This window comes from Pinus tabuliformis, chromosome Q, assembly GCF_031772625.1.
Source record: "Pinus tabuliformis cultivar Carrire ecotype Pingquan chromosome Q, CPIR1, whole genome shotgun sequence".
NCBI classification, from domain to species: domain Eukaryota; kingdom Viridiplantae; phylum Streptophyta; class Pinopsida; order Pinales; family Pinaceae; genus Pinus; species Pinus tabuliformis.
Window position 1 is genome coordinate 1031545932 of NC_142296.1, and position 288358 is coordinate 1031834289.

The window sequence follows — 288358 nt, forward strand, 5'->3', positions numbered from 1 at the left end:
ACCCGTTTACGAAGCTTCTCCATAATTAAATTATTTAGCTCCTTGCTATTTGTGGGACATGGATTGAGGTAGATATTTTTTTTTGCATCCATGTGTAGTTTTGTTTCATCAATATTTTCTTTCTTTTTTTCACTCATGCCTTCATTGAAGATAACATTACGTCATCTACCTACTCCCATTTGGTCAATTCTTTATAGATATCTTTAGAGCCACACCATAACAATTGTTTCGATGGGAGTTGTTCTTGTTTCACTCAACATTATATCATAAGGTACCAAACTTTTTATTTTGGACTTGCTCATGATCAAATGTTTTTGAATTTTTTCAATTTATTTCCATTTTGAGACGGGGTGCTACTAACCCACAATTCACACCCATATAGCATCACTACACAAACTAGGAGCCCAAAAAACACTTCAGTCGTTTTCCAATCCCATAACTCTACCTTTCTACATCTGTTTTGAAGAGCGTATAATGTTTTCCACCCTCCTAAAATTCTCCTTTCTACAATCCTGCCAATTAAGTTTGTTGTTGAAATCAATCCCGATGTACTTGTATTCATTTACTTCTTCAAGAAGGTTGCATTCAAAGAAGAACCTAAGCTATCTCTACTTCCTTTTATTAGATAAAATCATTATTTTGGTCTTGCTAGTATTGACTTGCATCCCCACTGCTCTACAAAAATGTTCGAGGGCATATAGGTGCATTTGCAATCTATGGGCAAATTTAGAAATCAATACAAGATCATCAACATATAAAAAAAGCTTTATCACAAACTCCCTAACCAAAAACCATCTCCACCTTGCAGATTTAGCCACTCATCTAGTTTATCAATATCTAAACCAAAAAAAGTAGGGGATAGAAGGCAACCTTACTTGACTCCAATGTCATTACTAAAGCTTTCTGAAATATCTGCTGAGGTTCTAATTTTGACTTTCACCTCTTCATAAAATCTATGGACAACGACTCTACAATGCAAAGGAATTTCAAGTTCTTTCATTCTATGCAAAAACTTATCTCTAGAAGCTATGTCAAATGCCTTTTTGAAGTCAACAAAGCAGCATAACACTTCTTCTTTGTCCTCCCAAACATTTTCAACAATGTGTCTCAATGTGATACAATGATCCACTGTAGAATGCTTTGGCCTAAAACCTGCTTGTCCTCTTGTCATTGTTTCTTTTACTTCTACCCACTTACTAGTTCTATTTTTTACTGCACTGTCGAAAAGCTTTGCAAACAAAGGATTGACCATAATGGTTCTATAGTTGGAAGGCTTATTAATGTCTCCACTTTTAGAAAGGGGTATTGCTAAGCTAGTTGTCCAGTGCCTTGGGAATCCTTGCTGAATGATGATGTTGAATATTTCCATGATGTGTGATGCAAGCGTGTTCATTCTCCATTTTAGATTCTGTTTGAAATTCAACCAAGTCCCTTGCTTTTTCTGTTTTCAGTTTTTTAATTCCAATCTCCACCTCCTGTAACATGAAAAGCTTTGTAGTTGTGTTGATCCTGAGGGGAAGCTCCACGAGCTTCCCCTGATTCTCTCATAGACTTGCTTTGCATATTCACTTTGTAGTAAATACATCCAAAAAGTAAAATTTTGGTATCATTCATTTAGCAGTGACTCATAAAAGCGGATCACTGACCTAATATTTTATATGAATAATGTTTAGGAAAACAAAATCATCTTTGATGAGTTTGTAAAGTGTAGCATTCACTGATATAGAATAATTTGGCCCCAAACACCATATTTTAGATTCTGACATTGACTGACCAGAGTTGTCCAGTGTGAAATAACTTCTCATATGTTCAATGTTAAAATTGTTTGTGATACATACAGTTGTTGGGCTCCAAAGACCAAAAGAATGTGGCACTGGAAGAAGTTTCACGTAAAATCATAATGACTGGCAGTTCTTGGGACGCGAGAAACATAGTAACAAGAATATCTTTCACAAAGCAGAGAACTGTGAAAAGGTTATCCTAATAATCAACACGACTAATATCTTTCACAAAGCAGAGAACAATGAAAAGGCTATCCTAATAACCAACACGACTTTTAAATATAACAAGCAATATAAGTGTCAGTCTTCAACCTCAACTAATAGTGTGAAATGTTTTTATAGAATATGGCAAATGTAGAGTTTATTTTTAAATAGTGTGCTTATAGCATGGAAAAACTTCTCAAATGTAGCTATGGATGTTATAATAGTTTAAAGCGCATATGATTACTGTGGACTCTCAGACCAAAAAAGAAGGTCCCACTGGAAGAAGTTTCCATAAAACTATGTTTCACTGTACGTTATTATAATGACTGCCAGCTCTTACAGCACCAGTAACATAGTGACGAGAACATATTTCACACAGCAGAGAACAATGAAAAGGTATGTTATAATCAACTCAACTTTTGTATATAGCCAGAAATATAAGTGCCAGCCTTCAAATTGAACCAATAGTGTGCGTTGTTCTTATCAAATATGCCAAAGGTATAGCATATTTTAAAATCGATTGCCTATGGCATCTATAACTTCCCATATGTTATTTGGTTTGAAGAGCATATGACCATTGTGGGCTCCAAAGCCAAAATGAACGTTGTACTGGAAGAAGTTTCACATACAACTGTCCGAAGTTATTACAAAAGACCGAGAGTTCTTACAGGAAGAGAAACGTAGGAATGAGAAAAATCTATCTCACAGAGCAGAGAACAATAAAAATCAGCTCAAACTTCTGTATAAAGCCAGCAATATAAGTGCCAGTCTTCAAATCGAACCAGTAGTGTACATTATTATGATCAAATATGCCAGAGCTATTTCGTACTTGCAATTCCCTTCCTTTAATGGCGGTAATAAATGCTCGAAATTCAATTTTACAGCAGCTTTCTCAAATCTGCTTCAACTAAAAATTCCATACAGGTCACCTGAAACAGTGGCTATGTGGGGTTCATTTTGAACTCTTACGACTCAAAATTAAAAAACCCAAGTTACGTACAATATGTGAGAAATAGTCCCGGAAAAGGTATTGAAAGCGCCTTTAACTAAAAGAAAATGTAAAAATCACATTATTGGCACTCCAGAGAACATTAATTTTACCAGCATCAATAACTTAATCCTAGAGAATTATATACAAGACAAAAGTTCAAGCATTCGAATCTTTGCTCGTAATGATGAATCTTTTGATATCTGTTTCGACTCTTCTATGACTTCGCGTTCCGAGGATATGGGACTAAGAAAATAACAGAAATTCTACAAGTGGAAAATGTCCACACAAAATTAACAAAACTAAAAGAATACAATTGACTGCCACCAGAGGAGAGAAAGTGATGACAGATGGGGACCAAATAAACCAATATTACATTGCCAACTTCCATTCCAGCCGACAAAAGAGTGAATGTAAAGAAGTAAAGAAGTCATGCCGCCATGTTGAAAATCAATTGAAGAAGTAAGGCGAGTTCAAGACTTCATTCAATTCATAGTCTCCTCGATCTGGTAAAGGAGGGAAGTCCAATTGAGGAAAGGAGGTTTCAAAACTCTTGAGCAACTGCACATGCATTTACATGAAAACATCATTAGTGTCACCTCAACTAATTTCGGCATCAGAAGAGTATAAATACGTAACTACTCTAAATAGCTGATTGTTTGTATTTAACCATGCAAGACCAGGTCTTACATTTTCCAATATTGGTGCACTGTACAATTCGACGAACTTCTCCCTAAGTATAAGGTTCATTTCCTCAACATTAGCTGCGTGAGTCCAATATGAATCATGTACTCCTGGACAAAAAGCCATTGAGGGTTAAAATTAAATCTACAGAAACCCGTAAGTCTGAAAACATTTGCTGTGCCAAGCTGCAATTTAGTTACCTGCAAAACTAAAGCCTGCTTCTTTGCAGGCAAGAGCAGTCATCATCATATGAGAACCATCGAGTGAGTGCACAAAATTTGGAGGGAATGCACTTTTTTGTCGATTCACCATGACCTACCACAACCGAAAAAAGGTTAGAATTTAGAAATATAAATTTAATAGACAACATTTCGTCAATTTTTTGTGAGGGCTAAATCAACATCAAACACCCAAACCCAAAAAAGAAACATGTAATAATTCGTACATTAGCATGGCCATGTAGAGAAAATAAACTTAGTTAACAAGCTTTCACTGAGTTGTAATGATGTAATCATAGTATTCAAAAGTGGAACTGGTGACCAGACTGGTCCACCTAATAAACCAGGTTTCAAACCAGAAGCGGTCAAACTGAAACTGGTTAGATCTCAATGAACTGGTTTTAAAAAAAATACATGAAATAATTAATTTTTAATGAAAAAAACTATTTTTAGATTTAAAACCATGATTCCAAACCAATAGAGACAATATGCAAAGTTTGTTCATCTATATACCATGTAAATGTGAATATATCAAAATGGCACCAAGTGCAATACATATCAGCAACAAAATACATAATCAATGAGGCTCTAAATGGCCTCTAGAGTCCAAAAACAACGCTACAAACTGTGGGGCCACTGACCTACTACAAATCTACATATCAGTGATCAACATTATCACTTCTCATCATGATCAAACCCAGTTGATACAGTCTAGATTCTCAAACTTTTCAACTGCTTGAGTCACAAATTTCTCAGTTGTTTGAGTGGCTTGAGTCTGAAACTTTTAAAGGTATTCTGCCCTAATATGCCCTATTACTTCATTTGGTGCTCTACATGGCTTTACATGACTTCCTATCCCAGCCAAGAGTTACATGGCTTTACATGACTTCCTATCCCAGCCAAGTGTTGCTTGAACCTGTTAATACCCCCCTCCTTCAATAGAGTTTTAGCAATATTTGCAGGTCATTTTGCCATTAATCGTATTAGAATGAGCCCATGCAATATCCTTGGCTTTTGAGGCACAGTGGCTACTACTCAACCCAAACTCTTTGTTGTTCCACTACTCCAGCGAAAACTCAACGCCCTCCAAGCTCACAATGAAGCTCACAAAAACTCCAAATGAGATGTGTGAGACAAATGAGAGGAGAAACATCCTTCTAAAGACTTGGAGGGGCTGTTTTGGAGGGAAACAACCCCTAGTTTCCCTCAAAACCACTTGAAAAACTGAAATACATCCCTCTATGGGGTTCACGGCCAGCCTGGAAATAAACCAGATGGTTAATGATGGAGCTAGTTGGTTTATGGGAAAACCAGCCAGTTTCGTCATAAATTGGCCAGTGTATGCCCGATTTGACCAAAAAACCGGTGAGGAGGGCGTGCTTACTTGGTTTTTCAACCAGTGCGGTGGCCTTTGCTAATGAACCGACTAGTTTGACTGGTTTACAGTTCAAACCGACCAGTTTTGAATACTACGGTTGTAATCAATTCAAAAAACAAGAGCTTGCAATGCACATCAAACAACAAAGAGCACACATATAATATCACTGAACAAACTAGGAGCCAAAAAAGCACTTTAATCAGTTTCCAATCCCATAACTCTGCCTCTCTACATTTGTTTTGAAGAGCATATAATGTTTTCCACCCTCCTAAAATTCTCTTCTTTCTGCAGTCCTTCCAATTAAGCTTCTTGTTGAAATCAATCTCGAGGTACTTGTATTCATTTATTTCTTCAAGAATGTTGCCTTCAAAGAAAAATGTATGTTGGCTCCGCTTCTTTTTATTTGAGAAAATCATTATTTTGGTCCCACTGGTATTGACTTGCATCCCCACTGCTTTACAAAAATGCTCAAGGGCATATAGGTGCATGTGCAATCCCTGGGCCGATCTAGCAATCAATACAAGGTCATCAGCATATAAAAGAAGCTTTATCACAAACTTCCCCAACCAAACACCATCCCCACCTTTCAGATTTAGCCACTCTTCCAATTTATCAATATATACACCAAAAAGAGTAGGGGGATAAAGGGCAGCGTTGCATGACTCCGATGTCACTTCTAAAGCTTTATGAAATGTCAGCTGAAGTTCTAATATTGACTTTCACATCTTCATAAAGCCTATGGATAGCGGCTCTATAATGCAAAGGAATTTCAAGTTCTTCCATTCTACTCCACAACTTATCCCTAGGGATCGTGTCAAATGCCTTTTTGAAGTCAACAAAGCACCAAAATACTTTTTCTTTGCCCCACAAACCTTTTCAATAATGTGTCTCAACGTGACACCTTACTGATTCTATTTTCTACCATGCCGCTAAGGAGCTTTGCAAACAAAGGATTGATCATAATGGTTTTATAGTTCGAAGGATTATTAAAGTCTCCACTTTTAAAAACGGGTATTGCTAGACTAGTTGTCCAATCTCTTGGGAATCCTTGTCGAATGACACTGTTGAATATTTCCCCACTTTAGATATTCTGCTTGAAGTTCAACCAAGTCCTTTGCCTTTCCTGTTTTCAACTTCTTAATCCTTGTCTCCACTTCCTATAATTTATGTCGTATTGTATAAGCTCGGGGATTAACTTTGGTTTTGTTTTAATAAATAATTTCTAAATTTTATATCTTATAAGTTAAAATTGAAATTATATAAAATAATCAATAAATTAAATTAATTATTATTTTTTATTTACAAATGTATATAAAAGTTATATATTTAAATTTTTATATAAAGTTTTTTAATTATCATATATATATAATATATTCTCCTTGTTCCCCAAATGATCCCAACATATCCAAATCCTAGTAAACATCACTCAAAAAAGTTATCCATTGGAAGGGCTTGTCGAATTGTTCTCTAAACTAAAATAATATAGTTTTTATTTTTTATTTAGTTAAAAATGAAGATGACATCAGATATTAGGCCAAACATACCCAAAAATTTGAAATACAAACACATCATTTCGCTATGAGAGGAGATATTATGCAAAAGAGATAACTAAAATGAGGAGAAGGTGAGAGAAGATATTACATAAAACATAACATGTGAGAGGGTGGACAGAGATATTATACAAAACATAATTAAGGTGAAGAGACGAGGATGAGATGAGAGAAGATATTTTGTAAAATATGGAATAATCTCTCTTCCCATTGTGATAAGGGTGAAGGTTGGGGTGAGATCTTATGCAAAACATAACATGTCCACCCATTGTAGAGGTGGGGAATATCTACGCAAAACATAAAATTGGGTGGGATGTGATTAGGTTGGCTCTCTAGCCTAGTGAGAAAAAGATATTGTAATAATATGTTATGTAATGTAATCTAAACCTTTTGACTTTGTCAAATAAAAAATTTAAAATTTAAAAATTAACATTAAAATTAAAAATAAAAACGGGCGAAGTATGGACGAGATATGTTGTAATATTATGTAAATTTTTTGACTTGGTCAAATCAAAATAGAAAAATAAAAATAATATAATATATATATATATATATATATAACCCACCTAGATCCATCTTAACTCTAGATCTATCAAGCACCAAGAGGAATCAAATCTCTCGAGGTGAAAGCCACTCAAGTTTTGTACTCAAAAAATAGGTTTGTGTGCCTTTAGAAATTTGATTTATCAAGCACCAAGAGGAATCAAATCTCTCGAGGTGCGAATCATTCCTCAAGTTTTGCACTGAAAAGAAGTTTGTGCACCTTAAGAGATTTGATCCATCTCGGTGCTTGATAGATCTTGAGTTAAGATGGATCTAGGTTGGTATTATGCAAATTGTAAGATGACCATTAGTAATGAGGTTTGGATGGTGGGAGATATTATAGAAGAAATAACAAGGTGGAGGTGGGGGGAGATATTATGCAAAACATAAGGGTGTATAAGGGTTGGGGTGCAGGTGAGCTAAGATATTATGCAAAACATAACCAGAGGGGGAAGGCGATATTATGCAAAACACATAGGGATGGGGGTGAGAGGTGATTTTATGCAATTGTGAAATGCCCACTAGTTATGAGGATGGGGGTGGAGGGAGAAAACATATGGGTGTATAAGCATGGGAGTTGGTGTGGAGGGTAATTATGCAAAACATAATGGTGGGGGTGGGAATGGGCAGGTATATTATGCAACACATTGCAAGGGGGAGGGAGAGATATTATGCAAATATTATGCAAAAGACAAGTATTTTGCATAATATCTTTCCAACCATGCCAACATAAAGGTGGGGTTCGGAAAAGATATTGTGCAAAATTTAAAGGTGAGGGAAGATATTATGAAAAACATAAGGGTGGGGGTGAGAGGATCCCCTATGTTTTGTATAATATCTTATGCAAAACTTAACATCAATGTTTTACATAATATCTTTGGCCAGGGTGGGGGCAGATATTGTGCAAAACAAAATGTCAAAGTTTTGCATAATATCTCGGGCCCCTCTTACATTTTCCATAATATCTCCCACCACCATGCAAAACGTAAGGGTGTAGGTGCAAGAATATATTATGTAAAACATAACATGAGGGTAGGTTGGAGGTAGAGGGTAATATTATGCAAAACATAACATGAGGATAGGTTGGAGGTAGGGGGTAATATTATGCAAAACATAAGGGTGGGGATGCGAATGGGCGGGAATATTATGCAACACATTGCAAGGGTGAGGGAGAGATATTATGCAAATATTATGCAAAAGACAAGTATTTTGCATAATATCTCTCCAACCATGCCAACAAAAAGGTGGGGGTGGGAAAAGATATTGTGCAAAATTTAAAGGTGAAGGAAGATATTATGAAAAACATAAGGGTGGGAGTGAGAGGATCCCCTATGCTTTGTATAATATCTTATGCAAAACTTAACATCAATGTTTTGCATAATATCTTTGGCCAGGTTGGGGGGAGATACTGTGCAAAACAAAATGTCAAAGTTTTGCATAATATCTCAGGCCCCTCTTATGTTTTCCATAATATCTCCCACCACCATGCAAAACATAAGGGTGGAGGTGCAAGAATATATCATGTAAAACATAACATGAGGATAGGTTGGAGGTAGATAGTATGCCATAGCATATTATGCAAAACATAAAGGTGGGGTATCTCTGGCCAAGGTGGGAGATATTGTGCAAAACATAATGTCAATGTCATGCATAATATCTCAAGTCCCTCTTATGTTTTCCATAACATTTTCCACCATCATGCAAAACATAAGGGTGGGGATGGGGGAAGATATTATGTAAAACATAAGGATGGGGTTGGGGGTAGATATTATGCCACAACATACTATGCAAAACATAAAGGTTGAGGGGGATATTATGCTAAACATAAGGATAGGGGTGGGGGCAGATATCATGCAAAACATAATATCCATTATGTTCTGTATAATATTTTATGCAAAAAATAATATAACATTCTTTAAGTTTTCTATAATAATCTTATGCAAAACATAATGTCAATGTTTCACACAATATCTCCAATCGCATTATGTTTAGTATAATATCTTATGCAAAATATAACATAACATCCCTTGTGTTTTCTATAATAATATTATGCAAAATACATTGTCAATGTTTTGCATAATATCTCCCAGGTGGGCCAAAGGTATTATGTATTCCATTGATGTTATGTTTGAATAAGATAAGGATGGGGGAAAAGAAGGGGGGTGGGGGTGGGAGTGGGGGTGGGGGATATATTATGCAAAACATTGACATTATGTTTTGCATAATATTTCCACCACCCCACCCTTATATTTTACATAATTAGGGTGGGGGAAATATTATGCAAAACACTGACGTTATGTTTTGCATAATATCTCCAAGGTGGGGAAGAGATATATTATCCAAAACATCGTGTTGAACCAATAGTCATGTCATCGTTCTCTTCATCGGAAGTGATCTTCTAGTCAACATCTGGCTATCTTTATACAGCTACCTCTTCCAAGTCATGTTTCCTTCAGGGTCTTCCATCCTATCTCATGAGTACTAGTTGTAGGTGACTTCTACAACTCTCTTTTGGTAGCCCTGTTTCAACCCAACCAGATGATTTCAAAAATCAAAATAAACATCAAATCAAAGTTACCTTTTTATCATGGCCTTTCATCATAACATATGCTTCCTGCATCAACATCGTTTTGCATATTGCATGAATCCATCTCCAAGCCATACATTAACAAGGTTTTCCTTTTCCAACATATCAAAGTCTTCATATCATTCTCCATGGACATGTCATTGCTAATCCTTTCTAGTTATCATATGTTGTTAAATTTGGCAACTAGGGCAAAACTTCACCTTGGAAAACTCATATCAGGCAGCTGATATTTTTATTGGATTCCTCTCTTCGAGAGGTCTAGGATTGATCTAAAGATCATCCCATTCTGACATGTACAAATGGAATTATGAATTTATTTTGATTATGAACAAATTGTCAAGGTCGGCCAAACATCAAAATTGCACCTCAACGTTGCATATAAATACAAGGAGCCTACTCCTCATTTTGGCATCTCACTCACACTCATTCTTCTCTCTCCTTCGTTGATTGGGTACACATTTCAGACGCAACTTTCCACACATGCGAAGAAGAGAAGGTTCTTTTGTCCTTGCGTTGACTAGCATTGACCAAAGTTGCAGGAGGGTTGTTTTGACTTTTGTTGACCTGTTTTGACTACGGTTTTGTGTGGGGGATCTCTATTTGGGTAGGCTGTATTTTTGGGCACAAAAATCGAGGCTATTTGACCATTGTTTGACTAGCGTTGACTGCAAAAGGGTTTGCTACATCATTGACTTTAGTTGACCAGATTTGACTGGACTTTTTAAGATTGTTTCGGGTTGATTGGACTAGCTATTGGAGGTCAAGTTGACCAAGTTGTTTTGCAGGTCAAAATCTACCCTATTGACCAACATTGAATTTATGGTTAGGGCTTTCTGTTACTGTTGATTGACTGGTCAGATTTCACTTTGATTGGGCAATTGAATATTGTATATTGTACTCTCTCTCTCTCTCTGCTGAACTTTTGAAGAATTATAATAATTGATCAAGGGTTTCCCCACATTGGGGTTTGTCCCTGATTGGTGCCACATCTTGTGTCCTCTTGTCTTGGCTTGTCTTCTACTGTTATTGTTTATGTTTTATCTTCATTTTACTATCATGTTGATGTGATTACTAAATTGGATATTGATATTGGGCTAATAAGAAAATTGAAGGGAAATTGCTCTTAAGCATAGAACATACCATTGTTATCTAAAATTAACATGGTATCAGAGTTGAAGTGAAGACAAAGCCCAAGCAAGAGTGAAAAGACTAAGCACTAAGAAGTGAAATCACTCAGATCCTTTGATCAAGGACAAGACTCAATGGCCTCCACAGCCTACTTCAAGTCCGATGACAAAATTCGTGATAAGTTTGACTATCATGCATGGAAGATGTCTCTTGATTTGACTTTAGAAGAGCAAGATGTTATGGATTATATGCAAGGAAAGATTTCAAAACCTCCTTCAAATGCACCAATTGCTGCTCATACAAAGTGCAAGAAAGGTGAAGTCAAAGCCAAGAAGATCATCAGGGATTCCATTCATAAGCATTTATTTGCTTACATCTCCGATTTGAACACATCAAAGGAGATATATGACAAGTTGGTTGGCATGTTCAAATCTAGCAATGCAAACCAAGTTCTTTTCCTCAAGAACAAGTTGAAGGATATAAAGAAGGGAAAAGGAGAAGACACTCAATCCTACTTCATGAGGATTACTGAGGTAAAAAATGATCTTCTTTCGATTAGAGAAGCTATTGTTGATAGGGAGCTTACTCTCATTGCCCTTGGAGGACTCCCTCGTGAATGACACATGTTCAACACCACCATTCTTAACAATGACAGGATTCCAAGTTTTGAAGAATTGCTGACTAGATGTTCTCAAGAAGAAACAAGGATGATGGAACTAGATATGCCTTCAGATAGGAATGATCCTACTGCATTCTTTGCTCATGCTAAAAAGAAGAACAATGCAGGTTCAAAAAAGCAATGTCAAGGAAGGCCAAGTTTCAAAAATGGAAGGAAGGGAAGATGCTTCATTTGCAACAAGTTTGGACACTATGCTAGGGAGTGTCCTAATATAAGGGATACACCTCACAATGATGACAACCACAACCACAACAATTTCAGGGGCAACAACAAAGAAAGGAATGGCAAATTCAACAATCGAGGAAAAAGGAATGTTGTCATTCCTCATCAAGGAAATGGTCGCCCTCACAAGAGATCAAGAAACACCAGGTATGATGAATCTAATGTTGTTGATAATAAGCAAAAAGAACTTTATCTTATATCTTCCCTCTTTGTTGCATCTCCTTCGGACACTTTGGGAAATTGGTTGATTGATAGTGGTGCCTCAAGGCACTTCACTGGGCATAAAGAAGCTCTTTCAAATCTAATTGAAAAGGATACAAATTTGGAAATTATCCTTGGAGACAATGCCACCTATCCCGTGAAGGGAGTTGTAAATGTTACTCTTCAATTGAATCAAGGTAACATCATTGTTAATTTTAGGCATGTTCTATGCTTAGAGCAATTTATTTCAATTTTCACAGTTAGCTCCATATCTAGGCATGTTCTATGCTTAGAGCAATTTATTTCAATTTTCACAGTTAGCTCCATATCTAGGCATGTTCTATGCTTAGAGCAATTATATTATTTCAATTTTCACAATTAGTTCCATATCTTTTCTAGATTAGCAATCACATCAGCATTAAAGTAAACTGTAGATAGAACATAAACACAAATCGCAGAAGACAAGCCAAGACAAGAGGACACAAGATGTAGCGCTAGCCAGGGACAAACCCCAATGTGTGGAAACCCTTGATCAATTCTTCTTATATGTTCTTCAATAGTTCAGCAGAGAAAGAGAGAGGTAGTACGTTTACAACAGAAGTCAACACTTTGACTTATCTAGAAAAGAGCATAAATCATCTCTAAAAAGATGATACATGAGATTAGTTGAAGACATGCTGCTTCAACTAATTCTCCAAGGTGACTCCTTCACCTATTGTTGTGCTGCATTTCGTCATCATGCTGCACCTCACCATGCTGCACCCATCATCACTATGATGCATCTCATCACTCTTCATTAATCATGACTATACCCATCACTGCACTGCATTATGTGCCATTGCTACACCATATTGCCATCCTAACTTATGTGTTGGCTGCACCTTGCTTGCTAGTTGTCCCTTGCTTGCTTGTTGTCCCTAGCATGCTTGTTGTCCTTAGCATGCTTGTTGTTGCATGTTAGCTGTAACATTGCATGCTTGGTGTATTTGCTGCTAAGTACCATACAACTGTCCCAATGTTAGTTAGTTGTCCCTTGCATGTTGCTCTCCTTCGGAGACAGATGCTCCAGTTGTTTTGGCAGTTCCCGGCAATTCTGGCAGTGTCGACTGTTGCCGGCAGTTCCGGTAGTTCCAGTTGTTCCCGACAGTTCCGGCAGTCCTGGCAGTTCCGGCTTTTCCTACAGTTCCGACTTTTCCGGCAATTCCGACTTTTCCAACTTTTCCGGCTTTTCTGGCAATTCTGGCTGTTCTGGATTTTTAGTCCTTTCCGGTAGTTTCGTCTTTTCCGACAGTTTCGGCTTTTCCGACTTTTCCAGCTTTTGCGACTTTTCTGGCTTTCTGCCCTCTGGATCAGGGCAACATTATTCCGTAGGATCTCTCCTCCTACTAAAACCCAAAGACAAGTAGAGAGAGGAAGAGATCCCAAGTGTGTTGAAATGACTTGAAGGCCACCTCTATTTATACTAAAACGTTGAGCACATGTGGGGTTTATTTGGTTGATGGCCGACCTTGACGAACTGTCTTATAACGCAAATAAATCCATAACTCCATGAATACTTATCGGAATCGGATGATCTTTAGATCAATCCTACCCCTCTCGATGAGAGGGATCCAAGAAAAATATCAGCTACCATAAATAAGATGACCCACATGGAGTTTGGCCCTAGTTGCCAATTTTAACACTCCCTCTCAACTAGGGAGAACTCCATCCGTTAATCCATATGTCCGACTGTACTATCTATGCCATCAGTGCCCTTCCCTGCTCTACTCTGCTCTGATCTGCTAAGCTCTACTCTGTTTTGCTCTGCTCTGCTGAACCATGAACAAAAAGAATTGATCGAGAATGTCTCATACCATTCTCTACTGACCCGAAGTCAGTTTCATCTGAAGAGAGTGTGTCACATCACTCTTATTGACCCAAAGTCAGTGTTATTGATCCCAGATCGATATCTCAAGAGAGTGTCTCAAACCACTCATACTAATCCCAAATCAGTTTCATTGATCCCAGATCAATGTCACAAGAGAGTGTCTCAAACCACTCATACTGATCCCAGATAAGTTTCATTGATCCCAAATCAATGTCACAAGAGAGTGTCTCAAACCACTCATACTAATCCCAGATCAGTTTCATTGATCCCAGATCAATGGAGGTCATCCTAGCATAGGGAGTACGGTGGATACAGCGATGCGTCCATCGATAGTACTACTATGGTCCCTATCCTCATTTCCCTGCTCATTGATCAGATGAGAGGTACTTCCCATGAGTCCCAGACTGCATGGGTAGGATACCTCGACAGGAGAACTAATCATCCTGTCCACAGGAGAACGAATCATCTTGTCAATGGATGCCACGAAGAACTAATCATCCTAACCCACAGGAGAACTAATCATCCCATTCCACAGTCGCCATGGAGAACAAATCATCCTGGCCCACGGGAGAACTAATCATCCTGTTCCATAGTCGCCACAGAGAACAAATCATCCTAGCCCACAAGAGAACTAATCATCTTGTTCCACAGTTGTCACGAGAGAACTAATCATCCCGGCCCACAGAAGAACTAATCATCCTGTTCATAGCGCACCACCAAGGGAGGGTGAGTCGCCCTGTGGTCGTATGTTGCTCCAGTAAGTACCCCAAGCCCCCCAGAGGTCCCAGAGCTCAATGCATGCAACATGCAAGACCCTTATAAGAAGGTCCCTCAATGACTCCAAGTCGTTTGGGAAAGTCACAGATTTGACCTTTCCCCGGGGCTTTGACAAAATGTCTGCGACCTGTACATCAGTCTCAATGCAATGGAGCCTCCTCGCTCATCGACTTACCATATCACAGATAAGGCAATATCTGATGTCTATCTACTCGAGCAATCATTGAATATGGGATTCCTCAATAATCAAATCCCCCCTCTGGTTGTCACAGAGAATCACAGTGGTATTCATCATGTGTACAAACATCTCACTTAAGAGCTTCTGCAACCATGCAGCTTCACACGAGATCATACTCATAGCTATGTATTCGGTCTCGGCAGTGCTTATAGCAACCGACTTCTGCTTCCTGCTCTTCCATGATATCGAAGCAAAATCCAAATAGAACCAACACTGAGAAGTGCTCTAGTGATCCTCCACACTGCCTACCCAATCAGCGTTCGAATAATCATGCAGTTTCATATTTCCGGTAGTGTATCTCAATCCATGAGAGATTGTGCCCTGAAGATATCTCAGAAGATTCTTGGCACCAATCCAGTGAGGCTCAACCAAATATGAGCTCACCATGCTAACTGCAAAACATGTGTCAGGACGGAAATTCCCCAAGAACATTAACGTGAATGAGTTTATGAAACTCAGAGGCATTTCCCAAATCTGGTCCGACATCACTACCATATAACTTCTGAAAGTTAAGATCCTCGAGGTAGTCACAGGCTTGCAGTTTATCATTCCACATCCGGAATCCAACTCCCTCTTACTTCTATAAATGAGAGGGTCTGCACCTGTCAGAAATAGGTCGTCCTCATAAGGTGCCGATATGAGAGGTCTATCATCCACAACCTTCGAGTAATGGTTTGGATCAGTTTCACTCCTAGTGAATCTCAGCTTCATCAGACAACTATCAATCCTCTCATACTACGCCCAGGGTCTTTTGCTTCAAGCCATAAAGGGTTTTCTTCCACCTGTATACATGAGATTTCGGATCATGAATCTCAAACTCCTCGGTTGTTCCAAACCTATGGACCTGTTGCGTAAGGAGAATGGTCCCCTTATAAGATTTTCCTTCGGTAAATCTCAAACATGTACCTTCAAGCTCTACTTGAATTCAGACATCCCTTTCCATCGATGAATGCCACCCTGAAACCTTTGACTTCCATTTCCGATATGGACACCAGGTTCTTCTTGCAATCAGGTACATAAAAGAGATTCTGTAAATGAATCAAGTTACCCTTATTCAATTGAGAGTTAACATTCCCTACACCCTTTCCGGGATAGATGGCATCGGCTCCAAGTATAATCCCATGATTGTTTCCATCTCTACCATATTAGAGAGTGCACCCATCTATCCGATGAAGTGCCTTGAAGCACTACAAATCTATAAGCCAAATTCCCAAAGAATCTGAAGGAGAGGGCCAATACAAGATAACGCTTCTTTATCTTATCAGAAACAACATTTGATTCTTCATACCTCGGGTTCCTTGCTTTTTATGAAGAGTCGGCCATTTCCTTGATGACCTGCATTACCTGTCATTCCTTTGATCATTGAAGATGTCCCTGGAATGATTGTTATCATCATCAAGTGATGTGTCCCTACCATTCGGACACTCCTTCGCATAATGGCCGAACTAGTTATCTACCTTTCCTTCCACCTTGAGATTTGATCTTCCAATGAAGTGATCTTTAGGTAGGCCATATTCCGCTGCACCATTCTGATAATATTCTCTGCTTCAACTTCACCCTTGGTGAATTTGAAGAGGGATGAGGAATCCACTGATCCTTTTGTCCTTTCCCAATTGTCTTTGGTGATTGCCCTTTCACTCTTGCTTGGGAATTGTCTTCACCTCAGCTTCGATACCATGTTAATTTTAGGTATGTTCTATGCTTAGAGAAATTTATTTCAATTTTCACAGTTAGCTCCATATCTTTTCCAGATTAGCAATCACATCAGCATTAAAGTAAACTATAGATAGAACATAAACATAAATCGCAGAAGACAAGCCAAGACAAGAGGACACAAGATGTGGTGCTAGCTAGGGACAAACCCCAATGTGGGGAAATCCTTGATCAATTCTTCTTATATGTTCTTCAATAGTTCAGCAGAGCTATAGATAGAACATAAACATAAATCGCAGAAGACAAGCCAAGACAAGACGACACAAGATGTGGTGCTAGCCAGGGACAAACCCCAATGTGGGGAAATCCTTGATCAATTCTTCTTATATGTTCTTCAATAGTTCAGCAGAGAGAGAGAGAGAGAGAGATAGTACGTTTACAACAAAGGTCAACACTTTGACTTATCTACATAAGAGCATAGATCATCTCTAAGAAGATGATAGATGAGATTAGTTGAAGACACGCTGCTTCAACTAATTCTCCAAGGTGACTCCTCCACCTATCGTTGTGCTGCATTTCTTCATCATGCTGCACCTCACCATGCTGCACCCATCATCACTATGTTGCATCTCATCACGCTTCATTAATCATGATTGTACCCATCACTGTACTGCATTATGTGCCATTGTTGCACCATGTTGCCATCCTGACCTATGTGTTGGCTACACCTTGCTTGCTTGTTGTCCCTTGCTTGCTTGTTGTCCCTAGCATGCTTGTTGTTGCATGCTAGTTGTAACATTGCATGCTTGGTGTATTTGTTGCTAAGTACCATACAACTGTCCCAATGTTAGTTAGTTGTCCCTTGCATGCTGCTCTCCTTCGGAGACAGATGCTTCGGCTGTTTCGACAATTCCCAGCAGTTCTGGTTGTTCCAGGCAGTTTTGGCAGTCCAGGCATTTCCAACAATTCCGGCTTTTTTAGCAGTTCCGGCTTTTCCAGCTTTTCTAGCATTTCCAGCAATTCCAGCTTTTCTGGCTTTTCTGGTTGTTCCATTAGTTCCGTCTTTTCCGGCAATTCCGGCTTTTTCAACAGTTTCAGCATTCCCAGCTTTTCTGGCAATTCCAAATTTTCTGACAGTTCTGGCTTTTCCAACAGTTCAGGTTTTTCCAGCAATTCAAGGTTTTTCGGCTTTTCCGGCGTTTCCAGCTTTTTGCCCTCTGGATCAGGGCAACGTTATTCTTTAGAATCTCTCCTCCTACTAAAACCAAAAGACAAGTAGAGAGAGGAAGAGATCCCAAGTGTGTTGAAATGACTTGAAGGCCACCTCTATTTATATTAAAACGTTGAGCACATGTGGGGTTTATTTGGTCGCTAGCCGACCTTGACAAATTGTCTTATAACGCAAATAAATTCATAACTCCATGAATACTTATCGGAATCTGATGATCTTTAGATCAATCCTACACCTCTTGATGAGAGGGATCCAAGAAAAATATTCGCTACCATAAATAAGATGATCCACATGGAGTTTGGCCCTAGTTGCCAATTTTAACAATCATTCATCTACAAGAAGTACTATATGTACCCGATCTAAAGAAGAACCTGGTATCTATCTCGGTGATGGAGGACAAAGGATTCAAGGTGGCATTCATCGATGGAAAGGTACGTGTGTGGAATAAAAGTTTCAAAGATGCATTTACACTTGGATTTAGGGTCGATAGCCTATATCTAGTTGGAAGAAGTCCATTGGGAGCTATGTCTTGTGACACATCACTTCAATCCGAATTATGGCACCAGAGGTTTGCTCATCTACATTATAAGGCTCTACTCGATGTGAGGAAGATGGTGACAGGGATGCCCGAATTTAAAGCAGTGTTTTACGAAACGGCCGTACCGAAACGGAAACGGCCGTTTCTGACCGTTTCAATGCCAATTTTTATGACCCGGCCCATGACCCGGTTCGGCTGGCCGAGTCAGCTATGACTCGGCCGAGTCAGCCAATGACTCGGCCGAGTCATAGCTGACCCGGTCAACCCGGCCGGGTCCTGTAATGACTCGGCCGTTTCAATTACAGATGCATTCTTCTTAGGGCAATCTACTTCAGATTATATGCAGATATTCAAACACTTCCAGGTATCGACCTCACAAAAATGAGTTGTATTTAGGCTTGAAATGTGCCTCACAGGGTCGGATACATGAGGTATGCAAGAAACAATTAATCAGTTAGCTAGAATTTATGGCTTGTTGTGAAGTGTTCAACTCCTGTAGACAAATCGAGATGTCATCTAAAGCAAGGATTTCAATATTCAGATTTGCAATAGGAGGCTCTATTAGTAATGTCTGTAACAACAATAGTTACATCAAAGTTTTCATGGCAGCAAGAATGTTCACCTTGCATAATTGAATGTGTATCATCACCTGCTTTAGCATCATTGCCTTCAAATCAAAAGTATAGTGGCACTCCTTTCTGTAAGGAAGAAGACTGCAGTTGTTGTTGTATGGAATGACATCAAAGAATGATAAAGTCTCATCTTAATGATGAAGTGCAGATTGACAAGGGCTTGACGATCTCCTAAAGCAAGGATTCAGAGGGAGATGTAATGTTTTGATGATGTATGTCCATCAGATAAGGATCCTCCCATTTTCAAATGAAAGAGGTAATTTTAAGATGTAAGATCTAGCTTTGTTTCTAAGTGTCAAAGGTCTGGTAAAATTCAACAGCTATTGTAGACTACACACAGGGACATTGGGGTATATCATACATCACATTTAGCTGCCACGCAATGCTTTTGCACTAAACAGAATATTCTTTAATGTATACCTCTGTTCTAGAGGCGAATAGTAAAGGATCAGAACCGTGTCATAATCATAGAGTTGTGAACCACTGTCAAAACAATTTCAGAAAACCAACGATTATGCCCTCAGAACAAAATGACTAAAACCTGCAAAATATATGTTGAACGAACCCAGGGAATCCCAGAACTATAAACCACAAACCCTTATACAAGTTCAATGCTGTTACAGATCAAAGGATGTCCGAATTATCTTATCTCTTTTGGAGAGAGGATGGGTGCGTTTAAATAGATTTGGATAGGCTTTCATGACAGGCAGTCTACTTGAGTATTTGGGAGGGAAGCCCAAAAATTTAATTTTTTAATTAAAACAAGTTTTGGAGCCAAGAATCCCACGCTTAAATGAGGCCATTTTGTCCTCTATTTTGGACCATAGTATGATTAAATTTCCTCGTATATTTAGTACATTTTCAAATGTTAACCTTAATCTTTTGACAACCTTTTGGTCCAGCAAGATATTAGAAGGTTCAATTTGGCATTTTCAACAATTATTTAGCCTTTTAATATGCTTCCATATTATCAACTTATTTGGGGCTTGTGACCACATAGTGGGTGCACCAACTTAAGTTGGACATATCTTTCAAACAGTAAGGAGTCTCGCAGCGTGCTATATATCCTTAGAATCGTAATGACGAGGAGAATCCAATAAAGATGGTCAAGCAATAATGAAGCGGAACATAAAGATGAGTCTTTGATCATGTATGACAGAGTCACAGACTACAGTTGACTATGTATTTACTATTGCCATTGGGTACACCGTACCATTTTGATATAATGGATTGGTTCATGAGCCTACTTTGATCATATGTTGTCTTCCATGTATATTATAATGTTGTGTGTTTGGAAACTTGAATGAAAATCTTTAAAATTATGTTTAAAATATTTAAAATTATGTTTTTTTATAAAAAAAATAAATATTTAATGTATTTTTTACAACGACCGAGTCATTGAAATCGAGCCGGCCGAGTCATTACCGAGTCCGAGTCCGAGTCCGAGTCGATCCTCGGCCGAGTCCGAATCCGAGTTCGAGTTGTAAAAAACTGATTTAAAGTAGAACATGAAGGTGTTTGTCAGAGGTGTGCTGAAGGAAAGCATACAAGGGGACCATTCCCCTCATGCGATAGCAAGACTACCGACATATTGCAATTAGTTCATTCTGGTCTATCTGGTAATAGGTATGATGCCCGTGAATTCATTGGGAGTATAGTTATATTATGTTATCTTTATGGATGATTTCTCTCGCAAGACTTTGATATATTTCTTGTAGAAGAAGGACGAAGTATTCTCATGGTTCCTTTCTTTCAAAGCTATAGTCGAAAATCAAACTGAGAAGAAGATCAAAATATTGAGGACCAATAATGGAACCGAATATGAATCAAATGAGTTCAATATTTATTATACAGAAGTTGGCATTAAGAGGGAGACTACTACCGCATATACTCCTGAGCAAAATGGTGTTGTTGAAAGGAAGCATTGTTCCATCGTAGAAGCCACTTGTGCCATGCTTCATGATCAAAGCCTTCTGAAGTTCTTATGGGCTGAAGCTGCAAACACTGTCATCTATGTTCAAAATAGATGCCCTCATCAAGCGTTGACTCCAAAACTCCCGAAGAAGTTTTCACCGTTAAAAAACTTGATGTTTCTCACTTTAGAATTTTTGGTAGCCCCGTACATTTTCATGTGTCGAAAGAAAAGAGAAGCAAATTGGATGCTTCTGGGAATAAAGGAACATTTGCAGGCTACAGTGAAACTTCTAAGGCATATAGAATCTATGTGCCTGGTCAAAGAGAAGGGGAGATAAGTCATGATGTCACCTTCGATGAGGATGTTGCCCTTGGGAAGATTAGTAACCTTCCTCTTCCAAGGAAGGACAAAGAAGCATATTCAGGAAAGCAGGGAGAACCGCAAAATGAGCCAATTCCCGATGTTGAAGGACCAAATGGATCCCACTGATCCACCCCCTCATGAGGCCCCCTCCTCAAAAAGTAGACCCTCATGGCTTAGGGAGACTCTCGAAGATGCCGAGAGACATATTGCACCTGGGGGGCATTTCGTGAAAGGAAGAAGCCGAATAGGAACCCAAGGGTACTTAACTACAATGAGCACCATTGTTCAATCTGAGCCTTGCACATTCAAAGAAGTTGCAAAGCACCAAGTTTGGAAGGATGCAATGAACGAAGAGTATGAGTCGATTATGAAGAATGATGTCTGGGATGTGGTCCCTAGACCCAAGGACAAATCCGTTGTCACCTCAAAATGGCTCTACAAGATCAAGCATGGAGCTGATGGAAGTGCTAGAAAGTTCAAGGCCAAATTTGTTGCTCGAGGTTATTCTCAAAAGGAAGGTGTAGATTATAATGATATATTTGGACCAGTTGCCCGCTACACCACCATCCGTTCGATTATAGCCCTTACCGCCTCGCAAGGATGGAATCTACACCAAATGGATGTCAAGACTGCCTTCTTGCATGGTTCACTTAAGGAGGAAGTTTATATAGAACAACCTGAGGGGTTCGAAGTTCAAGATCGTCAGACATATGTATGTAGGTTGAAGAAAGCCCTCTATGGGTTGAAGCAAGCACCCAGAGCTTGGTATAAGAGGATCGACAGCTATCTGATGAAGCTGGGATTTACAAGAAGTGAAATTGATCTGAACCTTTACTTTAAGGTTGAGAATGATAGACCTCTCATTTCGGTACTCTATGTGGACAATATCTTTCTGACAAGTGCAGACCCTCTCATTCATCAATGTAAGACGATAGCTTCCGAATTCGAGATGGACCTAGGACTGATGCATTACTTCCTAGGGTCTGGCAAAAGCCAAGCGAGATTTCCCTTTCTCGAGGAAAATACATTGTGAAGGTACTTGAAAGATTTGGGATGGTGGACTGCAAGTTCGTGACTACTCCGATGGAACTTAACTTCAAGAAGTTATGCGGAAGTGTTGTTGGGCCCAAGTTGGGAAATCCTTCTGAGTATCGTCAACTCATGGGGGCCCTGATGTTCTTGGTGATCTCCTGTCTGAACATATGTTTTGTAGTGAATACATTCAGTCAGTTTATCGTCGAGCCGCATCACATACATTGGATTGTTGCCAAGAATCCCTTGAGATATCTTCGGGGCACAATCACTTATGGACTGAGATACACAGCCGAGAATGTGAGGCTCCATGGTTGCTCTGATGCAGACTGGGCTGGAAGTGTGGTGGATCGTAAAAGCACATCTCGGTGTTGATTCTCTCTAGGTTCTGCTTCGATATCATGGATGAGCAAGAAGCAGAAGTTGGTTTCCTTGAGCACTGCTGAGGCTTAATACATTGCTACTAGTATGGCCTACTATGAAATTGTTTAGTTGAGGAAGCTCTTTAGTTAGTTGTTTCGACATGTGTTGGATACCAACGTGATCTATTGCGGCAACCAGAGTGGGATTCGTCTTTTTGAGAATCCCGTGTTTCATAACCACTCCAAGCATATTGATATCAGGTACCAATTTATCTACGATATGGTACAACGGGGAGCAATAAGGCTCCAACACATTAGGACTGATGATCAAGTCATTGATATTCTTACGAAGCACCTGGGGAAGGTCAAATTCCTAACCTTATGTGAACGACTTGGAGTCGTGGAGAGACCCTCTTATGAGGGTCCCGCATGAAATGGATGTTGAGCGCTGGGAGCTCCCGGGGGCTTGGGGTACTTCTTAGAGCGATGAGCAACCATAAGGTGAGTGGTTCACCTTCCCCTGTGATGAGTGGTTCACCTTCTCCTATGGCATATGAGCAGGATGAGTGGTTCACCTTCTCCTATTGGCTACCCATGCAGTCTGAGACTCATGGGAAGTGCCTCTCATCTGGCCAATGAGTATAGGGACCATAGTACTATTGATGGATGCATCGTGTACTACTCTACTCCTTATGCTAGGATGTTGATATTGATCTGGGATCAATGGAAACTGACTTCGGGTCAGTTAAGAGTTGTATGACACTCTCTCTATTATTGAAGACTGACTTCGGGTTAGTGGAGAATGGTATGATACATTCTCGATAGTTTCTTCTTTCTTCATGGTTCAGCAGAGCAGAGACAGGGATGGTACAGATTGTCCGATAATTTGGCAGGTGAAGTTCTCCCTAGTTGAGCTTAGATGAGGCAGCAACTAGGGCCAAACTTCACCTTGGATATCTCATATGAGGCAACTGATATTTTTATTGGATTCCTCTCTTCGAGAGATGTAGGATTGATCTAAAGATCATCCCATTCTGACATGTACAAATGGAATTATGAATTTATTTTTATTATGGACAAATTGTCAAGGTCGGCCAACCATCAAAATTGCACCTCAACATTGCATATAAATACAAGGAGCCTCCTCATTTTGGCATCTCATTCACACTCATTCTTCTCTCTCCTTCGTTGATTGGGTATGAATTTCAAAGGAAGCTCTCAATACGTGCGAAGAAGAGAAGGGTCTTTTGTCCCTGTGTTGACCAGCGTTGACCGAAGTTGCAGGAGGGTTGTTTTGACTTGCGTTGACCAGCATTGACTTGTTTTGACTGTGGTTTTGTGTGGGGAATCTCTATTTGGGTAGGCCGCATTTTTGGGCACATAAATCGAGGTTGTTTGACCACTATTTGACCAACGTTGACTACAGAAGGGTTTGTTTCAGCATTGACTTTCATTGGCCATATTTCACTGGACCTTTTGAACTATTTTTGGGCTGATTTGACTAGCTATTGGAGGCCGAGTTGACCAAGTTTGATCGAGTTGTTTTGGAGGTCAAAATCTTCCCTGTTAACCAACATTGACTTTCTGATTAGGGCTTTCTGACACTATAGTTTGACTGGTCAGATTTCACTTTGATTGGGCAAGTGAATATTATATATTGTACTCTCTCTCTCTGTTGAACTTTTGAAGAATTATAAGAAGAATTGATCAAGGGTTTCCCCACATTGGGGTTTGTCCCTCGCTGGTGCCATATCTTGTGTCCTCTTGTCTTGGCTTGCCTTCTACTGTTATTTTTTATGTTCTATCTGCATTTTACTATCATGTTGATGTGATTGCTAAACTGGATTTTGATATTGGGCTAATAAGAAAATTAAGTGAAATTGCTCTTAAGCATAGAACATACCATTGTTATCTAAAATTAACATATGTTGATCATGTTGGAAATACTGAGGGGGGGGGGGGGGGGGTGTGAATCAGTATTTCTTTTTCAACTATTATTTTACCAGTTAAAACATTTACATTCAAAACACAAGATGAACAACAAGAATAAATGCTTTTATTAATATAATATGTGCATTAAAATAGATACAATATATAAATGGTTGCAATTAGTTGCCAAGCACCAACTTGGACTTTTGTGAGGCTCCAACCTCCAGAGCACCAACTCTGTTTTGCCAAGGCACCAATCTTGGTCTTAAGAGCACCAACTCCCAAGACACCAATCTTTCCAGTTCCTAAGGCACCAATCCCAAGGACTCCAATCCTTCCAACTTTTAAGGTACCAACCCCAAGGGCTCCGACCGAATCTTGTCAAGGCATGTTTGATAGTAATGTTCTGCTCTCAAAACTCTTCTTTACTGAGTTCTGTCTGTTTACAGCTTCACTCTAGTCTCCATGCTACAACATCAATGGCAACTAGTCTTCTTATGAAGGAGTCTTTACAACTCTTCATACTGTCCACACAAAGTCTGCAATTGCCTTCATGATCTCTGATAATGTCTCCACACAGCTTTAGTAAGTCTACTATTAGCTGCACTAAGCTCTGCACAAGAACCAACTTTCTATTCAAGCATCTGTTCTAACTGTCACAGTAAATGCTTCAACATGACTACTTCTCAATTGGCTACTTCTCCCTTCAAACAATGTCAGATAAAACTTTATTTATTACATCACAAAATAGTTCTTCAGACTGCATTGTGTACCTAATTAATTCATCACAAGTCTGAGTCTTTCACAGGGTAACATGATCAACAGAGATGCTCGTCCTTCGAATGCCTCCTGTCCTGTTGGACCTTCGGCCCTTTTCTGTTCTGTTGGACCTACGGCTGCCTCTGTTTCTTCCAGTTTTTCAACAACCTTAAACTTTCCTTGTTCTCTGTTTTTATATGCCTGATGCGCCTGACCTTTTGGCTTCCTCCTTGCTCGCTTGAGCTTCCGCTTCCTCAACGCTCGTTCGACCTTTTGGCTTCCCTCCTCGGTCGCTGTAGTTTCCTCTGCGCTCACTTGCTTCTTCGGCTTCCCGATCCTTTGGTCGCTTTAGCTTCCTCTGCCTATTTGAATTAACCAATGCTTCATAAGACACGTTCAAGAGGAAGAGGGGCTGAATTACAATAGAAATGATGCTTATTAAAAAAATATCAGAGAGGCCCTTTTTCAATAATAGTATTCATACACTGGACTTTATTGTTTACAGAGAGACTATACCAACAGGGAGGCCCCACATGCCACATCACAATCGCAATCGCAATCGCAATTGTTTAGATCCACTGAACTATTGGAAGCATTTATTTATGCATTTGGCCTTAAGAAACCCGAGCAATACATTTATTGGAATACACAAGAATATGTGGAAAAACCCGACCGAATGCTTAAGGTCGGACTTCAAATGCATTACGCCCGCATCTATAACTTCATCGAGTCCGCTGTGTAATCGCAATCGCAGTTTATAGCACCATCCCTTTATAACTTGCAATAGATAACTTCTGAAATGGCGGACGCGATATAGCATTAGGGTGTGTTACAATAGGACCATCGGGTCCGCAACATATATCACAATCGACGCTTTTAATGCGGCAAGGCCTTAAACACTTGCGATATGGCAGATGCGATAATATGTTAGATCATATCGCAATGGTGTAGTCGGGTCCGTGTATATATATCGCAATCGTTGATTCGGGGGTGACAGCCCTTTATATATTGCGATTACCGTGGATGCGATATATCAATAGGGCATTTTATAGTGTTGCAGCGGGTTCGCATACGTATCGCAATTTATATATATATATATATATATATATATATATATATATATATATATATATATTACAATCGCATATTTTAATGCGGCAAGGCTTAGAGCCAAAATACAAGGATACATATGAAAAACACTAAAAACTCCACTTCGAAACACTTAGTCGGACTTCAACTGTTTATACACCTGGACATATATATCGTCGGGTCCGCACATGTATATCGCAGTCGGGGGTTTCAAGTAGTGGCACATAATAGAACCCGCCGATATGATTTCTCCAATACATATATATATATACTCCGCCTCCGATAGTATATATTGCTCTGCACCTTTAACTCTGTTTATTTTATATACTGCTCTGCCTCTGCCTCTATGTCCTTCGCTCTTTGTACTCTTCCGCTCTTCCTCTATGCTCGTCTAATCGGTCTTTCTTTGGATTTCGATAGTTCTTCTTTGGCATATATGACTCCTGATACTTCCGATATGGCTCCTCCAACGTTACTCCTCTTTTGATGACTTCTTCCTCTCGGTTCTTCTTGGGCATGTATTACATGTGATGCTCCTCTGATGTGGCTCCTCTTGCTCCAATGTCTTCCTTTGGCTTTGCAATGTCTTTCAATGACCTTCTCTGATACCTTCATACCTTGATGGCTTTTGTCTTTTCCAATATGCCTCTCTTACTCTAATATTCTGCAATACTCTTAAGCATAAGCAATAGATTTGATATGCCTCCTTTGTTAACTCCTCCGTTAACTCCTCCTCTTACTCATGGCTTGGCTTTCCTGATGGCCTTGCTCCTTGGCTTCATATCATCATTTAGTATCCTAGAATATTGCTATATAGACATAATCCTGTTGCTTCATGGATCTGCTCTACTTGGCTTCATATCATCATTTACTTGTCCAGAATATTGCCATATTGACATCAATGACAACCTAGGTTAACAGATCACTTATCTTATCTTACGTGCCTATAGATACATCTTTCACCTTCTTCACATGTGGGTCCCTCAATATTTTTTATACATAGTTCCTTTATCATGGGAACCATAGTTGCCAACTTCCTCATATTCTTTATGAGGTCATATTATGTTGATTTCTTCTTCTCAATATCTAGAAGAGTTCAAGGCACATTGCCTACATGCCTTCATGTATCAATCTAATGGAAGAGTTTCTTCTTCTTTCATCATACTCATGAGATAGAGCATTCTAACAATTCTATTTGCAACCATATGGTGACACGACTTTATCTATCTATTACAAATATACACATACCTCTTCCTTCATGTGGTCATCTAGATTTCCTTCTAGAAGCTTCCTTTCCTTGCTTGAAGATGAGAATACTTCAACAAACTTGATATGCTACACTTCTTTGTCACCATACCTTCTAACCAGTAGATCCCACACAAGGTGGAATGTAGACTTTATGTGATACACTTGCTTCTTCTAACTAAAGGTGAACCTTCTAATGAAGATTCCAATGGAGGACCTTGATGATCCTTATTCTGCAAATGCTTCTCCCTAATGATGATGATGTATGATGATCTCTTTATCTTCTATCTTGTTAGATGACTTTCTCCAACCATATAGATTGCTACTACGGTTGTCCTTATATGATTTCAATGAATATGCCATGAGCTATTTCTTCTTTATGATGACAGTTTCAACTATATGAACTTCTACTTTGGCTAACCTTCCATGCCTCTATGATGATGTCATCTCTATCTCTGCGTACAATGGATCCTATCATACTTGAATGCTTTCCCTTTTTACTTGCTAACTTCTATGTACATGAAAATGTGTGAGAGACCTTCTAGTAGAGGAGGTCTATCACTTCTTCCTTCATTGTCTTCTTCTTTTCAAATTCTACTTCTTAAGTTTTAAGACAATTCCTTTTGAAATGCCCATATTCATTACACTCAAAGACTTGGATCTTTCACATGTCGATTTTCTTTTGAAACTTCTTTTGAGGCCCAAACTTTCCAAATTTTCCTTTCTTCCTTCCCATAGTTTCAAATGCTTGTGTTTGTTCATTTGACCCAACATCATTCTTCGCCTTTAATCTAGACTCTGCAATTTTGCATAATGACCACAGATCGTTGAATGGAGTGGTTTCCTTCTTCCCATATATGCTTGATACAAATTTCCCCAATTCATTAGGTGGTGCATTGAGCACAACGGTGGTCATCTCTCGATCAGACATTACTTCTCCAAGTTCTTGTAGTTGGTCTCTAATTTCAGGTACCTTCATGAAATATGAAGCTATCCATTCTTCCCTTGAGAATTTCATCTTGTATGGTTCAGTTCTTAAGGATATGATTTCTCCTATAGTGCTCACAGAAAACAACTCCACCAATTTGTCATAGATATCCTTTGCTGTCTTCAACTTTGCAACATAAGGGATGAAAGAATCTTTAATTGACTCTATGAGAATCCTTTGTGCCCTTATATCTCCTTTCATGTATTTTGATAGAGCTTAAGATTGCTCTTGTGGTGGTTTCGTGATTGATCCTGTCACATATTCACTAACTTCATTCTCCATGAGAATTAAATCAATTCTCTTCTTCCATGCAAGGTAGTTCGAGGTCCCAACCAATTTATTGTTCTCCTTGCAGAATGAAGTCATTTTGTTTTGTAGATATAAAAATATAGAATACTTACTTGTCAAGTGTGGATGCTCCTTTGAAGATGATATCTTAAACTTGATGCCTTCTTGATGATGTTAATAATTGAAGATGATTGCTTCCTTGATGATGTCTTCCTTCTTCAAAGAAGACAATACTTCATTTTCTACATGATAAGAGACATCTTTCTTCAAGTATGCTTGAGATGAGATCCTTTCTTCAATGAGAGGGAGATTACCTTGATTTTTCTTATGATGATTGCAATGTTCTTCTTGTTGCCTTTGGATGTAGAAATGTAGAATGTGGAGACTTCAAGATGCTTCAAATGTGTAGTTCTTATTTCATAGAGTGGAGGTAGGGTCCTTGAGGTCTTATTCACTTTCAAAGTGTTGTTCCTTCCTTCAAGATGATGTGTAGACTAATCCTCCTTTGATATGCTTCTTATGACGTGAGGATGATCCTTCTCAATGCCTTTAGTTCTCCTTTATGATTTTGTTGTACTCGGCCCTTATGTACCCTCCTTCAATGGTGATATCTTCAACTTGCCTTTTCTTCTCGTTGTAGTCACCTTAGCTCTGACACCATGTTGAGAAATCTAGGGGCAGCTAGATTAGATGACTTATCTTACTTTGATAATTGATTGTGATGTTCTTTTACTTAATTTGATGTACTTGTAGTTAGTTTTTATTTACTTGATTATTATAGTGTACTTCGATCATCAAACAGCTACCAAACAATGCAAAACAATGAGACGAGGACACAAAATGTAGGCTGCAAACCAGGGCCAAAACCTCTCCTCTTGAGAGGAAAACCCACAAGAATTCTTTTCTTCTTATAGAATGTTCAAATGATGAATTCCAGGACATATGACCTTTGACAAAGACCCCTCCAAGACCAAGTCAACAACTTACAACAACAAACTTCGACCCTCCAGTGACTTCGACCCTACCAACTTTGACCCCTAGCAACAATTTTGTTGCACATGACAAAGAGAGAGAGAGACCCAAAAGCTTTGACTCTAACTTCCTTGAACTTTGCTTTGTTTAGGACTTCTTCTTTTTAAGATTGAACTTCTTCTCTTGCTTCTTCATATACCTTGGATGTAAGCTTCAAATGAGGTTGAATACCTCTTATATATAGGCTCCCCAAGGGTACGAATTGTCTCCATGAGGCCGACCTGATCTCTTGAAGGTCAACTTGATCTTGGAGTGTCTTTTGACACAATTTTGTCTCAAATAAATTCTTTTGACTTCTTACAAGATGCCCAATGGGGCCTTTTATATATGACAATGACTCTTTGACTTCTTGACTCAATGACAAAACCTAGAAGCACTCAATGGGTGCTTCACCTACAAATAAAATAACTTTGAGCATGAAACCCATGCTTCAAATTGATAATAATAAAATTTCTTTTTCTCTTTACATCAAATACATAAAATCATGATTACATTAGGCATTATGAAGACCGAACCTAATTACACATTTCAACAACACTTTTCCTTCACTCCCACCAGCCATAGCACTTATGTTTGCAGGTAGTATGTCATTGTCTTTCTCAGTCAAGCATCCAAGGATTCTCTAGTTCCATGGCTCTTCTCTAGTTGGGCAACCTTAAGCCAAATGCTCTTCTTAGCAACAAGCATTGTAAGGGCACATGCATAGATAGCAAGTGCAGATTCCATTGATCCGCTCTTCCTGCTTTCCTCTGCATCTGCAACACATGTTCTTTTCTATCTTCCTCTTCAACTCCAATAAAAATTGAGTTGCAAATTATTGTCTAGCAATAGTGATAAAAATTAATCAATGTGTGGCTGCCTACTTCCATTTTTGGCAAGTGACTTCTACCATGAATATGATGCATAGGACCCTCCATATGATTTGTGCTCTCTCCCTTTATGGAACTGCTATGATCTCCATGAAAAAAAATTGTTGCAATATGGTTCCCTTTGTGATCCTTCTCATCAACATCCAACCTGCTCTCACAAGATTCTAGTTCCATTTTCAAGGTTGTACATTCCTTGAGTTAGGGCGGGACTCCGATGTGACTTCAACTAATATATCATGTGGGGTCATAAAGAATCTTTTCATGAGGGTCGATTCAGGGACAAAATATATCTAGTCTTCATAGAAAATGATCTCGTCTTCTATCATGTACCCTGTCATCTTGGATTAGACCATCCATCAGTTGATAGGTAAATTTACTTTTTGAGTACTCTACTAAGAGATGGGCTCTCCAATCATGAATGTGCATATTTTAATTCCAACATCCTTCTTTCATTCCAACTCATAGGCTTGTAGGTTGCTACTTGACACCCTAGGGTCTGCCTTCATATAGGCTACTATGCAAGTTACCGCTTCAGGCTTGTATATGACCTCCATTTGCTTTGTTATTACAACCCAAGGGCCACCATTTGTCATGACTCTTAATACTACCTTGTTGCCATTTTAGTCTCAGAACTCCACTTACATCACTTGGTAGTTCATGACAAACCTTCCTATCGAGTGCAATCATTGCACTTCTAACACCACATTGGTATATGACAATTCTATCACATAAAAATCATTAGTGAATGTATAATTACCTAATATGATGCTCAAACACGGAACCACATGTGTGCATTTCATGTTGTATCCATCGGTTTCCCTTGCTTCAAAGCCTTCAAATTCCTTTGTAGGGATGCCTATCCTTACCATCACTGTTGCATCAATGAAGTTGTACATCACTCCATCAACCAATAATATGATTCATTGCCCACATATGACACCCTTGATTTTGAAGGGATAGTGGCAATAGTTCCTCCTCCAATTCTTGGACGTGGCTTCTTGTCTCCCTTAGCCTCTTCCAAGGATGGTTCTTCTTCGAAAATGCTAGGGTCCTTGCCCAATGCGGTGTTGTATCATCCACATTGTGGTTGTCAGACACCACTTCAATGTAGTGAATTTTTCCCTTCCCTAAACATCGATGACTAAGTTCCCATGGCTCCTTGCAAGCGAAACAAAGTTTCTTCCTTCTTAACTCATTTCAAGTCTCTTCATCTAGTCGATCCTTCATGGTTTGATCATTCGAAAATGACTTCTTGTCCTTGTCCTTGGGAGGGATTTGTGGTTTGGGTGGAAACTTCACCTCTGCATCTCCCATATCTCGTGTCTTGATGATGGCATCATGCAATGTGGTAGGTTTGAAAGCCTTGACCCACCCATGCAGTGGTTTGGTTAAACCCTCTACAAAGAGCATAAACAACCTCTGCTAAAAAACATTCGTCACCATGACTGATAGTCGTTGCAATTCTGAGATGTAAGACTCTGGTGACTCAATCTGCTTGAGTTGTGCTAGCTCTCTAAAGTGTATATCAGGATCCTTCCGATCAAAACGTTATATCAATCTTTGGTTGAAGTCCACATAAGAGGTTATGTTGGAATGACCCAAGGTGACTAGTCCCTGGAACCACCGTTCATGTGCTTCCCCTTCCAAGCATAATGTGGCAAATTTGATAGCGTTTGCTTCCAACATAAGATTAAGTTGGAAGTAGGTATCCAATTTTTGTATCCAAGCCCTTGTTAAACACTAAGATGATCCACCAAAAGAGGGAATGGATAGTTTATTTACCTTGTACAGTTGATCCTGATTATGTTGTCCCTTAGGTCTATTCTTGCATTTGATGTTGTTGTACTCTTGAAAAGACATGGTTGACTGTGTATTTTCCTCTAGTATAGCATACTCCCAAAAGTATTCACCAAAGAGTCCATTCTTCTCTGCTACTCCATGGGTTGTCGTTGTCTAATCATCTAAAAATCGAGGAAGTAAGGGTGTATGATTACTTCCATTACTTACCCTTGTGTTAGATTGTGCAAAGATATTGAAAGAGGCAAGATTATGGTTGTTGCTCCCTTCAGCACTATTGGAAAATGTAACTATGTTCAGTCTTCATTAATGTACTTGAGTCATCATGTAATGTACTTGTCAAAAGAATAAAGAAAAGAATTTTTAGTATTGTAACAATGACTTATTAAAGCATGGGTTTCATGCTTGGGTCACCATTATATTAGTCAAAGTCCCCATTGAGGACTCCTAGGATTAATATTCAGTTTATAGAGTCATTATACATTCAAAGAGACCCTTCTCGGGCTTTTGAATCATGTAAAAAGGTTTACTATTGAGTCAAATATGATTTATGTCCCGTCCACATCAAGTCGACCTAAGAGAGATCAAGCCGGCCTAAAGGACCCTAATTCGACCCACAAGAAGCCTATAAATACAAGCTAGTCAAAGTCAATTGGCGCATCATCTCTCAAGCTAGTTAAATATCTCAAGGAGAGATGGAGAACTGCGAAGTCTGTTGTCGGGAGGTCGAAAGAAGTGCGAGTTTGGGGAAGTCTAAGGAGAGGAAGAAAATCGAACTTTTCGTGCCTCCCTCTCTCTATTTTGTGTTCTGGATTGGGAGGTCAAAGTCTCCTAAGTTTCGTTGTTGCCAGAAGTTGTTGGTTGCCGGAAGTTGTTGCCTAATCGAAGTCGCTGGAAGGGGTCAATGATCTAGGAGGCTGACTTGGTGTGGAGGGAGAGTTTAGTCTTGGTCTAGGGTGAAGAGTCTCAAAGAATACTATTGAAAGGACGAATTATCTTGACTAGATTTTCCCCTCAAGGGGGGATTTTGCCCTGGCATAGTGCCTATACCTTGTGTCTCTTGTTTTGTGATCGCCATACACACATAATATGGTAGATGCTTGCTGAAAGATAAGATAATAAAGAAGTAAAAGAATTCAACACACTCACAAGTAATTATCAAGAAAGGAGAATCAAACCCTAATATAACTAATTCGATTTTCCAACAAGCACCAGTCTTGTTACCAACATTAGCAGCAGTGTTACGAGTGTTGTTTAGATTTCCCAAGGCCTAGGTCATGAGCTACATCATTTGTTGTTGTCCTTGGGCCATTTGGTGTTGCCCCTGTATTATCAATTGGGCTATTTGTTGTTGTCCTTGGAATAGTACATTCAAGAGGTCATTAGGATCTTGTCCTTCTTGCCCTCCCCTACCCTCCATAGTTGAACTATGTGTAATCCTTTTCCTTCTGATTGTAACATTGCTCCTATCTTCTAGAAGCGTACAAGACTCATATACTAACAAGTTGGCAAGATGCACAACTCTGGTACAATTGTAATGTCCCAAGGGAATCTTTTGTTGTTAGGGTTTCAAAGCAAGAGATATATTGCACTAATAACACAGTATCATTTACAACTTTCCCAATGACAATTAAAATACAATAGTGGGAGGAAAGTATAAGCAGTATGAAATTTTGGTAGCTTACATTAGTTCCACTTCAACAACCATTTACTAGGGTTGTTACACCCTAACAATATTTATAATATAGTTGCAACCATGAATTAACCCTAGTCAATTCAATTGTTTCTAATATCAACTTACAACATTGTAAATCAGCAACTTCAATCAACAACTGATCCCACAACAACTTCAATCAACTTATAGAATAGATGACTAAGAATTTTGCTACACTGATGATGCCCTACTGAGTTGACCACCTTGTTGCCTTTACAATCCTTCTTCTCATGTATGTTTGCTAGTTATTGATGTTATAACTAGGGTATCCTATCCGCACTGATATGTTGTATGGGTACCAAAATTATGATGGCAGAGTCTTCTTTTAATTGTTGCACAAGAGCCCTAATTAGGTGTCGTAGGGAAATCCTTGTTCAGTAGCAGTGGTTTCCTTATTCAAACGCAAAGTTTCCCTTTGACTGTCATAGGAGACCTTAAACTGCCTCAAGGAGAGCCTTTAATCTGCAAGTGCCCTAACAGGTTGTCGCAGGAAGCTTTGATTAAATGCCAAGATGCCCTAATGTTGTCGCAAGGAGGCTCACTCAATGCATAGAATGCCCTAACCAACATTCAAATCGAGCCCTGAACAACCTCCACTATGACTAGTACATGTATTTGCACTTCAGATGCTTGACGTTAACCACAGTTTGACTCGGGAGTGTTTATGTTGTGAGCTTTTGTGCCTTAGATGTGCCACTGTTACTCGAGAGATATTATGCATGTCTTCTCTCACCCCCACCATGGAGATATTATGCCAAACATAACATGCATGATGGTGTGGGTGAGGGAAGATAACATGCCCGTCAATTATGAGTGTGAGGGTGGCAAAACATATTATGCAAAACGTCTACCATCACCCCCACTACAGGGATATTATCCAAAACTTGTCCTAATGGATAGCAAAGGGCAGGAACTTGAAGTCTGAGGTGGACCGCAGCAGAAAGGAGTTTTTTGGGTTAGTTGTGGCGTGGGAATTCTTCCAAGTAGGTGACAGTCCTATGGTGACTATGTCGCAGTCCTTAAGGGGTTGTTTAGAGAGATAAACAAGCCTAGAACAGGGTGCAGGCGCAGTCATTTAGGGCAGTGTGTTACCAGACTTGGAGAGAAAAAAAGGTCATAGTGTTTGTGGTTGTTTTGGTCACAGATGGTGGGTTGTTGTGGATCATAGGAGTGCCCTAACCAGTTACCAGACTTCAGTCCGTGAACAACGGTATAAAGGCATGCCATTTCTCCTTTGTTGCTAGGTATTGGGTCTAGTTTTGGACTCGATTGGATGGTTGTTTGGATGACTATACCAGCCAAGAGATAGGGCTAACATGGACTGTCAGATGCCCTAATCAGTGGGAAGATGTTACAACAGTATATTGCAACTTAGATTTGCGCAATAACTCCTCTATTGCGGAGCAAAGAGCAAAACTTCAAAGCTCTAGTTGGATGATGTTTGAGCAGATCAAAAGGACATGTTTGGTTGTGCAGATCAAAGCTCTAGTTTTGTATTTTTGTACTAATGGATGTATGAGGGCCATTATCCCTAGTACGGGAGCCCTAGAATGTTGTATTATTCAGTTTGATTAACATAACAAAGTTGGGTTGAAAATTGTAAAAAGTTGTCTATATTTTGTGCACTAGAAAATTTCCTGTCATTTATATTCCGCTATGCAAAGTAGCTTCGTAGTGATTCTTGGTTTGCTAGCATCAGAGATTTAAGATTCTATCTCAAACACCAGTATCCTGCAAAAACAACACCCCCACCCACACCATCATAATTGTTATTTTTTGCATGATATCTGTCAACCCCATCCCCAACAATTACGAGTGTAGGGGGGAGATATTATGCAAAACATGACATGAGATGGGCAAGTTTTCTCCCCTCACCATAATCCTCATAATTATTAATGTTTGCACAATATCTCCACCCACCCCCATGTTATGTTTTGCATAATATCTCCCCCCATCTCCATGTTATGTTTTGCATAATATCTCCCCCATCTCCATGTTATGTTTTCCATAGTATCTCTACACCTATGTTGCACGAGGACACGTCCTCCCAAAAATACTCACGTACCCTATGTCCTCGTGTTCCAGGAACTTTTGGACCCTTAGGAAACGTCCCAAAACTGTTGGGGACTCCATTGGGGACTTGGGGACTTGCTCGTTGTCCCCAAGACATTCCAGACAAATTTCAGGGATGTTCCGAATAGATTTTAGGAATGTTTTTGGCATATTTCAATGGTTTTCTGGGTAGATTTCAGGGATTTTTTGGGAAGCTTTAATCCAAGCACTGAGCTTTAGTTTTGACAACCATAGACATTGATTATTGAACAATATGATCATTTTTCCCATTCATTTTTTTTGGAATCCATTGAATCTAAATTATTTGTACAAGTTGCAGCTCAAAACATGGGTTTTGTATGATGGGTTTCATTTTGGATTTCTAGTGACTTAGATATTGGATTTTCAATGGTAAAATTACAAGAAGCACCCTCCATGCCAAGAAAACAGAAAATACGACGTTTTAAAAGGATGATCCTTGCGGTTGTTTTTCTTGTTCTTTCTTAGGATCATCTCAGCTTTTACATATTGTATGTGGGTTTCGAGGATTCATTCAAGTTCAGTGCTTCAATCATCCCAACCCCAAGCATTGTGAAAACGATAAGATAGTTGTGAATTGGATTGAGTACTAAATGTTTAAATAAATTCCTATTAAATCCCCTTCTTAATCTGAAATATGAATTCAATATCTAGAAAACCAAATTATTTTATAATGGTTTTCAAAATAGTATAAAGATTTGCAAAACCTATTGAAAAAGGAATGCCTTTTGTGTTTAACATAGTCATCATTAACAATAAATGAGGATAAAAAACTAATATAAAGACAGTTCTCCTTGATAGATTGTTTGTGTACCTTATTACAAATTTAAAGCAGTTACACTTAAGTTTCCTAAAGCTAAAGCTCATGTCTAGTGGCCAATAATGGAATGTCACTCATCCCCTTTTCAAATTGTTTGAGATTTTAATTGGCGAGTGTGAGGGTTGTGCTTAATACGTGCTTGAAACAACTACAAATGCTAATATTGAATTTTGCATATATATATTGTCGTCCCCAACCTCCGTCCCCTGAAAATTTGGGGGTGTGCTCTAGCCGTTCCTCATCCCCGTCGTTCCCTTGTCCCCAAAACTAGTGCAACATACCTCTACACCCCTTATGTTTTGCATAATACTCCTACTCTCACCCTCATAACTCCCCCCAACAACCCCCATCTTATGTTTTGCATAAGATCTCCTCAAACCCATTATGTATTGCATAATACCCCCACACTCAAAACGGTTATGTTTTGCATGATATCCCCCACTCTCACCCTCATGTTATGTTTTGCAGAATATCTCCCCCCACCTGAGTTATGGGGGTGAAGGTGGGGATATTATGCACATAAAAGGTGTGGAAAGATTTATGTATAATGTAACAAAGCGGTGGGGGAAATATTATGCAAAACATAACATGGGGGTGGGGGAGATATTATGCAAAAAATACCCCCATGTTATGTTTTGCAAAATATCTCTCAGAATGTTTTGCATAATATCTCCCCCACACCCCTTATGTATTGCATAATACCCCCACCCTCACCCTTGTTGAGAAAAAGGGTACCAAGGAAGTGTTTCCTACAGCATTTGCCTTTTTGCCTAGAAAAACACATTAAAACGCCTTTATAGTGAGTGACTTTCTGAGTCATTAAAGTCATGTGACTGTAGTCACATTATGCGGTATATAAGTACAAAGCACTTTATTATATCAAAGTTACTTTTTTATTATAAAGTGACTTTATGAAAAAGAATACACAGGTATTATAAGGTCATTTTATGTTTTTAAAGTTACTTTATGTGAAAAAGGTACAAGGTACAACTTTAAGTTATAAAGTGACTAGCGAGACTCATTAATAAGGGAAGACACATGAAAAAGGGGGTCAAGTGAGGAAAAGATCTCCACTATTGATCTAGAGGGCTGAGATCTAATCTCGGCCCTAAATCAAAAGGGTTAGGGTTCTCTCATCTTAATGAAGCTAAAAAAGGGGGGAGGAGAGGGACGAAAGGCAAGAGAGCTTTCAATCTTCATGAGCATTATTTGGAGAAGAGGAGTGAGGAGGAAGAGAAGGGTTCAAGGCTGAGATAGCACTTTTGCAGCAGAAGAAGCACCTACAGCAGTTTGATTTCCACGGCAGGTCAAGTTCTAGCTGGGTGAGAGGCATGAGTTTCTAGAAATTGCAGGCAGAAGATTCCAGCACTGTTTTCAAGGCAGGAAGAGGTGGTTTCCTGCACAATATTTGAAGCAGAGATTCAACCAGACAAAGGCATGCATTTCCAGATCTATCAGGGTATCTTCCAGTAGGATTTTCAAGGTTGTTTGGTCAAACAGACAGTGCAGAAGTTAAGGAAATTAATGGTGGTCTAATAACACTGAAATTGAGTCAGATTCAGTGCATTTATTGCAAGGTTGTGGCATGATTTTCCAGGAAGAAAGACTCAGTACTGTGGCTTGAAATTCTAGGCAATTAATGTTGTACAGTGGCCTGAAAATTTAGGCAGTGGAGTACAGACTGGCACAGAATTTGAGGAAGAAAAAGACTGACTGAGGCACACATTCTTGTGGCACATTTTCCAAGGGAGATAAGTACACTGTATTTTATACTGTAATAATTTTCCCGAGAAACTAAACAAAAAAAAAAAAAAATCCTCCTTACGACAAGTTTTCCCCTTGTGGGTTTTTCCAGGGTTAGAGTTGACCAAAATAAGTGTCCCTATGTGTGTGAATGCTTCTCTCATTAATTTTATCAACTGTAAAGTGAAAGGAAAAGTAAAGTAGAGTAGTCATGTAATGTTTCTTTTTAAATTTGCATACAATTTATATTATCAGCTTAGCATGTGGGGTTGTGGGCATTAAACCATATGCAAAAGAAAAACTGTGAGCTATAGTCTCCTGTAGAAATTATTGGTTTCCTATAGCCGTCCCAATTTCAGTTTTCTTTGCATAAGGTTTAATGCCCACAACCCCACATATTAAGCTAATAATATAAATTGTATGCAAATTTAAAAAGAAACATTACAAAACTACTATACTTAACTTCTCCTTTCACTTTACAGCTGATAAAATTAATGAGATAAGCATTCACACACATAGGAGCTAGGCTGCTTGGAAGCGGGAGTGAGAAGCGAAAATTTTCAGAAGCTTTCAAGTCAGTAGCGAATTTTATATAATACATATTCTTATATATTTTGATGCATATATGTCAACAAAAGCATGTAGAATGATGAATTAGTTATAAAAAGCATAAACACATAGAATAAACCATATATCGGCGAGGGGAAAAAATCGGAAAAAAAAACGTAAAAATCGGGAAAAAAACAGTAAAAATCGGGAAAAAATCGTAAAATACAAAAATATTCATCTTTTTTCAATTTTTTTAATATCTAAAGCATCTACAACATAAAATAAATACATTGACACATAAATATGATAAAAGAAATATATAAGATGTGTAATATCATTTCTAGTGTTACATCCCACATAACAGTGAATCATGTCCTGAATAGTAAGTCTTGACTCTTGAGTCCCAAGTCAGCCTCAAAATATCAACAAAAAATATAATAATGTATCTCATATCATGAGTCATAATGTCATATACGATGAAATGAACCAAATAACTAAAGTCTAATACCACTGATTTCCTCTGCCCCTCTAGATGTAGATGTTGGTGGTAGTTGGCAGTGGACTCTGTTGTGCTCTAGACATTGAAGAACTAGGAGCTACAGGAGGTAGACCACATCCTCTACTGGTGACAAAGGTAGCTTGGGTAGGTTGTGTCACCTCCTCCTCCTCGTAAAAAAATATATATATATATATATATATATATATATAATTTATTTATTTACATTTTTTTTATCCGCGATTTTTTCCAAAAAATCGCCAAAAAAAAAGTTTGTATTTATCGGGAGATATTATCATTGGATTTAAAAAACCGCGATTTTTTTGTAAAATCGCGATAAGTACTGCAACACTGCATCAAACATCTAGTAGACATGGGATCATCAACATGAGCTACATAAACATCATATGGCTCAGAGTCTAAGTACTCCTCTGTAACCTCAGTAGTAGTAGTAGTAGTAGCAATAGCAGCAGCAAAACTAGACATCAAAACTACAAATCTAAGTTGCACTGAAACGGATACGGATAAGGGGTTTGAAATGAATACGGAAAATTTTCAAAAATTATGGATACGATACGGCAAGGAAACGACATATATATATATATATATATATGAATTTCATAATTTCATATTGCCATTCATCTTTTAGAGTCTAGATTCTATATCTAAAAATACATAATCATCATCATGAATTCAACATAAACAAATTATCATCATCAATTCAGCGTAAACTTTGTCATCATCATTAGTGATTATTATAACATTCAACATATTATCATCATCATTTGTAATGTAATCAGAAATGCTAGAGCCTTTGTGCTTTTGGGTCCAACTCCTTCAAAGAACGTGTCATGCATGGCAAATGGTATCTATCTTCCTTGCATGGCAATTAAAAGGCCCATGGGATCATTGGGATATTCCATCAAGACCTATTTGAACATTTCAATCTTCTCAATGTCAACTTGGTCTCTTGACGCAAAAGATTGGCTACAGAATTTTTGTTATGTTGGAGGGATTTATGAAATCAAGAGAAAAATCAATGACAATTAACAAAACCTTAACCAAACTAAAAATTAATCGCTCAAATAAATCTCTTTACGAAGACATTCATCAAACCCTTTTGTTTGTATTTTTGAACATCTATCTTTTTCTTAGTAGTAAGAATCCTTGATAAATATATGGAGTGTTGTTGTTTCTAAAGATTTAGAAGAGACGTAATGAGACTGTGTTTATAGTGAGTTTATTTGCAAATCTGATTTTTTCATTTTTATTATTTATTTATGGCTAATACAATTTTTCACGCTTTTTAATATTTTAAGGGTGGATTCCAATCACGATTTTCGTGGATCCGTTTCTGGATTTCTGGAAATGGATCCAAAAAAATTTAAAACTCTTGGAAATGTATCCAATTCCAAATCTGAAGTTTCCGATTTTTTGAAACGGCGCAAAAACGTTTTTACAGCATTTCGGACAATGGAAACAGAGATCCGCATTTCCGGCAAATTCTTCAAGCGTTTCCGGTAACTTAGCCACAAATCACTAATCAACATGATCACTAATGAAACTCATCATTGCTTCAGCCAGTGTTTTCCTTCCTCAAATTTTGGGCCACAATCTATACTCCACTGCCTAAATTTTTGGGCCACTGTACAACATTAATTGCCTAGAATTTCGAGCCACATATCTGACTCTTTCTTCTTGGAAAATCATGCCACAACTTTGCAATAAATGCATTGAATCTTAATCGATTTCAATGTTGTCAACCCGGCATTAATTTCCTTAACTTTTATGCTATTTTTCGAACCAAACACAATTGAAAATCCCATTGGAAGCCCTGACAAATCTGGAAATGTCTGCCTCTGCCCCGCTTAACCTTTGCCTCTAAAATCACACAAGTAGCCTTTGATTTCTACCTCAAAAACAATGCTAGAATCTTCTATCGGCAATTTCTAGAAACTTGTGCCTCTCTCCCAGCTAGAAATCAGCTTGCCTTGAAAATCGAACTGTTGTAGGCGCTTCTCCTGTTGCAAAAATGTTATCTCAGCCTTGAACCCTTCTCTTCCTCTTTTCTCCTCCTCTTCTCCAAATAATGCTCATGAATAATGAGAGCTCTCTTTCCTGCTCTACATAATCCTCCTGCACTACCCTGCTTAGGAGACTATTGCTCTACATGATCCTCCTCCCGTGACCTCCTCACAATCCAAGTAGATTGAAACATGAATCTGTAAAATCTCCCATAACAGACACCAATCACTCTGGCAAATTCTTTGTTAGATCCCCTGGGATACATAGCACCTATCCATCCCAGAATATCACTACATATCCCCTATCCTCAATACTAGAAATTGAAATCAGATTCCCCTTCAGCACTGGAACATATAGGACCTTCGTCACTTTCAAAGGTGGCAATGACTCCCTCTAAAAGGATACAGTCCCCACACATACCACTCTGACCTTCATGTTATCTCCATGCACCACCTACAAGTCTACATCATCCTCTGTAAGTCTCGTAAAGAGCTCTCTCACTCCAATCATATTGCAAGGTAGTCGATTGTCTATAAAGCAGACTCTAGAGGATGTAACATTAGTGGCTAAACTGACCAGTAATGCAAACTCTGAGCCAAACTTGGTGGAAAACTCATCCACCTCAGTTGATGCTACCACATCATTCTTCTTCCCTTTCTTGTTGGGACATTGACCAACATAGTGACCCATCTTCCCACAAGCAAAGCAACTCACTTTAGTCATGTCCTTCTCAGAGTCTTGTTCTCCCTTCTGATGCTTGACCCCACTAGAACACCCCTGCTTGGCCTTATTCTTTCCCTTAGCTGTATGGGCTACATTCTCCTCCTTAACTACCTCACCACACTAGTTGTCACTCTTGGCATTCCTCTCGGTTTCCTCTTGGATGAAATCATCTCACATCCTCCACCAATCAAGAAAATGCTCTTTGGAAATAATACCATTTGTGAATTGATCTCACTGCTTGGGAAAACCATCCAATGTCGCCTTGACCAACTATTCCTCGGGGATCATCTCTCCCACAACAGCCAACTCATCTCTCACCTATGTGATATTGGTGAGGTATGAGATCACCATGTTAGCGTCAGTCATCTTGGTGTTTCTTACCTTCTAATGCAATGCCATCCTCTTATTCTCATTGGAGCTTTGGTGAAGTGTTACTAGGGAATCCCACATCTCATGGGCAAACTTCTTCTTCCCTGTTACATGAGGGAATAGATGGTCTTTAATAGCATCAAGAATGATTCTCCTTGCATTCAAATTCCACTTGTTTAAGTTTATCAATTGAACTAAATGAGTGGGAAGTTGTATTGTACAATGTGGAAAAAGTCGAAGTCGGGATTAATTCGGCAAGGGTCCAAAAGTTGAAAAACTCGTTAAAGTCGGGAGTTTTTTGAAAAAGTCGGCAAAATTTAAAAAACACAAAATTTTTCATTTTTTTTTAACATCTAGAGTCGAAGTCATAGTTTAGAGGTGTTTTCAGTGTTTTACTACAATGTCATTCTTTACATGTGAATTCGATCACTAAAAGGATGTTACACTCTTGCAGTCTGCATTCTAAGTGCATTTTATCACCAATGTTTTTCAACATTATCCACCAAAAATTTGATCATAACTGTGTTGATTCTTAGGAATGTTCATCAGCTATTTACACTTCCTTGCTTGCTAGTTTGGATACTCCTTGTCCTCTTTCTCTTATGTCTCACAATTATGCTTGTCGAGGTAGGTATGCATTTCTTTTTCATAGTCTTCTCAGTTTCTTATAGTAGCCTTCTGACAACTTAGCCTTTGGCTAATGTCTCTTCTCTGTATTTTTTTGCACATCTCATATAGATCCCTATTATTTTGCAGACATAACATCTAGCAAGAGCAAACCAATAATAGTCGTATATGTTTCAACATTCAACAGAATATAGCAACCAAGCAATTAATTTTCTCAGTAACACCAACCAACTATAATGCTCGAAATTAAGATTCAACAACAAAACAAATTGCATAGCACAGCGTTATCACCAAATTTCTAGGGCTATGTTTGAAAGATTCCACTCTCTACCTTAAGATTAAACAAGAGAAAATTATATCATTTTCACCTTTGCGGCCTCTTTATTCGTGGCCTGGGAGGGAGGCAGACTTTTTGGGTCGACTCCCGATTAAATCGAGAGTATAACGATTAAATCGCGATTTTTTCCTTTCTGAAAAAGTCGCCAAAAAGTTGGGGGATTAAATCGTTTAGTTTAAAAAATCGCATTTTTAGGATTAAGTCGGGATTTTTTGCAGAGTTTTTCCACACTGGTATTGTATTCTCTACAATAACCCGATTCCCACACCTCAACTTATTCAAGCAACAACATCCTTCTCTCCTTCCACGGGCCAAAATTCTAAGCCCCACTCAGCCAATCTTCCACCCTCAAACCAGTAGCCAGGACCCTCTCAACCAACATTGCTTCTCAATCACTAAAAAAATAAAGGGACAAACAACCTCTCTCTCAACCATTTTTCTCTAGTATATAAGGAAAGGTTAATGTTTGTTGTAGGTTCATTGTTTATCAATTGAAGGTCTCACTGGCAGCTCTAATAAAATGTAGGAAAACTTGGTTCCCCATAGCCCCTCCTAGTATAGTTTGTTTGCATATAGTTTAATGCCCACAACCCCATATTTCACTTGTCTATATTTCTATTATCAGTTGAATGGTTAACATGTTAAGGTCAGTGTTATAAATATCGGACCGAACCGGTCTAAACCGGTCAGTTCGACCATTTTGAGGCAAAAACCATTTCGGATTGGTGACTTAAACCATTTTTGGCCGGTTCAGTATGGTAAAGCCACGTAGAACGAAGCAAATGTGGCTTGTTTTGCTATTTTTCTTTAAATTCTTGTCTTAGTTGGACACTAGCCCACAATAGGTGCCCAATATTCAAGCCTATGTCCCTAGTATTGATATGCAATCCATGGTAATGTTTAAAGTAAAAGTGACATTATCCTTTATCTTACATTTTCATCCTTTTACTTAAATTTTTAATATTACCATGAAATGACTCTGGATGTTTGAGAGTAGTTCCGACTTCATTGGATTTCAAATGGAGAAAGAAAAATTTTAGATCTCACTCAAAATCCAGTCGACTTAAAAGTTTTTCAAGATTTCAGGATTGGGGGGTGTATCGAACTATCGTTTAATCAAGAGCATCAATCCCTCTATGTACCTTGATGTTAGTTGCATTGATTGTTGAATTGCTCTATCATGATCCTACTAAAAATGTACCCATCACTCAAACAAAATCTTGAATTGACATGCTAAGTGTTTTTTTATCTTATTTTAATGCTTAGAGGGTGATATTGATGACGAAGATCGCAATATAAGCAAAGATTTTGATGATAAGTAGGTATTTGTTGTAGCATAATTTTTTTTTGGATTCTAGAGGCCATCTAGGTCTTGTATTTTGATTCATTTTCAATTCAAAGATGGATCGCACTTGGTGTTATTTCGGTTATGTTCACCCTTACATACCCATAAATGAGAACATTTACTTATCTGCGTATAAATCGTTTCGATTCAGATGGATGCACATGAATATATGTGATTTTCTTTAAAATTTGAATATTTGCAATTTTAGTTGACCGTTTTTTTACCGGTTCGTGATCCGGGGGATTTACCGATTCGACCACTGGTCCAGTTCTGATAACATTGGTAGAGGTAGCCTAGCAATATTTTGTTTTAATGCATATGGTGTTTAAATATCAGCGAAGTAAAATGTGGGGTTGTGGGCATCAAACTATATGCAAAGAAACTAAACTTGGGGGCGGGGGCTACAGCAAACCAAATTTTCCAACAACCCTCATAAATGATGGGATTATGTTTTGCATAATATCATCTCCCACCGCATCCTCACCCTCATAACTGTTATGTTTTACATAATATCTACCCCAACGCTACCCTTACACAAACCACTCTCATGGCAGAAATTATGTAAAACACTGCATGTTATTTTTTACATAATATCTCCCCCCACCCTTTTATTTACTTAAAATTATTTTAGATTAATGAGATTCTAGCTTTAATTTTAGTCAATAATGATGTTGCATGGAAACATTTTCTAACCAAATGGACCACTGTCATTTATACCTAATTTTAATTTTTTTATTACAGCATAAAAATACATTGAAACAGGAAATTTGAATTATCGTAATTTGCACAAGTGTTTCACTCAATTTCACTGCTGCTGTTCTACCCACATAGTTTAACTAGTAACATAGTTGCAAACAGCTGAACTGAAAATCTAAATACACTGATTTCAAAAAATCAGTACCGACTGACAACGAAGAACATCATACCTTATCAGTTTCACGCCGTAGGGCCAAAATCTGAAGAGATGTCTTGACCTACATAGACATCCATATATCCAATAAAGCTTTATTAATACATAAATGCAATAAAACTTTATCATTAGAATCGGGAAGACCTATTTACAAATTACTGACACCATAACATGCATAAAAGTTTATTTCACATACCAACTGTCTTCCAAATTTTCTGTAAGGCTGTACAACTGGTAGTCCAAGTGGTGTAGTCCACCGTACTGGTTGATTTTCAGATGCAATAATCTGCATTGCATATCAAAGTTAGAATTTTCTGTAATAAATATGGTATAGGGACATAATGAAAAAAATCTTAAAATATAACTACAAACAGTCCACAAAGCACCATGAATGTTTAGGATACATGCTGAGGCATGAGAAGGTAAAAATAAATGAGCGAACCGGGCTGCTATGTCTTGCAATTTCCTTTCACCCTAGGTCAGGTCTATGACTTAACCAAGCACATAAACACACTAGTAATGCTCAACTATGAAGCACTTTGCACAGTAGAATATAACAGCAATACTGATCAATAACAGTACATAGTAAATATGGCACCAAATCATGTTTCTTATTAGTCCATCAATAAAAAAATAAGAATGATATACATAACTGACATTTTAAAAGGAGATGCATGCCTATATTAACTCTCATAGATTGAGGCAGCAGGTGGGGGTGGGAGTCTTCATGATCCCAAAGGAAACATATTAGCTCGTTTTGCATAGTGGAAGCCTATGAATTATGGCAAGGTCTTTCCATATCACTAGAAGAAGGTTTAGAATCTCTAGTTGTGCTGGGGGATTCAATGCTCATCATTAGAGCTATGACGAGGAGGGTCCCTGCTGGGTATATAAAACTCAACTCTCAGCTAATGAGAACCAAGTCTCTTGCAAGCAAAATTGATCTGATTCACTTTCTCCACATCAAACGAGAGCACATTGTTGGGCTTCAACATTGGAGCAAAGTGTTTTAATGGTTAGAGGGCACGTAAGATTTTGGTCAATCCCCTAATGAAGCCATCTGCCACCTCCTCTCTCCTCGTATGTGTCGAGCGGTGCACAATTCAAGGTGTTTGTTGGGTTTCTCAAGGTCTAAACAAGCAGACATGGATATACATCATCTTTAGCTCACTTCAGCTTGGCTTGCACACAGGTTACCCAAGTGGTGCGTTGGGATCCCATTGCATAACTTGGACAGTGATTGCATTCAAAATGATTTGGCTTTCCATGGTGGACAAGTCTCTCAGGGTTTTATGGAGGGTTTCTCCCTTGTTTTCTTCAAGTGGGGCTTCCCACAAAAGGGCAAAAGATCCTCCTACCTGCACATTTCAGGATTTAAGGCCTGGAACCACTGTTTAGTCTCACCCCCCATGCAAATCCTTGGCATTTGTATAACCACGCATCCTCTTGATTCTTGCCTTTTGCTAGCTATCGAAGTAATTGGTGCTCTGGTGTTTATCTGCTTATGCATCTCTCCTGGAGCATTGCATCCACTAAGGGGAAGAAGGATCATTTTCAATCCAGGACTGGTATGGACTGGTATAGTCTGACCTCTATAATCGGTCTCAGCAGCTCTGTTTCTATCCAGTTTTCTTTAGCTGGCAAGCTAGCTATGGATAAACCAAAAGCCAAGGAGATGCAGAAGGCACTCCACCATCAAGAAGAAGCCATCCAAGCCAACAGCACAGCTCTGTCAGCAATATTCGCCAAGCTGATGGAACTGGATCAGAGCAGTGCAGCACATAATGCCACCATCATGAACCTCCTTCACGCCCAGAGCTAGGACATAGATAACATTAAAGCTGAGTGCAGTCGCCTCAGATCCCTTCTTCTGGCACAACATATGGATGCTTTATCTCTTGGTTCCAATAATATAGAGACTAGTCATTCAGCTCATGCAAGCCATGTGGAAGAGGACTCAGTGCACCAATCAAAAGACCGAATGGAAATAGAAAACCAAGACCCTTATTACTAATGCAGGATAGTGCTCAGCTTTAAATATGAATATATGTTTTTTCTTTCACTTTGTATTGTAGGTAGTTTTGTAAAATTGTGAACATGAAAGAGAACCTGGAACTCTATCCTAGCTAGAATACTAGAAAATGTACCAGCCAGCACAAATGTCTTTTTTTCTCTTCGAGTTCTTGAATCTGTTGCTTTTGCACAATGCTATGTACTATTTGCTAGTTTCAGCACAGCCATTTTGATTAATACAATTACTACATTGGTTTAAAAAGAAAAAGAAAATAAAAAACACTCATAGATTATTACATGATGCAAAATCTCATTCCCTGGTGGTCTTGACTAATGCCAATCCCATACCCTCATACATGATAGAATCCAGTAGAATGCTACAATCCTGCCAAACCTGAAATCCTGAAAATTGTTAACTCTACAAATTTTTGAATAGGATGTGAAATTTTACTCTCCATATGAAGACCAATGAAGTTGGAGCCACTCTCAAACATTGTGAGACAATTAATGATAAATTATAATGTTAAATGTTTATGTAAAAGTTAATATTCTCCTCTATCTTACCTTTTCTATCCTTTTAGATAAAGAATAATGTAAAAGGATAGAAAAGGTAAGACAAAGGAGAATGTAAGTTTTTACTCTAAAGAACTTAATATCACCATTGATTACCAAGGTGACAGATTACTTAAAGATCAATCCCCTAACTCAATTTTGTCTTTACGGGTCATTAGCAGTAGCACACATAAGGTGATATCTTGATATGGATCCCATGCACCTCTCGGGTAATTAGGTGGGCCTAGAAACTTCCAAAAAAATACCTGAAATGTCATTGGAAATGGCTGAAATGCCTTGAAAACAATGCCAACCATACTGTATAGTGTTTCCAGGTAGCATTAATTACCAAGATGACAAACTCCTCAAAGCTCGATCTCCTATCTCTGTTTTGTCTTAAAGGGTTATTGACACTCACAGCGAGATATTTTCCTATGGATCCCACACCCCTCTTGGGCACTTAGGCAGGCCTAGAAACTTCGAGAAAAAAAGTGCACGAAACATCATTGGAAATGGCCGAAATGCCTTGCAAACACTGCTGGCCATCAATGTTATCAGAATTGGACCGGTCATCGAATCAGTAAATCCCTCGGAGTGGGAACCAGTCAGAACTGGAGAATGGCTAAAGTAATTCTATGAGTATTATATTGTTTTATATGTGGGTCATATAGCTGTGATTTCCTTGGTATTTCTGTTGCTATTATGCTGGTTATGTATATGTTTTATGACAGTGGCTATGTATGGCTCTCATCATATTTTTACTTGTAAATGAATAAACAATGTATCTATGACCTAATAGATGATAATGCAGCAAATGATATAAGGGAACAATGCTTCTTAGCGATTCTCAGATAAGTATGAGATCCCTATGCTTAAATCTGTTGTTTACACCTGTAGATTACATATTTGTGACATGTTTGACGAAATGCTTGTCATAGCTAGTAGAGGTCTGGTTAATGGCTTGTTCAAGTATTTGCATTCGCATCATTGTTTCCTTTTTATCTTTTTGTTCTGAAGGTGTCATTCAATTTTGGGCAGTGACCTGGCATCTGGGCCTAAAAAAGTGGCTCAAATCTCGTGAACACTAGCACAACATTGAGAAAAATAGTCCCTATACGTTGTCAAGCCCATTGCATGGGAGCGTCCAGAGGTCAAGTGGTCTAAAACCTCAGTGGGACCTAGGGGCTAGTTACCATAAATGTTGGGATGGTTCTTAAGGGTCCTGTAGCTGATGTGGAAGGTTTGTATGATGTGTTTCCGTCGATTCCATGCCCTTAAGGTCACCTAGGAGGTTGAATCCAATCATAGTAGTCTCTCGTCACATGTTTACCCTGGTTGGCCGGTTACTTGGGTGGCGTGGGAGGAGGGTGTTATACATCAAATATACGTGGAAACCCATAAAGGGAGAAAACCACGAATTTTTGGCTGCAGAGATGTGAAGGCATGCTCCTACTCCCTCTTACATCAAATTTTCTATAGGCTCCAACCTAGAGAGGGCTACTACTTCAAATATTCTGCAAGCTTCAACTCGCAAGAAGCTCCAACTCCCACAATTTTTCTGCAAGATACAGCCTAAATGAGGCTTTTGCCTTAACAGGCTACAACCTGTTCTTTATCAAGCTACAACTTGAAAGAAGACTGCAATCTCCCAATCACAATACAAAATCAAGTTTCTTGGTTACCTAATATTAATTTTTTCCTTCTTACCTGTGGCTTATCTTCTCTGCTTCAATTTTGTTCCTCTTTTGCTACTTTTAATTTTTCCTCCTTACCATGTTGTTGTTCATGAACACTCTCATACAAGTTTCTCAACTCACAAAAAACTTAATTCTCATTCAACAATGCATCTTTTATAAGCATAGCTTATTGATTGTTTGTATTCTATGCAAGAATACGAAATGAGGAGTTGTCTCTTGGTCTTCTAAGGTTGTTCACGACCTACCTCTTCATTTCCAAATTTGAAATTCAGTTTAAAAATTTTGTAATATAAAGAAGAGCTGAAATAATATAGACCAGCAAAAATGATTGCAAAAGACAAATCTTGATGACTTCTCAGATTTTTACTAGCTACATTTTTTGTTATATTTCACATATGTACCAACCACCTTTTAATGCCTTTGAGCATTCTTTTGTAATGTCTTTAGCATCAACAAAATGAGGATTCATGAGTTTCATGACTTGTAATACACTATATTGTTATACAAGTGATTATGTTTAATAAAAGCATCAATTTTTCAGCTTATGTGTCAAAATATCATGCGCCATTTTTCATTTTAATTGTAAAACATATATCAAAATAACCAATAGCATAGTTAACCACTTGCATTCAACAGTGATCAGCCTTTGCACTTCAAGCAATATTGCAACAATAGCAATTTAGCAATTAACATAAATCAGCCTTAAATTCAAGTAATCATTCAACAATGATCAACCTTTGCACTTCACATCACTTTGATCAGCCTTTGCACATCAAGCAATCAACACAATCAGCCAACAACCTCATCAACATCTAGCAAACTCATCAACACACATCCTTATCATTAGCATAACTCATCAGCATGATTAATATTTGACATCAATGCTAACATTGGCAACAACAAAGGCATATCGTCTTTAAGATCAGGTAAATGAGAAATTTATTCTATAGTATACCTAGGGGGGATAATATGGAGTACAAAGGGAGGTACCCAAGGAAATAATGTAATAATGGGATGGGCCATAGTAATAAATAAGGTGGTCAACCCGTATCATGTAAGGGATCACAAGTAGTTAGCGATAACGTAATAAACCCATGGTATTAGATAGATGGTATTGTGGGAACCATGATAATGACCCATGGTATTGTATGTATGAGGCCTATATAGAGGCTAGAGACTCCCCATCGAAAGATGTCAAGGATTATTGCATGAACAGGCATATGGCTTGTGGAGTGTTCTCCTTCCTTAAGGAGTGAATGTATGGTGTTGCCCTACCTTAAGGGTTTGATTAATAAAGAAGCATTTCTATATTCAGATCTTGTTATTCTTTGGTTTATTTCTATTATCATATATTTATGGGTTAGATCTATAACATATTCTTTCAAGAGATGTAATATTTTTTTAATCTTCCAAGATTGACAATATTTTTGATCATCAGCTTGATCGTTTGGATAGGTTCTTCTCTCATCCAAAGGCATACCAAGAATTTGATAATGAGATTCCACAACTTAAAGGGGGGATCCCTATTTGTTGAAGAAAAGTGTAACTAGGTTCGATATTTGTAAATGTAATTTTGATCTTTGTAGTTGTCAAGAAAAAGAAATATTGTTTTTGTAAAATTATTCGAACGAGTTTCTTGCTCATTCCATAGGTCTAAGAAAGTCAAAGAATCAAAGTCATGTTAAAGAGCTCTTCTTGAGCATGAATATGCGTCAACCTAGTGTCAAGTAGCCCTCCAAGACAAGCAACATCCTCCAATAAAAAAGTCTGCAAGCAAAGCGAGGTACAAGATAGTGATGTCGGCCTAAAAGAATTAGATTCACTCATGTCGGCTCAAAGAAATAGACACAACTCTTCATGGATACACGTCGGCTTAATATGGAGGGAAAACCACTATATATACCCTAGTTGGGGTATCCGCAAAAGACAAGGAAGAAACTCAGACTTGTCTGAGATTTTCAGAAGTCTACTACAGGATCTCGGATAGGCACATTAAGTACAGAATTTCGGACAAGCTCTGCAACTTCGGATGAGGAGCAGTGACCTCGGATATCTCTGAAACCTCGAGTAATTGCAGTCACACAAAACTTGGATTCATCTAATGATTCTCGAAGGAAATTACAGTGGTTCAGGACCTCGGTCAAGAGCAGTGGTTCAGTACTTCGATGAGTACAGTAGTCCTATGGGTAAAGCCTCTCAATGATCACAGTCTTGGCATAGCAAACAATCACATGAAGATCTCAGTGTAGTAAGGAAACACAGTAATGGTTTCAGTATATATATCTATCAAAGAACACTTTGTCTCGGCATATCTCCAGAATTCAACTATGGTCTCAGTATAGCACATACTACCTTGACATACTTCAAGATACAGTCACATGCATAGCTATGATCTCGATCTTGAAGGAGACATAGTCACAAGGAGAAGATCCCAGTGAAGGAAGCAGCAATGGTGCAGACCTCGATGAAGGTGCAGCAATGGTGTTGCAGTAGTAATGAAGACTTCGGTGGTGCAGTAGTGATGGTCTCAATGAAGCAGCAATAATGATGATCTCAGCAGTGACAAAGAAGAGGATTGGTGTCTTGGTCTTGGAGTGGCGTAGAAGGTCAAGTGTCATGGTCTTGGTGTTCGTCAATTGAAATCTCTATAACAAGAATTATGTGCGGGTTTTCCTCTCCAAGAGGGAGAGGTTTTGGCCCTGGCAGAATGCCAACATCTTGTGTTCTTGTCTCTTTTATTTTGGCAGTTATTTGATGAAATAAGAAACACGCACTCTAATAATGTCAAAGAGAAGATTGTGCTAATAAGAAAAATTAAAAATGCCTCACAAATAATTATCAAGTCAAAAAGAATCTTATTAAGGCTAACTGCCCTATATTCTTCAACATTATTTTGGATCAATCTTTGGAATCTTCTTTGGAAGAATAGTCTCCCCCTCATGAAGTTCCGACCATTTCATCATATCAAGAAGACCATTTGAGTGAACTGATTGAGGAGATTGGAAGATTGAATCTTGATGAAACCCAATGTTTTAAAACTATGACTCGGGTTCGGAACCGGCCGAGGGTCGACCCCAACTCCGACTCCAACTCGGTATCGACTTGGCCGTTTTGATTTCAATGACTCGGCAGTTGTAAAAAATACATTAAATATTTATTTTTTTATGAGAAAACATAATTTTAAAGATTTTCATTCATGTTTCCAAACACAGTGCATTAGAATATAGAGAGAAGACAACATATGATCAAAGTAGGCTCATGAATATATCCATTATATCAAAATGGCACCCAATGCACTGTCCAATACATACATGATATAGAGATCAAAACAAAAACACATAACCAAGGAGGCTCTAAATGGCATCTACAACAAAAGTAAATTGTAAAACATCACCAGGAACTAGTACTACTGGATACTGCTAACGTCCCCAGTGAAACTTCTAAGTTCAACCTCCAAAGCTTTATAGTGATACCTTGGGTTCAGAAAAAACCCAACTGCATGTATAGGGCGATGGAGTTGATTATTCCATCTTTGATCAATGGTTTCCCGAATGGGTCCATGCTTAGCCACTCTATCCTTGTATGTTGCCTTTATTTGCTCCTTTGCTTCATCCATAGCCTCATAAATGAAGCCCATAGCCAATCTTTCCCCATCCACCAATCGCAACACCTTAACAAACTAGCCAAGGGTCTGATTCGGTCGGCTCGATCAGCTCGGTCGGCTCGGTTCGGTCATCTCGGTCGGCTCGATTCGGCCAACTTAGTCGGCTCGCCTGATTCGGTAACAAACCGGCCACCGAAACAGTTTTTCTACTGAGTTGACCCGACCAAGGGTCTGGCTCGGTCGGCTCGGCCAAATCCGATTCGATTAGGCCGAATTTTAAAACATTGATGCAACCCCATCTCAAACAGCAAAGCAACCTAGACCATCTCAAAAAGTTCCCCCAAAATGACTCACAAAAACACTTAGAAATGTTCATCCTAATGAGGTTGAAAAGACAAGAACCAAAGGTTCCACCAAACAAGATGCAAGTGATGTAGATAATTTCAGTTCAACTGACACTGCGGATATGGACATTTCATATGATTGTGAATTGAATTTCAGAGAAGTTGCTTTTCATGATCAATGGAAAGAAGCAATGCATAAGGAGTACAATGCTCTCATAAAGAATGGAACATGGAAGCTGGTGGACCCTCCATTTAGATCCAAACCAATTTACTGCAAGTGCATCTACAAAAACAAGTACAAATCAAATGGCTCACATGACAAGCACAAAGAAAGGCTCGTGGCAAAAGGATTTGCACAGAAAACGGTATTGAATATGAAGAGACTTCTACCCCCATAGCGAAACGGACCACCATCAATACTCTCTCTACACTAGCAACTTAGAATGGATGGAAGTTCATCAAATCGATATGAAGACAGCATCTGTAAACGGAGAATTGATCTTCAGGTCTCAACCAAAAGGTTGTGTTGTGAAGGGGCAAGAAAAGAAAGTATGCAAACACATCAAATCCTTGTATGGCCTAAAATAAGCATTGCGAGCCTAGTATGAAAAGTTAATTGAGCATCTTTTGAAATTAAATTTCAAACACTTTAATTTTGATGATGCAACTATTTGTCAAGAAAGTTGGCAAAATTATTGTATATCTTGCGGTATATGTAGATGATTTGTTGATAACAGGGAACAATGAAAACTAAATTGCATCCATAAAGAAGAGTTGAAGCAAGGCTTTAAGATGACAAATTTTGGGACATCTTCATTACTACGTGGGATTGAGGTAACTCAACATCCAAAGTATATATTCCTCTCCCAAACGTACATTGGAGAAATGTTGAACAGGTTTGGCATGGTTGAATGCAATCTTTTATCTACCTTGATGGAGCAAAATCTAAAGCTCATATCAAAAGAAGGGAACGAATTTGAGGATGTGACCAACTAAAAACAATTTGTGGGAAGTTTAATCTATCTCACCACTCTTAGCTCAAACATTCACTTGCTTTCGGAATTTGTTCCAAATTTATGCAAAAGCCTTGTGAAGGCACTCAAATCTTAAGTACTTGAAAGGAACTCAAGACTGCGCACAGAAATATTCACAAATAGATACTTTAGATTGATTGGATATTCTAATTCTGAATTTGACGGAGACAAAGAAAATGTAGTATCTACTTCAGGTTATCTTCTAAGGCTAGAAAGATTCCACGACAGAGGAAAACAATGTGGCAATTGGGGAGGCAACAAGAGAGATTATGTGGCTCAAGAAAATTCTAGAAGACTTGCAGGAGAAACAAGTGAGTTCTATTCCCTTTCTAATTGATGATACTTATGCAATCAAGTTGGCCAAGAATCCCAAAATCCATGATCAAACCAAACACATCAATGCAAAGTATCATTCGATTTGATATCATGTAAAGGCCAACACTATTCATCTAAAACATTGTTCCACAAATGAACAAATTACAAGCATCTTCACCAAAGCACTTTGAAGAGTAAATTCTGAAAAATTCAAAATGATGCTTGGGCTCACAAACACCCCTTCGACTTAAGGGGGGAATGCTAGACACATAATCCTTTAGGTTTGTGTGTTTGTAAATAAATTGTAAATAGCTGAAATATGAAGAGTCACTCCTCGTATGTGGATAGGAAGAGTTACACCAACTTTGAAAAATGAAACCAAAGGTCATTTCCAATGTTATATACCAATCCATATTAATGCAAAATTATCAAGTTCATGAGTTACTCATCCTGGGTTAACAATGCATTTTGTGTGCATTTATTTTTACCTTGGTGTATGAAATACTGTTAGAAATTTGTAACATGTATCATTAAAGAGGGACCTTTGCACTAGCATGTGGCCAAATTATTCTGCCTATGAATCACCACAAAACAAGGTAGCAAAAACTCAACAAAATGATCAAGAATGACAATAGAAGAAACAAGACCTCAAGAAAATGTTTGATAATTTTATGTCAAACAAGGGCAAGGAAAAATATCATAGTCAAACCTTGCTTATTGAAGTTAAAAGAAGAGTAAGGAGATATCAATTCCAAAAATAGACAAGGAGACATATACTGACATCATTGAATAACAAATGTTTTAAAAATTCAAAACCCATACCATAAATAAACATATCATTTCATACATAAACAAAGCTTTTACCCAAGTGTCATTATTAAAAAAGTATTGTAAAATGACAAAAAAACATAAGAACATGATGAACATTTAAATTGGGAGTATACTAAAATCAAAATGAAAAAGAAGAAAGACACAAGGATAGCTTATCATCAACCTAATCACACAGTTGTCACATCAACCATCAGCGTGTCACATCGACCATCAAAATTCTACGCAACTTGTTTCCAACGGCATACTAGGAGTCCCTAACAAATAAGTCTCAACCTAATATCTCATCATACAATTTTGAAAAGGAACAATCTAGATTGGATTGTCCCCTTTACAATGCAGCTATATTGTTCAAATCCAGAAAGACCCCTTCATTTTATTTATTCAAACCATAATAGTATCCAAGATGTATCATCATTTGAGAACCCACGTGGCATGAGGATGTGCCTTGGATAACAAAACATTTCAACGTCAACAACCCTCTGTACCAATGCTTTGAGAGTGTCTCTTAAAGGGGGAGGGGATGTAATATACCTACAATAATTTAATATTTAATATGATAAAACCTAATTATTATAATATATAATTATAATCAGATCTTACTAATTTAAATGTTTTTGTATATACACTTATTAATTATTATTAATTCAAATCATTATTATTATTATTAGTGGTAGTAGTAGTAATAGTAAGCATTACCACTACTAGTCATGAACAATCTCTACGACATTATATAAAGAGATGACATTTAACATCCATCATTCATTCCTATTCACATACACACAAGCACACTTTATATGCATTTATTTTTGCACTAGGTATGTGAAATATTATATATTGCCATAGTGGTATAACACTCTAATACTAAGGGGTACACACATTACAATATTTACTTTGACCTAGCATTGCAACAACTGAAAGATTGCATTCATGCAAAAATGCATTTGTTGATGTAGTGAGCTCATCCTTAGGAAATTGATATCACATTGAATCCAGTGGATAGGAGTGTTGAGGCCAAATGGCATGCTCTATATGCTACTATATATTATTCTACATGCATTAATGGAATATATCATTATTTTGAGGTTGTCATTTGTTAAAATTGGCAACTAGGGCCAAACTCTATATGGGTCATCTTATTTATCGCAACTGATATTTTTCTTGGATTCCTCTCTTCGAGAGGTGTAGGATTGATCTAAAGATCATCCGATTCCGACATGTATTTATGGAGATATGAATTTATTTATATTATTTGATATTTTGTCAAGGTCGGCCAGCAACCAAATAACCCCAAACTCAACCTCAACATTGCATTTAAATAGAGGAGGCCTCAATTCATTTGACACACAGATCTCTCATGATCTCTCTCCACTCGTTTGGGTTTGGTGGCAAAAGAGGTCAAGTGAGAGATCTAGCCGCAGTCCTTGAAAGGAGATCTAGCCCTAGCCACAGGTCTAAAGAAGCCCTAATCTGCTATCTAAAGGAAGCCCTAAACTACAGTAAAGAGAGGCCTAATTCGTAGCAAGAAGGAAGCCTTATATGCAACCTAGAGAGAGACCTAAGACGCAGCAAAGGAGGCCTAATTCGCAGCTCAAAGAGAGACCTAGCTGTTGTCACCTAGCCGTTGTCATAATAAAGCCCTAGCCACATTCAATGAAGCCCTAGTCGCAGATTATGAAGCCCTAGCCGCAGCAAAACGAGGAGAGACCTAGCCACAACAAGACGAGGAGAGACCTAGCCGCAGCAAAAGGATCCCTATAACAGCGTGAAGGAGTCTAGAAAAATCAGCGTGGTAATTTTGTAATAAAGCTACATTGTTGTAGGTGACAGCGTGGTCTATTTCAGGGTTGTTTGGGCATGATAGGGATATTCTTGAGCTCGGTTTGTAGGGCAGAAGAAGCCGCAGCAAAACGAGGAGAGACCTAGCCACAACAAGACGAGGAGAGACCTAGCCGCAGCAAAAGGAGCCCTATAACAGCGTGAAGGAGTCTAGAAAAATCAGCGTGGTAATTTTGTAATAAAGCTACATTGTTGTAGGTGACAGCGTGGTCTATTTCAGGGTTGTTTGGGCATGATAGCGATATTCTTGAGCTCGGTTTGTAGGGCAGAAGAAGCCGCAGAAAAGAGGAGCAAGGGACTGTTGTTTAAGGGATGATTGGGGCACTGATTGAGGGGATCGAAGTTACATTCCATTGTTGGGCTAGGCCGCAGGCCATAGCCAGCAGTTGGAGACCTTTAGGAGCTGCGTTCAGGGAGGATAGCATCCCTATAAGGCAGTGTATAGTTGGAGGGACTATGTGAAGGAAAGTTGCAATCAAAAGGTGGGTTGTTGGGTGTGATTAGGGTGTTGTAGCAAACAGGGTTTGTACCCTAACCAATGACCAGGTTTGCCAAGAAAAGCACTAGTCCTTGAAGCATGTAAAACGTGCTCGATTAGCAGCTTTGACATAATCCGTGATGCAGCGAATGAAGGAGGGTCTTATTGAAGGAAAGTCACAGCACTCTGGGTGATTAGTTGAGTTGTTCTCGGGCTATCATTTGTTGTATATAAATCTTCAGTCCTTGGTGTCAAAATTGCAACCTCATTGTGTCATCTTCATGGTGAAGATCTCTGATGTCTGATCTCCTATTTGGCAAGTCAGTATTGACTTTAAATCATTTGTACTATCTCTCTCTCTACTGAACTATTGAAGAATATAAGAAGATTTGATCAAGGGTTTCCCCACATTGGGGTTTGTCCTTGGTTGGTGCCACATCTTGTGTCCTCTTGTCTTGGCTTGTCTTCTACTGTTCATGTTTATGTTCTATATGCATTTTACTATCGTGCTAATGTGATTGCTAAACTGAACATTGATATTGGGCTAACAAGAAAATTGAAGTAAATTGCTCTTAAGCATAGAACATACCTAAAATTAACATCATTTGAACATTAGAATTAGATTTTGATCAATACATCCTTCATACATGCTTGTGTAAGATTTTGTTGTTGCTTATGTTATCATGGACTAACATAATAGTTGGTCAATTTGAGGGTGTATTGCATAAGAGTAGTTGGTACATGTGAGTTGGTTAAAGACGAACATTAGGATGAAGTTGTAATGAATCATTGTCATTTTTTAGCATTGCCAAGTACAATGGTCATAATCTCATAATGTCATAGATGGAGGCTACAACCAAAGAAGATGACAATATTTGGGTTATTGTGGGACGAGGGGTGTGGAATGATATTGTGAGCAATTGTATCATATAATGTATCCCCATGTTGCATTCATAGGTGCTATGTTTCTTGTATCAAACACATGAATTCATGTCTCTATGTGTCCCCAAGTCAAGTGACTAGTGTTTTAGTCTTTATGATTTGATATTTTGTACAAGGCTACTTACATTAAATAAGGCCACAATTACACACTGAGTGGCCTTAGAATAAATAAGTCAAATAGTATTCTAATTGACCCATAAATGTAACTAAGGCCACAATTTAGGGTTTTGGTCACTATTAGTATAAATTGGGGACTTCCCCCTCTCTTGTATCAATCATTCTATTATCAATTGAAATATATATGTGTGTGTGTGTGTGTTGCAATCCACTATTGGTTTAGCATGTGCCCCACACTCCTTCATTCTTATCTATCTTTTACTTGCTTTGGTTAGTTGTGTTGTTGCAATAGCACTTCCTTTCTAAGTATTCAAACACCCCAAGGTGGTATTAGAGTTGCTAGTTTAGATCTATGTGGTAGTGCTATTTTGTTTCTTGGAAACAAGACTCGCCAATGCTTCCAAAGACTATTCATACTTAAGATCTGAATAACTATCAATAGTGACATAGCTACCACTCTGAAGAAACTAAAAACACAACCCATCTAAGTACTACCCTACATTTAATAGATCATAACTTTCAACATAAGCATATGATTGAGGTGTTTTCTTGGGCTAAAAAGAAGATCTAGAAGCACCTTGGAATGATGGGTGTTGTAAGACATTTCAAGATGCAATAGAATGTTGCAAGCTTTAATAATTTCAATCATTTTAAGTGACAAAACCTAGTTGAATCAGTAGTGTTTTAAAAATCAGTCAACTCAAATCAATCTCAACCAAGTTGACCACAAACTATACTAACTTGGCCATTTAATAGTTTGAGAACCACTTTGGTACTAAACCAGGTGAGTCAATGTACAACTCAACAAGTTCAATACCAAACCAGTCCAACTCAACCGAGTTCGAACCTACTACATTGGATAGATTTGTTTTCCAATTGTAGCACACAATTTTGAGGAAAAGTTCATTTAAAAAAATACAAAAACCCCAAATTCTATCGCCTTAAACCTTAAAAATAGAACATATAGACCCCCCATCCTCCCCCCACTACAATCCACTCCCCAAATCAGTGTTGCGGGGGAGCGCCCCCCACCCCCCCCCCCCCCCCGATCCCGCTCCCAATCCACGCTCCGAGCGAGCGGGAGCAGGTCTAGAGCGCGCTCCTGTTAAAAAAAATTGCGCTCCCTATCAGTTTCCGGAGCGTATGAGGGAGCGTCACTCCAGGAGCGAATTTTATAACCCAGGAGCGGTCAGGGAGTGATCGCTCCCGACCGCTACCGGGTTATAAAATTCGCTCCCGGAGCGACGAGAACGACGGGCGGAAGCGAATTGTGCGGAAACGAAGAATTAAGAACAAACAATAAAAAGAAAAAGAATAGATTAATTAATTAATTAAAATTAAACCAACAAAAAAAAAACCGCCAGTAAAAAAAATCAATTTTTTGTTATAAATTGAGGGAGAGAGGGTAAGAGGGCTTCATTGTGATTGTGAGAGTTAGAGTGAGATCTCATTTGAGATTGAGAGAGGGAGATTGAGAGGGTGAGAGTGAGGAATAAGGAGCAAGGAGAGAGTGAAACTGGGAGAGAGCAAGGTGCCAAGGAGAGAGCAAGGAGCAAGGAGAGAGTGAGGAAAGAGCAAGGAGCAAGGGGAGATTGGTCGCATTAAAAGATTTAGATCAATAAAGAACCAAGAAAAAAAACCGCTGGTAAAAAAAATCGATTTTTTTGTTATAAATTGAGGGAGGGAGGGTAAGAGGGCTTCATTGTGATTGTGAGAGTTAGAGCGAGAGCTCATTTGAGATTGAGAGAGGGAGATTGAGAGGGTGAGAGTGAGGAATAAGGAGCAAGGAGAGAGTGAAACTGGGAGAGAGCAAGGTGCCAAGGAGAGAGCAAGGAGCAAGGAGAGAGTGAGGAAAGAGCAAGGAGCAAGGGGAGATTGGATGCATTTGAAGTAGGCTCGCCGCTCTACAATATTGAATAGAATGTTTAGCAATTTTTTTAATGTTTATTAAATTATTCCTAATTTCTAGAATCTAAATAAATAAATAAATTTTTCTCTATTTCGGTTTCCCATTCCCATTCCCATTCCATTCTTTTAAATTTTGCAGATTCAAAACTTCAAATTTCAAACATTGTGGTTATATTTCTTGGCATTTTCTTCTTCTTGGTTCCTTTTTTGGTTATTATGGTGCTAGAGAGTAGAAAAAGGAGGGTTGAAAATGAAGAAGGGGGACATAGTGGATTTGATTAAAACCCCGGTGAGGAGGAGCTGGAGGAGAGTGAACATGAGTCAGCTCAAAAAACTAAACAAGACCAAACCCCATTGTGGAAATATGTTAACAGGCCTGAAGTAGGGAAATTGAGTGGAACCACTAAATTTCATTGCCCCCATTGCAACAATAATTACACAGGTTCATACACCCGTGCCAGAAAACACCTCTGCAGGAAAATTCCATGGGATGGAGATAAACAAATAGGAATCAAAACTTGTACAGGTGTGTCAGCAACAGATAGAGCCAAATACATAAAGGAAGAGGAGGAAGCCCAATACAAATCTAAAAAACCAAAGGGTTTCTTTGAACCAAGCTCACAATCACATGCACAAAGAACTCCTTCAGCATCCTCCCAACGTAGTAGATATGGAGGCACAAGGTCACCAAGTTTAAGGCGTAGAACCATATCAGATTTCCTTGATGAAGGGTGTAGGAATGATGTGGATTCAAAAGTTTACAGGTTTCTCTATGCATGTGGGATACCATTCAATGTTCTTCGCTCACCTTATTGGCACGAAAGGGTTTCTGCCATAAATGATGCCCATAAAGGATACAAGAGCCCTGGGTATGACAAGGCAAGAACCATTGGACTTGATAATGAAAAAGCAAAAATATCACATTCTTTGAATAGAATGACAAGTTCTTGGACTGACCATGGGGTGTCCATTGTATCTGATGGATGGACAAATGTAAAAGGCAAGCCATTGATCAGTGTTCTTGTTGTGTCTGTTAGTGGTGCCACCTTTCTTTCAGCATATGGTTACTCAGACAAGTTCAAGACCGCCATGAACATTACAGAACCATTACTTGAAACAATTGGCCGTATTGGGCCATACAATGTCATCCAAGTCATCACTGATAATGCTTCTAATTGTAAGGCAGCAGGAGCAATTATTGAGGATAAATACCCCAACATATTTTGGTCTGGGTGTTTGGTTCACACAATGAACCTTTTGATGCATGATATTGTTAAGAACAAAAACGAACATCACAAATGGATTGGTGATTTGTACAAGAAAGGCAAACAAATGATAAAATTTATTACAAATCATAGCAATACCCATGGCCTTTTCCGCAGTCACTCAAGATTGGAGTTGTTGAAGATTGTGAGGACTAGATTTGGTAGCTATTACCTTACCTTCAGGCACCTTTTGAAGGTAAGAGCGTCATTGGCTAGCATGGTATCAAGTCCAAACTGGCAGGTATTAAAGGAAAGGGCTACAAATGCAGCTGACAGGCAAGGTTTTGAACTGGTGGAGGAGGCCGCTCTTGATGGTATGATTTGGGCACGTGTGAAGCAAGTATTGGATTTCACCAAGCCCATTTATCACATGATTCGGTTTGCAGATACAGATAAATCAGTGATTGGCGAGGTGTATGAGCAAATGGATACCATGTTGGGGCAAATAAAAGATATTGTTCATAACAATGATCCCAACTTGTAACAAACTAATTCACGATTGTGTGTGTGTACGGTGGATAAACTTAATGTTCCACTACATTGCTTGGCGTATATCCTTATGCCAAAATACTACTCTACATCTTGGTTGGGCCAACCTGCACCAGGGGGTGGGGTTAGGACCAAACCCCATATAGATGAAGAGGTATCTAAAGGATATTTGGAAGCATTGGAAAAGTTGATACCTGACAGGGAGGAATGTGCTAGTGTGCGCCTTGAATTAGGAAAATACTTCAGTGGCACTGTTTTGTTTGGTACCTTTCATGCAATGGAAGATAGAGACAGACTTGATGCTCTCACATGGTAGGAATCATATGTCGGCCATGGACTTTGGCAAAATTGGCAAAAAATGTTCTCTCACAGGTTGTAAATACTTCTTCTGCAGAGAGGTGTTGTATCACCTACAGCTTCATACATAATGTGAAAAGAAACAGACTCAATGAAAACCGGGCAGAAAGCTTGGTTTATGTGCACTACAACTTGAGGTTGTTGAGTCATTACTGTGATCGGGCTTATGAGGATCCAACATATAAAATTTGGGACAACCACCCAGAGGATGATAATTTGGAGGATGGCACTATACATCTTGAAGAACTGGAAGTGGAACTTATAATAGAGGAAGATGAAGCAACAACCATGCCACCTCCACCATCCAGTAGCAGTGCTCGAGTTCCGAGTCTTGTTCCTTTGTTGTCGCCGCCTCCATCTACACCCTCACGTGGAGGGCATGTGCCTTCTAGTTCTGGTCGTCGGTCTGTGCGGGAGACTCCTAGAAGACCACCACGACCTGCTCATGCATTAGACACTTCTCATGGCAAGGGCCACATGTAGTAGTAGATAGTAGATTTACAGTTTACTTGTCTTTTCTAGTTTCTATTAGTGTTCATAACTGTTGAGTCTTGACTCTTTCATATCATAATGATATTTTTTGTAAACAATATATGACTGTGACAATTTAAGTTTGAAGTTTGAAGTTGGCAATTATAACTCATTGGTAATGATTCTGAATTATGAATATGACGCTACTTGAAAGTTGTTTCATTTCATTTCATAATTCATTCTATAACATTTCATTTCATGTTAGATATTACTTCTTGTAATGGTTAAGCTTAGCTTACAAGTACAACTTTGGTGATCAATGATGATAAATATTATATATTGAATTTTCAATTTTGAAAGCTTGAAGTTGAAACTTTAAGATTGATGAATCATGATTCACGAGACTCAACATGTTGTAATATGTGTGTTACTAACTTGTGGATGTGGTTGATGAAGATTATAACTTCTAGATGATTGATGTTATATGGTTCAATGATCAATCTATGTTTTTCAATGTTTTTTATATCTAATTCATCATTCTACATGTTTTTGTTGACATATATGTATCAAAATATAACAAATATATACATTATATAAAAATTGCTCCGGGATTTGCTCCCAAACCGGGAGCTTTTGAAAATGTCGCTCCCGCTCCCAAGTAACACTACCCCAAATAAATTGAAAAAAAAAAAGTAAAAATAAAAAATTTGTCTCACAACTCTCTCAAAGAATTGTTATTCAAAGTAAGCTTGGAGCAACGGTGATGAGTTTGATCCCACTTTCAAGGATCCTAATACCACCACTGGTAATGAGTTTAATGATTGATCATATAGACCAGTGATATGTAGTAGACCAATAGCTTCTACCATCATGCATTTTGTCTTATGGACTATAGAGGCCTTTTAAAGCCTCCTTGATTATTTATTATGTTTTAGATATGTATTGCACTCTATGCCAATTTTGATATATTCAACATTGCGAGGTATATTTATGAGAAGACTTTGCATATTGTCTCTAATGGTTTGGAATCTTATATTCTTTTCATTACAACTTTATTACTTAATGCATGTTTTCATAAATCGACTCATAAAATCCAAATCAGTCTGATTTTAAGCCAAGTCCAAGTTGTCCTCGACCATTTCCAAGTCCAAATCCAAGTTTTAAAACATTGCATTGGAGGAAATTATCATGACTTTCAAATGAGGCAAGAGAATCGAACCCTCAACACAAGAGGTAATATTTTGTATGCATAATTTACTTTTAAACTTTACATTATACTTTATTTTATTTTAGCTTTCAACTTTATTAGATATCATTTCGAATTTTAGAATTTCATTTTTCTCTCATTTAATTTATCAATTAATTATAGAGCTTGAATAATTTAGTTATATGTGTTTAATATGTGGGATATCTATCTAATAATGTCTTGAACATAATGGTGAATTTTATCATATCTCTTTGCATTGGCCAATTTTATTTGAATTTCTTAATCACCCAATTCAAACACAAACACAAACCAGATTACTTTTAGCCCATAACTATTGCTCTAATTAAAGCTCCAAAAATTTACTTTTACAATTATCCAACATATCTTCCATGCCTATAAAATAATAATAGAACAGTTTCTAGACCACAATCAGCAGTATGGAGTTGTTTATCAAAAAAAATAAAATCCAGCAACATGGAAAAAATTAGTATCAATAAAGGATTCAGGATTATATTGATAGTATAGGACATATAACAGTATCAAACATCAATATGAAATAAATATTTGCTAAAGAAAAGAATACCTTGGCACAATCGCCTAACCATGTCATGATACTCCTTGCAGAATTAAACATTTCACCCAATGCAGTAAGAGTTGTCTGGCAAAATATAAGACATGTCTGATCAGTATAACTTGAATTGAAATTAGATGAGGATTATGTAATCTTGTGTGTTGAAGCAAATCAATCTCGTCGCATTTTTTGTATTCATTAGATTTATTACTTTAAAAAACTAAACAAAATATCAAACAAAACATCAATCTGAACTACGTAAGATATTACAAGAGTCCAATTACAATTGACTCATTCAGCCCATAAAGAGAGAAGTGTAATCTCAACCCATTAATAAGATTAGGTTTGTTTTTCTCTTACTTTAGCAGCATAGCAAGATGCAATATAAAGGGCTTTTTCATCCACATTAAAATCCCTTTCTTTCAACCTTTTCCTTATTTGATCACGAGCACCAATATAGGTCACTCCATAGACTGAAGTCATCACAGTTTGCTTCACTAATTTCCTGTCCACCTGTATATGTCAAATACTTAGATAATTACCTAGAAATGTGGAGCTTTTGTTGAAAGAAACATATAAATGATAAATGCAATTAATAAACTGTAAGTCTAAAAAGTATAGCAAGCAAACTATGCCCTGGGAAGGTAAACTGTTTACAGAAAGGAAAGGACACAAATTAAAAGGGAAAGAATCTGTTGTATTGCTACTTTCAAATGATGGAAAACTCTATGTTGAGTGAATCCAAGTTTTAAAATGATGGAAGCCCAGTCAGTTGGGCCACAGTGTAGCTGTAGGCTGGAGTTCCCAGAGCCATAACAACCCAGGTTCAAAACCTGGCAAGTGTGGTACTCTTATTAGTATAGTTGAACCAGATGGAGCCAAATGCAAGTCCTGGATAATTTTGACAGAATGTTCACCAATCAGTCACAACATCTATGTTGAAGAACGCAATTTGGAGGTAAGTGAGATAGAGCTTAGCAGGGCTAAGGGGTTTAGCAGTGTAGAGTAGCTTAACATGGCTATTCAAGAAGCCAAAAGAAAGAGAGTTATTAAAGTGATTAGGATTGGAGGGGAAGAGCACCTTACTCATCTTTTATTTGTAGAGGACTTATTACTTTTTACTAACGGTTTTCTGGTTGAGGGGAGGAGTTTCAGGATATTCTTCATTTATTTTGCAAGGTTATGTGAATGGAAATTAATTTCCACAAATATACAATCAGTTTCAATAATATAAATGACGAGATAAAAAGTTTTCCGAACCAACCGTTCCGATACTTATATTTAGACTTAGATGTTGGCCTTAACTCCTTTGGCATCATTCTGAAACCAAATGGCTATAACAAACATGACTGGCATTGTCTTATTGGCAAAATTGAAAACATTTCTGGTGTAATAGGTTGCTGACCTGGCATGGGAGATTGACTATAGTCAAGGCTGTGTTGAAGGAAATTCCTGTGTATTTACTATTGGCACACAGTGCACATTCCCAAAGGGGTTCTTGAGAAGATAAAGATAACGTGTTTTAATTTCCTTTGGAAAGGTAACTCAGATCAGGGAAGTTATCATCTACTTAAATAGCAAACTCCTGCTCAGCCAAAGAGTGAAGGGGTTTGGAGTCTCAAACATTATCATCTATTCGAAAATGTTCTGGCTGGAAAAAATCTTTGAAATATACTCCTTCTCAGCCAAAGAGTGAAGGGGTTTGGAGTCTCAAACATTATCATCTATTCGAAAATGCTCTGGCTGGCAACAATTTTTGAAATAATACCTCATTCCATGATCACTCTTTGTAAGAGTCTAGGGCAATTTTTAAGGAGATTGCTGTTCACTAAGGGCTTCCTCAACAGAATTTCTTCCTTCCTTCAATAATGAATAAATAGTACTTTCCATTGTCCAACAATATCAAACTAAAGCATGACTGAGTGATTTTGTTTGAAACAATTATCAATAAGGGCTTTCAAACACAATTAATGATTCAACAGGAGTTCAATCACTTGACAGCAATAGATCTTAGTTACTGTACTGACCTACAGACCATATAACACAATTAGTAAACCCTTCTGGTGCCCACTATTATTTGTCCGAGAGACTACTAGAAACTAACTTCCAACCAACCAACGGAAACTAGTTCAATAGTTACAATCCGTGACAGATCATACACTTGCAACAGCGCAATAATATGCCCTAACAGTTATTCGATGATTTATGATTAACCATATGAACTCTTGCTGGACAGTGGCCTTAGGAATGCACTCGTTTCCTGGGTATATTATTGTTTGCAAATCGCTGAACTGGTGCGCTTCCAACCTTCGTGCCCCTTTTTACACGACTTCCAAATTCCCTCTATTCACAACTAGTAGTTACTCTATCTCAGCCCTTCCTCTTGCCTCAGGATCAGTCTTCACTTTGACCTGCTATAGGAAAACCACAGGATCCGCGACCAATTCCAAGGAATTCAGATTTCGTGCTACGGCTTCGATTCAATCTTAGAAAAAGTGGGGCTTCAGAGAGTATTCGAATGCCCAGAATTCATTCACAAAGTAATAGGAAACCCACAGACCCATGATTTTAATACACAAGATACTCTTCATCAAAGTTCTGTCTTTTGGCTTCAACTCTAACTCCTGAATATAATCCACGAACTACAGATGCAGCTAAATGTACAACCTCTGACAGCGTCAGTAATCTCGAGGCCCACTGCAATTTTAAATCTTTGACTCCGGCTTCAGGGATATGTCCACGCATAGAAACTAACCACAGGTGCCTCGCACATATCCACGCAGTCTTTTACCACCACAAGCATGCAATTCAAATTCAGCCTTGACTTCATATTTCAGGGAACCTCCGAGTTTAAATCTTCTACTCAGCGACAGATCTGAAACCTTTTCATGTACTTGGAACACATCTGTCCCAACTTTCGAGTTAAGACTCAGCCAATCGCTCTTTTTGTTTTTTTCCTTTTGTTGCGGATTGCTCTCACAGGTATTGGGCCAGCTGGTGATTCTTCTATGATACTTGCAGCCCAAAAAGGGGGTGCCAACTACCCTATGCTGCGCTCGGAACTTTGCCAATGGTTTCCATTGGGGGTAACTTCAGTATACTTCCGATATCCGACAATACCCTCAACTGTCCTTAAACAAACTGATTGGATTCCTCTCACTTGAATAGAAATGTCATTATGCCCAAAACATATCAGTAGTATTCCAACGCTGTTGTGACAAAACAGATTAAGACTCCTCAACCCCTAAACTAACTGCTCTCACGACCTATACTAGAACAAGTAGGAAACAAGAAAAATAAGTTTATCAACTAGGGTGGAATCTTTCGCTCGCCACCGAAATTGATAGGAGAAAGGGGGTCTTAAAACCCTGAGAGCCTCAGGCTCAAGAAAACAAAGATAAATGATCCAATATGATGATCATTAAAATGAATTCATCCTCTCATATTTATAGATTTCCTAAAGGGGGTCCCTCCTCCTTAAATGATAATAAAATAAATTTCACTTCAAACCCCAGCTTCGGGTTTCTTTGCCCCGCTGCCCCAAAACTCGCCCAGCATTGGAATTTTTGGATTTTTCCCCTTTAATGGGGACTGTAGCCTACGTGGATTGATACGCTATTTCATCCCTTAGACAATTAATTTCCTGGGAACATTACAGCCCCCCCTTCCCAACATTGCTTGTCCTCAAGCAATGACAACTTCTGCTGCTGCCCACTGTGTTGTCTAGTCCGAGAGCAGAAAAATGATCGTTGGTTGTCAAAATCAATTAGACGAGTTGTCTTGTGCAAAAGAGAAAGAGACTTCTCTAATAACCCCGGATTCTGCCATACAAACGTATTCAGAAGCTGTCGAAGCTTTTCAGCAAAGTTTACAAATTTCGTACTCGCCTCTGCTCTTCTATGTTGTGTAACACCACTTGAACTAGCATCCTCAGGATCATGTTGCACAGCAGTAGGTCCTAGCTGCAACTTCTCACATAAAACAAAAAACCCTCTATAAATGGCAAAACCATTTGTGTACCTGGAGGAAGATGTGGTGCCATGGAAGTTGCTGCAGCATTCCTACTTGACGCAAAAGGAAAATCAGAAATATTTCTCAATCACAGTTCAATTCCACTTATACAATTGCTCAATCCTTGCCATAAAGAGTCAAGTGCTGCATATAGTTCCCCAACAATCAAAAGGCCTTCATTTTCCTTCTCATCAGTGGCCCCAGTACCAATATATGGCATTAACATACTCAATGCTTGTAGAACTCTCAAAATAGTTGTTCCAGCGATAGAACCAGTACTTACTCCTATTGACTCCATCTCACAGAATCATAAGCTCATCAACTGCTGCACCACTTAGGCTAGAGGAAGAGTCTACCGGATCAGAAATGAAAAGTTTTCGATGAGCAGGTGCAACACTGGCTAACTTATTCAAAACTTCTACCACCTTGATGTACACAGTATCTGACAACCCTTCCTTTGCTATAAGTTTACACAAAATTTTGCAACTATTTCTCAGGAAGTTGGAGAAAGATCTCAGATGCAACCATTTCTCTTTTCAAACCTGAAGTTGAAGCGTCTATGCTTCTGGTATTTTTACCTGCTACTGAGCCCCTAGGTAGCTGATCATCAACATTAACTTCAACAGAAGTACGTTCAACTGCATGGTCTGTAGGAGCAGTCTAAGGTGGAACCCCACATCCAGCTTGAACACGTTCCCCTTGTTGCAAAACATCCTTTGGTTGACCAGAGGGAACTTCTAATATACTTTTAATTTCGACATTGTTCATAATAAGCTCAAGCAGCCCCGTAAACTGCTCCAAATGAGCACTGCTCCTTGAGAGTAATGGACGATTAAGGAGCTTTAAAATAAAATAAGAGGTGTTTTACCCCTTTCAGCCCCCCTTGATGCATATACATTTGGAACTTCATCAATAACTTGTCCTTTGCCTTTCTCCTCCATTGCTCCAACATTGGAGATGACTCCATGTAAAAAAGAAGATCAGCAGCACATATATAACTTTTAGCGACGTATGACAAGATATCAAGGATACAACGATAAACAAGAGGTGGTACACCATCTGAGACTTGAGAACATGCACAAACCACAATCCATTAGTACGCATAAAATTTCTGAAATGGAGCACCATTTGTGTCTATTGATAAGCCTTTTGCTTCTGACCTCGGCATGTCTAGCATGAGTTGCACTATGTGCACACAGGTTTAATAGGAGTCTTTGCAGCAGCCCTTTGTTCAAAGGCTGAGTTAACCTCAGTAGCTTAAGCATCGCTTTCAGAGCCCCAGTATGTATTAGAGGATTGCCTTCAACTTTCATCTTTATGGAATTACCAGGGGATGCAACTGGCTTGCGCCCCAATGTAAGACCAACATTATTGCCCCGCCTTGGTCCATTGCAGTTTGATCTCCAGTTGACATATTGTGGCGTCTGTCACCTTGCCTATGGCCTCTTCCAAACAAGCTACGGACCTAGTATTCATTCATTGCTCTTTCTTTCAGCACTTGTGTTTCTGTCAGCGATGTTGGAGACAAAGCAGTAAGAACTGCTGCCGCAGAAGTCAGAAGAACCTCTTCATGCAGCTGAACAGGGTAAGTAGCAATAATCGAAGCACTATCCATATCCATAGGCTGGCTTTCAGCTTGCAGGATTTGAACAACCTTTTGAGCACATTGTTGAACTAAAACTTCAGCTTGGATATCCAAAGGAAATGACGCGAGAAATTCTGAATCAATTCTTTTGCAGCAGTGGGGGAATAATTTGCATGTCATGTAGATTGAACTTGCTGAGAAGCTACAACTTCTGCACGAGGTTTTCTGTAAGTGTTTCCAAAAATGTCAGATCAATAGTATTCGCTCTAGATTCTTCATTGCTTTGCTCAGCTAATTCATTGTTTGTAGCTTGGACAACCTCATCTTGAATCAGCAGTGGCACGGATGCTTCATCTGATGTAGAATTTTGGCCAGCATCAGTTTTCTCTAATTGACTGACAGGTCACAGAACATGCAACTCCAGGTTCATTATTAATGTTTGCGGAATTCAAGCCACCAGCCGCTGTGCCTAAATCATCAAAAGTAGAAGCCACTGGTGCCTGCCAGCCAACCTGCCTTTCATTTTCCTCGTGCCCACCTACACTTCCACTTTCAACTTCCAGACTATGGATGCTTTTATCCATAGTTGCACCAATTCGCTCACTATCCTGACTTTCAGATTCTATATCCCTCTTTCTAGTTTCATTGCCCTCATCTCTCATCATCACATCAGGGCCATCTATATTGGCTAATGTAGCGAAGTCTGATTCTCTCTGTTCACCATGTTCCACATTAGCATTCTGCTCCAGCTGTGATGGTTCAACCTTGCTCATTTGTTGTTCACCATTCTGCTGTACACTTCTATTGTTCACTATGAAACTGATCTGAGCATCAGTGTCCATTACTCCTGCCATATTTTGTTGCCCTCCATCACCATTATCTGTACTCAGATCAGGGAAGTTATCATCTACTTAAATAGCAAACTCCTGCTCAGCCAAAGAGTGAAGGGGTTTGGAGTCTCAAACATTATCATCTATTCGAAAAAGCTCTGGCTGGCAAAGATTTTTGAAATAATACCTCATTCCATGATCACTCTTTGTAAGAGTCTAGGGCAATTTTTATGGAGATTGCTGTTCACTAAGGGCTTCTTCAAAAAAAATTCTTCCTTCATTCAATAATGGAATAAATAGTACTTTCCAATGTCCAACAATATCAAACTAAAGCATGACTGAGTGACTCTGTTTGAAACAATTATCAATAAGGACTTTCAAACACAATTAATGATTCAACAGGAATTCAATCACTTGACAAGTTGACAGCAATAGATCTTAGTTACTGTATTGACCTACAGACTGTATAACATAATTAGTAAACCCTTCTGGTGCCCACTGTTATTTGTCCCAAGAGACTACTAGAAACTAACTTCCAACCAACCAACATATCCTAGTTCAATAGTTACAATTTGTGACAGATCATACACTTGCAGCAGCGCAATAATATGCCCTAACAGTTATTCGAGTGATTTATGATTAACCATACAAATTCTTACTGGACAGTGGCCTTAGGAACGCACTTGTTTTCATGCGTATATTTTTGTTTGCAAATTCGTGAATTGGTGTGCTTCCAACCTTTGCATCACTTTTTACACGATTCCAAATTCCCTGTATTCACAATTGGTGGTTACTCTATCTTAGCACTTCGTCCTGCCTCAGGATCAGTCTTCACTTTGACCTACTACAGGAAAACCACAGGATCCGCAACCAATTCCCGAGAGTTCAGATTTGGTGCTACGGTTTCAATTCAATCTTAGAAAACGCAGGTCTCCAACAGAGAGTATTCGACTACCCAGAATTCATTCACAGAGTAAGCCATAGGAAACCCACAGATCCGCGATTTTAATACATAGGAGACTCGTTATCAAAGTTTTGTATTCTGGCTTCAACTCTAACTCCCAAATATAATCCACGAACTACAGATCGGGTTAAATGTACCGCCTTTGACTGCGTCAGTAATCTCGGGCCCCACTGCAATTTAAAATCCTCGATTCCAGCTTCAGATATACATCCACGCATATAAACTAACCACAGGTGCCTCACGCAGTGTTTTACCGCCGCAGGCATGCAATTCAAATTCAGCCTTGACTTCATATTTCAGGGAACCGCCAAGGTTAAATCTTCTACTCAGCGATAGATCAAAACCTTTTTCCCGTACTTGGAACATGTTTGTCCCAACTGTTGAGTTATGACTCAGTCAATCACTCTTTTTTTTTTGCTATGGATTGCTCTCACAGGCACTGTTTTAAAAAACAGCTGAGCCGGCTCGGATTCGGCAGAGCAGACCGAGCCATACCCCTGGCCGGTCTGGCTCGGCAGAAAAACCTTCTCGGTGACCGAGCCATACTCCTCAATGTTGTTCCAATGGCTGCCCAAGAAGCTCCTCACCGCTGCTCTAATGAACGCCCAAGACTCCTCACTACTGCTCCAACGAATGCCCAAAACTCTACATTGTTGCTACAAAAACAAACTCCACAACTCTTCACAAACGCTTCACAAATTCTCACACAAATGCAATGAAAGAGTTGTGGAGTTTGAGGAAATGTGAGGGTGTTGGGTAGCTTTTATAGGCTTGGGAGAGGTAAATGGCCTTAAAGAAAACCTAAAACCAAATTAGAATTCTGTTTGGGGTCCAATTTTCCCTCCAAAAAAATTCGTTGGGTGTCGCTGGTTCGTTTGGCCAGTTTAACACGGGCTCGGCCGAGCTGACCGATTTGTTACCGAACCGGCTGAGTCGGTTGGAGCAGCATTGAGGAGGCGGTTTGTGTCTAGAGATTTTTTTTTGCACTTCTAAAATCTGTTTTTGCTTCTTCTTTTTTTGTGCAAATCCAAAAATTGAAAAGAGTAATTTTGTAAAAGAAATGAACATTGAAGCATTTTTTTTCATTTTCAGATTTTTCCTTTCATTTCCAAGTCCAAATATCACAAAATGGCTCCTAGAATGAAAGATGTTGCTTCGGCATACGCTGAAATGATTGATAATCAAATGCATTGCAAATTTTGTCGTAGAAAAGAAAAGGAGGTGGAAGGGGCATTCATAGGCTGAAACAACACTTGGCTGGTGTTAGAGGCCAAATTACTCCATGTAAAGCACCATCAGCACAAATTGGGGAGATTAGGAAGGAGTTGCTAGATAAAATTGAGAAGTTTGAGGAAGAAACAACTAGGCAAAAAGAAATAGAAGCTGAAATTGGGAGGAAGAGGAGTATAAAACAAATGATGGCTGTCAACCCCAATTTTTATTATGAGGGGATTTCATCTATCCCTTGCATTGATGCAGCCAACCCCTTTCGCTATGTTCCTCCCGCTTTGGAGTCTATTCAAGAAAAGGGTAATGGTAAAATGAAAAAGAAGGGTGATATCAAAAGTTAGTTCACACCCTCCTCTCCCTTTGATAGTGCACATGGTCCTCGAGCTAATAGAGGTCAAATGCAGCCCATTTTACATGACCATTGGAAGAAAGAATTGGGAGAGATTGCATGTGATTAAATACATCGCTAGATGGTGGTATGATGATGATAACCCCTTCAATGCTTCTCGTTCACCATATTATGAACCTATGTTTGATGCCATATTTGTTGTTGGAAAGGGCTTCAAAGGCCCTACTATGCATGAGTTAAGGGGATCCCTTTTGCAAAAAGAAGTTTCCTCCATTGATGAATATTTGAAATATTTCAAAAGCTCATGGGCGAAAACAAGATGTACCATCTCAGATGGATGGACTGATCAAAGGAACCGTACCATCATAAACTTTCTTATCTTTTACCCACAGGGAACCATGTTTCTAAAATCAGTCAATGCATCTAATAGGGTGAAAGATGAACACTTTTTGTTTCAACTTTTGGACGAGGTTGTTGAAGAGGTGGGGGTCACTAATGTTGTTCAATTCATCACAGATAATGCCTCTAACTATATTCTTGCTGGTAAAATGTTAGAGGAAAAACACAAAACCATCTTTTGTACCCCATGTGCGGCACATTGCAGAGACCTCATGCTTGAGGATATTGGCAAAATAGATTGCGTCAAAAACATTGTAGAGCATACCAAAACCATAACAAAATATATCTACAATCACTCATCTATTTTGAGCCTGTAGAGGAAACACAACGGGTAGGGATATTATTAGGCCTGCCATCACTAGATTTGCAACTCATTTTTTGACATTGCAAACTATGCTTTCCCAACATAGGAACTTGCAAAGGGTGTTTTCCAGTGATGAATGGAATGAATGTCAAAGGTCTCGCAAATAGGATGGCAAAGATGTGATAAAGAAAGTTAATGAAGAAATATTTTGGAAAAAGGCAACAAAGATTGTGAAGGTTGTTGAGCCACTGGTTAAGGTGTTGCGGTTGGTAGATGGGGAAAGATTGGCTATGGGCTTCATTTATGAGACTATGTATGGATCAAGCAAAGGAAAAAATAAAGGTTGTATACAAGGATAGAGTAGCTAAGTATGGGCCCATTTGGGAAATCATTGATCAAAGATGGAACAATCAACTCCATCACCCTATACATGTAGCTGGGTTTTTTCTAAACCCAAGATATCGTTATAAAGCTCTGGAGGCAAAAGCTTTGACTGCGGAGGTTAGAGATTGATTGATTGACTGCATTGACCGCATGGTCCCTAAGGAGAGTGATCAACTGGAGATACACCCTAGATCACTTGTTTCAGCAGAGCCATAGGTACCTTTGGCAAGAATCTAGCAAGGATGGGAAGCAGATGAGCCAGGTAAACAAAAATTTCAATTTTCAAATTCTTATTTTGTTAAATTGTTTATAATTTGAAAGTTGGATATAATTTGTTGAGCTAACTCATTACACAACTATGTTTCTTGCAACACAATGGTAGCAGGCTTTTGGTAGCCATTATCCTCAATTGCAGAAGTTTGCAATCCGTATTTTGACTCAAATTTGTAGTGCTACTGTGTGTGAACGCAATTGGTCTGTCTTTGAGAGGATTCACACGAAGAAGATAAACCATTTGGAACCAAAATGGTTAAATGATCTAGTCTATGTCCAATACAACCTCCGACTAAGATGCAACCAATTGTTGAACAAAAGACCTAATACAGATCCCATTTTGTTGGAAGATATTGATCCAGCATCAGATTGGGTAGTGGAGAGTCATCCAACAGAGTTTGATTCTGATGAGGATATTGGTCTTGATTTGAATTTACAGATGGAGGCATTAGTTGAACATAATGTTCAGTTGAACACAAATCCACTAGTACCAGTCCTAGCCCCAAGTCCTCCAGTTGCAGGCACTTCCTCTACTCAGCCACGACGGAAGCACATATCTTGTCTATCTCAGTGTGCAGTTGTTGCGCCTACTAGTGCTACTACTTCTACAGTTGCAATTGGAGATGGTGATGAGGAGGAGAAGGAGCCATGGGTTTCCCTGTCTAACTCTAATTCAGAGTCTGAGCCAGATGATGTTGGATTCTCTAGCAGTAGCCAGTAGTACTTGTGACTAGTGATGTTTTACAGTTTACTTTTTTTGTAGAGACCATTTAGAGCTTCCTTGGTTATGTGTTTTTGTTTTGATCTCTATATCATGAATGTATTAGACAGTGCATTGAGCGCCATTTTGATATAATGGATATGTTCATGAGCCTACTTTGATCATATGTTGTCTTCTCTCTATATTCTAATGCTTTGTGTTTGGAAACATGAATGAAAATATCTAAAATTATGTTTTTTCATAAAAAAAAATATTTGTATTTTTACAACGACCAAGTCATTGAAATCGTTGCAGTTAGAGTCAGAGCTGACCTTCGGTCAGTTCTGAACCTGACTCGAAGTTTTAAAACATGGCCCACATGTATCGAGCCAGCTGGTGATTCTTTTGTGATACTTCCAACACAAAAAGGGGGCATTGACTACCCTATGCTGTGTTCGGAACTTTGCCAATGGTTTCCGTCAGGGTAACTTCAGTATGTTTCCGCTATCCAGGAATACTCTCAGACTGTCATTAACTAAACTTATTGGATTCCTTTCGCTTGAATACAAACGTCTCAATTATGCCCAAAACAGATCAGTAGTATTCCAACGTTCTTGTGACAAAACAGATTAAGACTCCTCAACCCCTAAACCAAGTGCTCTCACGACCTATAACAAAACAAGTATGAAACAAGAAAAATAAGAGAAAATAAGTTTATCAACTAGGGTGGAATCTTTCACCACCAAAATTGATAGGAGAAAAGGGGTCTTAAAACCCTCAGAGCCTCAAGCTCAAGAAAACAAAGATAAATGATCTAATCCGACGATCATTAAAATGAATTCATCCTCTCATATTTATAAATTTCCTAAAGGGGGTATCTCCTCCTTAAATGATTGAGTAAATTTCACTTCAAACCCTAGCTTTGAGTTTCTTTTCCCAACTGCACCAAAACTCCCCAACATTGAAAATTTGGGTTGTTTTCCCCTTTATTGAGGATTGTAACCTACGAGGATTGATAGGCTATTTCGCCCCTTAGGCAATTAATTTCTTGGGAACATTACATTCTTGGACTAGAATAAGAGAGATACAAAGATTACAAAAAATATCTCTAATAACTGGAAATCCATGGTTCTAGTCTTACGTGTTATTGGTCAAATTCTATCCTAGAAGGTCGGTAATGGAAGACTTATTTATATCAAAAACTAATGCCATATTAGGTTGTGAGAAATGGCATCTTTCTCCCAGAAGAGATGATTCAAAATCAATGAGATATGTTTAGCTTAAATCAAATAGTTGATCAGGATTCTACACATATATGCATCATGAATGGTTGTCAGCTGGTACAATGGGCTTGTTGACAACTAGATTGGCACCTAATGATTAAATGAAAGACTCCATGCCCAAGGATGATCCAGACGACACTTGTACCATCAGATATTATCAGCCAACAAAGTTTTTTAACTCTACTTCTATCTTTTCATCATCTTTCTTGTACCCAGATTCCACACCTTGCGGGGAATTGTAATAAGTGATACTAGTAATGATGAGTTTTTGAGCCTGTAACAGGGCTAGAATGTTGGGACTCGATCAGCGAACGATTACACCTTGGAGTGTTTTTTTTATCTAGTTAATTATCCCTTCTTTTTCAGAGGCGGATAATTTTCTGGGTTTTTTCACTCACTTTTTACCCCAAAGCCGGGGTGACGGTTTGAAGGTTGAGCCCCTAACATATCTTAGTGTCTAGAGTCGATGACTATTACCATACTAGATCACACAAAAAAATTGTGGAATTTGGCTAGGCCTAAGTGAGATTTTTTAATAATTAAAGATTTCCCGCAAAACGGGATTTTTAATTATTTTCTATGTAATGATGTAAATAAGTGACCTTAGGAAATGTCTAGGGCATGTGACTACTCGAAATTAATCCTCAGAGGCCCAGCATTATCCCAGAACCCACTTTGGGGGTCAAAAAACGACTTGTAGTCCCTCAAAAGCCGATTTTCCTAATGATACTGGCAAAAATGTGGAAAAAATTCAAAAAAATGAATAATTGAAAAAATTCATCAATTTTTACATAGTCAAAATAAGTCAAATTTTGACATGGAAATTATATGTAAAGTCAAGGGTGATGTGGCAAGCATGTGGGGCCCACCTCATAAGGTACAACAAGCTCAAGTCTAAAATTCAAGTCAAAGCAAGTCAAAAGGGTGGTCAAAGGCATCATGTAAAGTGCGTGAAATGCTACGTATGGCCAAAAATATACATGTGATTTAATTCAAATATAATGGATTTGATTTAAGCCAAAGTCTAAAGTTAAAAGTGTGAGTGGGGAATGGACCCCACCTCACCCTCCCACTCTACATATGGTTTATCAAAGGAAAATGTGCACATGCAAATTAAAAGAGCTCCGCGAACATGCTACAGGGAAACTCCACAAACATGCTAAAGGGAAACTCCACTCAACAAAAATAAGTGGTCAACGCTGCCAGCAAGGAAATCAACGCAGGGATCAAAGATTTGATTAACGATTTTGTTGAGACTTTTGTGGAGATTTCTTTCCACCAATTGTCCACTTTACTATCCACATGTACGTTGTTATCTACCTCAGCGATATGCACAACAGCAGTTTTACGTGGGAGTTTGGAGGCAGTTTTACGTGGCAAGTTGACAACTGTTTTATGTGGGAGTTAACTCCCCTTATCTCAACTCCTCTAGACACAGGTTCATATTCCAACACGCAACCACCAGCAGTTAAAGAGATACGTACAGCTAGGAGGAAGGAACATGCACAACAATTTATTCACAAATTTGAGTGGCTGTTATTTCCAGATTTGGTGGATGATTTGTCTCCAATTTACTTTAGTTTCTTCACACTTGTTACACAGTTGCTCCACAGGGATCTATGCTCAGCCAGAGAGGAGATTTTCACTACTACACTTAGAGATTCATTGGACACTTGGTCAGATATCACAGCCACTAAGAAAATTCAAATTTCCTTTGGATCTTCATTGGGATCTCATTCATGTGGCCACTTGGAAACTCAGTTTATCATTGGGATTATCTCCATTGCTACACTTGTCATTTCATCTTTCAATGGGATTGGCTCCCATAGTTCTATTTAAATGAGCCTTTGGCTCTCATACTGTATCTTGGAACGAGCTATTGGGTTTACGGAGACACTACTGGATTTTATATTCATTTTCATATAATAAAAAGACTTTGGGGTACTATTGTGTTGGTGTTCTCTTTCCATTGCTTGAGGTGATGTTATTTCAATTGTTGTGTTTTACATTCTACAAGTATGTTGGATTATGCTAGTTATCATTTTGCCACTTGTTTGGATTAACATATGCAAGCTATCTTGTATGGTTTTTGGGTTAGAGAAATACTCTAGGAAGATGAGCACTAGAACATTTTTAGTGAAATCTCTAGTCTTCTACTCCATTGTATAATCTAATCCCTTTATGATTGCTAACATCTTTTTCCAAGTGTGTAGAGATCTTTAGATTTGGTTGAAGGATTTACTTGGGTGTGGGGTAACTCTCCAATAGACAAATTAACTCCCAAGATCAAGAATAGAAGGACCCAATCGGTTTGCCTCAATGATCTCATCAAACCTATGTTGCATGAAACTTCAAAGAACCCGGCGTTTCGGGTCGTACCCATACCCAAAACTCCGAAACTTGGCCGAAACTCGACCAAAACTCGACAATCATGTAATCATATATTAGAGTTAATATAGACTTCTTTTTCCTTTTAAATTGTCTTATATGGGTCTTATTCCCTTTCTTCTGGCAAAATAATGTGTTATTCACTTATTTCTTTATATATATATTTTTAGATATACATATATGACATTCCCGCTGATGTTTCGACCGACGTTTCCATTTTTTTGGGAGGTAACGTTTCTAAACGTACCCGTTTCGGAAACTCCAAAACGTTTCAACTTAGCATCGAACGATTTTGAAAGAGGGAGTTTCCTTTCCTCTAGCCTACTAAGATCACATATATTTAAATTCAATATTTTTCTTGATCAATATCTTGTGCTTTCAAGGATTTTATTTGCTACCTAGAGCATGTTTTTAACTAGACAGGTATGGAGTTCTACTTGCATGTCTTGATCTAGTTCTTGTACACTAATTGCAGATTATCATTTTGACTCTTACATATCATCTTTCCACTCATTTTGGATCTGTTTCGCAGCCCCTTTTGAGCAAGGAGGTTGTGAGTACTTGAGGCATCATTTCTCGAAAGGTTGAGTTCTACTTTGAGGGCAGCATCCTTCTCTCACTAGGCTATAGGCTAGAGGAGGCTTAGCCTCTCTCCTTAGAGCTGAATACAACTCTCTTTGTGGCTGATTTGATTGCTGCAAATTAGTTTCTTGTATTTTAAGATTTTGTCAAAGACTCCTATAGTTGTTACTTGAAGAGATCTAGCCCTTGGAAGTGGCATGTTGTAAAACACTCAATTGGTTTCCTTGGGAAGTCTTCTCAAAAGGCTTTTCTTTTCTCGCTTTCTAACCAATCTCCAATAAAAAAGATTATTTTTCTTGTGAGGGAGCTTGGGATTTTTCCCATGGTATCCTTTCTCCCCATTTAGAGAGAGGATCATTGCTTGTGGGTGGACTAATCTCTTAGTTTAGTTACTCCAATTTTCTTTGTTAATCTCATTGCTAAGCTCATTCGTGCATGATTAATTTCTTAACATAACACTCACATCCATTCTCATTTTAGCATACATTTGAGATTGGTTTATGTTTGTCATTTCCATTTCTTTAATACTTGTATTGGGCAATCTACTACAACACATGCAATTTTTCTCTTGATGCAAGCAAGCATTTTATATTTACTGGGCAAGCTTAAACTAGTTTAATTTATCCATCTACTTTGGTTTCACAAGTCCCTTGAGCACATTTCTTTTATCATTGTCAGTTTATATTATGTGGCATTATCATTATTGTTGGATCTTTCTTTTTTGGCAATGATTTCATTTACTTTCAAAGCAACATATTTAGAACTTGTGGAGCTACATTGAGCTAATTGTTTCACTTTCCCTTTCCATTGAAAGATATTGATATTATCTTTACTGTCTTAGAAGCAATAACACTCACTCATGCATTTCATCCAAGCATTTTAGTATAAGAAGGCTTCCATGCCAAGCCCCAAGCCTCACTAAAATTAACCTCCAAGCATAAGCTTGGTTGATAGAGAGTATAGAGAAAAAGACTTTCATGGAAAGTTCTTTCATCTGGTACGAAGTAAGGTAAAAGCGTGTGACCCTGCAGTTATGAAGGTGGCTTGTCTCCTTGTAGGAGCGAAGACACACACTGGCTCGTAAGACTCAGGAGACGCGTATAGTTAATGAGACCTCTGTGCCCTCGCCCCCTATTTCTTACAGTCACCCCAATTTTTACCCTTTGGTAAGAGCTCAAGAGGAGGACTTCTCATTTAGATTAGACATTTTAGATTAAAAATAACCAAGACTAATTGCATTCAAATCTAGTATAGGTGCATCTCATGCTAATACATCTTATGATTTCACTTGCAATTGTCCATTTTACTTGTCATTATTGAATATTTTATGTTGGCAAGCATTGTTTCATTTTCCTTTTGCAAGTAGAACACTAATTGATTTTCCTTTTGCAAGATATCTCTATATGTTTTGATTTAGGCATTGATTATATTTTAAAATCATTTTATATCTTGTATAGATTATCGTGCTAACATCTTTGTCTCCATTTCAAGATTGCTTTGCTTTTATTTTTTTAAGCATTCTACTTTTGTTTTGAGCAAATATATCTTTCATTCATGTTGACCAATTTATCTTAAGACACTAATTTTATGGTTTTAATATATTAATGATTTTATTGCTCATAATTCTTAAAAGTAATCCACTTTCACTTTAACATCTCTACTAGAACCTCACATTTATTTTATCTTAGTATTCCATATTAGGGACCACCCCCCATAACTAACCTAGGAGATAGCTTAAACGGAGAGAGAGGGGATTTAGTGTGACAACCTAAGTAACCGGATTCGTTGAAACCCCCTGGCGAATCTGAATCCTGCGAATCGGATACAATTCGTTGGGAATTCGAATCCCAGAACAGGATTCGACGTCCCAAATCTCATGGTCGGGTGGATTGAAGACAGTAGACCCTGATTCGGGTAACTGCCGGGAGCAATTATCAGACAGAGGATTCCAGGTAAATAAGAATTCAACCTTTCAGTCAGAGGACTCAGGTATGTAAGAGCTATGTCCTGTGTTATTTTTAAAAAAAAAGTCTGCATAATGTTTCTGTTATATTCTCCTTGAATTCTGTGTGCAATGTGGAACAAGGGAGTGAGGGAAGTTTTCTTATAGTAAACCAGGATGGGTAGCTGAGTAGGAAAGGGACTATTTTTCCATGGAAATTTATATTGATGAAAGTGTTCTCACGTGCGAATAGATCTGAAACTTGTTTTCTTAAAAATGCCGAGAGGTAACTGTAGGATGAATCTACGGGGACTCTTTGAGAAATTGCAGTATGTATAACCATAGCAAACCAGAATCATGAAACTATAGTATAGAGTCTATAAAATGGCTCATGCAATAAAGAAAAGAAATAACATTTCGCTGAAAGGAAACAACAAAATCTCTTTCTTTAAATCTGGTATTACGCTTAACACAGAGATAAAATATACAGACAATTTAATGTATAGATATGAACCTTGAAACAATGGAGCTAACGGAACACATATAAAACAAAAGAAACAGAAATTTCTGAATGGCATGACCGCACCTGCGTGGAGAGGCAGGCTTTACAGCTAGGGTTAGTTCATATACAAAATCCTTAGGAGACAGCAAGATAAGAATTCAGGCAAATTACTCATATATATAAATAAAGAATGACTGCAAACAAAACTCTACAGGACTCGACCCCGTACAGAATCGACTGGCTCAGAAAGAGTGTAAATACGAGGTCAAACTTAGGGTATAGCCTTGACGGATATACTCCTGAGATTTGCAGCACGCAGAGGCTGTTGTATCATTCCAAGAAATTAAAAAAAAACCTGGGTGAAAACCCAAGAAACCTTGCTATCGTGCGGAGCACATTATACTGAACATCTTACAATACAGAAATAGAATACTGTGCATTATGAAACAAAACCCCGCAGGCAACGGGAGGGTGTGGAACAACCACATTCAACATATAAATAATGGCAAGATTTACACTGTTACAGTGGCACAGTCATTATAACATATATCACATAAATAATGGCAAGATGTACACTACTACAGTGGCCTATTCTTTTTAATTCCATAACGTATAAAATTAAACAGGGGTTTGTAAATACAGGGTAGGCAATGGCCATTATAATGACAGAATTCGGCCAGCAGAGACCAAACCATTAGTTGGAGAATAAAAGAAAACCTGGTACTTGCATAATTACATTGGACAATACTCTGCCATTACGCAGGAGAGGAAATAAAATCTGTAAGGAGCTGGTCAGAGGGCCTCTTTAGCCGACTTAGGCAATAAGCAGTTCTACTGGTTCAGAAGAACCCTCATTACTTGCGGTCGATTTAATAAGACATGTATAGAGCACAGGGAGCATACCTGTTAGTCGGCGTGAGGTCGACCGCATCCGCGCCCATATATGATTTACAGGAAAAGAAGAAGTAAACATCCATGCCTACAGGCAGCAACACAAGCCTGCTGTGAGTTAAAGCCCATAAACCTGAGCAGTAACAAAACGAACTGTAACAGTAGACAGATAATTGTGTAACACAAAGAACGCTTACCAAGACCTCGGCTGTGGGAAGAAACAGCTTCAAGCCAAACTGGTAACGCGACCGGGTAGCAAAATGATAGCCCTCCCTTGACAAGTCAGGGCTCTGAGCCTGCTCGATGCTGCGCAGAGGTTGGAGTAGTGCAGAGCCGAACCAAATGTGACATGGAATACCATATTGGAACAATAAACCCAAATGAAATGCCTCGAGCCAGATCCACCCTCGGATGGACTTCTTTCCATCTCCACCGTCGATGCGGGGAGAGACCCGAGGGCGCGAAGGCAGAGGAGCCACTATCACGTGATCCAGTCAGCCTGCATAAATGCCATAGGACAGGTGGACCGGAAGCAGCCAGCGACATTTATGTCCGCAGACAAATATCCTATCCTCCGCTGAATACTTTCCAATATGACTATAATCATCCAGATAATTCCATTCATGAACCTTCTCTGTGATTGCCGCGTGTAAATGTCATTAAATTGGAAAAAGAAACTATGTACCAGACCATGCAGGGTGGTGGATTATGTGTAAATGTGCACAAAAATTTTATTAATGTGTAAGTTAATTGACGGGGGTCATTACAGGATTCGTACGAATCCCGTACAGGCACATCGAATCCCGATTCTAGGATTCATATCCCAAAAAAATGACTTCCGCGGGTTAAAAAGCACGTTGTTCCTTTATTCATTCACGTTGTTTCTCATTTCATTTTGCATAGTTTGAGTTGTGGGCAAGGAGCTAAGGGAGTAGAGCGTTTGGCAAGATTCAAGCACCAGGTAAGTGCATTTCAGCTCCATTTTTTTGCATTTCTTATTCTATTATAGCAGTTTGTATATAATTTTTTGTTTACAAATTTGTGCATGTTTTGTTCATTTTTTTATAGTATTCATGGCTCAATCAAAGGCAGCAGTTAGAAGGCAAAGGAAGGGAAAGAATGTCTCCATTGGAGATGCCCCTCCTCCCCCAATATCATCAGAGTCTGCTGCAAGTAATGTTGAGGGACCCAAAGACAACATTGAGAAATATCCCTTGTGGAAATATGTCACAAGAGAGGATGGGACAAGCACCAAGGGGAAGGGAGGAGGCAATGTGCAATGGAAATGCAACCTTTGTCACATTGCTTTCAAAAGCACATATTTCCGTGTGAAAGGCCATTTGTTGGCTTTACCAGGTTGTGGAATTGGAGCGTGTAAAGCTATTCCTTTACAAAAGAGGAAAGAAATGGACAAGGAATCCAATGTTGGTATGGAAAATGTGGCTGCAAAATCAAGAAAAACCAAGAATGAAGACCCCCTTCCATTTTTGAGGAAAGGTACCACCAAATTTCCATTTGAGAGTTCTACTTCTATTGGGGGACAAGCAGCAAAAAGAAGAGCAATTGCACTTGGTCCAATGGACAAGATTTTCCAAAAAGAGGGACAAGAAGAGCTTGATCTCACCATTGCCTTCTTCTTCTATCAAAACTTCATATCATTTAATGTTGCACGCTCACCTCTATTTATTGAGATGTTTCGAGCTCTAATTCAAGGGGCTCCATCAGGGTATGTGCCTCCTAGGTCAGAGAAGCTGAGAACCACATTGTTGACGAAGGCAAAAAACGAGGTGCAAAAAATGCTTGAGCCTATTCTAGGAAACCGGATTCGTCCTAAACCCCCTGCGAATCCCGAATCCGGCGAATCCGACACGATTCGGTCCGGATTCGTGTCCGAGGGCGTGTCGCGATTTTCAGGGGCGTGTCGCGATTTTAGGACACGTGTCCGGTTTCCAGGACTCGCTAAGCTCAGCGCGGGTATGAAAAGGGCGTGTTTGCTCATTAATATTTTCATTTGGTAAGTGATTTGTGCTGTTGCAGCAAGGAGTAGAGCATTTTGGCAGCTTCATAATCAAGTCTAGGCCCTAGTATTGATATGCTATTCATGGTAATGTTAAATTCTTAAAGTAAAAGTGACATTCTCCTTAATCTTCATTTTCATCCTTTTACTTAAATTTTTAACATTACCATGAAATGACTCAGGATGTTTGAGAGTGGTTCCGGCCTCATTGGATTTCATATGGAGAAAGTAGAATTTTAGATTTCATTCAAAATCCAGCAGACTTATCAGTTTTTCAGGATTTTAGGATTGGGGGATTGCAATGTTTCCATTGAATTTTGTCATGTATTAGGGTATGGAACTCGTATTTAATCAAGAGCACCAAACCAAGAGCTTCTGAATATGTCGCTCCCGCTCTCGTTTTCACTCCCGCTCCCCACTTTCGCTCTCGCTCCCAAGTAACACTGTTCCTGATGATATGGGTCTGGACACCATTGTTGAGTTGGCATTGGCCAACATGGATCTCAATGATCCAGTGCTAGAGCCTGTTAGATTTGATGACTTAGAGGGGTCAGCCTCCATACCAGCAGATGCAAAGGCGACTATGGATACAGGGGAGGAGGAGGATGAAGAGGAGAGCAGTGGGGACCATGATGATGGGGACAGTGATGCTGATTCTGATGCTGATTGATGCCTTGAGGCTTGTATACCTGTAGTTGTTTTATATTTGCTATTTCTATTTGCCATTGGCATTGCACCAACACTACCTATGTAACACATTTTGATTTGATGACTTAATGAGAAAACTACAGTTGTCAGTGTGTTTATCTTACTATCTTGTAGTTGTAAGTTGTCTTTCAGTTATGAATTATGAATCATGATTTAAATTTTTAATAGATTTATCATTTATGTGACCAGTACCACTGACATTTATTTGAATTTTGTATGTACTATGCATGCTAATAGCTATAGATGAAGATCTATGTTTGAAATCAATAAATTTGTATCATTAATTAAAATTTGTGTAAGAAATGTGATAATATCTAATTTTTAATATATATATATATATATATATATATATATTTTTAAATATATTATATATATATATATATATATATATATATTTTAATAAAATAATATATAACGTGTCCTAACGTGTCCTGTTCCGGGGGGTCAGCGTGTCCCGAATCCGACACCACGAATCCCGAATCCTACGTGTCCCGAATCCCCGTGTCAGGTGACTTAGAGCCTATTGTAGCATCATGGCCAACATCTGGGGTTAGCATTGCTTTTGATGGATGGACAGAGCCAGCATGACACCCAATCATCAACTTCATGGTGTCTTCCTTGAATGGCCCAGTTTTCTTGAAAGCAGTGGATACACTTGGAGAATACAAGGATGCACAATTTATTGGTGAGTTATTTATTAAAGTTATTTAAGATGTAGGTGTTGATTCTTGTGTGCAAATCATTACAAATAATGCACCTGTTTGCAAGGCTGCTAGCATGATTGTGGAAGCTAAATATCCACAAGTGTTTTGGACACCTTACATTGTCCATTCATTGAACTTAGCACTGAAATCCATTGCTTCTGATGTGCTTTGGATTGGTAACATTATTGAGGATGCACGACATATCTGTAACTTTGTGCAAAATCATACAAATGCCCTCACTATCTACAAGGAGTACACCAATCTATCATTGTTGAAGATTGTTGATACACAGTTTGCCTCTTCATTCATGATGTTGAAGAGGTTGAGGGAGGTCAAGACTACTCTTGGGTCCATGGTTATTTCTGAGTTTTGGTCTTTTTGGAGAAAGACAGATCAGGTAGCCTCTAAAAGAGTGAAGGACATAGTGCTAGATGATGCTTGGTGGGAGAGGGTATTTCTAATTATTCGGATTATGGACCCTATCATTTCTTTGCTTTGATTTGCAGATACAGACAAACCCATACTAGGAGAGGTTTGTGAAGGATGGGATTCCATGATTGAGTCTGTGAGGAGCATTATTCTACAGAGTGAGTGCCTCGAGTATGAGACATCACCAGAGGCCTTCTGTGATACTATACAGGATATTCTTGTCAGCAGATGGGACAAGAATTGTACACCTTTACATTGTTTGACTCACTCATTGAACCCAAAATACTACAACCATGAGTGGCTAAATGGTGGACCTTCCCGCAAATTCCCTCCTCACATGGATGGTGAAATCTCACAGGGGAGGAAAGATGCATTCAGGCGGGTTTTTTAGGATAGAGCATTGCTTGATGAGGTGGAGGATGCCTTTGCAGAGTTTTCCACTGGCACTGGTCGATTTGCAGGATATGATGTGACTAGAGACAGGGGGCTAAGAAGCCCTATTCTTGGTGGGAAAATCATGGGGCAACAAGCTCTCCTCTTTAGCAGTTAGCCATGAAGCTCCTCTCTCAGGTGACTTCATCCTCTTGTTGCAAGAGGAATTGGAGCACATATGGGAATTTGTATAGTGTGAAGAAGAGCAGGCTTGAGCAGTCCAGGGCAGAGAGAATGGTGTATGTGCACACCAACCTTCGTCTTATTTACAGGCAGAGGGAAGAGTGGTTGAGGGGAAAGACAATGATGTGGGATGTCTTTCCTGATGATATGGGTCTGGACAGCAGTGTTGAGTTGGCATTGGCCAACATGGATCTCAATGATCCAATGCTAAAGCCTGTTAGATTTGATGACTTAGAGGGGTCATCCTCCACACCAGCAGAGGCAAAGGCGACTATGGATACAAGGGAGGAGGAGGATGCAGAGGAGAGCAGTGGTGACCATGATGATGAGGGCATTGATGCTGATTCTGATGATGACTCTGAGGATTGATGACTACCTATTGCCTTGAGGCTTGTATACCTGTAGTTGTTTTATATTTTCTATTTCTATTTTCCATTGGCATTGCACCAGCACTACCTATGTAACACATTTTGATTTGATGACTTAACGAGAAAACTACAGTTGTCAGTGTCTTTATCTTACTATCTTGTAGTTGTAAGTTGTCTTTCATTTATCAATTATGAATCATGATTTATGTGACCACTGACATGTATTTGATTTTTGTATGTACTATGCATGCTATAGATGAAGATATATGTTTGAAATCAATGAATTTGTATCATTAATTAGAATTTGTGTAAGAAATATCTAATTTTTAAATATATATATATATATATATATATATATATATATATATATATATATTTAATAAAATAATATATAATGAATCCTACATGTCCTATTCCAGGGGGTCAACGTGTCCGAATCCGACACTCGAATCCCGAATCACCATGTCAGGTGACTTAGGTGACAACCCCTTCTCTTTGTTCCCTGCCACCAACCACACCTTGTGGGGTTGAAGACTTTTCTCACTGACTTGTAGGTAGGTGTAGGCGGCAGGGTCAACAAGGCCTTCAAGGACATTTTTCAAATTTATGAAATTCATATTTGGAGGAGTTGAAAAAGGGTCATATTCATATCAATGAGGAAGTGGACTGTTTGGGCTGGTCAATAAATGACATTGGAATGAACTAAACAGCTAGACTAGGTTATATTGTTGTTTTGAGAAAATCCAGGATTTAAAGTTGTTGTGGTCTAATCTATGGAAGATAAGAGCTCCCTAGTGGTGGCTAGCTTTGAGTGATAGAGTACTGACTTGGGAACTGCCTCAAAAGAGACAAGTACAGGGGCCTAATTAGTGTATTTTTTGTAAAAATTGTGAAGAAACCGTAGAAATTTGAATTATCTGCACCGTTTCCCAGTTTACAAACTTTGCAAGTGTTTTTCAAACCCAACCCACGTGTTTTGACATGCTGATATAAAATTTCATGCATTCATTTGCAACATTTAAAGAGTGTTTCTACTAAATATTTTGCACAGCTGAAACTAAGAAAAATAGCAAGATCACACAATTTAGACACACGTATTTTTGGTCAAGTTGACCCTGGAAAAACCCCACTGTTGGGGAAAACCAGTTCTGAAGGGGGGATTTATTTTAGCTTCTTCAGGATTTAATACAGCAAAGAAAGAGTTACTTATCTCCCTTGTTTTCTTTCCTGTAGGCTGTAGGAGAATACAAGATAAATGGAGTCACCACACAGTCCTCTACTTAGACTGATATTAGCTCCCAATTTGTATGCTAATCCTTTGAGCCACTGCTAAGAATTCTGGCCCACCATTACAGAAATTTCTCTGGAAATCTGAGCTTGAAACCTGATCAGATGCTTCCACTTTCTGCGCTGTCCTATCCTCTATTCACTCACTGTAAGTCTGAAGGATTGAGGGTTTGCTCGCCCTCCTAAACCCTGCCACGATATCTCCTGTAGCTTAGACCAGAACTTGGCCTAAACCCTGCCACAAACTTGGCCCAAATTAAATCTGAAACACAGCGAAAATTTCGGCTAAGGGCATGGCCTGAAACACAACAGAAAACTCGACCTCAGCTGGTGTGAAACTTCTGGAGATTTGTGTTAGATGTCTCTGCTTGAAGTTTGAGCTCTTAGCCTCTTTAAGAATTTCAAACCCTCCTTCCTTACTCAGCAATTTCTCCTACCTTAAGCTGCTCTCTCCTCTTCTCAACGTACTCATGAAAATAATAAGTCTCTTCACCTTTTTCCCTCCCTTTTGTCTTCTCTATAAAATGGGAACCCTATCCCTAAGATCTAATGGTTGAGATTCAATTCACAAACCATTAGATCAAGAGTGGAAATTAGTCCCCTGCTTGACCCCTCCTCATGTGGTCCCCTTTTCTATTAATGAGCCTCCCTAATACCTTTTTGATGTTTTAATACCATGGTCACTTTTCCTCATAAAGTCACTTTAATAATTTAAAGTGCACTTAGTACTTTTTCACATAAAGTGACTTTTAAAACACATGTAACTTTAATAACTTAAAGTAACTAGTACATCTCCACATAAAAAGTACATTAGCCCACATAAAAAGTACATTAGCTGCCTTGATATTAATAAACTCCTAATATAATTATCACTTGGACAAAAGGTGATTTATGTGTCTCCATAGGCCAAAAGGAGAAATGCCTAGGAAACATCTCCCATTTTAAACAGAAACCAACACACAATTGACCATATTTTATCCTTTTACTTGTCAGGTATGACTTGATATTAACAAGACTTATGGTCATGAAATGTTTGGTCTGAGGACAGTATATAACATTGCTTACAGATCTGGTTCCAGAGGCAGGAGCTCAACGAGCTCAGAGCAATTCCAGTACTTGTGCTTTTGGGCCATATGGCTAGCTCATATTGCACTTTAGTTTGAAAGTAGAATCACCCCTTCATTTAAGGTTTCTGCTATATTTCAAGTTCTAGAAAAGGGTTCTAAAACTCTGATTACTCAACATCCGGGAGACTTTCAGGTCGTTAAGTCGTTACCCTGGAGTTTCTTTGATGGACCCTATCAAGGAATGATCATAAAAGGAGTCAGAGGGGGACTGGGGACAAATTTCATTGGTGGAGGAGAGGCACTACTATAAGTTAAAGGCATGTTTGGGCACTGGATCTAATAAATGTCCTGAGCTTATGGCTCTTAGATCATTAATGATGCTGGCAAGTGCAAAAGGGCTCAATAGTTTGCAAATATATGGTGATTCAATGCTCGTGATTAAGTGGATGAATGAGGATCAACAGATTCAACATATTACTCCTCAGCCTCTAGCCATACAATTAAAAGAGAATAAGACAACAGCTTGAACTGATCCTTTTACCCACATGTACAGAGAACACAACATTGCAAATGACACATTATCCAAACAAGGTCTACCACAGGATCCTGGGTTTCTACTATTTTTGGAAGTTCTTAATGGAATCTCAACTCTCAACTGAAGCTAGATTTGATATGTGATCAGACAAGTACTTATAGATTCTAGAATCAGGGATTTAAAAAAGTCTTTGAATCAGTGGCTGAAGTTTATTTATTTCTGGTACTTTTGGTCCTTTTATAATTTCTCAGGCAGACTGTAACTGTGAATGAACACTACGATGTGATTAGTAGTTTCTGAAGTGTAATAGAAAAACAGTTGGCATATAGATAGTGGCAAAACTTTTGGACTTGGGAGGTTACTGGTTAATCGTTTTTGTTGCATTCTGTGCTTTGGCACATGAAGAAAGTGTCATATATTTTCTCTTTAACATAAATACAATTTTTTCCCTGGGAAAAAACGGTAGCCCAGTCCAGGAACAAAGGGTTATTTGCCTATCAAAGAATATAATTCTAGCCCATGTAAAATAATCAAGAAGCCACACAGGCTAAGTGAAGTCAGTGAATTACCTGCCCTAGTAATGCTCTCGCACATTCTGCATTCCTGTCTGTTGCGGGGTCTTTCAGCGCATCTCTTTGCATAATTTCATCAACCCTTTGCAATTACCAAAAAATTAAGCAGCTTAGGTACACTAAAATCGAGAAAATCAACAATCTACAGAAGCATGAAAATAATACAAATTTGCAAAGGCTGAGATATAAGTCACATTAACACGAACTGACAACCTGTATACTGAGGACTAGATAGATAAGAGAAAATAAGAGGCGAGGTGCAGATGAGCCAAGGTGGAAGTTCTAGATGATAGAATAGATACAACTTTCATACAAATGGAGATTAAACGACAGGAAAGCTGTAAGCTTCTATAAGCATTATTTTCCACACAAAAGTACAAGAAAAGATGAACCGAAAAGGTAAACCCTAGAAAGAGAGAAAACACTATTCAATATCAGTGATAGAAACAAATGTAAGAGTGGAGGAAGGAGTAGAAACATCCATCATCAATGTGAAAGGAATCAGTGCAAATCTCTATAGAGTCCTCTAGGGAGGGTTTACCACCCATGTTGACAGGTCATGGAAAGGTAAACCTGGGAGAAGACAGGGAGCAGTCCATCAAAACTCCCATAGCATTCAAGGCCAAAGAGAAAACTCTAATGATTAATGTCTTCCTGCTCAATCCAGGCTGAGGGGTACCAGCACACAAGGACTGGGTGTGGCCCTGTGCACTCATGTCACATCGAGGTGAGAAGTCTGCCAACCAAGCAGGAGGATGTGCATTGTCTCACTAGAGAAGCTGTGAAATGGTAAAACATATAGTAGGGTTTTGAAAAAAGTCCAAAACTACAAAAGTCATGTGATGACATTTGAACATTGGTTTCTCCATAATATTATGATGAGGAAAACTATTCTTAACCTTCCAGGATACAACTCAATGTTACACCATGTAAAAGAAAGATATCACGAGATCAAGATCCCCTTATCTGTCAGAAATGAACAACCGTCAAAATACATTGAGTCATGAATCATCTTTCTATTAACATCTCAGAAATTTGATAATCCATACAACTAAATTGGAAACTTGTATTCACATAAGCATTACCAACTGCAATAATCCAGTGTCAACCTGTTCATGCGTGATGAACTCCATTACGAATATTTCAGTCGTGATTCAAATAACTTAACTGATATTTTCATTTATTAGATAAACTACAATTTGTGCATTGACATGTTGAAAATGTACTGAGGAAGGTTGTATGGCTTGTGCCTTAAGCAGTGAAGACCTCGAACTGTCCTTCTCCCAATATGAGTGCGAGCTCATGAGTTAGACTTCAGTTAGGATGAGTTATTTCCAGTTTACTAGAAGAATCATCATGTTTGCATGCATAGAGTGGAGCTTCAGTTAAGTGGAAGTCTTCATCAGTTTGACTTCAAAACGTGGCGGCAGTTAGCGGTTCAATTAGAGCGAGTTAGTCTTCAATCTTAATTGAAGGAAGAGCGAGTTAGATCTCCAGTGTTGATTAGAGAGAGCACAAGTTAACAACTCCAGTGATGATTGGAAGGAGAGCAAGTAGCACTCTCAGTTAACTCGCTATCAAAGTTCGAGTTCTAAATTAAGCTGGGCCTCCTTGCATGGATCAAAGTTCACCTATAAAAAGAGAATGAAAGCACAAGTAAATTACATTGTTTTTTAACAAAAGTTTGTGACAAGAAAGAGCTCACGAGTTAGTCTGAGAGAGCCTTGATTGTGGAGTGCAAGGATTGTGTCCCAAAGAATAGGAGGCACAAATGCGCTAGAAATTAGGAGAACTGGTTGTGCACAAGTTGTGTAGAGCTGGTGTCCTGAAAATTCGAGCTGAAGTGTGCTAAGAAATAGGGCACTAGTGTGCTAAGCAATAGGGCCAGAAGTGCACTAGGAAATAGGATATCAACGCAAGGAATAAGGGGCTCAAGTGTGCAAAGGACGAGGAGCAGAATTGAAGTAAGACAGCAGCGTTTGCAGAGCAAGTCAAGGAGGCAGCAGAGGAAGAATTGTGTGCAAGAACCAAGATCAACTAAGTTGCACTAAAACAGATACGAGTATGAGGTTTGAAACAGATAAAACAAATTTTCAAAAAATCTGGATACGATACGGCAAGGAAAACACACACACACACACACATATATATTTATGAAAAAAAATAAAATTATATATATATATAGAGCAAAATACGAATTTCATCTTACCATTCATCTTCTAGAATCTAGATTCTATATCTAAAAATACATAATCAATTATCGTCTATCATCATTATCATCAATTCAACGTATGCCATAAACAAATCATCATCATCAATTTAGCATAAGCATTGTCATCATCATTAATGATTATTATAACATTCATGATTCAACATATCATCAAGTTTGTGTTTCAAATTTCAATCATCAACATGACAACTTACAACATCAACTCCAAAATAATAATGCACACTACATAGTACAAAGTACAAAATGAACTGACTGGTGGTGTACTATCATTATTCATAATTCATATGGCATATTATGATATTCAATGTTCATTGTTCAAAAGTTTAAAACATCATCATAAATTACATTTACATATCATCAAATGTGTCTTCATTCATGTCACTAGGAACCACATCCTCTCTAGAAGTGGGAGCACTGTTGCCATGTCCACTTGAAGATCTAACTATTGGTGTCTCCTCATCAAACAAAGTCATTTGAGACCTGCATTCAACGTCATATCCAAGTCAGGCAACTCTAGTTCCACATCCCATAGTTTGGTGGGCCCAAATTTGTATTTGTCTCTCTTGTGTGACAAAAGGCGAAGGTTTGAATGAAAATACACTAGTTCCTCAGCCTTCTTGGAGCCCAATCTGTTTCGCTTCACCCAATGAATGAAGCCATATGCACTCTAGTTCCTTTCTGCTGAAGCGGAACTAGCAACCTGTGACAAGATCATCATGGCCAATATTTATTTATGTGGAAGTTCCCCACCATATTTGTTCCACCAATCAATTAGACTTAATCTGGTCTTTTCCTGCATACAATCAATATCAACACGAAAACCCTCTGCTCCCACAAAATGAGCAAACTCTAAACGAATCTAAACGCCAATTTCAAGATCCACAAAAAGCTTTCTAAAAGCTTGTTTAAATCCTTGTGAGACTTTTGGGTCTTTGTTTGGTGCAGTTCTTTCTAGATCACTTAGCAACTCTGCAGAATAATATTTTGGATTCACTGCATAGACCAAAAGGTGCAATGGAGTGGTCATCTTGTTCCACCTTTTGGTCAATATAACTTTTACTTCTCTATAAAAGACTTCATTTGTGTCCTTCTCCTTGGCATTTATAACCACCCACATCTTCTCTATCATGGAATCAATGCCCTCATACACCTCTCCCAAATTAGGCATAAATGTGTCAAATATGCGGAGCAAATCCACAATTGGCTTAGTAAATGCCAGGAGGTACTCCACTCTATCACACCATTTATCATCAACAACCAATCTTTTCACTGCTTGTGCTCTTTCATATTGGGATTGCCTCCATTAATTCCAAAGAGAATTGCATACCATTGATTGTAATGCTTCTTTCACCTGCATAAGCCTTGTTAAGACTATGATGTGAGAAGCAAAACAAGTCATGGCAACCTACAAGTGCCAATGTTTCAATAAATTAAAAATCAGAATTGATTGAATACCTATTCTGATTCACGAATCATGACATTTGAGAATCCAATTTACATATTTCAATTTAGAGTCATAGATATTAGAATTTATGAAATAAACTTTAAAGTTTAGGTACCTTAAGGAGCTCCAACTTCGTAAATTCCCTGTAAATGCCTTGGGACATGTGGCGGTTTGTGATGAAGGCTTGAATTTCTTTTGCCTCTTCAAAAATAACTCGAATCCACTAAATTTGTTTCCCCATCTTGCTCAACATGAGCTTCAATGAATGTACAGAACAAGGGGGCCAGAATATGTGTTGATATTTGCCTTCAATAATTAGGCCTACTACTCTACACACCATTGCATTGTCAGTATTACCTAGACAACATTTTTTAGCCCCATCATTTCAATTGCTTCAATCAATATGTCAACAATGAATTGGGAATCTTTTAGCTACCCCACACAATCTGTTGCCTTCAAAAACATTGCTCCCTTTGGGCTCTGAGCAATCACATTGATCAAAGGCCTATTCTTTTGATCTTTCCATCCATCAAAAATGATGGATACCCCTGAACCATGAATTATAAATGGGGCTTAATTTAGCCTCCAAATCTAACTTCTCAGCATTCAACATTGTAGTGTGGACCTTCTCATATCCAGGGCTCTTGTACCCTTTTGGGGCTTCATTCACTACTTTAAGGAGATCGCACAAGGTTAAAGGGAAGGTGTTAAAATTGGAAACTAGGGCCAAACTCCATGTGGGTCATCTTATTCATGGTTGATAATATTTCTACTAGATTCCTCTCGTCGAGAGGTGTAGGATTGATCTAAAGATCATCCGATTCCGATAAGTATTTATGGAGATATGAATTTATTTTGATTATGAACTAATTGTCAAAGTCGGCCAGCAACTTATGTAGGCTCAGAAGCCCAACAGACGCATCTATTCATCATCAACATTTCCATATAAATACAGGAGGTTTCCTCCTCATTTGGACACACACATCTCATCACATATCTCTCTCTCTGCTGCGCAGAAAAGAGTCTCCTCTCTCTTGCGCAGAAAAGACTCTTCTCTCACACGTGTGGAAGGAAGGATGCAGATTTTAGGGGTGCAACTGCAGATCGAAAGTTTGACCAGTATTAACCATCATTCTCTCTATCTGGACTGCGCAATTGGTGAACCTGACTCTCTTTGGAAGGCCGCATTTTTTGGTGAAGGAATCAAGGCGATTCGACGGTCGGTTTGCAAGATATTGACTGCCCTAGTTTAGGGTTGATCTAGGGTTTGTTGTTGTTGATGTAAATCAAATTTTTGTACTATTTCTCTCTTCTAAATTATTGAAGATAAAGGAAGATTTGATCAAAGGGTTTCCCCATATTGGGGTTTGTCCCTGACTAGCCGCCACATCTTGTGTCTCTTGTCTTGGCTTGTTTTCTGCCGATCCTTTAATGTTCTATCTGCACTTTACTTAATGTACATGTTATTGCTAATCTATGGATAATAATAAGAAAAATAAGTAAACTACTCCAAGCATAGAACTTACCATAACTTAACATGGAATCGGCGCTGAGGTGAAGATAAAGCCCGAGCAAGAGCAAGAGCAATCACCGAAGAGAAGATTGGCAAGGCTATCTAAAAGAACTCATGGGGTCCTCAACACACTTCCCTGAAGACAAGCTTCGTGAGAAATCTGACTACCACCGATGGAAGATGTCTCTCGATCTAACATTAGAAGAACAGGAAGTGTTGGACCATGTGAGAGGCGGAATTGTAAAGCCTCCATCAAATGCATATGTTGCTGCTAGGAAAAAATGGACCAAGGGGGAAGTAAAAGCTAAGAAGATCATTCGGGACTCTATCGACAAACGTTTGGTGGCCTACATCTCCGACCTGGACACCTCCAAGGAAATCTACGATAGACTGGTGAAATTATTTAAAGTTAATGATGCAAATCAAGTCTTGTTTCTTAGAAATAAGCTGAAGGAAATTAAGAAGGACAAAGATGAAAGTATGCAAGCATATTTCTTAAGAATCACTGAGATCAAGAACGATCTCCTATCTATTGGGGAAATAATTCCTGATAGGGAAATGGCACTCACAACTCTTGGAGGATTACCATCCGAATGGTACGTGTTCAGGACTACTCTTCTCAACAATAACATAATTCTTGGATTCGAGGAATTAATGGCAAGATGCATTCAAGAAGAAACAAGGATAGAAGAGCAAGAAATGCCCATACCTAAAGGTCCTCCTGCTGCCTTTTCTTCTCATGCTAAGAAAATAAATAATTTCGGGACTAAATCCAAAGGAAAGGTTGGACCTAAGGGTGGAAGAAAAGGACGATGTTACATTTGCAATAAAGCAGGTCACTATGCAAGGGAGTGCCCTGAGAAAAAGGACTCACACCGGGATGATGATCAAAATCCCTCTCAAGGCAATCAAAGAAATGGCAGGTCAAATGGCCGAGGTAAAAGGAGTGTTGGAAATCAAGGAAGAGGACAACCATTCAAGAAGGCAAAAAATTTCCAGGTATGAATCTAACGATGTTGACAATAAGCAGGATGAATATTATCTACCAGTCGCTCTATCTACCTCTGCTCCTCCGGACTCTCTGCGAAATTGGCTTATTGATAGTGGTGCCTCAAGGCACTTCACAAGTTACAAAGAAGTTCTCCATAACCTGGTAGAGAAAGAAACCAACCTGGAAATTGTCCTTGGAGACAATATGAAATATCCCGTGAAAGGTGTAGGCAATGTCTATCTCAAATTAAATCAAGGTAATACAATCCACCTACAGGATGTATTATATGTACCTGATCTCAAAAAGAACCTAGTGTCCATTTCGGCAATGGAAAACAAAGGCTACAAGGTGGCTTTCAGTGATGGCAAAGTACGAGTATGGAAAAACAATATGAAATATGCCTTCACTCTTGGGTTTCGAGTTGATTCATTATATCAGGTCGGAGGAAGTCCGCTAGGTGTCATGTCTTCTGACACATCTCTTCAGTCCGAACTATGTCATCGGAGGTTTGCTCACCTTCATTATAAAGCCCTACCCGATGTAAGACAAATGGTGACAGGAATGCCCGAATTCCAAGTAGAGCAAGAAGGTGTGTGTTCGGGATGTGCTGAAGGAAAGCTCAAAAGGGGACCATTCCCCTCAAGCCAAAGCAAGACCTCCGATATATTACAGCTGGTTCACTCAGACATATCTGGTATGATGCCTGTGATCTCCTTGGGAGGATATTCATATTACCTCACTTTTACAGATGACTATTCTCGCAAGACTTGGATATACTTCTTGAAAAAGAAGGATGAAGTGTTCTCTTGGTTTCGACACTTCAAAGCCTTGATTGAGAATCAAACCGAAAAGAAGATCAAGATCTTAAGGACTGATTATGGGACTGAATATGAATCTAATGAGTTTCATAACTTTTGTAAAGAGGCTGGCATTAAGAGGGAGACTACTACACCATACACTCCTGAACAAAATGGTGTGGCAGAAAGGAAGAACCATACGATTGTGGACGTTGTCTGTGCTATGCTCCATGATCAAAGACTTCTGAAGTTTCTATGGGTTGAAGCTGCAAACACCGTCGTATATGTACAAAACCGATGCCCCCATCAAGCATTGGGTTCCAAGACTCCTGAAGAAATGTTAACCAGTAAGAAACCTGGCGTATCTCATTTTAGAATTTTTGGAAGCCATGTATATTTTCATGTGCCGAAAAAAAAAAGGAATAAATTGGGTGCATCTGGAAAGAAAGAAATCTTCGTGGGCTATAGTGAAAATACTAAGGGCTATAGAATCTATGTAGCTGGTCAAAGGGAAGTCGTGATTAGTCATGATGTCACCTTTGACGAAGATATGGCTCTCAGCAAGGTGAACAATCTTCCTACTTTGAGGAGCTCTCAAGAAGCTGACACCAGGGAACCGAAAGAAAAGGATGATGAAACAATGCCTAATGTGGAAGAACCCATGGATCCTATTGATCCTCCTCCACCTGAGCCTTCCTCTTCTAAGAAGAGGCCTTCATGGCTTAGGGGGACGCTTGATGATGTTAAAGGACACACTGCACCCCGAGGAACCTTCCGTGAAAGTAAGAAACCAAACAGGTATCAAGGATACCTGAGCATCATGAGCACGACCATACAAAATGAGCTTTCATCATTCTCAAATGCCGTCAAGCATCAAGTATGGAAGGATGCTATGACCGAAGAATATGAGTCTATTATGAAGAATGATGTCTAGGAAGTAGTTCCCAGACCCCTGGACAAGACAGTTATCACCTCTAAATGGCTTTACAAGATAAAGCATGCAGTTGATGGAAGTACGGAAAAGTATAAGGCTCGTTTTGTCACTCGTGGCTTCTCCCAAAAGGAAGGTATAGACTATGACGAGATATTTGCACCTATTGCCAGATATACCACCATTCGCTCAATCATAGCCCTTGCGGCTTCACAAGGATGGAATCTACATCAAATGGATGTTAAGACCGCGTTTTTGCATGGTTCAACCAAAGAAGAGCTCTATGTGGAGCAACCCGAAGGATTTGAGATTTATGATCGGATTTATGGGTTGAAGCAAGCACCCCGAGCATGGTATGAGAGGATCGATAGTTACTTGATGAAGCTGGGATTCACTAGGAGTGAAGTCGATCCTAACCTTTATTTTAAGGTTGAAGATGACAAACCTCTCATACTAGTGATGTATGTTGACAACCTCTTTCTAACAGGTGCAGACCCTCTCATTCACAAATGTAAGAGGAAGTTGGCTTCTGAATTTGAAATGAAGGACCTAGGACTGATGCACTATTTCCTAAGACTTGAAGTTTGGCAGAAGCCAGGGGAAATTTTCCTATCTCAAGGAAAATATATGGTTAAGATATTGGAAAGATTCGGTATGGTGGACAGCAAGCCCGTAACTACCCCGATGGAGCTTGACTTCAAAAAGTTAAAAGGTAGTGCTGCTGGACCTATTTTACGAAATGCCACCGAGTATCGTCAACTCGTCAGAGCATTAATGTTCTTAGTGAACTCCCGCCCAGATATATGCTTTGCAATCAACACATTGAGTCAACATATGGTTGAACCTCACCACATACATTGGATTGGTGCCAAGAATCTGTTAAGATATCTTCATGGCACAATTACTTATGGGTTAAGATACACTGCCGGAGATGTGAGACTACTTGGATACGCTGATGTTGATTGGGCAAGCAGTGTGGTGGACCATAAGAGCACTTCCGGGTGCTGTTTCTCCTTGGGATCTGCTTCGATATCCTGGATGAGCAGGATGTAGAAGTCGGTGGCTTTGAGCACCGCCGAGGCAGAGTATATTGCTGCTAGCATGGCCTCCTGTGAGGCAGTCTAGTTGCGAAAGCTCTTCAATAAGCTGTTTGAATTTACATTGGATACCACCATGATCCTATGTGACAACCAGAGTAGGATTTGTTAATCTCGTATTTCATGATCGCTCCAAGCATATCGATATCAGGTACCACTATATTCGAGATATTGTGCAGCGAGGAGCAATACGGCTCCAACATAGAGCAATCGGTACAGATGAACATGTTGCCGACATTCTGACAAAGCCCCTACGGAAGGTCAAATTCCTGACTTGTTCAAAGACCCTCTGACGAGGTTCCTGTATGATGTATTGAGCTCTAGGAGCTCCAGGGGGGCGCGGGGTACTTCTTGGAGCGATATATGACCACAGGGTAACTCACCATCCCCTATTGGTGCACCTTGTACAGGGTAAAAGGTTCAAACTTTCCCTGTGACACCCCGTGGCGACTATGGAACAGGATGATTAGTTCTCCAGTGGGCCAAGATGATTCGTTCTCCGTGGCGACTATGGAACAGGATGATTAGTTCTCCTATGGGCCTGGATGATGTGTTCTCCATGGCGATTGTGGACAGGATGATTCGTTCTCTTGTGGACAGGATGATTCGCTCTCCTGTGGACAAGATGATTCGCTCTCTTGTGGGACAGGATGGTTCGTTCTCCTGTGGACAGGATGATTAGTTCTCTTGTCACGGCATCCTACCCATGCAGTCTGGGACTCATGGGAAGTACCTCTCATCTGATCAATGAGCAGGAAAATGAGGATAGGGACCATAGTAGTACCGATGGACGCATCGTTGTATCTACCATACTCCCTATTATGCTAGGATGACCTTCATTGATCTGGGATCAACGATACTAGTCTAGGACCAGTGAGAGTGGTACCCACTATGACACTGACTTCGGGTCAATAGAGGACTGATCTGGGACCAGTGGTACACACTCAGAGACTGACTTCGGGTCAGTGGAGGATGGTGTGATACATCCTCGATCACTTCTTCTTCTTCATACTTCGAGCAGAGTAGATCAAAGCAGAGCATATCAGAGCAAAGCAAAGCAGAACAGTGCAAGGAAAAACAGAGCAGAGCATAGCAGGGGTCAAGCTGTACAGGGCAGTGCATTTGATGGATGAATAGTAGCGACAGACAGACGAATTGCAGATGGAGTTCTCCCTAGTTGAGAGGGAGTGTTAAAATTGGCAACTAGGGCCAAACTACATGTGGGTCATCTTATTCATGGCTGATAATAATTTTACTAGATTCCGCTCGTTGAGAGGTGTAGGATTGATCTAAAGATCATCCGATTCCGATAAGTATTTATGGAGATATGAATTTATGTTGATTATGAACTAATTGTCAAAGTCGACCAACAACTTATGTAAGCTCAGAAGCCCAACAGACGCATCTATTCATCAAATAATGTTTCCAGTAGGTGAACTTGACTCTCTTTGGAAGGCCGCATTTTTTGGTGAAGGAATCAAGGCGATCTGACGGTCGGTTTGCAAGATATTGATTGCCCTAGTTTAGGGCTAATCTAGGGTTTGCTGCTGTTGATGTAATCAGACTTTTGTACTAGTTCTCTCTTCTGAATTATTGAAGATAAAGGAAGATTTGATCAAAGGGTTTCCCCATATTGGGGTTTGTCCCTGGCTAGCCGCCACATCTTGTGTCTCTTGTCTTGGCTTGTTTTATGTCGATCGTTTAATGTTCTATCTGCACTTTACTTAATGTACATGTGATTGCTAATCTATGGACAATAATAAGAAAAATAAGTAAACTGCTCCAAGCATAGAACATACCAAAACTTAACAGAAGGCCATTTGCATAAATACATTGACCTATAGTTGCATCTGTCATCTCTCGAGCATCACTATTAAAACTCTTTTCAAGCAGCCCCAAATTAGATCGCTTTGAACCAAGGTTGCCAATTCCATAAGAGGGAAGTGGAGGCTTTGTTGAAGATGATCCCAACCTTGTTAGTTGTTTGAATTGAGAGACGGGACTTGCCTCATTTGCTTTAGAATCTACCTCATCTTGTTCTTTCTGATATTTTACAAATTTTTCCTTGCTTAAACCTTTTCCCTTTGTCCCATTCTCTTTAGGTGGGCCTGTGCATATTCGAATCCCATTGCCTCTTAACCCAAGTAAATGTGCTTTAACCTGGGTGTATGATCCCTTAAACTCATTTTGACACTCATTAAAAACCCATGCCAATGATCCCCCCTCCTTGGATCTTCCCTACAACAGTTACATATTTCCAAAGTGGTGCCTTTGGATTAACTTTAGAGACAGATTCAATTTCTTGTTCCTTTGCCTCACAAATGGCTGAACTTGAAGTTGCCATGACGATGATGTAAATGAAACTATAAAATAAAATTGACAATTCGAAATTGCTCTAGTTAAAACTTAAAACTTAAAACATCCGATTTAAAATATAGTAAAATTTTAAACTCATTTTTTTCGTTGTTAAGCATGGCATTGGTGTTTCTTCCGGGTTGAAAACAATACATATAGGTAATATAACATATGTTATTTAAATTTTTTTTCAAACACTAGTCATATTAGAAATTTAGATGTAGTTTTTACCTATGTTGCATGAGTTTCTGGAACGTTGGGAACTTGGGTACGGGTGTCCGGAACAGCTAGAGATTTCCCCAAAATTTACAGGAAACAGCTAATCAGGAACGCTAATATTATATAATAAAAAAATTAAAAATATCGTTGTTAAACACACATGGGCAACAAGAATAATCTGAAGGATAAAACATGAGAGTACAATTTTTATTAACAAGAGATATTCATTTATAGTACATATTGTGATCGTTGGGTTCCGCATCCCAAGGTCTCTTGGACTCCTTTTGTCTATTCGGCTTCCACACTAACCCATTGAGGATTAGGTGTCCAACATTCCCCCCCTTAATCCGAAGGGTTATGTATGAGTCCAAGAAGAGAGTTGTAATACAAAATGTGCAAAAATGCATGGCAGCACTACGCTGAATGTGCTCTCTGAAATGTTGGTATAAAGGGCGGTGGTTTAAGGATGACCACCAACACTGGAACGCTTAATGCAGTTCCCGGAACTCTTCCAAAACTGGCAAGAAACTGAAGTCTTCTGCTAGAGGAAGTGCTCCTATTGTTTTGAAGAGGGAAACCTTCAACCATGAAAGGGAGGTCTCACCCCACATAAAAGGGAGAACATCAACTTGAAAAGGGAAGTCTCAACCTGTGATGGTTTAAGGATGACCAACAACTCTAGAATGCTTAATGCAATTCCTAGAACTCTTCCAAAACTGGCAAGAAGATGAAGTCTTCTACTAGAGGAAGTGTCCCCAATTTTGTTCCTGGAATTCTTCCAAAACTAGCAAGAAGCTAAAGTCTTTTGCTAGAGGAAGTGTCCCAGATTGCCCACTGAAGGCATGTTCACGGGCATCTTTGTCTCTGGCAACAACTCTGAAACTGGTGTGGGAGGTTGTGGCTCGGGCTCACTTGATGTGACTTTGAAGCTTGTAGATGACCATCATTTCCCCCCCTGTCAGATACAAGGTGAGATGATGGAGAAAACTCAACTGCAAGACTGTTCAATACTCTTGAACAAGTTCTGATATGTGACTGAAATATCTTCTTGGTTGTTGATGCCCATTGCCAAGAAGCGATCCATCCAAGATGAATCTTTGTTCTTGCAGGACATTTGTTTTTGAAGCATCTGTTTGAAGAATGACTAGTTTTATGACAGTGCTTACATGGATGAAGATCAAAACAGTGATCTTTCAAATGGCCAACTCGATCACAGTGTTGGCATTTCACAATCTATTGTTGTTGTTGTGGAAGAGGAGTAGAATCTAGAACAGCTGGAGGTGAACTGTCATGAGGAGCAAGTGAACTGTCATGAATAAATCCAGCACTCTGAAATTGAATGGGCTTTGAGTAGTCTGGAATATGAAAGGACAAGTCCTTCTCATCTCCAAGACCAGTTCTGTGCTTGTTGTGGACAAGTTGTTCCCAAGGTTTGATGATGGGCTTGGGAAGTGCAGCCTGAGTTTCTGCATCTACATGTACAACTGTTGGGAAGTGCAGCCTGAGTTTTTGCATCTACATGTACAACTGTTGCTTTATTGGGCACTAGATTTGAATAAACTTCAACAATATTGTCTTGCCGTTTATGGGAGGTAGTCTCAATGTTTTGAACAGAAACATGTTCAGAATGACTCCTCTGTTTTAATTCTTCTTACTGTAGCTGAGATTCGAGCTGCAAAAAATCAATTTTCTCTTGTGCATTTTGTAGACAGACCTGAATGTCTGTGAGAGAAACTTTGCTGACTTTTAATGTATCATGATTAGTAGACAATATGAGAGTTTTGACGAACTCTAATACTTCACTGATTCTGGCCATTTTTTTCCTCAATGTCAGATTTACACCTTAAAAACTGATCACAACTACTACTCAATGCAGAAAAGTAATACTTATTCACAGTACACAACAATATCCTTTATAAATGTCAGCAAATGATCAGTGTGCAACCAACAAGCACCACTTACAATCCATTACATAAAAAATAAGGGTTTACTCATAACTTGCATTATGTTCTGACAATACAACCGACAAAACTTTTCTCCATAAAATATTATAGTCAGCCCACCAAACTCTTTATATAGCAATTGAATCAAGGAATCAATGCACTATAATGAGTTTTAAATACAATGCCACACTGGGGCAGCAGCAACTACAAACTTGCTTGGATCCTTCAAATACTCCTTCACTTTCAAAGCAGAAATGATGGTTATCAAAACTTCAACAACTATAGCACCATGTCATGGACAGGACTTGAATGCTCATATATAAATACTTTGACTAGGGTACAATTCAATATTCTCTGATCTTGCCACTTTCTTCAAAAAAAACAATAGTCCGTTGTAAGAAACCCAACCGAAATAACTAAGAGAAAACCACAAAGAGTCCTGAGTTTGTATGATTTGGTCCACTGTAGTATTTTATCAAACAGTTTGTGTATCAAATGCTGTAGGTGCATTCCTTGTTGTTGGCTCAACTTTAGACCCAGCAAACATAAATAATACTAATAACAAGTGTAGCAACCACAAACTTCTTCACTCTTCACTGAAATACATGTTCAGAATTTACACAATGATGTAGATAAAGAGGAGAGCTAGCATCAGCAGTGCAACTTTCAGAGAATAGATGTTCCATTCTTCCACTTTATGCCCTCTGCTACAACCATGTGAAGCTACAGGAATAGATTCAATTGAATGCACTCATGTTTTTGCTACTTGAAAGGCACACACAGTCAACAGAGAAGAAGAGTGGCCCTGTTCTGTGCAAACAGTGGTCTAATCTTCCTCATAATAAAGGCAGTGGCTTAGTTCAGCAAAAGAACACGGCTATCTCAAAGCCACTTTTGAACTCCAGAAAGGAAGCCCCCACAGTTTTTCCTTGAGTCCATATCAATTGACATTTAAACACTGAATTTTCATCTTACATCATGAAATGCCCATTTTAGTATATTATGCACCTAAAAATTCCAAAGAGGATTCTAAATCCTAGAAGTATTGACATTAACAAAAATGGTGTTAAAGGATAACCCTGATGGAGTTATTTTAGATGGGCAAACAATATTGCATTAGCCATGGTCTCCTCTCATTTTTTGTTGCTAGAAAGAAACAAAAGAAATGACTATTCGAATACGTCCATGACGAAACCCATGATGTTCAAGACTTGAAGAAAACCTGCGAGGGAAAACTCGACGACTTTCGCTCAAAAATAATGGTGCCCATTCATTTCTTTAATATCTATAGGAGTGGAAGCCATGACATTAGCGTCATGCTATAGGAGTGAGTCAAATAAGTGAGAAGTTTCTCCTAGCTGTCGAGAATTCTGAGATGTTACTGTACAGTGCTAAATATGTGATTAATTGCTAGAAGAGGCTTTGCTGGACTGCGAAGATAGATACCATGTATAGGCATCGTACCAAAACAACGTTCAACGCATGGCATTTAACACAGTTTACATGCCATGAACAGCGTTAATACAATGTTTGTATACCAGCGTATAGCCAAAAATTTCAACGTATAGCCAAAAACTTCAACATATATACCAGCGCTTCCAGAATCTTACTGCAGTCCGGATTGTCAAATTGCAGGTCTAGTTTCTTGGTCTAGAGATCTCAGTGTGCATTCTCTAGGCGTCTAGGGAGCTGTAATGGACAGCATTGCCTCTGAAGATCGATCTGCACGAGAGAGTGTTGATGCGGAAGTTCTACTGTGAGCGTAGACGCTTCTGGTCCCTCTCTCAACGCAGCAGCGTTCTGCTGGCCTGCTCACTGATTAAACAAGCGATCACACAGACCTAATACACGCTTTCCAAAGTCGAAAAAGTCCTCAAGGGACCCTGTCAAAGAAATGGGTAATGGCAGAGAGGTAGCATTGTATATTTTATGGAACACACAGGGTTCAGGCCGGGATCTGTTACCGGAGTAGCTTCAATGGCAAGGAAAATCTATTTGAGAAAAGGTATCGGAGTTGGAGCTTTTTGTAAAATTTATGGTGGTCGTAAAAGTAGTGGATCTATTGCTCGCCATGTACACAGCAATTAGAAATGATGAATATGGTTGAGATGGATCCCAACAGTGGACGGTGTATCACATCTAGTGGTCAGGGAGATCTTGATCAAGTTGTTGGTCGTATTGCGTTAAAGCAACGGAGCAGTGTTAAAACCAGGACAGTGTATATGGGCGCAGCATAAAACTTGAAGCATATGCCAACACCAACCTTTAATCTATACAGCACAGATTTCAAAAGAACTCAACGCTCACATCATGGATACTTGCTTGTTGCTCTGTGCAAACTATGCGCTTACTGCGCTGATTGCAGGCGACGCCAGGAGCTGGGCGTTCTTTGTCAGTCCAAGAGACGTTACACCCAAAAAAACGTGCAAACAATGATTAGAGAGCGGAAGGAGGACAATTATGAACAGCCTAAGGAGCGCAGAGGGCGCAGGCAGTGGTTATGGCAGAGAAAACTGATGCAAGGAGTTACAACTAATTTTAGGGACTGAGGACCTGTGCTCTGATACCATGTTAAACACACATGGGCAACAAGAATAATCTGAAGGATAAAACATGAGAGTACAATTTTTATTAACAAGAGATATTCATTTATAGTACATATTGTGACCGTTGGGTTCTGCATCCCAAGGTCTCTTGGACTCCTTTTGTCTATTCGGCTTCCACACTAACCCATTGAGGATTAGGTGTCCAACAATAGCAATAAAGAATATTTTTTTAATTATATAATTTATATAATAATCAAAATTAATATTGAATCGTCCCCGATCGGGGTGGAGACACGGGATCTGTGCAGAGAACCCCTGACCGGGGTGGAGAGAAGGACGCAATGCGGTGAAATGATGATAGTCAGGGAGTGGAAGATCAAGCCACCCCCCAAACCAATCATCCTCCGGTATGCAAAACCGGTATGCAGATGGGTTGATAACTCAAGGTGTGGAGGAGATAGAATAATGATGAGGGCAGGGGTAAAGGATGGCGGCGTTTGGGCAGTGAAACATAGGATAGGTGTCAATAAATCCCGAGGAGCAGACGAAGGCAAAGATCAGAGGTGCAGAGAAGAGTTGAAAGCGGAGAGCAACTGTCAAAAGACCCCTGGTATCTGCTGCAGAGGCAGGAAGGAAGCAATGGCGGACAGAAGAAGGAGGGTAAGGGACAATACCGAAATGGAAGGAAGCCGGAAAAGCCAGGATAGAAAGAATCAGGGTGGTCCGAATGGTAGCGAGCAAGATAAGCAGGGCACGGAGATGCGTGGAAGCCCCATGGAGACCGAAATTCATATGCATGCAAAAGGAAGAGCGGTGAGGGCTAACGAGTCTGAGGAGGAGCAGCTGGAGGAGGGAGAAATTCGTGAAGAAGGTGAAAAGGAGTTAGGCAGGAAACAGCGAGAGAGAAAAGCGACGTTTGAGGTTGGTCAGGGGAGCCAGAGCACCAGCAGGGGAAGACCCTCCCGAAGAGGCAAAGGCGGAAGACGCAGGGGTAGGGGAAAAGTTTGGCATGCGGATGCAGAAGAAGCGGAGGTGCCACCTTCAAACCAGCAGAAAAGAGGAAGAAGAACGTCGGAGCAGATGGCTCAGGAAGCAGAAAAGGCATATAATGACGGGACGCATGCAGACATTAGAAGAATTATCCAGGAGCTGGAAAACAACGTCTTGCAGGAACCCTCAGACCCCGAAATGGAAGATTGGAACAGACTCTTACCAGACCCAGGACATACAAGGGGTCGCTTATCCCTGTATAAACAAGCTCTGCACTTTTATTGGGTAATGAAACGGTTATTAGCTAAAGCCATGGAGCAGGTGGCTGAAGAGATGACTGAAATAGCTGAAGGCATTCCAAACCTGAGAAAGGAGATGGACAATATTCAACTAACTCTTCTGAGGCAAGACAGCAGATTAAAGGAAATTCAAATTATGCTGAAGAAGATCGCGAATGAGCAGCGCGAGGAGGAGATCAAGCTGGAGCCCATGGTAGATTAAACTTTTTTGTTCTGTTTCCAAATGAATATTATGGTAGACACTAGGAGAATCAGATTTTTTGAAAAACTGTTGAACTGTTATAGCGGATAGGACTATAGAGTTGTCGGTTGGTAGAGTAAGAATACGACATAGCCATATGCTGTGGTTGACAATTTGAGATTTTGGGGCCCAAAAGACCCGGTTTCCCTTCGGGGCGGGTTGAGGGCACCTTCTGCTTGTACATATTAATCTTAGTTGCATATAATAGAAAAGGACCCACAATAGCTTACAAAAAAAAAAAATATTGAATCAAAATATTCAAATATTAAAATCAATTTAAATATATAAATATATAATATATAATCTCTCTTATATATCAGCCCCAAGGGTTAGCTCAATTGGTCAAGACGGGGCCTCGCCAAATGGGAGGTCACAGGGTCAATTCCGAAAGCTCTTGGGGTTAGGTCTTGCAGTAGGCCACGGGGCGTCAAGCCTTTTCCAGTGGACGTAGCGCCACCCGTTGACCGAAGGTGTCCGTGAACCACGTGCAAAAGAAAAAAAAAATAATCTCTCTTATATATAAATATATTCTTTGGGTGTCTCTCTCCGTGAGTCTCTCCCTTTTATATATATAAAATATCACTATGCCTATGGTGATGGTGGGGCAGCGCTGAGTGGTCACGGTGGTGGCTCCTCTAGGCTCCAACAGCAGTTCGAATGTGGTCAGTTGATTAGGGAACTGGTGTTAAAGTAAAGGCGTCAAACTTTTAAAGTGAAACCTAAAATCTAAACCTCGTTCCCGGAGCTTTTAACATATTTAAGGTGGATCCATTTCCAGAAATCCAAAAACGCATCACGATCTTCGTGGATCCGTTTCTAGATTTTCGGAAACAGATCAAAAAAATTTAAAAACCCCCTGGATGCGTATCCACTCACAGAACAGGAGTTTCCAAATTTTTGAAACAGCAAGAAAACGTTTTTGTGGCGTTTTGGATGAGGATTGCCCCCGTTTACATTTCAAAAATGGGGAACGGCATTTCAGTCCCTTACTCCAGGCATTTCCGATAACTTAGAGATCATGTAGTGATCAAGGCAGGCCAAAATCAGTTGTATCGGCTGAGAATTGTCTGAGAAGCAGAACGCTTTCTAAAGAGAGACAGATTGCTTTGTAATAGATTCAATTGCTCCAATAACAATCAATAAAATAGCCACATCAAGCAAGCAGGTTTTCCCTGTTAGGTTTCCTGAGAAAAATAAGTGTGTCAATTAGTGTGATGTGTTTTTATTCTGCTGTTTATAAGCTGTTAAGAAGCTCTGTATCTTGGTGAAAGTTAACTAGTTTCAGTTATCAGTTATTCATCCAAGTAGTTGCAGAGTTTCATGGAAAATTAACATGACATTTTAACATTTCAAGTCTTAGGATTAGCAACTGCAACACTCCACTTAGTAAAGATAGATTTGAGAAATTCAGGACCAAATGAGCAGTGGGCCAGACACATTCTATAACTGTCCAGTTCAACCAACTAAAGTAGCACAACAGGGCAATCTCGCAACAATGTTATTAATTCTGGAAAAATTTGGTTTCAACATAACAAGATGTGCACACTTGCAAAGGTTCTAATTTACAGATCAATAACACTTGGACTGCCGCCTATTTTCAACTTGCTTAAACTCTTACGGGAAGCCTCTGGGTATAAATGAGAGGGAAAAGAAAAACAGTCATCGGAGTGGTTCTATAAATTTTGTCAAGTGGTCAATGCTAAATTAAGGCAAACAAGCAATCAATCGGACTAATGGGACACTAAAAAGAAACCCCTATATTACAAAGTAAATCATATACATGGGTGAAGAAAGTCATTTTTGACGCATGGGTTGAAGGCTTTCAAAATTCAGAGAGTGTTGGCAAGAACCGTCCTCTCAACTAACCTGTCATGCCTCCACCACCTATCAAGAGGTGGGATGCCAGTTTACACTGCCGGTGTGATACGTGACAGGACTTAACAACCATGACAGTTACTGCTAATCAACTGCCTCCTTGCAGAAGCACACTGGCCCAGAACAGGGAGAACATGTCGCTGTGGAGATTTGAAATCTGGTTGGGGTATAAACTACACCTTGCTCTCCCCAACCCAGCTCACTCATCTTTAACGGCTTTGAAAATGTAGAAATCCTATTCATGCAAATTTCAGATAGTGCCAAGCAAAAGAACCCCATCCATTAACAAATAAAATAATTTGTAATTTGTAGCTAGAACTGGGCTGTGATTTACTCTTGTTAAATCTATTATTTGTAATTAGGACTGAGATGCAATTTACTCTTGTTATAACAGAGTTATCGGCAACTTTGTTAAGGTTGAGCAGTTACATGTAGAGGCATCCCAAGCAAATAATGCCTCTTGCAAATCACAGTGGACATGGTGACAGTTGGTCCTAGCAACCTTTCGAATTGTGGTATGAGAGAATTTGAAATGCTTTTCTAGAAAGACTAGGGTTATTTCTGAAAGGAACATCTAGACACTTCGTTGAGGCTTTCATCCATTTATCTTAGTAGGTTTCTTTCACAACCACACTACATGTGATTGCAGTGCAAGCTGCTTTGCTAAGAATAGTTGGTTAATAACTGACAGCAGTGCTTCCAGATTGTCATGTCTGCTTTAAGTTGGAGGCCGTTATTGATGTTGAGGCAGTAACAAAAGGGAGTCAATCCCATACCTTTTATATTTCTTTGCCGAAAATCCGTAAGATTTTATGGAGGTGTTTAATTAACTGAAGGACAGTAGAAACTCTATAGAGACATTTAATTGGAAGAAAAGCTCTTTTAGCTTGTTTCTGCTTTTTAGTTTTGGCAGAAAAATGGAGTATATGCAATAGTTTGATACAAATAAAACAGAAATCAGGGCTTTAAAATGGCATGTGACAGTCCTCAATTCTTTCATCCAGAATGCCCATGCCTTCTCAGTTATTTGAAGATAGCCTGGTTAGGCAAAATTTTGCAAGACTTTTTTTCAAATTGGACCAAACCAACAAAGTCTATGTCTTTTTAATCTGGTCCATTCAGAGGTTAGCTACCATAGAGGGCATTGGCTCAAACAGCTTGTGTACTTTCCATTGGCAGAAATGGTAAAAGAAAGCAACTACGAGGCAAATAAACACGTGCTTCTGCCAGAAAATAGGTTTCAGAATACTTCCAGGTAAATTGTCATATTATTGTCAGAGGGCGCAATCTTGAGCTTCAATTTTATATCTGATGAAAATGGATCCAAAGTCGTAATTTTATTATAAAATAGAAAAATAAAGGCACTCACATATGTATTAGCCTTTAGGATTTTACAAAGATATGATAATCCTGGAAAAGGTAGATGGGATAACATGTCATTTATATATATATATATATGGTTTTATCAAAATGAAAGGAGCTACATTCACACATCCGTCTGGTCTTGGTTATTTTGATTCTGTGACATTCAAATTTTCAGGTCCAAAAGAGTTTGTCGTTTAATTTGTATCATTGTTACAGTCACAAATCAGTATCCTATATGACAGGGAGTGGATGGGAAAGATGCTGAGAAATTATTGTTGATCTGCTATTAGCCACCATAATATGCTCCCCTACTTCTGAGGCATTCAATACAAAATATGATGAAAGATATTTATTTTTAATTTTAATTTCCGTCTACTCAGGCCATAATTGGCCAATGGGACTTGCGAAAGTACAGAGTCAGTGAACATTGAGAATAATAAAGCATCTCCAAGAGAACTGCAAAGATGGACTGAAATTGTGTGAAACTATATGAAGTATGAACCCAACTCAATGCAGAGATATAGCATTGTTACATTAATAGAGTCAAACAGTGTCACTCTTGTTCCTATGATTTACAAATTCAATGTTGAACTTCAAGTCATGCAGCAGCACCCTATTAATTTTTGAACATGCAAAAGCTAAAATGGGGTATTGAGAAGAATACAAATTGAAATGCATTCCCCCAATAAAAAAGCAGAAAAGACATGGCACATAACACCATGGAAATATAAAAAAGTCTACATGATGCATCTATGATAGTTGCCAGAATATTAACTCACTATGGGAAGTGTAAACATACAAACAAAATCAAATATAAATATAGCACTGTTCTACCATATATCACTTTACCACACACCTAGCAGCAATTCCCGAGTAGACATCAGCAGGCTTGTCACCACCAACCAGGTTAACTGCTACTGCTCCTAACTGAAACATCAATAAGCAACCAACAGTAAGAAGGGATTTCAGAATATAAATAAATCTTGCTAGAAACTATGTTTTTGCAATCACATTATCTATCATGCAACCAACATTCAAAAATTCATCTGCAAAAAACAAAACAAAAAAAAATTGATAAACACAGAATAGAATTTTGATTTTCCCAAAATAACAAACTGGAAAAAAAAAAATCATATTCAAGTAGAAATTAACTCCTATTCTACAAGGGCCCACTATGTTGCATCAAACTCCAGGCAGGGCGTTGTTGCCTACTATGAAACACCCCAGAAACAGGAAACCTGGAAACAAGGTGGGTATGGCAGAAAACATCATAAGTAGTCACTCTCAGAAACGTTTTGTCAACCATACCATGTACTGTAGTGGCATTTTCATTTTGAAAACAGCCAGAACAAAATTATTAAAAAAAAAAATTCCTTTTTTGACTTTAGCATGGCCACACTTGTGCCACCAAGTGGGTCTAGCATGGGTGGTTGAGAGGAACATTATCCTCCCCACCTATATTCAACTCCCACAAGTGACATATTGATCTCTTAATGAATATATTGTTTTAATGGCCTTGATCCCTATGTTGATGAACCCTTGAGCTTCTGCGGAATCCAGTCTACCGTGCGTACCATCCTGGGAATGATGAAAAGAGCTTAGCAGATTTCCCCAGGATGTGAATTTCAAAAGGAAAAAAAATGGCTACACCTGTACCAAGAAAAATAGGGAAAACTAGAAGAAGAAAAAAAGCTGATTCAGAACTTTATTGTGTTTGAGATAGATTTACTTTTAGAATAGGATTTTCCAGGAATTCATTTTCCTAAACAGCCAGTAGAAATTAATTGTTTCCCGCCATTGATGATAGCAGCTGAATTTGGGGCTGCACTCATGAAAGTTACAATTTTTTGCACAGGCGCAAGAAATAAATGAACGCAGACATATATATTAAAATATGTTGGTATAATAATGAATAATGATTGTTATACATGCAATGATAACACTGAACAATGTCATCTCTTTATATAGTGTTGAAGACATGACTCGCAACAAATGGCCTCTGCCATTAAGGGTTTAATTAACAATAATTTATATCAATCATGATTATGTTTTATTATATTATTTTAGATATAACATGGAAAGCATAGTTTTCAAAACTGGCTGAGTCGAACCAGAAATCAGCCAAACCAGCCGGTTAGTTACTTGGGCTATTAAACAGGCCCATCAAATCCGATTCACTGGTCAAGTCAAGACCGGTTAGGGTTTCGCACCTAACCAGTCCTGACTGGATAATTCCATCAAAAACCAGCCAGTTTGGACGCCGCGTGGCTAGGCGTGTTCATGGGGACAGCAGGTGGTCTTTGGGGGTGGTTTTTTGCAAACCATGGGCAGGTTTCCTCCTAAATCTGCTCCCCAACCAAACTGGCCGGTTTGGTACCTAACCGGCCAATTCAATCAAAAACCACTCAGTTTCGACGCAAGGTCACTGGATGTGTTGATGGGGCCTGCAGGTGCTTTTGGGGGTGATTTGCTGCAAACCATGGGCAGGTTTCCTCCTAAAGCTTATAAAAAGTTGCCTAAGCTCCTATTTGCCTCACATATTTGATTCTAGTTTTTCTTAGCATATGAGAGCTTGCACAGTTCTGCAACAGCATTGAGTTTTGCAGCAACAGGATTGAGTTTTGGCGCAACAGCAGCAAGTTTGGAAGTTCATTATCATCTTGGAGCTGGTTTGGAGCTGTCTAGTGGAGTTGGCATCTTTGGGAAGAGACTTTGTCAACTGGTTTTCATTCCCAAGTATGATTTTTCTCTTAAAAATTTCCAGATTTCATTGCTGTCCCTGTTTTTTATTTTTGCCCCTGTTTCAACTTTCAAGTAAAAAAATAGCCCCTGTAGTAGACTAGTAGTGATCATAGGTTTTGCACTTTTCTTTTTTATTTGGAGATCTCCTTCCTTTCAAATCTGAAATTTCATCACCCACCATGACCCCAGAAGCCAAAGATGTTGCGTGGGTTCACTGTGATGTTGTTGATGGCAACATGTTGTGTAAATATTGCAAGCACCCAATGGGAGGGTAGTTTTAGGTTGGAACAACACTTGGCTGGTATAAGAGACCAAGAAACCCCCTGTGATGCACCAGATAATGTGATGGGGCCTATTAGGGCAGAATACCTTGAAAAGTTTGAGAAGTTTAAGGAAGCAAAGGCTAGGGAAAAAGATATACAAGAAGAAATTGCAAGGAAGAAGGAACTTGCAGAAGTAATGGCTAGGAGAGAAGCAAGTGGGTTTGATGATTTTGACCCTGAAGATTCCTCTATCCCTTCTTCCCCCAATCTCCTTGACGCCTTCCGTTATGTTCCTCCCCCTCTTGGATCACACTCTCAAGCCAAAGGTAAAAAGAGGATGAACATTAGGAGTTATTTCACACCTTCCTCTGTTGGAAAATCCATAAAGGTGGCAGTTAAATGATTTTTCTTATTAATGACATTATCTTGTGATGTCTTTATTATTATTAGTTCTTTCGATTTATCTTTTCTTATCATCAAGACTAATGCCAAGCAAAAAATAAAAGAGTACACAAGATGTAAGCATGCTGCCAGGGCAAAACCCCACTCTAGGGGAAAACCCAGTGAAAATTCTTCCTTCAGTAGATTCAAGATGAGACCAAGACCCTTACAAACTAGAGACTCCCTCCATCAAGTCAGCCTTATGAGTAGCATTGCATTCTTCAATGTGTTCTTCCTTGCAATAATAAAGATTTGACACAATCCAGTAGTATGTTTGATAGCTTGGTCACATAAACACAATTATATCTCAGTTCAACACCGTAACATGTATACTTCGGTCCAGCAATGATGGTGTACTCCTGTTCTTAGTCTCCATCACTGATTTGGCACCAAACTTTATCACTGCAATGACATCAAGCACCTGACTGTAATGGCACCGACCTTCTATGACATCACCGAACTGTAATAGCAGCTTAACTTCTCTATTGCACTGATACCGAACTGTATTCACTGTAATATCACCGAGCCTTTTCCGCTGTGAAGACACCAAAGTTATCTCACTGTGATTATCGAAAACATCTCCCTGTGATCACCGAAATTATATCTGAAATGCGAGCTTTTGTTCTCTGTTCTAGCACCGAAATTTCTTCTCTAAAATCTGAACTTTTTCTAAGTTTATGCGAAGTCCTTATGTTGGTATATATAGTAGTTCGACCATCACAAATGAGTCGACTTGACATTATGAAAGGTTGTGTCTCCATTTAAGGTTAGGCCGACATGTAGGTCAACTTGATGAAGACTTGTTTGAAGCTGACAGCAAGGATGCTTTTGAGGAGGCTGATGATGATCAAGGAGACTTTGATGGAGGAGTCTTTGACCAATACACAAATTGACTTTGACCCAAATAAATAATCCTAAAGCCTACAATGGAGGCTTGACCTATAACAATTGACCCAAGCATGAAACCCATGTTTTAACAAGTCAATTCAATAATAATTAAAATTCTTTTTGCTTTTCTTTTGACAAATATATTACATTTTGACTTCAAGTACAATTATAAAGACCGAACCTAGTTACATTTTCCAACAGTCCCTCTTAACTAGGGAGGTATTCATATTTACATATAACCAAAGAGGTACATGGAAGATCTCAAACCACATCATCTACGAAGAAGTTTAGGCAACACAATGCCATGGACTAGCTTCCTGACCAGGGCAATCTATCCGTTGGTCTCTCAACAATTTAGGCACCGCAATGACACGGACTAGATTCTTGACCAGGGCAATCTATCAAGGAGGGACTAAGATGGACTCAAGCTTTCAACTTCTCTAGGTACCATCAGGCTTACTTGCTAACCATCAACCCAAATATCCAGGTGCGTTTTAGAGCTCAGAGACCAACACCACCCTTCCAACTTCAGGACCTAGACATCAACACAAAGTGTCGGCCAGATGTCTTCCCAGGCAATGCTTCACGCACAAAGCCTCAACACCCCTTGATCTGACTTATCAAGGACAACAAATCTCTCCCAATCAAACTGATCGGTAACCAGCATGCTATCAAAACCTTCGAGAGATTTACCTGTACAAACACAACCCCAAGCAATAATATACTTTCACGTGTACAAAATCAAATACAAACCTCAAGGTCTTCTAGACAACTTGATGTTGCTTCTCAACTTTTCATAGTAGGACTACCAACCGAATCTTTGACAGAAGATTCCTCAATCATAAACTTTTCCTTCCCTACTTCATATGTAGCAACATATCACTAAAACTTACAGCTATTAGTCCTGGTCTAGTGCATGACACATGAAGTGGAGAACCATATTTGTCACTCCCTCTTAATCAGAGAGGATCTAATCATTATTGTACAAGGAAAATTCTCAATCATCCTCTTATCCCAGGGAGATTTCATTCAGGCTTACTCTTAACTTAGGGAGTTCTACTTCTTCTTTACGACATTGGAGAATCTTTCATGGCTTCCATCCTTCTTATTAGAGTCATTCATATCTAATGCTTATCACATCAATCTTCTTACGATTATCTTCACCAACTTGAAGATGATGTACCTGCACAACTTAGATAGCAAGTACAACCAAAATTAAAGAAGCATGAAGTTAGCCATATCAAAAATGTAACAACGGAAGCATTTAGACTTTACAAACATAATCAACAAGAGACTATACTTCAACTTCTTCCCCATGTTTAGTTACAAACCCTAAATAACATTCATAGCTCCTCAAAATTTCAAACTCATTCAATAATCTTTCAAGGACAAGTTCCTTCATATAGCAAACCCTAGAAACAAATCAAATCAATCAATCTAACAACTTCCAGAATTCATATGTTAGACTTCTTACTAAGATTTCATACATGAATTCAACGCTGAAAACCAATCACAGCTTAATCAACATCATGACTAGCATCTACTAGGGTTTGATATTCACCCTAGATTTTTCTCATTTACACAATCTCAACAATCACTATGTAGATTCATAGATTCCAAATTGTCTTATCACACATACTTAGAGAGTTTAACTACTACTAGGGTTTAGCTGCAAGACCCTAGATTTTCCAAACATCATCCTAGACCATCAAACTTTGACTAGGGCTTGTTTCCAAACCCTAGGACTCATGACCATTAACACTTAGGTCAACACATATATCTAGGAATTCATCAACACATCATATGTCAGGCAATATTAATATATTAGACATATACCAACTTAAAACAAGCTAGGTTTTCAACCAAATGAACACATACCTAGGGTTTCATTCCTAGGACTCTAAATACTTAACAAGGTTTCGCTTATAGACCCAACCAAACCCTAAAGATCTAGGGTTTCATAACATAGCAAAGCAAACCCTACAATACCAAAACTTCAAAGGTTCGAGATTTTAGTCAACACCATTTCAACCCTAACAAGTTAGGGTTTTCATGATCATACTAAAACCCCAAACATGACATCCTCAACAAAAACTTCAAATAGCATTTCCCAATAACCCTAAGCAATTTTAGGGTTTCAAACCTTGACATTAGCATGCCCTTAGGTTAAGGTTTTCCAGAAAACATGTCTAGCATTCTATAAAATCAATTAAGAATATGAGGGATAGATTTACCAAGTGATGAATCACCCAAAACAAGAATCATTATGATTCAACGCTAGACATAACGATGTTAGTCATGTAATTCAAAATTTCAAAATAAGAAAAAGAGAATTTTATAGTCTAAGACATACCTGGAGATGTTTCTAGACAAACATTGTAGGAAGTGTAAGCCATGATCTTCTATACCTTATTTTGCTTGTTGCAAATGCATCTTGTTAAATACTTAATTGATTTTTCTCGAGCTGGTACCTTGTTCTTGAGCTTGAAAGATCTCCACAGGAAATTATACCAAGTTCCATCCCTTCTCACTATAGTGACACCAAACCATTGTGGTGGCACCGAATTCCTTCACTGTGATGTATCACTGAGATCTTCTTTCTGTAGGATCACAGAACTGATATCACTGTGATATTGAAGTCGTTGTGACAACACTGAACTGAGGTCACTGTAGTGGCAACGAACGAAAATGGCACCTACATTGTGAGACGAACTGTGTCTGTACAACCCTAAACTGTGTAAGTATAACACCGAACTGTGGAAGCATAAAGAACCTATCCAAGTTCCCTATAATAACACTGAAACATTTGCCTTATCCGAACTTGTTATCTTTGTTATTCTTCTTCACGAGATTATATCACTTCAATGGCACCAAGTCCGAGTTCTCTGTCACTGTGAAGCCAACAAGACCTTCTTCTCGTGGTTGTACCGAATTAAGAGATCACCAATCAATCTGCACTCCTCCATTGTAACAATAGTGAAATGTATTCTCTGAAATTGTATTGAATATGGTTACTCATTTTCTAAAGTGACCAAACTGTCTCACTATGCCTTTAAGGATGCTTTTGAATTCCTTTAGACTTGATCTTTAATACAAATGCACCGAAGTGATTTTCAAACTGCCTTTTGACCATAGCTCTGATACCATGTTGGAAAATCCATAGAGGTGGCAGTTAAATGATTTTCCTTATTAATGACATTATCTTGTGATGTTTTTATTATTATTAATTCTTTCGATTTATCTTTTCTTATCATCAAGACTAATGCCAAGCAACAAATAAAAGAGTACACAAGATGTAGGCACGCTGCCAGGGAAAAACCCCACTCTAGGGGAAAACCTAGTCAAAATTCTTCCTTCAGTAGATTCAAGATGAGACGACCAAGACCCTTACAAACTAGAGACTCCCTCCATCAAGTCAACCTTGTGAGTAGCATTGCATTCTTCAATGTGTTCTTCCTTGCAATAATAAAGCTTTGACACGATCCAGTAGTATGTTTGATAGCTTGGTCACATAACACAATTATATCTCAGTTCAACACTGTAACATGTATACTTCGGTCCAGCAATGATGATGTACTCCTGTTCTTAGTCTCCATCACTGATGTGGCACCAAACTTTATCACTGCAATGACATCAAGCCCCTGACTGTAATGGCACCGACCTTCTATGACATCACCGAACTATAATAGCATCTTAACTTCTATACTGCACTAATACTGAACTGTATTCATTGTAATATCACCGAGCCTTTTCCACTGTGAAGACACCAAATTTATCTCACTGTGATTACCGAAACCATATCCATGTGATCACCAAAATTATCTTTGAAATGCGAGCTTTTGTTCTCTGTTCTAGCGCAGAAATTTCTTCTCTCAAATCCAAACTTTTTTTTAGTTCATGCGAAGTCCTTATGTTGGTATATATAGTAGTTCGACCATCACAAATGAGCCGACATGACATTATGAAAGGTTCTGTCTCCATTTAAGGTTTGGCCGACTTGATGAAGACTTGTTTGAGGCTGACAACAAGGATTTTTTTGAGGAGGTTGACAATGATCAAGGAGACTTTGATGGAGGTGTCTTTGACCAATACACAAATTGACTTTGACCCAAATAAATAATCTTAAAGCGTACAATCGAGGCTTGACCTATAACAATTGACCCAAGCATGAAACCCATGCTTTAACAAGTCAATTCGATAATAATAAAATTCTTTTTGCTTTTCTTTTGACAAATATATTACATTTTGACTTCAAGTACAATTATGAAGACCGAACCTAGTTACATTTTCCAACGTCCTCCACCTCTTCCTCTACTAGTGCCACTGCCTGCCAACCAAGTCTAACTTAACCCACCTTGGATGTTGATTGGAAAAAGCAACGCAAAGATGTTTTTGAATACATTGCTAGATGGTGGTATGATGTTGTGTTGATGGGCTGGAATGTGTTGCCAACAGCAAGGGGGTCTCCCCGGTGCAAAATCCCACCTAGACCTTACATTGTTTGATCTAGGACATCACCAAACTATAATAGCATCTTAACTAACTCAAACTATATATATGTTGAATACATTCAGTAAGGTACTTAGGCCCAGCAGCCATCATGTTGCTTATTAGTTCGCTTTGGACAAAATAGGCTACAATCATTAGAGAACAAAATAAAACCCTTAACAAATGTAAATAAATGAGTTATGAATTCCAAACTCGTACAACCTTATGCATATAACAACAACCAAGTAGCATTGACATGAATCTTAAGAGAAGCAGTGTTAGCAAAACTTCAAATAAAACCCACGTATTTGATAAAGATAAGTGCATTGATCATAAACAAGTTCATAACCAATAAACTTATGAAAGCATGTAAAAGCGCACAATTCAGTACATGATATATGCCCAAATCTATAAAATAGTTTACTAACATAAGCATAAAATAAGCACAACACATACCATTCGATCACTGCAAGAGAAATCCTACAATGATTAATGAAACATGAGAGAATTGCACACCTTGGGCTCAAATAGCTTGAAAAGTTGAAATACTCATAGCATTAACACATGAAAAGTCCATGACATCCATAAGTGGAAGTATAAAATCACCACTTGCATTCACCAAAGGTCTATTAGCTCCCCAAACAATATGCACTAATTCAATCCAAAACTAAAATTCCTTTACATTGAGCCGTGAGGATATATTTATAGAAAATGGGGTGACTTTTAATCTACCTCTATGACTCTTGAGTTACCCCGTGACCTTTCATATTCCTACATGACTCTCTACTCTACTCTATATTCTACTATTAACATATTACATGAAAGAAACAAAATACTCTCAATCTACTAATCTAGTAATAGAAAGGTTTGGGACATCCAAACGCAATTCTCGAACTAAATATGCCCACGAGGGCTAGTACTCTATTGCAAGAGTCAGAATCTGATGTTATAGCTTGTCCCTATGTCTTTGCAGGCACTCTAGTGCATCTGGTACTAAGGTGGGCTTCTTGCCTTTTATCTGGTTTCATAGAGTTACCAACTTAGTGTATAACCTCACAAGCTCAACCATGTACTGAGTGATTCTCTCGTTTATAACTTCTAGGTCATCTCTTGTACTTGCTTATTTGATTGGTTCTAAGAATGCTTGAATCTCTTGTTTAACTTCTCCTTTGCTCTTGTTTCACCTAGTGTGCCAATAGAGGGAATCTTATGCAATTCGGCAAGAGACTCTAGTGGGCCAAGCAAGTCCTTGTATGATGCCATTTCTTTATCCATATCTCTAGCCAATTTATCATGAGACTGCATCTTGATGCCCATGGACACTTTATCGTTCTCCTCTGTAATCCAATCTTTTCTAGGAATTTCTTCAGGTGCACCAAGGTATTGATCAATCCATTCATTCCTACATTCAATTGCTATTATGGCTACTTTTATCATCATCCCCCTTTATTTTGATTCCTTATGCATATGAGGGAATGGAGCCATGACTTGAAGTAAGACCATCATCTCATCATAAACTAAGTCCATTGCCTTTGAAAGTATCTATAATTCATCCGAGATGGATGCCCACAAGCCTTTACCCTAGGAGTAGGATGCAAGCAAGGCCTGGTTCTCACTATATCCCTATGCAGCTCTTTGTTCAAAGGCAGCAAGCTTGGCACATAGATCAGCAACCTATTTGCTTAATCTACTGACATTTAGCTTTGGGGTTGTTACAAAGGTGGTTCCAGCTGAGGCAATCATTTATGGGTTCATGGTGGTATTTGTGTCAATTTCCTTCTCTGTGACCATGGACATGAGCTTAGTTGGATTCTTTACATAGCACTTACATGACCCAATGTTTTAAAACTCCAACTCTGACACCGACTCGGCCAAGGGTCAACTCTGACTCCGACTCGGACTCGGTATCAACTCGGCGGCTCGATTTCAATGACTCGGTCGTTGTAAAAAATACATTAAATATTTAATTTTTTTTATAAAAAACATAATTTTAAAGATTTTCATTCATGTTTCCAAACACACAGCATTAGAATATAGATAGAAGACAACATATGATCAAAGCAGGCTCATGTATATATCCATTATATCAAAATGGCACCTAATGCATTGTCCAATACATACATGATGATGATATAGAGAATCGATATCAAAACAAAAACACATAACATATTAACAAATGATGCAAGATATTCTGATTATTAATTTATTAGAACACGGAAAATTCAATCCAAAAATTTGCACAGTAAGGATGAAATTGCTTTTTTTTATTAAGCAGTGTCAGTCTATTCATCCACTTCAGTCTTCAAGTGGCTTTATTAACTTACCCTTAATCTCCATGTTCTATTTTGGATGTTTGGTTAATCCTTGAATTCTGTTTTGGAGGAAAAGGAGGATGCATAGAGAAAAACATTTATGTGCATGGGACATAAATTGTGCCTATTGCATGATGCATCAAAGGAGTGGATGCCACATTATTCTATAAAACTTAGGCATTGTTGATGATATTTCATGGATCAGAACAACTATTGTAGAAGGTGTGGTGACAAGAAGGAGAAAATGAACAAATTATTGGATTTATAATTATATTAATTTGTACTTCATCAAACGGAGAGATATTTCTATTACTGTAATTATGTTTGTCTCTAAATTTCCTTTAGGCTTAAAATTGACACCTTTATGTCAATACTTTTCAAAAGAGGACATGTGAAAGGTCATGGTCTTTGTGAGGTGAGTGGGATTTGGTGATGTGCTATATGCAGCTAGTCAACTGACACTTCTGCAGCAAATATTGCAACTAACACCTCTGCAGCAAATATGATGTCCGAGTTGTGTTTTAGAAACTATACATTTTGCAAGGTGAAACTCAGTTTTCTATGGGATTCAATTTCCGATTTTGTAAGCTCCCAGTCTATCATTTGTGATTCAAATAGCCAATAATCAGAAAGTGTGTTTGCATGATAAAATGTTAGAAAGAACATTGAATCTTTTGATTGATGATACTTAAGTTATTCCAGGCAATTCATCTGTAGCTTGGGTCTCTTTTTCTAACGCGGTCGGGTTAATGCTAGCTCGGCCAAGCCGACCGGGTTAATACCAAGCCGGCCAAACTGAATCCAAGGCTGAGTCAATTTTTTTTGGCTTGGCTTGCACCAACTCGGCCGAGTCGGTTCCAATATGGCCGGTTTTGAAAACAGAGCTTACGTCTTTCTTGCATGATCTTACATTGAATTTGATCAAAAACTGAGCCTGGTAATATCCAACACTTCTTCTTGTGGGATGCCCAATTCTTGTAATGGGAAATGTACACCAATAATTGGAGTAGATGGTGGGATATCCAAAGAAGGCAAATCTAGCTGCATCTCCTATCCCTATGGATGTTGATCATCCCACTATTTTTCTTATTTGTTGAGAAGATCTTGCTCGATTTGTTTGGCTACAGCTTCTTATTTCCTTTTGGTTTCTTCTCCTTTCTGTCTCTTTTCTTCTTCTATTTTCTTGCTTTGTTCTTCCTCAACTTTTCTTTTGAGTTCTTCTTCCTCTTAAGTGTTGTTCTACCTCTTCTAATTTTTCCCTCTTTCCCTCCTCTTCTTTTTTCTTTAATAGTTCCTCCTCCTATCTTTTTCAATCTTCTTCTTCCTTCCTGCACTACTCTTCTTCTAGTTTCCTTTTCATCTCTTGTTGCTTTCAATTTTTGCAGTCTTTTCTTCCAAATCCTCTTTACCTTTATTTTCTTCTCCTTACTTGTTTAGGGTTTTAACCTATGTTGCAGGAAACGTGTCATAGAGGTCTGTTTCCGTACGGAAACGGGTACGAAACGCGGAAACGCGTTTGGTACGGCCGTGAAACGCGTTTCCGGCCATACTACCACGTTTCCCGAAATGGAAACGTGGCCAGAACGGCCGGAAACGCGTTTCAGGGCCGTACGACCCACGTTTCCTCATTAACTTGTGTTTTTTTTATATTTTTTTTTTTTAATTTGTTTTTTAAATTACTTTAGGGTATGTTAGTGACTTCTAGATGTGTGTCTAAAGTTATAAAAGTGAATTTTTGCCCTAGTGTTGATATGCGGTTCATGGTAATGTTAAATTCTTAAAGTAAAAGTGATATTCTCCTTTATTTTTCATTTTCATCCTTTTACTTAAATTTTTAACATTACCATGAAATGACTCAGGATGTTTGAGAGTGGTTTCGCCCTCATTGGATTTCATATGGAGAAAGTAGAATTTTAGATCTCACTCAAAATCCAGCAGACTTATTTGTTTTTCAGGATTTCAGGATTGGGGGGATTGCAATGTTTCCATTGGATTTTATCATGTATTAAGGTATGGAACTTGTATTTAATCAAGAGAATCAAGCCCTCTATGCAGGGGAAACTCCCAATAATCAAGATCATGTAGGGTACTAGGGTATGAAATGTGTATTTAATCAAGAGCACTAAGGTTGTTCGACTATGTAGGAGGAGACTCCCAATACAACAGTGGTCCTTCTAAAGAATGGGATGTGGATGCAGAAAATCCTGATTTGGATCTCTCTCCTGCAGCCTTATAGTCTTTATTGTACTTGCAGCCTCATATATTAATATAAATAAAGGTTGATTTTGAGATTTGGATATATAATAAACGTTGCTTTTGCATATTCTGATATTTTTATTTTCATTACGTGATCATTCATGAGTAAATGTGATGTAAATTAAATCTTAATGTTTAAGTGTAATATATTATAATGTATCATTTATGCTTTATGATTTCACACACACACACACACACATATATATATAAATATATATATATATATATATATATATATATATATATATATATATATATATATATATATATATATTCGCGTTTCCCCGTTTCCAAAATTTGGGGAGGTCACGTTTCGTATCGCTTCCCGTTTCGGAAACTCGTACCCGTTTCCCCGTTTCGTGCAACTTAGGTTTTAACCCCTTCCTATTGCTTTTGTTATGTCCCTTCTTGCTTGTCAACTTTTTGTTTCTTTTGTTTTTCTTTCTTGCTCTCTTGCTCTTTCTTTCTTTTAAGAACGGTTGCCTTAGCTTCAAGACTCATGCTTTACTGGGTATCATCATCCAATTATTCTCCTTTCTTTTCTTGTTGCTCATTTGGTCCTAACGCCCTGGTAGCATTATAAAAGTTTTTTTATCTTGTCCTCATCATCATCTTTGAAATGAGCATAATACCACCCGAAGCCAATTGCCTTACAATGAGCGAATGCAATTCCTTTCGAATCATACTTTTGAAATCTTAAATCAACAAAGAAGAAACCATTCAACTCTTCAACTTCAGCTTCAACTTCCTTAAAGCTTTCAATGGCATATGCATTGATTGTTAAAGGGAACACCAGCCATGGCCCCTTCTTTCCCTTTACTAATGCTTTAGACAACTCAGTAGCCAATTGATAGCAAACCTCCTATAAAATCACTTTGTCTGTCACCAGTGTAGGTAAAGCGTGAGGATGCTTGTAAGCACTGAAAACCCTAATATAAGTTGCTTCTCCAATAGGAAACCAATCTACTACATTAGGAAGTTGTTTTCTGGCCCTTTTCGACATAGATGGAGCATCTTCATTAGGAAAATCGAGTAAATGAGCTTACCTAATCATGGACCAGAGGTGGGGGCTTCATAATGGTCTGCACTTCCATAATGGGCTTCGGGATGTGCCAATGTCCCCTAAACTCCTAATGGGAGTAGCAAGGTATCCTATTAGGTGGTCTCTACTTCTAAAGGGGGTAATATAGTCAAGGTACATTCTTCAAAAGGTGGTGACATGTGATGGATAGGTCAAAGGAGTAGGGGATGAGAAGGGGCATCCCTGGGTCACGTGTTGGGGTACAAGGGTAGCTAATAAGAGGAAGCCCACACTTGGGTCTATAATGTGTAGGAGGAAGCAATCGTGGTACATGAGGTGCCCCGACCTTGTTGTTTTCCACCCTTCTTTATATGCCTTTTGCCTTTTTATGTTTTTCTTTGAGTAACTGCTCAGGGCTAAAGGGGTTAGTGCATGATGTATAAGATATGGATGTATAAGATATGGTAGTGCATTCCCCCTTTTAGTTCATTGCCCACCAAGAGTTGGTACAATCATAGGTTCCTATATGATGAGGGAGGTTCATGGAACCTGTTAGAACTAGGGTGATGGCCATGATGATGGGGTAGAGCTTCATGTAATGGGTTTTGCCAACGTGCTAAATGTTTGTCCCGACCATCTTTTGCATTTTGTGCTACTTTCCCTGTTGAATGTGGCCATATATGCTTTTGACTTTCTTTTTCACTGCATCAACCTCCGGGCTTCATTCCAAGCCATGACCCAAGGTGTGGACAAGGGGAACGGGTGAGCTGACATTATGTGGACCCGGTGGAGTAATGTGGACCCAGGTGGGAGAAATGATGGATGGGGTAGCAATGAGTGGAAAGATGGTAATATAAGCAGATAAGGGAAGCGAGACCACACAACCAAAATCGGGGTTTCCCATGAAATACCATCCCTGAAACCAAGTGATCAGTAAAAGAGATCCCACAAGACTAGAATCCAAGGTTAAGCCTTAAAAGGGGTCTAAGGGATAGAAGCACAAACCTAACCGATTCTTTCTGTTGAATCCCCCCATTAATCCATGTCCAAAAGTGTCCAAGTTAAGAAAACTACAAAACTAAATTTCAAAATGACAAGGCGTACCTTTAGATTCAGGAGGTCCACCTTCAAACATACAATCATGACAAATGGGCAAAGGACCACATGGCTAGCTCAGGTGGCGGAGAAATGGCACAATGAGCTAGCTGATGGCTGCAAGGGGTTGTTGGTTGCTGGCTGAGGATCATTTCAGAGAAAAAATTCTCCTAGGGATATTACCTGTGAAATGGTGGGTAACAAACGCAACCAAAACCAAGAAACAAAAGAGGTGGGACACGCCATTGGACATGCAATATTTTTGGCCATTCTTGGGTTGGGAGTTATATTCGGGTCAGGATGCCACTTTTGGGTGTAGGTGGCAAAGGGATCCATATATGTACAAATGCAACAAAAATCAAATCTCTTCAGGATGCGAATGGTAGCAGATGCAAAGGGCACCTTCTCAAGCAAAAATGTCATGGCCCAAGCTCATCAAAATATTGATGTAGCCACAAGCTCAAAAAGAAAATCAAAGGAAAAGAACAATATGTCGCCACCACCTCCTGTTGGGACTAAAGGTTCATGTTCTTGTGCAATGGGGCCAACTCTTGCACGGATGTGTAATAAGTTGAACCGTGATGATATAGATGATGTCATTAGCAAATTTCTTTTTGCCAATGGCATTCTTTTCCATGTTAGTCATTCTCCTTAATACAAGGAGATGGTCAAAGCAATTTCAATAGCAGGACCCTCATATGTGCCCCCAGGTAAACATAAGTTGAAGACAGTGATATTAGAAAGGCAAGTGGTCAATATTAATGTGAAAAGGAAAATCTAAGGCAAAAATGGGTGAGGGAAGGTTGTTCTATTGTTATGGATGGGTGGACAGAGATTACCAAACGTCCACTTATCAACTTCATAGTTACTTGCCGAGAGGGGCCTTTCTTTCTTAGAGCTATTCATTGTTCTAGAAAGCGCAAAGATACAACTTTCCAATTTGAGCTTCTTTGTGATGCTATAGAGGAGGTTGGCTCTACAAATGTTATACAGGATATGACAAATGCAGCAGCTTCGTGTAGATCAACAGGATTAATGATTTTTGAGAGAATTTTTCGGTGTAAATCACATGATATTTCTTTTGTCGACGCGTTTCAAACCAACCAGTGTGGTTCATCATCATGACAAGTTGAAGAATCACATCCAGCTTTGCATGTTAAATAGTGAGAGCGGAACCTCCAACGGCTATAATTCTAGAACAGGTAACGGTTAAAGTGACTAACGGCTAAATTATGAATTTCAATTTTATGTGTGGATCAATGCATTACTATTAGTCTATTTATGCTTTCATTATCGAATATGAATATATATATATATATATATATATATACATACAATGACGTCCCTTTGCACCCCCGAAATTTCCTAAAATTTGAGGGCACTACCACTTGTCCCCCCTCTATGTCTCCCCGCACTAGAGTCTTGGAGGAACATTGATTTACATTCTGAAGACTGAAACTAGTTACAACTTCAACACTCCCTCTTAACTAGGGAGGTATTCATAATAACTCCACATGATAGTCTCAAGTTGAAATATTCATATAAGAAAGGACCTAGATTGATAAGCATCATCAATGATAACAACATCATAACCAGCATTGTCAAAATACCAAGGCCTTGACAAGTAAGCTCTATCTCTCCACCAGATCAGAGCACAATCCTAGGAGGCATTCAAAAGGACACCACTGCCTCTCTGAGGCACCTACCCCACATAGGTTCACCAAAGTATGCCCTCACAGGACCATTTCCTAATCCATTGTCACAATACTTTGCACAAGGAAATGTCGGACCTCTGGACCATACTTATACCAGATCAATGTACTTGACTTATGACTGTTTGTCCTGGTCGCAGTACATGTCTCAAGAATGTCGATCCATGATTCTTATCCAATCCACCATTCTCCCTATCTGTGTTCATGGACTAGACTTACAGCAGTTAGTCCTAGCCATAGTACATGACACACGGAGAACAAGGTGTTCATCCTCACTCCCTCTCAAGCTGGCAAGAGATATCCACAAGCCCAAGCTTGTCTCAAAAATGCTCATGCTTTCCCATAGGAAGGGACTTCGCCAAAACATCGGCTACTTGTTCATCAATGGAGTTATATTGTAGCTTCACGACTCCATCCTGCATTAAGTCATGAATCATGATTTTGGCCTTTCGGGTGCTCTGACAATCTTTGTACAACTTTGATCAACACAAACTACCATTGTTGAATCCAACATGTCATCAAGTAGTCCATCAAATATTTTATAGATCCAAACTGCTTCATAGCTAATTGTACAAACTTCCATATCTTATTCCTGCGCAATGCAACAAAATCATGCTTCATGTTCTATCAATGTCATACTAAATCCTAAGTAGAACCAACCATTAGTAGCATCTTTATTCAACATCAGCATTGTCAATCCAATCGATGTGTCCTCGAATCAAACGTATCAAGGAACCACTCAGTTATTGGTACAATGATGGATCAACAATATCAAAATTCTCAACCTTTCGTTAGATGATGTTGCCATAGGTCCATAATTTGTCATCCAACCTTCTGAAGGATCTTGGTCACATGCTTCTTTTAGTTTTTTGCCAAACCTCAAGTAATAGTGTGTAATACCGTAATTTTGGAAGTTAACCGGGGAACCCAAATTTAATAATTTAACATCAATTTTGGATGCCCTAATTTTGCAAATTAACTATATATTCTAAATTTAAGAATTGATTTACAAGTACTTACCTGGAAAGCTCATTTGAAGGCGTTTCTAGTTTGTTGATGCTCCCGCTCCTACTACTAAACCATCTAAATCCACCATGCCTATCTCAGATCAACCTATCCAATTCCTAGATCCAGGAGACTTTGAAATTGAAAAATTATGGCCCCCGTGACCAAAACCCTAGGAACAATACTCAAATCTTAATTTCTCAGTCAATTCCACCTTCAAAATTCTCCTTTCGTGCTCCCTTGTTCAAGAATCCCCATTTTTTCTCCCCCCTCCTCTGACATTGTTGTGCAATGGCCATTTAAGATGCTCTCAATTGGTCATTGGCCCCCCTACCTCTGATATTCGTGGACCAGGCTTTAGCAACAACAGCCATGTACGTAGAGGTATTTACACGTATTCAAGGGATTATTTTTTTAAACGCATTAGCTTGAGCTATTATAATTCAATATCTGCTAATATTTTGGCGATTTGTTTACATCAACGTCTTTTTATTGTATATCATAAGTTATAAATACTTTTAGCTTGTATAGTATATGTATATTATCATTTACCACTTTCTTTGTATAATAATTATTATATATTATAATTCTTTTGTTTTTAATTTGTATAGCAATTAATATATATTATAATTATTTGTACTTCCCTTGCTATTTGTATAACACATTGCCTTTATCCTTTATGTTGTATAGTTCTATATATTATGATAGTGGTACATGCACTAAGTACCTTACTGAATGTATTCAACATATATATAGTTTGAGTTAGTTATTCACTTAGAATTTTCAATAATTAATTTGTTCGTCCTTTACTTGGCAATTTTCTTTTACAATAAGTTAGTATACATACTATTGTAGTGCATGTGATGCATGCATATGTAGCTATCATATGCATGTTAATATTCCTATGCTCCTTGTAACTCGGTATGGATCATTGCATAATAGATCCATCCAAGATATGTCAAATTTTGCTTTCAACTCCCTCTGAAGATAATATTTCTAACTCATGAGTTCTTCTTAAAACATTCAATTTGACTTTTAAAGTACGAAGTCTTCTTTAATTATGAGACTTCTTTTTCGTGTCCTTCCAAAATCAAGAGTAACCTTTCTAACTAAGAAATGAGATGATCTTTCATGGACTCAAAGAGAATCCTTTGAGCTCTAATTTCTTCTTTATTGTATTTGGCCACTTCTTGGGCATTGCTTTTATCTAGTATTGGAACATTGCCTTCAACGAATTGCATGACTTCATTTTCTTTGAGATCTAAATCAATCCTCTTCTTCCAAGCTTTGAAGTTGGATGCTCCCTCAAGCTTGCAGATAGATGCCATTTGATTGGGAGTATTAGACATATAGAATAGAAGAGTACTTACTTGAAAGTGAGAGAGAAGGTTGCTACAAGACCATCTTCAAGGATGTCTTTGAGAAAGACTTGTTATAATGATGTCTTCAAGAGAATGATCTTCAAGCTTCCTTCCTTAGTAGTGAGAGAGAATTGCTAAAAGGGTGTCTTCAACAAATTGTGATCTTCAAGCTTCCTTCCTTCACCTTAACTTTGATACCATGTTGAGAAATCAAGTGTGATGAAGTCTAACACCTAATTTATCTTCTTGATAATTACTTGTGAATATTAGGTCTTTTTATTACTTCTTATGTCTTCTTCATCAAGCAATTATACAAATGTCCAATCTTTCAGGAAAATGTAGAGATCATAAAGAGACAAGAAACACCAAAATTAGGCTCGTAGTCATGACGCGCAAAACCCACAAGGGAAAACCCAACAATCTTTCTCTTATAGAATCAAATCAAAATGAGAGATATCCAAGACCAAGACCAAACTACTACCAAGATACCAAGTCACCTCCTTAGTCAAAGTCAACACTGGTCAAACTACTCCAAATCTTGTCAAAGTCCTGAAATTCAGACCTGCAACAAGGGGATGAAAATTCGGCCTGTGGTTACCTCAGAAATTTCGGCCTTCTTCCACAGAAAATAGACCTCTGACACATGCTAATTACAGTGGTCAAGGATTCGGTCAACGAGGGAATATTCTTCTTATTTTGACTTCATCTTCTCTCTCCTTTCAACTTTCTCTTCTCCTTCACTAGGTTCAAATGTGCTTCTTGTTGTGTTGTGAATGTGTGCTCCAAGTAGGTCAAACTACCTCTTATATATAGTTGTCCAAGAGGGTCGAACAGGTCACTCTGGAGGGATAGGATGACTTGTCCAAGGAGGGTCGACAGGGTCATCTTATGGACTAATGACTCAACATAAAATTCAAAATCCCTTTTCTTACAAATGTCCAAATGGGGCAGGACTCATATCAATTTTCTTTTAACTCATAATAAATTATTTTTGACTCTTTTTTACTCTCTAAGCATAAAGAACATGCATTGACAAAAATATAATAAATATAAATATAATACATACACCAATGATAAATTTACATTATGAAGACCAAGTAGCTTGAGTTTTAGCATTTGTTTTTGGACTCTGAGGGCCATTTAGATCCTCATTGGTTATGTTTTTTTGTTGATGATATCATTGATATGCATTGCACTCAGTGCCATTTTGATATATGCACCCTTACATGGTATATAGATGAAAATACTTTCCATATTTTGTGTCTAATGGATTCAAATCACGGTTTGTAATCTTAAAAAATAAGTTTTTTCATTAAAAAATAATTATTTTATGTATTTTTTTCAATTACAATTTACTGAATCCGGTTTGATTAGACTCCGGTTGAAATCTTGGTTAGATAGGCAGTTGGTTCGAAACCTAGTTTTCGTTTTTAAAACTATGATGCAAAGCCCAAATCTATCAAGAGCCAATAAGCTTCGAATCCCGCAACAAGCAAACTCCTTTTAGAGATTTCTTAGATACGGGGTTAAAATGGATCTAGGCTGGTTATTATATTATATATAGTTTTTTTTTTCTATTTTTTTAAAATAATAAGTTGGCCTATATTTATTCTTATTTCACCCAAGGGATCAACCAATGTCACCCATGTTGTTGAAAATTTAACTAGTTCTGCACCAGCAAGCACCTTGTTCAAATCTGCCTAGATCAAGTGCACTAGTCTGTGACGACAGGATTATTAGGGATGCCATCCATAATAATGGAGAAGCATCCCTTGGGTTACCCTGTGAGGTTTTCCATATATGTGTGTGTATATTATTTTTGTTACGTAATATTTTAGGTCCACATCTCACTTCAACATTACAAACAAATATGACAAATTATACAGCAAGTTATCCTTTTCATATTGGCAGTGGTATGATTTGATGTGCAAGTAAAAAGCAAATTTCAGTCGCATAATTGTCACTAGAAGTAGAATATAAGTAGCAGTTGGAGTAACATGCGAGGCAGTCTATGCAAGATTTTAAGTGATTTAAATCATCAACAGATGCAACCAACAGTTTTGCATTGTGACAACAAAGTGCAATAAAAAGGACAAAGGATTCAGCTTTTCCTTCAAAGACAAGGCACATCAAGGTTCAACATCATTATATCGTAGAACGAGTATTGAAAAAAAGAAATGAATTGACTTTTTTCCCTCAGCAAATAGAAATCAAGAAGTTCAGAGCATTTTTGGAACTTATGCAAAATTAATTAAAAATCAAAGAGGGGGAGGTTAGTTGTTGTAATGTTTATTTTGCCCTAGGGGTTGACCAATAAAGTTAAAATATAAAATCAAGTTATAATATGAATTATGTAATGTTAGGACTAATGTTATCAGAACCGGACTAGTCATTGAAATGGTCGACCCCAAAACCAAGAATCGGATTGGAAGCGGTAAAAAAAAAACAGGGTAAAAAAACAATCAACCAAAAAGTACATAAATATACAAATTTTGGTAAAGGACACATATTCATATGCATCCACATGAATCGAAATCATTATACAAAAATATGCAATTTTTCTCATATATATAGCAATAAGGGTGCATATAAACAAAAAACATTGAGTCCAATCCATCTCTAAACCAAAAATACATCAAGAAAGATTCTCTAGATTGCCTCCAGAGTCCAAAAGAAATCATGCTACAACAAATGCCTACATATCAACAAAATCATTACCTAAATTGGGATCCTCATCATCAATATCACCCTCTAAGCATTAAAATAACAGAGAAAAAGCTTAACATATCAAATCGAGATTTTGTTTGGGTGACAGGTACATTTTTACTATTGTTGTAATAGAGGAGTTTAACCATCAACCATCTAGAATCTAGATTCCTCTCCTATCATCTAGCCTTTGCCACTACTTCGATTCACTAGGGATATTAGTCAACATTGACCAATGATCAAACCGTCTAATCCAAGCCTTATAATATGGTAGAAAAATCTTAAAATGCCTAATAAATGATTTTGACTTGAGTGAAGGGTGCATTTTTGCAAAGGCCATGACAAAGGAGTTTAACAATCAACACGAGCAACATTGGGGTACATATAGGGCTTGGTGCTCTTGATTAAATCAAAATACCAATCACACACCCTCATACATGATATAATCTAATGAAATCCCACAATCTCATTAATCCTGAAATCCTAACTGTTAAGTCTACTGAATTTTGATTGGGATATGAGATTATATTTTCTTCATCTAAAGTCCGATGAGGTAGCAACCACTCTCAAACATCCCAAGCCATTTCATGGTAATGTTAAAAATTTAAGTAAAAGGATGAAAATCAAAGATAAACGAGAATGTCACTTTTACTTGAGGAATCTAACATTACCATTAGGGAACATCTAGGAAGCGTCTAGGGAGCACCAAGGGGGCACCTTGAGAGTGTCTGAAAAGCGCATTTCCTCATATAATAGTTCAAAAATTCCAAAAAAAAAGCCTTGCAAAACCATGTGAGCAGTTTTCAAAACCGTGGCAGAATTGTGGTTCAGGCCTGCAGAACCATTTCGAAACCGCAGTTCAGGCCCCACATGATTCCAAAAGTCCAATAACCACAATAAAAGGGTGGAACCACAGTTTCGCTTGAGAATTGCCAGGGGATCTGTTTAAGACGTGAATCTGCCTCTTGAATTAGGGGGGATGGTTCCTGCAACATTAGTTAGGACATGTATGTATTCAGTATTAAGACATGTTATTAAGTTGTGATAAGGAATTCATCATGGAATCTATAAAACACTTTTGACACTCCACATATTTTCCAATGTGTGTGTATTATGTTTAGCAATTGATGATTTGACATGCTCTTCATCAAACAAGCTAAATATAGATTATATAGTACAATGACATAAGATAACTTTATTAATGTCCAACAAAAGACCATAGAAGTGTTGGGAAATCAAGGGCAGCGAGATTATGGTGATTTATCTTACTTTGATAAATGCTTGTGATGTTCTTGTACTTATCTTGATATACTTGCATTTAACTTCTTGTCTTGACTACCAAACAATGAAGATCAATAACACAAGAGGACACAAAAAGTAGGCTACAAGCCAGGGCTAAAACCTCTCCTCTTGAGAGGAAAACCCACAAGAACTCTTCTCTTCTTATAGAATCTTCAAATGACGAGTTCCAAGGCCTAAGACCCTTGAACAAGATTCCTCCAAGACCAAGTCAAACCTCTTCTTGATGAACTTGTTATTCACCAAGTCAACCCAAGTCAAACTTGCCTTCTAGCAGCTACAACTTGTCCTTCGACCAAAATTTCGAACCTCCAACTTTTGGCCTAACTGCAGAAACCCTAGTTTCACACGTGTGAGAAAAGATTGTGAAATTTGAATTCTTTCTCCTTGGCTTGGGGTACGTATCCTTCCTTGATGAATCGGCTTGCAAACTAAATCTTGTTGACCCCAACTTTGGGCTACTTAAGGTGGTTGGAATTTTTGTTATGTAGCAACAAAATGTGCCCTGGTTTCCCTTGCACGTGTGAGAAAAGGTGGCCCAAAAACTCAGATTTCAGTTTATCTTTTTGTCTCATTGTTTCTCCTTCTTCGCTCCCTTTTAGCTCTCCTTCTCTTCCTTGATCGAACTTGTTGGATCCTTCTTGATGATGTCGAGTCATTTTCTATATATAGGCTTCTCATGGTAGTCAAATAGCCCTTATGAGGCTGACTTCTCACAGCCAGGCCAACTTGTCTTATAGTAGGCCGACTTGTACTTGGAGGAGGACATATGACTCTTTTTTCACTCTAAATAAATTTATTTTACGTGATACAAAGTGCTCAATGGGGTCTTTCATATATGACAATGAATCAATTGATTTCTTGACTCTATGACAAATCCTATAAGCACACAATGGGTTATTGACCTATAAATAAATTGAATTTGAACATGAAACCCATGCTACATAAATATTAATAATAATATTTTTTCTTTCTTTTTACAATATACAAGAATCAGGAGTACATTTCATATTTGTGAAGACCGAACCTAGTTACATACTTCAACACTCCCTCTTAACCAGGGAGGTATTCATAATAACTACAAGGTACTTGGACATTCTCATACTGAAGAATTCTCATAAGAAGAGTCGGATTGGTAAGTCATCTCATAAGCTATTTATTCAGCTTATATCAGTGCATCTCATCATATCAACCAACATTATCACATAGCAAGGCCTTGACTAACAATGCTATCTCTCCACAAGATTAGAGCAAAATGTTGGGGAGAGCAATGATTTATAGATACCTTCATCATTGTCTCTCGAGGCGCATACCCCATCCGGATGTTCACAAGGTATGTCCTTCTAGGACTATTCCAATCTTGGATTTACACATCCTCGTGGAATTTCCTCTTCAACTACTCTTACCTATTGGATGCCTTACCTCATCCTCAAAGAGTATCGGAATTCAGATGCTTACCCAATCCTCCATTCTTTCTTCATAGCATGAAGACAAGAATGATGTGTCTATCTCTCCCTCTCAACTAGGGAGGATCTACTCATTCCTATAAAAGGAATATACCCAAGCTCCCTCTTAACTAGGGACTTGTTACCAACAGCAACTATCTGCTCTTTGGTGGAGATCATGGTACTATCAACTGCTTGTAAGGCTCCTCCTTTCGGCATCATGTCATGAACTTCAACTTCTTCATCATGGAACCTACTTCTTCATATGGCATCGGCCATCTTCTCCATCACTTCCTTTCAACAAAACATAGTGTTGAACCAATAGTCATGTCATCCTTTTCTTCATCGAGAAGTGACCTTCTAGTCCATATTTGGCTATCCTTCATACAACTACCTCTTCCAAGTCATGTTTCTTTCAAGATCTTCCATCCAATCACATGAGTACAAGTTGTAGGTGACTTTCTACAACCCTCTTTCGGTAGCCCTGTTTCAACCCAACCAGAAATTTAAAAAATCAAAAATAAACATTAAATCAAAGTTACACATGTATGAATCCATCTCCAAGAAGAAGCTCAATGAATATGTATCTCCAAAAGTACATCAAAAACCCCTAGGAACCATCAGCAAACTCCAATAAATGTGATAAAATCACAATGTGGAATATGATATAGTATGAGGCATAAGAAGGTTCTCATCGTGGGTTGTTGCAACTCTTTTATGAAGTTCAAGATTCTTGCCATGACTATATCATGGTCTTCATTCTAATTGATTTGAGAGAAACTAAACATTGAATAGGAGAGAGGATTGGCTTCCCTAGATTGTTCTTTGTTTTCCTCATATTATTCTATTCACAGAGATAGGTTGGCATAGTTGTGTCTATGGTAGGTTGACTACATGATAGGTTCTCAAAAATCATTTATGAATTTCAAGATTATCCATGACTACATTGTGGTGTTCAATCCATTTGATTTCAGAGAGACAAAAGCTTGAATGGGTGAGAGGACCAACATACCAAAATTCGTTCTTTGTTTTCTTCATATTGGTCAAGATTAGTACGTCACTATTTGTTGGAAAATGTAACTAGGTTCGGTCTTCATTAAGGTATTTGACATGTACTTGTGAAAAGAATAAAGAAAAGAATTTTTATTATTGTATCAATGACTTATTAAAGCATGGGTTTCATGTTTAGGAATCATTATATTAGTCAAAGTTCGCATTATGGACTCCTACGATTAATATTGAGTCTATAGAGTCATTGTACATTTAAAGAGACCCTTCTTGGGCTTTCAAATCATGTAAAAGGTTTAGTATTGAGTCAAATATAATTTATGTAACCTCCATATCAAGTCAGATTAGAAGAGATCAAGTTGGCCTAAGGACACCAATTCGACCTCACTTGGAGCCTATAAATAGAAGGAAGTCGAATTCATTTGGAGCATTTCATCTCAAGCTAGTTCGATATCTCTAAGGAAGTTGGAGGAGTGCGAAGTGGGTAAAAGGAAGCTAAAGGAAGTGCGAGTTGGCTCAAGTCTAAGGAGAAGAAGAAAATTGAAATTTTGAAGCTACTCTCTCTCTCTCTCTGTTTTGTGCCTTAGTTTGGGAGATCGAAGTCTTCCAAGTGTTGCTTCTGCCAGTTGCTACCTGATGTCGCAAGTTGTTGCATAGTCAAAGTTGTCAAGGTGGAAGTGTTGCTACAAAGGGGCCGAAGATCTGGAAGGCTTACTTGGTGTGGAGGGAAGGTTTCACAATATGGTAATTGCTTGATGAAAGATAAGATAATAAATAAGTAAAAGAAGCTAACATAACACACAAGTAATTATCAAGAAAGAGGAATCAAACCCTAATCTACTTGCATTGATTTCTCAACACTATTGTACTACTTGTAACTAATTTCTTTTCAGAAATTTGTCTTATATTACTTCATGGAATAAAACTAGTTCCATAGGGTTAACCACTAAATCAACCTCTTGCAACCAGCTTTCCAATTTCTAATGGCACTTTTGTTAGGTAGGAATGAGGCTTGATGTTTTTCTCAATTTAGTGATAATTTTCATTAACCATTGCCTTACAACAATTTCTTCCTTATTTCCCTCATGGATGGTATGAAAATTACACTTAAAGTTGACTATATTGAACACCATCAAAATCAATAACAACATAGAAGTGCCATTTGCACTTTAATTTAAAAGAGGTACGACATTAAGATTATTTTTTAAATGTATGCCTCTCAACTTTCTATGCTCTGCAACTATTAGTCAACTAATGACCAATCTCATGCCTATGTTACTAGGATACGGAAAGGATCCAAATACGGAAATAGATCTGCCAAATTTTTTAGAAGTCAGGATCCGGATAAGGCAACGACAAAAATATTTAATAATATTTTTTTAATTTGTGAAAACATATTCGAAGTTCAAAATCAAAACATTAGCACTGAATATGAAAAAGCATTCTTAAAACACTAAAAATAATATAGAAAAGCTTTTATAGGTTATAGTTTATATTATTTTAAATTATAATTACTTAGCATAATATATGATAGTTTAAATTATAGCTATTAAATATTTAAATATAGGTTAACCATTAAATCATTTTAAATATTTATTTTGACTATATTTATTAAATGTAATATTTAAATTTTAATATTGTAAGTATATTTTAATATTTAAAATGTTAATATAACTATATTTAATAGTTGTAATATTGTAAAATATTTTAATATATGCAATAATTATAATTCAAACTTATTTATATTTATATTTTCTGAATGAATTTATAATTTAAACTTATTTATATTTATATTTCTAAATGAATTTATAATTTAAACTTATTTATATTTATATTTTATAAATGAATTTATAATTTAAACTTATTTATATTTATATTTTATGAATGAATTTATAATTTAAACATATTTATATTTATATTTTGTAAATGAATTTATATTTTAAACTATAATTTAAATTAATTTATATTATTTTAAACTATAAATTATATTATTAATAGTTATTTAAACTATTCAATGTTTATAATTTATATTTTTAATATATCAACTTAAATATTAAATAAACATACCACATTATATATATACTTAAATTATAATTATATTGAATTAAATTGTAGTTATATTATATACAAATAATTATAAACTACATTCTAAAATAATTACAAACTAAAGTCTAAAATTTAAAACATACAGTTTTATTTTTGAACACAAAAATTTAAAACATACAGTATGGGCACGATACATTAAAATATCAAAAAATAAAATAAAATTTAAAATGTGTACATGGAAATTCACGCGTTGTTGTTCCACTCCTTTACACAAGGCAACGCTCCAAGCCCGTTGCCCACACACAGCGCTCTACTGTCATCACCCTCGTGGCCCTCCCTCTTACCCTCGAGCGCTACTGTCCCATCTCCCTCACACAACAGTCCAGTCCCATCGCCCTCACATTCGCTCTCATCGTCCACACTCACAGTCTTCACAGTCTTTGTTGACCACACTCAGTCTCTGTGCTATTTTCCGTGGTTGTTATGTCTCTTATTATAATGGACAGAAGAACAGTTGTATTTAGAAGCTGCCCAAATTTTCCATGAGATTTTCCCCAAACAGACTGCCAAAATGCAGAAAATCAAAAAGTATATCGTGTGATTCCTATTTCATGCATTTATTGTTGCCGGATCCGCCTCCAGAACCACGAAATCCAAGCCTGGGCTAGCTGAAACAGTTCAAAACGGTTTGGAAATTTCATATATGTTCTAGAATCGTATGGCTGGGCGGATCCTCCATGGATCCAGCCAGATCCGCATCTGTACCTGTTTCAGATCCGTGGATCTGCATTTCTGTCATCTGACCCCCACGGATCCAGCCGGATCTGTATCCGTAACTGTTTCGGATCTGTGGATCCGCGTTTCTGTCCTCTGACCCCCACAGATCTGGTAAATTAGTCTCATGCTTTATAAATTCTAGTATATTTTCTTATTATTTCCTATCAATTTTGGTGAAACAGTTGTGATACTACCCTTGTTCTATAATGCACTAATGTTGAATCAACATTGATCTGAATATTCTCAATGAATTAATGTAAAGGTCATTATCAGTCACACTGTACAATAAACTTTGGCCATCCTTAAATTTTTCTATAAAGCTTAATAAGAAAGCTTTGTTGTCTAACCCTTTCTATTGCGCCTCTCAAATAATGAAATTTGAGATGGACTGAAGATTTTATCATGTGAACGAACTTTGAAGCTAAATATCTGACAAAAAATTCTTTAATTTGGGTGCAGTTTTAGCATTTTGGATACACTTAAAATCTAGAATCTTCCAATCAAAACCGATTCCCCCATCCATGAAAACGATCCTTAAAATCGGAACAACAGCCACAACTTCAGCTATGGATACAATTTTTGGAAACATATCCAAAAAAAGAAAATGCCAAAAATTGAATAACCAGATCAGGATTGGCAAACTTGTGAATCCTAGATGATTCAAGTGTGGGTACAAAGCCTAATCCGGTAAATCCAGTAACATTGCTTCCAAAGAATCCAAAGAATAATAGTGTTAAGTTTCTCTTCACTGTGTGGAACTTTTCTGTGTAAGAGTATGTGTAAAAGTTATAATTTTTACTCTTGCATTTGCATCCCATATTAACAATGACCCAAAGGAATAAAGTTAATGAAGACCCACAAAAGTGAGAGAGTCACCCATGTGTAGGATCTAGAATTTGACCATTTTCCTTCTGATCTGACAAAGTTATGTCCAGAAAGACACAACTTAAACTGTAGAAAAAATAACAAACATAGCTAATAGATAAATAAGATAAGATAATCTTCTCTATGTTCAATAAATGACCACAATAGTCGGCCAATGGGGCAAAAAAAATGTACCATTATTGTAGTACAAAGTGGGAATGCCATAGCAGCTCCTAGATTTAAGCTAGCAATAAGAAGTAAATGAAAAAGGTCAAAAAGCAAAAACCCAAGCTCCATAAAGTCAAACAACTAGTCCAAGACAAGATAAGCAAAGATACATGGAAAAAAATGAATCCAAGAGTGAGTACACCATTAAAAAGGAACAAGTCAAGAGATATCATAGTTGGAGGTCAAGGCCAAAATAAAAGGGAGGGAAGACTCCTCCTCTAAGTCCTCAATCACCATTTAGGGCCCAAAGCACCCTCTCTAACCAAGATTCAAGTCATTCGGAGAATGGCTAAGACTAAGGGATCCTGCCACATAATCCCAAGTGACATCCCATAGGGAGCACCAATGAGAGCAACCCAATCACTCCAAACACTCAAGGCAAAAAAGAAGAAACTTTGAATCAATGACTAGTTGTTTGACGAACAAGGGGGACTAGTCTGTCTCTAACTTTGGTACCTCCTAGCATTGTACTATTTACCATTCCTATGATGTCCAACCTAGGGTCTAGGATGAGAACTTAAAGGTTGCTCTAAAAAGGGATGTTTCATCTAGAGGAGGTCGGGAAGAGGATCAAGGCCTCACTACTCCAATCATTGTAAACGTCTTAATCTCAAGTTGTTGCTCACAGCCTTGAGTAGACTAACCAACCACAAACAAATGGATGATCGTCCTCAAGGAGTCTAAACATGGAACTTCAAACCTGAGTTGATTTCTTTCCCTTATATACCCAAAATGAATAGGCTTAGGTTGATGTAGGGATTCCTCCCTAGGCTAGGATAGTATCTTCTTTCTGTTGGAATTTCTAAGTCTAACCCGTTAGAAACCCTTCATGTACTTTTTTATTTATTCCTACCTACTTGTTCTGTTAATTAACAAGTTATTTACCATGTAAATACTAGAAATAAATACAAGTGCATGCTCAACACATTACAGATCATCAACTGAAGGAAACACAAACAAGCACACAAGTGATACCGTTGTTTTTGGACTAATGTCCCTAGAAAAACCCAATGCGAGAAAACCAGTGCAGCTATTTGCGGGTTTGATTTATTAAGCAGAATCTGGGTGCCAAACCCAGCTTACCCAATAGAGAAAAATCTCGGCAATAGCACCTCTCTACTCGGAAGCAGATATTCCAGCTGAAACCCCAAATAAACACTTCGGCAGCTCCACAACTCCAATCTGCCCCACGAAACCCCAGCGTCAGCCTCTAGGGACTGCATCAGCCTCTCTCTGGCCTAGCGTTAGCCCAGCATCACTCTGGCTTAGCCTACGTCAACCTCTAGAGGCACTGCGTTAGCCTTCTGGCCCTCTGCGTCACTACGCAACTCTTGACTGCCTCTGCGTGAGCCCTGGCTAGCTCTGCGTGAACCTTTGGTTGCTTCTACGTCCCTCTCTCCGGCTACTGCGTTGATCCTCCCGGTCCTATCTCTACCTCTCTACCTCTGTATTCACTGCCCCTCAGCTGCAACTCTAATCACTCTCTCAACTTTCTCAGCAAACCCAGCCCCAGAAAGTCGAAATCTTGATCTCTTGGTGTGTTCTCCAAGTGACCCTCCTGTTATACATTTCTCGTTGACAAATCAATGTCTTTTGGACCATTCTAACATAGTTTTATATTAATTCACATTAATATTTTATTTTCCCTAAGTTTGGACTTAGGGACTCCATTAAAAACATTAATTATTTTAATATCTCCAAAACTGTTTAGAATCTGCCCAAACCCTCTCTAGGTATTGGAGATCTCATGTGTCTTAGCCTCTCCACCAATTTTCATGGCTAGAGCACAATCGATGCTACCCCAAATCAACACTCTCTCTTAGCGAGGACTGTGCTCTAGTAATACTCCTCACAGAGCATCACTCTGATCATCCGACATCAGTCCCTGTGTTGATGCTAGGCCTACTGCCCAACATCCTCTGCATTGTTGCATCCTATACTGCTACCCATGGCCCTGCCACTGCCACAGTTGCATCTGTACTGCAACTCCCTCTGCATCTATGCTGCTGCCCATGGCCCTGGCACTGCCACTGATGCATCTGCATTGCAACCCCTCTCATCATGCTGCATCGTGCTGCCCATAGCACTCGCACTAATTGTTGCACTGCAACTCAGTTACTGAGAAGTAAGTAACTGATCTCCCAACTCTGACATCTCCGTCAAGCTAGAAACACTCCTGATGCTGAAGCTCCCTCTGTCACTGACAAGTGCTCCCTCTCTGACCTCTGCGTTACTGTAACAACTCCATGCATCTCGCACCGTTACACACCTCTCTGTGCCATCCTGCACTGGTGCAACACTCCTGAGCCTCTCGCACTGTTTCAACCTACTAGCCTCGCGTTGTCCTAGGAATCCTGCACTGTAGCTCCCTCTGTCGCTCAATCCGCATCCGTCTCTATCGACATCCGCCAGTCCTGCTACTCCTCTTCGGGGATCCCGTAGAAAGGTCTAATCCAAGAGGCAGGTACCTCGAGGATCCTTCCCCTCATCGCCTGTAGTCCATCTGACTACAGCTCGATGTCTCCCCACTTCTTCTGAAGTGGAACATGAGCACTCATGGCACAATCATCGTCTGTCTCCACTTCCTTCTCTGCCCTTGCTAGCACTGCCTTGGTCTCGGAGTCCTCTCCCTTACTCTTCTTCCTTGGACACTAGGTCACATAATGACCCAGCTCCCCACAGTGGAAGCATTTGATCTTGGAGAGGTCCTTCTTCTTCCGTTTCTCCTGCTTTCCCTCAGATGTTAGGGCAACATCTTCCTCCTCCTCCTTCTTGATTTTGATCCCCTTGTCGTTGCTTCTCGCCTTGCTCAACCTTCTGATCTCTTCTTCGCGAAGAGAAGCCCAAATTTCCTCCCAATCTGAAAGGGTCGCCATGCCCAGTATACTCTAGACAAACACCTCCCAGTCTTCTGAGACTACATTTAGGGTTTTTCTCACCATCAATTCTAGATCCGGCGTTGCCCCTATGGAAGTCAGTTGATCTGGGATCTCCTTCAATCGACCAAGGAATGGATCAACTTGTTGTCCCTTCTTCATCTGGTATGATCGCAGTTGATTTTCTAGTAGCATCTTCCTCTGCACGGAAGTATGTTGATACAACTTGGTCAAGGCCTCCCACATCTCCTGTGTCGTGTTCTTCTCGGCTATATGTGGTACTATATGATCCTTGACCCCGTCAAGGATGATACTCATAGCCCTCACCATTACATCCTCGTACCTGTCGTTATCAGCCAAATCAACTGGGATAACTATCGTCCTCAAGGCGAAGTGCTTGACACGATTCTTGTCTAGAACAGATAGGATTCTCGCCTTCTAGTATATGAAGTTTGAGGCTCCGTCCAGTCTGTCCTGGTCTCTTACCTCGTTCACCGCCATCTCACTGCCCTCTACTTCCCTCCTGGAAGTTCTCGGTATGAATCCCTCTAAGCCCCGATTTCCCTCCTGGAAACCCTTCTACCAATGTCGAGATGCCCCCACTCAGATCCTTAGTGCCGCTACACCACTGATCTGGATTTCTTAGCTAGAAACCCTCGATCGCAACTCCCTCCTCCTTGGTCTTGCCCTGTTAGGTATTGTTCTGACTATAGTACCCCACCAGCTCCACTATGCAACTTACCCACAGCATCCTAAACCCTAGCAAACTGAAGGTTAGAGCTCCTAGGCTCTGCACAATCCTGGTACCGCCAAATTAACATCCTCAGCCAACTGTGTCAGCCCTCCTGGCCTCTACGTGAGCCTGCCTTTGCCTCCCTCAACCTCTGCGCTACCTCTTCGTAGCTCAATCTTGATGACACAAGCACTCTGTCACCCCTTGCTGCTACTCTGCTAGGAACAACTTATGTCACTTGGGACAGCTGTTTTCTATTGTTGTTGCTCTACGCGGCTGATGTCCTCCGTTATCCTGTGATCTGCAACCACCCTCTGATACCATGTTGGAATTTCTAAGTCTAACCCATTAGAAACCCTTCATGTACTTTCTGATTTATTCCTACCTACTTGTTATGTTAATTAACAAGTTATTTACCATGTAAATACTGGAAATAAATACAAGTGCATGCTCAACACATTACAGATCATCAACTGAAGGAAACAGAAACAAGCACACAAGTGACACCGTTGTTTTTGGACTAATGTCCCCGGAAAAACCCAATGCGGGAAAACCGGTGCAGCTATCTGAGGGTTTGATTTATTAAGCAGTTTCAGAATACAATCTGGGTGCCAAATTTGGCTCACCCAACAGAGAAAAATCTTGGCAGTAGCACCTCTCTACTCAGAAGCAGATATTCCGGCTGAAACCCCGGATAAACACTCCGGCAGCTCCACAGCTCCAATCTGCCCCACAAAACCCCAGCGTCAGCCTCTAGGGACTACGTCAGCCTCTCTCTGGCCCAACGTTAGCCCAGCATCACTCCGGCTTGGCCTGCGTCAGCTTCTGAAGGCACTGCATCAGTCTTCTGGCCCTCTGCATCACCCATGTTGTCCCTTTGAAGCACTGCGCAAGTCTTAACTACCTCTATGTGAGCTCTGGCTGGCTCTGCGTGAACCTTGGGTTGCTTCTGCATCTCTCTCTCCGACTACTGCGCTGATCCTCCCGGTGTTATCTCTACCTCTCTGCTTCTGTATTCACTGCCCCTCAGCTACAACTCTGATCACTCTCTCAACTTTCTCAGCAAACCCAACCCCAGAAAGTCGAAATCTTGATTTCTTGGTATGTTCTCCAAGTGACCCTCAAGCCTCCTCTTATACTTTTCTCGTTGACAAATCAAAGGCCGAGATTAAGCCCCTAATCAACGGCTAAGATTAGATCTAGCTTGATCCATGTCTTTTAAACCATTCTAACACAGTTTTATGTTAATTCACATTAATATTTTATTTTCCCTAATTTTAGACTTAGGGACTCCATTAAAAATATTAATTATTTTAATATCTCCCAAACTGTTTAGAATCTGCCCAAACCCTTTCTGGGTATTGGAGATCTCATGTGCCTTAGCCTCTCCGCCAATTTTCGTGGCTAAAGCACATCCGATGCTACCCCAAATCAACACTTTCCTTAGGCTGAAGCATGGGGTAAGGCTACCGAGTTGATGGTGGATAGCTTCCCCATTGTTCCTCTAAGCTCTCCTTTTGAGGTTAGGACTTTTCCTCCGAGGGTAGAGCTTGAGAGAGAACACCAACCAGTAAGGGAAGGTGATAGAGTAGATCATTTATAGCACTCATCTTTTGTTACATAGCTTAGCTTAGGGGTTTAGGAATTTTATGATGTCATGCTATAAAGTTAAGTTATGATTATTAGGTGTTAATTAAGTCACATGTTAACAATTCGGTGTTGGGAAAACATATATTCCATGAAACCAACGACTCCCTCTAATTGAGGCTACAATTATGTAATGACTCTCATACATTTTGAATAATGACATCAAGCCAGTTCTTTCTCTCTTACCTACATCATTGTAAATCTGCATTTGTGTATCCGCTTTTCGATAATGCTATCTTTTATTTTCTTTGGGGCATCCAATACCATGAAATTTGAATCCTTTTTTCGCTCCAGCATTGACCGTTAACATGTTTTCCAACTCATGACACCCATCCTTCTATCCTCATCCACACCATCACCTTGTCCTAGTATATCTTGCATTTATTGATGCCATATGTATCCTTGGTATCAATGATTTTGCTCTATAACCAAAATATATTATGATGTTACAATTATTGATGCCGTATTTATCCTCAGTATTAATGCTTTTGCTCTGTGCCCAGATTCTATTATGATGTACACTCCCCTCTCTAAACCTGATTATTCCCACTTCATGCATCTGCCTCACATTTCTGACATCCCTTTGGCCATCATAATGTCAGCGATTACAACATCGAGCTTCCCTCCTAAAGTTGCATATTATACACTTCTCTCTAATGTTAATGCATGTAAGAACCTCCCTCTGAAACAGAAGACACACCTATATAACAGTCTAACAAGGTGGTAAAATTAACATTGTTTTAATTCATTGGGGAGGGGCTGCCAAAGCCTAGGTTTCTTAAGGTTCATATTCTAATTCTCCAAATTTGCGTTTGCAGCTAAACCTGTAGCAGCCATGTGAAGTGTAGTCATTTCAATTATTTCTTCAAATGTGCAGAGGCATGCCCTCATTCAATAATTAAGTATGCCAACAGTATGATGATATACTGTAGTGCAGATACCCTTAGAAAGATTGCCACAAATATTGCATTTTAATTCCTCATAACCACCACTATTTTTCTTGTTATTTGAGAGTTGAGACATGTCATAAACTGTGGCAAAGGTTTTCTACAACTGAAAGGCATTGAGTTTGGGGTTTCCTATAGCTATAGTGGTCTCATTTCAGATTCAACAACCTGGTCATCTCCGTCCATTTCAAAATTCTACTTTGCAAAGTTGTGATCATAGAGAAGAATGCTAAGGACAGAAAAATGCTTGCTGCCAAAAATGAAAATGATTTCAAAATGACAAAAATATTTTCAGTGGAACCTGGATGTAAAAGAATAACTTATTGGTCTGAAGATTAAAACTGCAAACCCAATTTTGTTCAATCTTTTGGCTGCGCAAAACAAAATTTCATTGCTACGCTTTGAATCTCTAACCCGGCAGACAAATAGCAATCTACAAGCTTATAACTTCAAAAAAGGACCCTCTAAAGCTATTGCAGCTGCCCACACTTCTGGACATAGATTAGACTTCAAATGGTGAATGATTTAGATTTCATGCAGTTGACTCAAAATGGCATCAAATCAGTGTTGGCACATTCAGATATTCCTGAGTAAGAAGAGACATCCCGGAGTGACTCCTCTTAAGAAGGGCATCTCCAAGATGTCTCCTGTTTGGATGGGATGCCCTGAGACATGGAGGGCATCACCAACATCCTCCAGGGTGTTCACTCATCTCCAGCACAAGAAAACACAGGAGATAAGTCCTTCAGGGGTGGTAGCATATCTACATGCTTCATAGTTTGTAACTCATTTTTAATCTTGTACCCTCATCAATCATCTTAGACCATCTCACCAAGATGGATGTTAATAGATGTATTCATGAGAAGAACTACAAAAGCAATTTGTATGTGACACAGATCAAGATATAGGATCCCTAACACCAAAACTTCTGCATCCACATCTACATGCCGTCATGACAGACCCGTCTACACCCCATAGAATATTTTGTGGCTATTCTCTAGTTTTAGGATACCTTGGGGCAACTTCAAGTTTGTTCCCATCAACTTTGTAATATGTATAAAGATAAACTGCCATCTTCCAAGAGAGAATTGCACCTATAAACATTCTAACTAGGATCACATGTCTGATCATCATTTCAATTTCATGTGCCCTCTTTATTACATGGTTCTCAGATAGTATCATTGTTTACTTAGAAATTCACATTGTTCCTTGAGTACTTTTATACAATGAAGGCAACAGATGTCTCGTTCCATATTTACAGGAGATTTCATGTTCTTGGCAAAAAGTTCACAACATTAGATCCTATCAAATTGCCAGTGCCTGACTCATCACTTTCTATTTTCAAGTGCTAAACAATTCATGCCACAGGAAGCCGTGTAAACAAGTAAACAACCTATGAAAACAGTCAGCTAATGTGGAATTCCTGTGTCCACCAGCTTTTAACACAAATCTCTTCACCAACATTTTCCAAGATATTACGAAAGCCATGGGTTGACATTGTATTTGACATATCTTTACACATCCAAGTTATCTCTTAATTTATTGTATTTCTTGTGCAACTTGCTTTATGTGATTTTTATACACTGTTGAAAATAACTCTTTGTTGAGACAGATTGGATATTCACAATCCACACTCTAATCAGAGTACTTTCTGTAGTCCTGATGGCCACCCCTACTAACTAATAGACGTTTTACTTAAATTAAAATTCGCATAAATTATACACATTAGAGATGTCCATCTTCGCAAATAAATCTGTCCCCCTTTTGTTGGATTATATGAATGAATTTTTGCAAGCTACTCCATTGAACCACCATAACCAAATGTTGCCATAAGCAAGCTTGCTAAACTCTTTTGAGTCCTCTTTGGCTAGCTCTCCTATTACTAATTAGGCATGTAAGTAGAAATTGTTTGTTCATACCAAAGATTCTAACCTACCCAAGCAAGAGATATAAAAACAAAAGTTGGGAATAAAGATCAATTTGTCCTTTCTTACCGTATCTCTTCCCAAGGCTGCATAGTGCTGCAAACCATTGCATGAGCCATCCTACAAAGGAAACAAGCAATCCATGTAAATTTAAACATGTAAGTATGCAGTATACTGATATAAAATAAGAAATCCCCTCTCTTTCCAATACACTTTAATCAAATGAGCAAGACAAGAAGACATGGTATAGGAAAACAGAGAAATGAAGTCATCAAATCAGATCAAATAAGATAACACTTACTACTCAGAATTATATAAGAAAATTCACCTGATGAACAGGCATATGAGAGATGGAAGTCTCTGGAGAAGAGCTCTTCAATGCATCTGTGAGATCCATACAAGCCGACAAACACTGAAACGGATCTTCAGCTTCTAACCACCATCGTTGCCCTTCAAGTGGCATCTCTGCTGAGTCAATAATATTGTTTATGTTGTCCTCAACAAATGTTAGTCGGCCCTCAAAAGAATATTTGTCTACACCACCACCATATAAGTTGGCCAAATGTATCTTAAGCCAATAAAGCCCCGTCTTTCCTAACGGTCGACCCTCAGCAAATTCTAGAATTCCTCGACATATGTCTGAACCTAGATGATTTAAATATGGATGCATTGGGTAAGCACGCCCTCGAAAATCCAAGTTATGTGGATAGTAAAAAAATTCTTCGTCCTTCATTTTTCTTGCAACCTGTTCCATGGAAAGAACAATAGAGTTGAAATCACATACAATTATCAAAGAATTTATTTAGAAATCTAGTAAGATAGATATAAGAGTATTGTGAAGTATCTTACAGCAAGTTTTAACTCTACATCACAACGCTGAGCGTGCCTCTCACTATTTGTCTTCTTTGCCTTCTTTAAACCCCATTTCCAACGCTTAATTTCTGCTTCATCTTCTGTATCTGGTTTCTCAGGGATGGACACCTGCCAAGTCATTTGCATTTTGTCAACAAGCATGATTGGTGATGCACAAACAGTTCAAATCTCTACATTTCTTATAGTTTTGTCTCAAGTATCTAAAATCATCAATATTATATGATATAAAACATCACAATCCATTTAAAATCACAGTAAATACTGAGAAATGAAAATAAGCTTACATCCTCTCGATCAACCAAGTCTGCAAGGCGACCTCCTCCTGCCCAAAGCCTATCTACCACATCAAGAATTCTTTTATTGATTCTCCATTTTGTTGAGCCAAGTATATCCAATGCCTGCAAAGAGAAAAATAATCTCTTAAATAGAGCAACAAAGTGCTGAACTTCATAAGGTGATCAAAACCATAGCTAATCATGATTTAGTATGTTGTCTGAAACATGCACAAATTAAAGCCTAAAGTGAAATGAACATCTAACACACCTTAAATTCTTTTTACAAACCAGAGGGTCAACCATGCTTCACCTTGCATTCAAACTATGTCTAGTAATTGAGCTACGCAACAATAATACACTAAATCCATACCTGATATACTCTCTCTACCTGGCACTTTTGAACTTTCTTCATTGCCTCTCGTTGCTGCTTTGCCCCATGTGTGCGCATTACTTGGGAAGGCAAGATTAAATAACCTCCCTTATCATACCTATAATGAATTAGAGTAATTGCTCTTAATATCATGCTCCTTTCCAAAAAAAACAGCAAACAAAAAAAAGTTATGTATAGCATTGATTACCAACAAAGAGAACGGAACAAACTCAAATTAGTGTCAAATTTTCCGAAGACCCTAGATGACTGGTGCCTTATGTTTCTCTTAATTCAAATAAATCAAATATGAACTTTTTAAATCACAGAGATGAATATCTCTGAACATTATGGCTGGAAAAATAAACAGTGGAAGCAATAAATGATCAAAGCTTACAGTGTACCTCCACACTCTGCTGTAACTTAGCAGTTGTACGTTAAACAAAACACCACAGAATAGAGAATTATAACCCGCTGAAATAGAAGTGTGGCTCTACAAAAAAAAGAAGGCAGAAGCTACAGCTGTACAACTGTACAATGCTGCTATTGTACGTTTTCTGTTTTGCTATTTGTTACAGTGGCTCTGCACTTTCTCCTTTCAGATGCACTCTTCTTCTTTTCTTGATCTCCACCTCTCTCAAGTTTTCTCACGTGTGTTTCAACTTCTCGCATCTTGTCCTATTTCTGCTTTGAAAGAGATAATTAATCTCCTCAATCCTAATAGCTAATTTCCCATATCTAAGCAACTAACCTCTCTTATTTCTAGCAACCATCTTATCTCAACAATGCACAATTTTGAAACTCAGACTCGAAAATCAACTCGGGTTTCAACTTGATTCGAATCATCTCATACTAGTTTGATTTCAATTGGCATTCAAAAAGATAAATAAAATAATTAAATTTTAATGAAAAGATTATTTTTAAGATTCCAAACCATTAGAGACATAAGAATCATACTAATGACTAGCACTTAAAGGGATTCAAATGAAGCAAAGCTCCACTACTGTAGGTGTCCGCATAATAAAGGAAACAAAGTACATGCTCCTTGTGATTGGTGCTACTGACATTGGTCCACATACACCTAAATGCACTATGGCTAGAATCCCCCTTGTGCTCGCTGCTTGGGAAAGCAGCCTTGGCAAGCTTGACAAGCATGCACCCTTTGCATACTCCCTATTGCTCAATGTTAAACTCTAGAAGACATGTGACAACACTCTGTAACGCAGGTACAGCATCCCTCTTGTGCCATAACTTGTATAAGTTGTTTTTGCTATCAACCAAGGCCTGAGTGGGTTCACCCTATAACCTGTACAAGTTGCCTTTCCTAACTCTGATCACTTGTGCTTCTTATGGCCTAGATTCCTCCAGCAAGATAAGGACCTGTTGGTTCTTGAACTCTGCTACATAATCCTTATCCTCCATAACCGAAATTGAAAGCAATTTTTTCTTCAAACTTAACACAAACAAAACATCATCAAAGTCTAAAAGGGTCAACTAACTAGAGCTAGAAGATAATGATACCAACTCCTACTAGGAGCTAGAAGATAATGGTACCAACTCCTACTACTAAGTACTTGGCATTATAACCAAAGTTCAACCTTAACTTTAGAGTCTTGCTTTATTAGACTTGAAAATAACTCTAGGGCTGTTCTTATATAACTAGATGCTCCATCATTCACATACCAAGCATTCCTCGAAACTGTACTGCTAGAGAGGCAAGATACCATTACGAAATCTTTCTCAAAATGGGCAACAAACTCGTTCATCTAACCTTCTGTAGAAGCTACTACCTACTTATGTTGCTACTTCCCCTTGCCATTCTTCTCTGAACACTGTGATGCATAAAGGTCGAACTTAGGAAAAATGAGCTTGATTTTACTTGAAGTCCTTCACTAGTTGTGAGATTGACTCCTCACTCTTTCCATTACCCTTGCTAGGTCCTTTATGTCAATGTTGCACGACTCGTACTCGTATAATACTTGTCACGCTATTGACTCGTCGACTCGTATAAGAATCGAGAACGACCCATATAAGACTCACCAAAATACAAAAAAAGGTAAAAATATGGTAAATTTTAAGCACAAAAAAGAAACTAATGACAATTCCAATCCTTATAAGTTATAAATATTAAAAACCACAATATATGCAATAATTCATAACATCATCTCATATCTATAAAAGTACAACATAACATTTAGATATTGAATAAGAAAAGCACTCATGATTCCATAATTAAAATCAAAAATGTCAGCAAGTTCAAAATTCAAATACGTATGTCATAAATGATAAATGATTATCTCATAACAATCTTGAGTCTCATCACTCATGGACGACTACGCCTACAATAAGCCCTCGTGGAGCTAGTGCTAACATCGGAAGGCTGAAGCAACTATGAGGCAGGTGTATTTGGAGTCTCCATTTGAGATGGCAAACTAGAGAGATCCTCAGTCTCTTCATCAAGCCAACTCAAATCAGGGGACTCCTCCTCCACAACCCAATCAAACTCTAAATCAATAGTATCCAATAAAATTGGATTTGTATCCTTTGGTTGCACTTGTTTTGTGAGCATTCGAAGGTTGTAGTAGATGAAAACCAACTTCTCCAACCTCTCATGCTCCAACATGTTTCTCTTTTTGCTGTGGATGTGCTCAAACACTAACCAATTGCACTCACAAGAAGAAGCACTGCAGGGTTGACTCAGAACTCTGATGGCAAATTCTTGTAATTGTGGTGCCTCAGTGCCACAATCTATCCACCAATGAGCTGTAAAAAAATAACAACAAAGATTATCAGTTTGCAATGCCAAACATATAAAAGAGAACTAGCAAAATTACAAGCTAAGTTCTAACAATTTGCACTTACAAGGCATTTTCTTGTCCTTGAGATGTTGGCTTGAGCTGAATCCAAACATGTCAGATGCTTCCTTGTACATATCTCGTTGTATGTTGATTTTGTCTTGAATATCTTGATCTAGGAACATCTTCTCAATGCATATCATGACACCTCTCATCACCTCGAGATCTCTTTGAATGCTAGACCCCTCATTATAGAATAAGCTCAGATTGAGATATGCTCCTACTGCATGCAATGGTGAATGTAGTTGCATATCCCACCTAGAATCAATAATTTGCCATATAGGGAGATATTTAGATTCATTTCCCTTATAGAAAGTCTCGATGGCCTCTCTGACCCTGTCCATGCCCTCATAAATATATCCCATTGCAAGTCTCTCTCCATCCATCAATCTCAAGACTTTCACAAGGGGCACAGTGAAGCTAACAATCTCAGTGATTTTGTCCCACAAACTATCACCAAAGATAGATGCTTTCACAGACAATGCTTCTGGTTTTGTGCTATCTTTCCAAAATACCCATTGTTGGCTACAAAACGTTCTTCTCAAAGCTTGGTACTCATACAAAAGGCTTTGGAGGAAAAGAAAGTTTGTAGCAAACCATGTGACAATTGGGCAACTAAGCTCACCCTGTGTGAATTCCCTCATAAAGTTCAACACCCAAGCATGATTATAAATATACTTGGTAATTTGCTTGCATTCTTGCACAACATCTTGCACCCACTCCAACTTCCCAATGTCCTCTAGTATCAACTCTATGCAATGGACAGCACATGGAGTCCAAAAAATGGTGGGATATTTGGCACAAAGCAACCTTCCAGTTGCCACATAAGTTGTTGCATTGTCCATGATTACTTGAACAACATTTGCAACCCCAACTTCCTCCACCACATCAACCAACAATATAAAAATCAAATGTGCATCTTTTACATTTGCAAATGCATCAATGGATTTTAGGAACATGGCTCCTTTAGGGAAGGCTACAACAAAATTTATTATTGTTCTACCCCTCTGATCTATCCACCCATCAGACATAATTACACAGCTTATAAATTTCCATGAGCTTTTAATGCTCTCCAATTGTTCCTTAACACACTCAAGCTCCTCATCTAGCTCTTCCCCCTAAGTGCATTATAAGATGGGGCCTTGTATCCAAGGCCAGCACTTGCAGTGGCATCCACCATGGGTTGATCAAAATAAGACTTTACATAGTTGAATGAAAGATCGTTATGGTAACAAAACCTCATCAATGCCATATCTACCTCCTTCCTCTTCTTTTCATTAAAACTATCCAAGGTTGGTTGAGATCCTAGAGTTGTACTTGGACTGAAGAAAGAAGAGGTTATACTCTTGTTTGCCACAACACTTGAAGAGGAGTTACCAATACCTAGACATTGAATCTATGTTTCACTCTGAGATGAAGATCTACCTATCCCAACAATCTCATCCTTCCTTTTTGCCCTCTTAGAACTTTTATCTTTAATGGCTTCCAAAGCAGCTGCCATTTTAGTAGTGACTTCATCAGGGCAATTTTGACAACATCCCACACCATTCCTAGGAATTCTAGCTAGGTGGTATTTTAGCCTGTTTATGCCTGCATGCATTGTGGCATTGCAATAATTGCACTTGACATGGTGGTCATTATCGGCAATGATTCGTTGACCATGTGCCCATGCCGGATCACAAGACTTTCTAGAACCCTTTGGTGGCATGGTGACAGAATCTGGAAGAAAAAAATAAATTTTAAAATTTAATTGATATTTTTTTGGTTTTGAAATTTTTTTTGGTTTTGAAATTTTTTTAGTTTGTAAATTTTTTTGGGCCTGTGAGTCTGTGACTGAGTTTCTCAGCCACACAACGACCCTGTGTGGCTGAGAAACTCAGCCACATGGCCAAAAAAATTTACGAACTTTAAAAAAAATGAAAAAAAAAAAAAAAAAAACTAAATTGGATACAAAAAAATTAAAAAAATTTACATGGAAAACATTTAAACAAGGTTCATGAAGCCTACCTAAAGCTGGGTCTAATCTGATGAAGCCTCCTTTAGCGTCCTCCAAGAGCTCCTTCACTGTGCAATGGAGTTACACACTCATAGAAATTAGCCAAACACTCAAATGACAAGTGAATGACAAATGGAAGGGAGAGAGGTGCTTACGAAGCATGCTTCCCTCCAATTTCCCTTTCTCTCCACCTCATTTCCAAAAAAAAAGAAAAAAAGAAAATTTTAAAAAATCAAAAAAAAAAAATGCCTTTTGAGGGTCGGCTAAGGGTTTGATGTGAGTCTTATGGCAAACCAGCGGGTCTTATATGGGTAGTCAGGTTTAATAAGATACCCTCGAGACCGGGTCTTAAGCACGGGTTCTATGCGAGTGACTCGGCTCGCTATATAACCCGACAAGACCCACGAGTACTCACGGGTCTTATATGGGTGGCGCTTCACTGCTTTACGCTTCTATTTGGCCTTTGACTCCATTCGAGTCTCCTCCTTGATACAATCATCCCATAGCCTCTCAAAGTTAAGGAGGTTCTCCCAAGGACAAATATCTTTGACAAAAGGTTCACATGAAGTTGGGATTTCATTCAATGACATAATCACCAACTCTACATCTACAACTTCCCCTCCAATTGTTGCAAGTTGATCACGAATCTACGTGATCTTCATTGGGTAACTAGTAACAGCGTCTAATCTAGTCATCTCTACGAATCTAAACTTGTTCTGCAATATCATCTTTCTGTTAATGTTCTCACTCTAGTATCTTAAGCAAGGCATTGAACATCTCTTTCGTTGTCGTCTTCTTAGATATGTGAGGAACTAGGTGATCCTTCACAACATCCAAAAGCATTCATTTCCCTTCACTTCCTTTTTCTTGTGAGTTATCAATTGTTGCAGATCTGTAGGTGTAGGCACAACATACTTGACAATTATCCCAAAGATCATTTTCATCTAATAGCAATGTTACATTGACTTTCCAACACAAAAACATGGAGGTACCATCCAATCCTCAAATCTAAGGTTAGTTATTGTCATTCCTAAGATCAAATGCAAAAACTTTCTAGATTTGAAAATTAAACGACCCCCCCCCCCCCCACAAAAAAAAAAGATTTCCCTACAAGAGTGCTTATTCCTTCAAGTAACAATAATGACGCCCTCTAACTACTAGTCCTTGATTCGAGCAATTGATCTACTGCTATAAACCCTCACGGATCTCAATTATAGATTTAGCTTTGATACCATGTCAAATTTTCCAAAAGCCCTAGATCAATGCTATCCTAATTTTTTCTTTATTTAAATAAGTCATATGTGAATTTATTTAATCACAGAAATGAATATTTCTCAACATGCAACAACACCTATCGCTGCAAAAATGAACAGCGGAAACAATAAATGAATAACACACATGCAAAATGATTTATCCCTCCAAATCAGCTTATCATTCCGATGATCAAAGTTTACAAGGTACCTCCGCAATCTACTATAACTCAACAATTGTACGGTAAACAAAACACTACAGAACAAACAAATAAAAGTATGGTTCTGCGGAAGAAAGAAGGCAACAACTACTATTGTACAACTATACGATGTTGTTGTTGTGCACAATACCTCTTGTTGTTTGCTACAATAAGTTTGTTCTTTCTACTCCCAAATGCACATTCTTCTTCTTCTCTTAGTCTCCACCTCTCTCAAGTGTTCTCACATGTGTTTCAACTTCTCCCATCTTGTCCTATTTCTGCTTTGAAAAAAAATAACTAATCTCCTCAATCCTAGCAACTAATTTCCCATAACTTAGAATCTAAGATATAAGTCTACCAACCTCCTTATCTCAACAATAAGGTGTATGGCTAGGATTAAGAACAAATCTAATTCACTAATATTCCAGAACATTTCATTCATGGCAAATTTGACTTCCACTTTTATTGATTTAAGTGAAATTATAAGAGGATATTATTTCCCAACTTTGTTAAGGGGTCACTAGAAATTGTCGCAAACTACTTCTCGCACATTCACATCCAACCTATGCAAGAAGCTCCTGCTCAAGCTACATTTCCCAACAATTAGAAACAAGAATCCTATATTGAAACAACAAGGACCATATTAAAAAAGTTACAATCAAGACATACCATTATAAACTCGACATTTTTTTCTTTGGCTACAAGTTTTAATAGCAGGTTGAATGTTTGTACAGTGAGTTGAAACTTTTGAGAGGCCTCATTTGTTGATTTTCTTACTGCAATTAGGGCTAGCACGATATTTCTGAAATTCTGATAATTACTTTTGATCTAGATCTTTTAACTTATTCCAATTTATCATTCAGCAATTATACTTCGGAAATTCAACCATAAAGCACAGTAGAATAGTAGAGATCACAACACACAAAAGAAGACAAGATTTACCCTGGGAAAACCCACAAAGGGGTAAAACCCAGCAACCTTTTTCAATAGAAAAAAATTTGTTGTTCAACAAGAGACACACATAGACATATGGTCAAACCTGGTCTTCTCCTCCAAGTCAAGTCACCCAATCTAATCTTGCACCTTGATCTTGATCCTGCATTTATAGAAGTTCGGCCCCCCTGCAATTTCACTTGTCTTTTGTAATTTGTAATCTATGCAATCTGAATCTGAAAATGAAGTTGAAGCAGAAGCAATGATATCTACATGTACTCATTTTATCTAATCCATGAAAGTTTATGAAAGAATTTTTCCTTTCCTTTCGCCAACAGACGCAATATAGGTTTCCTTTGAGTCCTTCTTCGTCCTCCTTGTCCTTCGCTCACTTGCCTAGAAATTGTCTTGTATGAGAGAATGCAAATGTACCTATGGAGGAGGTCGAGTTCCCTTTATATAGTAGTTTGGTTTGGGTGAATGGACGTGTCTCTTGGCCAAGAATGACTTGACTTTGAGGGACGCTAACTTGTCACTTTCGAAGCCAAAATTTACAATTCAAAAATTCAAATTTTCATCTTTTAAAAGTCGCAATAGGACTTTGAATCAAAATAAATTCTCCTTTGACTCAAGCACTTATAAATATGCTTGACAATGATAAATAGAATTACATCAAGTGACCAAATGTACATTATGAAGACTGGCCATAGTTACAAATTCAACACTCCCTCTTAACTAGGGAGGTATTCATAATCTTTGTCATAGATATTCTCAAATTGAACAAATTTCTCTAAAGAAAAGGTTATCCATTATTACCAGCATCATCATATATCATCAGCATTTGCTAGTGGCCATATCTGAGGTGTTAACAAACCCATGGCAATGTCATCAGCATATCAGAACTTACTCCTCGAGAGTGATCGGTCCTTGAATCCCTTGGCCTATACCTAGTCCAAAATTGTTGAGACCCTCAACTAGCAAGCACTCACTCACCATTCCTGGTGAATTCTCTGGGCCAAGACCTCACTCACCCCCTTCTTGGTTAGTGATCAGGTCTAGATGCTAAAGGACCTCACTCCACCCTTCCTGGTGTGTGATTAGAGTCTAAGACCTCACTCCACCCTTTTGATGTGTGAACTAGATGCTAAAGGACCTCACTCCACCCTTTCCGTGTGTGAACAGGGTCCAGATGCTAAAGAACCTCACTCCACCATCCTTGGTGTGTGATCAGGGTCCAGGTTCTTACTCCACCATTACTAGTGTGATCAGGGTCCACCTCCAACAGACACTCACTCAACATTGTCTGTTGATCCCTCTAGGTCTCTTGGACTCATTCTCCCTTCCGTGAGAATGTACATTCGTACTACAGACATATTAGCACTCCCTTTCAACGAGAGGGGCAATCTCCACGAGCCCCATCTTGTCTTTGAAGTACAAAAACTTGTCTCTTGGCAATGGCTTCATCAAAACATCAATTGTTCGCTCATTGGTGGAGAGATGTACACGAGCCTTATTGCTCTCCTCTACTCCATGTCACAGATGCAGTGGTACTTGATCTCAATATGCTTCTGCCTGTCATGGAACACGAGGTTCTTTGAAAGCTTCAAATAGCTTTGATTATCGCAGTGTATCACTATCAGTTCCAACTCTTGGTCGAACAATCCTGCAAACAATTTCTGGAGCCATATTGCTTCAGTACAAGCCTCATTGGTTGCAATGTACTCTGCTTCAACAATGTTGAGTGCAATCGACCTCTACTTCCTGCTCATCCATGATATCATTGCGGATCCCAAACTAAAGCATACTCCTAAAGTACTCTTCCTATCCTCAGCACAATTTGCCCAATCAGCATCTGTATATCCCTAAAGTTGTACATCCTTGTTTGCAACATACCCTAGCCATAGTTCACTAAACCACACAAATATCTCAAGATGCGCTTTGCTACAATCTAATTCTCATGTCTCGATTCTACCCATAACTAGATCAAGGTGTTCACAACAAAGCAGATGCCCGATCTAGTGCTAACCAAATACATTAACATACCAATCAACTGTCAGTACATAGATGGATCTACTAATCTGGAGTCAGATCCTCTTAACTTCTTCAAGTTAGTCGCCATGGGAGTCACCATGGATTTGCAATCCATCATACTGAATCTCTGAAGGATCTCTAATACATACTTTCCTTGACCAAGGAAGACTTTGTCAGATTTCTGCCATACTTCTCATCTCAAGTAATAGTGCATCAACCCAAGATCCTTCATATCGAACTCAAAAGCCAACCGCTTCTTGCACTGAATGATAAGAGGCTCATCACCTATCAGAAACAAGTAATCAACATATAATAATAAGATCACAGGTGCATTCTTCACAACCTTAAAGGTTTGGATCGACTTTGCTCTTGGTAAATCCCAGTCTCGTCATATAGTTGCCAATACGAGCATACCAAGCTCTTGGAGCTTGTTTGAGTCCATACAAGGCCTTTTTCAACCTACAAACATGAGACTCTTTTCCATATACCTCAAATCCTTAAGGTTTCCCTATGGACACCTCTTCCTCAATCAAGCCATTGAGAAAAGCAGTCTTTACATCCATCTAGTGCAATTTTCATCCCAACGAAGTAGCAAGAGAAATTATGGATCTAATCAAGGTGTACCTGACAACTGGAGCAAAGGTCTCATCATAATCTTCTCCCTCTTTCTATGAGAACCCTCTAGCCATGAACTGTGCCTTGTATTTATCAATACTACCATCTGTAGCATGCTTGATCTTGTATATCCATTTGGAAGTCACCATTGACTTCCCTTCAGGCCTTGGCACAATCTCCCAGACATCACTCTTCATGATCAATTGGTATTCTTCATTCATCGATTCCTTCCATACTTGCTAGCCAGTGGCGTCTTCATATGTGGAAGGTTCTTCATCTATGATTTTTGTCATGAGAGTTGCATAACTACAGAACCTCTTGGGTTTCTTAAATTCTCAAGATGTGTCATCAGGAGTTGCATGTCCTTCTGCCTCTTCTAATGTAGATCTAAGCCATGCTAGTCTCTTCTTAATCTTTGGAACTATGACTGGTTATGCTAGATCTTGAGGCCCTTCTAGCGTTCCGGTACATTCTGTAGAACTCCAATGCTCCTCCCTTGATGCATCCTACTTCACCTCATCCAAGGAATCTACAGAGACTTCACTAGACTTCCAATATGCCACTTTCTCATCGAAGGGGGCATCTTGGCTGACCTTAATCCATCGTTGCTCTAGAATGTATATTTTGTAGGCCTTTGAAGATTCACTATATCCAACAAATATGCCTTTCTTTCCTACAAGCTCGAGTTTGTTCCTCTTATCCTTAGGAACGTGAATATATACAGGACAACCAAAGATTCTCATGTGCCCTACGTTTGGCTTCCTTTCAGAGAAGACTTCTTCAGGAATCATACCTTCCAGAACTCTATGAGGACTTCAATTTTGATTGTACACAGTTGTTTGTGATGCTTCACCCCATAAGAACAATGGCAAGTCCAATTCATGCATCATGGCCTTTACATATTCTTAAATGGACTTGTTCTTTCATTCTGCTACACCATTTTGTTGAGGATTATAAGGGACAATTAGCTCCCTCTTAAGCCCAGCTTGCTTGTAGAAAGCAACAAGCTCCTTTGAGGTGTATTCTCCTCTTTTGTCAGATCTAAATATCTTGATCTTCTTGCTTGTCAAGTTTTCCACTTCAACTTTGAATTCCTAGAACTTGTCGAATACCTCATCCGTAGTCTTCAAGAGATGTATCCATGTCTTACGGGAGAACTCATTTGTAAATGTCACATAGTACAACGAACTAGCATGTGATTTCACAGGCATCAAACCACATACATCAGAATGAATCAATTCCAAAGCTTCCTTAGATCTGTTGTCACTACTTGGAAATGGTTTCTTGATGTTCTTCCCAAGATCACAGCCTTTGCATACACCATCATTCTTAATTTGCAGTTCATGAACCCTTGACACTATTTGACTCAATTCAGGAATGCTCTAAAATGAAGATGTCCATACCTTTGGTGCCATAACTCACTTGAATTTATTTCATCATGTACTAGTGCTGGATCTGGTTGACTTATAATTCTATACAATCTTCCATCATGAATCCCAATAACCTAGCATCATCTATATTAGAGCCCTTGGACCAAACAAGTACTTTGCCATACACAAAAACAACTCTATCTCCTTTATCTTATAAACAAGAAATAGGGACAAGATTCTTTGTCGAACTTGGTACATAGAGAACATTGCTAAAAAGTACATTCTTACCAAATTCCAACTCTATGGATGCCTTTCCAACTCCTTTGACTGCATAGTTGTTATTATCTCCCAATTGAACCCATTGAGACAACTTATTTTCTGTCATGCTTGAGAGATTCCCATGTTTTCTGGTCATGTGCCTTGATGCTCCATTATCTACCAGCCACATGTCATCATCATCTACAAAGGAACCTGTCAAAGCAGAATAATAAAAGAAATCCTTTTCACCTTAAGTCTTCTTTGGTTTTTCATCTTCTTCAACCTCTGTTGCGGAAGCATGTTGTTTCCCTTTTCTTTTCTTACTAGCCATATTAGGGCAGTCTCTCTTGAAATGTCCACATTCTTGACAACCATAACATTGTATCTTTGATGAGTCTTTCCTCTTCTTAGAAGAAGAAGATCCTTCTCCGGACTTTTTGTGTTGAGGTCCAAACTTCTTCTTTCCCTTGTTCTTTAAACGAGTTGCAAGGGCTTGAACTTCCTCATCTTGACAATCTCTAATCATCAATCTTGCTTCTTCTTGAGCACACAATGTCCATAGTTGTTCAAATGTAGGCACTTCCTTCCAACTGCTTATACCTACTACAAAAGCATCCCATGATCTAGGAAGACCATTGAGTGTTGTAATTACTAGTTCTTAATCAGGGATGGATTCTCCAATTGTTTGAATCTAATCTCTTATTTAGGAAATCCTTACAAAGTAAGAAGACACAGTATCATCATTAGTCATCTTTGTATTTCAAGTTCATTTTTCAAGCTCATTGATTGACCAATATTCTTGATTGTGTAGAGATTTATTAGAGCATTGTACATCTTCTTTGAGGTATCAAGTTTTGCAATGTAGGGAACCAAATGATCCCTAATGGAGTCCACTATGATGCTCATAGCATTGATGTCATCCTCCTTGAACTTTGTTTTTCCTGCATCATCTTCTGGTTCAACAACCTTTCCTTTCACAATGTCCAAAACCTTGTTCTTGGCAAGAAGAATATCTATTCTAACTTTCCAAGCTCTGAAATTAGATGCTCCCTCTAGCTTGTTTTCAAATTTCATAGAGGAAGCCATAGAAACCAATCTACAAGAAGAACTTGAATAAAATGCTCTCTAGGGTTTTGTCAAGGTGATCTCAATGTTCCCTTCTTCCTTCACCAAAGATTTGATACCATGTTGATTTTCTTAATGCAATTAGGGTTAGCACAATATTTCTAAAATTTTGATAATTGCTTTTAATGTAGATCTTCTTTTAACTTATTCTGATTTATTATTCAGCGATTATACTTCAAAAATTCAACCATCAAAAACAATGGAACAGTAGAGATCACAACACAAAAGAAAACAAGATTTACCCTAGGAAAACCCACAAGGGGGAAAAACACAACAACCTTTATCAATAGAGAAATTCTTCTTGTTCAATGAGAGACACACCTAGACCTATGGTCAAACCTGGTCTTCTCCTCCAATTCAAAGTCACCCAACTTGATCCTGCACCTTGCTCTTGATCCTACGCTTCTAGAATTTTGGCCCTCCTACAATAGCCAATTCCGCTAGAATTTCAGTCCTACAAAAGTTGCCCTAGTAACCCTGAATTTCAGCCCCCTGCAACAATTGCCCCAGAAAAATGTGAACCACAAAAAGAGAGATTACTCCACACGTGTGAGTTGCTAGAGAGAGAGAAAAGAGAAAACTCGGCCTTCTTTTTCGTCCTTCTTGTCCTTCACTCACTTGCCCAGAAACTATCGTGTATGAGAGAATGTGAGTGTGCCAATGGAGGAGTTCGAGCTATCTTTATATAGTAGTTTGTCTTATGTGAATGAACGTGTCCCTTGACCAGGGATGACTTGACTTGGAGGGAAGCCGACTTGTCACCTTTGGAACCAAAATTTACATTTCAAAAATTCAAATTTTCATCTTTTAAAGTCACAATGGGACTTTGACTCAAAATAAATTTTCCTTTGACTCCAGCATTTATAAATATGCTTTACAATGATAAATACAATTACATCAAGTAACCAAATGTACATTATGAAGACCGACCATAGTAACAAATTCAACATTTGTAGCATTTTTTCTGTTTACTGCCCCAGTGGAAACAGACTGATTCTTATTTTCATACTAAATATTTCCTATTTAATTCTTTTGACAATGTTTGCAATACAGCAGTTCATAAAAAAGCCGAGATTTTTCAGTATTACTAAATGTTTTGACATGCACTTTTATAAGTGTAAGGCATCTGCTTCCACAACCCTTCAACGAACTCAAACATCACTGGTTGACAGTATAGCTGGAACATTTACTCCCAAATTTGATTAAGACAATAGAAATTGTATTTGTGCCAAAGCTCTTGAAGAACAAACTCATACCCTGTCCATGGAATAGGTTTGACCAACATTGGCATGTAAGGGATCACCATGTGCCTTGCCTGTAAAGAGAAATAAACATTCATATTAAGGAACACCAAAAGAGTAATGCATTTCAAAGCTTTTTTTCTTTCTTTCTTCTCAAAGTCCAGTCAAAAGATATAAAATGAACATCTTAAGAGCTTACACTTTCTCAAAACCCTCAGTTCTGCAGGCAATCATCAATAGAAAAATGAAACTTGATATCTTGGTAAACGTTTTCTAAAAAATATAATACTACTTAATGACCACATCAAAAATTAATCTAACAAAATTTAAATCGTCCCTGAATGATATGGCCAGATATACAGCATACCGTTCTTTCAAGTCCCCTCTTCACCAGCGGATCACATTCTATAACACCATATCTCTTCACAATCTTTCTGAGTATAATAAAGACAATAAAATATTTATGAATAGGGATTGTTATCTACGATTAAATAACTTCCTCAACTATACTTTACAAATGCAAAAATAATAAAATATGGTTTAAGTAAATTAAATAGTAATAAACGCAAAATTCATATAGGAAAGATTTCTTACTGTCCCATCATTACTGTCTTCAATGTGTGTTTAAATGCAGGTCTAATTTCTGGAGGTCCTTCTGCAGACTGATCAACAGGAGGTTGTATGAAGCTTGTTTGTAGTAGGATCTCTATCAAACGACTTCCCACCTAAGATACACAAAACACCACAGATATTGAAATCAAAAAGAAAGACATAAATCACATGAATCATATCTAGCAATTCAAATCCTCACCTTGGCCTGCAGAGCATTATCCCAAGGTTTTGAATCATCTCTGTTTTTAACAATCGTCCTCACTATTCTTCCTTTCTGTTTATTCATCAAATCTTTTAAACGATTGTGAATAAATTGCTGTTCCTTAGTGACAGTTTGTTCTTCCTCTCCTTCATTCTTAGTCTTTTTCTGGGGTTTCTTCTTTGTCTTTTCCATGAAATTATGAACCCTAATCTGAAACAAAAAGAAAGGATCCACATTTCAATGATCGAATTGAAAACGTATATCACAGAAAACCAAACACCATATTATTCTAATACAAACCTTGTATAAACATTAGAATCACTAGGATGTGTTGTGATCAAAAGGATGCCAAAGTTGCAACCCCAGAAAATCCATACATGCAACTAATAATACATTTTTAACAAGAAAATTACACAACTTCCATAAGCAACAAGAAGACAGAAATTATCTGAAAAAGATTTTCAACAAACATAATTCCTTTGATTAAAGTACTCAAGCATTCAACCTCATATTTTAGTATTACACTTTTTGCACTCTTTCAAAATAAGTTGAACCATGTTCCTGAGTCCAAATGTATTCGTCACTATATCCAAGACCATTTCTTATCGATCCTAGAAAAGTCTCTATAATCTAGAAACTATCCTGGCTAACCCTCAATTCATGAAACAAAAATCAATCCCCTAAAATCGTCGTAGTAACATTTTCCATCTCCTTGCAGAAAGTATTCACCTATAGGGCAAAAACGATTCCCAAGTTCCAACATTGGCTATATTCGACAAACAACCCATGAAGATAGCAAAAAAATAAGGGATAGAGCTTTGAGGAATCTAGAGCCTTGCTAAGTAAAAGTACAAACAGCCAATTTCCTACTTCCTCTTCTTTCTGTAGATCCCTCGACTGCTTTTGCTGAAAGTAATATGGACCCCTTTAGAGAAGGGTTTGTTGATCTACCTTGTTCTTTGTTCCATCGGAACGCCACTGCCACAAGATGTACTGTTGAACTACTGCAGCCTTTTCACCAAGTTATTTATGGCATTTGTGATGCCTTCTAAAGCCTGTTTCCATCTGTCGTCCATGAGCAAATTTTCAAATTCCACCTTTGCAAATTCTTCTCTGCTCAGCAAAATATTAACTCTGTTATTCAATTCAGCTTTCTTCAAAACACCCTAAACATCCCTCAAAAGATAGATATGAGGGTCTCCAAATCACCCTCTATGATGACATAGATCAGCCCAAATAATGCTCCAAATTAGCTTCATTAAGTCTGATATTAATATGTTTGATTCAAAATAATGCAGGTTGGCCCAGGATTCCCACATATGGGTTGGCTCAACATTCTTATTTAGTTTATTTTCAACTTCTTATATAATATTACAATTTGTACTAGGTTCTCTGTGGTGGCGTACCTCAGACCCAAAAAATGCAATTACAACCTTCACAATCCAATCGAGCAGCCTACCAAATTTGCTAGAACAGAAGACCACTACAGGTCTGGTGCAATATCTGTATGCAGTCAGAAGTGTTAATAGGAGCCCTGACCTCAGTAATTAGGGTTTCTGATATATCTCTGCCTCCCAAAACAGCGCAATTGTATGAGGTGAATTTAGTTCCTCTACCCTAATTGGTCTGCTACAGACAATATCAATTCTACCTCACAACTTTCTGTACTCGGCCTCAACAAATTGGCTGATGTCAATCCCTACGAACTCAACCCTGATCATATTATCTGTTGTCCTGCCGTTAACTGCGTGAATGGCTTTGGTTATCTTTCTCCACGGTTTTGGAATTACTCCAAAATGCAGCCTGTGGCTATGTTGCTGTCTGAAAAGAATGTTGTCACCTCACAAACTTCGGCAGTCAATAGCCTATGCGCGAAAATCGGTACAGGAAGGGCTTCCAGCGTCCCCTGTTCTATTCCGTCCAGTAGCAGCTATTACCATTTTCAACGAGAATTTGAATTGAAGGTCCCCAACAATAGCAACTCAATGATAAGAATCATAAGTCAAGAGGACCGTACCTCTTCCTCATTATACTAGTAGTCTCTATCTGCATGCCCCAGGAAATTTTTGTGAGCCACATAGGCTTTGGCTTCCAGATGAATTTAGCAGATAGTCTAGAGCTTCTCATATTTCTTGCTTCAGTACCACTTGCGCACAGATCTGACAAAACTCAGCCTCCATGCTACAGCGAACAAGGAAATTTCGAGGCTTGACCACAGAAGTGATTGCCCTCGAGCACAGCCTCCAACTCAGCCTCTGTCAAACAATAATTTTATGAGCACGGCCCTGATTCGAGTCCCTTCAACCATGAAACCTCAGCTAAGGTTTTCCGGCCTATGAACAAACAAGTGTGGTCTTTCTAGCTCTAAATGACTGCGACTACTCAGGAACCACAACTTCTGTAACTAATTCAGCACCCTTCTTGATGATTCGTCCCAGCAGGTAAACAAAATTTCGCTTGACAAACTCAGCCTTACCAATACAGCAATTCATCTCACGTGTGATCGAAATTCTGCCAGATAACCCAATGTGATTCGGCCCAGCAACACAAATGAATTCGGCCCCTGTCAAACAAGTGACTCGACCGCCTATGGAATAATGAATTTGACCCTTCCAATGATCATTCAAAACTTTGCTAACTTTTTTTCAACGCAGTTCTTTTGCATGTTAGGGTTTCATTTGACCTGCGTTAGGTTTAATTCTGCATTAGAATTTCATGCTCCTGGAAAAAATAATAAGCCTTCCACTACTAAATCCCTCAGGCTGGAAGGAAAACCAGCTCTGATACCACTGTAACATCCCGTTTAATTATTTAGATAAATTTCCTTGAAATCTGCTTTAGAAAAATACACCATAATAAATTGCACAATTTTACCAGCACAAATAAAATTGCAGATATAAAACAAACCAGAAATATTGCAACTTAGAATAAACACGAGACTATGCAGTAAAACTAAGCCTTATTAATATTAATTATGGATCTGGAAATACATGCCAAATGTGGTTTTGAGAGACTGTTAAAACTTCAGCAAGATATCTATATGGCTGACAATAGCTCCTCCAACATTATGCCCCTACGAGAGATTTGATTGGCCTCTCCTTGCAATCTCCACAGTAAGCCCAATGAAAGGATTTGATTTGATCCCTCTTCCGAGTGGCTAAGGTATATGTCTCAATACCGAAACCCCTCCTTACAAGATTAACTAAGTTGGACCACTGACCATTAAAACTAACCCTCTACATAATGTGAGCTCTCACCCAAACTAGCTCCAAGAGCTCAACTCAACAACAACAAAACAGTAATCCCAATTGCATGCCTAAGGGGTGAGCTCTCATCTCCTTTAAAAGTCATGGACTATTAGAATACCATGGGTCTTTTTCTTGTTTTATTAAAGTGACTTTATAATATTTTCTTTTCTTAGTCACTTTTTAATTAATTAATTTTCTCATAGCCTACGATTGATTTTTAATTTATACTCTAGGCTATTGAGATGCTCTCCATTACCAACACTAGGAAAAGAGACACTACAGGAACCCACTAGAAACTAGCCTAGGGGAATATGACAAGCATGCATCCAATGACTGTGTGTGTACAGAGGGCAAACAATGTGTCCATCCCTTAACTATAAGTGCTCAACACTAAAAGCCATCTACAAACATAACCCATCCGATAGGTTTGTCCAAGTGATCTACACAAATTGTCTATAAATGTCATCCCTAATGATCCTATTCAACCCCTGCCTAGTAGGTAAGAGGTGGCCAAGTGCACCAAGACAGTATCCAAGTGAAGAAAGTTGGTCCAACAAAATACCCATTAAATCCAAAAGATCAAAGATCCCTACAAACCAACCAATCATGGCTAGGCAAGCTGCCCAAAGCAATGGACTCCAATGTATAGTAAACCAAAGTACAAATATTGGTCTCATTCCTTCGTTGAGTCAACAAATCTCCTAACACGATGCAGAAATGAGACAAGGCTAAACACTCTCAAGCCTAAAGGATTGAGCATCAATCTATGTAAGAATGATCAACTTAGGCACTGTCTATTTGCATCTTATAATGCATTAGAACGGTTTGCACTCTCTTGGCTAAGGCCAAATAAAACTCGAGCAAACAAGGCACCCAAACCTCTAAACCATAAACAATTCTGGGATGATAAGGGTGTCCATGAGAGACATCTTGGATGATTTGTCCAAAAATTGGAGCTAGTAACACTGTATTTTGATAAGTGCAACCCAATGCCCTTGTTGACCTGAGGCTACATGGCATGCCTCAAACTAAAAGGATTGTTAATTTTAGATAACAATGGTATGTTCTATGCTTAGCACAATTTACTTCAATGTTCCTTTAGCAGCCCAGTGACAATTTCAATAATTTCCAGTAGCAATCACATCAACCATTAATCACATCGACAGCAAATGCAGATAGAACATAAAAACATATGCAGAAGACAAGCCAAGACAAGAGGACACCAGATTTGGCGAATGCCAGGGAAAAACCCCAATGTGGAGAAAACCCTTTGATCAAATCTTCTTATTATTATTCAATAGTTCAGCACAGAGGGAGAGTACAAAAATCAAATTTACTTGCCCAATACACAGTCAAATTATCCCTGTCAAATTCTGCAGTCAAACTTCAGCCCTAACCAGAAAGTCAGCGCTGCTCAAAACAGCAGAAAACCTTCTCCAATGCAGCTTGGTCTTCCTTGGTCAAACTCAGCCCGAACAGGAAGTCAAATGCAGCCCAAAACAGCTCAGTCAAAGGAGAGATAAAACCTGCTGTAATTTTCTACAATCAAACAGAAGTCAACCCTAAAGTCAACACAGGTCAACATGCCCAGAAAATATCGGTTTTAGTGCCAGTCAATGCAGCCTCCCAAAAATCGGAATTTTGACCCTCAAAACGCAGTCAAACAAAGTCAAGAACCCTTCGGTCAACATTGGTCAATGTTGGTCTGAAGTCCGCAATTTTTGGCCTGCAATCTGTTCCAAAAATTCGTCCTTCATCCACACGTGTGAGAGGGAGAGAGAGAAAGATGATCCCCAAGTTGTACAAACCAATCTTAACAATTCGTGCATGTGAGAGAATAAATTCAAAATCACACTTCTGCTTGTTCGAATGAGATGATCATTATATCAAACTTGGACCTCTTGAAAAGAGGAATCCAATGCAATAATCATCTCCATCATATGAGTTGTCCCAAGGTGGAATTTGGCCCTAGTTGCCAATTTTAAAACTCCCTCTCAACTAGGGAGAATTCCACCTACCAATCCATCTGTCATCATCATGCCATCCTGTCATCATGTACCATCTTTGTCATCACTTCTCTGCTCTGCTGAACCATGAAGTAATAATGAAGAAGTGATCGAGAGTGAGTCGCAAGACCTTACCACTCTCCACTGACACAAGTTAGTCCTTAATCCCAGATCAAGTTGTTGAACACCATGCATCCTAGTCATAGGGAGTACGGAAGTACATGATGTGTCCATCAGTAGTGCTATGGTCCCTAACCACTTTTCCCAACTCATTGGCCAGATGAGAGGTACTTCCCATGAATCTTGGACTCCATGGATAGGATGTGTGCTGAGGCATCGGCAAGAGAAGATGAACCACTCATCCTGCTCATATGCCATAGGAGAAGGTGAACCACCCATCCTATGCATATGTCAATCGAAGGGGAAGGTGAACCACCCACCCTACACGCGTCTGCAATAGTAGGGGAAAGTGAACCACTCACCCTACACACATGTCAACTATAATGGGGTATCACAAGGGAAGGTGAACCAATCACCCGTACATAGCGCACCACTAGGGGAAGGCTATGTTACCGGATCAGTCAAGCCTGATGGCTGGATCCGCGGATCCCCGGATCAGAGACGGATCCGGATCCGGATCCGTAGAGATCCGCCCGTCTTCTCTCTGTGTGTAAATACCGTATGTTGGCAAAAATTTCTCTCGGTGGGTAAAAAATTGTAATTCAGCACAAAATTTCTAAACAGAAATATCAACGCAAGTCAATTTCGAATGTTAAGAAATGGATTAAAAATCCCAACACGAAAATAAATTGAGTTGTTGGACGACATAAAATTTATTTTTTTTACATTGAAATGTATTATTTTTAATACAATTCATTATAAACTTTAATTCAAGTGAATGAAGCTAATGGTAAGAAAGAGAGGATATGAAGTCCGAGAGGGAGTTGGCGGGCCACAATTTATTATTTCTATGTTGACCGTATTATAAACTTTAATACAAAGATATATTATAAACTTTATATTATTTAATACAAATACATATTATAAACTTTAATACATGTGACGTCAAGATTACAATCTACTCGTATTTATTTAGAAGATATTTTATTTAAAGTTTAAAAAGTAAGTTTATATTTTAATAAATTTTCAAGTTTAAAAATAGTTTTTCTGAAATAAGTTTAATAATTTGCTTAATATAAATAATTATAACTAATAATTGATGTTTAAATATTTATAAATGATGCATTAATTATATTATGATTAACTTAATAATTATTTTTAAAGTATTATATTGAATTGATATATTTAAAACTTTTCATATGTTTTTTTTTTTTTTTATATAAATTTAATTAATACTTATAAATGATACGTTAGGAATTACTTATATAATACTTATTTATTGTATATAAAAATTACATACTGAAAATTTATGTATTTAATTTTATATTTATATAAATTTTAATTTTAAAAATTATAAAATATTTTATATTTGCTTGTACTTGCCGTTTCCGGATCCTGACTTTTCAAAAAAACTGGCGGATCCGTATCCAAATCTGGATCCGTATCCATATCCGAATCGGTATCCTGGTAACTTAGGGGGAAGGTGAACCACTCACCCTATGGTCGCTCATAGCTCCAAGAAGTACCCCGGTCCCCAAGCCCCCAGGAGCTCCTAAAGCTTAGTATCCAACTCATGCGAGACCCTCGTAGGAGGGTCTTTCCACGACTCCAAGTTTCTCTAGGAAGGTTAAGAATTTGACCTTCCCCAAAGGCTTCGTGAGAATATCTGCGACCTGCTCATCCATCCTGACGTGTTGGAGCCTTATTACTCCCCATTGTACCATATCCCGGATAAAGTGGTACCTAATATCAATGTGCTTGGAGAGATCGTGGAACACGGGATTCTCTGAAAGGCGAATCCCACTCTGATTTTTGCAGAAGATCACGGTAGTATCCAGCACGTAACCAAATAGCTCACAGAAGAGCTTCCTCAACCAAACAGCTTCACAACAGGCCATACTTTCAGCAATGTATTTGTTGAGCAATCTAGGACATTGAATAGTTAAAAGATTTCTCTACTTGATAATTGCTTGTGATATACTTTTACTTCTTAGCTTATAGTGTTTTCTTCATTATGTTATTATTGTGTTCTTTTCATCAAGACAATTACCAATATGCACAATAAAAGACAAGTGACACAGTATGTAGGCTAGTCAGCCAGGGCCAAAACCTCTCACCTCTTGAGAGGAAAACCCGATCAAAATTCTTCTTCTAGATCTTCAATTGACGAGTATCAAGACCATGACACAGACCCTTTACTCTTGTATCCTCCCAAGAACCTTGTCACTAACCTTGATGCTCTGCCTCTTCCTTCTCTCGACTTCCTTCTTGATCTCTAATTGCTCTTCTCGTCTCCTTCTAGAGAAACTCGATCTCTATTCTTCACATTGTTCTTTCTTGGCTTCCTCTAGAGAATCTTGGTCTCTAGGCTTTCACTGATCTTCTCTAGAGAAACTCGATCTCTAGATTTCTATCTCAATCACCCAGAAGAACCCTTCTTTTGTTGCCCAGAAGAAACCTCTCCTTCACTTGCCCAGAAGAAACCTCCTTCTTCGCTGCCCCAGAAGAAACTTCCTTCATTGCCCCAGAAGAAACCTTTCCTTCGCACTTCCCAGAAGAATCTCTTTCTCCATTGGTCCAGAAGAATCTCTCTTCGTTATGCCTAGAAGAAACCTTCCTGTCCTTTCTTCGCACTTCTCTTTGCAGCCCCTTCTTCGCACTCCTTCACCCTTTCTTCGCACTTCTCTTTGCAGCCCCTTCTTCACACTGCTTCACCCTTTCTTCGGACTTCTGATTGACCGAAAGCTTGACAAGTTTCTTGCCTCTAATGGAGGCAAAGTGTGGCTATATATACACCTCATCATATGTCCTTTAGACCAACATGATAGCTGGAGGTTAGGCCGACTTCTTCTAGCATGTTCTTTCATCGTTGTAGGCCGACTTGAAGAGGATAAGTGGCAAGTTCTTGGAGGATAATTTACATAGCCAATATTGTCCTTTTACAAAGTGAAACATGACTTCATTACATGACAATGACTCTATCATTTTATGACTAGATAACAAATAAATCCTAAAGACTCTCAATGGGAGTCTTGACTCAAAAACAAAAACTCTTGCTCATGAAACCCATGAAGCAAGTCAATATAATAAATTTATTTTTCTTCTTTACATCACATTACATAAAATCATAATTACATGTCATTATGAAGACCGAACCTAGTTATACTTTCCAACACTCCCTCTTAACTAGGGAGGTATTCATCACGGTACTTGGACTTTATCAATCTGAAGAATTTCTCAGAAGAAGAATTCAGATTGGTAACTCATTTGTATAGCATCATATCAACCAACATTGTTACATAGCAAGGCCTTGACTAACAACTCCTAATGTCCACAAGATGTGAGCTCAATGATGGCGAGACCGATGATTTATAGACACCCTCATCATTGTCTCTCTCAGAACATACCCCACCCCGGTTCTCTCAGGGTATGTTCCATGAGGACTATTCTTATCTTGGACTCCCCAATCCTCAAAGAATATCAGTCCTCCACGACTACTCTTCCATTGAATGCCCGATCTCATCCCCGAAGAGTATTGGATGCCAAATGATTACCCAATCCTCGATTTTGTCTTCTCGAGTGAAGACCAGAATGACATGTCTATCTCTCCCTCTCAAATAGGGAGGACACATTCCAATAAAGGAATTTACTCATTCCTACCGAAAAGGAATGTACTTAATCTCCCTCTTGGCTTAGTAATTTCCAAGTTTCTTCCAAGTAAGAAACTTTTTTTCAAGCTCCCTCTTAACTAGGGACCTACAGCAGCTCCTCATGTGGAACAACTAGATGCATTAAGAACTCCTCTTTTCTTCGATGTCATCAATTTATTTTGTCATGGAGTCTTCATCTTTTGGGGACTTCTTCATAGAGCATAGACCATCCATCACTTTCATCCATGAGTTAGTCATGTCCTCGTCTCATCAGAAAGTGATCCATCAAATTTTTCATCTGCCCTTTGCTTTATGTCATTCTGCCTTCATGCCATATTTTCTGGAAGGATCTTTCATCCTTCAATATGGTCCTCTTGGAAGTCATCCACATATTTTACCGTTGGCAGTCCTACATGAGCCCATCCAAATATTAGTTCTAAATGAACACTTAAATCAAGATTTACCTTTCTGATGGTCTTTCATCATGACAACTTCCTGTAGGTATTAGCATCTTGCATGCAAATTGACACATTTCCCAAAGATATCTATTGTCAAGGGTCTCCATCTCTTTCCGACTCCTATCAGAGTCTTCATATCTTTCTGGGAGATATTTTAGTCAAATCTTCTTGGACTTCGGATGTTGAATGCCTTCTACCTTTGTTGCATATTTTCACAATCTCTTCCTTTCTTTTCACACACTTTATTCCCAGGAGCTTCCAATCAGAGTTCCTCAATTGTAGTCAGCTTCCTCATGATTCATATGAGAACATATTATGTTGATTTCATCTAGTGCGACTTATGCTTTTCTGCAATCTTTCAGAGGAGGAGATCCTTTCTTCTTTTGATCATATTTCCCAAGATGGAAATAGTGATCCATATTATCTGCAACCATACGACATGACTTTCATAACAACTTATGTAAGCATACATACCTCATTTTTCCTTTCGATCATCCAGACTTCCTATAGTAGCTTCATTTGAATGAAAGAACTTTATCCCTTTAGACCTGCAATCTTAGTTATGTCATCATACAATCATCCTTGAATTCCACAAGTTGGCGTTCTGAATGAAACTCCTTGCCTTCCTTTCTTAATCGGTGAATCCTTTGATAAGGATTCCATCAGAGAAACTTGAGGATCTTTCATACCCTAACCTGGCAGATGTTGACTATAGTATGATGATCTCATTCGATGATGACCTCTACTTCTTTCTATAAGTATCACTTGGGATTTCAGTGAGGTTTCCAAGAGCTCTTATTCTTTGTACTCGATAGAATTTCTTCCAGACGTTATTTTTTCTACTCATGTCACGAGCTCTTACTCTTAATGCTTCTATCACGATGCTACTTTCTAATTTGATGCATCCTATCTTATTTACATTGCTTCCTATGTATAAATTACAAGTGAAAAGTACCTTCTGGTGAAGAAGATCCTATCAATCATTGTAGAGATATTTTTGCTTCTTCCTTCTTAAGCTTCTTTGTCTCAAGTTCTTTCACTTCCTTAATATGGGCTTCTTCCTTGTCCCTCTTGTATTTAGGACAATCTCTTCTATAATGCCCAATTTCTGACAACCATAGCATCTTTCCTTAGCCATGTTCTTCTTCGTTTTCTTTGGAGGATTAAACTTTCCAAATTTCCCTTTTTTTCCTGTCACTGGTTCATCCCTTCTATCTAAGCTTTAGTTACTTTCTTTCTTCAGCTTGTCTTCTTCTGCCTTCCAAAGAGACCATAATTTGATGAATGGGATAGCTTCCTCTTTACTAGTAGATATGAGGTTACCTTCCTCATCAATCAATGCATTTAGAATAATGGAGATTATTTCGTTGTCAGATACCATCTCTCCTAGATCCTGCAATTGCCCTTTTATCTGAGATGCTTTTGAAAGACACGACGATATCCCTTCATCCTTTGACACATTCAATTTATATAGATCAGATCCAAGTGATATGATCTTTTCCATCGTGCTGTTATAGAAAAGTTCTACCAAGTTATCATATATTTCTTTAGATGTCTACAGCTCAGCTACACAGGAAATGAGAGGATCTTTGATAGACTCCTAAAGAATCTTTTGAGCCTTGAGATCCCTTTCCATATATTCAGATAAAGCTTGTTCTTCAAATGGCTTGGAGACCTTTCCATCAACATGATTAATGACTTCATTTACTTCGAGGACTATATCTATCCTTCTTTTCCATACAAGGAAGTTTGATATCCCAACCAGCCTTTGGTTCTCCTTGAAACATGAAGTCATTTTTAATAGATTAGATTATAATAAAAGGTACTTACTTGTGAAGATAGAATCTTCAACTCGATGACAAACTTGTTGCTTCAGATGATCCCTTTCAAGTGATATCGTAGCTTTAATAAAGACAAGAATGCCTTTCGATCTAACCTTAGATTTGAAGAGCTTCCACTTCTTTGGTGATGTATGATTTCTAGAGTGCTTCTAGGGTTTCAGTCTTTCTGCCTGCTTCCTTCTTGTAGATGATTTCAAGACTCTCGTTGGTGTAGATTTCTTCGATCTAGGGTTTTCCTTTGGTAGCCCTTGGCTTTGTTAAGATCCTTCTTTGAAGCTTGATTCTCATGTGTCTACTTGCTTGAATGCTCCTTCTTGACTTCAGCACCTAAGCTCCGATACCATGTTAAGAAATCCAGGGCATTGAATAGTTAAAAGATTTCTCTGCTTGATAATTGCTTGTGATGTACTTTTACATCTTAGTTTATAGTCTTTTCTTCATTATGTTATTATTGTGTTCTTTTCATCAAGACAATTACCAATATGCACAATAAAAGACAAATGACACAGTATGTAGGTTAGTCAACCAAGGTCAAAACCTCTCACCTCTTGAGAGAAAAACTCTATCAAAATTCTTCTTCTAAATCTTCAATTGACGAGTACCAAGACCATGACACAAACCCTTGACTCTAGTATCCTCCCAAGAACCTTGTCACTAACCTTGATGCTTTGCCTCTTCCTTCTCGCAACTTCCTTCTTGATCTCGAACTGCTCTTCTCGGCTCCTTCTAGAGAAACTCGGTCTCTATTCTTCACATTGTTCTTTCTTGGCTTCCTCTAGAGAATCTCGATCTCTAGGCTTTCACTGATCTTCTCTAGAGAAACTCGGTCTCTAGATTTCTATCTCGATCACCCAGAAGAATCCTTCTTTTGCTACCCAGAAGAAACCTTTCCTTCGCTTTCCCAGAAGAAACCTTCTTCTTCGTTGTCCCAGAAGAAACTTCCTTCGTTGTCCCAAAAGAAACTTCCTTCGTTGCCCCAGAAGAAACCTTTCCTTCGCATTGCCCAAAAGAATCTCTTTCTTCGCTAATGCAGAAGAATCTCTCTTAATTATGCCCAGAAGAAACCTTCTTGTCTTTTCTTCACACTTCTCTTTGCAGCCCCTTCTTCGCACTCCTTCTTCACCCTTTCTTCGCACTCCTTCTTCATCCTTTCTTCGCACTTATGCTTGACCGAAAGCTTGTCGAGTTTCTTGCCTCTAATGGAGGTCAAGTGTGGCTATATATACACCTCATCATATGCCCTTTAGGTCGACGTGATAGCTAGAGGTTAGGCCAACTTCTTCTAGCATGTTCTTTCATCGTTGTAGGCCGACTTGAAGTGGATAAGTGACATGTTCTTGGAGGATACTTCACGTAGACAATATTGTCATTTTACAAAGTGTAGCATGACTTCATTACATGGCAATGACTCTATCATTTTATGACTAGATGACAAATAAATCCTGAAGACTCTCAATGGGAGTCTTGACTCATAAACAAAAAACCCTTGCTCATGAAACCCATGAAGCAAGTCAATATAATAAATTTATTTTTCTTCTTTACATTACATAAAATCATAATTACATGTCATTATGATGAGTGAACCTAGTTACACTTTTCAACAGTATTCGGCATCAGCAGTGCTTAAAGCAACCGATTTCCGCTTCCTTCTCATCCAAGATATTGAAGCAAACCCTAAAGAGAAGCAACACCCAAATGTGCTCTTACGATCCACCACACTGCCAGCCCAGTCAACATTTGTATATCCATGTAGCCTCAAATTCCCAACAATGTATCTCAGTCCATAGTGGATTGTGCCCCAGAGATATCTCAAGAGATTCTTAGCAACAATCCAATGAATGTGATGAGGCTCAACCATAAATTGACTCAATGTGTTCACAGCGAAGCATATGTCAGGATGGGAGTTTACCAAGAACATAAAGGCCCCCACAAGTTGACAATACTCAGAAGGGTTCGCTAATAGCTTCTTGAAGTTGAGTTCCATCGTAGTAGACACGGACTTGCAATCCACCATCCCACATCTCTCAAGTAGCTTCACAATGTATTTACCTTGAGAAAGCAAATCTCACCTGCCTTTTGCCAGACCTCTAGCCCTAGGAAATAGTGCACCAGTCCTAGGTCCCTCATCTCAAATTCGAAAGCCAACTCCCTCTTGCATTGATGAATGAGAGGGTCATCACCTATCAGAAAGTGATCATCCACATAAAGGACCAAAATGAGAGCCCTATCCTTTTCAAACTTGAAGTATATGTTCGGGTCAACTTCACTTCTTCTAAAACATAGCTTCATAAGATAATTATCTATCCTCTCACACAAAGCCCTGGGGGCTTGGTTCAACCTATAGAGGGCTTTCTTCAACCTGCATAAGTGAACTTCGAACCCCTTAGGTTGTTGCAATGTTGCACGAAGCGGGAGCGAAGCGGAAGCGCGGAGCGCGGAAGCATCATTTTCCAAAAATCTAGGAAGCGAAGCGTCCGCGGAAGCGTCTGCTATATATATATATTTTTTTGCATTTATACTCAAAACAAACATCCCAAATACCAAATTAATTGTAGAAGACATGAAAACATGCATATTTTTGCATAAATCAAGATAGATATGGCATCCATGATTCCATTGTAGTTACTAGTATGTACAACAATCATCTATATTCTAGCTATTACAAACATACATCAAATTTTTAAGCATATTATAAAACATAAAACATTTAAGCATATTATAAAACATAAAACATAGAGCATATTATGATTTATCTAGCAAGTGAGCAACTGTCAACATTTGTCATGTCCAAAATTCAAATAATAATGTTTACAAAATATGTCACTTGGTCACCGCCAAGCCAAAAAGGTTCAAAATTCAAATTCACAAGTCTACAAGTCTAATGAGTAATCTATGACAAAAAGAAGTAGATTGTGAATATATCTACTAATCTCTCCTCCTTCCACCACGAATAGAACGTGATGGCGGGCCTCCACGTGGTGGCAATGAAGAAGATGGTCCCTGTGTAAGTCGTGGCACTGGAACTGATGAAGAAGAACCCCCTGCCGTTGGTGTTGAACCATGGAACCTAGAAACCAAGGGACCAGATGGGGGTGGGGGTTGTGGCATATCAACACCCGTGTCATCATCCTAGAATCGCTCAAAAAATTCATGCAAAAAAAAAAACACTAGTTAACAAAAAAATTAAAAACATGAATTAGAGAAATGCTTTATAAGGGAAAATTGGAAAATTCATACCACAATGGACATACCTGGATAAGAGAATCCTCTAATTGCTCTAGTCGCAACACTCCATCCTCCAAATTGGGCTCCTCTGGATTCTTGTCCCAAGTCAACAAGTCTTTATTAGACTTTGCATCTTCACAGTAATGGGACAACAATCGCAAGTTGTAATGAACATAAACCAAGCTCTCTGCCCGGTCTAAATTCAACCTGTTCCTTTTAACACTGTGGATGAAAGAATAAGAGCTCCAACACCTCTCTGCAGAAGAAGTGTTTACCACCTGTGATAGCACCCGCAATGCCAAACTCTGTAGAAGTGGAGTAGGCCCTCCATGCATGTTCCACCACTCAAGAGCAGAAAAATGCTCTCGATCTTCAATTGCATGCATGCTCCCAAATGGACCAGTGTTGCTCGTATAGTTGCTCACCTGTCTCCGTACCAATGCAGCCTCCTCATTATCAGGGATTAATCTACTCAATGCAGCCATATATTTTTCGTGAACCTCTTTATCTTGGTGTGGTTTTTTCCTGACTCCCCCCCCAGGTGCTGGTTTTGAAAGCCATGATGGATGATAGTATTTAGGTGTCAAAACATATGCTAATGCATGCAATGGAACATTTAGCATATCCCATCGTTTTTCCACCTCTTCACGAATATAATTGTACAAGGTGGTATCTCTAGGCTCAACAATGTCTTTAATCTGCCCCAACATGCTATCCATTTGCTCATACACCTCCCCAATTACTGGTCGATCTGAATCTGCAAACTTGATCATGTAATAAATTGGTTTGGTGAATTGCAAAACATATTTAACCTGTGACCAAAAGTAACTGTCAAGAACAGTGTCCTTGACTTCATTAGCACCATCTGTGTCAGTGTTAATTTCATCCCATGTTTCAGCACACACCAGATTAGTTAAAGCTTGTCTCACCCTCACTAGCCGCCTAAAGGTGAGGTAATAACTAGCAAATCTTGTCTTTGCAATTTTAAGCAATTGCAACTTGGAGTAAGTGCCATAGAAGTAGTTTACCCTTGTATGCCCTGTGATGAATTTAATGAGCTGCTTCCCTTTCCTGTAAACCTCAGCAATCCACCCACAATCTTTGTGTTTCACAATATCATGCATCAAAAGGTTCAATGTGTGAACCAGGCACCCAGACCAAAAGATGTGTGGATGAGTACGCTCAATAATTTTTCCTGCTAACTTACAATTTGCTGCATTATCTGTGATCACTTGAACCACATTATTCGGACCAACATCTTTGATTGATTTCAATAGGAGATCTGCAATGTTTGGTGCAGTTGCACTGATGGAGGAGGAGTCATGAGATGCAATAAATACTGCACCACTAGAAGAAACACCAAGAACATTTATCAAATGTTGGTTTCTAATATTTGTCCACCCATCTGATACAATGGATACCCCAGAATCCACCCACTCGTGTGTAAAACGTGTCAAAGCTCTTTGAACCTTAGCTTTTTCTCTTTCTAATAACACTGTTCTAGCTTTCTCATAGTTGGGGGCCTTGTATCCTTTTGGGGCTTCATTGATGGCCTTTACCATTTCATGCCAATAGGGAGAGCGAAGCACATTGAATGGTACACCGCAAGCACAAAGAAAACAGACTATCTTTCCATCCACATCATCCCTCCCAGCAACATTAAGGAAATCCCCTATTGTTTTTCTACCTCCAGAGGTTGCAAAAGTACCATGAGGAGATGGGCAACTACCAAATTTAGAGGTTGCACTTGATTCAGAATGAGTTTTTTGTTTCTTGTTTTTTCGTTGTGCAGCCATCTCAATTTGGATGTATTTTTCTCTTTGTTCACTTGAAATGTTTGGGCAAATGGTTACCCCCACAGAACCCTTTTTTTCATCACTGTCCAGCACCCCACAAAGATGCCTCCTCAGACGGGTATATGAACCCGTATATGGTTTTCCTCCATGACAACCATGAGGGCACAAAAATTTGTAAGATCCACCACCCTTTCCCCCTTCAAGTTTGGTCACATAGTTCCACAAGGGATTTGATGTACCTTTCCCATCTTGTGCTTCAGTGTCCCCTTCAAGTTCATCCCCTTCCTCTTCAAACCCTTCCTCCTCATCATACATTGGGTCACCAAGTTCATCCCCTTCCTCTTCCCCTCTATTCCTCACCCTTGCCATCATTAAAACCAAGAGTGGAATGATACATAGAAGCCAAAAGAACACCATCTTGGAATATGGATATAGGTGGTGGACAACCTGTAAATAAAGGAGCAAGTAGAAACAATGCGAAAGAGTAGGAGAGGGAGGAGAAAAATACAATTTTTTTTTCAAAAAAACAAGGGAGTTTGGGGTTTGAACTTACCTCTTTAGCTCTTGTAGATGAAGTCCTCCAAGCTCCTCCTCCTTCTCCTAGCTCCTCCTTCTTCACTCCTCCAAGCTCTCCTCTCTTCTCCTCTCTTCTCCTCTCCTTTCCTCTCTTCTCTTCTCCTCTCCTCTCTTCTCTTCTCCAACTCTCATAAACTCAAAGTGAGAAAATGAGAAGAGAATGGGGGCTTTATTCTTTTCTAAACTCACCCTAAAGTGACCCTAACCCACCCCTAACCCACCCCCTCATGCTTAGTTAAGTTAGATTTTAAATGAAATTAAAAAAAAAAATTGATATCCGCGGGTTGCGTGCGGGTTGCGCCCGGGTGGCGTGCGGGTGGCGTGCGCTTCCGGGCAGGTTGCGTGGCGCCACCTCATGCCCGAACCGCATGCCGAAGCGCGATTCCGGGGGGCCGCAACCTCATTTGGCAGGAGTCGTTTCAAAAATGCGGAAGCGCGCAACCTAAAAATCGGAATCGCGATTCCTCTGTCGATTCCAGAACGCTTCCGCACGGGTCGCGGTTCCGGGTTAGGATCCGGGGGGGGGCGATTCCTGCAACCCTGGGTTGTTGTATATACACTTCCTCCTTAAGCGAGCCATGCAAGAAAGCAGTTTTGACATCCATTCGGTGTAGGCTCCATCCTTGGGACGCAGCAAGGGCTATGATCGAACGGATAGTGGTATATCAGGCAACCAATGCAAATATCTCATCATAGTCCACTCCTTCCTTTTGAGAGAAACCTTGAGCAAAGAAACTGGCTTTAAACTTTTGATCAATCCCATCAGCTCCATGTTTGATTTTGTAAAGCCATTTTGAAGTAACCACTGACTTGTCCTTGGGTTTAGGAACCACACTCCAGACATCATTCTTCATGATCAACTCATATTCCTCGTTCATCGCATCCTTCCAAAATTGTTGCTTCACGGCTTCTTCAAATATACATGGCTCAGATTGTACAATAGTACTCATGGCAGCTAAGTATCCTTGTTACCTATTGGGCTTCTTGCTTTCACAAAATGTTCCCCTTGGTGCAACATGTCTCTCGGCATCTTCAAGAGTATCTTTGAGCCATAAAGGTATTTTCTTTAAGTAGAGGGCTCACTAGGAGGTGGATCAATGGGATCCATCGGACCTTCAACATCGGGCATCGGATCATCTGTCGAAGATTCATCCTGCTTTCCTGCATCATCATCATTGTCCTTCCTAGGGATAGGAAGGTCTCGGACTTTCCCAAGGGCAAAATCTTCATTGAAAGTGACATCATGACTTATTTCCACTTCTCTTTGACCAGGCACATAGATTCTATATGCCTTCGAAGTTTCACTATAGCCCACAAATGTTCCTTTCTTCCCATATGCATCTAGCTTGTTTCTTTTCTCTTTTAGCAAATGAAAATATATGGGACAACAAAAAATTCTACAATGAGAAACATCAAGTTTCTTACCAGTGAAAACTTCTTCGGGTATCTTGAAGTCCAATGCTTGATGTGGGCATCTATTTTGAACATATACAGCAGTGTTGGCAGCTTCTCCCCATAAGAACTTCGGTAGACCTTGGTCATGAAGCATGGCACGGGTGGCTTCTATGATAGTTCGATTCTTCCTTTTGGCAACACCATTTTGTTCAGGAGTATATGCAGTAGTGGTCTCCCTCTTAATGCCAGCTTCTCTACAATAGTCATTGAATTCATTTGACTCATATTTGGTTCCATTATCGGTCCTCAATATTTTGATCTTCTTCCCTATTTGATTCTCGACCAAGGCTTTGAAAGAGCGGAACCATTTGAACACTTCATCCTTCTTCTTTAAGAAATAGAACTATGTTTTGCGAGAGAAGTCATCCACAAAAATTGCATAGTACCAATACCCCCCCCCCAAAGATATTACGGGCAACATACCTAATAGATCATAATGGACCAATTGAAAAATATTGGTAGTTTGACTTTCACTTGAGCGGAATGGTACCCTTGTATGTTTTCCGGTTGCACAACCCTGACAAACTCCTTCATGATTTATGTTGAATTTGGGCATACCTGTGACCATCTTCCTTACATTAGGTAAGGCTTTGTAATGAAGGTGAAAAAATCTTCGGTGTCATAATTCGGATTGAAGAGAAGTATCGCCAGTCATTGCCCCCAACGAACTTCCTCCAACCTGATAGAGACCTTCAACCTTAAATCCAAGTGTAAATGCATCTTTCAAGTTCCTTTGCCAAACACGAACCTTCCCATCAACAAATGTCACCTTGAAACATTTATCTTCCATCGCAAAAATAGAGACCAAGTTCTTTTTCAGATCGGGTGCATACAAACTTCTTGTAAATGAAGAGTTTGACCTTGATTTAAGTGAAGAGTAACAGTCCCAATTCCTTTCACGGGATAAGTGGCATTATCCCCAAGTATAATCTCCATATTTGTCTTTTCAACCAAGTTTGAGAAGGCCTTGTACCCAATGAAGTGCCTTGAGGCACCACTATCAATCAACCAATGATCCAATGTATCCGAAGGAGAGACAGTGGTGAGGGGAGAAATAAGATAAAATTCATTTTGCTTTTCTACAACATTAGTTTCTTCATACCTGGAGTTTCTTCACTTCTTAGGAGAACGACCATTTCCATATCGAGTAGCGGGAGCATTCCTCTTTCCTTTGTTGTTGAACCTATTGTTCCTTTGATTGCCATTGCCTTTGTAATTGTTGTGGTTATTGTTGTCATCATCCCTTGGAGTATCCTTCTTGTGAGAACACTCTCTAGCAAAGTGGCTAAACCTGTTGCAATTGAAGCATCTTCCTTTTCTTCCTTCTTTGAATCTCGGCTTGAACCCTTGACCTTGTCTTCCAGCATTGTTATTCCTTTTAGCATGAGCGAAGAAAGCGGTAGGATTATTTCCATTTGAGGGCTTGTCTCTTTCCATCGTCCTTATTTCTTCTTGAGTGCATATAGCCAATAATTCATCAAATCCCGAAATCCTGTCATTGTTGAAGATGGTAGTATTAAACACATCTCATTCTCTTGTAAGGCATCCAAGTGCAATAAGAATGAGCTCCTTGTCACCAACAACTTCTCCTTGACTTCTTACGAGGACGACGATTTCCATATCGAGTAGCGGGAGCATTCCTCTTTCCTTTGTTGTTGAACCTGTTGTTCCTTTGATTGCCATTGCCTTTATAATTGTTGTGGTTATTGTTGTCATCATCCCTTGGAGTGTCCTTGTGAGAACACTCTCTAGCAAAGTGGTCAAACCTGTTGCAACTGAAGCATCTTCCTTTTCTTCCTTCTTCGTATCTCGACTTGAACCCTTGACCTTGTCTTATTGGACCAGCATTGTTCTTCCTTTTAGCATGAGCGGAGAAAGCGGTAGGATTATTTCCATTTGAGGGCTTGTCTCTTTCCATCATCCTTATTTCTTCTTGAGTGCTTATAGCCAATAATTCATCAAATCCCGGAATCCTGTCATTGTTGAGGATGGTAGTATTAAACACATCCCATTCATCAATAAGTCATCCAAGTGCAATAAGAGTGAGCTCCTTGTCACCAACAACTTCTCCAGTAGATAGGAGATCATTCTTGATTTCGGTAATCCTCATGAAGTAGGATTGAGTGGGTTCTCTTCTATCCATCTTGATGTCTTTCAACTTGTTCTTGAGAAAGAGAACTTGATTTGCATTATTTACCTTGAACATCCCAACCAACTTGTCATACATCTCCTTAGATGTTTCCAAATCGGAAAAATAAGCAACCAAAGGCTTGTGAATAGAATCAACAATAATTTTCTTAGCTTTGACGTCACCTTTCTTGTACTTTGTTTTTGCAGTAGCAGGTGCACTTGAAGCAAGCTCCACCACTCTTCCTTTGACATAGTCCATAGCATCATTTTCTTCCAAAGTCAAAACCAGAAACATCTTCCATGCATGATAGTCGGATTTGTCCTTAAGCTTGTCCTCGGATTTGAAATAATGTAGTCATCATTGAGACTACTTCCAAGTACTTGACCAACAGCTTCCCTTAGTGATTGTTTTTCCTCACTCTTGCTTGGGCTTTGTCTTCATCTGAGCTTTGATACCATGTTAATTTTAGATAACAATGGTATGTTCTACGCTTAGCACAATTTACTTCAATGTTCCTTTAACAGAATGACAATTTCAATAATTTTTAGTAGCAATCACATTAACCATTAATCACATTGACAGTAAATGCAGATAGAACATAAAAACATATGCAGAAGACAAGCCAAGATAAGAGGACACCAGATTTGGCAGATGCCAATGAAAAACCCCAATGTGGGGAAAACCCTTTGATCAAATCTTCTTATTATTATTCAATAGTTCAGCAAAGAGAGTACAAAAATCAAATTTGCTTGCCCAATACACAGTCAAATTAGCCCTATCAAATTCTGCAATCAAACTTCAGCCCTAACCAGAAAGTCAACGTTGGTCAAAATAGTAGCAAACCTTCTCCAATTCAACTCAGTCTTCCTTAGTCAAACTCGGCCTGAAAAGGAGGTCAAATGCAGCCCAAAACAACATGGTCAAACTCAATCAAAGGAGAGATAAAACCTACTATAATTTTTTGCGATCAAACAAAAGTCAACGCAAGTCAACATGCCTAGAAAATTTTGTTTTTAGTGCCAGACAATGCGGCCTCCCAAAATCAAAATTTTGACCCTCACAACACAGAGAAACAAAGTCAAGGACCCTTCGGTCAACGCTGGTCCAAAGTCTGAAATTTTCAGCCTGTAATCTATCCCAAAAATTCATCCTTCATCCATATGTGTGAGAGAGAGAGAGAGAGATGATCCCCAAGTTGTGCAAACCAATCTTAACAATTTGTGCAAGTGAGAGAATAAATTCAAAATCACACTTTTGCTTCTCCGAATGAGGTGATCTTTATATCAAACTTGGACCTCTCAAAAAGAGGAATCCAACGCAATAATCATCTCCATCATATGAGTTGTCCCAAGGTGGAATTTGGCGTTAGTTGCCAATTTTAACAAGGAGGCCCTAAGAACTTCACCCCTAATTAAGTGTAGGTGATGGTGATCTCAATCAACTCCCCTATACAAAAGAAATGATAATGCAAGAGGACCTTCTTTTACCCAATGAAAATCATAGCCCTAGTTTTACCTAGCTCATTGTCAATTGTTGAAGGTCACGGAAAAAGGACAATTGTCTCTACAAGCCAAGAGAATCCAAGAATATTGGTATGAGGCCAAGAAAATTGCATCATCAATGAAAATCAAAATAAACATCAAAATGTAGAGGCAAAAGCACCCATCATCTTCTTTGATATGCTCATGAAATAAGGACTCCAACTCATCAATGTATATCTCAAACAAGATAATGAACTAGTGGACACCCCTGTTTGACCCAAGAATACTCTTTGATAAAATTGAACACCCCATTATGCAAAGATTACCAATCACTGACCCATAAAAACACATGATGGCGATCAATTGGGTCTCAAAAATGTCAATGTCCCTGAGCCTTTGGAATAAGGCCTCTTGTTTCTAAAATCCTATAAAGTAGTAGTAGAATTTTCGAGAGCGACATCTTAGAGTGTGAGGATGTGATCAATGGTCTAGTGTAATTCTACCATGTCCTCTAGCTTAAAAGTGTCTCTTCTCAAACCCCTTGGAAAGCTTCATAAGGAGAACAATATAGCATATGCTTTGAGAACATGTGGCCAACCATGATCTTTCTATAACTTTGAAATTCCATTGGGCACCTCATTGTAGTATGGCATTCCTCTATATTTCCACCAACTTGCAAAACTGGCATATTCATTGCTCCATGGTGTCTACGCATTTGTCCACATAATTGTCTCGCACCATAAGTTATGGAAGTTTGCATGAATGTTGATGATGTCCAACACTTCTTGTGATTGCATCTCAAAAGATGATGAGGTGGATTTAGTCAAATATAATTTTCCTTGATAATACTTTCCTTTTTGTCTTCAAGAAATTTCTAGATTTTGGAACAAAATTTTCTTGGGGTGTTTTTTTGTTCAATACAATGTTCCAAGCATCCAGGTTGCCACATTTTCCCATTCAATTAGTGCCATCCCATATTGAATTTCTTGGTGTTAATGCCCCCATGTTAAAATTGGCAACTAGGGCCAAACTCCATGTGGGTCACCTTATTTATGGCTGCTGATATTTTTCCTAGATTCCTCTCGTGTAGGATTGATATAAAGATCATCTGATTCCGATAAGTATATATGAAGATATGAATTTATTTTGATTATGGACAAATTGTCAACGTCGGCCAGCAACTTATGTAGGCTCAAAAGCCCAACAGTCATGTCTATTCAACCTCAATGTTTTGCATATAAATACAAGGAGCATTCTCCTCATTTGGATACTTCACTGTCACACACATCTCTCTCTCTCTCTCCTGCGCAGAAAAGAGTCTCCCTCTCTCTCTCACACGTGTGGCTGAAAGGAAGATGTCCTAGGGCAAATAGGACGCAGAAAAAGGACAGCATGCCATCTTTGACCAGCGTTGACCTTCCAAGAAGTGTGGATTGGGTGTGGTTGCCTCTCCTAGGCAGACCGCAATTTGTGGCACAAAAATCGAGGTGATATGACCTCCGATTTGACCGATATTGACTGCCCTAGTTTAGGGCTGCAGTTGACTTCAGAAATATGCACTTTGATTGGACTTTCGGGGCTGTTCCAGGGCTATTTCTTCAGGCTGTTCCAAGACAAGTTGACCAGAAAATGACAAGTATTTTAAAGGTCAATTTCATCTAGTTTGACCAAGTTTGACTTTGCTACTCTAGGGTTTGTTGTCACTGATATAAAATTACAGAATTCAGATTTTGTACTGTTTCTCTGCTGAACTATTGAAGATAAAAGAAGATTTGATCAAAGGGTTTCCCCAAATTGGGGTTTGTCCCTGGCTAGCTGCCACATCTTGTGTCTCTTGTCTTGGCTTGTTTTCGGTTGATCATTTAATGTTCTATCTGCACTTTACATAATGTATATGTGATTGCTAATCTGTGGCTAATAAAAAGAAAAATAAGTAAATTGCTCTAAGCATAAAACATACCATAATTTAACATGGTATCAGAGCTGAGGTGAAGACAAAGCCCGAGCAAGAGCATGAGCAATCACCAAAGTGGAGGATTGCCAGACAATCTTAAAACATGCGGTCCTCAACACACTTCCCTGCTGAAGACAAACTCCATGAGAAGTCTGACTATCACGGATGGAAGATGTCTCCCGATCTAACGTTGGAAGAGTAGGAAGTATTGGACCATGTGAGAGGCAGAATTGTTGAGCCTCCATCAAAAGCATCCGCTGCTGCTAGGAACAAATGGACCAAGGGAGAAGTCAAAGCAAGGAAGATCATCCGGGACTCTATCGACAAATGCTTGGTGGCCTATGTTTCCGAACTGAACACCTCCAAGGAAATCTATAATAGACTGCTGAGTTTATTTAAAGTTAATGATGCAAATCAAGTCTTGTTTCTTAGAAATAAACTGAAGGAAATTAAGAAGGGCACAGATGAAAGTATGCAAGCATATTTCTTAAGGATCAACGAGATCAAGAACGATCTCCTATCTATTGGGGAAGTAATTTCTGACAGGGAAATGACACTCACAACTCTTAGAGGACTACCATCTGAATGGTATATATTCAGGACTACTCTTCTCAACAATAATGTAATTCCTAGATTTGAGGAATTAATGGCAAGATGCATTCAAGAAGAAACAAGGATGGAAGAGCAAGAAATGCCCATACTTAAAAGTCATCGCGCTGCCTTTTCTTCTCACGCTGAAAGAAGAAACAATTCCTGGGCTAAATTCAAAGGAAAGGCTGGACCAAAGGGTGGAAGAAAAGGACGATGTTACAATTGCAATAAAACAAGTCACTATGCAAGGGAGTGCCTTGATAAAAGGGACTCATACTGGGACGATGATCAAAATCCCTCTCAAGGCAATCAAAGGAATGGCAAGTCAAATGGCAAAGGCAAAAGAAGTGTCAGAAATCAAGGAAGAGAACAACCATTCAAGAAGGCAAGAAATTCCAGGTATGAATCTAACAACGTTAACAATAAGCAAGATGAATATTATCTACCAGCAGCTCTATCTACCTCTGCTCCCCCGGACTCACTGGGAAATTGGCTTATTGATAGTGGTGCCTCAAGGCACTTCACTGGTTACAAAGAAGCTCTCTATAATCTGATAGAGCAGGAAACCAACCTGGAAATTGTTCTGGGAGATGATTGAAAATATCCCGTGAAAGGCGTAGGAAATGTCACTCTTCAATTGAATCAAGGTAATACAATCCACCTACAAGATGTATTATATGTACCTAATCTCAAAAACAACCTCGTGTCCATTTCAGCTATGGAAGACAAAGGCTACAAGGTGACCTTCAGCGATGGCAAGGTACGTGTATGGAAAAAGAATATTAAAGATGCCTTCACTCTTGGGTTTCGAGTTGATTCATTATATCAGGTCGGAGGAAGTCCGCTAGGTGTCATGTCTTGTGACACATCTCTTCAGTCCGAACTATGGCATCGGAGGTTTGCTCACCTTCATTATAAAGCTCTTGCCAATGTGAGAAAAATGGTGACAGAGATGCCCGAATTCCAAGTAGAACAAGAAGGTGTATGTCCAAGATGTGCCGAAGGAAAGCTCAAAAGGAGACCATTCCCCTCAAGCCAAAGCAAGACCTCTGATATATTGCAGTTGGTTCACTCAGACATATCTGGTATGATGCCTGTGAACTCCTTGGGAGGATATCCATATTACCTCACTTTTACAGATGATTATTCTCGCAAGACTTGGATATACTTCTTTGAAAAAGAAGGATGAAGTGTTCCCCTGGTTTCGACACTTCAAAGCCTTGATCAAAAATCAAACCAAGAAGAAGATCAAGACCTTAAGGACTAATAATGGGACTGAATATGAATCCAATGAGTTTCATGACTTTTGCGATGAGGTTGGCATTAAGAAGGAGACTACTACACCATATACTCCTGAGCAGAATGGTGTGGCGGAAAGGAAGAACCGTACAATTGTGGAAGTTGTTTGTGCTATGCTCCATGATCAAAGACTTCCGTAGTTTTCATGGGCCGAAGCTGCAAACACCACCTTATATGTACAAAACCGATGCCCTCATCAACCATTTGGTCCAAGACTTCCGAAGAGATGTTCACTGGTACGAAACCTCACGTATCTCATTTTATAATTTTTGGAAGCCTTGTATATTTTCATGTGTCGAAGGAGAAATGGAATAAATTGGGTGCATCTAGAAAGAAAGGAATCTTTGTGGGCTATAGCAAAAATACTAAGGGCTATAGAATCTATGTCGTTGGTCAAAGAGAAGTTGAGATTAGCCATGATGTCACTTTTGACAAAGATATGGCTCTTCGCAAAGTAGACAATCTTCCTACTCTAAGAGGATCTAAAGAAGCTGACACCAGGGAACCGAAGGAAAAGGAAGATGAGACGATACCTGATGTGGAAGAACCTATGGATCCTATTGATCCTCCTCCACAAGAGCCTTCCTCTTCTAGGAAGAGGCCTTCATGGCTTAGGGGGACACTTGATGATGCTGAAGGGCACATTACACCCCGAGGAACCTTTTGTGAAAGCAAGAAGCCGAACAGGTGTCAAGGATACCTAACCATCATGAGCACGATCATCCAAAATGAGTCTTCACCATTCACAGATGTTGTCAAGCATCAAGTATGGAAGGATGTTATGACTGAGGAATATGAGTCCATTATGAAAAACGATGTTTGGGATGTGGTCCCCAGACCCCAGGACAAAGCCGTTGTCACTTCAAAATGGCTTTACAAGATAAAGCATGCAATTGATGGAAGTGCGAAAACGTATAAGGCTCGTTTTGTCGCTCGTGGCTTCTCCCAGAAGGAGGGTATAGACTATGACGAAATATTTGCACCTATTGCCCGATATACCACCATCCACTCAATCATATCCCTTGCTGCTTCGCAAGGATGGAACCTACATCAGATGAATGTCAAGACTGCATTCTTACATGGTTCGATCAAAGAGGAGGTCTATGTGGAGCAACCCGAAGGATTTGAGATTTATGATCGAGAATCTCACGTGTGCAAGTTGAAGAAACCCCTCTATGGGCTAAAGCTAGCACCTCGAGCATGGTATGAGAGAATCGATAGCTACTTGATGAAGCTGGGATTCACTAGAAGTGAAGTCGACCCTAACCTTTACTTCAAGGTTATAGATGACAAGCCTCTCATATTGGTGCTTTATGTTGACAACCTCTTTCTAACAGGTGCAAACCCTCTCATTCACGAATGTAAGAGGGCGCTGGCTTCTGAGTTCGAGATAAAAGACCTAGGACTCATGCACTATTTCCTAGGGCTGGAAGTCTGGCAAAAACCAGGGGAGATTTTCCTATCTTAAGGAAAATATGTGGTGAAAATATTGGAAAGATTCGGCATGGTGGACTGCAAGCCCGTAACTACCCCGATGGAGCTTGACTTCAAGAAATTAGGTGGTAGTGCTGCCAGACCCGCTTTACGAAATGCCACCGAGTATCAACAACTCGTCGGAGCATTAATGTTCTTGGTGAACTCCCGTCCGGATATATTCTTTGCAGTCAACACTTTGAGTCAACATATGGTTGAGCCTTGCCACTCACATGGGGTTGGTGCCAAGAATCTGCTGAGATATCTTCGTGGCACAATCACTCATGGGTTGAGATACACTGCCGGAGATGTGAGACTACTTGGGTATACTGATGCTGATTGGGCAGACAATGTGGTGGACCGAAAGAGCACTTCCGGGTGTTGTTTCTCTTTGGGATTTGCCTCAATATCCTGGATGAGCAGGAAGCAGAAATCGGTGGCTTTGAGCACCGAAGAGGCAAGAGTACATTGCTGCTAGCATGGCTTCCTGTGAAGCAGTCTGGTTGCGAGAGCTCTTCAGTGAGTTGTTTGGATTTACATTGGATTGTGATTCTATGTGACAACCAGAGCGGGATCTGTTTATCAAAAAATCTCGTATTTCATGATCGCTCCAAGCATATCGATATCAGGTACCACTATATTCGAGATATGGTGCAACGAGGAGCAATAAGGCTCCAACATATCGGTACAGATGAACAGGTTGCTGACCTTTTGACAAAGCCCCTAGGAAATGTCAAATTCCTAACTTTCCGAGAACGACTTGGTGTCGTTCAAAGACCCTCTTATAAGGATCGAGTATGATGTATTGAGCTCTGGGAGCTCCAGGGGGGCGCGGGGTACTTCTTGGAGTGACATGTGACCATAGGGCGACTCACCATCCCCTAATGGTGCACTATGTACAGGGTAAAAGGTTCAACCTTCCCCTATGACACCCCGTGGCGACTGTGGAACAGGATGATTTGTTCTCCGTGGCGACTGTGGAATAGGATGATTAGTTCTCCTGTAGGCCAAGATGATTAGTTCTCCGTGGCATCCACTGGACAAGATGATTTGTTCTCCTGTGGACAGGATGATTAGTTCTCGTGTCAAGGCATCCTACCCATGCAGTCTGGGACTCATGAGAAGTACCTCTCATCTGATCAATGAGAAGGGAAATGAGGATAGGGACTATAGTAGTTCTATCGATGGACGCATCATTGTATCTACCATATTCCCTATGCTAGGATGACCTCCATTGATCTGGGATCAATGATACTGATCTGGGATCAGTGAGAGTGGTACACACTCTGAGACTGACTTCGGGTCAGTGGAGGATGATATGATACATCCTCGATCATTTCTTCTTCTTCATAGTTCGAGCAAAGCAAAGTAGAGCAGAGCAGAGTAGGGTCAAGCTGTACAGGACAGTGCATTTGATGGATGGATAACAGTGACGGTCCAACAGATTGCAGATGAAGTTCTCCCTAGTTGAGAGGGAGTGTTAAAATTGGCAACTAGGGCCAAACTCCATGTGGGTCACCTTATTTATGACTACTGATATCTTTCCTAGATTCCTCTCGTCGAGAGGTGTAGGATTGATCTAAAGATCATCCGATTCCAATAAGTATTTACGAAGATATGAATTTATTTTGATTATGGACAAATTGTCAAGGTTGGCCAACAACTTATGTAGGCTCAGATGCCCAACAATCATGTCTATTCAACCTCAATGTTTTGCATATAAATACAAGGAGCATTCTCCTCATTTGGGTACTTCACTCTCACACACATCTCTCTCTCTCTCCTACGCAGAAAAGAGCCTCCCTCGCTCTCTCACACGTGTGGCTAAAAGGATGTTAATTTTAGGTATGTTCTATGCTTAGAGCAATTTATTTCAATTTTTATAGTAAGCTCAATATCTTTTCCAGATTAGCAATCACATCAGCATTAAAGTAAACTGCAGATAGAACATAAACATAAATCGCAGAAGACAAGCCATGACAAGAGGACACAAGATGTGGCACTAGCCAGGGACAAACCCCAATGTGGGAAAACCCTTGATCAATTCTTATTTTATGTTCATCAATAGTTCAGCAGATAGAGAGAGATAGAGATAGCACATTTACAACAGAAGTCAACACTTCGACTTTCTATATCTACATGAGATAAGTTGAAGACAAGCTGCTTCAACTGATTCTCCAAGGTGACTGCTTCACCTATCATAGTTTTGCATCTCGTCACTGTGTTGCACCTAGTCAATGAGCTGCTCCCATCACCATGTTGCAACTCATCATCCTGCTGCACCTTACCATCATGTTGTACTTCATCGTCTCGGTGCTGCACCCAAATATCAATGAGCTATTCTCAACGTCATTGATGTCACCTACATCATGTTAGTCCTTGAAACAGTGAACAACTCAAAGACCAAGAGAGGTTCCAGCACTTCCACTCATTAGTTCAGCCCTTGAAGTTCTATGCTGTTGGCTATGGCTTGCAGCCTAGCTCAGCAGCAAGATAGGTTTACACACAGCACCCAAATATCACTGCCTTTGAACAACAGTGTGTCTTCCAATCTTATCCAGAGAGATCATTTTAGACAGACTTATTTGACCTTCTCTTTGAGGCTGCACCAGACCTTAGATCAACCTTATTACTGCACAGTCAACTTTGCTTACAGCGTTCATCATTTGTGGCTGATACGGTAGCGTATAAGTAGCATACTGAAGGCAGTATATGCATCCTCCTTTTAGGGCACTCAAGGACAGCGTGTGACTGTGTATAAGGCCAGCGTATAGTTCTCATTACATTGAATAGAATCTCCATTATGACAGCGGAAATTAGGAGTTGCTTGAAGCCTTCTTTAACAGATGAAGGGCAGCTTCTAGTGCAGCATAAGCCCAGCAATTATAGCGAATCTTGGACTGCAACTGTGGCTCTACTTAGAGCTGTGTAATGCCTCCTTTAGCTGTAGATGAACCCCTTGTTAACTGCTGCTTAGAACAATGAGTTAGGGATCTCCTTTAGGGGTTTTATGAACAATGTTAAGGTCTTTACCAAACAGCTCTCCATGTTGCGTTATAGAATCTAATTACTGCGTAATTAAGGACCTTCATGGACTGTGTATGAGTGCCTCCCCTTGCTGCCTTAGATCATCATTAACTGCGGTCAAGGGCACCTTTCAATGCTACATCTAGGGCACCCTTAAATGCTTCGGATAGAAGTTTCCTCTAGTTGCATATAGAACCCTCATTACTACGGCTAGGGCATTATCCTTACTGCGGCTAGGGCATCATCTTTACTGCGGCCAACGTGTACTCTTAGTGTCTCTCCTCCACCAAAACCCAAAGACGTGGAGAGGAGGAGATCACATGAAGAGCGTGTGTGTGTCAAATGACTTCAAGTCCTCTTCTATTTATACTAAAACGTAGAGGTTGAATACACATGACTGTTGGGCTTTTGAGCCTACATAAGTTGTTGGCCGACTTGACAATTTGTCCATGATCAAAATAAATTCATATCTTCGTAAATACTTATCGGAATCGGATGATCTTTAGATCAATCCTACACCTTTCCATGAGAGGGATCCAAAAAAAATATCAGTTGCCATAAATAAGATGGCCCACATGGAGTTTGGCCCTAGTTGCCAATTTTAACAAAGGAAGACGTCCTAGGGCAAAGAGGACACAGAAAAAGGACAGCAAGTCATCTTTGACCTACGTTGACCTTCCAAGAAGTGCAGATTGGGTGTGGTTGCTTGTCCAAGGCAGGCCGCAATTTTTGGCACAAAAATCGAGGTGATATGACCTCTGGTTTGACCGATATTGACTGCCCTAGTTTAGGGCTGCAGTTGACTTCAGAAATCTGCACTTTGACTGAACTTTTGGGGTTGTTCTAGGGCTGTTTCTTCAGGTTGTTCGAGGACAAGTTAACCAGAAATTGACCAAGTATTTTAGAGGTCAATTTCAGCTAGTTTGACCAAGTTTGACTTTGCTGATCTAGGGTTTGCTGTTGCCAATATAAAATTACAGAACTCAGATTTTGTACTATTTCTTTGCTGAACTATTGAAGATAAAAGAAGATTTGATCAAAGGGTTTCCCCAAATTGGGGTTTGTCCCTGGCTAGCTGCCACATCTTGTGTCTCTTGTCTTGGTTTGTTTTCGGTTGATCATTTAATATTCTATCTGCACTTTACTTAATGTAAATGTGATTGCTAATTTGTGGCTAATAAAAAGAAAACTAAGTAAATTGCTCTAAGCATAGAACATACCATAATTTAACACCCCGGTTATACTTAGAAACAACTATTGAAATATTTCCATTCCCTTATTTATACATATGGGATATGTATGTTAACTATGGAATTATGTTTGCTTTTTCTCTTTCTGGCATGGCATAAGGTGGAGGTAGTCTTTCATAAACAAGATAGAACATGGGAATTATCCACCTTGATATGTAATGAACGATATTTTCAAGATAGATTCAACTTTCCTCCATGCCTCTCATAAGATGAAGTTCTTTACCATGCTTGGTAAACATATAAAATGACTAAAGTGATAAATTTTGATTAATTTGCTTTTCCTTCTCTCACATCAAGAAGTTGGCATTTTTGAGTTTATTTTCAAGGCTAAAATTGCCTCATATACTCGACAAATTCTCTTTTAGGCAATATCACACCTCATATTGTACGAGGTTCTCCATTGTGATTGTAATCGTGTTAATGGAAATTTGCAGCTGGTATCTTGGAACTTTGGATCAACATGGAGAGATACATCTTCATGAATCCCCTTCTCTTCATGGCATTAGATAATTTTTTGAGTTTATTTTCAAGGCTAAAATTGCCTCATATACTCAACAAATTCTCTTTTAGGCAATATCACACCTCATATTGTACGAGGTTCTCTATTGTGATTGTAATCGTGTTAATGGAAATTTGCAGCTAGTATCTTGGAACTTTGGATCAACATGGAGAGATACATCTTCATGAATCCCCTTCTCTTCATGGCATTAGATAATTTGATGAAGGCCTTTGACTTGGGGGAGTATCACTTCTCCTTGGTTGGATGATTGTACATGCCAATTTGGTGGTCTTCTCACCTATGCTTGCCCTGTTGATCACCCCTTGGTTGCATATTTGATGGTTGTGGAGAATGCCATCTCAATTTAGTGTTGCTGATATACGCGTGTTGTTCTCGGATGATGGCTCTAGCCCACCAAGAGGTTAGATGATGTCGTTAAGAGATAGATGTTTTGTGACATTGTTGAAGTTTTCTAAATACTTTTCCATGGTGATGTTGTATTGTTGGTTTGTCACTAAGAGGACTGTTCTACATGATCCTCTTTTATTGGCTATGTGGTTGGAACATACTTGACGATTAGATGGGTTAGCATATCTATTGCCCCCTTATCTCATGATGTTTATGTGGTTAGATGATGATATGTTGTGATAGTGGACTTTACCTTTGGTGGTATTTTCCTAGGTGATATGACTTGGCATTTTGAGACATTCATTAGCCATCACCTAGGTGGAATGTATTTGATGATGTTAGTACCCTTGTGGATGTATTTTTTCCTAAAAGTGAGTTAGATGAAAAAGGGGGTGGTCCGAGGATGTGGGGTACTACATATATCTTTGGTGATGAAACCTTTTTTTTTAAGATTTTATTATTTTTACAGTCCTTTGGTGGCGCACCTTGGGTTCAAACCTAGTTGGAGCTTCTATTTCGTCATTGTGTAGTTATTATGGTGGTCCTTGCTAGGAGATACAATGTGTTTCCATGTTACAACACTACATGTTTCCATGGTAGAACACTTTTTGGAGTGCAACCCCCTCAATAGCACACGTGTTCATGTTGATTAATCAATGAGTGACTGTCAAGAGGTTGGACTATGGTTTTTTTAAGCATTAACCTTTGTGCACAAATTTCAAAGTTGATTTAACTATTCAATGGTTATAATAATCCATGTTATTACCTTGGAGGTTAATAGCTCAAGTGCCCTACTTCACTTGGTAGTTATTCACACTCGGAGAGGTTATTTGAGGTTGCCATGGAGCTCTCCTCCTTGAGCACAATTTCTAGGCATTCATGATTATTTTATTATTGGAGACGATGTCACATTCTCTTAAGATGCACTTTCTCTTATGCACATGGTTTGGTAGGATATGGTATTAGGAAACCACACATGGTTTTGATAAAGGACATTGATGAGTTCTAACCACCTGGGAATTTCTTCACACGCACTTCACATGGAGATATATATTACTTGTCGGGTGGTTGATGTAGTTATATGGCACAGTGTTCTACGACACGCCTCTCCTAGGTGCTTTCTCATATATTTATAGCACGGATATTTCAACTAGACTTGTCATCTTTTGACCTTCATTGTAGATTAAACTTGCCTCCATGACTTGGAACATATATTACTTTATTTATGGTGGCTATGGAGACTTTTATTGAGAGAGGTGTGGCATACATGCAGGGCCACATGTGGCACATTACATGCATTTACTTGGTCATCTTATTTGAGGCATAATCTTGGAAGATGAAGTTGACATTCCTTGCTATTCTTAGAGGTGTGTATTTTATTGTTTCATATAGTTTTGGAATGGTCAAAACCCTAATTCGACCATATCTCTATGGATTTATCTTGTGAAGCTCTCCATCTAATTGGCATTTTTCACATTCATCCATGGAGTTGGTTGCCTTGGATTCAAATGTGTGGATTGGTTACATACATCTTGTGGACCACTTGTTATTTTTGAAGGTTGGTAATGAAACATTCTCCTAGGAAGAATATTTTAATCTTACATCTTTCATGCACCTTGGAGGAAACACTTTGTGAGCTCTTTTAGGTGCACCCTTGAGCAAATCCTCCTAGCTTTGACACTTTATTGTGTTTCGCATGTATCCATATTAGATGATGAATTATTTGTGTAGTCCTTGCATGTTGACCTAACTATTGTGCCTATTCTTTGTAGTTCGCCATTTCTTTAAGATTTTTGGTGTAATTTTTTTCTTATTTTCACAAGAGGACAAGTTCTCCTTGAGGTTATTGTTGCCACACAATCTAGGAGGGGTTCCTAAGGGACAACTACTAGACCAAATGACAATAATGGGACAAAGACCCACTAGCACCTTAGTCAGTGTCCCCTGCTCTATACGAACTTTCATCCATGGGAGGATTCCTAGTATGAGGGGAATTACATAAAATGATAAGATCAATATCAAGATATTAAGTGATTTCCAAGGCCCATTCAAAGGAGAGTCACAATAATAGTTTGATGCTTCAAAGAAGCTAAAAGGTATCCAAGAAAAACTTTAAGATCAAGAGGTCAAGAGTTAGGGTTTTAGATATGATGATGGTAATCGGTATTCCTGAGGTCAAGATTCTAGGAGATGAGGTAGGACCTCTCAAAGAAGCTATATGTGATGACTTTAATACTTCCAAAGGATCTGTGTTTCCTTTGAGAGACCCGGGAAAGACTTGCGCTAGACCTAGTGTTTTATGAATGATCTTGGGAAGAAATACTTCCAAGGTACTCACTAGGTCAAGGCAAGGGAGGAGAAAGGGTTTCTTATGATTTATTCCAATGAATAATATGCTCATAAAGCCCTCAAAGAAGTCCCCAAGGTGAGAGAGAAAGACCTAGGTTTTCCCTCTTCAAGTAGCACATATGACGAGATTTTATGGATGAAAATCAGGTTGATGCCCACCAAACTTGGAGCATAGGTAGCCTAGACCCTGAGCTTGATGTTTGGACCATTAGATTGCCGAAAAATCACCTCCCTAAAATTTCGCTACAAGCCCTCTATTTCCTCTGCACCTTTAGGTGACCGAAATTTAGGAGGAGAAAAGCGAAATTGATCACCAAACCTCTTGGACCAGTGCCTAATCCTTTGGAAAATGGAGTCCTAGATGTGTTACATTGGCCAAATTTGTCCTCAAGGAAGTCAAAAGTTGATGCCCTAGCGACCAACCTTCAACAATTACCTATTATTAGAATATGGAGCTTCATGAAGAAAAAATCATTTCATCACTAGGAACATTCATTGCATGTTATATCATGAGTAACATATGCAAGAGCCAACCAAATAGCTTCCAAAAAATTTCTTCAACAAAATTAGGGCACAATAACATTTACATTAGTTGCAGCCAAGGTTGCACGAAACGGGGAAATGGGTACGAGTTTCCGAAACGGGAAGCGATACGAAACGTGACCTCCCCAAATTTTGGAAACAGGGAAACGCGAATATATATATATATATATATTAGGACATTTAAGAAATAAGTGCAATCATAAAGCATATATGATACATTCTAATTTATTACATTATGATAAAACTGTCAATTGTCAATGCATAAACTATAAGTATCTAAATTTGCATCACATTTACTCATGAATAATCACATAATGAAAATAGAAATATCCAAAATCAGCCATGAGAAATTTCTAATTTCTTGTCTCGTGCTTGATTGGGAGTCTCCTCCTACATAGTCGAACAACCTTAATGCTCTTGATTAAATACAAGTTTCATACCCTAGTACCCTACATTCTCTTGATTATTGGGAGTCTCCCCTGCATAGAGGGCTTGGTTCTCTTGATTAAATACAAGTTCCATACCCTAGTACATGATAAAATCCAATGGAAACATTGCAACCCCCCCAATCCTGAAATCCTGAAAAACAGATAAGTCTGCTGGATTTTGAGTGAGATCTAAAATTCTACTTTCTCCATATGAAATCCAATGAGGGCGAAACTACTCTCAAACATCCTGAGTCATTTCATGGTAATGTTAAAAATTTAAGTAAAATGATGAAAATGAAAAATAAAGGACAATATCACTTTTACTTTAAGAATTTAACATTACCATGAACTGCATATCAACACTAGGGCAAAAGTTCACTTTTATAACTTTAGACAGGCATCTGGAAGCAACTAGAAGTCACTAGGCTAACATAAGAATAGATTAGAAAACAAATAAAATAAAATAAAACACAAGTAAATGCTGAAACGTGGGTCATACGGCCCTGAAACGCGTTTCAGGCCATACTGGCCACGCTTCAGTTTCGTGAAACGTGGCAGTACGGCCTGAAACGCGTTTCAGGGCCGTACCAAACGCGTTTCAGCGTTTCGTACTCGTTTCCGTACGGAAACGCCCTTCTGCCCCACGTTTCCTGCAACATAGGTTGCAGCAATTATATACATTAGAGATTTTCAAGAGAAAGATTTCATCAACAAAAGAACTTACAAGATAATCATGCAATATATCCATCCATATTCAAGAAGTAGCTCCAAGACAAGATCAAAAATCAGCTCCAAATATCATAGTGCATCCAAGATACTCCAATAGCTTCCAAAGAAAAAGTGTGAGTTCTTTTACAAGAGAAGAATCCAAGTGATGATGATGAGTTCTCACAAATAAGACTCTCTTTTATTTATATGAGTCTCTCTAAATTGAATTAGCCTAATGAACCCCCAAAATTATAAAATAATGTGCAAAATACAAATTTTGGTGACAAACCCACCAAGTAGCTAATAAAGTGATGACAAAGCCATCCATAAGTGAGTTGAAATGATGAAGTCATGATGTAGAAGGGTCGTTCGAGGGCCTCATTGAGTCCTCAAGGTGCCATGATGAGGGAGAGGGCTCCATGAACAATGGGCAAGGGGGTGGCCCCTTAATCTCTATGTAAATCATCATGTGTTGCTCCAAAGAGGCTCTGGGGCACAAGTACTGGTCTCATGGGTCTCTTGATGAATGATAAGCCTGTAAACTACTCCAAACGAGGGTTGTGAAGATGGTGCATGCCCTCCCATGTCTCAAGGGTGATACAAACCTCCTCTGGGCATCGAATAAGTTGCCAAACCGTGCATACACTACTAAGCCAGTTGCGGACAATGTTGGTCCAAGTGCATCATCTCGTGGATAATGTGGGGCAATGAACAAGCCATTGAAGGTACTAATGTTGCCCATGGCATGAGATAATGTTCTTGTCACATGATGGAAACTCGTGGCTCTCAATGCATCCCTTACATATGTCAATATGATCCTCTAGTGGGCTTGGGCCCCAGTTAAGTTGCCCAACCCATGATGAAACCACCTGTCAATCACGCATAAGATCCAATGCATCTTCTCACAATCAGGCACAATAATTCATTAGTGCATCTAAGTGAACCAAATCCAGGGCACAAATGAGACTTCATAACGGGTTTCCATTTCAAATTTGGGGCTTTGAGCATGAAATAGTGTTACCTTCCTAGGTAGGAGTCGCTAATAAACAACCCTATTAGGTGTTCCCAACCCCTAAAGGGAAAGACATGTCCAAGGTACATCCTTCAAGTGATAGGGGTCATGTGGATAATGATGAGGTGGATTGGGACATAGGGGTCTCAAGGCCAAATGCCATGGGTTCAAGGGTGGTAATGATGATGGATGTCCACATATTTGGGTGTACAAATGTAGGAGGGAGCATTCATGGTACATGAGTTACCTCGTCCTTTGTTTTTCCACGCTTCTTCATTTGCCTTTTGCCTTTTCTTGACATTTCTTTTATTATACTGCTCGGGGCTCCAGGAGATGAGAGCATGATGTGTATGATATAAGCAAGAATTACCCCCTTAATGTGGGGCAATTCATCGACCACTAGGGGTTGGGACATGCATGGGTTCCTAATGATGCAAGGGACCCTAGGAACCAGGGTAATGGCCATAATGAAGGGGTAGAGCTCATGTTTGGCATTTGCCCATGTGCTAATATGGTGTCCCAACCATCTTTTGCATTTTGTGGTATTATTTCCTTTTGTACGTGGCCATGATATGCTTCTCTCTTTTTTTTTAGTTGCATCAACCTCTGGGGCAACATTTTAGGCCCGACCCACACATGTGGACAGGGGAAGGCGGAGTACCAGAGCCTTTGGACCTAGAAAGGGAAGATGATGAAACAGGGCATGTGATGTGCGGAGGGGAGTGAACAATATGAAATGGGAAAACGAGACCGCACTACCAAGATCGAGTTTCCCAAGTAGTGCCCATCCTGAAGTTATAAGCCAATAGGGGAGATCCCACTCGACTAGGGTTGAGGATTAACCCCCCATTTAAGGTGGGGAAAACAAGACTATAATAAAACCCTTCTTCCTTCCAAGTCACCCACTAATCCATACCCAAGTGTGCCCAAGGAAAAACAAGCATAAGCACCGGATTGCACAATGAAAGACATACCTTTAGGATTGGATGGCCCACCTTCAAACATACGCTCTTGACAGATGGGCAAGGGGAAATATGACCAGCTCAGGGAGTGGAGTGTTGAAATGTGTAACTAGGTTCGGTCTTCATAAATATGAAATGTACTCTTGGTTCTTGTATTTTGTAAATAAAAATAAAAATTTGAATTATAGCCGTTGGAGGTTCCGCTCTCACTATTTAACATGCAACGCTGGATCTGATTCTTCAATTTGTCCTGATGATGAACCACACTGGTTGGTTCGAAACGCGTCGACAAAAGAAATATCATGTGATTTATGCCGAAAATTTCTCTCAAACTTGATATGGATCACAGAAGCCTCAATTCAATAAAAAGAAAAATTATTATTGTTAATTTTGAAGCATGGATTTCATGCTCAAGGTATTTTATTTAAATTCCAAGCACCCATTGAGTGCTTCTAGGGTTTGTCCTAGTGTCAAGAAGTCAATAAAGTCATTAGCATATGAAGAAGACCCCATTGTAACACATCAAAAGAATTATTTTTGTATTTAAAAGTGTCAAAATACCCTCCAAGACCAAGTCGACCTGGCAGCTAAGAAGTCGGCCTCATTAGGGCGTGTCGTCCTCCTTGGAAGCCTATATATAGGAGGGAACTCGACCTCCTATGGGTACTCACTCACTTCTAATCGTCTAAGCGAAGAAGAAGCAAAAGAAACGCTAGTGAAGAAGGGTAGAAGGACAAAGGACGAATTGTTTAGCTCTCTCTCTCTCTCTCTCTCTCTCTCTCTCTCTCTCATGCGAAAGAAAGGCTAGGGTTATGCAGTTGCAAGATCAAACTTAAGGAAATTGCAGAAAGAAGGTCGAAGGAAGGACTATTAGTTCACCTACAAGCCCTAAAAGAAAGAGGAACTCAAGCGAAGGTCAAAGGAAGCCTTGGAAGCCCTGAAATTGCTCACACGTGTGGAAGCAATAACTATTGTAGGGACCAAAAATTTCAGACTTGGAGTAGAGGCTGAAATTTTGTAGCTGGGGATCTAAATTGTGCAGCCTGAAGAGATTTGACTGGGTTTGACTTGGACAGAGGAAGCATCATCAAGGTGGTCTGACTTGGTCTTGGAAGGGTATTGGTCTTAGTCTAGAGGTCTTGGAATTCGTCATTTGAAGAATCTATAAGAAGAGATGAGATTTTTGCGTTTTCCTCTCAAGTGGAGAGGTTTTGGCCCTGGCTTGCAGCCTACATCATGTGTTCTTTTGTATTGTTGATCTTCTTGTTTTGGTAGTTGTTTGATGATAAGAACAACATAATAATAAGAGAATAAGTTAATAATCAAGAAAAATAAAAATACATTAGAAGCAGTGATCTAGTTTAAGAGAAATCATCCTAGTTGAAGCCCTTTAGGTTTCGCAACACGATATCAGAGCTATGATTGGCTAAGGACATAATGAAGATCACTGCATCCTTGAAGAAAACATTGAAGCAGTGATCTATGGTAGGAAGTCATCTCAAGCAAGGTATCAAGGCATTATGTAATCTCATATTATCCATCGAGAATAGTATGACCAAGACTTCTACAAAGGACAAAGGGTTATTCTCAGCACTTACAAGTACGTTTGAAGATGAAAATATATGGGTAATCGACAGTGGAGAATCTAGACATATGACACGTGGGCACAAACAACTAAAGACCTTATCAAGAGGAAAATCTTCCTACTCGGTTGAACTTGGTGACAAGAAGAGTTATCATGTAAGAGGAATTGGATCAACCTCGCTAGAGCTAGAGAATGGAGGAAATATTCATCTCAACGACATTCTATTCATACCAAGTTTGCAAAAGAATTTACTTTCTATTTCATGTCTAGAAGATAAGGGAGATAGAGTCGCTTTCATATGGAAAGGTTTATGGGATAAAAACACTAGCATCAACAATGCAAAAATCACTGGGATTCGTGAAGGAAGACTCTGCTTGCTGACACCTCTCTCTCAAGCATTGGTTCACATTGAAGTAAGTCCATGTGAACTTTGGCATCAAAGGTTTGGACACCTTCACTACAAAATCTTACCAACTCTAAATTCAATGGTGAATGGCATCCCTGAACTTAAGAAGGATCATGGAGTATGCAAGGGATGTGCATTAGGTAAAAATGTTAAGAAACCATTTGGAAGCAGTGCTTCAAGATCAAAAGAAATCATGGATCTTATTCACTCTGTTTTTGTGGTCCTATGTCTATAAAGTCTCTTTGAGGTCATCTATATTATGTAACATTCATTGATGACCACTCAAGGAAAGCTTGGATCTATTTGCTGAAATCCAAGGATGAAGTATTCAAAAAAATTCAAGAAATCAAAGCTGAAGTAGAGAATCTTACCAAAAGGAGGATAAAGGTTCTAAGATCTGACAATGGAGGAGAATACACATCAAAGAAACTCATAGCTTTCTGTAAGGAGCTTGGAATTAAGAGGGAGTTGATAGTCCCATATAATCTAGAGCAAAATGGAGTTGTTGAATGAAAGAATCGCTCGATTGAGGAAAGTGTTAGAGCCATGTTACATGATCAAGCCTTGCCTAAATTTTTGTGGGGGGAAGCAACAAAAACTATTGTCTACATTCAAAATTGAAGTCCTCACAAATCACTAGACAACACGACTCTTGAAGAAGCATTCACTAGGAAGAAATCCAGTGTAGACCATCTCTAAACATTTGGTTGTCTTGTCTACATTCCCATTCTGAAAGATAAGAGAAAGAAGTTAGATCATACAAGCATGAAGGGAATATTTGTTGGCTATAGTAACCCTTCAAAGTCATATAGGATCTACATAAAGGAAGGGCACCGAATAGAAGTAAGTTGAGATGCGATCTTTGATGAAAGTATTGCATTCAAGAAATCAAAGGACCTCCTGATTGACTCCAATGATGAAGAACTTCATATATTTGAAGAAGAATGCACTAGGGAGGAATCTGTTGAAAAATGTAACTAGGTTCGGTCTTCATAAAATGTATTTGTAAAAAGAATTTTTATTATTGTTACAATGACTTATTAAAGCATGGGTTTCATGCTTGGGTCATCATTTTATTGGTCAAAGTCCCCATTGTGGACTCCTAGGATTAATAAAGAGTCATTGTATATTTTATGAGACCCTTCTTGGGCTTTCGAACAATGTAATTTTGAGTCAAAAATAAATTATGTGACCTCCACAACAAGTCGGCCTCAAGGAAGGCAATTCAACCCCATTGGAAGGCTATATATACAAGGCAGATCGACTTCATTTGAGTATCTCTCTCTCTCAAGCATAGTTCGATCTCTAATAGCTAGAAGCTGGGAAGAAGTGTGAAGTTGATCCAAAAGGAGTGCGAGTTTGGTCAAGGTGGAAGGGAAGAAGAAATTTTGGTGCCTCTCTCTCTCTCTCTCTCTCTCTCTCTCTCTCTCTCTCGTGTGGGTTGGTTTAGGAGATTGAAGTCTCCTAATTAAGGTTGAAGTTGTTGTTGATGCCGGAAGATGCCAAGTCGAAGTTCTTGCTAATGTCGGAAGTTACCAAGTCGAAGTTGTTAGGGTCAAAGGATTGTTGCGGCTAGGTCGAAGGTTGGATCGAAGAAGGGAGGTTGGCTTGGTGTGGAGGTCTTTTGTCTAGGTAGAAGAGTCTCAAGGAAAACTACTGAAGGAAGAGATTTTGATTGGGTTTTCACCTAGATAAGAGTTTTGCCCTGGCAGAGTGCCTACATCTTGTCTTGTGCTTTTGTGATCTTCATGCACACATAATTTGGTAATTGCTTGATGAAAGATAATATAACAAAATATGTAAAAGAAGCCAACATAATACATAAGTAATTATCAAGAAAGAGAAATCTAACCCTAATCCTACTAGCATTGATTTCTAAACAGAAGAGGATTCAAATCTTGAAGAAGAAGGTCACAGTGAACCTGTGCAACAAGTCATCATCCCTGGAAGTAGAAAGAGACCTAATTGGTTGAAGTCTACTCTTCTATATGTGAAAGGGCATGGAGCAGCCAATGTTGCGTTCAAAGAAAATAAGAAGCCCAAAAGATATTCAAGGTATGCAGCCTATATGACAAAGTTAATCGAAGCAGAACCATCCATTTTTGAAGATGTTGTCAAACATCAAGAATGGAAAGATGTTATGAATGAACAATATCAATCAATAATGAAGAATGGAGTTTGGGAAATCGTTCTTAGGCCTGAAGACAAATCTTTGGTAACTTCCAAGTGGCTCTACAAGATTAAACATGCAACAGATGGAAGTATTGATAAATATAAGGAAAGATTTGTGGCTAGGGGTTTCTCCCAACAAGAAGGCATTGATTATGAAGAGACATTTGCACCTACAGCTAGGTATACAACTATACAATCGTTGGTCTCTTTGGCAGCATCGATGGGATGGAACATCCATCAAATGGATGTCAAGACAGCATTATTGAATTGCACTATCGATGATGAAGTCTATATAGAACAACCCTTGGGATTTGAAGTGAATGATAGAGAGACTCATGTCTGCAGGCTGAAAAAGGCACTTTATGGCCTTAACTTTTAAGCAATCACCAAGGGCTTAGTATGCAAGGACGGAGGTATATCTACAAAGATTGTTCTTCTCAAAGAATTCTGTTGATTTGTATCTCTATATCAAGGTTGTGAAGGATGAGCCCGTAATCATTGTTCAATATGTGGATGATCTTCTCATGACAAGTGTCGAAGGTCGTTTTCAAGAGTGCAAAAAGCAAATGGCAGCAGAATTCATTATGAAGGATCTAGGGCTGATGCACTATTATTTGGGGTTGGAATTTTGGCAAGGACCTAATGAGATATATCTAGGTCAAGGGAAATATGTGATCGAGATGATGAAAAGGTTTGACATGGTGGATTGCAAACCTATGACAAACCCCATGATCACAAATCTGAAGAGGATAAGAAGTTTTGATTCAAGCCCTGTGGATCCAACTAGGTATAGACAATTGGTTGGCTCTGTGATGTATTCAGTGAATACTCGACCAAATATTTGTTTTGCAATGAATATTCTTAGTCAGTTCCAGGTAGAGCCCAAGCATGACCATTGGATAGCAGCCAAGCATATACTAAGATATCTGAGGAACAATCCACTATTGCTTGAGTATGAAAGAAAGAATGATGTCCACTTGATTGGATATACAGATTATGACTGGGGAGGCAGTGAGATGGATGGAGAAGCACTACTGGAGGATGTTTTAGTTTGGGATCCTCCATGACATCTTGGATGAGTAGAAAGCAAGAATCGATTGCTTCGAGTACTGTTGAGGTTGAATACATTGCAGCCTGTGAAGTAAGCAGGGAAGATGTATGGTTGAGGAAATTGTTGTCTAACTTGTTTGAAGGACCGATTGACCCTACGATGATACATTGTGACAACACTAGTTGCATAAGGTTGTCTAAAGACCCAGTGTTCCATGGAAAGACAAAGCACATAAATAACAAGTATCACTACGTACGAAAGCTAGTGCAAGATGGATTGTTGCAACAACAATATATCTCCACCGATGAGCAAGTAGCTGGCATTTTGACAAAATCTTTTCCTAATAAGAAGCTTGTGTATCTGAGAGGCAAGCTTGGATTGGTTGATATATCCTCCCTAGTTGAGAGGGAGAGATAGACACATCATTCTTGTCTTCACTTCGTGAAGAAAGAATGGAGGATTGGGTAAGCATTTGGTTTCTAATACTCTTTGAGGATGAGGTAGGGCATCCAAGAGGTAAGAGTAGTCGAAGAGGAAATTCCTTGAGGATGTGTTATTCCAAGATAGGAATTATCCTAAAACGACATACCCTGTGAACACCCAGGTGGGGTATGTGCCTTGAGAGACAATGATGATGGTGTCTATCAGTGATTGGTCTCGCCAGCATTGTGCTCTGATCTTGTGGAGAGATAGAGTTGTTAGTCAAGGCCTTGCTATGTGACAATGTTGGTTGGTATGATGCAAAGAGATAAGTTGAAATGATAGCTTATGAGATGGCTTACCAATCTGACTCTTCTTATGAGATCTCTTCAGTTTGAGAATGTCCATGTACCATTATGAATACCTCCCTAGTTAAGAGGGAGTGTTGAAATGTGTAACTAGGTTCGATCTTCATAAATATGAAATGTACTCTTGATTCTTGTATATTGTAAATAGAAAGAAAAATTATTATTGTTATTTTTGAAGCATGGGTTTCATGCTCAAGCTCTTTTATTTAGAGGTCAAGCACCCATTGAGTGCTTCTAGGGTTTGTCCTAGTGTCAAGAAGTCAATAGAGTTATTGTCATATGAAGAAGACCCATTGAGCACATTGTAACAAGTCAAAAGACTTATTTTTGTATTTAAAAGTGTCAAAATACCCTCGAAGACCAAGTTGGCCTAGCAACTAAGAAGTCGGCCTCATTAGGGCATGTCTTCCTCGTTGGAAGCCTATATATAGGAGGGGACTCAATCCTCCTATGGATACTCACTCACTTCTCATCATCTAAGCGAAGGAGAAGCAGAAGAAAGGCTAGCGAAGAAGGATAGAAGGACAAAGGAATAATTGTTTAGGTTATTTCTCTCTCCCTCTCTCACACATGCAAAAGTTAGGCTGGGGTTTTGCAACTGCAAGATCAAATTTGAGGAAACTGCAAAAAGAAGGTCGAAGGAAGGACTATTAGGTCATATACAAGCCCTACAAGGAGTAACTCAAGCGAAGGTCAAAGGAAGCATTGGAAGCCCTGAATTGCTCACACGTGTGGAAGAAGTAACTGTTGCAGGGGACAAAAATTTCAGACCTACAGTGGAGGCTGACATTTTGTAGTTGGGGGTAAAAATTGTGCAGTTGGAAGAGATTTGACTAGGTTTGACTTGGACAGAGGAAGCACATCATCAAGAAGGTCTAACTTGGTCTTGGTTTAGAGGTCTTTGAATTCGTCATTTGAAGAATATCTAAGAGAAGAGAATTCGTGGGTTTTCCTCTCAAGTGGAGAGGTTTTGGCCCCGGCTTGCAGCCTACATCTTGTGTTCTTGTGTATTGTTGATCTTCTTGTTTTGGTAGTTGTTTGATGATAAGAACAACATAATAATAAGTGAAGAAGCTAATAATCAAGGAAAATAAAAATACATCACAAGAAGTTATCAAGTTTAAGAGAAATTACCTAGTTAAAGCCCTCTAGATTTCTCAACATGGAGATCAACTAGCACAATATATCAGCTACACTAGTGGCTATTAGGGGTTGTTGGTTTTCGACTGAAGACAAATCTAGGAGAAAAAATTCTCCTATGAGGTCACCCACTGGTGGTGGGTAACAGTTATTATGTCCACGTGTCATGACATGGTCAACCATGGACTGAGGGGAGATCTAACTACTATTTTATAATATTTGCTTGACATGTCATGGAGTCAGTTAACAAGAAATGATTTTTTGTTGTATTGGATAAGAGACTCACCACAGAAAGAGGAGCTCTCTCTCCATTATAATGGTTGTTGAGAATTTGGGGATTAAAAAACTCTCCCCTTGGACTTCATTTTCACATCACATGCTTCGAACTTGAAAGGAGGATTCAATGTATAATTTCATTTTATGTGAAGCTTTCATTGTGCACTTATTTTAAACATGTTGATTTATGTAATATAGATTCCTTGTAGCATGTTATGAATGCTTGTAGTGAATTATGATTCAATGGATAGAGTAATGTGAGGATGTTATCCCCCTTATTATTATTGGTGTTGTGTTAACCTTTCATATAACAAACTTGCAGAAAAATTTTACGTGTTGTAGCTCCTCCTAGTTTTAGTTTGTGTTACTCATCAAATTTAATGCCCAACCCCATGGTTCATTTGCACATTAAAACATGAATATAAAATTGCAACTAAAACACGCTAGGATACCACTACTTTCACTTTCATTTTCAAATGATAAGAATATTATACAAACAAGCACACAAATTAAACACTGATATTTTTGGTCAATCTCACACCCCGTAAAAATATTTGCAGGGAAAACCAGCTTGAAGGAGGATTTTATTTACTAATCTTAGAGAATTTATTATAGCATTTAATACACATCAAGGGTACTTATCTCTCCCTTCAAACCCGCGCCAGTCTGGAAACTTGTGCCACTATCCAGCAATCATTGCATAAGAATTTGTGCCACTATCCAGCAATCATTGCATAAGAATTTGTACCACTCCCTGAACTTTCCAGCATTGAAAAATGTGCCATTGGACTAACAAATTTGCCTAAGAATTTAGACCATTGTTCAGCCTGTCATATCTCGAAATTTGTGCCACTTCTCAACACTTCCAACACCTCTAATTTCAAGTCACTTCAAGTAGACTTTGCCCTTGATTTCAGCGTTGTAGTAGACCTGCAATAAATGCGTTATCTGCCCTCAAGTTTCGAGGTTGTGTCTCCTTGAAAATTCAGGATAATTCTTGCCGTGAATTTTGCACAAGAGTTGCCTCAATTTCAGCATTGTTCTCCTCAATTTGCATACCTGTCTTTATGCATGGGAACTCGAATCTATTTGGTGGTCTTCTCCTTGTAAGTTTGATCTCTCCTTCAACAAACACTGTTATCTTAAGCTTCAAATCCTTCTCCTCCTCCTTGCTCTTCTCTTATCCAACACTTGTTGAGTGAGCTCTCCTTTGCCTTTTCCCCCTTTTTAGTCTCTCTAATGAAGAGAAGCCCTAACCCTATGTTCAATAGCTGACATTAGATCTCAGCTCTCCTTAATCAAGGGTGGAGATCTAATCTCCCATTGATCCCCTTTTCATGTCTCCTCCCTCATTAATGACTTCCCCTTCTCACTTTATTAAGTCATTGTACCTTGTACCTTTTTCTCATAAAGTCACTTTAAAAACATATAGTAACTTTAATATTATAAAGTATGATATACTTTTTGAACCTCATAAATTGTCTAAAAGTCAGCTGACTTTCACAATTCATAAAGTCACCCACTAAAAAGGTGTCTCTTGTGTTTTCCTAGGCCAAAGGTAAAAAGCACTAGGAACACCTCCTCAGATACTCTTTTTGTCAATACTCCCTCTTACCGAGGAAGGTGCTTCTCATCACTCCCATCTTATCCCAGAAGTAGACATGCTTGCCCCTTAGCACCAAGCTGCCATCCACGGCATATTTGATCGTGTAAAGCCATTTGGAAGTCACCATTGGCTTCCCCTCGGGTCTCAGCGCTATCTCCTACACATCATTCTTCATGATGGAAGCATACTCCTCCACCATGGCTTCCCTCCAAATCTGTTGACTCACAGCCTCCTCGTAGCTAGCTGGCGCAGTCTCCACAACACTCTAGCCACCAAGCCTCTCTGGTGGTATGCTCTCCCTCACTGACCATTGTGAACCTATACCTATGGATCCTGAAACCTATAGTGCACTCCCCTACTCGGGAGCTTGTTGCTCTACATGATCATCCTCCCTTGACCTTGTCAAAGCCCTCGTAGGCTAAAACATGAACCTATACAGACACCAATCACTAGCAAAAGCTATGCTAGATCCCCTGGGATACATAAGCACCTGTCCATCCTGTAACACCACTACATATCCCTTGTCCTCAATACTAGACACTAAAATCGGGTTCTTCTTCAGCCCTGGAACATATAAGACCCCTGTCATTTTCAAAGGAGGTAGTAACTCCCTCTGAAAGGATATAGTCCCCACACCTGTTGCTCTCACCTTGGAGTTATCTCCAAGCATCGCCTCCAAGTCTATATCATCCTCTATGAGACTCATAAAGTGCTCTCTCACTCCAGTCATATGGCAAGAAGCTCCACTGTCTACAAACCAGACATTGGAAGATGTAACACTAGTGGCTAGACTCACCACTAATGCAACCTTTGTAACACTAGTGACTAGACTCACCACTAATGCAACCTTTGTATCAAACCTAGTGGAAAACTCATCCACCTTAGCTGATGTTACAACACTCTTCTTCTTCCCCTTCTTGTTGGGACACTGAAAGCAAGGTTGCTTGGGAAAGGAGAGCAACATCTTCAAAAGCTCCCAGGTCAGGAGCGAATTTTATATAATATATATTTTTAGATTTTTTATGTATATATGTCAATAAAAGCATGTGGAATGATGAACTAGTGATAAAAAACATAAAAACATGGATTAAACCATATAAGATCATACATCTAGTAGTTAATAAGTTATACTTCATCAACCGCAGGTCCACAAGTTGCAACATCTCGATTCTCATCAACCTTAAAGTTTCGAAGTTTCAAAATTCAAAATTTCAATATACAAAATTTGTCATCTCTTGTAACCATTACCAATAACCAAACTATAAGATATCAAAGTTTCAAACATAAAATGAAACATTCCATGAAGCATTCTATTCATAATTCATTACCAATGAGTTATAAATGCCAACTTCAAACATAAATTGTCATATATTGTTTACAAAAAAATACCATAATAAATACAAAAGAGCCAATAGTTATAAAAAGTACTACAAAGTACAAACTAGAAAAGGCGTGTAAATATATACTCTAAAATCTCTTCAAGTTCTTTCCATGAGAAACATCTAGTTTCTTCGAGGATGATCCATAAGTCTCCTACTGCATAGTGGGACGACCATGTCCAAAACCAGAAGGCACATGACCTCCACGCAATGCTACAAATGAAGGTGGCAGCAAAGACAAAGCTAGTGCCTGTGCAACTTGAGTATTGCTAGAGGATGATGGTGTTGGCATGGTTGTCGTTGTTACTTCATCATCTTTCAAAAGCTCTGCTTCCAATTCTTCTAAATGTTTAGTTCCATCCTCCAAATTATCGTCCTCTAGGTCGTTGTCATATATGATCTATCAGCTTGAGCCCGCTCACAATAATGTGTCAACAACCTCAAGTTGTAGTGCACAAAAACCAAGCTTCCTGCCCAATTTTCATTGAGGCAGTTTTTTTTCACATTATGGATGAAGTTATAGGTGCTCCAACACCTCTTTGCTGAAGAAGTATTAATGACCTGTGAAACCACTTGTATTGCCAATTTTGCCAAATGTCCCTCAGAGCCATACATGTGATAGCATCCATTTTGTTTCTATCTTTGATTGCATGCAAAGAACCAAACACTCCAATTTCACTGAAGTATTTGCCTAATTCTCCACGCGATCTAGCACACTCCTCCCTGTTTAGGAACACCTTGTCTAATGCTGCCATATACCCAACTGTACCTCTGGATTTGTATGGGGTTTGGTCCTAACCCCACCCACGGGTGCAGGTTTGCCCAACCAAGATGGAAAGTAGTATTTTGGCATAAGGATATACGCCAAGGCATGTAGTAGAACATTAAGTTTATCCCACTATGCACACAATATTTGTGAATATGATCATACAAGATGGGATCTTTTGGCTAAACAATACATTTTATTTGCCCCTACATGTTATCCATCTACTCATACACCTTCCCCAATCACCGGTGCATCTGTATCTGCAAAGTGAATCATGTTATAAATGGGCTTTGTGTATGGCAAAATATCCCTCACATTTGCCCAAAACAGACCATCAAGAGTGGTGCCCTCCACCTCTTCAAAATCTTCCCTATCAGTTGCAGTCACAGCCCTGTCCTTTAATACCTGCCAATGTGGACTTGATACCATGTTAGCCAATGACTCTCTTACCTTCAAAAGGCACCTAAAAGTAGGATAATAGCTAGCAAATCTAGTCTTCCCAAGCTTCAATAGCTCCAACTTTGAGTGATTGTGGAAAAGCCCATGGGTATTGCTATGATCGGTAAAAACATTTATCATTTTCTTGCCTCTATTCTACAATTCATCGATCCATCTGTATTGAGGTTCCTTGATCGTAATAATGTCATGCATCAAAAGGTTCATTGTGTGAACCAAACACCCAGACCAAAATATGTTGGGGTATTTATACTCAATGATTGCTCTCGTTGCCTTACAATTAAAAGCATCATCAACAATGACTTGGATGACATTGTATGACCCAATACTTTCAATTGATTGGTTTAATGGTTGTGCAATGTTGATGGCAAACTTGAACTTTTCTAAGTAATCATGTGATGAAAGGAAGACTGCACCAGTAGCAAACACACCAAGAACATTTATCAATGGCTTGCCTTTTACATCTATCCAGCCATCACATACAATGGATACCCCATATTTATTCCAAGCATTTGTGAATCTACCCAAAGCATTTGTTATTTTCACTTTTTTCGTGATCAAGTCCCACGGTTCTAGCTTTGTCATACCCAAGGTTCTTGTATCCTTTTGGGGCATCATTAATGGCGAAAACCACTTCATGACAATAAGGTGAGCGAAGAACATAGAATGGTATCCTGCATGCATAGAGAAACCAGAAAATTTTTGCATCCACATCATCCTTACACCCTTGATCAAGGAATTTTGATATGGTTCTATGCCTTAAAGAAATGTTTGTGCTTGTGCCAATGTATCCACTACCATGGGTGGATGTTCATGGAGTTCTTACTCTATGTGATTGTGGCTAGTGATATCATGTTCAAAGTCACCCTTTGATCTTTTAGATTTGTATTTGGCTTCCTCATGTTCCCTTGTGTATTTGACTCTTTGTTGTGCTGACACACTTCCACGGGATTTAAATCCTATTTGCTTAGTTCCATCCCATGCCATTTTCCCATAGAGATACTTTCTGGCATGGGTATCTGAACCTGTGTAAGTGATTTTCCAATGGGGGCATGTAAATTTAGTGGTTCCACCCCCTTTCCCTCTTGAAAGCCTAGTAACAAATTTCCACAAGGGGGTTTGGTCTACCTTGGTTTTCTTTCCATCATTTTCTCCACTCTCATTATCCTCCTCTTCTTCCTCTTGGTACTCCTCTTCTCTAAGGTTTCCTAATCGACCACTACCCACTTCTTCATCTTCTTCATCACTTCTTCTTCTTCTACTCCCCAACACCATCATAACAAAAAAAAGGAACCAACAAGAGAATGCCAAGACAATTACCCATCATGTTTAGTGGAGTTATAGTTTCTTATCTGCAATAAAATTGAGGAATGGGAATTGGGAAAGAGTGGGAGAAGAAAACATCTTTCATTCAACACATAAAAAACACAAATGTTGCATGGAAAAAAAATGAATGGGATTAGACACTACCTCTTTGGCTCTCCAATGGTGGTGCCTTCAATCTCCCTTGCAAGCTCCTCAAGCTCAAACCCTCTCACTCTTCCTCAACTAAAGCTCAATCTCTCTCAATCTCATACAAATGGGGGACAGTGTTTATTTGTCCTTTTTCATCGTTTTGTGACTTTAAAAATCGCTCCCGATAGGGCAGGGAGCGGAACCCACAAAGAGTTTCCGTGTAAGGGCGATCACTCTCTGACATTAAAAGTTGCTCCCGAAGCGAACGCTCCCGACAAGGCAAGGAACAGAGAGAATAAACAAACAAACAAACAAACAAAATTAGTGGGCGCACTCTTGATCGGAGTGCGCTTAGGGAGCAGATTCGAGGGGAGGGCACTCCCCCGTAACCCTGACTGAAAGCCGTAATCACCCATCTTATGACAAGCAAAGCATCTCACTTGGCTCATGTCCTTTTCAGACTCCTATTCTCCCTTCTACTGCTTGGCCCCACTCATGGACCCCCCCTTCTTCTTCTTGCCCTTAGCGGTGTGGGTAACATTCTCCTCCTCATCCACCCTACCATGTTCACCGTCACTATTGGCATTCCTCCTAGTCTCCTCTTGGATGAAATCATCCCACATCTTGCTCCAACCAAGAAATTGCTCTCTAGCAACAATGCCATCTATGAATCCATCCCACGGCTTGGGAAAACCATCCAATGTCGTCCTGACCAACTAGTCCTTAGGGATAATCTCTCCAACTGCATCCAACTCTCACCTATGTGATCTTGGTAAGGTGTGAGGTAACTGTGTCAATGTTAGTCATCTTGGTGTTCTTTAGTTTCTCGCGCAACACCATATTCATGTTCTCATTATTACTCTAGTAAAGTTTTATCATGAGTCCCACATCTCATAGGCATATCTCTTCCCTTATACATGAGGTATAATGTGGTCTTTGATAGCATCTAGAAGGATCCTCTTAGCCTTCACATTCTACTTATTGAAGTTTGCCAACTGAAGTGGATCAGTGGGTGGTTGTATTACACTCTCTACAATATCCCATACCTCAACTTCCTCAAGCAATAAGACTGTCCTCTCCTTCCATGGGCAAAAATTTTCAGCCCCACTCAGCTTATCCTTCACCCTCAAACTAGTAGCCATCTTACCCTCTCAACCAACACAAATTCTCAACTCTAAAAATCAGCAAACAACCTCCCTCTCAACCACAAATCACTGGGTATTTAGGCTAGTTTTTGTTTGTTGATCATTGTTATCGGCAAAAGGTTGCTTGTTGGTCACTTTATCAGCTGCGGATTCTCACTACTTTAATACCATGTACAAAAAATTTACGTGTTGTAGCCCCTCTCGTTTTCAGCTTGTTTTACTCATCGAATTTAATGCCCAACCCCATGGTTCATTTGCACTTTTCCTCTTTGTGTTGATTTTTATGTATAGCATCGGGAGGTATTCCCACATGCCAAATGCCCCCCCCCCAAAATCGGCCAAAGAAAATTATGGAAATGAAAATTAAAATTATGTATTTTGGGGGATTCATGTAGGCCCTAATGGTCAAGTCGGCCCCACCATGAAGGGGTGTGACTTTTGGCCAAAAATTCACTCATTTGACTAATCCAAAAACACAAGTTGACCTTCACATTTGGACCAATTCGAATCACACACATTCTTCTATTTTATGATCCGCATGTGTAAAGTCAAAGAGGAGGAAATTTGAAGGTTAACCAAGACACCGCTTATTTTGGAAGAAACTGAACTTTGGGATCATGTGGAGAAAGTCATTCCAAAACCAGAGAGAGGTGAAGAGAAAGCTAAATATAAAAAAAATGAAGCTAAGGCCAAAAAATCTCGGTAGATTCCATCAAAGACCACTTGATTCCTCATGTAGCTGGATTAAATATTGTCAAGGCAATATATGATGATCTGGTGAAATCGTATGCAAGACACAATACCAACAGATAGTTAGCTTTCAAAAATCGTCTCCGTAATATCACAATGACTAAAACAAAGTATGTTGTCTCATATCTTATGAATATCTCACAAGTCAAAGATGAGCTTGTAGCCATTGGAGACGACGTTGAAGATACATAACTTGTTTCAATTACTCTCAATGGATTTCCATCCTTATGGGAACCATTTATTCAAGGAATTTGTGCATGATCAAAACTACCCACATTTGATGAGCTATGGATTGAAATAATTCACAAATACCACATAATTAAGAAACACGAGCCCTTGCAACTCATACTAGAAAAGGAAGGGGAAGAAGGAACTTTGGAAATTTTGACAAAAAGGACTTTCGAAAATTTAGTAAGAAGAATTGAGGTAGAAGAATTGTTCACGCTCAAGATAAGAATAAGGACATGTCAAAAGTGAAGTGTTTCACTTGTCAAAATTTTGGACATTATGCCTCTAATTGCCCTGAAAGAAAAAGGAAGGAAACAAAGCATGCATCAGTAGCCAACATTGAAAATGATGATAATGAGCAGCCACCTCAGAAGAAGTCAAAAGAATTTTTCCTTTAGATCTATCAAGAAATTAACAAATCCCCTCTATTTTCAATTTTTTTAATGAGCATTTTTTTATTATATTTAGTTAGCCTCTTATATTTTTCATTTTTGTATGCCCTTGATTCTATTGTGAACTTTTTTTACCCCCTAAGTGAGGTTCATGGATAATCAAGTTTAGTGCAAAGAACTGCCATTACAAAAAGTACACGGCAAAATTGTAACAAGAGGATTCCCTCAGTAAGAGGGAATGAACTACAAAAAGATTTTCTTTTGCTCCCATAATAGATGGCCATGTTGGAAGAAATTGTACAAACTAACATCTAGGATCATATCTGACAATACGAAGAGCTTCCAATTCCAAGGGAACCAATAGCCAAGCAAAGTGGAAGGAACAACCTTCAAGAATATATCATGAGATTAAGATTTTCAGACTAGACACTTAGAGACAAAAGGTCTCTAGAAACAAAAGGACTTGCTTATGTGACAGAGGTAGTAGCAGTGGTAGAAAGATTTACTTCCATAACAAAGGGAGCAGCGAGGATTACCACAAGAAAACATGTTTTAGTGTCATAGGGAGTTTGGCATTAAAGATTGAAATGAAGGACTTTTTACAGATACACTATTTCTTGGGATTGGAGATTCAGATTTGGTGAATCCCATGTTGTACAGGTTGTTGATTAGATTCGCGAAGTACCAGGTCAACACCAACTCAAATATTTGCTTTGCACTGAACATCCTAAACCAAGTTTATGGTTGAGTTGAGGCATATAGGGTGGATAACAGCATAGCATACAATTAACCTGAGATATGTCTCATGAGCTGAAAACTTTTCATGAGGCAATAAGACTTCGAAAGCCAGAAGGACATGGTCAAGTCATTTCATCTAAGACATGGTGCAAAGAGGATAAGTAGAGCTCCAGTACATATCCACAAATGAGTAGAATGTGGACAACGACGAGCTTAGTTTGATGCTAAATGTCTCCCTCATTAGGAAAAAAATGATGAGGTCTTTGTAGGATTGGGCTAATCATCTCCTGAAGCCATAAAGGACTTTGGCTAGTCATAAAGGACTTTGACCAAGAGGAGATGAATACATTCACCTTTGAATCCATAAGGATTTGGCTCGATTGACCAGAGGTGAATGTCCCAAGGAAATTATAAGATTGCATAGATCTTCTTCCTAGAAGCCAGAAGGACTTGGCTATGTCAACCAAAGGAGATAGATGTAGTTCACCTTTGAAGCCAAAAGGACTTGGCTAGGTTATAAAGGACTTTGACCAAAAGGTGAATGGTCCAAAGGCAAATTCTATCCAAATAAAACTAGAAAAAATTAGCTACCTCTGCTAGGTCATGACCAGAGGAGATTGATACAATTTGCCTAAGGAGCCATAATGACTTTGGCCAACCCTAGATATATGAGGACCTACATTGCCCACTCCAGGATGGAGTTATTTTATAGACATGCATCAACATGACAAGCTCATGAACTCTTCTAAAGGAAGCAGAAATTTCAACAACAGATATCTGTTGCAGAGAATACCTCCCTCACTAAGAGGGAGGTATTCTCGCATGCCAAAAGCCCGCCCCCCAAAGTCAAAGAAAGAAAATTATGGAAATGAAAATGAAAATTATGTAGTTTTGGGTTTCATGTAGGCCCTGATGGTCAAGTCGGCCCCACCATGAAGGAGTATGACTTTTGGTCAAAAGTCACCCATTTGACTAATATAAAAACACAAGTTGAACTCCACATTTAAACCAATTCGAATCACTCACATTCTTATATTTTCTGATCCACACGTGCGAAGTCAAAGAGGAGGAAATTTGAAGGTTGATCGAAATAAAGAAGCTGCCATTTGACCGAGTTTGACCTACTCTATTTGACCAAGTTTCTATTGAGTTTGACTAAATTTGACCACCAGAGGAGGGCAAGTTTGACCACACACAAAAAAGTAAACTTTGATTGCAAATTTGGGCTGCAGTCAACCACAATTGACTGCATACCCTTTGACTGCAGGACTGAGCTGACCTCAAGCCAAATTTCAAACTAACCAGTGTTGACCAGCATTAAATTCTCTAATTTTTGAAGGTTTTACCAGCATTGACTAGGTGGTATTTGACCAAGTTTGACCGGTATCTTGGACTTGATTTTGTGGCATGGATTTTTAGAATTCTCTTGGATTTGTAAATATTGTTCAAGAACAATTTGTCCTTAGAAGAAGAGTTGCTAGGTTTTCCCCAAGGTTGGGTTTTCCCAGGGTAAATTTGTTATCTCTATTGTGCCTGGTTGTCTCTTTATGATCCTATTGTTTTCATTAAATTAATGTTGAGATTTTCTGTGTGATTGCTTAATGATATATGTGACATAAGATTACTGAAATGGGAATCAGTGGAAGGTAATTATCAGATCAGAAGATCAGTTTCTACTGTGCATTACTGTAGAAAATTCAACACTTTGATCTATGCTTCTTTGACTCCATTTGCCCAAGGTTTTATTACGCACTTGCTCTTGGGGTGTTCCTTTATCTTTTTGTCCTCACCCATTCATTTTCTCATTTCATATCCAACAACTGCCTTGTGTTGATAAAGCTTACTCTTCACTAAATCACCTTGTGCCTCCACTCTATAGCTTCAGAAATCCTGCCTTTTAGGGAAGCCCCACTTGAGTTGGAGAAGAGCCAACCAAAAGTGAGAGGAAAAGCTATTGTGGTGACAGTGGGAAGTCTTCATGAGAAGCACAAGACTTTCCCGTAGATGCTTGGGGCTTGACATCATGTGGAATACTAGATTTTTTTCATAACAGACACAATGGTTCTGATTTCGGGCATGGAAGTTCAATATCCAAGTATTTTAATCTCTCAAACAGTATGTATTGAATTACTATCACATTGATTTAACCTACATGATTTTTAACTTATTACAATAAATTTTGACTAAGAGTTACCTACTGAAGAATCTGGTTCTTGAAAACTCTTAGTTGCTTACAAGTGGCACATAATTCTGAGTGGGGACTAAGTAATCGTCATATATAATACCAAGCAAGCAAAAGAAGGCTCCAAACAGCTGTTTTCTTCTAATCATTAGTCTAATATATAGATTTTTACATCAATGAGTGCAGAGAAAAACAGCAGCCTTAATTAAACCCTAATCATAGTCTGGATTTTGAATTTTTCCCATCAACATCTAATGTTCTTAAATTCACATTATTCATTCAGAAAAGCCCAAGAGTTGTAACTTGTTCTTGTAAGTTTGCAAAATTCATAATTTCTTTGAGTCTTTGACTAGAGTTGACTTAGCAAATCTACTTTGAATGCTTTCTTGAATCCAAGAAAGAGAAATTAGATTAGTTTTAGTGCGTTTGTTTTTGCCGATAGTACCCTTACTATGATTAGGAGCTCTATGAGTCAATGATTACAATTGAATCCTGTTAAATTGGCAACTAGGGCCAAACTCCATGTGGGTCAGCTTATTTATGGCAGCTGATAATTTTATTGGATCCCTCTCGTCGAGAGGTGTAGGATTGATCCAAAGATCATCCGATTCCGATAAGTATTTATGGAGATATGAATTTATTTTGTTTATGTAATTATTATCAAGCCGACCAGCTCTTATGTAGGCTCTAGAAGCCCAGCCGACGTGTCTATTCAACTTCTACGTTTTTAGTATAAATAGAAGAGAACTTGAAGACATTTTACACACATCACTTGTGATCTCTCTCCACGTGTTTGGGTTTTGTGGACAGAGAAATCTAGAGGAGAATACGTTGTTCTAAAGGCTGATCTAGCCTTACCCTAGCTGCAGTCAAACAAGGCATAACCGCAGTCTGATTAGAGCTCAAGTGCCCTAGCCGCAGGTCAATCAGCAGTCCTAATCTACGCAGTCTAGGAGGCTTCCATAATGCAGTAAAGGGAGGCTTGAACGCTGTGAAAGGAAACCCTAAACGAGATCTAGCTGCAGTCATAAAGGTTATCTAAGCCACAGTTGGAAAGGCCTGAACCAGCCGTATGTGAAGGCCTAAATCCGCAGTTCTAAAGAGCCCTTATACGCTGTCCAAAGAGGCCCTTACACGCTAAACAGAGGTGCCCTAAATCTGCAGTCTATTGGGCCCTAAATCTCTGTTTTATTGGGCACAGGTAAGGGCATTTCCAGTGAAGGAAGAAGGGACGTTTTAGGTCACTCCTATGACTGTTTTGGAGTGAAAATTAACCAGCAGAAAGGCCACAATAAAGGAGACAGAATTCTGGGCTGTTTTGAATATTATGTATGGGCTGGAAACTCTGTTTCAGCAGGCCGTGGGTACAGGAAGCCATCTGTGGTAGGCCGCAGGCCCTAAGCCCACTGAAAAGGCATTGCATGGGACTGTTTGGTGGCTAGATTGAGCCCTAATCAACAGCGTGGAGGCAGAGGACTTATACAAGGGTAGGACACTGTTTTTGAAGGCTGTTTGGTGACTTGGTTAAGGGCTGTTGCAGCATATGGATGCCCTAACCAGTCACAGTTAGGAACAGCAGCGAAAACAGATTGGAACATCAATTTGTGCCTTGTGTTGGATCAAGGAAGTTGACTAGTTTTGGATCAGATTGTTGGACAGCCTGTGGGAGCAAATTTGAAGGCTTGATTGGGTGATCGTAAGCCTTCATCAGTGCAGATCTGACAGTGTTGTAGCATGATGATGCAAGGGCAGCATGATGATGCATGAGCAGCATGAAGTATGAAGTCATGGACAACTTGATGTATGGGCAGCACAGTGATCATGAGCAGCATGAAGTATGAAGTCATGGACAACTTGATGTATGGGCAGCACAGTGATCATGAGCAGCATGAAGATGCATGATGCAGCATGATGGTGTTACACGGTAAGGTGCAGCAGATGAACGAAATGGATAGGTGAAGTTTTCACCTTGGAGATTCAGTTGAAACAGAATGTCTTCAACTGATCTCATCATTATAAGAAATGATCTATGCTCAGATCCAGATAAGTCAAAGTGTTGACTTCTGTTGTAAATGTATTATCTCTCTCTCTTTCTCTGCTGAACTTTGAAGATAAAAGAAGATTTGATCAAAGGGTTTCCCCACACATTGTGGGGTTTGTCCCTGGCTCGCGCCATATCTTGTGTCCTCTTGTCTTGGCTTGTCTTCTGCATATTATATTTATGTTCTATCTGCAGTTTATCGTAATGCTGATGTGATTGCTAACTGTGAAAATTTAAATAAATTGCTCTAGCATAGAACATACCAAAAATTAACAAATCCAGTTTGTCCTTTGTCCCTCAGCTTGTTAACTTCTACAGTCTACCCAATAGCTCATGTCAATACAGCATTGCAAAGCGTGTTTACATATCTAAGGATGTATATGACAAGTACCAGTCTAAGTAGAGATGCAGTACTGCTTTACGTGCTTTTGTAGCTTTTGAAAACATTCTATCATAATCACAATAAACGGAAAAAGGAAGATATTCAACTTCAAAAATTTATTATAGAACAAACAATATGTAAAGTATTGAATGGATGATCAGCAAACGCTGATATTAAATAAAGAGACCAAAGTTTGCTTGCACGAGCTTGTAAACTTGTCAATTCTTGTAAAATAAGTAAATTGTTTATCAATTCTTGTAAAATAGGCCACTTTAATGAATATTGACGGAAAAACTTTAGTTAAAAAATAATCTTATTCTGTTATCAAATGCAGTTGCAAATACCTAAAAGAGATCTCATTCCCTGTCAATGTCCTTATGTTTATGTCTATCCTTTATTATATCAAACTTGGTCTACGGGACCTCTTCTCCCAGACAGAAAGTCAGAAATCAAAATTTAATTAAAAAAGCCGCATTTTCTCATGCAAGCTTAAACTAACGTGCTTACCCACCTCCTGCTCAACGGCCTCGCCAATCTGCATCGCTGCTAGAACAACTCTCACAGAACATTCGTCTTGGCCCGACATCAAAAGCCCCATCACCTTGTGCATTGTGATGACAGCCAACATATCAGCCGGCAGCTGCAAGAGGTATTCCCCATACGATGTCTTGAATCTCCGGGACTCCTGTTGATCCTGTTCCGTAGCGATAGCGTCACGCAGCGGCTCAAACCAGCCGAGGAAGAGGGACTTCACGTATGGCAAATTAGGGGCCAATTTGTGCGCACACATATCCGCCATGAGCTCCCTGTATTCCTGAGCAGCATTCTCCCAAGCCTCTGACTCCAACTGCATCTGCCTTTTCTTAAGTGCCTGGTACTTGGCTTTACTCATCGTCCTCTCATATATCTCACTATTTTGGTTTCGATTTACTTCTCGTGCAATGTTATTGGATTTGACTCTATTCAATTGACCGCGACCTTCATCGCTGCTCGTAAAGGCTTCCTCATCCACATCACTACTGACCACGGCCTCTACCGCCGTGCTGGCAAAGGCCTTGGTTCCAGGTGGCGGCCACGGAGGTTCTACAGTAATGCCACCTATAAAGCCAAACTTCACTGTCCTCGCTAACGATGGCAACTGCCAGGCGCTATTGAAAAACATTGTTGCATCTAAACTAGTTCTCACAGAGTCCTCTACACGAATACCTTGACAGTTCCCTCCCTGTACAAAGGCCAACCCATTAAATCTGCTATGTTCCACTGATTCTCGTTTTCCACTGACGTAAATGGAGTTTCTGCGGCTCGGACAGCAGACATGGCAATGCAGGCAAGACGGTTCCTTGATATTATTAGTCGGCTTCCGAGGGTATATCTGCCGCACAGCTCTCCACATATCTGGACCCTGTCCTAGTGGTATCAAATGGCTGATCGGTGTGGCCGCCAGGAGGACTGCTTCAGGGAAAGAAATTACAAATTTCCACTAAAGCTCCAGTACTAGGACTCTGGCTTCTCAGGATCGGGATTTTGAATAAAACTTTAGATGAAAACTGAGAAAACTAACCTCGTTCGATGCTGTTGATCGATGTTAGGAGTGGATCTCTGTATAAGGTATTCATTCCTCTTGCAAAAACCCTTAAACCCTGCTGCAGTTAAGCCCTGCGGCACCAGGTGTTAGACCCTGCACTTGTGATGTCTTTGGGTGGTTTTTCTTTCCGAAAACCCTCACTAAAACCCCCGAGGTTCTATTTCTACTTCTTATCGGAGGGGTTATCGATTTTCAGCGATAAAATATTTAGCACAAACATCCAAGAAGAGGAGCACAGTACACGTCAAAATAGTTTTTTACGTGTTGTTTGAGTTCAGTTAGGGCTTGGCTTTCCTATAATTACTGGTTCTTTATTTGCCTTCTACTTTTGTGGTTTGCTTGCATGGATAATTAAAACTGGGGTAACTTGGTTTATTTTATTGAACACAGAGTAAACAAATAAAACATGGCCGGTCTTAAATCTTTTTATATATTTTAAAAATAATAATAAAGGAAAAATCTATAAAATATGAAAAAACATTTTAAAAAAATATAATTGGAAAGAGATTAATATATAATCTTTTTTATTAATTTATTGTTTTCATATTAGATATTTGCATGGATAATTAAAAATAGGGTAACTTGGTTTATTTTATTGAACACACAGTAAACTAATAGAACATTAACTGCGTTAAATTTATTTTTATATTTAAAAAAAAAAAAATTATAGAAATAGAAAAAAATCTATAAAGTACGAAAAAGCATTAAAAAGGTACGAAAAAGCATTAAAAAATTTAATTGGAAAGAGATTAATATATAATCTGTTTTATTAATTTATTGTTTTCACATTAGATATTAAATATTGATTTTTCTCCTTTTATTATTTTTTATCATATTAAATATTAAATATTTATATTATTGTTGATTTTTTACTTTGATTAATAGTATTTATCACTTTTTTTTTTTAATTAATAATGTTTTATATATTGATGATATTGTATTGATTGATAAATTGGCTCATGGATTGTAGATGTACTTATATGCCCTTGAGCATTTTTATAAAGCAATGGGGATGTAAGTCAATACTAGCAAGACTAAAATAATGATTTTCTCTAATAAAAGAAAGCAGAGCCAACATACGTTCTTCATTGAAGGTAGCATTCTTAAAGAAGTAAATAAGTACAAGTACCTCGAGATTGATTTCAAACAACAAACTTAATTAGGAGGACTGCAGAAAGAAGAGAATTTTAGGAGGGTGGAAAGCATTATATGCTGTTCAAAACAAATGTAGAGATGCAAAGTTATGGGATTGGAAAACGAATAAAGTACTTTTTGGACTCCTAGTTTGTCCAGTGATGCTATATGGTGATTATCATCCAAAAACGCTTGGTCATGAGCAAGTTCAAAATAAAAAGTTTAGTACCTTATGAGATAATATTGAGTGAAACATGAGCAACTCCCATTGAAGCAATTGCTATGTTGTGGCTCATAAGATATCAGATGGCCTAATGTTATCTTCAATGAAGGCATGAGTGAAAGAAATAAAACATGGATGAGACAAAACTACACATGGATGCAAAAATGAAATATCTACCTCAATGCATGTCCCACAAATAACAAGGATCTAAATAATTTTGTTATGGAAAAGTTTTGTAAACGAGTATGGAGAAAAGAGTTGGGTAGAAAGAAGCAGTACTACATTGAGGAATTCAACCCTATGTGTGATATCCAACATAAAGATTACATTGGAGCTAGAATTTTTTGGAGGGAAAAAGTTCTTATTGCTTAATTAAGAACTAACTCGCATCAACTTTGGTGTGAAACAAGATGGTGGAAAAGGCCTAAAGAAGCTTGGGAAGAACAGGTGTGTACATTTTGCACGCCTTGGGCAGTGGAATCGAAAAAACACTTCATTTTGGAATGTGATGCATTCAAAGACATTAGAGAGAGTTATGGGAATATGTTAGCATCAATTTCTTGGCATTGTCTTTTCAACGAGGGGATTGTTAGAAGGTTGGGCCAGCTCATCATCAATTTGAATAAGAAAAGGATTGAATTGCAAAAGGCGAAAAAACAGGGAACTGGTGGTCCAATAGACTATTTTTAGTCTCATGAACGTTAAAATATCATTTCATTTCATATTACACATCTCATTTGAATTAGATTGTAATTTTGTTTCTCTTAGTGTAATAAGTAATAGTCATTTCGAATTTTTATTATGTATATTATAATTTGAGTTTTGAGTTGTTTGTTAAAAATAGCAACAAGAAATTCCAATTTAATTTGTCTTTGAATTAAATTGTTATTCTATTTTCATAGCAACTTGTAATAGTTAATTAAGTTAAATTGACTTAATTGACTTAGGAAATTCAAGTTGGAATTCTATCTAGAGTCATGTAGAGTGATCCCTAAATTTTAAGGGCCCAGGTTGAGTTCTTTTGTGTAATTAATTAACTCGATCTAACTGAGTTATAGTCAGTTAAACTAGTTCTAACTGTTGGAGGAACTAGAAGGAGGTCTAATAGTGGGGAGTCTGGGACGGGCACCAGTGTATCCTCGGTACCACACCAGTTAACTGAAGATTCGCTCGTAAATAACTCATGCATGTCATTTCAAAGGAAGACCCGGTTGAGATTAGATTTCAGGGACAATGTACTATCAATTGTATAATTTTCCAAGTTGTACAGATGGTGCATGCAATCAATTGAGGGCCTATGGATGGATTGTGCAATTAGGGAGAGTGGGTTTCCCAATTAAATATGGGCTAATTCTCTCAGGAATTGCGCAAAGAAGTAGGGGCTTGGCAGGCAGCAAAATTGGCTAAGTGTTGGCTTAAGCTTGCTTGTGAGTCAGAGAGTTAGATTATACTAGTGCATGATTTGTTTAGGATGAACAAGCATTGTATTTTATTCTCAAATATTTTGGTTAATGCAACATAGATAGGCAGGGTTTTGAGTAGTTGCTTTCCCTAGAAAAAATATTGTGTTATGTGCGATTGAAATTCTTCCTTTTCTACTTCTTGCTTTCATCAATCAATTTTGGTTTCCGTTGAAGAGTAGAGTAGATTCTTGTCTCGTGGTTTAGCATATCACAGAAGTTGTTGAATCTGTAGTAAAAATCTACATGGTATCGGAGCTGAAGACAATATAGAAGAGGAGAATTCGAGTTTGTTGTGCAGGTGAAATTGAATCTGCAAGTTCATACTTCAAATTCAACATATGTCATTCTACGGTTTGAGACTTGAATATGCCCTGGAAGGCAGCTCGAATTACATAGCTTGGAAGGATAGGATGGAGGCAGTGCTGGAAGATAATGGCCTCAAGGAATTCATAGATCATGACATCCTAAGCCTCCAAAATTTGATGCTAAAGATTTGGTTGAATGGAGAAAGTGTGTGGCAAAAGCGAGAAGGATTATCTTAGAAGGAGTTCAAGATCACATTGTCTCGAGTCTCCATGGTAAGGACACTCCATACGCAATGTGGAAGGCATTGACGAACCTGCTTTGAAATAACAGTGACCATAGGAAGTTGGCACTAAAGGACAAACTCAAAAAGATCAAGATGGAGAAGGGTGACTCAATTCCGAAGTACTTGACCAAGTTCACCCATTGTCGGGATGAGCTTGGAAGTGTCAGGATTACTATTGTCGAAGATGATATGGTGAGCCTAGCACTTTTAGGACTTCCCAAGAGCTAGCACAGTTACTAGGACTCAAATAATGGGAGGGAGAAGCTACCAGATTGGGAGCAGTTGTGATCCGACTTGGTACAAGAAGAGATTCAACATAACACCAAAGACGGATCCTCATAAAAGAATGATGATGAGGAGAATTGTGCCTTATCGGGTAAAGTAAGAAAGGGAAAGGGAAGTCATCCCATTCGAAATCATATTCTTGTTAGGGTGGTAAGAAGAAGGGCATGTTGAAAATCAAGTGCTTTCACTGTCACGAGCTAGGACATTTTTCCACAAAGTGTTCGCTCAAGAAGGCCGATAAGAAGCCCTCAGGAGGAGCGGCAAGTGAGGCTCTTGCCTCACAATTCGAACAGGACTTTACCCTCATCGCTTGTATGGTTCCATTGATGATGGGTAGTGTATGGTACTTAGACAGTGGAGCTTCTTTCCACATGACCGGTAACAAAGAGCTCTTCAGTAACTTGGAGGAGAAGGATCTCTGGATGCATATCGAGATGGATGATGATGGGAGGTATAGCACTATTAGGATCGGTATTGTTACCTTTCAGAGGGAATCGGGTTCTCCCCTCACTTTGCGAGGTGTTATGTATGTTCCTGGTTTGAAAAAGAACTTGGTATATGTTGTCATGTTCGAGGATAGAGGCTATGATGTGATATTTTGTAAGGGAAAGGCATTCCTTCGTCACATAGCCACAGGACAGGTGAAGAGGATAGGGTTTTGAGTGAAGAATCACTACAAGTTGGAGGTATAAGATTGTGTTTCCTTGAGCAAAAAAGCAAAGAAGGTGTAGAGCCAAGACATCGATGAGTTGTGGCACAGGAGGTTGGGTCGCTTGCACCATGGCGCCTTGAAGATCATGCAGGAAATTTCAACTGGTCTTCCAAATGGTACACTAGAGGAGGTAGACACATGCAAAGGGTGTACATTGGGAAAGTACACCAAAGCTTCTTTTCATGACAAAGACAGTTGAGCACAGGTGATCCTCAATCGATTTCACTCAAATGTGTGTGGACCATTCTCAACAGCATCCATGGCCAAGCACAGGTATTATGTTATATTTGTTGATGATTTTTCTCATAAGTGTTGGATCTTCTTCATGCAGAAGAAAGATCAGACTTTTGCAAAGTTTTGTGAATTTAAAGCATTGGTCGAGAAAGATACTAGCAGGAAAGTTAAAGCTCTCAGGAGTGATAATGATGAAGTATATGTCAAATGAGTTCAAAAACTTCTATGCATCAAAAGGCATTCGACGGGAGTTGATAGAACCTCATAATCGATAACATAATGGGGTGGTTGAAAGGAAAAACAAAAGCATTGTAGGAGCGGCACGGGTGATGTTGGATGATCAAGGCCTACCACTACACTTGTGGATTGAAGCATGCAACACAATTGTGTATTTGCAGAACAAAATCCCTCATTGAAGTCTTGGATGAGTACACCGAAAGAGGCTTTTTCAGGGAAGAAACCAAATGTGGGACACTTTGGGATTTTTGGTTCATTAGTCTACTGCCATGTAATCAAAGATGCACGGAAGAAGCTTGAGCCAACAGTAAATTTGGGGATATTTGTGGGGTACACTGATACACCTCACAACTATCGGGTGTACCTACCGACCAACAGGATGACAGTAGTTCACAGAGATGTAAAATTTGATGAAGAGAAGGCCATGAGATGTTCCCTTGAGAGGGAGCTTTAGCTATATGTGGTTGAGGAGATTTTAGCTCCAAAGGAGGAACCTTAGGATGATGTGGAGCAACCACATGTAGAGGATTGGGGAGTGAAGACACCCACTCATGCAAAGTCTTCTAGAGATGGGAGAAAGCCCACCATAGAGGTTGATAGGTCATTGCATGATGCTAGAGAGATGTGGGAGCACCCACATCACAACGCAAGTAAAGGAGGTGATCAAAGAGGTACACTAGCTATATGGTTCTGATGAGCGAATGTGTATAGACTGAACCATCCTATTTTGAGGAAGCAATGCAACAACCAGTTTGGGTTGATGCCATGGTCGAGGAGTGTGACTCCATTGTCAAGAACAGTGTTTGGGATGTGGTCCCAAGACCGACAGACAAGTCAATGGTGAGTTCTAGATGGCTTTACAAGGTAAAGCAAGCAACATATGGTAATGTGGAGAAACACAAGGCCAGTTTGTGGCTGAAGGTTTTTCTCAGGTGGAGGGGATTGATTACGATGAGACTTTTACTCCTATTGCAAGGAATTCATCAATCAAATCCATTCTAGCAGTGTCAACGCAGATGGGATAAAAGATACATCAGATGGATGTAAAGACAACATTCCTCAATGTCATGATTGAGGAAGAGGTGTATATTGAGCAGCCTGGAGGATTTGAGACCTTCAACAAAGAGTCGCATGTGTGCTGACTCAAGCGAGCGTTGTATGGGCTGAAACAAGCACCCTGTGCTTGGTACAATAGGATCGATAGTTATTTCACTGGGTTGGGCTTCACCAAAAGTGAAGTTACCATATTGTGGTTGAAGGTAAATTGTTGATTATTGTTTTATATGTCGACGATTTGATTTTGACAGGTAATGATAAGTTGATCAATTCTTGCAAAGAGGATCTTTCAAGAGAGTTCGAAATGAAGGACTTGGGGCTCATGCACTACTTTCTGGGTAAGTAAGTATGGTAAGGTGATGAGGAATTTTTTGTCTCTCAGGGCAAGTATGCCAACAAGATACTCAAAAGGTTTCACATGGAGATTAGTAAACCCATGGAGACTCCTCTAGCAAGTAACTAGAGAAAGGAGGATGTTACTTCCGGTGAAGTAGTGGAGGCTACTATTTACAAGCAGCTTGTGAGTTCACTCATGTATTTAGTGAACACATGATCGAACGTGTGTTATGTAGTTAACCAACTTCGTCAAGCGATGGTTAAGCCGACCAAGATGTATTAGAAGGCAGCCAAACATGTGTTGAGAAACATCTGAGGCACTACTCAGTATGGTTTATGGTACAAATGGACAGAGGGAGTGAATCTTCAAGGCTTCACCGATGCAGATTGGGTAGGGAGTCCATCTGACAGCAAGAGCACATTAGGTGGGATCTTTAGTATTGGGTCAGTAGTTGTTTCTTGTTATAGCAAGAAACAAAGATTAGTTGCACTAATTCAACAGAAGCATAGTACATGGATGTTATTCAAGCAGCTTGTGAGGCTATCTAGATGAGGAAGATTATTGTTGGTTTGTTTGGTCAGCAGATGGATCCAACTGTGACTTACTGTGACAATCAAAGTTGTATCAAACTCTCTGAGAATCCAATTTTTCATGATTAGTCCAAGCATATTGATATCTGGTATCATCATCTTCGAGATTGTATGTTGAGGAGAATTATGTTGTTGGAGTACATTCATTCCCATAGAGGAGCAGGATGTGATAAAGGCCTTGTCAAGATGAAAATTCGAGTTTCAAAATGGCAGGATCAAGGTAGCAGATAATCCCTTTCTTGTTGAGAGGGAGTGTTAAAAATGGAAACGAGAAATTCTGATTTAATTTGTCCTTGAAATAAATTGTAATTCTATTCTCATAGCAACTTGTAATAGTTAATTAAGTTAAATTGACTTAATTGACTTAGGAAATTCGAGATGGAAATCCATCTAGAGCCATGTAGAGTGATCCCTAAATTTTAGGGGCCAAGGTTGAGTTATTTTGAGTTGTAATTAATTAACTCAGTGTAACCAAGTTATAGTTAGTTAAATTAGTTCTAACTATTGGAGGAACTAGTAGGAGGTCTAATAGTGGGGACGGGCACCAATGCATCCTCGGTACCACACCAATTAACTGAAGATTCACTCTTAAATAACTCATGAATTTTAGTTCAAAGGAAGACCCAGTTGAGATTAAAGTTCAGGGACAATGTACAATCAGTTGTATAATTTTCCAAGATGTACAGATGGTGCATGCAATCAGTTGAGGGCCTATGGATGGACTGCACAGTTATGGAGAGTGGATTTCCTAATTAAATACAGCTAATTCTCTTATGAATTGTGCAAGGAAGTAGGGGCTTGGCAGGTAGCAGAATTGGCTAACTGTTGGCTTGAGCTGGCTTGTGAGGCAGAGAGTTAGATTGTACCAGTGCAGGAATTGTTTAGGATGAACATGCATTATATTTTCTTCTTAGATCTTCTGGTTAATGCAATATAGATAGTTAGTGTTTTGAGCAGTTACTTTCTCCATAAAAAATATTTTGTTATGTGAGATTGAAATTCTTCCTTTTCTGCTTATTGTTTTCATCAATCAATTTTGGTTTCCGCTAAAGAGTAGAGTATATTCTTGTCTTGTGTTTTAGCATATCACATAAGCTGTTGAATCTACAGTGAAAATATGCATTGTTAAATTAATTTTTTTGTTCATTGGTGAGGATGTTGAAATTAAGTTCTCATAGCAAATCGTTTCATTATAATGATATGCTAAAAAGAAGAAAAATCTAGTACAAATCTTAACAATTTGATCATAATAAAGATCTTTAAAAATTGACACCTAAGCAGAGGATTCTAATTATGCGTTGAGGTTAATAGATCAATGTTATTTCTCAAAATCACTTCCAAAAAAAATTGAGTCATGTTATATAAAGACATTAAAAATTTAGTGTATATCCAAAACTCACACTAGTTAGTAAAAATGTTCCCTGTATGGGGTGACTAGGAAGGGACAGGGTGGCATGGCAAGCATCTCATCATGCAATAAATGTCAAGGACGTTCCATTCCACCCCTTCATAAAATGTCCTAACGACCATTTTCTTCTCAGCATTACAACATGACAACTCATTACTATGACTTGTTGGTTCATTACAACTCTCACCACCTTTTTACGAATGTGGGATGTAGAATTCAACTCTTGTGTGGTATAATGATTACGATGAATTTCATTATAGTTGCAAGTTTTATGGGGACTTGATTCTCGCATTCATTACAATTTGGAGGGGAGGCATTCCCTATTATGCATTTTTTATCTAAAAATGGAGGAGGTGCCTTTTTCCTCTTCTCAAAAATCAAACAAACAAATAAACAAGGATCGTTCCGACGCTTTGCAAGGTAATAATGGGTCTTGACACAAAACATGTTTTTTTCAATGTCCCTTTAAGACATGAGTTAATTTTCACATGTAAACTAAACATAAGCAACATAATATCACATAACTCATACAGGAATCATGAAGAAACAAAGGATTTGTTGACAAAGTTCACCGACTGCATCTTCGGGCCTGGAAACATAGCTAGATCACTCCATATATTTAGTGTAAAAAAGACTACATAAAATTTTGCTTATGAAAACATGTGGTTATTACTCTACAAGGTAATGTTATCCTACAAATAACTCTCACATAAAGCAAAAATACAAGGCATATCCTACAAAGATCCTATACTCCAACTGAAATGAGTTTACATGAGCACGCGAGCACTTCAATTCCACATTAAAGAGCATAAACAAAACTTCCCTCAACATGACATAATGAGAAAAGTAAACCTGAGCTAAACCCTGTAAGTAACAGCTACTGCAGTAGAATTCTGAAGGTGAGAAAACCCCTACAAGGCCTTCTATGTCAAACACCTTCCAGAAATATTTCAAAAACTTGATTAATCAATACACCCTTGGTCTTTAACCTGCCAAAAAAAAAAAAAAAAAAATCCTTAGATGTGCTCAAATTAGCAATTAGAGGTCACCATTGGATCCAAAATGTCCAAAAACCCCCAAGTAGACTATTCTTGAGCTCAATTTGGTCAAAAACTCAAAAAGATATGGCTCTCCAAGCTCTTGTTGAGTCCCAAACCTGCACTTCCCTATATACCCTTTCAGCCTTCTTTTTCCATTTACTTCATCCACCAAGATGTCAAATCATTGCATATTAGTCTAAAAAGAGCTTATGAAATGGTTTCCTGACTATGTTTATGATTGTTGTTTGATTTAGATTTTTGTTCAAACAGCTGCGGAAACTTGTCACTTTCCGCATCCATTTTGTTAAAGGCTATGTTACAGGTGTCCAATGGAGAAACCGGCCACATGGGTAAGCTGCAAGTGACGTGTACATGGAGTGTGTCCCCTCAGTTCAGCCAAATCACTCATAAACGGTCGTGGTCAACGACGGTCAAAGAAAGGGCCAAATGAGGAGTTTTGCGGTGGCACGACTCTGTTTTGCCCACGTGAAGGTTTGTGTGGCACGATCCTTAGTTTCTGGAGGTACTGGCACACCTGTAGAGCAGCCCGTGAACTGAATCGAGCAACCACCACTCCATGGATTCAACTGTCATGATGACCATCACGCTAGATCTCAAGTCAAGGAGATTTACGTGTCTCTTGGCAGCATAAAATCTAGGAATTAGTTGCAGCACTTTTACTTATAAATAACGCGTTGATATACGCTGGATAGTTAGTTTTTGAGATGTAATTTTGACTGTTGTTATCAGCCCACTGTACTGTTCTTTACTTTGTTTTATTACTGCACTTTAAATACATGAGAAGACAACATTCCTGAATTTGATTTGTGACTAAGTGATTGACTGGCCGAGGTTGCAGAGGGCCCCTGTACACCAAAGCTTTGTATAGTTTCTTACTTGCTTTCATTTACTGTTTTTATAATCATTGCTTGTATATATATATTGCGTTGTTCTGATGTTCATTGCTGTCCATATTTCCTTTATGTTTTCTTTTCTAACTGTTAGCTGATCAGTGCTTCTTTTACAGGTTTTTTTAGGCAGCTCGGGAAAATTTACATATTTTTGATAACTACTGACATGAGATCATCTTGTCCTTTCTGCTGATTTTCATTTCCTGAGTTTAATTCCAGCACTGTCATTTCTTTCAAGTTTTGTTTTTGCTTATTTACTTTTCTGCTACTTAGACATCATATTACTCATCTGTTTATGATTTCCTTTCTATAGCCAAGCGACTCAATTAGTAAGGAATCAGAATATTACTTGTTGTAGTATGATTTAGTTTTCTTTCCTGAAAGTCAGAGATTGGATTACTTATGTCATTTTCAAGAGTTGAAATATGAATGAGTAGTTAAATCTTAGTTTCCTTTTATGTAGTTTAATTTCCTGCAATTTGGATATCATATTACTCGGCTTGTTTATGATTACTTCCTATAGACAGAGTGAGTCGAAAGGTGAAGGGTCAGAACATGGGTTGAAGTAGTGTGATTTAGTTTGCTTTGCTTTCAGTCTTTGAGTTGCTTTAAGTTCAGTTTTTATTTTCTTCTTCATACAATAGTAAGGATACTGGGCCATTGTCACTAGTTCACTGTTTTGGTACATTCACTTCCTTTTGAGAATTGATTTCATTACAGTTAGTTTGAAACTTTCTTTTTGAGAACTTTTAAGTTTGGAAAATCACTATAGAAATCACCATTACCATCCATACTTAACCTTCAATTTCGCCATCACACACTAGGGAATCCACAGAAGATAAACTCAAAAATGGCAAAAGACTAAGAAAATGGTTATCTTGCACATATAGTGCACTTCACTTCATCAGTTTACGAATCCCGGATTGACATTTTAAATAGCAGTTTAGGACACACTAAATTAACCAAACAACTCTCCCATGAGTTTTAATGTTAATTGTCCTACAAATCGGACCAACAGTCTAACTATCCTACAAATCCACCCTATTTTTCGCAAATGGAGTGACAAATCCACCCTTCGTCGGTGCAATTTGTTGGAACTTTAAATTAGCCAATAACCCCTTAAGACCGAAAATTAAAGTCATATGGTCAAATAAGTCCATGGGTTGGGCCTTAATGCTTGCCCCTACCAACCTATCCCTTAAAACTCAAGTGTGTGGTCTTATCGGCTGCCATGGGACCGAGGGTTGGGCTAACAACCCACCCTTCCCGCTATGCCCCTTAATGGTTACACACTGGCTTACATGGATATGTCATAAGACCTCGAGTTATCCCCCCTCTATAGCGCCCTTTGTAAGTGCCCAACTCCATGCGCCTCGGTCCTGTGCTGTGGGATATGGTCATGGGTCGGGGCTAGGGTTAAGCCCTTCTCCACTAGCATTCCCCATTAGCTCTGTCGGTGGTCCCGTTGACGTTCAAGTGACCAAGGGTCAGGTTTTCTCCAAGCGCCTTCATTGTCGACTCCAAAAACCTTGCGTTGTGGTCATGTTCTATGTCTGATGACCATGGGTCGGGCCTAAGGTCCCGAGCACCTCTACTCTGATATGTCTTGGGTCATGTGGTTAAGGTTATGACCGGGGCCCGAGCTTCACAGCCCGACCCCTTCTCCCATTTGCGCACCTATGAAAACATAAAAGGCATTGGCACCGTAAGGTGTTAAGAAACACCATGTACACTGACTAGTAAGGCGTTAGGCTTGAACGATGCAAGTCGTAGGTTTAAACACGATTAAGGCTATGTAACACCCCCTCCTCCTAGGTCTACCTAAGAAACCAGCCAATCGGGGTAAACATGCAACGAGAGAGGCCACTATAAGTCAACATCCTTGGTGACCTTAAGGAAATGGAATCGATCGAACACATCAACCAAACCCATCCACATCAACAACAACACCCTTAAGAGACATGTCAGCCACTCAGACATCTTGTCCCTGAGTCCCGCTGATGTTTTAAGCCTTTTAAGCCCTTGTTGCTCTCATGTCATAAGAATGACATCGTCCAGAAACCTAGAGTCGCTCTCACAGGCCTATGTTCCAGTGTCCATGGACTCTTCTCAATAGACCTGTGCCAGCATCCCCAGGATTTCAACCACTTTTCTAGCCCAGAATCCCGACCTTTGCCTAGAACTTGTTACAACCTCCAAAATCCATCAAGTACATGATGACAATACTAATAAATCAAAATCAACCTTAGAATTAGGCCTGAGCATCCCAATTGGCACTGACATTCTATCAAACACTTGGCATCAATGCAACCTATAGGTCTAGGATACAAGACAGAGCATTAATGATCGAAAGCACTTATGAAACATAACAATAAGGATCACCACCTTCTCCATTGAACTGTTATAACCTCAATTATCTCGTGCATCCATCATTTTAAAAATTACAAGTAAATACATGAAATAACCATGACATGAACTAGTCATATAACCATGCTTATAACCAGCATAAAACCATATAAATATCAGAGATATGAAATCCATTAAATCCACATATAAACAAGTGCAAAAGTAAGAGAACTTAGCTTTTATTAATCATAGAAAAATCCGACCAGGTTCAGGACTTCCACGTACCACCTGGTCATAGACATGGCTGAACCAAATCTTTCTTTCAACTAGTCACCCTCGTGCCATATTCCAAAGCATGAATGTGGGATCTCATAGAATAATCAATGCAAGAACAACCAAGGGAATCCAGATATTAAACCACCTCCACCCTCATCAAATTTTGATCACACTAAAATTGGTGCCCCGATCACAACCAAATCGAACTTGGAATGCCATCCAGAATCCATCACCATCCTTGAGGAATTTTTCGTCTCCTTGTCTCTAAGGCTTTACCGCAAGCCAATCTTGGATCACTAGGCCTTAAACTGAGACCAATCTCCCAGGCTTTACAACAATCCAAACCCGGGTCACTAGGCCCTAAATTGAGGCTCCTCCCTCAGGCTTTACCGTGTATCCCGCCAAAACCAGTCAAAGGATTCCTAGGCCTTTGGGAGTGAAAGTTGAGACCACCTTCGCCCTAGATTCCGAAATCCATCTAGCAAACCAAAGCTCAAAATTGAAATAAACATCCCAACACCATGGCATCCAGAAAAAGGCAAGGCTAGGCTGAAAACCACTATCATAACCCGACAAAACCATGCCACTAACAGCAAAAGAACCATACACCAACATGCAAAGCGATGCATGTCCAGACCAGCTAGGAACTCACCCATGCGAAAGGTTACCTGCAAATATTCCTGCTGAAGTTGTTTGATCCTGTTTTCTTTCCTTCATCCTTGTTTTCCTTCCTTTCCCCTTACTTGTTTTTCCTTCCTTTCTCCAAAGTTAGAGTGCTCCAAGAAAAATCTAAGTGACCAATAGTGAGAGAGAGAGAGAGAGAATAATGAGAGAGCACCAAACTTGAATTCAAGAAAGGTTACCAATTGATCCTCATAAGCCTTTTTATTAATGAGGCCTCTATTTTCTTCATTTTCAATTATTTTCCTTCAATTTTCTCCTCACATGCAACCTGTGACCTTTCACCTTACTTTTCTCTTAATTTGCTTTATTTTCATAAATAAATGTGCCAAAAATTCCTTTTCTCCTTTTAATGTTTTAGCCTTACCCTTTTCCAATTTTCCTTAGCCAAAACACACATCCAGTGATGCCCACTAGGATATCTTTGCCCAACATTCAACTTGGAATAAGTGTCCCTTAACTGTAGTCTTATTTTTGCCTTTATTAAATTTTATTACATGAACTTTTCACTAGGGTTGTTACAGAACCCTCCCCCTTGGGGAACACCATCCTCAGTGTTAAACCACACCATGACCTCTTCAAAACCATTGAAAAGCAAACATACTGCCCATGGAGCTTTATAACTTAGCTTGTTGCAGTATTTACAATGAAAGACCTACTCAAAAGCAAAACATTATGACAACATGACAAGATAACAACCATAATAACATGCACCCATACCGCTTATTGGAGCTTTATAACTTATCTCATGATGGTATTTACATCCATATACATATACCAAAACATCAGCAAAACATATGTCAAACATATACAAACATCAAACCAAATTTGCTTTGCCTCAATCAACAAATAATGAAGGATAAAGGGCCCGCATCTGATCTGTCATCTCCCATGTAGCTTCTTTAGGCCCAGAGGGCTTCCACTTCACTTTAACTTGCTCTATCGCTCTATTCCTGAGCATGAGATGTTTCTGCTGCAATATGCATTGAGGCTCCACAGGAACTATCCTTCTTGCTCCACCTACAATAAAGACAAATCAATAACATGATCAACATCCTTTATATACTTCTTAAGAAATGAAATATGGAAAAATCATGGATTTTCACTATTGGAGGCAGTGCAAGTCGATATGCCATGTGACGCAGGAAAGTGTTCCCTCTGCGGACAGAGGCAACCCCTCTAGCCCTAGAGTGGGTCTAGTCATAGCAAGGACAAAACAACAATTAATTCCCTTAAATAGTCATCGTTGGAGGCCTACCTCAAACCGGTGGTTGATGAAGTTCCGTTGCGTTGCTCCAGCTTTTGTTTCCTTCTCCTTAACGAGCGATCAACCTGAAACACCACAAAGAAACAACAGAGCACGTAACCGAGGAACAATAATGATCTATTTACTCACAAAGTCAAGAAGTCATGAGCTATCAAGTAAATTGCATACAAGACATAGGAAATCATCATTGATTGTATTAATAATAAATCAAGAGCAAAGCTTACAACCAAGTCTTGACGTTGCAAGCCTTCTCAGAGGGTCCAACCAGTGTGTTTCTTCAAGCATTCACTCTCAAAGATGGGTCTCCCAAATAGCAATATATCTCTCTCTCTTATTCACAAGCTTTAACACAAGGTTAAGGGCACTCCACACCTTCTTGCAAACTATAAAGCAATCCCACACTTGTTACACTCACACCAAAACTATCTACCAAACTCAAAAGCAGCAGTAGTACTGTAGAACCAAAAGAACTAAAAACTTAAAAAAACTAGCAGATCATAGCAATGGTGAGTGATTGTATAGGAGGAGGAGTCTCCATGAAATGAGGGAGAGGGAGCTTATCCTCAAGGAAGGTTGCACAAGAGGCGGAACCACCATCCCAAAGGCAGAAAGGTGACCCAAACTAACCCAACAACTAGCTCTAGAAACATCTAGAAGGCCGACTATTTGAACTAATTCACCAAATCTGGATCGTCGTGGGTCATGAACTGGGGACTAGTGACGACGTCGCAATGATATAGTGCATGACAGAGAACCTTCACGCATTTTAAGGGTTTACTAGCAACGATGGAGGAACTTAGTAAAAAAGGGTCAATCTTAAGCATTAGAGAGCATTTGCTTAATCTTCTTACAGCAGTGGGAAGATATGAACACGTTTATCTGACACATGACACAGTAGAGGGACTGGGATGAAGACTGACAAATTACTGTGAAACATGCCACTAGTCCAATCCTCTCGAGGATCTCGAATGGCCCGCAATACCGTGGTGCCAACTTGGCACATGAACCAATCTTCAAAGAGCTTTTCTTGGGCTTGATCCAAAAATACGCATGCTCCCCAACTGGAAACTCATTGAATACCCTATGTTAATTTGAATAAATCTTCTGTCTATCATGTGCTGCCTTTAGATTCTTCTTTATAACCTACATTACTTGCTCCATGTCCGCCAACATATCTGATCCAATAAGTACCATGTTCACTAAATCACTCTAGCTAATGGGAGTTTTACAACTTCATCCATATAATGCCTCGAAATGACTCATCCTCAAAGTCTCTGGATAACCATTGTTGTATGTTAACTCAACCAATGCAAGACACTCCTCCCATTTCCTCTGCTGGTGCATCACATACATCCTCAACATATTCTCCAAGATCTTATTGATCCTCTCTATCTATCCATCTGTCCGCAGATGATAAGTTGTACTGAAGGCCAACTTTGTACCCAAGCTTACAAATAGCTCCTTCCAAAACTTGGAAGTGAACTTTGCATCCTTGTTTGATACAATCTTCTTTGGAACACCATATAGTCTCACTATCTCTCTGATGAACACATGTGCTACCTCACTGGTTGAATATGTAGTCTTTTCTAGAATGAATTGAGCTACCCTGTTCAACCTGTCAATCATGACCATAATAAAATCATGTTGCCTCACTGTCCTTGGAATACCTATAATGAAATCCATGGAATGACCTCCCATATCTGTTCTGGAATCGCTATAGGCTATAGTAAACCACCTGGATGCTTACATTCCACCTTTACTTGCTGACAATCTAAACATCTAACCACAAACTCTACCACTTCCTTCTTCATATTCCGCCAATAGTATAATTTCTTTATCGCTGTCAACATCTTCTGATATCCTAGATGACCCGAGTATGGCTTGAAATGAAACTCTCTCAAGATAAGATTCTTGAGCTCACTGCAATTCAACACATAGATCTGGTCCCTAAATCTCACCAAACCATTTGTCCTTAGACGATAATATTCATCCCGATCACTTGTACATGTACCTGCACTTGTACCTATGCTCTGTTGTAACCTGTGCATGATCTCCAAGTACTTGTCATCTCGCGGTCCTGCCTGTAAGATCTTATCCTGTAATTTTGTCCCATAAGAGCTCATAGATGTTATATGGTTTACCTATACCATTTTGCTAAGAGCATCTCCAACCCGATTCTCCTTTCCTTTGATGTATCTAATCTCGAAGTCGAACTTACTAAGGGTAGCCAACCATCTAGGTTGCCTGGCATTTAGATTCAGTTGGTCAAATAGATACCTCAACCCACTGTGGTTGCTCATTAATGTAAATCTCCTGCCCAGAAGATAGTGTCTCCACATCTTCAATGCATGTATGATCGCTGTTAGCTCAAGATCATGCGTCAGATAGTTATGCTCGTGCTCATTCAGTTTTCGTGACTCATGGCACACTATCTGTCCTTCTTTCATGAGAACTCCACCAAGTTCTCTCTTGCAAGCATATGTAAATACTACAAACTCCTTGTCCAAATCTATAATCTTTAGCACTGGTGCATGTGTCAACAACTGCTTAAGATGCTCAAAACTAGCCTCACATTCTTCTGTCCATTCTAACTTCTTACCTTTCCGCTGCAATGATGTGATAGGATATGCAATGCATGAGAAGTTATCGATGAACCTCCTGTACCAATCCCATAAATGATTTCAATTTATCCGAATTGGATCATTGTAGTGTTTTTCATCCATATCGATGCATTTGGAGTGGAAACAAGTGGAGGAATCAACTCACAGGACCGTTTTTACCGGCGGGACCTAGTTTGGCGAAATGGGATCTGAAATATTCTAGGAGCGTTTTGAGGCATTAAACAACATTTTTTTGGGGGTAAAATTGTTCCTCTTATGCGCAACATCTTTTTATGTTATTCTACACACAGAGAGATTTCCAACAACGCAAAAATCACGCCAATCAAAGTCTGTAGGCAAAAGTTATGCCACTCAGAAGTTGACCTTCCTGTTTTCACACCTATAGTTCGGGAGGCTACCGCGTCAACCCCCATTATTCATGGAAAAGAGGCTAGCCATGTGTTTTTTATGTAAAATACTCTAGAAGAGTCTATTTTGTAACTCTAGTTAAGAGTTGAGGTAGTCAAACTTAACCATTAGTAAGTTATCGCACTGTGTTATAACCGGGCCACTAAGAGGAAGAGGCATTCCATTATTTCGAGAGCATTTTGTTCCATAGTTGAGCAAAGATGGACAAGAGAGATTGGAGGTAGAGCACACAAAGAGGATTTGTGCACTGTAGCAACCCATGGGCCACAAACATTACTTCTTTGTATCTGTAGCCATATTCCCAGAAAGAGAAAGAGAGTGAAACGACCTCATCTTCCAGTTGGGTTTTCTCCTGAAAGGGTTTCCCAGAGAGCACATCTTGTGTATTATCTGTGTGTGAGCTTATTTTTTCATTCTCTACTTTTTTGCTTAATTACTTTTACATGCATGCACTAATTACAATTAATTTCACAGATCTAGAAATTAAATAAAACTATAATAGTGTAGAATCTCATATTTTTAATATAATATTATCAAATTTGTTGTGACGAACTGTCCAGTGGAATATCCATGGTAGTTTATGGATCATTTGGTATTAGAGCGGGTTTCTTTGGGTATTCTGTGGAGATTTCATGGATCTAGATTAGCGAGGCCGAAAATCGTAAAACCCTAATCATGGGCAGCGGATCTATAAATGAATCTCGTGATCCTGCAAAGGTGAGGTTTTCTTGGCTTGAAGAACAAGTCACGGATATAAACCGCAATGTTAACCTCATCATGGTAGCCCTAAACAATAAACTAGGGATATTTGGAGAAGAAGGGGGTTTGAATGCATAGGAAAAATCAGAAGGGGGATCAGGAGATCGGGAAGACATAGATAACCAACCGAAGAGAGAACCCGGAAAAGATCAACCCAGTTCGAGTGTTGTGAACCAATCCCTATTTAAAGTGGAAGAAAAAGTCAATATCAAACTGTACCATGGTGAGATCGACACTCTGAAGTTGAACCACTGGTTGCAACAACTAGAAGTTTATTTCGGTGTCCATTAGATCAAGGAAGGGTAGAAGATCTCATTCGCGTGACTGAAATTGGAGGGCTATGCACTGACTTGGTGGGAGAGCCACACGAAAACACTGAGGTTGGAGGGAGAACCTCCAGTGACTAAGTGGGAGGATTTCAAAACCCTCATTAAGTCATAGTTTTATCCCATTGGGTACGTGGAAGACCAATGGATCTGGTGGCATTACTTCAGGCAAAAGTTGGGTCAATGTGTGCAGGAGTACACCACAAAATTCAGAAAGATGGCTATAATGTTGGGGATCTCTCCAAAGAACCCAAATGTACTCCTCAAGTATTTGGGGGTTCTGCACCGTCATCTGTGAGCAAGTGATGTTGTTCAAGCCCAAAATGATGGATGAGGTTTGTGTACAAGCACATGACCTTGAGAACATAGGCCTAAAAAGAGTGCAATCAAGTGGGTCAAAGCAAAATGAGCAATAAGACGCTTCTAAGGATGGGAAGAAGAAGCAAAAGGGGGGAAATATAAAAAACGACAACCACAACACACAAGTGCAAAGATCCTAGCAACCACTGCAACATTGATAGCCATACAGAGGAGAAGTGTTGGAAGTTGCATCCATATCTAAACCCGAAGAACAAGAAGAAAGATAATAATAAGAAGAATCTCATGGTCACTGATTCAAGCAACCAAGCTGAAAGTAGCTCAGACGTGGATGACAAGATAATTTGTACATCAGTACAGAAGGAGATGAATTTGAGTAGCCTTCAGCAACAGGAAGAGAAAGAAATGACCAAACTCTTCCATGTAAAGATACAGGTCAAGAAGACGAAGACTGATGCTCTGTTTGACTAAGGATCGTAGAAAAATCTCATTGCAGCAGATCTGGTCAAGAAGTTGGGGTTGGAAGTTCATGACCATCCAAACCCATATCCACTAGGATGGGTACATAAGGATGCAGAGCTGAAGGTAACAAAACAGTGAAAAATTAGATTTGCTATCAGTGCTGATTTTCTTGATGAAGTAGATCTGAATGTGGTCCCCCTTGATGTATGTGTAGTCGCACTTGGGAGTCCATACATGTACATGCATGATGCAATATTCATGAGGAGAGCTAACCAGTACCGGCTCATCAAGCATGGAAAATCATTCATCATTAACGTGCACAAAGGCAAGTCGAAAATTTCATTAGTAAGTGCCAACCAAGCCAAGAAATTGATTAGTTCTAGCAAGAAGTATGTTTTATTGTTTTTAAGAGTAGGTCAGTTTGTAGAGGAGTCAATAAGAGGCAAGGAATCCCTAGAGGGGCGTACTAAGAAACAAAAATAGCAATTGAAGGAATTGTTACAGGCATACAAGGACATGTTTCGAGAGCCTAAAGGGTTAACCCTAAGAGAGAAGTGGATCACGAGATCCAGCTATTGTCAGACTCCCCATTGCCAAATATTAGGTTGTACAAGAAGTTTGTTATAGAAGCAAGTGAGGTGAAGAAATAGTTGCAACATCTGCTGGAACAAGGTGTCATTTGATCGAGACATCGCCATGTGGGTCACCCATCATCATTGTGCCAAAGAAGGATGGGCTTGGTGGATGTGTATAGATTACAGGGCATTGAATAAAATCACGCTCAAGAACAGATACCCCTTGCCCAAGATAGATGATATTCTAGATTAGTTGCAGCAAGCAAAGTATTTCGCCAAGCTAGACTTGATGTCTAGATATCACCAAGTCTGATTCAAAGAAGAAGATACATGGAAGGTCGCCATCAAAACCAGACAAGGTTTGTATGAGTGGTTAGTTATGCCATTTGGCCTATGTAATGCACCAACTACATTTATGAGATTAATGAATGATGTAATGCGCCCTTTTATAGATTCATTTGTTATTGTCTATTTGGATGATATATTGGTATATAGTGTTACCTGGGAGGAGCATATTTCACATTTAACGCAGGTGCTGGAAACATTGAAGAAGCACCAGCTATTAGAAAATATCAAGAAGTGCGAATTTGCACGGCAGTCCTTGGTGTATTTGGGATATGTGATTGATGGAGGAAAATTGAAGATAGATCCTTCCAAGATGGAGGCCATCATGAAATGGTCGGTGCCTACTAATGTTACTAAGGTTAGGAGTTTCATTGGAGAAGCACAGTACCTAAGGAAATTCATAGCCTCGTTTTCAGCGGTAGCAGCACTGCTCCATGCCATAACAACAAGTGGTAAGAGTTTCCAGTGGGGAAAAGGGCAGCATAAGGCTTTCGATGAGTTAAATAAGAAGATTAGTGAAGCATCAATTTTGGCATTTCCAAACTTGCAACGACCCTTTGAAGTGTAGACAGATGCAAGTGGGTATGTTATGGGAGTTGTCTTGATGCAAGGAGGAAGGCTCGTTTTCTACCATTCTAAAGTATTTCATGGGGCAGTTCTTAACTACCCTACCCATGATAAGGAGCTTTATGCCATGGTGAAAGTTGTGAAGAAGTGGAAGAACTATCTGATGGGAAAGGAGACAATAATCCACACAGATCACCAGCTGTTAGAGTTATTGCAGGCCCAGAATAAGCTACAGCAGGCTAGGCACTACAAGTGGATGGGGTTTTTACAACAGTTTCATTTGGTGATCAAGTATAAGAAGGGAAACACAAACAAGTTGGGCCACAAACATTACTTTTTTGTATCTGCAACCATATTTCCAGAAATAGAAAGAGAGCGAAGCGACCTCACCTTCCAGATGGGTGTTCTCCCAAAAGGGTTTCCCATAGAACATATCTTGTGTATTATGTGTGTGAGAGCTTATTTTTTTATACTCTACTTTTATGCTTGATTTAATTTTACACGCATGCACTAATTACAACTAATTTTACAGATCTAGAAATTAAATAACATTGTAATAATGTAGCATCTCTAATTTTTAATATAATATTATCAAATCTGTTGTGACGAACTGTCTAGTGGAATATCTACGGTAGTTTATAGATCATCACCTCATTCACATTCTTAAGAGTTGCCCACTCCATGATAGCCCTTATCTTTTTTGGATTTATTGCTATGTCATCCTTAGAGACAACATGCGCCAAGTAATGTACCTCAGTCTGAAAGAAGATGCACTTACTAAGTTTAGCACACAACTAATGCTCTCTTAGAAGTCTCAACACTATTGCTAAATGCTCAATATGTTCTTCCTTATTCTTAGAATATACCAATATGTCATCAATGAATACAATAACAAACTTGTCTAGATAAGGACGCAACACACTATTCATCAAACACATGAATGTAGTTGGAGCATTAGTCAAACCAAAGAGAAAAACAACAAACTCATAATTCCCACACATAGTCCTGAATCATTCTTGAAGATATCCTCTTCCTTGATGCATACCTGATGGTATCCCGACCTCAAGTCGATCTTAGAGAACACTGCTGCTCCCTTCAACTGATCAAACAAATCATCAATTCTTAGTAATGGGTACTTGTTCTTGACCGTTGCCTTATTCAGCTGCCTGTAATCAATGCACAATATGAGAATACCATCCTTCTTCTTTACGAACAACACTAGTGCACCCAAAGATGATACACTTGGAAAAATGTATCCCTTGTCAAGCATCTCCTCTAACTGCAACTTCAACTCTACCAACTTAGGGGTGCTCATCATGTAAGGTGTTTTTGATGTCGGAGTTGCCTCTGGCACCAACTCAATAGAAAAGTATACCTCCTTGTGAGGTGGAAACTATGTAATGTCCCCAAGGAATACATCCTGAAACTGCTACAAAACTGGGTACCTACTTTACACATTTGCATCCTCAACTTCCTTACCTTTATCACTAGAAATGTGCACTACAAACATCACATAACCTTTTCTGCAACTACACTTAACCTACATATTGGTAACCATCCTCACTGATGTCCGCTTCTTCTTTCCCTACAAAGACCTCTTTTCTCCACTATCATCCACACACTCAATGGCCTTATTGAAGCAATCCACTATGGTTTTTTGAAGGTATAGCCAATTCATATCCAAAAGCATAATATACGATCCCAATGGCAATACATTCAAATGTGCTAATGTAGGCATACCATTTAACTCAAATGCACGAGCTCTTACCCAATGGTGAACTCGCTTCTTTGTACTTGTAGCCGATTGTACCAACCAAGATTTTGCATGCACTTCTTTTCTCAAACCACACTTATCCACCAGGTTAGGATTAATATAACTATAGTTAGATATATGATCAATCAAAATAGAAACAACTTGTTCACAAAGCTTTCGTCCATCTCAATGATAGATACGTGATGATCCACTTGCCTGTTGTCCAACGCTGCATAGATCCGAGGAATTCTATGAACAATATTACCAACTGTATGCGCCTCTTGAGCACTATAGATTTGGGTTCTACCACCACTCTGCTATTGCGGAAATCCCTCTTACAATGATCCTTACCACATATCCAACATTGAAATGGTTCCCTACCACTGCCTCTGGCCTGCTGCTCTCCATGTCCTTTCTCAACTGTATTGAACCTCTTGTAAGGAACTACCTTTTCTTTCTCACTTGCATCTTGAGGTCTTCCTCTCTTTGGTGGCCACTTTCCTTTATCTTTCTCATTTCTTTTCAAGGCACGCTTAGGCTCAACTTTGCGATTTCACTGCTCATAACAATGTTTCAACTTTTGGATGGCCTCCTCCAACAATCTAGGCTCATCTAACTCAATCTGGTCTCTGTATGCTACTGGCAGTCCATTGATGAATCTTTGAACCTTGGCCTTCTCCTTCTTGAGGCAAGGAACATATCTCAACAACTCCAAGAACCTGCTAGTATACTCATCATCTGTCATAGAACCCATCCACAACTCATAAAACTCCTTAGCTCTGTCATCAAAGTATCTTTCCGACAAATACTTCTTCTTGAAGAGCCTTTCAAACACATGCCAAGTCAAATCTTCCTCATGTATACCTTTGACATTCTTCATGTTTTCCCACCAAATATCTGCTTTACCTTTGAGACTAGAAGTGGCTATTTTTGCTTTCATGTTTTCTGAATAATCATGCAAATAGAAGAATTTCTTCATACCAAGAAGCCACACCTCTGCATCTTGTGATTTCTTAATCTCTCCATCAAAGGTAGGTGGCTTCTCTTTCTTAAACTCATCTGACAAGTATCCCCTATCACTCCTCTTGTAAGGATGATAACGATGACGATCATAATGCCTATCAGAACCAGAACAAGAATAGTACTTGTGTCTATCACCTCTTCTATCCAAAGTATCTAACAACCTGCCATCTCTCACTGTGTCAGAACTATTTGATGTGTGTCTACTAGGAGGCCTGCTACCATATGCCCCATTATTTATGTCCTCCTATCCATGATTGATCCAAAGTTACCCCTGTCATTGCGATTCTGACAAACTTTGAAGTAGTATCATATTCACCTCTACTTATTTCTCTTGTGCCTACATGATTTTGTCATTGTATGCTTTGCAACTCCTTATTTCTTCCTTCAAGCTTCTCAATGTGTCTGCCACGTCAAAAGAGTGCCCCACACCACGCTGCCCATCTGATTCATGTGGAGATTCTATGTAGTTGACCACCTTGATATCCATTCAATCTCTTTCCTACAACACATACTATGTCAACTAAACCAAATCACAATAAACTATCGTACCTTAGCATAATTCGGGGAGGATACCTTGTCTGCAAGATCATCAAATCAACGTGATACATGTATAACATAAACATAATAGCATATAGACATATATCGAATAAGTGCATCAACACAAAAACAATGTTCTAATTAGGGTCCAGAAACTTAGAGTCGCTCTCACAGGGTTATTTGCCTTCGTCGATGGACTCTTCTCAGCAAACCTGTGCCACCCTCCCCAAAATCTCAAGCCATGCCCAAAACTTGTTATAGCCTCTAGAATCCATCAAGGACATGATGATGATACTAATAAATCAAAATTAACCTCAGGATTAGGCTTGAGCATCCCCAACCAGGACTGACATTCTGTCAAACACTTGGCATTAATGCAACCTATAGGTCTAGGATACAAGACAGAGCATGAATGACTGAAAACACTTATGAAACATAACCAGAAGGATCACCACCTTCTCCATTGAACTGCTATAACCTCAATTAGGTCTTGCATCCATCATTTTAATAATTACAAGTAAATACATGAAATAACCATGACATGAACCAATGATATAACCATCATAAAACCATATAAATATCAAAGATATGATAGCCATTAAATCCACTTATAAACAAGTGAAAAAGCAAGAGAACTTAGCTTTTATTAATCATAGGCAAATTTGACTAGGTTCGGGACTTCCACGTACCACCCAACTATAGACATGGCTTAAAAAAATCTTTCTTTCATCCAGTCACCCTTGTGCCATATTCTAAGTATGAATGTAGGATCTCATAGAACAACCAATCCAAGAACAACTAAGGGAATCCACAGGTTAAACCAGCTCCACCTTCATCAAACCGTGATCACGCCAAAACCGGTGCTCCGATCACAACTGAACCGAACTTGGAATGCCATTCGGAATCCATCACTATCCTTGAGGGATTTTCTGTCTTCTTGTCTCTCAAGTTTACTGCAATCCAATCTCGGATCACTAGGCCCTAAACCAAGACCAGTCTCTCAGGGTTTATTGCAATCCAAACCCGGATCACTAGACCCTAAATCAAGACTCCTCCCTCTTGCTTTATCATGTATCCCACCAAAACCAGCGAAGGGATTCCTAGGCCTTTGGGAATGAAAATTGAGACCACCTTCACCTCAGATTTTGAAATCCATATAGAAAACCAAAGCTCAAAACCAAAATAAACATCCCAACACTGTCGCATCCGAAAAAAGGCAAGGCTAGGCTAAAAACCACTATCACAAGCCGACTAAACCATGCCACTGACAACAAAAAGAACCATACACCAACATGCAAAGCCATGCATGTCCAGACCAACTAGGAACTCACACATGCAAAAGGTTACCTGCAGATGTTGCTTGATCCTGCTTTTCCTTCCTTCATATTTGCTTTCCTTTCTTTCCCCTTTCTTACTTTTCCTTCCTTGCTCCAAAGCTAGAGTGCTCCAAGAAAACTCTAAGTGACCAAGAGTGTGTGAGAGAGAGAGAATAATGAGAGAGCTCCAAACTTGAACTGACAAAAGGTTACAAACTGATCCTCATAAGCCTTTTTATTAATGAGGCCTCTATTTTCTTCATTTTCCATTATTTTCCTTCAATTTCCTCCTCACATGCAACCTGTGACCTTTCACCTTACTTTTCTCCTAATTAACCTTATTTTCATAAACAAATGTGCCAAAAATTCTCTTTTTTTTCCCCCTTTAAATGCCTTTACCTTGGCCTTAGCCTTTGGCAACTTTCCTTGGCCAAAACACACATCCAGTGATTCCCACTAGGATATCTTTGCCCAACATTAAGCTTGGAATAAGTTTCACGTAAATGTGGTCTTATTTTTCCTTTATTAAATTTTATTACATGAACTTTTCGCCAGGGTTGTTCCCCCTTGGGGAACACCGTCTTCAATGTTAAACCACACCATCACCTTAGCAAAACCGCTGAAAAGCAAATATACTGCCCATGGATCTTTATAGCTTAGCTTGTTGCAACATTTACAATGAAAGACCTATTCAAAAGCAAAACATCATGACAACATGACAAGGTAACAACCATAATAACATGACACGCATACCACTTATTGGAGCTTTATAACTTATCTCATGGTGGTATTTACATCCATATACATATACATACATATCCCAAAACATCAGCAAAACATATGCCAAACATATACCAACATCAAACCAAAACAACTTTACCTCAATTGGCAAACAATGTATAGGACCCGCATCTGATCCGCCATCTCCCAAGTAGCTTCTTTAGGCCCAAAGTGCTTCCACTGCACTTTAACTTGCTCTATGACTCTATTCCTTATCGTGAGGTGTTTCCGCTGTAATATGTACTGAGGCTCTGGGTGGAACTCTCCTTCTTGATCCACATGCAATACAAACCAATCAATAACGTGATCAACATCCTTTATATACTTCTTAAGCAATGAAATATGGAAAACAACATGGACTTTCACTGTTGGAGGCAATGCAAGTCAATATTCCACTAGTTCAATCCTCTCAAGGATCTCGAAAGGGCCGCAATATTGTGGTGCCAACTTTGCACATGAACCAATCCTCTAAGAGATTTTCTTGGGCTTGTTGCGCAAATACACATTCTCCCCAACCTTAAACTCCTTGAATACCGTGTGTTAATATGCATAACTCTTCTATCTATCTTGTGTTTCCTTTAGATTCTTCTTTATAACCTCCATTTCCCGCTCCATGTCCGCCAACATATCCGGTCCAATAAGTACCCTGTTCACTGGATCACTCCAGCTAATTGGAGAATTACAACTCTGTCCATACAATGCCTAGAAAGGACTTGTCCTCAATGACTCATGATAACATTGTTGTATGCAAACTCAACTAATGGAAGATACTCCTCCTACTTCCTCTACTGGTGCACCATGTACATCCTCAACATATCCTCCAATATCCTGGTGACCCTGTTTGTCCGTTCATCTTTTTGCAGATGATAAGTTGTACTGAAGGCCAAATTTGTACCCAAGTTTACAAATAGCTCCATCCAAAACTTGGAAGAGAACTTGGCCTCCATGTTCGACACAGTCTTATTTGGAACACCATGAAATCTCAGTATCTCTCTAATGAACACCTGTGCTACGTCACTGGCTGAATATGTAGTCTTTAATGGAATGAAGTGAGCTACCTTGCTCAACTTGTCAACCATGACCATAATAGAATCATGCTGCCTCATTGTCCTTGGAAGACTTGTAATGAAATGCATGGAATGTACCTCCCATTTCCATTTCAGAATCGTTAGAGGCTGTAGTAAACCACCTGGATGCTTACATTCCACCTTTACCTGCTAACAATCTAAACATCTAGCCACAAACTCTGTCGCTTCCTTCTTTAGATTCGGCTAATAGTAGAACTTCTTTACCTTCGTCAACATCTTCTGATATCCTGGATGACCCAAGTATGGATTGACATGAAACTCTCTCAAGATAAACTTCTTGAGCTCATTGCAATTTAACACATAGATACGATCCCTAAATCTCACCAAACCATCTGCTGTGAGGCGATAATTTACATCTTGATCACCTTTACCTGTACCTGCACATGTACCTGCACTTGTGCCTATGCTTTGCTGTAACATGTGCATGATCTCCATGTACTTGTCATACTGAGGTCCTGCCTTCAATATCCTATCTTGTAACTTCGTCCCATAAGAGCTCATAGTTGCTATATGATTTACCTGTACCTTCCTGCTAAGAGAATATGCAACCCGGTTCTCCTTTCCTTTGATGTATCTAATCTCAAAGTAAAACTCACTAAGGGTAGCCAACCATCTAGCTTGCTTGGGATTTAGGTTCGACTGGTCAAACAGATACGTCAATTCACTGCGATCGCTCATCAATGTAAATCTCCTACCTAGAAGATAGTGTCTCCACATCATCAATGCATGCATGATCGTTTTTAGCTCAAGATCATGCATCGAACAGTTCTTCTCGTTCTCATTCAATTTCCGTGATTCATAGCACACTACCTGTCCTTCTTGCATGAGAACTCCTCCAAGTCCTCTCTTGCAAGCATTTGTACATAATACAAACTCCTTGTCTGGATCCGCAATCTTTAGCACTGGTGCATGTGTCAACAACTGCTTAAGTTGCTCAAAACTAGCCTCACATTCTTTTGTCCATTCAAACTTCTTACCTTTCCGCTACAATGATGTGATAGGATATGCAATGCGTGAGAAGTTCTTGATGAACCTCCTGTAGTAACCTGCCAATCCCATAAATGATCTCACCTCATCCACATTCTTAGGAGCTACCCACTCCATGATAGCCTTTATCTTTCCTGGATTTACTGCTATGTCGTCCTTAAAGACAACATGCCCCAATTAATGTAACTCAATCTAAAATAAGTTTGACTTGCTATGTTTAGCATACAACTAATGCTCTCTTAGCAATCTCAAGAATGTTGCTAAATGCTCAACATGTTCTTCCTCATTCCTAGAATATAATAATATGTCATCAATGAATACAAAAACAAACTTGTCCAGATAAGGATGCAACACACTATCCATCAAACACATGAAGGTAGATGGAGCATTAGTCAAACTGAATGGAACAACAACAAACTCATAATGCCCATACCTGGTCCTAAACACAGTCTTGAAGATATCATCTTACTTGATGCGTACCAGATGGTATCCTTGTTAAACACACATGGACAACAAGAGAGATATGAAAGATAAAACATGCAATACATTTTTTATTAACATGAGATATACATTTATAGTACAATATGTGACTCTTGGGTTTCAGATCCCAAGGTCTCTTGGACTTCTTTGGTCTATTCGGCTTCCACACTAACCCATTTAGGATTAGGTGTCCAACATTCCCCCCTTAATCCGAAGGGTTATGTATGAGTCCAAGAAGAGAGCTGTAATACAAAATGTGCAAAAAATGCATGGCAGCACTAGGCTGAATGTGCTCTATGAAATGTTGGTATAAAGGGCAGTGGTTTAAGGATGACCACCAACACTGGAACGCTTAGTGCAGTTCCCGGAACTCTTCCAAAACTGGCAAGAAACTGAAGTTTTCTGCTAGAGGAAGTGATCCTATTGTTTTAAAGAGGGAAACCTTCAACCATAAAAGGGAGGTCTCACCCCGCATAAAAGGTAAAACTTCAACCTGAAAAGGGAAGTCTCAACCTGTGATGGTTTAAGGATGACCAACAACTCTGGAATGCTTAATGCAATTCTTTGAACTCTTCCAAAACTGGCAAGAAGCTGGAGTCTTCTGCTAGAGGAAGTGTTCTCAATTGTGTTCCTGGAATTCTTCCAAAACTGGCAAGAAGCTGAAGTCTTCTGCTAGAGGAAGTGTCCCATATTTCCAACTGAAGGCATGTTCACCGGCATCTTTGTCTCTGGCTACAACTCTGAAACTGGTGTGGCAGGTTGTGGCTCAGGCTCGCTTGATGTGACTTTGAAGCTTGTAGATGACCATCATTTCCCCCCTGTCAGATACAAGGTGAGAAGATGGAGAAAACTCAACTGCAAGACTGTTCAATATTCTGGAACAAGTTCTGACATGTGTTTGGAATATCTTCTTGGCTGTTGATGCCCATTGCCAAGAAGCGATCCATCCAAGATGAATCTTTGTTCTTGCAGGATGTTTATTTCTGAAGCATCTGTGTGAAGAATGACTGGTTTTATGACAGTGCTTACATGGATGAAGATCAAAACAATGATCTTTCAAATGGCCAACTCGGTCACAGTGTTGGCATTTTACAATCTGTTGTTGTTGTTGCTGTGGAGGAAGAGGAGTAGAATCTGGAACAGCTGGAGGTGAACTATCATGAGGAGTAGGTGCACTGTCATGAGGAGCAGGTGAACTGTCATGAATGAATCCAGCACTCTGAAACTGAATGGGCTTTGAGTAGTCTGGAATATGAAAGGACAAGTCCTTGTCATATCCAAGACCAGTTCTGTGCTTGTTGTGGACAAGCTGTTCCCAAGGTCTGATGATGGGCTTGGGAAGTGCAGACTGAGTTTCTGCATCTGCATGTACAACTGCTGCTTTATTTGAATGAACTGTAACATTATTGACTTGCTGTTTATGGGAGTCTGTTTCAATCTTCTGAATAGAAACAGGTTCAGAATGATGACTCCATTGCTGTAGTTCTTCCTGTTGTAGCTTTGTCTCAAGCTGCAAAAACTCTATCTTTTCTTGTGCATTTTGTATACATTTTTGAATGTCAGCAATAATGTCTTTATTGATTATGATTGCGCTGTCAGCAGTGGATACGATTAGAGTTCTCAATAACTCTAATATTCTTTCAAGCTTAGCCATTTTTCTACACCTTAAAAATCCTCCAAAATCCCACAGAAAAATGTCAGCTGCTAAATATCTTCAAGTTAAACAAGAAAGCCTTGTAGCTTAAAGGGAAAAAACCAACCAGAGATATCTTGAAACTATGAAAATTATACAAATATCACCGAGTCCTTCTATATTTAGCCAACAGTTACCCAAATCCTCTAATATTTTGAAGAAATCCCTCGACTGCTGCAAAACTATCAGCTGCTAAATATCTTCAAGCTACACAAAGAAAATCCTGCAGATTAAAGAAAAACGCAGGGCAAGCGCTGGTGGCTTAATGAGCAGACTATTGCAACTGTGGCACTTTTCATTGCATCCACAACAAATATTTTAGTTCCAAAATATGGCGGCAAGATTATTGATATTGTCAGCAGAGATTTGAGAACGGAAGAAGAGAAAGCAGATGCTTTTAATACCATCAAAAACACTCTTGTGGAAATTCTTCTTATAATCTTAATTGGTTCATTTGCTACTGCACTGCGTGGATGGTGGTTTGCATCATCAAGTGAGCGTGTTGTTGCTCGACTGAGAAAAGATTTATTTCGACATCTTATTAACCAAGAGATCGCATTCTTTGATGTCACACGAACTGGGGAACTTCTTAGTCGTCTTTCAGAAGATACAAATTATTAAAAATGCAGCAACGACGAATCTCTCAGAGGCTCTCCGCAATCTCACAACTGCATTGATAGGCCTTGGCTTTATGTTTCAAAAAATATAACTGAACCATCCATTAAACTGCTGCAACAACGATATACTATGATTGTGCCATATCAGAGAGCGAGTAACTTGTCAAAAAACAAGACATGGACAGCAAAGACAATATCTGCGCCGAGTGCCAGGCGTTGCAAAAGTACAATCTATACAAACCAATACACCCTTTTTATGACAAATCTTGGAGACCAGCTCAATATCAATACATCGAAAATAAGGGGCTGCCAACTATTACTATCTAAAGCCGCTACCAGGGGCAGTGAGGTTACCATGGAGGAAGCAGAACCCATAATTCGACAGTTATCATTGTTGATTTTTCAAGCTAAGGAGCTTCACTATGACAGTGCTACTATGATCATGAAATTGAAGGTTCAGATACAAGCGCTGGAAGATCGTGCAAATGCTGCAACTATACAAAGTACAACATTTGGACAATCGGCTGCAGAAGCTGTGCCCAAGGGTCTTTACTGTTTTGGCACAATGCTATCTAAGGAATGGTCCAAAAATCATAAACTACAAAAATACATGGATCAGCAGAATCATTCACCTAAACTCGCAGATAATAAATTATATCACTTTTGTGTGTTTTCCGATAATGTGCTTGCTACATCTGTAGTTGTGAACACCACAGTTCAGAATGCCGATTATCTGTGAGGAGTGGGGGGAATTTTCAGCAGAATTTCCCTCCCCCTGGTAAGAAGAAGATCATGATGATTCCACAGCAATGGACGTCGCCCTGCGGGAACAGCTCCACGCATAAATACGCCGCTCTTACTCAAATTCCATGTGTAGAAGATTGCAATGAAATCTGCTACAAGGATCCTGTTATAAAGGACCATCCATGGAGTGCTTATATTGATCGTTCTCCAGGGCAGGATGATAACTCTGCGGAATATTACAATGCATGCATCACAGGCTGTGCTTATAAGTTAAATATTCCCATGGAAGAATTGAATGCTCTCCACCGAAACAGATCACCAAAGCCTGAGAATGTGAAGAAGACGCTTCATCAAACAACGAACACGAGAAGCAGATTTATCAAATAGCTTCAGCATTGCAGATAGCACCTTCCTTTAAAATGTAGCTGCTCAGCTTCAGTGCCTTTTTCGATTTGAAAATGCTGGCTGGAAAAGTGGAGACCCATAATTTCCCATAGGAAAACATCCTCCCATAGGCGGACCATATGACCACATATTTGCTTGCACAGGTCTAGAGGGAGTTACATTAAACAGAGGTCCATTATTGTTATTGTTCCTGCGCGGGGCGGCCTTGCAAGTAAGCGTGGCCCCATCAAACGTCTTCGTGGGTTCCTCGAGCGTATTCTTGGCGGATTTCTCCGACTTGTAAATAAAAAAGGCAAAACCCTTGGATTTTCCCGTCACCTTGTCTAACCCTAACGACCCTTCTTCAATCTCCCCGTTTGGCAGGTTCCTCGGTGTGTTTCAACGTTGGAATGTAACATCTGACGAATCTCAGCTACAGCCAGAATTGAGGTAAGGATCCGATGTCTTCAATTCATAACCGCCACAACGTGGACCACAACATTTAATCACACACAGTCATGCTCTGTTTTCAATTCATAACCGCCACCACGTGGACCGCAACATTTAATCACACACAGTCATGCTCTGTCTTCAATTCATAACCGCCACCACGTGGACCGCAACATTTAATCACACACAGTCATGCTCTGTCTTCAATGTTCAATTTAGGCAGCGTTTACCACGATTCTCAGCAGAGTTCCAGGAATTGTATCCTCCGCGCAACCTTCAAATATACTCATGATTTTTATGCAGAGAAGGCGAAGCCCAAGGGCCATTCATTTTCAATTTCCCTTGTGTGGCTGTGGAGTTCTGACATGGTCTGTCATAACAGGTCTTTATTCACGACATCGAGTTGAACGCCAACTAACGCATCATACATTCAACGCACACTTCTCAATTGTTCAATGCAGAGCCAATATACCAGCCTAAATGCACAAGATATTAAATGTCCAGGAAGGTCAAACCGGCGTTCAAAGGGAGAGAGCAAGGACGATCGAAAAATCAAATGTGAATGTTTGAGACAGAATCGACATAGCATTCAGTGCACATTGCAAGGAATCAAAGACATGTTTTCTGTCAAGGCAGAGAGCAGTTACAAGGAGCGTTGGGAGGCGAAGGAATCAACAGAGGCGTTATAACACAGTAGCGCAACAGCGTTGAAACGCTTCTGACACAGATCAGAAATTTCAGAACTAATTATTTATGACATAATGCATGCCGGCCCAAATAAAGGAATACAACCCCTTCAAGTTTCAGTTTTTAATGCACAGGAAACATGCACTGTATACAGTTCCACTCTCAACACAATACGCCACTTAATGATTTTTATATACCATAAAAACTTCCAAACATATACGAGTTCAACGACTTCCAACTAATTTGCAGAGATGGACCATAAAAAACTCATTAAGACATAGAAGCGTTGGTTTACACAGGCCACAAAAACAAGTGGCTTACACAATATTGAGAAGGTTATGAACGTACCAGCTCTGATACCATGTTAAACACACATGGACAACAAGAGAGATATGAAAGATAAAACATGCAATACATTTTTTATTAACATGAGATATACATTTATAGTACAATATGTGACTCTTGGGTTTCAGATCCCAAGGTCTCTTGGACTGCTTTGGTCTATTTGGCTTCCACACTAACCCATTTAGGATTAGGTGTCCAACAATCCTGACCTCAAGTCGATCTTAGAGAACATTGTTGCTCCCTTCAATTGATCAAACAAATCATCAATACTCGGTAATGGGTATCTGTTCTTAATCGTTACCTTGTTGAGCTGCCTATAATCAATGCACAATATGAGAGTACCATCCTTCTTCTTTACAAACAACACTGGTGCCCCAAGGCAATACAATTGGCCTAATGTATCCCTTGTGAAGCATCTCCTTTAACTGCAACTTCAACCCTACCAACTCAGGTGTGCTCATCATGTAAGGTGATTTTGATGTTGGAGCTACCCCTGGCGCCAACTCAATAGAAAAGTCTACCTCCCTGTGACGTGGCAACTCTGTAATGTCCTTAGGGAATACATCCTGAAATTGCTACAAAACTGGGTACATGCTTAACAAATTTGCATATTCAACTTCCTTACCTTTATCACTAGAAATGTGCACTACAAACATCACACAACCTTTTATGCAACTACACTTAGCCTGCATAGCAGTAACCATCCTCACTGATGTAGGCTTCATATTTCCCTGTAAAGTCCTCTTTTCTCCACTATCATCCACACACTAAATGGCTTTGTTGAAACAATCCACTTTGGTTCTGTGGAGGTATAGCCAATCCATACCCAAAAGCATACTATATGATCCCAATGGAAATACCTTCAAATGTGTTGTTGTAGGCATACCATTTAACTCAAATACACAAGCTCTTACCAAATGGTGAACTCGCTGCTTTGTACCTGTAGCCAACTGTACCAACCAAGATTATGCATGTACTTATTTTCTCAAACCACATGTATCCACCAAGTCAGGATTAATATAGCTATAGTTAGATCCAGGATCAATCAAAATAGAAATAACTTAATAGCAAAGCTTATCGTCCATCTCAATGATCGATGCCTGATGATCCGCCTTCCTGTGGTTCAAAATTGCATAGATCCGAGAAATGCTATGACCAACATCACCAAATGTATGCGCCTCCAAAGCACTATATATCTGGGTCTACCACCACTTTGATACTATAGATAATCCCTCTTACGATGATCCTTACCACATATCCAACACTGCAATGGTTCTCTACCACCGCCTCTAGCCTACTGCTCTCCATGTCCTTTCTCAGCTGTATTGAACCCCTTGTAAGGAACTACGTTTTATTTCTCACTTGTGTCTTGAGGTCTTCCTCTCTTTGGGGGCCATTTTCCTTTAGATTTATCATTTATTTTCAAGTCATGCTTAGGCTCAACTTTGCGCTTCGACTACTCATAACAATGTTTCAACTTTCGAATGGCCTCCTCCAATGATCTAAGATCATCAAACTCAATCCAATATCTGTATGCTAATGGAAGTCCACTGATGAATCTTTGAACCTTTGCCTTCTCCTTCTTGAGGTAAGGCACATATCTAAACAACTGTAAGAACCTACTAGTATACTCATCATCTGTCGTGGAACCCATTCACAACTCATAAAACTCCTTAGCTTTGTCATCAAAGTATCTTCCGACAAATACTTCTTCTTGAAGAGCCTTTCAAATGCATGCCAAGTAAAATGTTCCTCATGTATACCTTTGACATTCTTCATGTCTTTACACCAAATATCTGCTTTACCTTGAGATTGAAAGTGGCTATCTTTGCTTTCATTTTTTTTGAATAATCATGCAATTCGAAAAATTTATTCATACTAAGTAACCACGCCTCTACATTCCATGATTTCTTCATCTCAACATCAAAGGTAAGTGGCTTTGCTTTCTTAAACTCATCCAAAAAGTATCCCCTATCACTCCTCCCGTAAGGATGATAACAATGACGATCATGATGCATGTTAGAACTAGAACTAGAATAGTACCTGTGTCTATCACTTGTCCTATCCGGAGTATCCAACAACATGCCATCTCTCACTGTGTCATATCTATCTAACCTGTGTCTACCAGGATGCCTACTACCATATGCCCCATTAGTTCTGTCCTCTTGTCCATGATTGATCCAAAGTGGACCATGTCGTTGCAATTCCGACAAACTTTGAAGTAGTATCACATTCACCTCTACTAATTTCTCTTGTGCTTGCATGATTTTGTCATTGTCTGCTTTGCAGCTCCTTATTTCTTCCTTCAAGCTTCTCAGTGTGTCTGCCAAGTCAAAAGAGTGCCCACACCATACTGCACATCTGATTCATAAGGAGATTCTATGTAGTGTACCACCTTGCTAGCCATTCGATCTCTTTCCTACAAGGCATACTATGTCAACTAAACCAAATCACAATAAACCAACATACCTTAGAATAATTTGGGGAGGATACCTTGTCTGCAAGATCATCAAATAAGCATGATACATGTATAACATAAACATAATAGCATATAGACATATATCAAGTAAGTGCATCAACGCACAAACATCATTCTAGTTAGGGTCTAGTCATCAATGCAAGGCCATATCAACAATGCATACTACGACGTCATGCATGACAACAACCATTACTCCATTGTACACATTTTCACAAGCAACTATCAACATGCATAATAAATGCCTAATAAACTACACATACATATGAACACTGTAGTCGAGCATAAGAGATAAATTATTGTAACCAACATATAAGACTGTTACATGTAATAAAAAAAACCAAGAATGCAACCTAACATACAAGGATGTAATCAAGCTGCATATAATCATATAACTAGTCATATACTTCTGACAATGCATTCCACAAAATCAACATCAAGTTCCTCATGGCAACCTTACTATAACTATGATCAACATGATGCAATGCAACAAGCACATGTAATGAAAGTGTAAGAGACGCAAATGCAACTGACATGCATTTATGACCAACACATTCACACATGGAGAGCACAACCACTCTTTGATACCAATATGTAACACCCCCTCCTGCTAGGTCTACCTAAGCAACCGACTAACTGGGGTAAACATGTGACAAGAGATGCCACTATAAGGGATTCAACCTCCTTAGTGACCTTGAGGAAATGGAATCGAATGAATACATCAACCAAACCCATCCACATGAGCAACAACACCATTAGGAGACATGTCAGCCACTCCCACATCTTGTCCCTGAGTCCCATTGATGTTTTAAGCCTTTTAACCCTTGGTCACTGTCATGTTAAAGGCATGACAACAACCAGAAACCTAGAGTCGCTCTCATAGGCCTATGTGCCAGCGTCCATGGACTCTTCTTAGTAGACTTGTGCCAGCGTCCCCAGGATTTGAGCCACTTTTCTAGCCCAGAATCCCGACCTCTGCCTAGAACTTGTTACAACCTCCAGAATCCATCAAGGAAATGATGAGGATACTAATAAATCAAAACCAACCTAAGGATTAGGCCTGAGCATCCCCAACTAGGACTGACATTATGTCAAACACTTAGCATCAATGCAACCTACAGGTCTAAAATACAAGCCAAAGCATGAATGACTAAAAGCACTTATGAAACATAGCCAGAAGGATCACCACCTTTTCCATTGAACTGTTATAACCTCAATTAGGTCTTGCATCAATCATTTTAACAATTACAAATAGATACATGAAATAACCATGACATGAACCAATCATATAACCATCATAAAACCATATAAATATCATAGATATGACAACCATTAAGTCCACATATAAACAAGTGCAAAAGTAACAAAACTTAGCTTTTATTAAACATAGGAAAATACGACTAGGTTCAGGACTTCCTCGTACCAACTGTCCATAGACATGGTTGAACAAAAATAATTTATTTATTTTATTTTTATTTTTATTTATATATATATATATATATATATATATTTTTTTTTTTTTTTCCTCAGCCAGTCACCCCCATGCCATATTCCAAGCATGAATGTGGGATCTCATAGAACAACCAATCCAAGAAAAACCAAGGGAATCTAGAGGTTAAACTACCTGCGCCCTCATCAAACTGTGATCACACCAAAACTGGTGCTCTAATCACAATCGAACCGAACTTGGAATGCCATCCAAAATCCATCACTGTCCTCGAGGAATTTTCTATCTCCTTGTCTCTCAAGCTTGACCACATTCCAATTTCGGATCGCTAGGCCCTAAACCAAGACCAGTCTCTCATATTTTACTGCAATCCAAACTCGAATCACCAGGACCTAAAACGAGATTCCTCCCTCAGGCTTTACGGTGTATCCCTCCAAATCGTTCAAGGGGTTCCTAGGCCTTTGGGAATGAAACTTGAGACCACCTTCGCCCTGGATTCCAAAATCCATCTGACTGAGCTCAAAACCAAAATAAACATCCCAACACCATGGCATTCGGAAAAAGGCAAGGCTAGGTTGAAAACCACTGTCAGAACCCGATAAAATCATGCCACTAACAACAAAAGAACCATACACAAACATGCAAAGCCATGCATGTCCAGACTAGCTAGGAACTCACACATGCAAGTATTCTTGTTGAAACTGCTTGATCCTACTTTTCCTTCCTTGATCCTTGCTTTCCTTCCTTTCCCCTTGCTTGCTTTTCCTTCCTTTCTCTAAAGCTAGAGTGCTCCAAGAAAACTATACGTGACCAAGAGAGAGAGAGAGAGAGAGAGAAAGAATAATGAGAGAGCTCCAAACTTGAACTAACAAAAGGTTACCAATTGATCCTCATAAGCCTTTTTATTAATGAGGCCTCTATTTTCTTCATTTTCCATTATTTTCCTTCAATTTCCTCCTCACATGCAACCTGTGACTTTCACCTTACTTTTCTCCTAATTTCTTTTATTTTCATAAATAAATGTGCCAAAAATGCCTTTTTGCCTTTTAATTCCTTTGCCTTAGCCTTTGCCAATTTTCCTTAGCCAAAACACACATCCAGTGATGCCCACTAGGATATCTTTGCCCAACATTCAGCTTGGAATATGTGTCCCTTAATCGTGGTCTTATTTTGCCTTTATTAAATTTTATTACATGAACTTTTCACCAGGGCTGTTATAGGACCATCCCCCTTGGGGAGCATCGTCCTTAGTGTTAAACCACACCATGACCTCAACAAAACTTATGAAAAGAGAACGTACTCCCCATGGAGCTTTATAATTTAGCTCGTTGCAATATTTATAATGAAAGATCCACTCAAAAGCAAAACATCATGACAACATGACAAGATAACAACCATAATAACATGACACCCATATCATTTATTGGAGATTTATAACTTATCTCATGACGATATTTACATCCATATACATATACATACATACACCAAAACATGAACAAAACATATACCAACATCAAATCAAAGCGGCTTTGCCTCAACCACAAATAATGAAGGATATAGGGCCCACATTTGATCCGCTATCTCCCATGTAGCTTCTTTAGGCCCAAAGTGCTTCCACTGCACTTTAACTTGCTCTATTGCTCTATTCTTGAGCATGAGATGTTTCCACTGAAATATGCTCTAAGGCTTTGGCTGGAACTCTCATTCTTCCTCCACTTATAATACAAACCAATCAATAACATGATCAACATTGTTTATATACTTCTTAAGCAATGAAATATGGAAAACATCATGAAATTTGTTAGATTTTAAGCTTCTGTGGAAGTTTTTTGTAGTTTCATGATCTAGATTATTCACAGTTTCTAGTTCATTCTGCCAACGTTTCAAACCCCAAAGGGGGTCCATCATCAGGACAAATCAGAAAGAATATGAATGAAAAATTATTGAGAGAAGAGAGCCTGCGACCTGGATATAAATAAACCAAGAACCCTAATTTTATAAAGGCCGACACATGATTCCTAACATTTATTGATAATTATTTTATTTTTATTTATTATTACATAAATTTTTAATTTTTATCTATAAAAGTTTTATAAAACTTTAATTATTTATTTTAATTATTCCTTATTAGTCTTAATTGATTAATTCTTTTTTATTTAATTAATTTACATTAATTTATTTTAGCCTTCCTTTAATTAATCCATTATTGATTAATCAATTAATTAATTGATTAATTAATTAATTAACTCATTAAATTAATTAATTTATTAATTTTTATTCTTTTATTTTTATTCAATTAATAAATTGGTTAGTTAATAAATTTTGTTTTTAATTAATAAAATAAATTTGTTTTTAATCAATTAATAAGTCTCTATTAAATTTCATTAAAATCCAATTAAAATTGTTAAAGAAATTAATTAATAATACTAAAGCTCTAATTCTTATTTCTTTTAAAAAAATTTATTTATTTATTTTTATTCCAATTGAATTTTTATTTGATTAAAATTATTATTTCATTTAAATTTTTTTATACCAATTGAATTTTTTATTTGATTAAAATTATTATTTCATTTAAAAAAAAAATATTTCAATTGAATTTTTATTTGATTAAAATTATTATTTCATTTAAAAATTTTATTTTTATTTTTAAATTCATTAAATTTTATTTGATTAATTTTTTTTTTTGATTTTTCTCTCTATAATTAATAGATTAAATCAAATTGATTTATTAATTTATATTGTTTAATTGATTTTGATATTTGAATTTAATTAAAATTAATAAATTTTGGATTATTATTAATCATTTGATTGTTATTTGAGAGGATATGATTAACTTCAAATTTTATTTATTTTATTTAAGAATTAAATCATTAATTTAATTTAATTTAATTAATATAATTAATTAATTAAATTAAATTAAATTAATTAAATTAAATTAAATTAATTAGATTAATTTGATTTAATTGTTTTAATTAATTAATTAAACTTACGGAATGAAAGACCCCTTATTTCCGATCTTATGCTTCCAAGGGTCCGGGGGGTTTATTTGCTTGATCAGAGGAAGCCAATTTCCACTGATTTCACTCCCATTGTCCCTGTTGAGGTTCTGAGGAAATTTCATAATTTCAATGGCCTCTCTGATTTTTCTTTTATGATAGTTGTCCTCTCTTGCAATTACCTTGGCGTCTTCCAAACACACATGATGTTTGGTCTTGGACGAGTGCTCTGCAAGGGCCGATGTGCGGGATCTTTCATTCTTTATGTCAGCGGCATGCTCTTTAAGTCTTATTTTCAGAGACCGACCTGTTTCCCCAATATAACTCTTGCCACATGAGCAATCGATCTTGTACACTCCCTTGAGTTGTTGTCGATCAATGTTATCCTTAACCGACCTCATCATTTGCCTTATCATTCCACATGTTGTAAATTGAGTGTCTATGTTATTCTTCTTTAAAAATTTTGCAATCTTATCTGTAATTCCTTGGATGAATGGAAGGTAAACTTTCCCTTGATATTCTTTCTTGTCTCCAGGGGGATGCTCAGAGAGGGCCCTATCCTGAGCCCTTCTTATAGCTTTCTTGATGCTCCACTCCTTGTATCCAATGTTTTTGAAGACAGAGGTTAAGTGTTCAATCTCATCCTTTATGTGATCAGGGTCAGAAATCCTGAAAGCCCTCATAGCCAGGGTGTTTAAGACGCCGGATTTTTGGGAGGGATGATGGTAAGAGTCAGCATGAAGATAGCTATCAGTATGAGTTTTCTTCCTGTAGACCTGGTGTCCCAAAGTACCATCCTCTTTTCTATTGATCAGAACGTCTAGGAAGGGGATCTTACCATTCTCCTCAAGCTCCATCGTAAATTTGATTTCGGAAGATATAGAGTTAAGGTGATTGAAGAACTTCTCAAGCTCTGCCTTACCATGAGTCCAATTCAGGTTGGTGTCATCGACAAATCTTTTCCACCATGCTGGCTTCAGGTGGAATGAGCCAAGGGCTTTTCTTTCAAAGTACTCCATGTATAGGTTGGCCACAATAGGTGAGAGCGAGGAACCCATGACGACTCCAGAAATTTGTTCATAATAGTGATCTTGGAAACTGAAAAAAGTGGACCGCAAACAGATTTCTGCAAGCTTTGCTGTTTCAGGATCGGTGGCCATCTTTATAACTTGAACAGCTTCATCAAGAGGAATCTTTGTAAACAAAGATACGACATCAAAGCTTACAAGAATATCATCCTTATGCACTCTTTTATTCTTAATAAGCTTTACAAAATCACTTGAGTCTTTTATAAAAGAGTCAGTGTTACCAACCAAAGGTTTTAGGATCTTAGCTACATACTTAGCTAATTCATAGGTAGGGGAACCAATGGTGTTAACAATTGGTCTAAGGGGGACCCCTTCCTTATGGATCTTTGGTAATCCATAGATTCTAGGAATAACCTCACAGGAGGGAATCAGCTTCTTTTTTATTTTATCCTCCAGGTTGGTTTCCATGATGGCTTTCTTGACCTGCTTTATCACCTTGGGAATAGGGTTGGAGTTGACTCTTCTGTAACTTCCACAACCCAAATGCTCATTCATTTTGTGTATGTAATCTTCTTTATTCAACACAACGGTGGCGCCACCTTTATCAGCTTTAAGAACAACTATCTTATCATTATTTCGGAGAGATCTAAGAGCCTCTCGCCCCTCTTTACTCAAGTTACTCTTTGGGCGTTTAGACTTCAACAAAGCTAGGGAACATTCTTGTCTTAATATTTCCCTGTCGTTTGAGGAAAGACCTTGAGTCCCATTCTCAATGTTGCAAATGATGCTTTCAAAGGGAATGTTCTTAGGTGAGACCGCAAATCCCAATCCCTTGCTCAGGATTTTTATCTCTTCAGAGCTGAGAATTATGGATGAGAGATTCACGACCCTCTTATCATGCTTACTGGGAACAATGGGGTTCCTCATAACAAACATATTATTGTCAGAATTATCACTGGTAGCTCTATGGCTTGAATTGGTTTCAGCATCAAGATCTTTACCATCAAAGTTGCTTCCATTCTTATAAATATTATAATCATTCATGATTCTATTAGCGTCACCGTTAATGTTCTTAGTATACTTAATTTCAACATCTTTAAATATATTATAATCGTTCTTCTTATTGCTGCTGGAATCGAAAGAGACCCTACTGCCTGCGTTTTCCTCCATAGCACATTCGGTATCGTTACTGCTGGAAGTGTGCTCCACAACTGCGTGCTCATTCACGATTGCTGCGTTTTCCTCCATAGCATATTCGGTATCATTGGAAGTATGCTCCACAACGCAGGAGACCATGCTGTCTGCGTGCTCATTGCATACAACGCGCTCCACATTGATCTGAACAGCGTGCTTGTTACCAATAACTGCGTGCATTACAGGTTGATCAGGTTGAACAACGTGCATTACAGGTTGAACAGGTTGAACAACGTGCTCGTTACAAACTACTGCGTGCTCATTGCAATTACAAATCACTGGGTGCTCATTGCAAATTTCACTATTTGAGGCAGTGCAAGTCAATATGCCACTGGTCCAATCCTCTTAAGGATCTCTAAAGGCCCACAATACCATGGTTCCAACTTGGCACATGAACCAATCATCAAAGAGATTTTCTTGGGCTTGATGCGCAAATACACATGCTCCCCAACTTGAAACTCCTTGAATACCTTGTGCTAATCCACATAGCTGGTATGTCTATCCTGTGCAACCTTTAGATTCCTCTTTGTAACTTGCATTTCTTGCTCCATGTCCGCCAACATATCCGGTCCAATAAGTATCCTGTTCACTGCATCACTCTAGTTAATGGGAGTGTTACAACTTCATCCATACAATGCCTCGAAAGGACTCATCCTCAATGACTCCTGATAAATCCTCCAAGATCCTATTGACCCTCTCTGCTTGTCCATCTGTATGTGGAAGATAAGTTGTACTGAAGGGCAACTCAATACCCAAGCCTGCAAATAACTCCTTCCAAAAATTAGAAGTGAACTTTCCATCCATGTTCGACACAATATTCTTTGAAACAACATGCAGTCTCACTATCTTTCTGATGAACACCCGTGCTACCTCACTAGTTGAATACGTAGTCTTTACTGGAATGAAGTGAGCTACCTTGCTCAACAAGTCAACCATGACCATAATAGAATCATGTTGCCTCATGGTCCTCGGAAGACCTGTAATGAAATCCATGGAAATGACCACCCATTTCCATTCTGGCATTGCTATAGGCTGTAGTAAACCACCTGGATGCTTACGTTCCTCCTTTACCTGCTGAAAATCTAAACATCTAGCCATGAACTCTGCCACTTCCTTATTCAAATTTAGCTATTAGTAGAACTTATTTATTGCCGTCAACGTCTTCTTATATCTTGGATGACCCAAGTATGGCTTGACGTGAAAATATCTCAAGATAAGCTTCTTGAGCTCACTACAATCTGACACAGAGATCCTGTCCCTAAATATCACCAAACCATCTACCGTGAGATGATAATCTGCATCTTGATCACTTGTACCTGTACCTACACTTGTACCTATGCTCTGCTCTAGCCTATGCATGATATCCATCTACTTGTCATCCAGCGGTCCTGCCTGCAAGATCCTTTGCTGTAACTCTGTCCCATAAGAGCTCATAGCTACTATATGATTTACCTGTACCTTCCTGATAATAGCATCTGTAACTCGGTTCTCCTTTCCTTTGATGTATCTGATCTCAAAGTTGAACTCACTAAGGGTAGCCAAACATCTAGCTTTCCTGCCATTTAGATTTGACTGGTCAAATAGATACCTCAACCCACTGTGATCGCTCATCAATGTAAATCTCTTGCCCAAAAGATAGTGTCTCCACATCTTCAATGCATGTATGATCATTGCTAGCTCAAGATCATGCGTTAGATAGTTCTACTCATGCTCATTTAGTTTCCATGACTCATAACACACCACCTATCCTTCTTGCATGAGAACTCCATCGAATCCTCTCTTGCAAGCATTTGTACATACTACAAACTCCTTGTCCGAATCTACAATCTTTAGCACTGGTGCATGTGTCAACAATTGCTTAAGCTGCTCAAAACTAGCCTCACATTCTTCTGTGCATTCAAACTTATTACCTTTCCACTGCAATGATGTGATAGGATATGCAATATGTGAGAAGTTCCTGATGAACCTCCTGTAGTAACCTGCCAATCTCGTAAATGATCTCACCTCATCCAAATTCTTAAGAGCTGCCCACTCTATGATAGCCTTTATCTTTTCTAGATATACCGCTATGTCGTCCTTGGAGACAATATGCCCCAAGTAATGTACCTCAGTCTGAAAGTAGTTGCACTTGCTAAGTTTAGCATACAACTGATGCTCTCTTGGAAATCTCAACATTGCTACTAAATGCTCATCACGTTCTTCCTCATTCTTAGAATATACCAATATGTCATCAATGAATACACTAACAAACTTGTCTAGATAAGGACGCAACACACTATTCATCAAACACATGAATGTAGCTGGAGCATTAGACAAACCGAATGGAACAACAACAAATTCTTAATGCCCATACCTAGTACTGAACGTATTCTTGAAGATATCAGTAACTTCTCACACATTGCATATCCTATCACTTCAACTAATCAAACAAATCATCAATCCTCGGTAATGGGTACATGTTATTGATTACTACCTTGTTCAGCTACCTATAAAATGCACAATTTGAGAGTACCATCCTTCTTCTTTACAAACACACTTAGTCTAATTTATCCCTTCTCAAACATCTCCTTTAACTGTAACTTCAACTCTACAAACTTAGGTGTGCTCATCCTATAAGGTGCTTTTGATGCCGGAGCTGCCCTTGGCACCAACTCAATAGAAAAGTCTACCTCCCTGTGAGGTGGCAACTCTGTAATGTCCTTAGGGAATACATCCTGGAATTGCTGCAAAACTGGGTACCTGCTTAACACATCTTCATCCTCAACTTCCTTACCTTTATCACTAGAAATGTGCACTGCAACCATCACACAAACTTTTATGCAACTACGCTTAGCTTGCATAGTGGTAACCATCCTCACTGATGTAAGTTTTTTGTTTCCCTGCAAAGTCCTATTTTCTCCACTATCATCCACACACTCAATGGTCTTGTCGAAGCAATCCACTTTGGTTCTGTGAAGGTATAGCCAATCCATACCCAAAAGCATACTATGTGATTCCAATGGAAATACATTCAAATGTGTTGTTGTAGGCATGCCATTTAACTCAAATGCACAAGCTCTTACCCAATGGTGAACTCACTTCTTTGTACCTATATCCAACTATACCAACCAAGATTTTGCATGCACTGCTTTCCCAAACCACATTTATCCACCAGGTCAGGATTAATATAACTATAATTAGATCATGGTTCAGTCAAAATAGAAACAACTTGATCACAAAGCTTACCGTCCATCTCAATGATCGATGTTAGATGATCTGCCTGCCTGTTGTCCACAGTTGCATAGATTCGAGGAATGATATGACCAACATCACCAACTATATGTGCCTCTTGAGCACTATAGATCTGGGGCCTACCACCATTGCGGACAATCCCTCTTACGATGATCCTTACCACATATCCAACACATCAATGGTTCCCTACCACCACCTCTAGCCCGGTGCTCTCCATGTCCTTTCTCAGCTGTATTGAACCTGTTGTAAGGAACTACATTTTCTTTCTCACTTGCATCTTGAGGTCTTTCTTGCTTTGGTGGACATTTTCCTTTAGCTTTCTCATTTTTTTTCAAGTCACGCTTATGCTCAACTTTTCGCTTCGACTTCTCATAACAATGTTTCAACTTTTGGATAGCCTCCTCCAACTATCTAGGCTCATTGAACTCAATCTGGTCTCTATATGCTACTGGAAGTCCACTGATGAATCTTTGAACCTTGACATTCTCTTCCTTGAAGTGAGGCACATATCTCAACAGTTCCAAGAACACGCTAGTATACTCATAATCTGTCATGGAACTCATCTGCAACTCATAAAACTCCTTAACTCTATCATCAATGTATCTTTCTGACAAATACTTCTTCTTGAAAATCCTTTCAAATGCATGCCAAATCAAATCTTCCTCATGTATACCTTGTCATTCTTCATGTCTTCCCACAAAAAATCCGCTTTACCTTTGAGACTGAAAGTGGTTGTTTTTGCTTTCATGTTTTCTGAATAATCATGCAATCAGAAGAATTTCCTCATACCAAGCAACCACGCCTCTGCATCCTGTGATTTCTTCATCTCTCCACCAAAGATAGGTGGCTTCACTTTCTTAAACTCATTAGGCAAGTATCCTCTATCACTTCTGCTATAAGGATGATAATGATGACGATCACGATGCCTGTGAAAACTAGAACTATAATAGTACCTGTATCTATCACCTCTCCTATCCGGAGTATCAATAACTTGCCATATCTCACTGTGTCAGATCTATCTGACCTGTGTCTACCAGGAGAACTGCTACCATATGTCCCATTAGTTCTACCCTTCTGTCCTTGACTGATCCGAAGTTGCCCCTGTCATTGCAATTCTGACAAACTTTGAAGTAGTATCACATTCACCTTTGCTTGTTTATCTTGTGCTTGCATGATTTTGTCATTGTCTGCTTTGCAACTCCTTATTTCTTCCTTCAGGCTTCTCAATGTGTTTTCCAAGTCAGAAGAGTGCCTCACACCACGCTGCCCATTTGATTCATAAAGAGATCTTATGTGGTCTACCACCTTGTCCGCCATTCAATCTCTTTCTTGCAAGGCATACTATGTCAGCTAAACCAAATCACAATAAACCAACATACCTTAGCATAATTCGGGGAGGATACCTTGTCTGCAAGATCATCAAATCAACGTGATACATGTATAAGATAAACATAATAGCATATAGACATATATCGAATAAGTGCATCAATGCATAAACATCATTCTAGTTAGGTTCCAGTGATCAATGCAAGACCATATCAACAATGCACGCTAGGACCTCATGGATGAAAACGACCATTACTCCATCGTACACATTGCCACATGCAACTATCAACATGCCTAAGCAATGCCTAATCAACTACACATATGTATAAACGCATGCAGTCGAGCATAAACGATCAATTCTTGTAACCAACCTACAAGACTGATACATGTAATCAAACAACCAAGAATGCAACCTAACAAACATAATTACCGATCAAACGAGAACTATTACCTCAAAATGAGATCTCTAGCAGAAACCCCAAAAAAACATGAAAAAACAGCCCGAAAACAAAAATTGTTGATTCTGCATCACTTTTTTTTTTTTCAAGAGTAAATTTTCAATATTTTTTAAAAATACCAGTAAAAAACAATAAAATCCATTTTGTTAGGTGCAAAAAACACATTGAAATCGAAAAGGGTTGATGTTAAAATAATGTTTTTCCTTTTAAGGGTAAATTTTCAACATTTTTTAGCAATGGTGTTAAAGATAAAATATCAAGTCTCCGAAAAACCTTAAAATTGCAACAATTTTCAAGCATGGCATTAAAGATAAAATATCATGTCTTTGAAAAGCCTTAAAATTCAAACAATTTTCAATCATGACGTTAAAGATAAAATACTTATAATTGTTTTCAACCATAGCATTAAAGATAAAATATTGTGACTTAGAAAAACCTTAAAATTTTGACAATTCTTCAACCATAGAATTAAAACCAAATATCACGACTGCAAAAAACCTTAAGTTTTCAATATATTTCAACCATGGCATTATCGAAAAATTATATGACTAAAAAATCTTTAAAAATGAACACCTGAATAAAAGAGTTATTATACCAAGAGTAATTTTATTTTTTTTTGTTTTTTTTATTATTATTTTTTTAATGCTAAAAGTATAGATATTTTAAAATCTTAGCCTAAGACAAATTGACAAATTGCAACAAAAAATTAAAATTCAACCATCAAATTGACATGTGGTGTAGGCGAACTCGACCTATTGCAATGAAATCTTAAAAATCAATCATGAAATTGATACGAGGTGGGGCAGATTTGTTCATTATAATGATAATTTTAAATTTAAGTATTAAAGGGTTTTCGCAGTGCATTATATAATATATCATTTTTTGGGATTCAATTGCGTTAAGTAAGTCATTCGTCTATGACCATTTCCATGAGAGGAATTCGTAACTGACTATTTTCTCATGATTTTTGGATAGTCCACTTAGCACTCATTGCATCGGGTGATGCTCACAGGGGTGAAGAAGTGGGATTGAAACCAATAAAATGAATCACGTAGCGTCAATCCTTAGTTCAGGGGCTTGCACCCAGTAACCAGGACTTCCATGGGAGGTCACCCATCCTAGATCGCCTCTGGCTCAAATGCACTTAACTGTGGAGTTTTGCCCACAATCAAGCCCATTTAGCTTGCTACCCCATTTGCAAAACCTTAGCAAGTATCGTGCTTCATGAGCCATTCAAGTAGAGTTCCCTTCACTCTTTTGAATTTAAATATTAAGGGGTTTTCGCAGTGCATTATATCAAATATCATTTTTTGGGATTCAACAACGTTAAGTAAGTCATTCATCTATGACCATTTCCATTAGAGGAACTCGTAACTGACTAATTTCTCATGATTTTTGAATAGTCCACTTAGCACTCATTGCATCGGGTGGTGCTCACAAGGGTGAAGAAGTGGGTTTGAAACAAGTGAAATGAATCACATAGCATCAATCATCAGTTCCGAGGCTTGCACCCGGTAACCGGTACTTCCTAGGAGGTCACCCATCCCAGATCGCCTCTAGCTCAAGCGCGCTTAACTATGGAGTTTTCCCCACAATCAAGCCCACCTAGTTTGCTACCCCATTTGCAAAACCTTAGCAAATATTGTGCCTCATGAAGCATTCAAATAGAGTTCCATTCACTCTTTTGAATTTAAGTATTAAGGGGTTTTCGTAGTGCATTATATCAGATATCATTTTTTTGGGATTCAACTGCGTTAAGTAAGTCATTTCACCCCTGTAAGCATCACCCGATGCACTGAGTGCTAAGTGGACTATTAAAAAATCATGAGAAATTAGTCAGTCGTGACTTCCTCTCATGGAAATGGTCATAGATGAATGACTTACTTAACGCAGTTGAATCCCAAAAAGCGATATCTGATATAATGCACTACGAAAACCCCTTAATACTTAAATTCAAAAGAGTGAAGGGAACTCTACTTGAATGGTTCATGAGGTACAATACTTGCTAAGGTTTTGCAAATAGGGTAGCAAGCTAAGTGGGCTAGATTGTGGGGAAAAATCCACAGTTAAGTGCGCTTGAGCCAAGGGCGATCTGGGATGGGTGACCTCCCGGGAAGTCTTGGTTATCGGGTGCAAGCCTCGGAAGTGATGATTGACACTATGTGATTCATTTCACTAGTTTCAATCCCACTTCTTCACCCTTGTGAGCGTCACCCGATGCAATGAGTGCTAAGTGGACTATTAGAAATCCTGAGAAATTAGCCAGTTATGACTTCCTCTCATGGAAACAGTCATAGATGAATGACTTACTTAACACAGTTGAATCCAAAAAAATGATTTCTGATATAATGCACTACGAAAATCCCTTAATACTTAAATTCAAAAGAGTGAAGGGAACTCTACTTGAATGGTTCATGAGGCACAATACTTGTTAAGGTTTTGCAAATGGGGTAGCAAACTAAGTGGGTTTGATTGTGGGGAAAACTCCACAGTTAAGCGCGCTTGAGCCAGAGGCGATCTGGAATGGGTGACCTCCTGGGAAGTCCTGGTTACCGGGTGCAAGCCCGGGAAGTGATGATTGACACTATGTGATTCATTTCACTGGTTTCAATCCAACTTCTTCACCCTTGTAAGCATCACCCGATGCAATGACTGCTAAGTGGACTATTCAAAAATCATGAGAAATTAGTCAGTTACGACTTCCTCTCATGGAAATGGTCATAGATGAATGACTTACTTAATGCAGTTGAATCCCACAAAATGATATCTGATAATTTTAAAATCAACTATCAAATTGATACATAATGAGGTCGGGTTGCCAGTTGATAATCGACACGAACCCTTAAAAAAAATAAGTAGATAAATAAATAAAAATGAAAAATACAAAAAAATAAAATAAAAAATTAAAAGATTGAAAAAAATTAAAAATAAAACCAAAAAACAAAAAGTTTTAAAAAATAACAACTAATAACTAAAACAAAATATTAAAACATAAAAAGATAAAATTAAAAATGACAAAAAAACAATAAAACATATATATATAAATATATATAATATCTTTCAGATAAATCATGAAGTAGTTTTCAGAGTCATATAGATAACAAAAAAATAAATAAAAAAAAATTCCCAAAAAAGCAAAATTAACACAAAATTAGAAAAAATGTTAAAAAATAAAAAATTTAATACTAAAAAAATTAAAAACAAAAGTAAATTAGATAATATAAAAAAATAAAAATAAAAAAATTTAATACAATATAAAAACAATTTAAAAAATATGCTAAAAATAAATAAACAAAAATTTAAAAATAATATTTAAAAAAACATAAAAAAAAACAATGAAAAAACAAATAAATTATTTTTTAAATAAAAATTAAAAAATAGTGACATTAAGAAAAATAAAATTTAAATTTAATATAAAATAAAATAATTAAAATTTTACAATTAAAAATTATTTTAAAAAATATTAAAATTTTTAATTTAAATAAAAATATAATTTAAAGAAAAAATTTAAAAATTTTATAAAAAATTAAAAAATATTAAAAATTTTAATTTAAATAAAAATATAAGTTGAAGAAAAAATTTAAAAAATTAATAAAAAATAAAAAATTAAGTGAATTAGATCATTTAAAAAGAAACCAATAAAAAAATAAAAATAGAAATAAAACAATTTTTTTCCAAAATAAATAAATTAAAGTTAAAAAAATATATTTAAAAAACATAAAAAAATAAAAATTTAAATGAAAATGAGTTAAGGAAAACAAAATTAAAATTAAATTAATAAAAAGTATTAGAAAAGACATAGAATATAAACCTTAAAACTATTAAATAAAAGTGAAAAAAATATTTAAAACTTTAAAGGAAAATTTTAAAATTTTAAATATATATATATATATTTTAAAATTTAATTTAAATTTATTTAAATAAACTAATTCTCAAAAATTAATTTAAAATTTTAAAATTGAAAAGGAAAAAAACATTACGAATTCAAGTTCTCTGATCCATATCATCATGTATAAAATATTTTTTTGGAAAAAGTTCCAATGTGACTTCTTCCAAATAAAATATTTTATACATTGAAAAAAAATAAAAAATAATAATTTAAAAATTAAAATTAAATAAAAAGAGTATTTTTTAAAGAAAAATTAAAAATTATTTTGAAAAGAAATATTAAAATTTATTTTTAAATTAAATTAAAAAAAAATTGGCCCTGAGGCCCACCTAGTTGAGGGCCAAGGTAATTATTTTTTTCTTCTAAATTTTTAATAATAAAAAATTAATTAGTAAATTAGTAAATTTTCAATTTTTAAAATTATAAAATTATAAATTTGTAAACTCTAAATTTCTAAAATTATAAAATTATAATTTTTAAAATCAAAAATTTTCAAAATATATATACATATATTTTTATAAATTTATGATTTTTTATTTTTTAAAATAATTTTTAATAATAACATTTTAATTAATTTATTTTGATTTTTTAAATTTAAATAATTTATCTGAAAATTTTAATTTTAAATATATATAGATATATTTAATTTAATATAATTTAATTTATATTTAAAAGTTACGAATGTTAACACTAACAGAACAAAAGTTATGATTATCAAATTCAAGAAGGACACTTACGCTAATTTTATGTATGACAATTGTAACTTGGAGGAAGTGTCTTCTTACAAGTACCTAAGAATTGATATTCATCACAAGCTCAACTGGAACTATAGCATTGAGAAAAGGATTAATGGGGGATGGAAAGCTTATTTTAGTCTTGAAAATAATTGTAAAACGACAAACCTCGTAATGTGGGATAGAAAGAAGTTCCTCTTTGAAACTTTAGTCACTGCCGTTATTTTAAAATGAAGGACATGATTAAAGAGCTAGAAGAAAAAGTTAATAGCCGCCTCACCCTAAATAGTGTGGCAGGTAAATTAGATATCAAACCAATTAAAGATGAAATGAAAAAATTGATAGAATTAGATCATGAGCGTAACAAAAGGGCCTTGAACCTTATAATCTTCGGTTTGAAAGAGGAGGTAGACAAGGATACTTTAGCCATAGCCCAGAGAGAATTACATAACAGATTACAAATTGAAACAACGTGTCTCACAGAAGCAACAAGGTTGGGAAAACTAACTGAGAATAAAGGATGGTTGATCCAAATAAAGGTGAGCTCTACTAACCATAAGTATGACATACTTAGTAAAACCTCAAATCTAAAAGGAACAGGAATATTTATAAATGAAGATCTCATTTCAGAAGATCAAGCAGAATTGAGAAAGGAGGTTCAAAAGGTAAAGGAAGCTAGGAGGGAAGGAAAATGGGCAATAATCAGAAATATAAAAGCTGTTATTCGAGATAGAAACCGAAAATATAATAATAAATAGCTATTCAACATGCTCCAAATTCTTTCTTGGAACTGTCGGGGCTTTCCATGGAACAAAGGCCCCAAGCTAAGTTGGATCTCAAATGATGTTGATATTATTTTACTTGTTGAAACTTGGGAGGACGAAGAATCTAAGGTCCCTAACATAGATGGCTTTACATTATGGTCTAACTGGAATAAGCGATCCTCTTGTAGAGGAATTGGGGGTATAGGTTGTTACATTAAGAAGAACATCTCTCCCCATGCTAGGATTTATAAAAACGACCCTTACAACCAATATAGTTGGATAGAAATTACTGACATTTATGATAAAAAGACCTACATAGCAATCTGTTATTGCCCCCCCCCCATCAATTCTAACTTCTATAAGAAAAAGAATCTAGATAAAAATAGTCCTTACAATGGTTTAGAGAATGATATTTCTAGCCTAAGGAATGAAGGCAATATCCTTTTAATGGGTGACTTTAATGCCCGAACTTCAAGCAACCAAGCTATTCTTCTAAGCAATCATTCCAACCCTAATCCTCTTTGGTTAGATGAAGACATTCCTCTGGCTAGCCGGTACAAAAGCATCTCTGAAGACCTCGGGGAGAATTTGTTTGTGTCGGAGCTAGTCAAGCTATGTAGTGCTCAGGATCTCATAATTTGCAACGGTTTAAAGAAGTGCCCCAATTCTAGCCAGATGACCTGCATCCATGGGCTTAGTAGCAGCGTGATAGACTATGTTATCTCCGATCTCCCTCTATACAATGAAATAACAAATTTTGACATCTTAAACGACCACGAGCCTGACTCTGATCATAGGCATTTACTTATAACTCTCAATTTTGTCATGCATGGAGATTCCATATAAGATTATCCTTATAGCCAAAAGAAGTTAATCTTTGATAGAAATAAAAAAGATCTCTTTCTAAATGAATTAAAAACTAATTTGCTTCCTTTATCTAGTATAGACAACATAGAAGATCTCTATCATAATTTTACTGCAACCCTCTCATATTCTATTAACAAGTTCTCAATTGAAGTTTCAAGTAATAAAAGAAATAGCAAAACCAACCTATGGTATGACAAATATTGTAAAAGTGCGAGGAGAGCAATTAAGGAAGTTGTTGATGAATCTCTTAAAATTGGCAAGATAAAAATATACAAAGCCCTAACTAAAAGGAAAAAAGGGCAGTATATTCGTAAAAGACAAGAGAATCTCTTACACCTCTCTAAGGTAGCTCCTAAGAAATTATGGAGGCATATTCTAACTAGGAAAGCTAAAGATAATAATAAAATTGCTTTACACGACTGGAATTCCTATCTTAAAAAGCTTTATGAATCTCCAAATGTCATGGATAACTTTGAAACCGTACTCACAACGAAAGAAGTTTTCTCATTAGAAGACATTGATTTTGGGGTTAATTGCTTGGCTAATGGGAAAGCTAAGGACATTGAAGGTTACCAGGCAGAAATCTTAAAAATTGGAGGTCTTGTCCTCATCCCCCACATTCACAAGCTTTTCAATCAAGCGGTCAAGCAAGGTTTCCCTAAACCATGGACTCAAAGCCTCATTATCCCTATTTTTAAAAGTGGGGATACAAATAACCCCTCTAATTATCAGACAATTATGATCAACCCTCTCCTAGCCAAGTTATATGGTATTATTTTGGAAAGGAAGTTGAGCATATGACTTGAAAGTGAAGGTAAGCAGGCTAAAGGCCAAGTGGGTTTTAGAAAGCAGCACTCAACAACAAACCACCTCATTACACTTAGGATCATTATGGAGGAATGTCACAATGATAAATCCAATCTCTTTTTTTGCTTTGCAGACTTTAGAAAGACTTTTGATACAGTTCCTAGAAGCAACCTTTGGAATAGATTAGAAGAGCTAAAGGTTCCTTTTCAGTTGAGAGCTGCCGCTATAAGGTTATACGAGAATGTAATTGCCAAGTTAAAGATCAATGAGGGGTGGTCAAAAGATATTAAGTGTAATATCGGAGTTAAACAAGGTTGCCCCCTCTCCCCTACCCTATTTGGCATTTACATCGACAAGCTAGAAGGTTGTTTAGAGGAAGCAGGATGTGCTGGCGCGATCTTAGCTGGGATAGTCATCAACCTTCTTCCCTACGCTGACGATATTGTTTTCCTCGCAAGGTGCCCATATGATCTTGATAAGCAACTTATACTTGTTAAGGATTTTTGCTCTACCATTGGTATGGTTGTTAACACTGACAAAACAAAAGTTATGATTATCAAATTCAAGAAGGACACTTACGCTAATTTTATATATGACAATAGTAACTTGGAGGAAGTTTCTTCCTACAAGTACCTAGGAATTGATATTCATCACAAGCTCAACTGGAACTATAACATTGAGAAAAGGATAAATGGGGGATGGAAAGCTTATTTTGGTCTTGAAAATAATTGTAAAACTACAAACCTCGTAATGTGGGATAGAAAGAAGTTCCTCTTTGAAACTTTAGTCACTCCCATTATCTTATATGGATGTGAGGTTTGGGGTTGTAGCATCTCTAGAGAATCCTGGAGAAAGATTGAGCAAATCCAGAAGTGTTTTATAACGTATAACCTCAAAATTAAAAGAAACACACCCTATCCTATTCTCCTTATAGAAGTGGGTCTTTCCCTTATCGAGAGCCTAGCTATGACTAGGTTTTTGTTGTATAAGCACAAACTCAATAACATAGGAGACCATAGAATTCCTAAGCTAGCTTTAAATTCCAGCCAAAACCACCTAAGGATCAAACAAGGTTGGTATAAAGACACCAGGCCCTAGTTAAACCATTGGGAGATCGACGAGAATGTTGCATTGCAAAACAATAATAACATTAAAGATATTGTTACTTCTAAGTTCAAAGAAAAATGTGGTGTGAGAAAGATTTAGCAGCTAAAAGAAAATTAAGATATTATAAGGAGGTCATGAACCCCATCGGAGAAGATCAAAAGTATCTCTCTATTTTAACTAGCTCAAAAAAAAATTAATATAGCCAAGATTAGAACGAACTCTCATGAGCTCCATAGTGAAACGGGTCGTTGGGCAGTTCCTAAAACACCATGGATGGAAAGGTTCTGCCATCTCTGTGAGAATACGAACATCGAGGATGAAAATCACTTCCTCTTAGAGTGCCCCGCGTACAACCACATTAGATCTCAGTTTCAAAATCTTTGTTGCAATACTGACCTTCCTAGCCTTTTACGTTGTCAAAATTACAGTGAGCTCGGGAGGCTTCTCTCCAAGCTTTTTGAGCATAGGAATAAAATCTTAAATAAAACTAAATAATTCATTTCTTTAGGTCCGATAGACCAAAGTTTGGTCTCAATGGACGTTAACCATCATCATCATCATCATCATCATTTTTTAATTGTTTTATTTTTTTTATAAGTTTTATATTTTATATTTTTTACCATATTTTTATTTTTAATAAAAAGAATTATTATTATCATTATTATTATCATTATTATTATTATTATATATTTATTATTATTTTTTTCAATCTTTATTTTTTAAATGGTTTTTTAATATATATATATATATATATATATATAATCTATAAACTATTTTAGATTGTATTTTTTAATTTGTTTATTTTGAAATTATTTAATTCACTTTTATTTATTTATTTAAATTTAATTTTTTTTCTTCCCTTTTTCCCCTATTTTTTTTTTTTTTTTTAGAATTTTTATCTTTTTGAGTTTATTATTATTATTGTTTTTTGGGTTATATGTGTGTGTGTTTTTTTTTCAAAATTACTGTATTTTAGTAACCATTATTTTTTGTGTATTAAAGTATTAATTAAGTATATATAAATTTATAAAAAATCTTAACCTCAATATATTAATGTTGTTTTTTTTTTTTTTTTGCAAAAATAATTAAAAATTTCATTATAAGAAAACATTGCAAAAAAAACAAAAAACATATATTTTCATATCCCTTAAAAAAAACAAATATCTTAGAATGAAAAACAAGAAGAGGAATAAGATAACCTGAACAATTATTAAATAACAAACATTTAAAAATAAAATTTTAAGCGTAAAAAATATGCCTTAAAAAATGACGATTTTCAAAATTCGCATAAAAATCACATACATTTAAAAAATTTTATCCACACTCAATTCATTAGAAAAATTAAGGTGTCAAAAATAAGCCCTCTAAAAAAAGGGGTTGATGTTGCATCAACACTTTTCAAAATCAGTATGAAAATCGCTAACATTTTATAAGAAATGTTCTTTATTGATACATAAAAAAATTTAAAGTGTAAAAAATATGCTTTAGAAAAAAAAAGGGGTTGATGCTGCATCAACACTTTTCAAAATAAACATGAAAATCACTAACATTTAGAAAAAATGTTCATAAGAAAATTTAAAGTGCCAAAAATATGTTAAAAAAAGGTGTCTTCAGAATCACCCTTTTTCAAAATCGAGTGATTTTTTACTACCTCAAAAAATGGGTACTAGGTAATTTTTTCATTTGATAGGTAATTATTTTAACATACAAGGATGTAATCAAGTTGCATATAATCATATAACCAGTCATATACTTTTGACGATGCATTCCACAAAATCAACATTAAGTTTCTTATGACAACCTTACTGCAACCATGATCAACATGATGCAATGCATAAAGCACATGGAATGCAAGTGTAAGAGATACACATGCAACTGACATTCATGCATGACCAATGCATTCACCCAAGGAGAGCACAACCATGCTCTGATACCAATTTGTAACACCCCCTCCTCTCATGTCTACGCAAGCAACCGACCAGTCGAGGTAAACATGCGACGAGAGAGGCCACTATAAGGGATTCAACCTCCTTGGTGACCTTAAGGAAATGGAATCAACGAAACACATCAACCAAATCCATCCACATCAATGACAACACCCTGAGGAGACATGTCAACCACTCAGACATATTGTCCCTGAATCCCACTGATGTTTTAAGCCTTTTAACCCCTAGTCGCTCTCATGCTATAGGCATGACAATGTCCAAAAACCTAGAGTCGCTCTCACAGGCCTATGTGCCAACATCCATGGACTCTTCTCAGCAGACCTGTTTCAACGTTCCTGGGATTTGAGCCAATTTTATAGCCTAGAATTGGCCTTTGCCCAAAACTTGTTACAACCTCCATAATCCATCAAAGACATGATGACAATACTAAT

General features: G+C 38.6%; 2 protein-coding genes across 2 annotated transcripts; both read right to left on the bottom strand.

The window, feature by feature from the left end:
- Positions 1-2699: 2699 nt before the first annotated feature.
- LOC149223013 (DNA-directed RNA polymerase 1B, mitochondrial-like) lies at positions 2700-229842 on the bottom strand. The gene is made up of 20 exons (XM_089385713.1): positions 229580-229842; positions 228530-229467; positions 168588-168800; positions 168371-168501; positions 168144-168210; positions 167792-167850; positions 153906-154023; positions 153545-153658; positions 153237-153368; positions 152716-153132; positions 152457-152507; positions 115159-115229; positions 93464-93548; positions 66908-67060; positions 66560-66634; positions 46713-46802; positions 46533-46580; positions 3858-3972; positions 3664-3767; positions 2700-3534 (listed from the first exon to the last, which is right to left on the bottom strand). The coding sequence occupies exons 1-20, from the start codon at positions 229632-229634 to the stop codon at positions 3424-3426; spliced, it is 3147 nt and encodes a 1048-aa protein (XP_089241839.1). The 5' UTR covers positions 229635-229842; the 3' UTR covers positions 2700-3423.
- LOC149223014 (uncharacterized) lies at positions 182690-219980 on the bottom strand. Its single transcript, XM_089383682.1, has 4 exons — positions 219834-219980; positions 218483-218654; positions 183165-184624; positions 182690-183042 (listed from the first exon to the last, which is right to left on the bottom strand). Exons 1-4 carry the CDS (start codon positions 219978-219980, stop codon positions 182839-182841), a joined length of 1983 nt encoding a protein of 660 aa, XP_089239808.1. The 3' UTR covers positions 182690-182838.
- Positions 229843-288358: the final 58516 nt, after the last annotated feature.

Coding starts and splice junctions, on each gene's coding strand:
- LOC149223013 (XM_089385713.1), bottom strand. CDS start 229,634: ATGAATACCTTATACAGAGATCCACTCCTAACATCGATCAACAGCATC. Junction 115,230..152,456: donor CAGCCTTGGGAAGAGATACG/GTAAGAAAGGAC, acceptor TTGATGTTTCAG/TTAGGAGCAGTAGCAGTTAA. Junction 66,635..66,907: donor CATCTTGCTATGCTGCTAAA/GTAAGAGAAAAA, acceptor ATATTTTGCCAG/ACAACTCTTACTGCATTGGG.
- LOC149223014 (XM_089383682.1), bottom strand. CDS start 219,980: ATGGTGTTGGGGAGTAGAAGAAGAAGAAGTGATGAAGAAGATGAAGAA. Junction 218,655..219,833: donor ATGATGGAAAGAAAACCAAG/GTAGACCAAACC, acceptor CCACATTGGCAG/GTATTAAAGGACAGGGCTGT. Junction 184,625..218,482: donor TGCACCGGTGATTGGGGAAG/GTGTATGAGTAG, acceptor CAGTGTTATTAG/AAAGAGAAAAAGCTAAGGTT.